The following is a 277,574-nucleotide window of genomic DNA, read 5'->3' as shown; positions in this document are numbered from 1 at the left end:
CCGCTTCGTCGCAGGGACGTCCTCGGGTGAGGAGCCGCCGAGTTCCGAACTCGTGACCGAGACGGAGTCGAGAGTATTGTGCCGAACGAGCGTGCGCGCGCACGTGTTGCCGCCCCTCCCCGCAGCCGTCCGCAGGGGTCCCTGGCTCACGCTCTCTTCGCAGAAAGATTTGTGTTGTAATCTTCTCAGCGGCGTGGACTCATCACTCTTATTTTGTGAGAGCGGTCGGGAACCAGCAGCGCGGTGCCGCCAACGTGGCCCACTTCCTCAAACGGTCATACTGGGAGCGGACCCAGTTTGGCCACTGCGCTACACGTACGTGTGTGTGTGTGTGTGTGTGTGATTGGTTCACAGACACCTGGGTCCTGCAGATGCTGCTATCCATCACTAAGGAGGCGGAGCTGCACACCAGTCGCCGGACAGCAGTGGGAGCCAAAGTACCCGCTGTCACATGACACTGAGACCCCCCCCCCCCCCCCACACACACACACACACACACACATCCCAGAAGCTTAGCAAAGGGTCACCTGATCCACGCAAAGTCTCACCCGATGATCAGCTGTGCCACCGCTTAGACTGTTGTCACCTGTCCACCACCCCCATTCACTTGGCGTTTTGTGTGTGTGTGTGTGTGTGTGTGTGTGTGTGTGTGTGGGGGTTGCTCACCTGCCAAAACCCATCAAGTCCAGACATCAGCGCCCATGAACGCGGAGCTCCTCGGCCATTCTGACACTACCGGGCGCCGCCCCCGGATGTCACACACTCCCACGCGGCGCTTGCCGGAACCCGGGGCCGCTGGCAGTCCGACGCACTGCTAATGTTTGTTTACTGTCAGCGCGCTGTGCGCGGGGGGCGGCAGAAACAAAATATGGTTTTCACACATTCAGGGGTAACACAGATGGGCCTGGTGCCAGAACACACAGTAAACGCAGTGATACGTAGGACAAGTACACCATACTGACACACAACAGTGGGACAGCAACGAGCGCAGTCACACACACACACACGTTTTCCGAACCGCTCGTCCCATACGGGGTCGCGGGGAACCGGAGCCTAACCCGGTAACACAGGGCGTAAGGCCGGAGGGGGAGGGGACGCACCAAGGACGGGACGCCGGTCCATCGCAAGGCACCCCAAGCGGGACTCGAACCCCAGACCCACCGGAGAGCAGGACCTGGTCCAACCCACTGAACGAGCGCAGTCATCTACGTTAAATTCCACCACGGTGTTGATACCGTGGTTAATAGATGAGTGGAGTAAATCGGTGGGAACGGCTGTAATGTGATGTGTAAATACAAAGTGTTTTTATACTTTGTTTATACCCTGTGCAGCCAGGTAAATCCCTGTACCGGCTCCCCTTGACCGCTCTCCTCCTGTCCTGGACAGGAAATGTCCATAGATTTTATAGCTGGACAGGTGGAGCTGTTCTCACACCTGTCTGATGGACAGGACATGCGTTACGTTTGGGGTCAAATCCCAAGCTTAATGTTTTGCCTTAGATAAAAATCGAGGTAAAATATTAGATGTTTGACGCGAGGCAACGTAATAACCGTGGAACCGTGTGACGTCATTAAATGCGCCGTTTTGAAATCCAAACGTGTCAAAACCGGGCAGAGAGCCCTGAAATGTGGCTGTTTCGGGAAATTTCCATTTTACGTTGGACACCTGGACACGGACTCATCGCCGCTGTCGCCAGGTTGTCCAGAGTTGGACAGGCGCGGTGTTTGATGGGACAGGCAGGAGGTAAAATGCACCTGTCCTATAGACAACCAGCCACAAACACGTTGCGTCCTGAGCCTCTCGAAGGGCTTCCGGGCCCTGAGTCCGTGCGCCTCCTTGACCGCTACGCCCCCTGCTGGCCAGACGGAGGAGGGTGCGGCGTTGGCGAAGCCGGAGACGTGCTGGGTGCGTGTGCCGTCCGCGGCCCATCTGGAGGGTTTCGGCGGGCGTTTGCCAGGCTCATCAGGGCTTAATGATAGATAAAGCACTTAGAGAGGGAAAGGACAGCCCCCCACCACCCCCTCGCTCCTGGACACCCCCCCTTCCCCCCGAAGCCTAGCACCGCGTAGCACACAGCTAACCTCATGGAGGCCCATGTGGTGGAGTGCTGCTTGTGCCATGTGTGTGTTTCGTGTGGTGCGCTCGTGATTTTTCTGTGCATGTTTTTGGAGGGAACACAAAGCGAGGAAGTGTTTTGTGACCCTGTGTTCGGACCGCTCTGGCCTGGGGATGACCGTCAGCCTGCAGCCGCGTGACGCCGCCCCGTCGTCCGACCGACACGCAGGCGGCGGCATTCCGAGAAACGTGTGGCTCATCCTATCAGATTTGCACAAGCTGATTAAGCGTCCGATCAGGAGACGAGCGGCTCGCGACTCGGTTGATATCGACCGCAACGCGAAAGACCCCACGTGGACCGACGAACCCGGGACTAACCCTCTCATTAGGCCCGAGTGCCTGCGGCCCCTTCGCTGCTCTTTTTAAATATGGGGCAGCAGGGGGCGTAGCGCTTAGAGCCACTGCCTGGCACCCTAAAGGACCCAGGTTTGAATGTGAACGGGTACAGTAGAAAGGACCCTGCTACGTAGAAGGGTAAATCATGGTAAAGTCGATTTATTTAACACTGGAAGTGTGTGTCTGATTTTCATCCTTCTGGGATGGCTCATCACACCTGTGGGTTTGGAAATGGCAGTGAAGAGAGCTTGGATTTCTGCTCCTAGTCTCTGTGTGTGTGTGTGTGTGTCTCTCTCAGTAAGGGGGCAACGTGACTGCTGTGACCCCAGGCCAGCGGTGTGCGTGCGTAATGACGCCTGGTTTGTGGCAAGAAGAACCGCGTGGTTCTGGTTGGAGGGGGAGGGGAGGGCAGGCGGCTGCGGGGCCCTTGGAGGCGCCACCTCCTGTTGTATCCCGGAGCGAGGCCTTCGACTGCAGCGGGGAAAAATACGACATGCAGCTGCACAAAGGGTTGTGTGCAACTGTAAAGTATGTAAGCCATGTGAGGCGCGTGCATATTTGGCGTAACGCGATGCCCCTCGGGCCACCGGGGCTCTGTTATTACAGTTGGCCTCCGTATACGGCGCACCGGGCCTCACGGGAGTGCGGCCGGCGGTGGGTTTCGCTGCCCGCGGGGCGTCCGGGTCAGCGTGTGCCGAGCATGAGCTCATCCTGGAGCCCGGCGAGCCCCGCCGTCCTCCATCCAGCTTTCATTTTTAAACAGGAAGCTGTCCTGCTGGTGTGCTGGGGGTGCTACTTGGCCTGTCCAGGGAGTCTTCTGGGTTGAGTTGGGCAGGGGGGGGGGGGCGGGGCGGGGCGGGGCTCATCGCCGGCATGTTTCGTGGTCCGTCTCCCCGGCTGCTCCGTGGGCCCATCTCTGGATCGCCGTGAAGCGACCCACCCCACCCTTGCCGTTGGTGTAAAACGAGTCCCGCTGGATTTCTCCCCTTCCTCCCCTCCCCCGAGCAGCTCTCCGGTGTTGAGACAGACGGCAGACCCGCGTTCCCACGGGTTGGGGGGGGAGGGGCGGTCTTCGAGACCCCCCTGTCCCCACTACACTGGTGTTCCCGTTGCCATGGAGGTGAATCGGGTCCGGGGGGTGGGGGTGGCGGGGCGCTCCTTGCAGCCGTTTCTCACTCTGGACCCCAAAGGGGGGGATGGGTAGAGGGAGGTGACCGAAAAGGGGACGCAAACTCTCGCAGGAAAAAAAAAAAGAGCTTTTTCTTTCCTAAGGGGGTGGGGCTGTTGGGGGGCGTGGCTTGCCGGACGGTTCGTTTAAAGGAATCGCACAGCTTTGTATGCAAATGCATCGGTGGCCTGCGATTGGTCAGGCCATGAGCCCAGGGGCGGAGACTTGTTCCATTAGAATGCGGAGCCCCGCCGCGGTCCGCACGGCTAACGCTAACATAACGTTAGACCGGGACACGGGGCCGTCGCTCACTCGCCCACCACTCCTCCTCTAGGAGAGAGGGGGAGAGAGAGAGAGAGAAAAAAACACAGACGGAGGGACGAGCGTGAGGCTCCAGGAGCCGTAGCAAAGCGCCACTTCCATGACGAACGGACAGGCTCTCTTCTGCACCTCTTGTTTTTGATTTTTTTTGGGAATTTTTTTCCTCTCCCAGTCGTCTCTCTCTCTCTCTCTCTCTCTCTCTCTCTCTCTCTCTCTCTCTCTCTCTCTCTCTCCGTGTTTTGTGCAAACACGCACGGTCGCACGCGCAGTCACGGACTGGCTACCGCGGTCCCGTCCGCACGCTTGCACAGGCACCCTCTGTGAGTGAAGAGCGGCGGAAGGGAGAAGGACCAGGTCACCGGAGATATTATCCGCATGGTGATCGTACAACGTCATCGCACCCGTGCGCCTGACCGCCTCTGGGATCTATCGAGCTGAACAGCCGCATTCTCTCTGGGTTGTTTTTGTTTTTTTTCCTGGGTTTTTCTCTTCTTTCTCCCTTTTCTTTTTTTTTTTTTTTTTTTTTTTTGTTTTGTTTTGTTTTGTTTTTGTTCCCTCCCCCGGTGTCGGGATGATGGCCGCGGGTCCCTGACTGCGGGACGACGGTCATCCCTCGGCGTCCAGCCCGGGTAGCGTTCTGCATGCGGGCCCGTGTGCCTCGTCGGCCCTTTTGTGTTCCCGCCTCCCGCGCCCCGTCCACCTATTGTTGGACACCCCGGGCCTTCCGCTCCGCCGCTCTCCCCCTGGTGCCTCCCGCCGTTGCCCCCCGCCGTTGCCCCCTCGTGCCCCGCACGTAAATCTGGAAGCGATCGAGCGGCACCGGGTGCCTGTGAAGGCTGATGCATTGTGGGATGCGGCCGTCGAGGAGCGGCGAGCGGAACGCGAGCGCCGTGTGCGTGGATCGGCGGTGCCGGGAGCAGTGAGTAGCGCGCCCGCGAGGCTGTGTGCGACGGCGAGAGAGCTGCTTCCGGTCCCCTGTGCCATGCCCCCGGTGTGACCCTCTCGGCCCCCCTCCCGGGCCCTGCCGACAAGGGGAGGGGTCCGAGTCGGGCAGGTAGAGCACCTGACTGACGCCATGAAGAAGACCCGCAGCACGACGCTGCGCCGTGCCTGGCCCAGCTCCGATTTCTCGGACCGGGCCTCGGAACGCACGCGCTCCCGCAGCGAGAAGGACTACCGTGTGCACAAGCACCACCCGGTGCCGCTCCTCACGCAGTCGCCTCGAGGATACATGACGCCAGGTGAGTGCGCGAGGGGGGCGGAGCCTGCGAGGTCTCGCCGTCGGGTGGTTCGGGACCAGACGGCCGCGTCCTTCGCGGCGGGGACGTCTCGGCCTCGCGTCGGCCATCCTTTCAGCCAAAGGGGATCTGACCCAGAGATCCCGGTGTCCGTCTTCATCCTCTTCCTCCTCTTCCGCCCATCGGGGCGGTGCCCTTGCTTTCGGCCCGTTTTCCGTCCGTCTCGGAGATCCAGACGTTTCGGCGACTGCATCCGCTCACCTGGCCCAACAAAGTGCCCGTGGTATCCTGCACCTCCCGAGTCCTCAGCACCTGGTGTGTTAGATGAGGACGGCGCCCCCTACCCTGCAGGCTCTCGCTCGCTCCCTGCACACACAAATATAAATAGACTTAACGAACGGCGCACGTGAACCGAGTCGACGACACATTTATTAAAAGACACGTTTCCGGCCTCCCCCTCCGTACCTCGGAAGAAGGAAAAAAGTATAAACCCTCGAAACAAAGATCCGACGGCCGAATTTTTGCGAGTAGCAAACGTAAGTGGTCCTGCGGTCTTCCCGTTGAGTTTCATGCCGACTCTTTATTGGGGGGCACTGGTAGCTGCTTCGAATTCAGCCCTCGCTCCAAACTGCACGGACAAACAAAACAAGGAATTAATATTTAGTGGGTTTACTGGTGAATGAACATAAATACCAGATGTCAACAAAGATTTTTTGCGTGACATTCGGAGCCTTTCGCGGCAGTCTTTGCCGCATCTGGCTTCTATTTTTTTTTTTCCCCCCGTTTTGTCCATTTTAAACATCTGCGATGCAGACTCGCGTTGTCGCACCTTATTTATATGTCTAGCGTTGACCCTGAATGTGTCGAAAGGGAATGCGTGCCATAGTACGCGCAGATGGTGTTGACGATGCAGGTTTGCGCCGAGGGTGGCGGACGCTTTATAACCCATATACACATTCGGGGTGGATGCCGGGGATCGGCTGTAGATGACGTAGATCTGCGACGCACGCCGCCGCGTCGTAGATATCCGTGATGCAGGTCGGCGAGAAGCGGGGCTCGTCGCGGGTGCTCGGCCGCGTCTGTCGGCATACGCTAATCCGACAGAACGCCGCATGGTTTGTCCGCGCTCCCGGGCGGTGAATGAAGACCCCTCCGGATGCGAGGGCTTGTTTTCTCCGCGTGTGTGCGGGCTTGCCGGGACCGGATCCCTGCGGCGTGCACGTTAATCCCCTCGGAGGGGCGGCGGTTCTCAATGCCCGGCTTTCGTCGGCTCGCCTCTCGCGTACACGCACCGTTGCAGCCGAACGTAGCCGAGACAAAGAGGTGTTCCGTTGCGGCGTGGATCTCCGCGGCGGCTCATGTTCGGGCCCCTCGGAGCATCTTCACCCGCTCCTTCTTATTCCTCCCCTTTGTTTTGCTTCACGTCATGCCGTTTCTTCTCCTGCGAGCACCTGGTTCGGATGCCCGTGGACGTGCTTGTGGTCTTAACGCATCCCGACGAGCACACGGCAGCGGGAGCAGAGCAGCGTGTGGTGCGGACCAGCTCGGCGAATGGTCTCCATCCCTGTCTGCGGTGTGCGGTGTGCCCCGATGACCTTCCGTCGTTTGGGTCCCAGGCCCAACTTCGTGCAGTTGGAGACGGGAAGCTAGAACGCGTTCCCATCCGGTCACGCATCTACCGCACGGTCACGGCTCCCCGGCACCCGTCCGCCTTCCCGTGGCCATTAATGGACATCCGTTAGCGTTCGGTCCCTTTCCCTGAACCGCGCGCGGGGGTTAGATGTTTTGCGTGATGGGTCCCGGCAAAAAGGGTGGTGTTGGACAAACTGTCTTTTGACAACCGCGTCTGTGTATAAAGATCTTCGTCTGTCGCTGATGCACTTTTTTTTTTTAACTCTGACTTCTTAGTCACTTTGGAGAAAAGTGTCTGTTGAATGAATAAATGTGAATGTAGGAGGTCTCTTTGCAAGTCTTTTGCTTTGATTTGTCTTCCTCACGCAAGTGTGTGTGTGCGTGTGTGCGCTTTTGGTTATGAGAGACATTACCATCGTTCCAGGAACGGAAGCGTAGTGGTTAGATCCACCACCTTTGCACTCAAAGCACCCAGGTTCAAACCCTACCTCCTGCTGCAGTACCCTTGATCAAGGTACTTATCCTGAATCAGTACAGTAAAAAATACCCAGCTGTGTAAATGGCTAAATCATTGTAAGTAGCTTAACGCTGAGTCATTTTAGAGAAAAGTGTCAGCTAAATAAGTACACACACACACACACACACATTTTCAGAACCGCTTGTCCCTTACGGGGTCACGGGGAACCGGAGCCTACCCGGCAACACAGGGCGTAAGGCCGGAGGGGGAAGGGGACACACCCAGGACGGGACGCCAGTCCGCCGCAAGGCACCCCAAGCGGGACTTGAACCCCAGACCCACCGGAGAGCAGGACTGCGGTCCAACCCACTGCGCCACCGCACCCCCTACTCTAAATAAGTACAAATAAATGTCATTTTCCCAGTGGATCTTTTTTACCCCTAAGCTTTTGTTTCTGTTTAGCATGAAACACCTTGCTGTAACTGAAAATCGGGGAGTCATATTGAAAACTAGGTGGATCTTTGGCCTTGTGTGTGTGAGAGAATTCAAGTGAAAAGGACCAAAATGTTTTCCAGACATGTTGGAAATGTGGAGCTGATAGCGACCAGCGTTCATTTTACCATGGTTTATTCTGACCCAGAGGTCCCTGGTCAGAATTACTATGCCGATTATTATGGTGAATGACTTGCAGGCTGGGCTGCTTCTAGAGTGTGTGACGGCAACCCTGAGTGTGTTACTGCTGGACTCGGCGTCCTCTCGGCCGGGCCGCCGGAGGAGACCTTCACACCCGTGGGAAAGGGGGGCCGCCATGCTGGTGTGGTGCACTGAGCTAGAGCAGGGTAAAGTTGATAGTGTTCCAAGGCCTCGCTTTGTTAGTATACACACACCCAGAGCTTCTCTTCCATTTGCGCTCTCATTCTTGCATTGAACATCTGTCCTTTTCTCCAGCACACGCTGTCGCTCTCCTTCCCTCGCTCTAAAAATAAGTGTCCACATTCGGGACGTCCCACACGCTGCTGACATCACTAACCCCGTTGTGCAGGATTTACACCAGATGAGCGCGGGATGTGCGTGCATGCGAGGTCCTGCACGTTGTGCTGTGCCGTCCGTCATTAGGAGCTCTCTGCGCCGGAGCCACGGTGCACCATACTGGCCTATTTTACAGCGCTCTGCCCTACATTGCACCGTGCTCCCCGTGCTTTGTCTCCTGCCGTTGGACTTCGCCGCCGTCCATCGCTCCACCGGTCCGCTCTGCACGTGTCGCGAAACACACCGTGTGCCACAAATGCCTCCTGTAACACACTGCACTAAATCTCCACAGCATTGCTCTCAATCTGCATTGCGTAATAGAGTAAATCTGCATTGTACAACATTAAATTTACACACTTTCCGGTGTCCTGCACACGATACACTAAATCCGCGTCGCGTAATATACACGGTCCGCATCGCACGGAACGCGGAACCTTCGCTGCGCTGTGGACCCGTTCGTCTTCGAACGCCGGTGTAACTGAGCTGTGACTGCAGGCCGTCCCACCGCAAGCCTGGTAAAAGGTGCAGCCCTTGTGTGTGTGGGGGGGGGGTCTGGTGATCATCTTCAGGCCGCAAGATTCCGTCTTTGTTTTCCCTGACACGTCCAGCGAAGCTGCCGTTTGCACATGGAGTTGTTGACATGAGAACGTCATGCGCCTGGAGTAACTTCTGCAACCGGACAGGGCAGTTGCATAGGTTATAGATGAGCTCCATGTGCTCTTGCTCTTAGGCCTCTTCTTGTCGCAGCCTGGCCACCAGGGATGCACGTTATCCGTGAAGTAAAAGCATCTGCTGAGCAACTGCACATCGTCACGCCTCGGACGCCCAGTTGAATTGCCCTTCCTCCGTTTGTCATTGTTTGCCTCCGTTTTCCAAGTTGGAATAAGGGGAAGGAGTAGCTGGTTGGATGATCGTTTATCACAAGTACACCCGCTATATGAAAAGTGCTCCGTATGTTTGATTGCCGTGTAGCTTTCCATGGAGAACACTCCATTTACGTTACTGGAATTCTTTGAGGACTAAATTAGAAACGAGAGGTCAAGTGAGCACCACGCACTATGTGATGAATCACAGCGGTCTATCCACACTGTCATGTGCTTATCGTTGGTAATGGAAATGAGACGATGGCAGCGGCTGCTTCAGATGCACACTGTCAGCTTTACACAGAATGGAACTTCTGTTGGTGTTCAGTAGTGTGGCGCCGTGCCGGAAGAACCTGACCCAAAGGGGTTGCAGCAGTAGAACCTAGGTTTGACCTGGTGGTGCAGCGGAGGTTGGGTTTGACCTGTTGGGTCTGGAGCAACAGAATCTTGGTTTGACGTGGTGGAGCAGCGGAGGCTGGGTTTGACCTGTTGGGTCCGGAGCAACAGAATCTTGCTTTGACCTGAAGGAGCAGTAGAGGTTGGGTTTGAGCTGGTGGGTCTGGAACAACAGAATCTCGGTTTGACCTGGTGGAGCAGTAGAGGTTGGGTTTGACCTGGTAAGGATTGGATCTGTGAAGATCAGGCTTGACCTGGTTAGGTTTACTACAGTGGAACCCGAGTTTGACCTGTTTAAGCATTGATGATTGTTTGACCAGGTGAGTTTGAAGCAACAGAACCTGGGTTTCATTTGGTTAAGCAGTGGAGGTTGTGTTTACTGCGGTTGTGTTATCCATGTGGTACATTAGTAGGTTGTCGGATTTTGTTGTCAGAACAGTTTAGTCTTTGACCCTGATTTGCAGAAGACACAGCAATAGTGAAACGTTTGAGGGGATGGGATTTTCTTGTGGGGGTGAGGAGGCTTTGGATATGTTAGGGAGGGGAAGAGTTTGGGAACCCCTCTGCAGAGAGCAATGGAATCCAGAAATTCTGGTCCAGCCAGGAGATCCTTCGCTGTTGTTCTTAAGGTTTTTTCAAAGCTTTCAAGAAAATGTGGTCTTTCCTTTGCTCTTTTGTGCTGAAGGTAGTCCATATTTCATTGTTTAGGAGGAGGTCTGCATTCTGCCGGATTTTAGCTCCGCGGGCCTCCTAGGATCCTACCAGGCTTCCCGGGCCTCCTACCCACCTCTACTAAATCAGCATTTCAGGGTCCAATGCATCTCCATGATTAATCCCAGATTTTTGCCCCTGTTTTCTTTGGAAAGTCAGCGTTGTTCTTGGAATCTTGTGGCGAGACTTGCTGCGCCACCGAATGTGATGAGTGGGTTTCTCTGCCAAGCCTGACGACCACATTTGGGGGCCATGCGGCCAGGTGGGAGTGGTTACAGCTGCCCTTGATGTTTGGGAAATGAGCTAAATGGAGGAGGTCTTCGACTGGCGTCTCCTTGGAAAAGGGCTTGGCTCCTGGGTGCTGCAAAATTTGACTCTCTCCCTGGCTGCCGGGACAACCAGACCCTCTCTGGAGCTGTTTTTCGCATCTCGATAGTCTGTCTTCGATCACTTCTCTGGCAGAGTCTTGCTTCATTAACAAAAGGCGTGTTGGTTCTCCTTCACTATCAGTGCTTTCCCAACATCTTAGTTTTGTGATTCAGTTTGTGGTGTTCAGACATGGAGCTGCTGAGATGTAGAGCACTGGGCCTCTCAGTTCAAGTAAGAAGCCATCATTCACCCATGTTCTTGATTGGCATTTCCTCATGGAGTGGTCCAACAAGAGCTGACCTTACTTTGTTGAGTGTGGGGCATCCTTGTGGAAGACATTTGCTGTTATCTCACCTGCTTTGTATTGAGTAGTTCTGATGTTTAGCACACAGTGGCTAAGTTGTCATATTTATTCAGTGAGTTTCTTGCTTTTACAAGTTGTTCCTCTATGCATTTTCATATTTTTGCTAGTCATCCACATTAAATGCCTTGACTGAGGGGCCCCTTGGAAGACTGTCCTTAGCCACAGCACCACCTACACTGCCCAGGTGTGCACTTTTTGTCAGGTGACAGTAAGCCTCTGGCAGCTGGTTTGATTTACATGTCTGAGTCCCACACGGCTTCTGTAAGTCGCTATGAATGCCATACGGCTTCACCCCTGCACCTAATACGTCTCTTTTTTTTTATTTTTCTGCGGCCCCCCGAAGCACACAGATGTGGACAGCTGCAGTTTCCACAGTAATATTTCTTTTTATAGCGCTCGCATGAGATGGCAGCTGTTTAATGTTGAAACCTGTATTTTATCTTCTTTTATGTTCACTTTATTCTCCATTTTGCTTTCAGGTATGTCTTTTTATTACGCTCTCAGCATGCGTGCCTCAGCACAGCCGTAAATTAGGCGCTCAGAAAAACAAAAGTGCACCGTTAGGTCGACCCTTTCCTTCTCCCCCTCTACTGAAGTGCAGCTCTCCTTTGGGCTCTGGGGTGAAGCACGGAAGACTGTCGCCCCAGAAATTGAACTTTTCCCTAGACGATATGGCAAACATTTGAAATATGAGTTTTGTAAAAATGTCCAGTACCACAAACTCTGTGTAACTGCTAGTTCTAGAATATTCCTGACTCCATGCTCTGTCTGGAAGTCTGAAGCCTCATCCGTCGTGTGACCTTGTCGCTGGTGTTAACCGGACCGCACCAGTGCCACTCGGTCATTCAGGACTTTGGGTCATGGCTGCCATAGCTGGTGCCGTAGTTTTACGAGGTTCATGTCTTCACAGATGACGTTTTAGACCATGCTTCATTGTCACCATCCATATACGTGACATCGTTCCTCTTAAAACTACTCCTTCACTGCTTTCATGACATTTTCAGAATCCATTTGCAGAGCCGCACATCACAGTGTGTCTGTTTGTGGTTAGTCAGTTATGAGTTCTTTGGGACGTTTAATGGAAAAGTCTTAAGGGTGAAATTCTTGACAAAAGCCAGCGATGATGCTGTCTCTCTGGAGGAGACCGTGGAGGGTGTGGGGTCTGAGTGTGAACGGATTCATGACGCAAGACCCGCCTCCGTCTCCATCCTCGTGAAACGCTGAGACGGTCATTCGTTTGGGCACCGAAGCCTCACGTTTCCCGTGGACATAATGGATCGCGCTTATGATACAGCTATTTATAATCGCGCCAAATCCCTGACATAAAGCATACGCCAGCAGCGTTGGGTTCAGACGCATCATGCTCCAATTAAACCGTTCTGATCGCTGCTTTTCCTCAAATCCGCTGCCCTTTGCGTGCTCACATGGTTCTCATTGAACACAAGCGCGGAGTTCGGTGCTCTCACCGGGAAGGGGGGTGCTGCGTTTCGGGAAGCTGCGTTCTACGTAAAAAGCCTTTCTTATCCCGGTGTCCAGCCGTACCGCGTACGCTGTTTTGTTCGGTGTTTCAGATTCGAATTCCAAGAGAGGAGGAGATGGTGATGACTGTTATTGACGGAATGGTTCATTGTCGATTGAAAATGGCAGGTTAACGAGTTCATGCCATAGTTGTCTGGAGTGGTCGGTGGAAAGCAGAGTTTTTTCGGTTCTTTCACCTGGCGCACACACGCACGTGGCGGGTGCCGAGGACACCGGTGCTCTTGGCTGGAGTGTCACTTCGGCAACAGTGCGTCGGGCTCATTAAGCCTTCACTTTGTGAATGGCCTCTGGCAGAGCGACCCTCGAGCAGCCCAAGGTCACCGCCGCGGGTCACCATGACACGAGAAGTGGGCGTGCCGGCATTTTCTTCAGTCACCGCGTCACTTTCTGATTGATTCCTCATTCGTGGAACAGTCAGTCTTGACACGGGAAGCACAGTGTGTTTGTTTGTTTGTTGGGTGTGTTTCCTCGCCACAGACCGTGCAGCAGGGTGTTTTAAGCATGCTTTCTTTTCGTTTGCAATGTCATCACTGGATCATTAACCCTCCTTTTACATTCAGTGCACAGGGTGGCAGGTGGTACAGCTCAAGCAAAGGCACTTTTTTACCCAAAGTTCAGAGGTCAAAGTTAGAGATAAAGGCCATTCTTTGTATGGGGAAGGTGGAAAATGTTTCCGTTCGCTTCGTTCAGCGCGCGTCAATACCACACACGTGTGTCGGCTTGATCATCGCCGCAGTGCTCGATTCAAGAGGGGGACCACAGGAGCTCCATGCCTGCTCATGACATCCAACCCAGATTGATTTTTCTTTTATGTTGTCTTTATGAGCACAATAATGAGTTGTTAATAGTTTAGAAGGAGAAGCAGGGTTGGGGTGTGTGTGTGTGTGTGTAGGGGGGGTTATGTACCTTGGCGCCACATCCTTTAGACTGTCTCCACCCCCCTCCCCAACTCCTGCACCCACGAACATCCTTTGACTGTTACCCTTCTCGGGGTCAGGGGGTTGCAGTGGCCATGAGTGGGGAGGGCCAGTGGACAGGACCATTCCTCGGTTGTAGTGCCTGCCCCATAGGGGCCCTTGGGGTTTAGCTGTACGCTGTCACTGTCAATAAGTCATTACCAGGTTGTTTTATTCTTTCGGTGTAGTCGTGGGGGAAAAAATGCAAAGCTCAAAGATTCTCGGTTCTGGCTCCAATGTGGTTGAATGCCCTCCCTCCATCCCTCAGAACTGCTGAATCCCTTTCAGTGTTCCAGAAGGGTCACGGAACACCTCACCGTCACGCGCGTGTATGGAATCACTTCTCTCCGCACCTTCCGTCTGCTCTATAAATTCACATTATATCACTTGTCACAAATACCAGTCCTATATGCCGCGACTCATGTAACGTACACTGGTTTAAACAGGGACTTCAGACAAAGCAACTGTACGCAACAATTGTGTTTGTGTCCGTATCCCACCGTCCGTTGGGGAAACGTACTTCTGTTTTCTCCGAGATGTACGTCGCTTTGGAGAAAAATGAATGAACGTGAACTTGAGTGGTAATCAGTCAGCCTTTGCACCAGTCACAGCGTGTCCTTCAGCCTCCTACCGCCATCTAGTGTTCCACCCCTCCAGGTGGCTCTCTGCTTCGGCACGGTGACATCATCCACACTTTCGCGTACATCAGCGAAACATATATTTCATCATCGCGGAACACGTGGCGGTTGCGGCTTTGCTGCTCCGCACTCGATCCTGGGAAGCGGGGGTGGGCTTGCGACCCGCCTGACTTGGCCACTTTGGACCCGTCCCTGAGAGGGCTCTGGAAACGCATTCGGACCGCCCCTTCTAAGCTCTCGTCTGCCAGACGATAGCCGCGTGGCATCGCCGTCGGGTCTCCGGCCCGTCTCGGTAAGTAACGCACCGAAGTGTGCTTTCCCGGGACCTCCGGTGGGTCGCGCCCAAAACATGTACCGCTGCCAGCCCGTCTAGCATGGTCGTTGTAGCCTGAACAGGAAACGTCTGGTAACCATGGAGCGCTGTTCTTCTGCAGGTGGCAAAAGAGCAAAGGCCCTGAAACTGTAATGGCGTGGCATGCAGTTGAGGCTTTACCGTGGTAACTAAGGTGAGCTGCTGCAGTAAACATCCTGCTGTATGAGTAGGTGTGTCCATTGTTAGGCACTCAGGTAAAGCGGTGCGGTCGGGCTCCTCTTTGTGTTTTACAGCAGTCGGTTCAGCCCAGGGGTCCCCGCTGTCGCTGGCGTTGGCCCCGGTGCATGATGGGATGCGATGCCTGCACTTCCGCCGCCGGGTTCCCGTTTTTCCCGTTCTTCTCGCGCAGGAATATGTCTCGTGTTGGTTTCGGGGTCGTGGGGGGGCTGGGGATCGCGCCTGCGGTCCGTAGTGAAGTCTGGAGGATTCCCTGTCTCGCCAGTGTGCTGCCGAAGGGTCCTGGAGGGGCTGCGCTCACTTTGGGTGCACAGAGAGGTTTTTTTTTCCCAGCGCAGCAGCAACGGTAAAAATGTCAATGGCCTGTTTTACTGGCGGTCAGGAAGTGTGCAGCACCGCTGCTGAGAACACAGCGAGGCTCTGCTACAGGTCGGTTCGGAGTCAGTGCCATCGGTCAGCGGGGGGTCTGTACCGTCACTCGGTTCGGGGTCTTTACTGTCGGTCGGTTTCGGAGCGTTTGCCGTCGAACGGTTTGCGGTGTTGACAACCAGCTGGTGCGTCGCTTGGATGGGAACGTCCACACAGCTGCTTGAGTTTTGGCTATGAAGCACACACTGTGGGAGCGCTGACGGGGGGGCGTGCGGTCTGTTGTTGATTGTGGAGTGCGTGTGTGTGTGTGTGTGCGTGTGCGTGTGTGTAAATCTGCGCTACAAGGCTCAGGACCCAACACACACTGTCATACAGACTCTGTGACAAAGTAAACATGAATAGCCCCTCCCCCGAGTTGCACCCCCCCCCCCCCCACTTCTCACTCCAACACTACATGAACAGCTAACCGCCCCCCCCCCCCCCCCCACCGGATGATGTCATCGGTTGGAGAGCAACGGACAGCTGCATGGAATAAACCAGAACCACGGCCGGTGTTCGAGGGGGTGTTCCTCCTCGCCGTGCGGTGGTGGCCCCCCCCCAGCGCCACTACTTACTCTAAACAGCGCTCACTTTTGTGCCTGGGGGGCCCCCGGGCCCTGGACTCCTGTCCTTCACTAATTAGATAACAAAGGGAGGCGTGCTGGCCCCTCCCCCGGTGCTGCGGAAGCGTCACACGTGCACCGCATGCCTGCGTACGGACGTGCTTGCGTCTGTGCGTGAAGTGTGGTTGTGGTGGGGGGGGCGCTTTCGTTGGTCTGGTGTACGACACACCTTTTTCGAGAGGGGGGGAAGAGGGAAGCGAGGCAGAAACTCGGGGCGGGTGACTGAGATGCGTTGCCATAACAACCAGTTCAGCGGGCCGCCCACTGTAGCGTTGGCGCGCGCGCGTGTGTGTGTGTGTGTGTGTGTGTGTGTGTGTGTGTGTGTGTGTGTGCGCGCGCATGCATGTCTCTCTCTTTCTCTCTCTCTCAGTGGGCACTGCTGGGGGGCGGGGGCTCGCCGGAGCTCGGCCGTGATTGGTCACACCTCTCTTGTCTTTGTGTGGACCGCTGCATGCTGGGTAGGAGCCCGGAGTGAATGCTCATTTTTCCGAAGGCTGCTGCGGCTGAGGGGTCTGCTGGGATTTGGCGGAGCAGCCGGAGCGCAGGCCAAGGTACCGAATACCGCGTCCCCCCCCTCCCCCGCTCTCGCTCGCCCTCCGTCCCGGTGCGCATTAATGAAGTGGCGTCGGGGAGCTGCGTGTAAATTATGAAACGGGATGGGGGGGTGGGGTGGGACACGCGGCTCTTGGACAAAGAGTGCTGGTGGTGAGGGATTGTTTACTAGCGGAGGGGGGCCTTTGTGCTCCTCCTCCCTGCCTGTGGGACACGTGTTGGACGGGGGAGCAGCCAGAGGGACTGAGGTCCACGGCGTCTGTTCGCGAGCCTCTCCTTCCTCAGTGCCGCTCCTCCAGCTCCCCACCTGCCTGCTGTCCTGCCTGTCGTGGGTATGTCGGGGGGGTGTCTGCTCTCACGGGGGGCCCAGGTGCTCCGAACCCACATTTGGTCACTCGTCCCTCTTGGTCCTGTCCCCCCTGGTGTCTGCAGACAACCCAGCAGCCTCTGTCCCCTGCAGAACTGGAGTGTAAAGTCACACACTCCTCTCTGGCCCCCTGCAGCTCAGGCAGGGATGACGTAATTTTGCGCCCCCCCCCCCCAATGTGCGTGCCCAGCAGAGAAGAGCACGGCCGCACAGCACCCCCCCTGGCAAGTCGGCCTCCGTGCCTTCGAACCAATGCAGCCCTCTGTCCTTCCTGTTGAGCCTCGTAAAATGCTTTTATTGTTTTATTGCACCCTGTGTGTGTGTGTGTGTGAGAGAGAGAGAAATTAGCAGGACCAGGGGCCATTACCAAGACCACACTTTTGATCCAGGTCATGTAGCTGTGTGTCCAGCGGGTGGCGCAGTGGTTAGCGCTCCCACCTTGCACCCGAAGGACCTGGGTTCGGATCCCACCTTCTGCTGGAGTCCTTGGTCAAGGTACTTTGAATTGGTACAGTAAAAACAATCCTGCTGTATGACAGGGTAAATCTGTGTAAATTGCTTTGGAAAGCAGGAGAAAAATGAATAAATGTCGCAATGAGACCGCTGATAGTTTTCTGTCCCTCGGAACACATGTGACCGTAGGGTTATCCTCAGCCTTCATGTTGGCTTTTCTATCCTTTGCTCCCGACTTGAACATATTTACCCAAAAGGTGATCAGAAATCTGGGTGTTCCGGGCTTCGAGCCCATTGCGAGTCGGTCTAAAGACCGAAGTTTGTCGGCGCGTCGTAGGTTCTCGGCCCCCGTTGCGTTTGCGCACGACCTTCACTCGAGTGCCGAACGTCGCGCTCGACGAGCAGGTGAGACACCCGACTGAGCTGCTGCTTTTTGTCTTGCGAGACTCGTTCTCGGTCCCTCCCGGCACCGAGGACGGCGCCGCGAGATGTGGGTCTCGGTGTACAACTGGGTCACTAACTGGGTCGTCGCAGGACGACCACATGGAAGTGCGAGTGCAGCGCGCACACGCAGAGAGTTTATTTTTTCAGGGTGCACCGGGAAGTGGAGAGGAACCCAAGCTAATCGTGCGATTGGAAGGGTTCGGGTTCGAGACGCTGACCGGCCCCTGCCAGTGTGCTTCTGAATGGGGCCGTGAACCTTCCTGGTGTGTTGGGCGGTAGGATCAAGGTTTCCTTAATGGCGCTGTGTGTGTGTGTGTGTGTGTGTGTGTGTGTGTGTGTCATCAGGCAGCTCCGAGAAGTGCGTGGATCTCATTTGACGGCACGGACAAGCCCGTCATCCCCCTTCTCGGCGACTCTCCCCTGTCCTCAGTGCACCGGTTGCTTGCTTGTTCTTGAGTTCTCTGCCCACGTCTTCCCCCACGGGCTTTCGGGCTTTGCCGGAGGTGCCCGTCTGTCCCCGCGCGCAGCGTGTCCAGGCCCTCGTTGGACAATTGCGCTTCATCGCGGTGTTCTGAGTGCGAAAGGAGTAGGTGGGCAGGAAAGTCCACCTTCAGACTCGGGACGCTGGACAAGGACCGGGAACTGAGGTGTGCAGAACTTAGAGGAGCTGTGTGAGGCCACTCGGATGTGGCACCTTCACCACAAGTACCACGTTTTGACATTTCCTCTAATATTCCTCAGGGACCGAAACCTCTGGAAGGGTCTGCGGTGGTCTTGTATGGTCTTTGGCGATCTGGGACCCTCTGTGGTGGTCTGAGATGGTGTTTATAGACCTGGGACCCTCTGTCATGTCACTTCTTCAGTGGACCACGGCTCCATCAAGGCTCTTTTCCAGATATTGAGAGCAGATATTCAATGTTGTGGAGCACCAGGCTATGGAGCTCTGCCTTGGGGGGCTAGATCCATGATGGCTGCTGCTTCTTAGTTTTTTTTTTTTTTTTTTTTTTTTTGCAATTATACCATCATTTACTTAAAAGGGTTCAGTTATTCCACAAAAATTACCCCATTAGACAAATTCCAGTTGTGAGGGGGTCTCATTATCATACTTCTTTATGAAAAAAATAATCGGTTCCTGGACGAAAAAATGTCACTTAACAGTAAGAATTAACCAAAATAAGGTATTTTTACAGTGTTGACAAAATATTTTTACAATATCTGTAACAAAAAAAATCGATTTCTCTCCAGATTATTAAAGCTGCTACCATGGACTGCAGGAGCGAGTACTTTTTTGGACGGTCGGTGTCCCCTTTGGACCCCGACCCATAAACCACAAGAGAAGCACTTTGTTATATAGCTCTTTTCAAATGAGCTGTTTATCACTTAAATAATTGAGTCAATATTTACATAAAACTTTTATTTTAACTGTGAGTTAGATTTACCGTGATCGATGCTGTGATTGGCCGAGACTGTCCATGTGACAGGAAGTAGGGACTCTCTACACGACTTGGGTTTGTTACGTAAGGAGCGTCGCGAAACACATAGTAGGCAGTGAATAAAATACCTGTTGTGAGTGTAAAATTACCATGTTACCGAGGGGAAAAAATGCCTTTGCACTGAACAATGAGCCCATTGTATGGAAAAAACGGTTTGTGTTTCCATAAGCCATTGCAGTGATTTTTTTTTTCTCCTCTTTTTTTTTTTTTTTTTTTTTTTTATGGGGGAACAATGTATTTATTCCTCATGAAAATGAGATGGTGTCAGACGTGATTTTAAGCTCTGTGCTGAAGACGTGGTCAAAACTGGCCAAGATATCAGTGCCTCCCCAGCTGTTTACCTACCGTGGAGGGGTGGGTGGCCTCGGGCACTGAGCCCCGTCTGTAACGCCGTGAAGGTCTTCACCTCCGCTGGGTGTTGTATTCAGGCTGCTGAAAGTGTCTCGTCTGTCCTCCAGTGTCCAGCACTGTCTGTCCACGTAACGCCAACATTCCCTCCGCTGCCCTTCCTGCTGCCGTGACCACCAGCTTCACCCCCTTGTACCTCTTACACCCTTGGCTCCCACAGTAAACTTGACCAGTATCAGTCAAGGCACCGGAACAGCTTGTTTCCTGCTTACCGGACCCATTTCCTGTCCCCGAAACCACGCCCCCCCAGCTGGCTGTCGGCTGTAGCGGTACGTTCGTGTGACGGTCGTGCTCTTGACGCCCCACACGTCGGGATGGTCATTGAATGCCACCCTGTTTGTTGCAGCGTCCGGCTTCCTGTGTGTCGTTGGCGTGTTCTCTCTGGGGGCTGGGCTTCTTGTACGAAGCGGCGCTTGGGCAGTACGGGTTGCGCTCAACGTGGCTCTGAAGGTCCAGGAGTGTGTTTCCAGTGGGCTGCGACCCCAAGCACACCATGCTCCACCTGAGGTCAGTTACACACCAGGCTCGGGACCCTAAGGGGTCAAGCATGTTGCTGGTAAGTAAGAGGATGAGTTGACCCTGCAAGTCAAAACTAGAACTTCAACACCGTTGAAGGACTGAAGTCTGGACCTGGTTGACCAGCGCTGGCTTTACACGCAGTGCCACCACGCTAATCGGTGCGAAACCGTTGATGGGAATTAAACGGGCAACACAACTGGCCATTAGTTGTCAACCACGATTGACCGTTTAGTCCCCAGAATTGGATCCTTTCTTCAGTTCGCTTTTCGAGGTTGAACTCCGAGATGAGGGGAAGTTCTCAGACCGCCGATTTCAGGTCTTGGGACACGTCGCTGGCTTCGTCCCGGTCATCGCGAAGTGGCGTGGAGAGTCGGTCCCGTCCACCTTTGAGTGTGACGTGAGTTTTCCAAAGGAACGTTTATTTAGTTCATCGTTACTTTGAGGGAATCTCTGTTCATGTAGCTACTGCTGCTCACGTGGGGGGTGCAGTTCAGCGTGTTGGAGCAGATTTTTCTGGATTTATTTTGTATCAATTGTTTTTCTTTTTTGAGTCGCGTGACTCCATATAACCTGTTCCCGTCTCCCCCGCAGGTGATGTGTCGCCCATCAGCATGTCGCCCATCAGCCAGTCGCAGTTCATCCCTCTGGGCGAGATCCTGTGCCTGGCCATCTCGGCCATGAACGCGGCGCGGAAGCCGGTCACGCAGGAGGCGCTCATGGAGCACCTGGCCACCTGCTTCCCAGGTAGGAGCGCCAGCACGAAGCACGGCACACGCGGTGGAACTTTCCGGAACGTGGGTCCTGGATGTCTGTTTGACATATGTGTTGCTAAGACAGCAAAGTGAAGCCCCCCTTTCGCCGAAGCAATGTGTCAACAGCGCAGGGAGTCTCTTGTGCGGCGCTCGGTGCTCTCGCTGCAGGATGAGGTCATTCCTGAACAGCCTGTCACGCTGCCAGGGGCTCGTACCGTTACTCCGCCGCACCGTCCGTTCTGGAAGGATCCGTGGCGAGACAGGAGGCGACTGCTTCCATCGGTCCACGGTTGCTTTTCGATGCCGACCGCGGCGTCCCCGAATCTGGACCAGGTACCGCTGTAGTTAGAGCTGCCACCTTGTACTCCACAGACACGGGTTTGAATCCCACCTGCAGCTCTAGTACCCTTGATCAAGCCGATGAGTAAAAATTTCTCTGGCGTGTAAAAGATGCTTTAGAGAGAAACGCAAAAATGTCAATGTGTTTGTAAACGTACGCTGTCCACACTGGAGACGTAGCTGGAGGTAGCTAACTGTTAGCTGTGTGGAGAAGTGCCAGTCGCCATGGTTCCCCGTGTTTTCGCCATGGTCCCTGACTCACATAGTGTCAGTAAGAACCTTTTTGGAATCCTTTGTCTTCTTGGCAGCAAACGTCACTCATTGATGCCCGAGCAGCGGTTTACAGTGCAGTGACCGCCGAAAAGGGTCAATACTGTGCCGTTGCCCTTGTTTACGTCACGGAGTTGCCATAGCAACAGCTTGTACCTGGGGGGGGGGGGGGGTCACCGGTCTTCCACGGGTTTCGCATGCTTCCTGGAAGAGCGTTGTAAATATTAAATTATTTTACAGTGTAAACGTGGTTTAGAAGGTGAATGGGACGGACGGGAGCGCAGGTGGGACAAATGGGGTCCTCTTTGCGGGACGTGGCCACAAACTGCCTCCGTGGCTGTTCCAGCTGCACGGTCCTTGCCATCGAATCATGGAATATTATTACAGTCGTTATTATCGTTTTTTTCTTTCACTTGACCCTTTTCTCCAAGGTGACTCACAGTGTCACGGTTGTACAGCTCAGTAATTTTTACTGTATCAATTAGGATGAGTACCTTGATCAAGGGTACTGCAGCAAGAGGTGGGATTCAAGCCCATGTCCTTTGATGGCAAGGTGACACCTCTAACCGCCACGCCCCCTGCTGCCCCTGCATGAGGGTAGCTAATTTCCTCAGAGAAAGATCACTGAGTGCAGGTCTCTCTGGGTTTGATCTCTTTGTACTCCAGGTATCTCCTCCTAACCCTTGTGGACGTCTCCATCCCCCGACCCCCTGACTTCTCGCGAAGTCCCCATAGGCCCAGCGGCTTCTCAGTGAGCCGGACCGGTTGGGGAAACGTCCTGCAGTCTGAGGTTTTGGACACTTTTGAAGGCGGGGACTTGTTGCATTTGGTCCTTTCCTCTCGGCTCAGGGTTCAAGCAGCTGTCTGACGCTCGCCACTCAAAGGCTCATATTATTACCCTGCGCATTTTAATCTCCCCAAATCCTGTTATGCCCTCTGTATCGACCCTGCAGGCAGAGTTTTTACCGTGATGGACGGCAGTTCAGGATGAAGGCTGTGTGTGTGTGTGTATGTGTGTATGTGTGTGTGTGTGTGTGTGTGTGTGTGTGTGTGTGTGCGCCTGTGTGCGTGTGCGCGCTCTGCGGTGCTGCTCAGCCTTCCGTCATCCCCCTGTGCCGAGTGACGCAAGAATGGCGTTCCGATGACATTTATCGGAGATGGCGCTTTGAGAATTCCTCCAGTTGCATGGTGATGGGGGGGACTGGGAGGGGTTGGGACCAATCTGTGTGCCCCCCCCCGGCGCCCCTTCAAAGGTGCCGGGGAAGCCCCATCGGTGAAAGGAAGGGGTTGTGCAGCAACAGGGATGAAGGCGAGTTTTTTGGTGTGCCCGTCCACGCCATACACCAAACCCCCCCACACCAGGTGAGCGAAGTCCGCTCCAGGGGACGGTACATGTGGCCCCGCCCATCCCAGGGGTCCATTGAAGCCCTCCCTGGGTTGCTCCTCAGGATGCTGTCCTCTGTGTCTCAGGGTTGTGTTGGACCGGGGGGTGTTGAGGATGGACATAGGCCATAGAGGACAGTTCAACAGGGACATGTCCACCTGCAGAAGGACCCCATTGTTTACGGTGTTTTCCATAAACTCACTATATATATGTATGTGTGTGTATGATGTTTTTTTTTTGTACTATATATTCTATGCGTGTATAATGTATGTAATATATACATACATACAAACACTGTGTAATTGGGGTCACTATATAAATGTGTCCCTGATTTCTTCGTGTCTCATGTACTGTGCATTTGAGATATTTATGAATATTGACCCGTTTCCAGAATATATATGGTACAGTGACCTGGTACCTTCTTTATCAGAGGAAAAATAGGCTCTTACAAACCTGTCATAAAAAGAGGAACAAGGAGTGCCGACATGCACACACACACGATTATTACGTTTTCCGTGTATTCGTTTTTGTTTCGTAGATAATCTTTTTTTAAATCACAAAGTAGTCCTTTGTGAAAATAGCCTTGTGACTGTTCACTGCTTCGCCGGGAAAAACTATATCAAAATTGTCCTGCCAGTTAATCGCGTCAAAAGTTGGTAAAAAACGGAGATATTACTGTTGTTGTGAGAAGACGGTGGGCGACGTGCGGTTGGAGGTGAACGAGGATACGCTGGTGAGCCCGGGGACGACTGCGCGGCGGCCTCGTCTGCGTCTGCACGACTGCGTACCCATGCGGCACCGCGGCACGTCACCGGGCGAGTAAGGGGGGGCTACATGCTAGCAGCGCCATGGCTCCCTTCCCCAGGAAGGAGGGGAAAAAACCGGTTGCGTCATGTTGGTATGGCAACTGACTCGGTATGATGTAACAGCATGCAACACCTGCTAGTTAAGGCTAATCTACTGTATTATAGAAGCGCGTGCTCACGTGACTCTGTGTGTGTGTGTGTGCGTGTGTGTGCTCGCGCGCATGTGCGCAGGGTGTCGAAGGGGTAGGAGAGGGGAGAATGAGGACACCGCAATCCCACCCAAACAAAGCCCCAGCCGCCCCCCACAGATGACATCAGGCTCGGCTCGCGGGCCCCGTGCGTCCTCGGTTGGCCCGGCCCGGCGCGGGGCAGGACGTTGCGGCAACGTTGCAGCACGGTGACGACAGCCTCGCCGCGCAGCGGCCGTGCGGGCGGGGCGGTCGGCGGGCTCGGGGGGGTCGTATCCTTCAGCTGCTGGCCAGGGAGCAGTGAGCCGTCCAGGAGTCCTGACCCGAGCGCTGCGTCACCGGGTGCTGGTGCTCTGTTTGGTGTCGCCACGGTGCCCTTCTGCCCAGGCCTCCCGCTGCCACGCTGGGGGTGCAGCTCATTCCCAGTCCAGTTAAAGGCTGGTAAAATCTCTTTTCTTTTTCCTCTCTGATGTCATGGACATGTCCCTGCATCTCTATGTGATGCCTCAACCTTCCCAAAATTTGTGATTTCTGCACCTCAGAAATCACAGGTCACGTGCGTCACTCCGCCACCATATGGTTTGGGTTTGCGCTCGCGCGTTGTTCTGGAAAAGTCCCCCACTGCTTGTTTTTCTAGATGTTTTTCTGCACACCTGTGTGGGTTAACCTGCATCTACACCCGTTCATAAGTGCACCTCCGTGTAGGAAAAAACTTGATTTTAATATTTTTATATTAAAATAACAGTTCGCATGAAGTTTATTTTCACGGACAGCACAAATCTGGGCCAAAACACTGGGCAAAATTTATTTATTTATTTATTCAGTTTGTAAAACTGTTACGGCTATATTGATGAGAAAAAAACTTACATTTACTAAAGTTTCTATATCTTAACTGGCATCTTTTTTCAATGAAAAAGCACTGCATGGAGAAAGGTGACACTTGTCATGTCAGCTGAAAAATACACCTTTTACTGTGTGTCCTCTTATACATTTTTACTTTTCGTTATCATCATCATTATTATTTATCTTTCATTATATCACCATTAAGGGGGGCGCAGTGGCGCAGTGGGTTGGACCGGGTCCTGCTCTCCGGTGGGTCTCGGGTTCGAGTCCCGCTTGGGGTGCCTTGCGACAGACTGGCATCCTGTCCTGGGTGTGTCCCCTCCCCCCCCCAGCCTTACGCCCTGTGTTGCCAGGTTAGGCTCTGGCTCCCCGCAACCCCAAATGGGACAAGTGGTTCAGAAAGCGTCTGTGTTTGATATTGATATTATAATTTCTCGCCCTTAAGTTTTTTTCTTATAACTTGGGGTGAATAACTCAGATTTCGCTTGCTCCTAAAAGAGAGTACCCTTGATCAAGGTACATACGGTCACTCAATACAGTAAAATTTACCCATCTGTATAAATGGGTACATGAGTAAGTAGCTTATTCATTGTGTCGCTTGTATGTTTCTTTGGGGAAAAAAATGCCAGTTAAATGAATAAATGAATAAATGTACATCTAAAATAAACCTGGGTGTTGTAAACTGGGCTAAGGGTACAGAGGTGGGATAAGGACATCACCAGCAGACAGCCACTCCATTTGAGGAGGGTACAGTCCATCTTCATTTGACAACACTGGAGAGCTTCTTTGGTGGAAATAGGTTTCAAAGAGGTAACCAAACGGTACTTGTTGAGAGCCTGTGTTTGGTGGGCCCTGTAGCATCCTTTATAATATGTACCAGTGTATCAGTATTGCTGGTAGGGTATGATGATGTAATATGAGGTAACGGTTAGGGCGTGACAAGTGCTGATTGAGAAGGGCTGAACGGCCTGGAATTGTATGGGTGGAGTCTCTGCCAACTTCACTTGCACCACTGTCCTGCACCAATGGAAACCTTAGACTGGATTAAATGCTTTTTCAGTAGTACGTAAATAAATAAGAATTTTAAAAATGTCATAAAACTTCAACTTGTGTTTTCCTGTCACCCCTCTGCCTCAGGTGTTCCAACGCCGAGTCCGGAAATCCTCCGACACACACTGAACATGCTGGTGCGGGAGAGGAAGATTTACCCCACGCCGGAAGGGTACTTCATTGTGACGCCACAGACATACTTTATAACCCCCTCACTCATTAGGACTAACAGCAAGTGGTATCACCTGGATGAGAGGATACCTGACCGACCGCAGCAGCAGTGCACCTCCCCTCAGTCGGGGACCATCACCCCGTCCGCCTCGGGCTGCGTGAGGGAGCGGCCCCACTCCAAAAACCACTGCGACTCTTACAACTCGTACCGTGATGACCTGCACAGCCTACATGCCTCCACTATACAGCGCAAGTCTCCCAAGGACCCAAAGGACTCGTACCCCACGCCACCGCCGCAGCCTCCGCCTCCGCAGCCCGCGCAGTCACCGCACCAGGGTGCAGCCACCGACAAGAGCAAGAGCTCCCTCAACGTTTCCTACAAAACTGACACGTTGACCAAGCGCAAGGAGGGCGGCGGCGGCGGCAGCAGCGGAGAGAAGCAATCCAAAAAGTTTGGGCTGAAGCTGTTTCGGCTGAGCTTCAAGAAGGACAAGACGAAACACCTGGCCACCTTCTCGGCCCAGTTCCCCCCGGAAGAATGGCCCCTTCGGGATGAGGATGCACCCACCGCCATCCCCCGGGATGTGGAGATGGAAATCATCCGGCGGATCAACCCGGACCTAACAGTGGGGAATGTGATGAGGCACACGGCAGTGATGAAGCGGCTGGAGGAGGAGCGGGCACAGCGCAGTAAGGCGAGCTCCTCGGCCCAGCACAGCGCACGCAGTCGCCGGAGCCGTGGCCACCGCAAAGCCCACGGCAAATCCCGTTCGCACAGCAAGACGCGGGCCTCGCGGGGTGACCCCTCCGAGGGCTCCAACCTTGACTTAGCCGGTGAGCGGGACTATCGGCTCTACAGCTCCTCGTTGGTACGCTCGCCGCGGGACGGCATGTTCTCCGTGGACCGTAGCAGAGGGAATTGCCTTGTTCACAGCAATCCCAACATTGTGGAGTCCCATTTCCCTGTTACGCCCGAGTGGGACGTGTCTGGCGAGTTGGCTAAGCGGAGGACGGAAATGCCCTTCCCGGAGCCCTCCAGGGGCACCTCGCACTCCAAGGTCCATCGGAGCCACAGCCACACGCAGGACCGGAAGTCACGCAATGAGCGCTCGGACAAGGCCAAGGAGAGGTCTCGATCTATGGACAACTCAAAGGGTCCGTTGGGGGCCGCTTCCATGGGCACAGCTGAGGACTTCGACTGTAGCCCAGACGACCGGAGCCGCTACTACACTGATGACGGCACGCTGCGGGCCTCCCAGACACCCCACTACTCTCGCATCATGCTTTCTGCTGCTAAGTTTAACTCGGAAATTTGCGTGCCTGATATCGGAAAAGGGAACCTGGACGACTCCAGGCTTTGTTGTCCGCTGGAGAAGAACAACAGTAGGGACAGTTTGCCGGCCTACAGCGACCTAAAGTCATGCTCACCCAAGCCCTCGGCTGATGACTACTTCCAGTGCAATACGTCGAACGAGACCATTCTCACTGCTCCCTCACCTCTGGGAAAGCAGGAGCACGATACTCTGACGTCCTCGGACGGAGTCAGGAAGGGGTCCCTACCCGAAAGGCAGACCCCACACCTCGCCTCGCCCCACTCCGTGGAGTACAAAGAGGACTCGCCAAAGGGACAAAACAGCGCTGGGTTGCCGGCACCGAGCCAGACACCAGAGCCCGTACCCAACGGGCGTCTGGTACATCAACACAATGCCGATGGCAGCAGTGCCGACAAGCGGAAGGAGATATTCAGCAAAGACACTTTGTTCAAACCCCCTCACAGTGCTCTGACCATGGGCTACGCGGAGGGCAGCCACTCCAAGTCGGGCACGCTACGCAAGTCGCCTCACGCTAAGTCGTCAGAGGTCCTCGACTGCCTGGAGGCACAGTCGGCTTCCCCTGGGATGCCTACAGCCCCGGGCCAGGAGCAGTCCTCGGCTGCCGAGGCCACTTTCGACTACTACAACGTCTCGGACGACGACGACTCGGAGGATGCAGCCCGGAAGGCGTCGGCGGAGGACGGCAAGGGCCGCGAAGGTGGCGGCACCATGCAGTGGCTACTGGAGCGCGAGAAGGAGCGCGACCTGCAGCGCAAGTTTGAGAGCAACCTAACACTCCTGAGCCCCAAGGAGACAGAGAACAATAGCAGCCAGAAGTCGGCCCACTCGGCACGTCTCGACAGCATGGACAGCAGCAGCGTCACAGTGGACAGTGGATTTAACTCCCCACGGTAAGGTTTTCTCCCCTCCCTTTGCTCTGGAGGAAGGTGGTGGTCTGAGGACCAGCCAGTGGTAAATAGTTATTTACGATTTTTTTTTTTTTCCCCCAAGAAATTTGTTTATTAAAAAAAATTTGGTCTCTCAGGTTTTAGGGAACTTTGTTCCTCTGCAAGGTGAACAGCCTGGTTTTGTTGTAACAAGCGTGTGTCTGCAGCCTCGGCCATCGTGATACCGCACTGATCATTAGTTTACCATGTTTTGGAATGTTGCGTCTGTCCTTCTGAGCAGAGAAGGAGACGCTTATTTTTGAACTGCTTGCATTACTCAGAGGCCAAAGCTTTGGTCGCAGTCTTGTATCTGTGAAAATTTGGTATTGTTCAAATATATTTTTTAAATACAATAAGTTTTGTCTTTTTACAATTTGTATGTTTGTGTTTTGATTCCCATATACATAATATTAGTCTCTTGTATCAATGACAGTACTCTGTAATATATATTTAGATTCAGTGGTATGAATGATTTATTTCACTTGCAGTTACCACTGTTTAGCGCGATGTGCTAAGTGGAATGAGGACTGGCGTCGCATGTACAGCCTTATGACAGCGTAGTCTTTCTGGAACGTTTCAAAGAGATACGATAAAACGTTAAAGGCCACTAATGTTACGCTCATTCTGAGCGTAATGTGGCTTTTTGGAAACCGGTATTCCAGGAGCTTCTGAGCGGTCGCAGAACGTTTAGCATGATGCTAACCCATGTGGCGAACTCAGCAACAGGCGACGCTCCTCGCCGATGATCCCCCCCAGAACACACCACAGGATTTCCTCACACCACATCCTCGGTCTTCCTCCGAGCACACTCTGGGGTTTGCGGTCGACCGCAGGTCGCGCCTTGGAGTCCCCTGAACAGCACTTTCTTACAGGAAGTCGGTAGCGCTGCGCTAGCGAAGACGTCGGCCATAGGTGTGTGTGAAGCAGATTGGGGGAGAGGTCACGTTTGGGCCCTTGGAAGTGTGTGTTTGAGTATGCGCCAAGCGTGTGGTCACCTTTAGGGGACTCGAAGTTGCCAAAAGTCCAGAGGGACTGTTTTAGTGTCATAAAGTGACTTGTGTTCAGGGAGGTTTTATGGGATGTGTTTTTAAAAATCAAAACGCAGCAAGATGTTTCCGTCCCGTTGGGTTTTTTTTTTTTGTTCTTTCTTTTTGTCCTTTGTTTTAGTTGCTGTGAATTTTTTTTTTTTTTTTCCTTTTATTGTTCCTGTCTGTCTTTAAAATGCTGTCTATTAAACAGAGGGTTGTTTCCACGCAGTCCACTTTGTCTGTACTGCTTGTGTATCGTGTTTGTGGAGCTGGCCACCGGATCTATGTGTGCGTCGCACAGGCTCGACAGATCCACCACACACACACACACACACACACACACACACACACACACACACACACACACACACACACACACACACACACACACACGCTTCCCAGTACTGTCTCTCACAACTCGGGCATCTCTTTTCTGCTGGAAAGTGTAACTTAGACCAGGAGTCCTTTTTTGTGGTTCACAACCACACTGGGGGTCTTGGGGACGAGACCTGAATTTGCAGGCGTTACTGAGAACCTCTTTTGTGATGCGGCCCCTGCAGCACCCCCTAGCCCACTGCTGATGTATAAGCAATGGGATCAGTGGCACTGCCAAACTGGCACCGTGAACTTTTTTTTTTTTTTTTTTTTTAGTTTTAATCATCGTCACTTCGATAACGACTGATCCTCTTGATGGAGGACGCTGATTAGACGGAAATGCCGTCAAAGCCGCGAACACCAGGAGGAGTCTCGGTTCGTGAGCCCAAATTAGCAGCCTGGCGGTAGCTCCGTAGCACGCTGCAGCTTGCTGCTAATTTTACCCCCTGTGCTCCCATTCATTCACAATTTCCCAGATGAGTCATCGCCAGCGATGATGTCACCGTCCTCCTCCCGGGTTTCTAGAAATGCGCTGATGCACACTGAGATGTGTGGATTCGTTTTAAAGGACAGCAGAGAAGGGGCTGCCTGTCTGCCTTTGCACCGTGTGATGGTGTGGTTTTACCGCGGTTCGATGTCTCATTGCGACCCCTCGCAGCTCAGGGGACCGGACCATTTGTGTCCTGCTGTATGGAGAAGGGAGAGGTGCCTTTTTCCCCATTTACAAATGAATCCTGGTCATGACTCTCACTGTGTTCTTGACCTGCTGTTCATAATTATGGCGCAGAAAACATTTCTGCTGTCTGAATGCGTTTACTGTGCTTTGTTGTCATTTTTCTACGGCAGCTGATCCCCCGTCCTACACTTTGCCATTTGAGCAGGTGGTGAAGCGGCCAGAGCTGCCGTTTCTGGACCAGGAGGTCAGGGGCTCGAATCCCACCTCCTGCTGCAGTAGTTTTGATCAAGGTACTTACCCTGAACTGATACAGTAAAAATTACCCAGCTGTATAAATGGGTAAGCAGCTTAACATTGTAAGTAGCTTTGGAGAAAAGCATCAGCTAAATGAGTAGTAAAAGTGAGCAGTAAAAATGGTTTAAATTAATTCTGCACAGTTAGATTAAGTATTTTGACATGCAGTGGTCTCTCTCTCTCTCTCTCACGCGCGCACACACACACACACACACACACACACACACACACACACAGGTTGTGTAAGTGATACGAACATCAGCGACACTGCTGTTGCCTGGCTCCTCCGCAGTGTCGCTGACGTTCTTTCCGGCTCTTCGACCCAAACGCTAAGACCTCAAGGAGGAGCGGAGGCCTCGGCGAGAGCCGCAGAGGGCTGAAGGTGATGTCATCTTCGTGCTGCGGTGTCGGTCGTCGCGTGCTGTGCCGATCGCGTGGGGTGAAGCTCGGGCGCTTTGGCTACAGCACGCCCCCCCCGCTGTGATAACTCGCCGGGTCTCTTTCGCGTGCGCAGCACAACCCTGAAGTAAGGATGTCTCACACTGCACATTCTCTTTACTTCTGTGCTCTGGGGTCTCGAGCAAAGCGGGCGCCTTCGCATGGCTTCTCCTTTTTCCAGCCCTCCACTCCCCCGCTTCCATCCTGTCGTCCCCGTGCGGTAAATGCAGCGGCTTCGAGCGAGAGCTGGGTGCTCAGGTTTTCAGCTCTCGGCCCGAGCGACCCGCCCCCTCACGATGCCTGGACCGCATCATCGAAGCCAAGTGTGACTGCTCGCGGCTTGCGAGACCTTGTGTCGTTTTGACGTTGCATGAAAACACGGGAAGTCTGTTTCTAAAGTGTGTTTTCCTTTCTCCTTCCTGCTCTCATTTGCTACCTTCCCGCTGTTACCCTTTTGGGGTCTCTGGGCCTCTTGTCCCGTTCACATCCGTTCCCTGTTGTCTGTCGTCTAAACTGCCACTTAATCCCTGTGTCTCAAAACTCATCTTTCCCCTTTTCCTTCCTTTTCTCTCTCTCGCTCTTTCTTTGTGCCCTTTTTACCTCTGCTCCTTCATTGAAATCTCTCTCCCTCCCTCCCTCGCTCGCCCGCTCGCTCGTTCTCCCGCCCTCTCTGTGTGTCCATCCACCTCCTCCCACACCCGCTGCCCACCACCCGTCCTCTGCACGACAGCACCAGGGAGAGCCTCGCGTCCAACACCTCCAGCATCGTAGAGAGCAACCGGCGCCAGAACCCGGCCCTGAGCCCGGGTCACATCGGCACCACCGCTGTCGGACCGCCGCCGTTCAGCTTCCGTGCCATCCCGGAGCCGCCCTCTGCCCCGTCCGAGAAGCTGCAGAAGTCACCCAACTGCCTGGCTTCCATCACCAGCGTGTGACGGCCGCAGCCCGCAGCAAACAGGAGGCCGCGCCCACAGGAGCCGCCCGCTGGCCACGCCCCCGAGCCACACCGCAGGCATGACTGCCGACACCAACTCCAGACCTGTCGCCACTGAGTCACAAGGTTTAGCCTGAACAACGTTCTGAAATAGTCCTGGAAGATTTTATTTTCTCTTATTTACGTACTGCAATGCTTATTGCGAGGATTCCGCCACATGGCCCCGGTTTTCCTCACAGCACCAAGTATAAACTCTTAATTTGAAAATGTGTTTTTGCCATTTAAATCGAGAAATTCTTGTTGGAGAAAAATAGGAGTCAGCTGAGGAAATGTTCACATATCCTAAGAAAGGGTCCCTATGAAGTATATTTCTCTAAAGATTTTTTTCATGATTTTTTTTTTTCCTCCTTTATATTTAATTGAGAAGGCACAGCACTGGAAAAGGAAAAATGAAGGTGATTGCGATTCCCGATTTGAAATCCTATGAACTGGGTGGGTGCAAAAAAAATGAATTCATAAGCAATGCCACATTTAAGTTGGCTTAACTGTGCATCTTCTACACTGCAAAACATAATCTGGTTTTCTCACAAAGCCATATATCTGAAAAGAAGAATGTAAAGCACTAATGTCCCTCATGCATCTGAAGTCTTGTGCAACGATGAGAACTTCTTAGGACTTAAACTTTGCGCTATTTGATAAGGTCATAATGTGAGAAAACCGGTACCTGGCGGTCGGTTATTTTTTGCAGTGTACCTCCCTTACGTGTATATTTTTAATTTTTCCCAGAATCATTTCTTTGTTCTGTAATTGACCCACGTTTACTCCACTGGCTGACTGGTTTTGACCCGACAGATGAAATTCTCCTTTTTCTGGTGGCCTCATGTGGTTCATTTTGGACTGTTAACCGACACGTCACATCCCGAGCCATTTCTCGTATGTTTGTTTCTTCATTGATTCGCTTCGGTTTGACAGTTTGAACGAAGGGATGAGATTGTCGAGAACGAAAGTTGACCGGGGGAAGGGTTCTCCTGCTTTCACGCTTTTCGGCTCCGGAGAAAAGTCTGGAAGTTCTCGCTCTCTCGTGAGTGTCGTAGGAAACATGGCGTCTCCGTTCGGTGCCGCGTGCCGAACCGGGCGCACGGTCACTTTTCACGAGCTGCTAAAATTTTGCATGTTGGCTTTGCGCTTCCTCCAGGAAGTGGTGGTGTGACATCACAGATGGGGGCGGAGTCATCTGATTGTAGCCAATGGCATCTTTTCGTGTTGAAGCGAAGCCCTTGGGTTCTTTCAGATTCACCGGTCGTTACGCCGACTTTTACCACGTGTCTTTTATATTTTCTTCATATTCACTTTAAGTGATTAACGGTTTTCCTCCTTCCTCTGTGCTGAATCTCCGGTAAATCAAGGCAGTGGCTCTAGAATGTGGAACTCCCTTCAGAGAGAGAGGTGATTGACGGTCTTTTCAGCCCTGTGACCACATGAGGACTCACTCACTCACTCACTCACTCACTCTACTACCTCCAGAGATTTTGTGCCAGGAAACAATGAGATGTTCTGGGGGATGAAACCCTTGGCGTGAGTCAGGTGTCCACTCTTGTCAACGTGGACCGATGGTCCCGAGGGCTACGGAAGCTGGGGATCTGGCCATGAACCCTCCTTCCCTCCCTCTTGTCCTGATTCCGGCCCCCAAGAGTCCACCTTTAAGCTGTATATTTAAGGAGCTATTTTTGGACCAAAAATTCTGAGATAATTTTACCTGGATCACTGCAAGACGGATTGACACACCTTCCAGATATTTTTTTCCCTCTTTTTTTCCTAGTTTCTTAAAGTGCTTTAAAAATGCTTGGATTCAAGGCTAAGATGCGACAAAGTGCACACGGCAATTTGACCTCGAATCCAAACAGCGTGGCAGACATGTTCAAGTCGACGATGGATTTTTAAAATCGAGACGAAGTTTTAAGGCTGGGCGCAGCTACACCCCCTGTTCCGCAACGAGAATGTTTACGTTTCTATTCTACGGAGGGGAGGAGAAATGGCTTTACCGAGGCGCTACGTGGCAAAGGCAACGGACAGGGAGCTGCGTCTCCTTCGCGGGAAATGACGTCGGAAGGAAGAGGCGGAGCCTGGCGGCGTGAGTCGCGTCCCGTCGCCGTTGTTGCGCCAGGTGGAGGCTCCTGTCGGAAGATCGGCACGAGGAAGGGAGCCCCTCCTTTCCGGGGTCCTTGAGTCATTTTTCCATTTGTTTCCCGTTGTTTCTATTTTATTTTATTTTAGCCAGTTGATTAATTTAAGCTCCATAGTAAAAAGGAGGAGGGAGCGAAAGCCCGCTGAGCCCGAGGACTCGAGGCCGTAGGCCCTGCCCGTGGACTTTCTGTCCGGGAAATGTGGCCCTCCTCCTCTTTTCTGTTGTTGTTATTAATTTTTAGTAATTTTTATTTTTATTACTTTCCTGCATTCGGAAGTCGAAAGGGAGTACCGCAGACAGGACTGCCTCGCTTAAACACGTTTGCACTGAAACGCCTGATCAGTGGTGGCTCTAAGGTCCATCCAGAAGGATGCTCTGTTCATAGTGTATAATATTTCATATGAAATAATGACGGTCCATGAAATGTCTTCCCTTAACATTATGAATTTATAACAGCGTCCAATAACATTGTTTTTAATTGTGAAAGTGTACCATATTGTAAATGATGTTGACCAGTCATGCTTAGTATAATAACTTAAAGCAAAAGATGAATCGAGGGGTCTTTTGTAATGTCTATAATATTTGAAAGTCCCTATTTGTGTAGTACTGGTGTTTACTGTTCTTGTAGTGTATGTGATATACCCCCTGGGGACTGTGTTACTTACTTTTTAAGACAATAAAATAACATGTTTGGTTATTTGTGTTGTGCCGCTTTGCTTCATTCCTTCATGGTTCCGCTTTTACAGCTAAAAGCCCCTTAAAACAAAACAAAAAAAAAAAAAACCTTGAAGTAGAAAGTAGGACATGTTTTCAAAGTCATAATACGAATTAAAAATAAATGTTTGGTGAAATTGTTTCTTAGGCTTAAACATGGCGCACATAGTATGTATGTACATATACATATTATATAGATTTTGTATTGAATATTTTATATTGATTTTATATTGAATACTTGTTTTTGCATTATTTTTTTTTATTATATGAGAAGCCATACTTTCCTGGAGTGCCTTTGCTTCTGTCTCTGCAGGAACTTCCCAGTTCTGCTCATGTGACCGGTGAGTTTCCCTCGCGACTCCCCGGTGAAGGTAATACGGTCAACTGCTTCAAATGACTGTTCGTGCGTGTAAGAGCACAGTGAATTACCATGTTCCTGTGGCCACAGTGTAGCTCTGAAGATCATACATCGGGTTGTACGTTGGGTTGCTGCAGGACCTTATTTGACCTCCTCCATCACATCAGCGTGAACCTGGAGAAGTGTGTGTGTGTGTTACTACGGTTCACACCTGACTTGGACCAACGTTTACCTTATTGCCCCCCCCGCTCTCTCGCCGACGGGTCTGGAGTGGCCGAACAGAGAGGAGGGGCGTGGCCTGGCCTCTCCAAGGGTTCGGACACCGTTGACTTGATGTTGTTGGTGCTTTTTCGCCACAGTTGACGTCCTGCGCAGTTTAACCTGCAAAGAGGCTTGAAACGGCCCGATTGACTCGCCCCCTTTTATGGGTTTTATTGACATTGTACTTCCCGCTGATGTTTCTTGTACACGGTGCGATATTGAGCACGCCCTCTAGTGGTCACCACGGGGAATGGGCACGGCGTCTGTTTTCGGGAGCAGAAAACACGTCCGCACTGAGTCCGCCGAGGCTGCGTCGTGTCCGTCCAGACGTAACAACTGGCGATCGCACACGCAGCTGCCCTGGCAGATCAGGGAGAGCCACGTGGCCTGTGTGTGTGTGTGTGTGTGTGTGTGTGTGTGTGTGAGTGAGTGAGTGAGTGAGCGTGCGTGCGTGTATTTAGACAGGTGCAGATTCTGCACTGCACTAAACACACACTGTGGCCTCATAATTGTGCCCCGATGCATTTGTGTGAATGGATGATCCCTCAAACCGAGCGGCGGCAACGTGGGCCCGCTTTGTGAATGTGTCTCGCGCGTCCAATGGGAGCGCGGCGTCCCTGTCTGGTGATCGAGTGCCGCGCTCACAGGAGTGCCGGAGCGACGTCACGCACCACCTGATCGGCCGGAGGGCTTCGGGGGAGGGAGCGTTTCGAGTCATCTTCGCACATGAGGCCGGCAGCGTGAGAGTGAGCGCCACCGCGTGTCTGAGAAGGGAATCGCGCCGAGCAAATGGTGAGAATCTGCAGCGAGGAGCAGGTGCAGAGATTTGTGGGAAAGGTTGGAGGGGGGAGACTTTCAGTTCAGGGATTAAACCTGTGAGGAATACGGAACCTGCACTGATGCGGACCCAGCAGGAAAAAGTGTGTTTGTGTGAATCAGTATTTTAAGCTGTAATTTCAGAGGAGGATGATGGTCTCGTACAGTTAAATTTATTTCTTCAGTTACAGCATTTTTTAAAAATTCTATGATATTTGCATGAATTGACTAAATACACTTCAGTGCAGCGCTGGTGCTGCATACTCTCTTGGCTGGACCGGGGTTCGAATCTGCCTTAGTCGATGTGGAGTGCGTGTGACCTCCCTGTGTTTGCGTGGGTTTCCACCACACACCCTGCTTTCTTCTCACCCTGCAAAGGTGTGTTTCCGGTCAATGGAGGACTCTAAATTGGCCTCTGTGTGTGTGTGTGTGTGTGTGTGTGTGTGTGTGTGTGTGTGTGTGTGTGTGTGTGTGTGTGTGTGTTACGCTGCTGCACCTTACAGAGGTGTGAACGACTGTAGGCAGTTTACTTTACCCACTTGTTACTGTAGGTACTAGTTAATAATCACTGTTCATTTGGGGGAAAAACATTTGTTTAATGTATGTATGTAAGGCTGTAGTTTTGGAATTCAATATTTAACAGAATTAACATCATACTGCTATAGTGTAGGGACAGCTGGTAGCGTAGTGGTTAAGGCTGGTGCCTTTACACCCAAAGGCTGCGGGTTTGAATCTCACCTACAGCTAAACTACTCTTGAGCAAGGTACTTACCCTGAAATTACTCTAGTAAAATTGCCCCACTGTATAAATGGGTAAGTAATTGTAAATAAATTAACATTGTAAGGTGTGTGGGCTGATAGCACTACAGAGTTTGCTGGAAGTCGCTTTGGAAAAAAGTGTCTCCTAAATAAGTAAATGTAAATATAGTGTAAAAGGCCGTTTCAATGGTTCATAATATGTCGATTTGTACAGAAAAGGAAAAAAAAACAAGATTTAGGAAGGTGCTTAGAGACGTGATTTGGACTTATTTGTGACTTCTTTCTGAAGGTATTCATGCAGAAATTTCTAGATTTCCAGCACAGGAAAAGTTGTTCTTGAGAGGGGATAGTTGAGCTGTCCGGTCAAAAGAGGTAAGACTATAGTCTGATGTAGCTTCCAAGTCAAACTATGAAAGTGGATTTTCACTTGTACTTGGCGTTCCGAGTTTAACGCGTACAAACATGTCCCTGTATATTTATGTTTAATATCATAAACCAGCTTCTTTGTCCTTTTTTCCAAAAGTTCTTTCAAAAGTGTTTCCATGTCTCTCCTTTAGTGGGCAGCAAAACACACTCGCAATGCATTGTGGGTGGTGGTGGGGGGGTGGGGCAGCATGGTAGAGCTTTTCCAGGCTGATTTTATTATGTATATTTGATATATTTTTGCTCTAAGACTTCTATGGAAGGTGCCCAACAAAGAGGTGCGTGTGTATGGAAAATAGTTCTCATTTTTGACTGCGATCTGAAAGCGACCAGATGCTGACGAACACCTACCTACGTGTGACGTATCTGTCCCATCGCTGCCGCACTTAATACGTTCTCCCCTCCTCTCGAAGTCACCCTTTCGTCCTCCTGTCCCTCCTGATGTGCAGGACGCACACGCCGCTGTGTGGCCTGTATAAAGCAGATCATGCACACGGCCCACCGAACAGGAATCTGCGGAACCGTGTTTTTCTTTCCATTCAATTGAAAGTAGACACTTTTACCATTAATTACTTCCAGTATATAAAAGACAAATCTCATCGAGCCACGTGCATTATTAAGCGTTTATAGACAGTCGTGGACTTAGAAACAATTCAAGTTACAAACAGTCGAAAGTAGTAGTACAGTCGAAAGAGGTAAAACTATAGCCTTAATTAAGTTAATGTATCTCTGGATCAAAGCATAATGGTGGAATCGTTACATTTTTGCATTTTGTCAGGAATCTGTGACTTTATCCTGAGTACATTCCTGTAGAAATGACTGGATTTCCAGCACAGGTAATGTTTCTTGGGAGGCTCTACAATACTTGTGAGGTACAGTACACTGAGGTAAGACCGTAGTCGTTTTACGGTGTTTCCGCTGAAGATAATGATTGATTAATCGTGGAAATGCATACCATGGTAAAGTGCAGCTGTGGCTCACAGTCCACATTTACAGACGAACAGTTTAAGTGCGGATCTCCTCCACCCCGCTGACATTTGTGTGTAAAGCACATTTCGTACATAAAAGATCAGCTTCCAAATCTTGTTTACTGTGATTTTTTTTCTTGCATTAATAAACAAAAGTAACAAGTTACACAAAGTGTCCTTTTTTTGCCTCGCGTAGTTCCCAAGGCAAACAGCAGGTGGCGCAGTTCATTGCAATTAACTTTGCTGAAGCATAATTGGCGAGTCGCTCCTGTGTGAGGCTCGCTGAGAAACAGCAAGTCACATGTGGGGCGCAAATGTTCTCACACACACACACACACACGACAGAGCAAGGTGGGCTCATGTGACTCCAGACCAGTACTCTGAAACACACACACAGCCAAGCACTTGTGGAATTTTAACAAATACTTGCTTCTTTCCTTCCCCGAAGGTCACGCTGCAGAAAAGTGTTAGAAAAATGAAGCGACGTAAAGGTGAAAAGCGAAACAAAAAAACACGTCCACTTCACCTGACTTGTGTCCACAGCCTCTCAATCCCTGTTTGCTCCGACAGCAGCTCTGGTTACCAAGACAACCGTTCTGCGCCATTAGCCGTCGATTGCCGGCTAACAGGAAGTCAAAGAACGTGCGAAGCGGAAGACGACCCCCCCCGCGCTCAGCTTGGCGTCGAAGGGGCGGTTGGCTCATTACAGCGCGCTCTGGGGGACCGGAAGTGAGCAGCGCACAGAGGAAGTTACCTGGCTCGTCCCCGTCCCCCCCGACGCCGGCCACGAGTCCCTTAAAGGGACAGACACACAAGGGATCAGGGAAGAAGCCACTTAACCACTTTATTTGGTAATATTTACATTAAGCCCTTGTTCATTTACCGCCAACTGTTTACACTACTTTACGCGTTTGTGCAACTGGGTAATTTTTACTGTATCAGTCCCACCTCCTGTTCTAGTATCCTTGCGAAAAGCACTTACACCACCTGACACTGAAAATTACTCCTCTGTATACATGATTGTAGGTGGATTAAGTTGCTTTAGGGAAGCCTGGCAGATGAATGAATGACTGAGCCGAAAGGGCCTTTGTGCCCCCGCGCAACATCTCAGGTGTGTATTTGACACCTTCGAACAAGGTGTTGTACAGTGTTACATACAGTACAGTGAACCATCTACATTCACACATCTGTACAGCAGAGCACTATAACACACACACACACAGACGGCAATTCAGAGTTCGCCAATTTTCTGAATCGGCTACAAAAGCACCTGTAAAGCGGTACCGTGAGGACCGACACCATAGTGGTCACCCCACGTGCCGGCGGGACGCAAACCCGTGCGCATTAGGAGTGATCCCGCTGTGGGCCTGGATCTATGGGCCTCATGACTTTACTTGCTGTGGACCCTTCCAGAAAGGGGAGGCTGTAAGGGGGGGGGCACATGCCCTCCCCTCAGCCAGACCTGTTGCGCTGGGTGGCAAACGAGCAGCACTTTGCACCATCCTGTTTTGGGGTTCCCCACTGAGGGTTAGTAGGTTTTCCGCCCAAACAGCCCCCCCTCGAGTCCTTCATGGGCAACTCTGTGCGGCCCTGACCCTCCACCGTGCCTTCCTGCCAGATCGTAACCGTGAGAGCGGAACCCGGCCGTTGTGCCTCTGACAAAACGAGCTTCCCATCGTCACCAACTGACGATTTTCCCTTTGGGAAAATGTCACGGACACTGAGCACTATGACAAAGCATGACCATAACGAGTCATTTTGTTAATCTCGCCAATCCTACATGACAGATTTGATATATTTAGCAGTCAGTTATTTCCCTTTCATTTTACATCTATGAAGGTGGTGATCGGATATAAAACGTTGCTCGTTCTCCCCCAGAGCCCCTCACGTGTGACATTTACCAGCAAAAAATAAATAAATAACCAAGGGGGTCCAGCTACGGATGCTGATGAACAGAAAATTAGCCGATCGAGGTACCGGCTCCTCCTATTCTCAGGGAAGCACACAGGGTCCAGTCCTAGGGGCGCAAACCCACAACCAGCCAGTTTCACACCAGACATGTAAACACAAAGTGCCCAGAATTTATTCCATTCAATTCATAAGACAGGAAAAAAAGAAACAGAAATCTTCAAGATCTAAGGTTTGCATATTTAACGATCCACAGGATTAATAGTTTTTTCTGTGCAAGAACAGTTACACACGCGCGCGCACGCGCACACACACACACACACCCCCGACACCCCATATCTATGTAGGAGTGTCACACCTATGTACACAGGCATTTAGAAACAAATAGGCATAAACACAGAAGCACATTTATATTTCTATGTACTATCAAATTTGTTGCGTATGGTTACAAAATCGGTACAAGAAATGTGCCGCGTGCGCAAATGCAATAACATTTTAAATGAAAATCAAACCGATAAATTCAGTTCTGGTAAAAAAGATAAAATATTCATGTAGAATTCACCTCCAATAAAATATTCCCTTTTCTTAAAAGAAAAAAATACAAAAGCGTGCTTAAGGAAAAGTTTTTGCTTTTTTGGCGAGTTACAAGACTCCACTGCAGGCCACCTGAGGTGAGGAAACGGGAAAAGGCGAAAGCGACCGGAACAGAGTCGTGGCGCTGCTCCTGGTCCCCACTTCCTCGACATTTCCCTAAATGCGAACCCCAGTCACGATTTCCCCCCTGCCCATTTCCAGTCCCATTCGCACGAGCGATGGTCAGCACTTGCCGCGCTGCCAGGGAGAGGGAGGGGTTTCAGATGTGTCACGTGTCAGCAGGAGGCGCAGTCCTGGATAACCGTGCCCCATTAGTGCATCGTAAGTGGTGCACACGGTTAGCTGTTCATGGTTAACGCCTCCCCGGCCTTTGGCTGAGACCGCGACCGCTCGACACGATCCAATACACGTTATTAAAGGACGGCGTCCTTTTCTCCAGTGATCTGAACTGTGCGCCAACTTCTCGAATTTGGAAAGGCGAGCAGAAGTTTGGCACCTCCTCTCATTCTCGGGAGTCGATAAGGGTCAGAGGCTGAGCGTGACTTTGGCGACAAGTAAACAAAGGGTCACCGGGCATCAGCTCTTGCTAAAAGCCATGGTCTGTAGCTCGGGAGGAAGGGAGTCCACTTAGTGGAGGGACACTGGGTGTCCACCAAGCACAGGCACCTGTAAGGCCTAGAGGGAGAAGCAGAAGTGCTCAGGATACCACAAACAGTATGTGTGCTTCAGGTAAGGTGCAGAGGCCACTTGCAATTGCGCAGGTATTTTAACACCCGTTTACATATTCACAGCAACGACAAAAAAAGGTTAAAAAATAAAGTAAAATCACTAAGAAGCACAGGGTGGTTTTGACGACGTCAGAGTTTTGCTGTCAAAAGTTCCTCTCATTTCATGCCAGTTTTTACCGATTCTTTTCTCCCCCAAACCTTCCGAGACCCGACTAAGATCAAGCCCTGCCCCGGCTCCCAGTTCATTCGGGACGGGGGAGGGTCATTCGCTCTGTCCATTAAGGGCAGGGGGCTTCCGTCAGTATGGGGCCCCCCCGGTTCACTGTCCCTAAGCTCCTGTGTCATTTACACTGTTCATACAGCAACTCAGGTGAACCGGGATCAGCAGGTCTTCACCGTGGAGGTGGACACGTCAGGGGTCTTCATGATAACGCTTGCCCGGGGCTCATGGGCGGGGCCTGCTGGCACAGGGGCGGGGCAATGGGTGGAGGCAGCATCCGGGACCTGAGGAGGCTGGATGGACAGGAAAATGGGGTCCCAGGGGGTGCTGTCATAGGCGATAAGAGGCGACTCCTCCCGGCTGCTGATGACACGAAAGTTGGGCTTCCCTGATGTCACGAACGTGGCCATGCCCGGCAGGGGGCAGGACGGCATCTTCAACACAGAGGGGCTGAACATGGGCTTGTTCTGGCGCCTTCCTGGAAGCCATGCTGACCCACCCTTTGAACCACAGAAAGAGGGAGGGTGTTATTGCAGCTTCCAAAGTGTTTACTGTCAAATCTTTCCTGCATACAGAATATACACACACACACACACACACACACACACACACACACACACACACACACACACACACACACTTTCTACAGTGATCTGACTTTAACACAGAAATAGAATAAACAGGTGGAGGGGAGCAGTGAGATTGCTGGAAATATCCAGGTGAACAAACTGATAAAATGTGTTGAAATGTGTCACCTTGCGATATGAGCTCAAGGTTTCCATCAAAACGATTCAGGTTCAAGGTAAGCGTACGGTACATAAGCGGACAAAAGGGTCTGCTGAGCAGCTAAACAACATTGGGGTGGGTGGGGGGGTAAATACACAACCCCTGACTCGTTCCCTTTAAGTATCTGCAGGATTTAAAATGCTGTTCCAGTCAGCAGACACACACCGCTGTAGTAATTCTTCCCTTGGCATTCCGGAATGTGCTGTAAGCCCCACCCACCCAGCCACGCAGCAGCATCTCGTTGGACCACAGCTCCCAGCTTCTCGGGTGACACAAAGGGCCGTTTCAAGTGCTGCGCTTTCTGCGCTGCCGCTGCTACGGAGTCACAGTACGGCTGCTGTAAAGGCAGTGCGAACAGGTGGGTCGAAACACCTTCGGCAAAGCGGCCAATCACAGGCCACGGCGGTGGCTCGGCTTCGGAATAGAGATCTGCGCGCAAAAGCCAAACTGGTCTCACTTAGGGGAAACATGGGGGTCAACAGTACAGGAAGACAGGGTGACCACAGTGAGGGGGAGGAACAGGGCAGGAGATTCCAGTTGCTCCCTGGTTTTTCACATTTACATTTATTCATTTAACTGACACTTTTCTCCAAAGCGACTTACAATGCTAAGTTACCTACAATTATTTACCCATTTATACAGCTGGGTATTTTTTTACTAGAGCCATTTAGGGTAAGTACCTTGCTCAAGGGTTCTTCAGCCAGAGGTGAGGATCGAACCTGCAACCTTTAGATCCAAAGACAGTAGGTCTAACCCTAACGCTACCAGCTGTCCCTATGGTTTCTACGTCCATCGCCGTCTCTCCGCTGCCTGGGCAGGAAGTGTGCTTTTCGGGCAACCAATGCACCCTTTGGATGGTCACAAATCAGAAGTCCAGGGACTGGCTTCCCTGACACACCCCTCCCAATCATCTACAGCTGGGCAGGGAAAGGCAGGGCTGAGTGGCCTGGGTGAGAGTGTGAGACCGTGGGGTGACGAGAGACCCAATTTACCTCTTTAGTGTCCTCCTCGACACTATCGGTGTCGCTCTCTGCAGGGAGAGAAAAGCAAACAGTTAGATGGACACCCTGGACATGGACCTCAGCTGTATGCAGGTAGTGCGAAAACCCAGCTCGAACCCTGAGCACCATAAATGGGTCAGGACAACAGAGAGACCATCAACAGATGAGGATACAGCAAACAGAAGGGCATCATTTAACATTTTACTGTATTAAACACAGTACAAGACAACTTGGGTGGACAAGGGTCCAGCTCTAGTCACCCCAAGGACATCGACTTGTGATTTCGTTTCATTTTCCTATCTGGAAGCCCACATTTGCCAATCATTTGTTTGTTCCTCTGAAAAGACACCACTGTTTACACCAACTCTCAGTGCCGGCAGCACATACAGACACACACACACACACACACAAAAAGAGAACCGTGTGGCAACGGGTTTGCAGCAAAGGCCAGAGCTGCCATTCGAACCCATGTGTAGGGTGGGGGTGTGTGTGCGTCTGGCACCGAGGAAAAACACAGAGAGGTAAACAACCTGCATCCGACACGGTCAGTTAGAACCTCTTATCTGGAGAACATTTAATCACTGGTCACATGACTACGTCCCATGACAGTGCACACTGGGAAAAGACAGCATACGTGTACACACGTGAGCGCACACACCCCCAAGGCCATGCAGGTCCGCTGTTACACTGTTACATAAACACTCATTCATACTTATCTTACACACCACATCCCACAATTCAGTTCCCTTTTTTCTTCACCGCTGGGGAGAACTTCTATTATTGCCGTTTTCTTCCCCCCTCTAGTGTTCTGAAAGGTGTGTGTGAGAGAGCGAGAGACAGAGATAGATGTAAATCACCTCCGTACGAGGAGACGGGTGAGATCTGCAGCGGGTACGGGTGGCTGGAGCTGACAGACTGCTCCTCGTTCTCCGTCATCACCTCGATGGTCTGGCACACGTCCGGCAGGTCACTGATGATCAGACTGTCATCCAGGGGGCTGCGGACGGCCGGACGAGGGGGCTCTGCGGGGACAGACGAACACGGTGAGCAGGCAGACCAGCACGGCGCCGAAGACGACAGGAGCTCTTCACGCGACTTCGCCGAGCAGCTCGTTCACAAACAGGATACAAAGTACTTGTACAAAGCACGTGAGACGTGGGGGAAACCTCCCATTATTAATTTTTTTTTTTAAATATTAATGAATTATTTAACCAACCACATGGATTGACAGAAACGTTTCAGACACAAACACGTAGGGTGGCCAGTTCACACAACTCAAAGGAGGATCACAGCGCGACAAACTGAGCACTTCAACAATCCACCTTTTTCAGCCGATAAACATCCAATAAATGTAAGCACACATTTTGGACAGCAACCCTGTTCATAACACATTTTGCCTGTATCTTCAAAGTCAAGTTATAAACTTAAGGACATCTCTTCATTTATTCACTGGTTAGGTTCAACTACAAGTGTGAGACACGACTATTGAGAGTGAAAAGCTCCTCATGACGATATTTAACATTTTAACTGAGACGCAGACAAAAATGAACACTAACTGAAAATAACAGAAAACAGAAATACTTAATTGTCACAGACTGCTATTCACAGTTGATTAAGTGTTTCCTCATCTTGTTATTGATCACCGACACTCAGGAACAGCAGACAGGAGCTGTAAACAATGTGGCAGTGAGTTGAATTAAGGTGGTTCCACACTGCAGTTCCGTTTTACTCCCATTAATGAGATGGCCACGTGAACACGTGTCAAAGACACTGTGCTGCAGACAAAAATGTGTAGAGGACAGATGAGCAAAAAAATGTTAAACATCTTTTAAAAAATGTTAATCACTGTTTTGAGCAGAAGAAACGGGCGCAACCGAGCGAATGGTGTGGCCACAGATATGCATGAAATTGTCACTCAGACACGTAAACCTGAAGGGCGGAAAAGGAAAACAAAAAACACCATAAAGGTAGCGATGCAGTCGGACAAGTGGGAATTATGCGCCAAAACCGGAAACGAAACTCAAGATGAAATGATGCATCAACGGCAACCTTGCGATTTCCATGCCATTTGGGTGGCCCCACCCTCCAGCAGCAGAGGACAGAGAAGCAGCTCTTCAACCCACCCCAACCTCTTGCGACCTTGTGTACTGAACAAATACCATCGCTGGCACTGTGCACACCCCACGAGGGCTCAAAGGTCACAGTGGTGCACTGCCTGCATCTTCACCCAGAAACACGGCCCAATGGGGACAGCGGACATACCTGTGAGGACTGTGCTGTCCGCCACGTCTTCCACCTTGGGAGCAGCTGGCCCCTGGCTGGAACCCCCGTTGGTGGCCGCGTGAGAGGAGACCCTCCGCTCTGCCTGAAAGTCCGAGACACGAGCGAGACTACATCACCTCCGTAAATACACCTCGGTCATATTGTCCTTCTCTCTTTAACCATGTGCGTCAGCTCTCGTTAACTGTGGTGGCCGTCACTTTGGACAAAAGTGTCGAACTAGGTTTGCTTGAGATTTTCATGTCTGCAGCTATGTCTCCTTCTCTCAATGTGATGCATAAATTGTACTTTTGCTGAGATGTACATTGCTTTGGACAAAAGCGTCTGCTAAATGAATAAATGAATAAATGTAAATGTGTCACATTCGTGTGTGCTTCCTCCAGGTGCTTTGGTTTCCTCCCTCGGTCCAAAGACATATTTGAACATGTGCTGGTGACTCTATATTGCCTGCACTTTGTGTGTGTGACTGGACAGTTGACTGCAGTGTACACAGTAGTATACAGCGTATTACAGTGCACTCCAAGTGTCCTTGGCTGAAGGTGTCAGATCAGTGTCGATGTAAGTAAGTAAAGCTGCGACACACTTTACAGCACAGCAGACACCAGCAAGGGATTATTTCTAGTGGGACACGATAGTAAATGCTGTGCTGATGCGGTGATGTGGAGAAAAGGTAAAGATTCGAACGGTTCAAAGGGAAGCCTGAGAACCGCTGAGCTGTAAGAGCGCTTTTACCGTACAGGGACGACTCTTACCTTGCTCTTTTCCTCCTTTTCTCCCCGTTTCTTTCCTGCAGAGGTGAAAAGAAGACAATGAGGGTTTGGTCCAGCAGCTCAAACCAACACCGAACACAGGTATGGATGGGCAACATTTCTGCTCCCTGATAAATCTTTCAATTTCAATAAACCTGTCGTCACACATACTCAACATTTGTTTTTTTCTACCAGAGTAAAATTCAACCCTAGGATGAGCCAAGTAGTGTTTTAACAGAGGAACGTTCTGGCACAGAGCACAACAACCAAACACTACCACTGAATCAATACAACAACAACAACAAAAAACCCAAACAGCACAGGATCAAATGAGTCACCTAAGAGCACCTCAGTGTATTTAGCTCCTCCTACTTTTAATCATGTCAGCATTATTAAATTTATGTAAGTTTAATTATGTTATTTCTAAGCGCTGGATCGGGGCACAAGTTCACTTGGAAGTATCGTGGAACCTAAGAAGATCTTTCTAATGAAGAGAAGAAGAAGAAAACAACCGGTAGCCACAGTAAGAGACACGGTAAACAATTATGAGGTATGAAAAAACCGTAGTGACAGTTCGCTGAGTTCACCACATGACACTTAGTCCACAAGGGAAAAAGTCAAACTAGTTCTGCATCTTGGACCAGTCCAACTGGTTTGGATTTAATGGAATCCGCTGCAGGATGATGCAGCAGGGAGCGCTGGTGCCACACAGCTCCTGGGCTGTGGGTTCAAATCCAGCACAGTCAATGCAGAGTTTCCATGTTCTCTCCATGTTTCGCATGGGCATCCTCCAGGAGCTCTGGTTTCCTCTTGCAGTCCAAAGACATGTGTTCCAGGTGGACCGGTGGACTCTAAATTGCCGTGTGTGTGTGTGTGTGTGTGTGTTACAGTACTCTGTGTAAAGAACTGTATGCAGTTCAGTTCAGTACATCCAGTACTGTGAAACCGCCTTGGCTAAAGGATAAATATCAGTTACTAAGGATGAAAATCGAGGAAACATCCTCGGGGGTAGAAGTGGAGCAGCAAGAGCTCACTGCATGAAGATAACAGTATCTTTCACTCTGCTTTTACTCCAACGCCATGTTGACTTTCCTTGCCAGGGGAGGGTCAGCGTTTGCCGGCAGGCTTGCTTCTGCTCGCCCCCCCGCGTCATTACACCCCAGCTACCAAAGTCCCCGAGAAACAAAAGCGAAGCAGCCGCTGCCCACATAACCCGGAGTGTTTTGATGGAAACCAAAAGCTGCGACTAAGCTGGAAATGAAACTAGGCAAGCAGGCCTGCCGAAAGGCTTCAGTGACACGTCTGCCTACCTTTCTTACCTTTCTTCTTGGGCCTCTCGGTCTCGGAAAGCATCTTGTAGACACGGAAGGCGTTGGAGCCCTTCTTCATGCTCTTGTCCTTCACCTCCTCGATATCTGGTAGCGAGTTCATGGCACAACGGAAGTTGGCCTTCCACGTCTTGGGGTCCGGCTTGTCAACGCCAGGCGTGTACTTCCCTGCGCGCGAAGGCAACGCACGAGTCACAGAGCTGCCTCAGAGACGGCACGACACCTAGAGGCCTTTCCCAAAACTTTCATTTGGAAGCAAAGCTCTAAGGCGACCAAACAAGAACTCCTCCTCGCCACACGACACCCCCCAATTGGCAACATCCCCACAGGTGCCGCGACAAGCAGCAGTCAAGACGTCACCTGTGTGGATGGCCCAGTTCCTGAACAAGGGAGCATCCTTCTCCACGTCCCAGCCGTGACGGGCCGCGTGCATCCATGGGATCTGGAAGATCTTCTTCTCCTGCGTTAGGAGAGGGACCATTTTTGTATTAATTGGACACTTTTCCCCACAGCAGCTCACAACTTTAAGCTAATTACAATGATTTGATCCATTTATAGACATGAGACATTTCTACTGGAGCAATTTAGGGGCAGCACCTTGTCCTGGGGTACTACAGCTAGGGCTGGGATTCGAACCTAAAACCTCTGAGCCCAGAGGCAGGGACTCTTATCACTACACCCCGAATTGCACCAAGAGCAGCGCGGGCTATACACATTTCTGCTTGTCACACCGTTTACATGTCTAAAAGAAGGACGCACGCCGACTTTGTGAAAAGTACTATTGCTGTGTTTGTGGATGTCGAACGTGCTGCAATCATAGCTCCATCACTCAGTTTCCAGAAGTAAATTTACTTTTTCTATCTCTCCTCAAAGGACAGAGGAAAGTTGCCGTCTCAGTTACAGGGCGAGCAGAACATTGTGTTCCGGCGTTACTCGTTGCTGAAACGATGCAAAGTCCCCGCAAAACATGACTTTCAAAACAGCGCTTCGCTACACGTGACTGCATTGCACTCGTAACCTTGTTAAGATTTTGAGCAAAGAGGACAGAACACTTTTCAGGCATTCTACATTATCTGAAGAGTTCAGAGGAAACAAGGAGCAGGAAAATTTTCAAATTTACATTAACACTTTTCCCACAGTGATTTACATTATGTTAATTATTTACCCATTTATACAGCTAATTTAATTTAAATTTTTTAGGTAATTTTACTAGAGCAATTTAGGGCAAGTACCTTTCTCAAGGGTGCTACAGCCAAAAGCAAGAATCGAACCCGTGAGCTTTGGGCACAAAGGCAGCAGCTCTAACCACTACGCTATCAGGTCCACACAGACTTGCTAGCAGACACAACATGCATAGTGCGCTACAGGAAAGAGTGGTACCCCAGCACTTCACAGGAAGTACAGCTGTATTCACGGCTTTCTACAGGAAGTGGCCCCCCACCCCACTGTGCAGCATACTGCAGGAAGTAGTACTGCTCTGAAGGTACTCACCTTGTTCACCCACTTGAGGCCTTGAATCATGCCCTGGTTGATCTGCTCCTCCAGCCAGGGACGCATGCGCATACGTTCAACAGGCATGGCGGCCTGCGGGGACAGGTGGGGGGTGTCATTAGGGGGCGGGACCAGCGCCAAACCCAACGTTTGGCTAAGAGCATCCCGACGACGGAGACGGCTACATGCGTGACAGCAGACACACATAACCCCCAAGACGGTTTCCTCGTGCTACATCAGCTCTCCATTAGAGAGGGTGGACAAGGGTCCAGCTCTAGCCACCTCAGGTGGAGGGGACTGAATCCTACACTGCTTCTACATTTCTCACACACATAGAGTATATATTACAGGCTTTCTCATAACACAACAGCAAACACACTGACCGCAGTGTGGGTATCAAATTTCAGCTGAGCCAGTTCCCAGAATTCACTGGGAACGAGAGCCCCATGATTCGCCACAGAGCCAAACGCAGCAGGGCTCACCTGGGCTGGCAGGACACGCAGCAGCGTGCGTTTATTTACTTAGGGCAGACGCGGGGCAAACGTGCACCATCTATTTACATGTCACAGGTATAAAGATGACTCCAAACTGTTCAACCGCGAGATTCCAAAGCGCGCACAACTGCTCTGAACTCTGCCAGAAACCCGTGAAAAAACCAGTTCCTCCAGTCTTTTTTTTTTTGGGCAGGATAACTTTTTCCAGTTCACCGAGCTTCGGCAGCACACAGATATAACTGACAGTAGAGTGCATTTTCACACCGTAACCACAGTTACGGTATTCCTTACTCTTCTGCGTTATAGCAGATGCATGAACACGTGTGGAACCACAGAGAGGCCCCAGTCGGCATTCCACAATGAGTACAGTGGACCTCCTCCCCAGTTCCACTGTCCTCTGCTACCTCGGAATGAAAAACCAACCAGCCTGGAGTAAACTAACGCAACAAGTAAAATTCCCAGAGTTGAGGTGTAGGATCCAAAGACCCACCTGTGACGTAGGGAGTTTGACTTCGATTTGATTTAATTCAATCTTACAAAAGCTCCACTACATGTGAACATGGATATGAAGTTCACCACAGAGCACGGGTTAAACATTGACCATCGTTCTAGGAAATACCGCACCGGGTGACTAAATACGTGAGCCAGAAATGGAGTGCTGTCAGAGACGGTCACGTCGTCGTCGTTCATGAGTCCCGATGCCGTCGTCAGGTAAACCCCTCGCATCACGTGCGGCGAGGAACTTCTCACACACACATTCACACTGGGGATTTGACCCTTCCGGTGGGGTTTTCTTTCTGCGCACACCTCAGCGCCTGTCGGCTCCGCCTGCTGTCGGACGAAGGCGTTCCGGATGAAGGATCCAACCCTAAACTGGGGAACACGAGATCACCGCAAATGTGGGCGAAGCCCTCAGAGGTACGATGTGGACGCTGAACCCTAACACCACGTGTGTCACATGGACGCCGAGCAGCTGTGAAACCGTTATTGGAGACCAGCTGCGCTGCGTTCTCGACACATCTGCACGGCTGCCAGTTTTCGTCTCCGCTCTTCCTCTAAACCGGCAGGCTCCACTGCGTCCTCCTCACTCGTGACCCTACTGACACGACAAATACGACGTGATTAAATGAAAGGGGAGCAAACGCTACATCGTGTCTAAGGAGTTCAAACACAACAGTGTCATGATGGAGGGACACACGCACACAAGCAGAGTCCTCTACTGCCACGCACCGTTTCACGGGGTACAACCGAGTAAATCATTAACCACAACCTGACTGCAAAGGGCAACAGCGTTAAGCAGAGCCAAGAGAAGGTAAACTGTGCTGCCACTCTGGAATATTACAGTATAAATAACCATAGCGAGCGAAACACTCGCTACGACTGAACCGTGAGAGAGCAGCACACACACTTGCTGTGTGAAACCTACACTGCTGGGCTGTGTGAGATCAGTGTTACAGTGTGTCAGGCCAGCAGCGTGAGGGTGTGTGTGTGTGTGTGTGTGTGTGTGTGTGAGAGAGAGAGTGACAGATCAGCAGTAACTGTTTATGACGAAAGAAACTGCAGCCGCACTGTGTGACTGTGGGAGTTGGCAACAGTGTAAACGTGTCAGCGTGTGTAGCAGTTTAACACCACAGAGTGTTAATAGCGTAACACACAAGAGTAACTCAGTGTTACACTAGTAGCCCGCTGTAACCACTCAGCGAAACCAGCTCCGGACACTCCGAGCTCCTCGCGCGCGCCGCAGCCCGCGCCGCAGCGACTTGCACGCGCATGCCCGCTCGTGCTCAGCCGCGCGAGCCCGTTCAGCGCGCGCGTGTCACTGGCCGCCGCGGCCCAGAGAGCGAGTTGGCGGAGAAAGACGAGAGGAGAAGAAGAGACATAAAAGAGAGAGAGGCAAAGAGAAAAGAGCAAAGTCCGACTTTTCGGAGAGCGGAGGGTGAAGTGTTTGTGTGTGTGTGTGTTCCGCGTGACGGAGAAAAGAAGCACATTTAGCGATAACAACATATCCACACTGCAGACTGCGACACGGAACAGCTTCGCGGGGAAAAGGCTGAATTTCTCCACACACCAATAAAATCCGTATTTTTATTAAACTTCTTCTTGAGAATAACTCGAACGGTGCTCAACACCAGAGCAGAGAGTCCCCGGCGGCCCGGCTGCCTCAGCCCCCTGTTCTTTCCCGCAGCGGCTCCGCGGGCACCGCGGGACAGACACACAGCCGACGGCTCAGAGCCGGACGGACCCAAAGGAGAGAAGGAGGAGGGAGGGAGGGAGAGAGAGAGAGAGAAAAAGAAAGAAAGAAAAAGTGAAATTGAAGTTGGGCGTCGCTCCGGCTTCCCCGCACTCGCACTGACTCTCTTCACTCACTCAGTGACTGAGTGAGCGGGTGTGTGCGAGTGTGTGTTCAGCGCCTCGGTGTCAACCGTACTACACTCACTGTCAGTCAGTGTGTTCCTGCACCACTTCCTGTTCTCAAAGTCTTTCTCAAGACGGCTGAGCGCGGGATTACCTTCCAGCAAAGCTCTCCTGCCGTCCCCGGCTCCGAATGCAGCACGGCGCTCGTAGCCCAGCTGCCCCAAACTTTTTAATACTCGAGTGTGGGGCGGAAGGCCGGCTGACGAAAACCGAAAACGGGCGTGATGCGACGCGAGCCGCCGTCCGCGCGCAGATCGAAAGCAAAACAAGCGGAAGAAACGGCGACCTGCCTGGAATTCCCCTCCCTGACTGTTTGTTTCCAGACTGTCCGCACCAGAGGGCGTCGAGAACGACCACGGAAGTGTGCGTGCGCTCCCATTGGCCAGCGCTTGCTCTATGCCCATTGGCCCCGCATCCCTTTCTCTGCGCCCATTGGCCTGCGCCTGCTCCACTCCCATTGCCCCGGACCCCACTCTGTCCTCCCATTGGTCTGCGCCTCCTGCATTCCCATTGGCTGGAGCTCCCCTTCTCCCACTCCCTCCCTCCTCCGCTATCATAATTCGTCCGAAACTCGATTTCGTTTTCACTTCCTCGTATTCTGCAGGGTGGCGTTTGAGAAATGAAACCTGTTTTTCTGCCTTTTTAACTCTTAGCGCTGTTTGGTTTGGCATGTTTCAACGCCAAGAAAGTGGCCTCTTAAACACGCCCACGACAGCTGCTGCGAACAGAAAACATCTGGGCGGCGGTTCCACGAATTTATCGCCACAAACGCGCTGCTTTTAATTTAATTCGTGTTTCATTTTAACGCGTCCAGTTCAGATCACGATTAAATTGAGCGGCAGCGTTATGAACACGTGGCTCGTCGCCTAACAGAATTCCAGATATTTTACATTTTATTGATGTTTACATTTATTTATTTAGTTTTTCTTCCCAAAGCAACTTGCAATTATTTACTCATTCATAAAGGGTAATTTTTTTACTGGAGCAATTTAGCGTAAGTAGAGGTGCTACATCTGGAGGTGGGATTGGAACCGACCACGTTTTTGGCCTGAAGCCAGCAGAGCTTAGCCGCTACGCTGTAACACACTACTAAGTCAGTCACGCTTGGTGGAGAAGTGACTTTCAGGTAACACACTTCAGGATGTTTACATGGAATGGCGCAGGTGTGTGTGTGTAGCATAAAGGTTATCAAACATGTTTGACAGGATGGGCTGCAACTCGAGATTCCAGTTGTGTAAACTTGTACAGCAGTTTACAGTCATGCGGTGGGGAGAGTAGCTATTTTTTGGCATAAAGGGCCTTTGACTAATTTATTAAGATTTGTTTGTTTCTACCGATTAGGATTTATTCAGACCCATCTGCTGTCCAAAGTAATTTACAGAGAGTACAGTGTTATACTGTGGTACACTGAGTGGGCAGCAGGGGGCGTAGTGATTAGAGCCATCGCCTTCCAATCAAATGGGTCAATCAGCACGAGAAACTTAGTGTACACACCTAATGTTGTAAGTAGCTTCAGAGAAAAGTGCCAAGTAGTGGTCGATATTAATATTAGACCTGTACTTCGAAGTGTATGAGAGCAGAAGGCTTACATGTGTTTGTTTAGTAGAGCTTTTCTCCACAGTGATGTACAACTCAGAGTAAACAAAAACATCACCGACAGACACGCGATTAATGAAATAATCAGACTGTCCAATACCACGGTTTGTATACTGTACATTAGACCAGTAGCTGTGCCTAGGATGGAGAGGAAACGGAAACTTTTTTCATTCTTAGAATTAGTGCAAGTTTATGGAGCAGTCAGGAGATCAGCAGAGATATGGGTCCAAAAGACATTAATGTTGAGACCTTTCTTGAATGTTGAAAGGGATTCAGCAGCTCTGAGGGACAGAGGGAGCTCTTTCCATCACACTGATGCCAAAACTGAGAAACTTTGGGCTTGAGATTTTGGACCCTCTATGAGTGGAAGCACCAAGTGTCCAGAGAAGGAGAAGCATTACAGTGAGGTTGGGGCAGTCAGGAGATCAGGTCCTGTAGGAGTTAGACAGCAGATCCATTCATGTGTTGAAGGCCATGACCAGAGCGCTGAACTTGAGGCAGGCAGCTACAGGATGCCAGTGGAGAGACCATGAGGAGAGACACGTGGGACCTCTTTGGCAGATCAAACACCACTCATGTGGTGCCATTCTGGGTCAGCTGCAGAGTGCAGGCTGGATGTCACCACGTCCTGGACCAGGAGCTGCATAAACTGTGATGTGAGATAAGGGCAGATCCCTTGGACGTTCTACAGGAGCTATCTGTGGGACCGGGTTACAGCTTCTCTGTGTCCAACGCCACTCCCAGGCTCCTGATCAAGCGTCTGAGCTCTGATACTACAGTCTTCTGGGCACAGGTCCAGTTCCTTATCTACTGTACCAGCTGCGCGAATCGGTTTTGTCCTGCATGGGTGCTGGTGTGGCAGAACTGCTCTGCTCTTATCTGTTCAGCTCCACCCCTCCTGCCCATGGCTGGAGTCCCCCAGTGCCACTCTCCACAGCCAACTCCTGGGGTCTGCGGTCCACCATGTTCCCCCAGCCTGGGAGGGTGCTGGGATGGTCCCGTACTTTATTGTGGTGATACTCTACGATGCTCATAATGTAGTTTCAAAAATGGCTTAAAATGAACTCCTACACTCTGAGGTTTGTACATTACGCTCTTTACAGCGTTTTACTCATGTACGCAGCAAGCTATTTTGTACCGTATCAGTTCAAGTACCTCGATCAGGGGTATTACAGCAGGAAGTGTGATTCAAAGCAAAGTCTTTTTAATTCAAGGTGAGCACACCAACTGCTACGCCACCTACTGACCACAAAGCAGATCAGTAGATTTTTAATTTCGATCATCAGCACAACCAAAAATTCTTTTTTTTTTTTTTTTTTTTAAAAAGCTGGAATGGCACTACACAAAGGTTCCCTCTGCAGTTGAGCAGTTGTACCATTTATGAACCTGGCTGGTTAATGATAAACATGGTACGATTAGTAACTGGTCTCTTTAAAGTGACAGCGCAGCTCACTGAGGGGACACCTCCGACCGCACTGCAGTACAAGTGTACAGTACAGGAGTGTAGCAACCACCTTCAAGCCTTAGTGAAGCCAGTCTGAAAGACGGAGGATGGTCCACATATGTGAAGCGACAGCGCCTCCCACTGGCCCGTCAGCAAAACATACTGCTCCCTAGTCCTGCTCCAGCCACAGGTATAAAAATCACATGGGTGCAATTTTAATGAGCAAAGTGTTCACTGATAACCTTATTCAGATCAAAATACCAGTAAATTAGCGGCCGATTTCCTGATTTCCTAACCTTTCCGATTATTCCAGGTTGTTGGACGTGGGGACAGAGCCCCGCTCGAACCGTGGGCGGTGTCGCAGGTACAGCTCTTTGGTCAGTCTGGACACAACACACGGCATTTGTTTCTTCCCGCTGCTCGACTGGTGTCCTGTTTGGGACTCAAAGTTCAGCGCCACCCACTGGTTGACTCTGGTTAAAATCCTTGTCATTTCCAGGCTGCTGTGCTGCTCCAGCATGAGGCAGAGGCCCCTGATGTAGACGGACCCAGTGGCCTGGTTTCTCCAGGAGAAGTAGCCTAGTAATGGGAGAGACACACAGCAAATCAGTTTGTCCTTATAATAACCATAATTCCATATGCAGCCAGGTTCTCTTTGCCAAAAATGGAACACAACTGTTATCAATAACTGCCAATAATCCATCCATTTTCAATAACCAGTCATCCAACAGAGGGTCACAGTGGTCCAGAGGCTATCCCAGATAAGCAGGACATGAAGCAGGGTACATCTTGGCCAGGACACCAGTCCATCTCTCTCACTCACACACACACACACACACACACATCTATAGAGACACAATTTGGAGTCACTGATCCACCTGAAAACATATGTCTTTGGACTGTGAGTGGAAACTAGAGCACTCGCATGAAATCCATACGATCATGGGCGGAACTCCAGAGACTGGACCATATTTGAACCCGGAGCCCAGGCGTTGCTGACAGATCAGTGTGTCCAGGTTACCTGGAGGTGTGGAGTAGCCGCACAGGAAGTCCTCCTCAGGGGCCTCGCAGAACGTGACACACGGCTCGCGTTCCACCACTGAGTCTGTCTGCACCCCACAGTCGTACTCTTGGCCCCTGCATGCCTAAGGGAGTTTTTTTTTTTTTTTTGGGGGGCGGGGGGGGGGGAAGTGAGAACAAACGCCTTTGCAGCAGGAAACTGCATTTTTCACTCTTTTTGGTAAGTAAATTTTTTCTTTACTGACAAAAAATCTGTTTTACAAATGAGATCTATTAATAATAAATATGACAGCAGTAATAACAGTAATGTGTGTAATGTCAACATGTCAAAGTTTGTATTAAAGTACAATGATTTTCAAGTTTTTTGTTTTAATGGCCCCCCCAGGGGTCGTGGTGGTGCAGTGGGTTGGACCGGGTCCTGCTCTCCGGTGGGTCTGGGGTTCGAGTCCCGCTTGGGGCGCTTTGGGATAGACTGGCGTCCCGTCCTGGGTGTGTCCCTTCCCCCTCCGGCCTTACGCCCTGTATTGCCGGGTAGGCTCCGGTTCCCCGCGACCCCGTATGGGACAAGCGGTTCAGAAGATGTGTGTGTGTGTTTTAATGGCTGTTGGAGACACTGGAGGATCAACTGTTATATAATAAACTAAAATATTGTATGATAAACATTTTATTCAACACAAATTTACAAAAATCTTGTTATAAGTGACATACAAGCGCCTGTTTCCCAGCTAAGATGAACGAACGTTACACACTGTGCTCATTTACTGTACTTCTCTAAAAATGACTGAAATATTAATGTGTCACATAGCAGTTCTCTAAATATGAAATAAATACAGAAATTAATACTGAAAATATTAATAAATAATGTGACAAAGTTTGTATTGAAGCGCCTTAATTAATTTGCCGCTACACTATTATATTTTATTTTTATTTCTATTTTAACGGACCTTCCTGTCCCCCAGCTGTACCTGTACGAAGAAGAGTTTGGGTTTCCCCCACAGGCTGGGGCAGCGCCGAGCCGTCAGTGTGGCGCTCAGCTTCCCGACCGGGACCGCCTTGCCGTCCGTCCCCAGGATGTGTCCCTCGTCCCCGTGGCTCAGCACAACACACACGAAGCAGGAGCGCTCGCTGTGGTCCTCCCTGGACACTGGACCAGGGGGACAGGTCAGCGAAGGGACACACGGGCCCACAAACACATGCGAGCGGACCCTCGCGGCGGCGCTGGGGGACTCTCACCCGACTCCAGCACCCGCAGCATGTCTCTCGCTGTCAGGTTCCGCTCCACCTGTAGGGTGAAGCCCAGGCCCTCGAAGGTGTCTCTCAGGACCTTCTCGTCCTCCTCAGTGCCATGGCGTTCAAGGAGTCCTTCAGCGAGAGCGCAGCCACTGACCTCTCACCTCTGACCTCTCGTGTGACCGACAGCGCGGTCGAGAGAATAAAGAACGCAACCAGCTGCCGATACCCAGGTGGCCCCAGACCTCCTCGGCTCCCCAGGTGAAACTTACCTGAGAAACACTGGTTGTTCATAACGACACATTTGCCGACGTGTGTGTGATTCGTACTGTACTGCATGTCTGAGCTGGAAAACACACGTCTGGTTCTACCGTTAGAGATACAAAACAATACATATAAAACAGGAAGCAAACAGAAGAGCTCAAAATAAAGCCAGCAAGTCGGGAAATAATTTTTTTCCCACGTCTGGGGGAAAAAAAAAAAAAAAAAAAAAAAGAGAAAGTTTGGTTTGTCTCCGATAAACCTGTTAACTGCAATCCATTGCTCTTATGTACCTGGACACACAGGTTATTGCTGTGCTCCGCAGCACAGGCTCCGCCCACAAATGTGTTTAACTCAAGTATCTCATGTAAGTTTCTTCCAGTAGAAAAGTTCATATTTGCCTGCATCATAATTCCAATGAATTCTACAATATCCGGTCATCTTTCTGAGGCTTCCTGGGGACATGAGTGTGGTGCTGTATTATGTACCTGAACGCATCTCTCTTCTCTGTGTACCGATTCCATCTCTATGGTGCCGTGAGCCACTGCCGTCATCAATAAATAAGAAGTTCAGAGCCATACGCTCCAGTTCGTTCAGACCTGTCTCCTTACCCCATCGTACCAGAGGCTTCCCCGCCCTTGGCTGTGGTCAGTTCCATTTGCAGAACAGAGCAAAAAGCGTTTAAGAGGCAGGAGGAAGAGCGTCGCACACCAGCAGGTTCGAGGACTTCTAGGTTTCACAGGCGAGTCACCAGGAAGGACGGCAACAACGTGAAGGTGTGCCAAACACATCGGGATAATCATTCACGCTTTATGGCCTGTTGCACCTTAACGTGTCACAGGCTGAAGTACCGTTCTCGAGCCACTAATGATACCGTCCTGACCTGGCTTGTCTGGAGAAGTGCACCAATAACCTTGGTAAACGGGAGTTTGAACGCTGCAGTTGAATGGTTAGTGATGTGGTTGATTGCACTTCTTTCCACTCATACAGTCACACCAGACTGCTGTCGCCCAAACATACGCTGCCAGATGTTTTCCCTGCTAGAAGATTAGAACAATGGGGGGGGGGGGGGCGGAAGTATAGCTTCGTTCCACGGACTGCGGCAGGAAAACAACATGTAAGGTCTGTCACTGGCAGGGCACTGCACTCTACTCTACTCACTCACACACACACACGGAAGGGCAGCTTTCACCAGCTGTAGGGTCTCCATTCTCACACAAACCAAACCTCAGACAGTCCTCAGGAGCAGATTTACATTTTAATGAGTGTACCATACACAATTACGAAAAAAATAAAACTATACATTTGTCGCACAGTTCAGTGGTTGAGTGAAAAAACAGTTACTGCAAGTACAAATCACCTTACAAACAGTGCTACTTACCACCAATGCAGCACATTAATTTTGAGAGGCAGGGTAAACACAAGAGCTACAGCAGTGTCATACAAAATGCCCTGAAAAAGCTCAAAGAGAGCAAAGAGAACAACTTTCCTCAGAACTGATCGCTGGATTTGTATTGGAAGCAGCTTTCTTCGATCTCCAGCCGCTGCAGCTACAACCAAACTGGTATGTATGTATGTATGTGTGTGTGTGTGTGTATATATATACACACACACACACACACACACACACTATACATTGATCACTTGTGTATTTTTACCTCTCTTTCATGATCTCTTTGCTGCCACCAGCTGTTCCAAAGGCTCTTCTGCTCCACCTGTTTCAGTTCAGGTTTTATACCACACACACACACACACACACACACACACACACACACACACAAAGCACCTGAGCAGCAGGGTTGAAGCTGGAGAGCCCCAAATTTGCGTGCTCCACTACACTCCTCCGCAGCAAAACGACTATTTCATCACGTCTTGTTCCCCAGCCGTTCCCAGGTGAAGGTCGAGTCTCCACTAAAAACACAGATGAACGATAGCTGCCAGAAGAGTAAGAACATGGTAGTGTTTTATTTTTCTGCTCCGAACCCTACTTTAAGGTTAAGGGAAACGCTGCGCAGCAACTTGTTCAGCACTGAGACCAGTAGGAAGACCTGGTCACATTTTGAGTCTCTTCACCTGGTGAGTCAGACTGAAAGGAGCACGGAAATGACTCTCCCAACAGACGAGTGGAGACAGTCACATGACTCAGTTTTCCAGATGTCTGGAGCGTAGGATGAAAAGACAACAACCCCAGAAGGACCGGGGCAGTGAGGCTATATGACCACACATTCCCTTTTGGTAAACTCTTACTAAGAGACAGCTACATGTTGCTCATTGATTTTACAAACAGACGTATGGAGTTCATTGTATATAAAGTGTGCACGCTCTTCCGCAGTGCAAGAACAGCCCGTGAAGTTCTGCTGGTGAGAAGCGGGAACGTCGAGGAATTCGGGAGCACGCCTGTGTTCACACTGTATATTGCGTCTGCATGAAGTAATAGCTGGGGGGGGGGGGGGGGGGGGGGGGGGGGGGGGGAATGCACCACAAGCCAACACTGAAACACCCCTACATATTAAACATGCAAACAAAAAAAATCTCTACCTGCTCCCGCCCCCCGCCCCCAATAAAAACAGAAAACTAAAAACCAATCATTTGGAGAAGTACATCTCTTTGGTCAACATGGACACGATGCAGGGAATCTGCTTCTTGGCATGGAAGCCAGGCATGTTGGACGAGGACTCAAAGTCAAGAGCCACCTTGTAGTTGACACGTGTCAGGATCTGCATGAGCTCCAGCTGGAAGCTGTGCTTGCTGAGCATGTCGCAGAGCGACTGGATGAACCATGAGCCGCACATCGTGTTCCTCCACGAGTAGTATCCTGGAGGGAGACACAAAGCAGGATGTCCAGCAGCACGGCAGGGGAACCACGCTTCCATCATATGCAGGAAGTTCTCACACTCTACACTGAGGGGTCAGCCTCCAATCTGGGGATTGTGCTGTCACCATGGTGACTGTACCCTGAAGTCCAGGAACCTACCTGGTGCTGTGGAGTAGGCATAAAGGAAGTCCGCCTCCACAGGGATCTTTTCTGAAGAGCTGTCCGGTGAGCTGTCCGTTTCGATGCCCGCGTCCAGCTCTGTCCCTCTGCACGCCTGGTTATGAGAGCTCCACGTCAGAACCCCATCCTCCTCACACCCTGCTCCTAAAACAGGAAGTCCCCAAATCCAAGAGGGACTTCTATCTATGGTCTGCAAGACTGGGACCGTACCTGGATGAAGAAGAGCTTGGGTTTGCCCACAAGCGTCTTGCAGCGGTCACCCCGGAAGTAGCCCGTCAAGGTCTTGAGTTCCACCGCTCCGTCAGTGCCAAAGAGCACCCCCTCGTCGCCGTGGCTGAGCAGCACACATACGAAGGAGGCGGCATTGCTGTGGTCCTGCTGAGAAACTGAGGGCCAGAGATGGACTGTGCTCAACACCAGACACACACACACACACACACACACGGAAGACCACCCAACTGCATTCTTCTCATTAACCACATCTTATTTCAGTGATTTGAGTGACTTTCTCACAAACAGCTCGTGCCTTAAATGTTTCCCTACATATTATGGTTATGTAAATATTACTATTGCATAATATTGTATACGTTACCAATCAGAAGACTTGTACCTTTCTCTTGCCAAACAAAGGTCCACCTCTTGCTCACCTGTGTACAACTCCTTTTTCATCTGCTCTACAGTCTGGTCATTGGCCACCTTCACTTTGTAGCCCAGCTTACTGAACGCTTTCATCACGTTGCCGGCGTCGACATCTGTGCCATTGCGGATGTTCATGCCTTTTGGGGAAAAGGGCGGTGAAATCGGCTATCATGCCACCGTGAGGAAAGAGTGCAGGCGAACGGTGCGCTCAGACACGCTGCAAACGGAAGCCCACCTGTTCTTTTGTCAAAGTTCTTGTTGTTGATGATGAGGCACATGCCCATGGTGGGATAGTCAAGGTTGTACCTGTAGAAATGTTCTCGGAGGTTGGCGTCTACCTCCTTGTGTCCAGTGGGGGCCGAAGGCCACTGCGCTCTGAACACACACATTATTTCTTCCATAAATAAAAAAAAAAAAAAAGACCCCACCTAATAGGGTGATTTTGTGGTCGCCCTGGGAAAAAAAAGCAACTGCCAAACGCTAAACTGCTAGCAACATCGGCTGAATAAACGTACATTGACTATGAAGTGAGGGGTGACTGAACTCATGAACACTCTCTCTCTGTCGGGTTTGTCTTTGGATACATCTGAACCTCCTCCGAACATCAACACTGAACTCAGAGACCTGCTTACACCCATCATCAGTAACTGCTTGTCTGAATACAGGGTGAAGGTGTTTGGAGCCTGTCCCAAAGACAGGGTACATCCTATAGGACACAAGCTCCTTGCAGGGCAATAACCCACACTCATTCGGAAACACTCCAAGGACAATTTAGAGTTACCAGTTCACCTGAAACACACGTCCTTGTACTGTGGGAGGAAACCCAAAGTGAACTCAAGAACAAAACCATGCAAATTACACAGACTGAGCTGGGTTCTAACCCCCAGGCCAGGACTACATGCTGTGCCACAGTGCCGCCCTAAGCCATCAGCAACATAAACCACATTGAACCTGAGGTCTGCATCTTTTCCTTCGCTCTGTCTCAGTGGGAGGAAGTCTGACTGTTTGGTCCAGCGCTCCCACTCCAAACAAAACACAAACCTGCTGAACAATTTCATGGCTTTGCAAGTTTCCAAACACTAAAAAAAGAAGACACTCACAGTCCAGTTAAACAAATTCAAACAAACGTTCAATTCTGTCTGGAGATTGAAATAAATCCCGAGACTGAACATAAAAGGTGACACGGTGAACCAGAAGGGCACGTGAAAGCGTGCAGCTGTTTTACGGAAAGTCTCGCACAGCGAGCACAAGGTCTTGGGTTGACCGACCGCTGGGTGTAAATCCCCTGCAAAAACCCAGCGCTGAGGGCCATCTGAAGGCACCTGGTGAGGAGCCATTGTTCTGAAGCGCTTGTGTTGACATCACAGAAAGGCAGGGAGAAGGTGGTGGGACAGACACACTCATAGTAAGAACTGTTCTTACAAAAACCTGGGTACTTTTAATGCAAGCGAACGGTGCACAACACAGCTGCACAACAGCTGCACAGTGCCAATTACACACAAAAACACCAAGTACATCATCATGGATATAAACAGAGAGATGAACAACATAACTGTGTATAACATCATGTTGCATCAGACAATCAATGTAGCAGAGCGCAGGTATCTGAGAACATATACTGCTCGTCAACAAATACAATAACTAAACTGCATTATAATTACTTTATTGAAGATTAACATATTTTACATTTTATTTTTATTAAATGATTATAATACATTTTATTCCCACTCGGGACCTAAAAAAAACATTAATCAAAGCTGCACACTTAGTTCACTGAAGAAACGGGGAGGAGTTTTAATGAATTTTCGCCAAGAGAATAATATTATAAATAGTCTGGAGTGGTGGAGGTGCAAACACACGATCGCCTCAGTGACTGTGAGCACAAAAGAAATGAAAGAAGTCTTACGGAACACCCGCGCCGGGCTTGGCGTCCACAGAGTCCCCTCCTTGGCCCTTCGTCACTTTGTCCACCGTTCCCGACATAATGTTCTGCAACAGATTTAATTGTATTAAACCAAAAATCGAAAAGAAAGCGCAGCAACACCCTTCCTGAAATCCGAGCACCACGAGCTTTCAAACTAAAACGATACCTTAATTTAACGGGGGGGGGGGGGGGGGGGGGGAACCTAGAACGTGCGCACTAGCCAATCGCCTGTCAGCACCTTGTCTTACTTTGCCAATCGCCTGTCAGACCCTTATGTCATTCCACCAATCCCCTGTCAACACCGTGAGACACTCGGCCAGTTGCAGCCTCTTAGCGACACAAACGGTGTGCTATGACGTTTCAGGCTGCTGCTCAGCCAATCAAACCGCCCGGCGGAGTGACCATCGTAATGACGTCATCACACTTTACTCCTCGAGCCCCCGATCAGTCTCGGAGCGGTTAATGCTCACTCGCTGGCAGCCGGACAAAAGCACAAGTTGTGTAAAAACGGATGCCCGGTTTCATTTATATAATTACAGTTTGAATGGCTAGATCTTATATTCTCTTCTCCTCCAATATTATTATATTCTGGTGAAAACTCTATTATTAGCATGAGAAGTTGAAACCAAAAAAAGCGCGCGGCCGGCTGCGTGCTCCAGCGCGGGCTCTTACGAGCACGACCCCAAAAATCCCTTCATCCTCACAAACGGCGTACAATCACTTAATTCAGGTACGAACGAGCACAGACAAATTGCACAAACAAATTAAAACGGGTTATTAGCGTTTGGAGCCAAGGAGATGAGAAATAGCACGGTGTCTGACTGTGGTGATTCAGCATCTTCACAGAGTCACACGCGTCGTAGTAATTTAACGATGTCACAGTTTCAGTAAATTACTAAGTAATAAACTGAGTGAGAGAAGTCAGTAAGGAACACTTACGATGGTTTGAGTGCTGTCCTGGCGAACGTACCGTTTCCAAACTACAAGTATTGTAGGTATAACTTAATATAAACTTCTGCCCCGAGTTCAACGTTACCAACTTGATGAAAACCGATAACGTAACAGAATATAAGGAAGTAATTCCCTCATTCTAGGCTTGCAGGAAGTGGCACGTGAACTACAACTCCCAGAATGCCAGGTGGTCACTTCCTGGCGCGATTATTTAGGACGGTGTCGGAGATGTAAGGTACTGTAAATTTATATAATTATTGAACATGTTTTAACTTTTCATTTAATAATTAGTCACAACTCGACATGCATAAAACAACTCTGGGGAGACTGTATGAAATTTATCGCGAAATAAACGAGAGATAAGCGCCTGAGCAACTCAGCAAAAAACTGACACTGAGACAGTGAGTGAGTGACAGACTTATGATTGTGATCAACATATTTCTAAATTCAGCTGCAGCTAAGAACTAAGTGACATGAACACACTTAAAGTGGTTATACCCACAATATGAATATGGGGTGATATTAAAGCTGTTGGTTAGAACAAACTACAGCCCCAAAAGGTTATAGATTCGAATCCCAGCTCCTGCTCTGCTGCTGTAGTACTCTTGAGCAAGGTACCTACCTTGAATTGATAGAGGGAAAATACCATGTTACATGGCATGTAGCATAAGTATGTGAATTATTGTAAGTTGCATAGGAGAAATTTCCATCTAAATGAATAAATGATCTAATTAACCTATAAGCTGTATGAAAAGGTAAAATAGTGTTTGCAGTGAATTGCCTTGATAAATGTTAATGTGGAGCAGAATGGTGTCTCCTGCTCCCCCCTTTTGTCTCCTTCACAGGAGTGGTGTTTGGTTGCCGCACTACATGAATGAGAAGAGAAATGAGGAAGAGCTGGGCAGATGTGGTGCGCAGGGTGGAGCAGCGGGCCCAGTCTTTCCAGCACCATCCCCTGGGCTCTCCTTACAAGCCCCGGCTGTCACGGCCCTGGCAGCCGACCTCCGTGTGGAAGTTGTTCCCTCGGCAGAGCGGGGCCCTTGCCTTTGCCCAGGGCTGCACGCAGGTAGAGAGGCCTTCACCGCCTACGACACACCCCTAACGCTCACATCGTCATCGGTGGGGCCGACATTTGCTTTCGAGAGGTCAAGAGGGTGACGTCCTGGTCTCAGGTCCCTGCTCCTTTCCAGGAGGTGCACGTGTTTGCGCTGGAGAAGGAGCAGGCCACGGGTGGCCAAAGGATCTACTTGGTGACCAGTTACACGGAGCTGTGGCACTATTACAGGTGGGTGACCTTGAGCACTGGAGTATGATGGCTCCTCACCGTGACTTTGCACTGTAAATACCATGGGAAAATAGGAACTGACAGGTAGGCGGGTGCATCAGAAAGCAGCGTTGCATTTACCTCCACTTGCTCGTCTGTAGAACCTACCGGCACTCCCTCATGCATTGCTACGAGGTGATTCCGGAAGGTGCTGTTTGCAGACTGTACTTCGACTTGGAGTTCCACAGACCTTCCAACAGAGGTTTGGATGGTGTGTCCATGGTCCTGAGGCTCATTCAGGTAGGCAAGCTGCGACTTCCTCTGCAGCGAATTCCTTGAAGGGATCGATAAGTATGAAATGATTAAAGCTCATCTTATACACTCAGAATGTGACCAAAGTGACCGAAAAGAGCTGGAGACATACAGTTCTTCAATACAAATTACACTCAGACACAGCCACGTGTAAATACACATACACAACATAAGGAACGTATGCAAATGGATGTTACTCATCCCCCCCACCCTTTCACACATTGTACACTGACCTTCTGCCCACATCACTGTAATGACGTTAACGCACAGAGCCGCACGTGGCTTCCCCATCACCCGACTGAACAGCTTGTTCCTGTCGCCATGGCAGCATTAATAAAAATTGATCTTTTTCAGAGAAAATTCACTCTGCAGTTTGAAAAAGGTCTTGTTGTTCCAAGTTAAAGACGTGTTCATGTAAAGAACTTTACCTGTGAATACAGTGTTGTGTTTTATATTCATTCATTTAGCTGATGCTGTTCTCCAAAGCAATTTACAAGTTACTCTACCTACAATTATTTACCCATTTACACAGGTGAGTAACTTTACTGGAGCAAATTAGGGTAAGTACCTTACTCGGAGGTACTATAGCCAGAGGTGGGGATTGAAGCAAAGACCTTTGGGTGCAAAGGCAGTAGCGCTAACGACTATACTATCAGTTGTCCTCATAGCAGCTCATGTGTTTGAAGCGGATGTGAGAGAAGAAGGGCAGGTTTGCAGTGTTTTCTGAGCATCTCAAGGTGGAAGAAGATGTGAGGACAGTTGTGAGCATGAGACACCGGAGAAGCGCTATGCCCAAACAGGCACTTGAACCCTGAACCCTCAAATTTTGATGCTCTACTGACTGAGCTGTACGGGTTTTCAGTGACTGTTACAGGATGAATAATGTCTGTAAATGTATTGTTGAGTTCCTACCGGTGGACTGGAGTACCCTACTCTGTGTGTTTTCAGTTTGTGTGCTGGAAGCTGGACGACACCTACGGGGTGAAGTGCTCTTGTGAACATGTGCTGAACTTGGACTCCAGCACCAATGAGAAGTTCAGCAGGCATCTCATATTCCATGTGCCGAACGCCGTGTTCAAGGACAATCTTCATGCTGGTACGCAGTAAAACTGTGCACTGCACACACTAGAGCAGTATTGTATATACGCCATCATTCATTCGTTTGTTGTTATTTCAAGGACGATTTGTACACAAGATTCTGCAGCCGGCGCTGGACTCCCTCCGTAGATCGCGGCTGGTGGGGACGCTATCCAGACACGAGGCGGTGCGGGACGCTCTTGGTTCAGAACCCCCCTCCCCTGTGGAAAACCTGCAGCCAGCAGCCAGTCCACAGGCTGAGAAGCGGAGACATGGGGAGGAGGACCTCAGCTTCCTGTTGGTGAAGGACAAAGATGGGCAGGACCAGCTTTTTGTGGACCTTGGTGTGTAGGATGCTGTAGAGGAGCAACAGCAGTCAGAAAGCGCTTAAGGAAAGAAGTGAAATGGAAATGCTGCAGGTGCACATCCTAGATAGTAAAAGTGTAATTTTGTCCTTGACACCTAACTTTGAAATAATTCTACCACATCCATCCATTCTGTACCATGCTGCTTCATTATAAGTGGAAGGAACCTGGGATGTTCTACATTTAATTAGATTGATTGATTGATTCAAATTTTAAATGTGAGAAAGGACCTTCACTGTAACAAACCTTTATTCCTCAGGTGTTTACACAAAGAACAGAAATTTCCGCCTGTACAAGTCCTCCAAAGCAGGGAAGAATGTTGCCTTCAGCTTAGCTGAGGACAATGCATTTGTTCCGCCCCCAGACAAGCAAAGGTGCACAGAAGAACGTGTATTCCTGACTTCCCTGGTTACTAACATCAGGTGTGCATCGCTTCTGTCATTTGGTCATTACTCCTTTGTGTAACCAGTCAGCACAACTGTGTCCTTTTCTTTGTCATTACATCCACGAAGATACTGGCATTTACCATATTCTTCAATTCTCTAAAAGTTGGCATGGTAAGGAAACGGTTAACGGAGTAAAACTGGGGACAGCAAAAAAAGATGATCAATTGAATGGGCGAAGTGTTAGTAAGGCATCTGTCCCAGTTTAAAACCCCGAGCTGCAAGCCTTCTGTGTGTTGTTGGACCTCAGCCATTGAGAGGAAGCAGCCCTTTTTTCATACAAGTGAACTCAGCACCACATTTTTACTGTGCTTTTCTGGCACTGAGCCACTGGCTCTTTTCACAGCTGTTAAAAGCACTTTGGGCCGATCCTCTTGGTGGAAAGAGGTTTCTGGGTAGCTCCAGCACGTGATGAATGTGTAAATCTCCCAAAGACTGCTTGATGTTCAGAGAGCTCCCCAGCAAAGAAGACTCAAGCTGTGTATTTAAGTAAACAAATTAGAGAGAGGGGGGGCATGGATTTAAGAGCCATAAATCATATTAATATCAGTTTTACAGGACAGAAGATTCTGACGTCAGATGCCCCCGAGGTGACGGAAACCAGGCGGCTTCTTCTTGCACCTCAGTCTTTGCCTCGTGCCTCAGGTACCACAACTTTTTGCACATTGTTGCGATGATTTATTTAAAGCCCAGGGTGGGTAGTGTGTGGGTAAGGCACTATATGGAATAAATTTGACTGCATTCATTAGATTCTGTAGCAGGACACCAGCTCTCACCTTACAAAGAAGTTGATGATTTCATCCTCCGTTTGATCCACAGGGATGCCGTTCAAGGAGGTAGGGCTTTCTTCCTACAGAAATTTAAAAAAAAAAAAAAAAGAAAGAAAGCTCAAGGTTTACATTGGTGCAGAACGATGTTTCTCAGCTTCCTCAAATTCCTCCTCGTAGCGATTAGGCGTTGGAGCTACTTTGTCTCGGAGCAGCTGCTTGTTTACGACATCCTCAAGTACCGCTGGTGTGGGAACGTGGGCCGCTTCCACAGGAGCAACAACATCATGTGAGTGACGCCACATTGTATCAGGCCCCACACAGAGCCCCTGGATGTGTCTAATTAGAGCGTGCCTCATTTGCAGACCGGAAGTATTGCGCTTGACATGTTCAGAACCTGTCTGGTGGTGGTCACGTACACGTGGAACCGCGTCAGTCTCACAGAAGTGCTGTTATACTGCTATCTTCAGGATTGTGGTGGACCTCAAACAAGAAGTTTGGTACCAGAAGTGTCATGACCCCATGTGCAAGAGTCAGAAGTACAGATCTCCAAGTAAGGTGTCACCGATACGCCATTCATCACAGCAGTCAAAGTCGAACCCAAAACCAGACCTGTGTGAAGTGAGGTCTCAATTAGACAGAGGGCACTTATTAATGCTCAGTAAAACTGTCCTGCTCGCTGGTGTCCATTATTATTGTCCAGATACCCACATGTCCAGTCTGATGGATTTCTCCCCCAGGTTGTCCGCTGCCACAGGAGATCTGCATGAGCTGCCTGCTGAAGGAGGTCAGTACATACTGCACTGTCCCCAACAATCATTGGCGTCCCAAGAGGAGCTCAGTAGCACTGCTGGACTGGGACTCTGGACTTTTTGTAACATGCAGTGTTTGTTTCACTCTGAGACCTTGACTGTTTCTCCCAGTTTAGTCAGTGACAGTCAAGCAAACCCTACAACTTGCAGTATGTTTACTGTGTATAAAAGGCCCTTGGTAACGGTCCACACTTGTAAATGGCAGGATGATGAAGACCAGGAGTACCTCATGGATGATGCGGGGAACATCGAGGCCAGTCAGAGACAGGAGGAGAGCAGGGACCTTAGTGGGGCAGAGCTCCGCCAGGCAGGGCAGGATGAGGGCTGGGAAGAGTGGCCCGACGACCAGGCCCACCTGGATGCGCTGGATGAGGTGGAAAGGGCTGCCTGGGATGAGGTGCCGGATGAGCTTCTGTTGGACGTGATGGCCAAGTACGAGTCATCAGAGTGCGCTGTGGCCGTTTCAAGGGCTGGGGTGGAGCCCCCCGGAGCACAAACAGAGACTTTCAGTTCCCTTTGCAGAATTGTGACAGAAACTTCACAAAGGTCTCCATCCATTCATACCTAAAAAAAAAGTTCAGAAAGGACATCTTATCTTACTGATGTCACAAAGCACCGTAATTATTAGCATTCTTTCTTAAGCACCTTATTAATCCATCCATCCATCTTCCTCCGCTTTTATCCGGGGCCGGGTCGCGGGGGCAGCAGTCCGAGCAGAGTACTCCAGACCTCCCTCTCCCCGCACACCTCCTCCAGTTCCTCTGGGGGAACCCCAAGGCGTTCCCAGGCCAGCCGGGAGACATAGTCTCTCCAACGTGTCCTGGGTCTGCCCCGAGGCCTCCTCCCAGTGGGACAAGCCCGGAGCACCTCCCCAGGGAGGCGTCCAGGAGGCATCCGGAACAGATGCCCGAGCCACCTCAACTGGCTCCTCTCGATGAGGAGGAGCAGCGGCTCTACTCCGAGCTCCTCCCGGGTGACTGAGCTCCTCACCCTATCCCTAAGGGTGCGCCCAGCCACTCTGCGGAGGAAACTCATTTCTGCCGCTTGTATCCGCGATCTCATTCTTTCGGTCATGATCCAGAGTTCATGACCATAGGTGAGGGTAGGAACGTAGATCGACCGGTAAATTGAGAGCTTCGCCTTACGACTCAGCTCCCTCTTCACCACAACAGACCGGTACAATGACCGCATTACTGCGGACGCCGCACCGATCCGTCTGTCGACCTGCCGCTCCATTTTTCCCTCACTCGTGAACAAGACCCCAAGATACTTAAACTCCTCCACTTGAGGGAGCAACTCCCCCCTAACCCGGAGGGAGCAATCCACCTTTTTCCGACTGAGAACCATGGCCTCGGATTTGGAGGTGCTGATTCTCATCCCCGCCGCTTCGCACTCGGCTGCAAACCTCCCCAGTGCATGCTGCAAGTCTTGACTTGATGAAGCCAACAGGACCACATCGTCCGCAAAAAGCAGAGACGAGATCTCGCGGCCACCAAAACAGACACCCTCCGTTCCCTGACTGCGCCTAGAAATTCTGTCCATAAAAATAATGAACAGAATCGGTGACAAAGGGCAGCCCTGGCGGAGTCCAACATGCACCGGGAACAGGTCTGACTTACTGCCGGCAATGCGAACCAAGCTCCTGCTCCGGTCATACAGGGAACGAACAGCCCGTAGCAACGAGCCCCGAACCCCATAATCCCGAAGCACCCCCCACAGGATGCCACGAGGGACACGGTCGAATGCCTTCTCCAGGTCCACAAAACACATATGGACTGGTTGGGCAAACTCCCACGAATCCTCCAACACCCTAGTGAGGGTATAGAGCTGGTCCAGTGTTCCACGGCCAGGGCGAAAACCGCATTGCTCCTCCTGAATCCGAGGTTCGACTATCGGTCGGATTCTCCTTTCCAGTACCCTGGCATAGACTTTCCCAGGGAGGCTAAGGAGTGTGATCCCCCTGTAGTTGGAACACAATCTCCGGTCCCCCTTCTTAAAAAGAGGGACCACCACCCCGGTCTGCCAGTCCAGAGGCACCGTTCCCGAACTCCACGCGATGCTGCAGAGGCGTGTCAGCCAAGACAGCCCCACAACATCCAGAGACTTGAGAAACTCGGGGCGGATCTCATCCACCCCCGGAGCCTTGCCACCGAGGAGTTTTTTGACTACCTCAGCAACTTCAGCCAGGGTAATGGACGAGTCCCCCTCCGAGTCCCCAGCCTCAGCTTCCTCTACGGAAGGCGTGTCGGAGGGATTGAGGAGATCCTCAAAGTACTCCTTCCACCGCCCGAGAACATCCTCAGCTGAGGTCAGCAGCGCACCACTTCCACTGTAAACAGTGTTCGTGGAACACCGCTTCCCCCCTCTGAGTCGCCGGACGGTTTGCCAGAATCTCTTTGAGGCCGACCGAAAGTCTTCCTCCATGGCCTCACCGAACTCCTCCCAAGCCTGAGTTTTTGCCGCGGCGACTGCCAGAGCCGCGCTCCGTTTGGCCCGTCGGTACCTGTCAGCTGCTTCAGGAGTCCCATGAGCCAGCCAGGCCCAATAGAACTCCTTCTTCAGCTTGACGGCATCCCTTACTTCCGGTGTCCACCACCGTGTTCGGGGATTGCCGCCGCGACAGGCACCGGAGACCTTATGGCCGCAGCTCCGAACAGCCGCACCGACAATGGAGGAGCGGAACATAGTCCATTCAGACTCAATGTCCCCCAGTCTCCCTCGGGCCCTGGTTGAAGCTCTGTCGGAGGTGGGAGTTGAAGACCTCTCTGACAGGGGCCTCCGCCAAACGTTCCCAACAGACCCTCACTATGCGTTTGGGCCTGCCAGGTCTGTCCAGCTTTTTCCCCCGCCATCGAATCCAACTCACCACCAGGTGGTGATCAGTTGACAGCTCAGCCCCTCTCTTCACCCGAGTGTCCAAGACATATGGCCGAAGGTCAGAAGAAACGACTACAAAGTCGATCACCTTATTAATAATTAATGCAATTTCTCTGTACACCTGTACTGATCACTTGGGGGTTTCTGATCCTCTACCCACTGTGGAACCATTGACTGTGTGTGTGTGACGATTGCTGTTCATTTCTCACACATTTGAAGTTATGGCCACTCCTCTGTTGAGTTCATCTAATGTTTGCGCAGTGAATGTTTATATGAAACATCTGGGAAGTTTCCTACTGAATATTTGAAGCGTTGAACATTGAGTATGAATTGACAGGAACTATAAAGAAGCCGTTAGCATTGCGCCGCTGTGCTGCTCACATTATTTCACAGATGCTGTCACTCCTTTTCAGCATGGAGAGATACCTACTGCATGTGTACCTGCAGAAGTAAGGTGGGAGCTCTGCCTTACCTGGTCATGTTGGTGGGGAGTGGAGCTTGGAGAAGCTGGACATCGTCAGCTGGAAGTCAATATACTGTACAGGGAACTGAACTTGTGCAACATTTCAGCACAAAAGTGAAATTCCCAGTGTCCTACAGTACTCTCCTGGCACCATCACCGCCCCCCCCCCCCCCAATAATCCTGGAGCATCTCTACCCCAGCTGAGCTGACAACCTGTCAAACACACGAGCTGAAGATACACAGCAGCAGCTGGGGGCCATAGCTTACCCTCCCTCCTGTAAAAGGTAGGCTCCCATGAGAAACAGGGTGACAAAAGCTTAACAATTTCATTCCAACCCAGCTTTCACATCCAGATTTTTATGCCTAATGAGCTTTGGAGAGATAGTCTGTCTCCTAAAGGCAAATACGGACAGAGATTAGAAAACGTTCAAATTAAAGCCCCACCCAGGAAACAAGGTAGATCGCAGCACGAGCTCATTCGAAAGGACACTGTGGTGCATGGTGGGACCGTTTCCTCATTCTTCTCATGATCTAACTCCAAAAGGTTCCCATTTTCAAGTTCTGGGCTGGAACCCGGGTTTTTAGAGAGAAGGGGAAGCAGCAGAAGGCACAGACTCAAACGGCTGCACTCTGGTCCTCTAACACTGTGTTCTTCCATGCACCTTTTACCTTGTTCCTCTTTGTTCTATAAATGGTGTAAATTTGTCCTCATCTGGACAAATAGTTTTGGAGGTAAAAGATGTTCTGAAGCTGCAAACATCTGTTCATTTATACTGGCTGAGCCTGTGAAACGTTTCTGGTCTCTACAGTTCACCTGAGGTGCTTTAATTTGTCAATAGGAGTCTGTAGCAGTAGTTTTATTTATTTTTTTTTTTTTTTAAAGAAATGAGCCTGATGCAGGAAGTGAGAAACACAAAATATTGTTTATTTGGTGCAGCTGAACATCATTGGAAATATATGTATCTGTTTTACAAAACAAGTACAAAGCAGGAACATTAAAGCAAGCAGTTGAAATGCAAAGAAAACACTGAGTCACTGTTTGTCACTCGTTCTCACTGTTCTAGTGTTACTGCGTCAAGGGAGAGTGTGTCGAAGGAATCGTTCATCGAGTTGTGCTTCATCCGCAAACGTGTCAGCGTGACGACACAGTGCCTGGGTGGTGCGAGAGGATGTGGGTTCGATCCCTGCTCACTGTGTGGAGTTTGCATGTGCTCTCCGTGCCTGCGTGGGTTTCCTCCGGGTGCTCTGGTTTCCTCTCACAGTCCAAAGACATGCTGTTCAGGTTCCCCCATAGTGTGTGAGTAACAGAGAGAGAGTGTGTCTGTTTCACTGATGTATGGATGAGTGACCCATTGTAAGTAGTATCGAGCGGGTTAAGTCACCTTGGTGAATAAGGTGTGTGGCCTGATAACACTACATAGTATCCATTGGAAGTCGCTTTGGAGAAAAGCGTCTGCTCAATAAATAAATGTAAATTTCACCACACTCGCAGTCAGCGTGTCTTTTCTCACCTTGGACTCGCTGAGGATGAGTATGAAAGGAACAACGAGCCCAAAGCGCCACCTCTCTGGAGTAACAACACAAAATGAGCTCGGTCTCCATTCTCAGCTCCGTCACCTTGTCCTACAGCGGAAGCTCGCATCTCAGAGCCTTTTCCTGAGCCTTTAGGGGGTGCAGGAAGAGCACAGCGGTGTCAGTCAGTCAGTCCTAGTAAATAAGCCCCTTCACCTCCCTCCCTCCCTGGAAAAAGCTCGCACGGCCGCACCCAAAACACGCAGAAGCGCAACACAGCCACACGAATGCTTTAGGTGCAGGTGCATCTGTCCAAGAGCGCGAATCCCAACGGCCATGTTGCCCTGGCAATGACAACCCTGCAATCCGTGGGAACGAGGAGCCCGCTTCCATTCAGAGCTACGAGACGAGGTTCGGCCGGGTGTGGGGGGGCGTTCCGAAGGGCACTTCAGGAGAAGGTATGAAATGAGGCTCTAATGTGGCAGCGCAGACACACATCGGTCACCGAGCGCCGGGGCAGTCGGGTCCTCCTGCAGCTTGTGTCACAGTGTGTGTGTGTTTTAGAAATGCAGGTCAAAAAAAACCTGTAGCACTCGGCTCATTCCCCGCCCCCGCCCCCCATCATGCTTGTTCAAGAGCCCCTTTCCTCTAACACTGTTGTGCCACTGATACCTCCCCTGCCTGCAAGATATAACCAGGTCTGATGAATGTGGTAAAGAGCGGTGGCGTCTCACCTGCGTGACCACGTTCAGTCACACCTGCGTTTACACTGCGGCATGGATCATATCGCCGACGGGAAGAGAACACACTGATGTGTACGTACTGCACGCATGACTGTGCTGTGTTTCTCCCTCTGATCTCCCCCTCCCTCACCATGGCAACCAGCCCTAACAAATATGGCTGGCCCTGCCCTGTGCACCAACTTTGGGCATCTGCAGGGTGTAGGTGTGATGTAGGTGTGATATAGGTGTTAACAGGGGGTTTCTCTTGTCCCCAGAGGAACTGCCGCCCCAGGGGGGTCTCGAAACAGCAGGTAAAAAAGGTTAGGGGAGGGGCAGGGCGGCCACTTCCGGCGGCTCCGCTCGCACCGTCCTCCTCCCTCCTACGCGGCCACAAACACAGTGAGTGGCAAGACATCCAGTTAATTAAAAACAATAACAATAAAGATAAAAGAAATGGCCTGTGTGAGTGTTCCTGTTTCCCTGAAGTCCAACGTGGGGGGCGGGGCTGTGGCACAGCAGGGGTGCCCGCCCACAGGCCTTCCCCATCCCTGCCCACAGCGCCTCGCCTACATCTTGATTTTGGCGTACAGCTCATCAATCTGCTCCCGGAAGTGGCTGCGCAGGTCGGCCCGCTTGGCCTTCATGGTCGGGGTGAGGAGCCCGTTCTGGACGGAGAACATCTCGGCGTGCAGGGCGATGTCCTTCACCTGCAGCACATGGGGCCACAGTGGACTGTGGGAATTAAAAAAAGGGGCCTGACCGTGCAGGCGTGCGTGCAGGCGTGCCCTGCTGGGAGCCCTACCTGCTCAAAGGACTTCAGACCAGCTTCCTTGCCTAGCCGGAGGATGTCCTCCAGGATGGCGTCCTTCAGCTCCTGTGGAAAGAACAGTCCAGGGTCATGTGAGGGAACACTTATAGGACGGGGAGCCCGGCCTGCGGTACGAGAGGTCCCCATGGCTCACCTTGCTCCTACACAGTTCCGCGTAGGAGCCCTCCAGGCCCCTCCTTTTGGACCAGCTGGGCAGGATCTCCGGGTCGGGCACTATGATGCCAACCAGGCACGCCTGCGGGAGAGCATACGCTCAGTCTCGCCGACATGTTTCCGTGACGGTTACCATGACAACAGGAGGCGGACACCCTTCAGGGACACCTCATCTCAATCAGCACCCAGGCTCTTCTCATGCGTTATTTAAAAGAGGCCAAAAGAGGCTTTGTTTCCGTGGCAACCAGCTGCGAGGACCGCTCCCGCACGTGTCGCGAGTTCCGTGCTTAAGAAGGTGTTTCTGCTCCTGGTTGTCCTGCCCACCGAACCCTAGATGAGTTCCTCGCTACACTTGGACCTGGACCTCCCACACACCCACCTGCAGGCTGTCACCGTGGATGAAGGCCTGGGCCACCGGGTCACTGCGCATGTAGATGTTCTCGATCTTCTCGGGCGCAATGTACTCGCCCTGAGCCAGCTTGAAGATGTGCTTCTTCCTGTCCACGATCTTCAGGGTGCCGTTCTGTCAAAGACCAAGAAAAGTTCTTCAGGCCACAGACTCGCAACACGACGACGCTCAAACGGCGAAGGGGGAAAGAAGAGCGGCACCGCGGCTCCTCGACCTACGACTTCCTACAGGTACACGTACTGTTTTCCGACGACCCGCCAAGTCAACGGACGGCAGTAAAGAGCACCCGAACGGAACGGCGGTGTGTGACCGCCTTCGTTCAACTCACTTCCACAGTTTTTACAGCTCCTGTCTGCTGTTACTGAGCGTCGGTGACGAATGACAAGAAGAGGAAGGCTGGACGTGTTTTGGGATGACAACAATTTGCACTGAACAGCAGTTTGTGGAGATGACCTAAATCTATTTCCATCATTTTAAATTAATTTTTAATATAGTTTGAAGTTATTAAAAAAATATTAAGTCTTAGAAAGCATTTTTTATCCTTGTACGGCACCCTAGACAAAGGCATCAACTAAATTAAAAAATACTAATGTTTTCAAATTCTAAATTTATTACTGCTGTATCTGAGACTTTAACAGAATTGAATCCATAAAGAAACAGAGGGAATGCTGTATTATTACCCTTTTATTCATAGTGATTTTGTGGTAGAGGTGGTTTTAGAGTTACAAACAAATCGAGTTACAGACAGACTTCTGTTCCCAGCTGTCGGGTGCACTTCCCTCTCCGCGACGGAGTGTGTCCAGCTCACCGGCAGCCACTTGCCGATGTCACCGGTGTGCAGCCAGCCATCCTTGTCCATGGCTTCCGCCGTCTTCTCCGGGTCTTTCAGGTAGCCTTGGAAAACGTTTGGTCCTTTCACACACACCTGGCGAGAGGAGCACACACACACGCGCGCGCGCGCGCACAGGGGAGGGGTGATCACAGGACACTAATGTGGCTGTGTGTGTGAATCTTATAGAGGTCCAGCAGTGTTACAGTGCCCCCCCCAGGGCTGTCCCTCCCTCCAGCCTCACCTCTCCCTCCCCGTTGATGGCGTAGTAATTCATATCCGCTACGTCCACCAACTTCACCAGGCTGCAAGGCAGAGGGGCCCCCACGTGACCTGGGGGCGAGGTTGACAGGCACGTCTCACACACACACACACACATTCCCACTGCAGAGTCCAGATGAGGAATGCTTGTGTGTGTGTGTGTATGTGTATTCATCTGTTACCCGCTGTCCAGTCACCAGGCATGGACAAGGTGCATCCAGCAGTGCATTCTGTCTGTCCGTAGCCTTCGTAGAACTGAGGGAGAGAGGAACACGGTCATCTTTTACTGAACACACACACACACACACACACACACACACACACTGCAACAGCCATCTCTTGCTGAACACACACTGCCCACCGCTCCCTCCTGATAAAGACTCTTGCCACTCCTTGATAAAGAAACTGTTCTTCTCGCTGCTTATTTGCGACCACACGCACACCAAAGGATCTGACCCCCCACCCCCCCTCGGCCTCGAACCCCAGTCTCCCACCAACCTGGCAACCCAGCGCTGCCCGCAGGAAAGTGAGCACTGTGGGAGACACGGGAGCCGCTCCAGTAATCATGAGCCGCACGCGGCCGCCCAGACTGGCCTGTGGGGGGCGACAAAGAGCAGGATGAGTGGCGACAAGGCAACTGACAGCAGGAGGCGCCAGCGAGACGCTGCGCACGGAAGAGTAAACTGTTCGCGTTGGAACGGCACAGGAAAGACAGTCGGCTCCGAGACACATGGCAGCGTGTCCTTTTATAGACACTGCATTGTGAACCATGCACAGCTTTGTGTGTGTGTTGGAACAGGGTGTACACACAACACAAGGATGTGTACCATACACCGTACTCAGAAACCAGTGTCAGAGGCTCAGAGGTGGAGCATTTGAAAAGTGCCGAAAGGCCTTCTCTCCCTCTCTCTCTCTCTCACACACACACACACGCACACACACACGCACACACACGCACACACACGCACACACACGTCTCCAGCTGTGTAAATACTGTAACACTTTGAACGCTCAGTAATGAACGAGGGCATCCGCTGTGCTAATAAGGCCATTGTGTGCGGCTGAAGCTGTTGTTTTCACAGCGACGCAGCAAGTGCAGGAAGCCCCCCCCCCTTCACCTGCTCATCGGAGTTCCACAGGAGGTACTGCTTCTCGTCTTAACGACAGATCTCAGAGGGGCCAGGAGGTGGTGTAGTGGTTAGAGATCATTTGCGATATAAAGGTTCTGGGGGAGGCACTGGGGACTGGTGGGGGGGGCTGCGAACCACAGTCTCTGCAACAAGGTTGATCAACACACTTTCTTTTCATCTGCTGCACTCACTAAAGTTGAACATACACCTGTCCCTCACATAAAGAAGGGGGATGGGGGGGTCCACTTATCAATATTTCTTATGGAGAAACCAATCAAGTCCCAGAAGAAAATTCTGATTTCTACTTTATCTTCAATATTACATTGTTCCTTTTCAGTTTATCTTCCAATCTCTGGGGCTGGACGGCTTCATTTCATTGTTTACACCAGGATTCATTGTTTCCATGGTGACTTAGAAGTTAATATAGTAAGTTTGAACAGAATATGACCAGATGGACACAACTGAGGGACAAAATCCTTTAGACATCCCAGATGTGTGTCTGTCCAAAACACCTGATACTAGCGTGTGACAGAGAATGAAATACTTGTAGTAGAAGTGAAATAACCACAGTGGGAAAAAATACTGTTGTAGTGAATAATTTGTGAATAAAAGCCCACTGTATGAATAGGAGGGGACACACCCTTATAAACTCTTACAGTAGCTGTTGTTTGTGCAGGAGCCTGTTCTGTAAGGGACCAGAGTGCGTTTTCAAATGAACATCTGTACACTTTGTAGTCTGGGCAGATTTTTTTTCCTCACCAATCAAAGAAAAAACATTATTAACTGTTATACATGTGGCTCCTTTCTGCAGGATTTGTACACTGAGCTCCTTACACCCATTTACACAGCAGGGCAATTTTTACAGTATCGGTTCAGGGGAAGTATCCTGACCGAGGGCACCGGAGCAGCAGGTGGGGTCGAACCCAGGACCTTCACGCTGCACGGTACCGGCTCGAACCGCTATGCCACCTGCAGTCCCAGCATTTATACGCGGTGCGGTCCGTACCAGCGTGTGACCTCCACGGTGAACGCACCCCTGCCGAGGAGCACCTCCTACCCATCATCCCTCAGCGGGTGGAAATGGACCGCCGGAAGGGCGACGGTCTGCGGTCCCTACCTGCACCTTGCTGAAGATGAGGCGGTCCCACATGCTGTCCTTCCTCAGCACGCCGCTCCTCAGGTCGGCCTCCTTCCTGCGAGAGGCGAAGTCCAGCAGCCAGCGCTTCAGCGGCGTGTTCGCCTGTCCGAAAATCTGCAAAGGGAGACCGGCGGGGCGCTTTACACGGCCGCCGCCGACACACCGAAACCGCTGAACGGGAAGCGCAATGTGTGCCGGCGGGTGCAGTCACCCTGTCAAACATGCGGTTCAGCAGCCGAGGAACCACGGGGAACACGGTCGGCCGCAGCATCTTCAGGTCGTCCATCAGCAGACGGATGTCGCCCTGAAAGAAGCCGATCCGAGCGCCGTGGCACAGAACCACCTCCTGGGGGTGCGAGGGAGGGGTGAGAGAGGGCCGGCAGGTGCATAACCACTTATAACCACACCCGTTCAAACACAGTGAAGGCTAATCCTGCCTTGTTAAAATAATGTCATACATTCTTGTCGCCAGTAGGGGGCAGTATGTACAATATGTAGAGAACAAAGGCCGCAAGATGTGGGAGATGGTTAAATAATAGTTGTGGGGGCAGGGTGTGACAGCTCGAACTGGACTGTGGAACTGATCGTGTGGTCTACTGGCTCCCTGTAGCTCCCTGTATCCGATTCAACACTGTGGTTTCGGCTCACTGCCTAGAGCCCAGCAAAAGTGTTGTGCTCCTCCTCCTCTGGCTGCTGGGTGGTCCCACTGACCAGGGTCCAAAACCAAAAGTCTGTAGGTTCCTAGTTTTGTCCCCCATGTGCTGGAATGAGCTCCCTCTGTTCCTCAGAGCTGCTGAATCCCTCCCACGTTCAAGAAGACTCTCGAACCCATCTCTTTGAGAGCCGCTTCTCTCCTGATCTCCTGACAGCTCCTTAAATGATTCCAACACCATCTGCTATTATTATCTTTGTATTTACTATCTGAATGTCACTTTTGTAGGAGCTACAGGAGGGCTGTGAACCAGCAACATGGTGGTGTCACACACACAAGCTGTGCGCCGATAATCCTGTGTCTGTGTCTACAGCTCTTTGTCTGGTGTTGATGCACTTCTGCTCACTCCGAGTTGTGCGTCACTCTGGAGGAGAGAGTCTTCTAGGTGCTGAAACGTGAGTAGAAATTAACACGTTAACGAAGACGCTCGCTCTCCACTGAAGCCACGCCCCTTCCTCGTTCCCTTGTCCGCCGAAGCCCAGACAGCAACGAGTTCTCACCACGAGCTAAAAGTTCGGTAAATGTTAAACATGCTTGAGCTGGATCCACATCTGAGGAGATCACTTCCGCTTGTGTGTGTGTGAGACAGAGTGAGAGATCAGACGCACGTACCTGAACGACCCTCTCAAACATGTGGGCGAGCGGCAGGTAGGACACGTGGATGTCGGAGGGTTTTAACATGCAGTACATCTGAAACGAAGGGGCACAGGGGTGCGTCATGCGCCGGAGACCCTCTTACCTCCACCACCTGCTCAAACATGTGCGCCAGAGGCAGGAAAGAGATGAGCACGTCGTCTGGGTTGAGCTGGAACATGCGCTGGGGGGGCAGACAGGGGGGCGGGGCCACGGCGGCGGCAGTCGCAGGAAAGAAGGAAGGAAGGAAGGAAGGAAGAGAAGAGAGGAGCGTAAGCAGGAAGAAGAGGAGTCCACGGCCCCGCGGAAGTATGGGTAGTGAGCAGAGAGGAGCCACAAGACACCCAGCGGAAGTGGAATTTCTGGAACATTCCGACTTGTCGGCCTGCAAACACAACTGGGACCCAAAGTGTTTTCATAACTCGTTTTGTCTCTAACTCCAAAAGTCATTTCTGTTACAAAGTCAAAGTCAATAACATATAAGACAGATAACCCTGGAATTTATTTAAAGGGTTAAATTATGTAAAAATCTCCACTAAAATTCTAATAAATCAAAACAATTTGTAAGACTGTCTTATTAACTTTGGCAGCATAAAGTACATATTTAAAATGGAACAAAAATGTTTCATCTCCCCATAAACATGTTCAGCATTCCTCATGTTGCTACCGGTCACCGACACCCAGGAACAGCAGACGGGAAATGTAAACACTGTGGAAGTGAGTTGAATCAAGGCGGTCCCACATTGCGGTTGAGACTCGGTGCTCTTTACTGCCACCTGTCAGCTAAGGGGGGAAACACAGGTCGTGTTGCTTTGCAACCGACACATTTTAGAGTCTAAACTTATAAGACAAGGATCCGATGTCCCTGAACTCGAAGAACATGTTGGACGTAAAAGCAGTAACTTTACTGCATCAAGCAGAATGGAGCGGGGGGGCAGACTTCCCAGGTCGGCCTTTTGGAAAAAAATATGTCATCAGCCGTTTTACTGCACAACCGGGATCGAACCCCAGGATCTCCAAGTCAAGCACACACGATGGTGTTCATTTACCACGGTCAAGGTCATACATCTCCTTCAACAGCTGAACCAGGTGATGGAAAAAACCCACATTATTTACCTCGGTTATTTTAATGAAGGCAGAGCAGTTGGACACGACGTTTCTGTGTGTGAGCATCGCGCCCTTCGGGTTTCCTGAAGGACAGAGAAAACACGCAAAACAAAGGAACGGTCAAGGTGCGGTCCGTGTGCCAGCAGTACTGCGGTCAGGCGCCCGCTCGGTTTTCGTACAAACTTGCATTAAGTTTATAGTGCGGTGTTTAGGTAAGATAAGCTCCGCCCACCCGGGTCATACCCGTGGTTCCGCTGGTGAAGCAGATCAGGGCCAAGTCATCGGGTTTGGGCGGCTGGGCGAGGATACAGGGGTCAGAGGTCAATTGCGGTCACTTACACGCATACGCCACTCAAACCACTGGAACCACAAGGCACCGCTCGAACCCTACTCACCGCAGGTGCTTTGTGATGCACCGCGCCGATGCCCTGCAGGAAAAGGGAGGGCAGGCGTTGGCACACATCGGATGCTGTGGGAAGACTTTACTGTACTGTGGTAAACTCAGTCACCTCCAGCTCCTTGAGGCTCAGGATCTCGATGCCGCATTTCCTGCCTCTGGCCACCAGCTCAGCGTCGAAGGGCTCCATGAGCACCAGGGTTCGCACCGTGTGCTCCTTGGTGGCTACGCAGTCCAGGATGAGCCTGGCCTTCTCGGCAACGTCACATAGCACCGTGGAGATGGAGGCTGCAGGGGACAAACACACACACACACACACACACACACACACACACACACACACACACACACACACACACACGCAGAACAAAGGACCACTGAGGACATCCAAACCATGTACCTGATTGTACTGAGGACAGTCAGGCATATATGAGCGTCATATCCCATGCACTCCTGTGTATGACATGAGTCAGGAGTCTCTCGAAGACACACACATACACACACACACACACACACACACACACCTTTGTCAATGATGTAATCGATGGCCTCTGCGCCCAGAGTGTCGTACAGGGGGACAGACACCAGGGAGTAGGTGGAACACGCCAGCTCGCTGATTGTCCACTGGGGACAGACACAGAGAGAGAGAGAGAGAGAGAGAGAGAGAGAGAGAGAGAGAGAGAGAGAGAGAGAGAGAGAGAGAGAGAGAGAGAGAGAGAGAGAGTGGGGACATATTTAGTGCGGTGCCACATACTCCTCATCCACCTCAGGGATGAGAACCCAGACTGTGTTGTGCTCATGCCCTGGATTCCGGTGTTTACATACCACAGGACATGTGGCCATGTTAGTTCTGGTTCCAGCTCCCTTTCCTTGTGCGCATGCACTGTTACCATGGTAACTATATTTATCAAGGATGCTGGCCATGCTGTGGTCTGTGCCTGTCTGGGCGGGCAGGACAAGGGTTTTGCCAGAGGGGAAGGTGGTGCTGCCACAGCGCTGTTCCAATACCCATGTGTTAAATACACACCTACTCTTTTCACACTTGAATGCTGGAGCCCCTATGTTTACTTCACATTTACCTCTTTTTCACTTTTCTACTTAGACTAATGTACCCATTTATACAGCAGAGTAATTCTTACTTTTCAACTCAGGGTAAGCACCTTGGTCAAGGCTACTGCAGCAGGAGGTGGGATTTGAACTCAGGTCCTTTGAGTCCAATGGAAAATCCACTTTACATGTATTCATTTAGTTGACACTTTTCTCCAAAGTGACGTACACTGTTAAGCTACTTTCAACTGTTTTTCCATTTATACAGCTGGGAAATTTTAATGGAGCAATTTAGGGTGAAGTATCTTGCTCAAGGTGGGTTGGGGGGGGCAGTGACTGGGCACACTGAGGGGCACTAACCTCTGGTCGGTTCTGGGAGAAGATCCCAATGAACTTATCGCCGGCCTGCGAGTGTCCCCTGTGGAGCAGCGCCGACCCAAGCAGCTCGGCCCGGTCTGCCACCTGGACGGGGGTGGGGGTTCGATGTCAGTAAAGTGGCTAAGGAACATATAGGAGCCCCAACACAGCACAGGAAGTACAGCTCATCCTCATGTGAGGAGACAAAGTGTGGGGGGGGTCCACTTCTTCCCAGCATCTCACATGTAAGATTCCTTTCAAAATGACTATTAAGTTTTAATAAACCCATTTACACAATAATGATTTATTTTGACAAAAACGTAGCATAATATGTCAAAAAGGAAGGGACACGACATGAAGCAGCACATGCAGAGCCCTTCAGTTGTTTAAATAAATATTAAACAATACTGAATAAATACTAAGTAGTTCAACGTAATATTGCTACATCGTTGCATGTAATATTGTTACATTGATATGTGTGATACTGTTATAGTTGTGTGTGTAATGTTGTTACTTTGTTGTGCATTGTGTGTAATATTGTTACATTGCTGTTTGTGACACTGTTACATTGATGTGTGTCATATTGCTACATTGTTGTGTGTAATATTGTTACATTGTTGTGTGTGATGTTGTTACATTAATGTGTGCAATATTGTTACATTGCTGTTTGTGACATTGTTACATTGTTGTGTGTGATATTGCTACATTGTTGTGTGTAATATTGTTACATTGTTGTGTGTGATATTGCTACATTGTTGTGTGTAATATTGTTACATTGTTGTGTGTGATGTTGTTACATTAATGTGTGCAATATTGTTACATTGTTGTTTGTGACATTGTCACATTGTTGTGTGTAATATTGTTACATTGTTGTGTGTGATGTTGTTACATTAATGTGTGCAATATTGTTACATTGTTGTGTGTGATATTGCTACATTGTTGTGTACCTGCCAATGAAGGTAGTTCTTTGAAACGGTTCTGTTCCATTTCTCAGATTCCCCCAGTGGGGAGAGAAAGGACCCCCCAGACCATGGAAGGTCTTCGTGGGGGGGGGGTCCGCAAACAGCGTGGCGATTCCCCCAGTTCGGAAAGTCACTTTACATATTTAAATTAAGTGGTTCAAAAAATGCCACCCACTGGACCCTTTGGTCATTCCAGTATCCGGTCAGCTGAGGTCCGGTCACGGAGACATGAACCGTAACAAAATACAAAATCCCGCAACACAGCAGAGGACAGCATCTCTTTGTGAGACGGTGGGGGATCTTAGGGAAGGCGGGGCTCCGGTCCTCTCACCTCTTGGTAGGACAGCCACTCGTAGGGCTTGTTGGGCTTCCGGGAGCCCAGGCAGGGCCCGTTGTCTGCAAGGCGAGGCACAGCAAGGCACGGCCTGTTAGACACCCTCTGTCCACTGCACAACGGCCCCCACACACACACACACACACAACACACACAGCTCATCTGTCAGCTGATGAACAAACCCCCATTCACACATTAAATTACTTTGCCACAACAAACCTCACACAGATTTGATTGGCCAGATCCTGCCCCGCCCCCCCCCACTGGCACACCAATCGGGGGAGTCGTCCGAGACGGAACAGCCAATTAGCTTACTGGACACGCGTTTCCCTCGCTGGAACACCTCATACATAGTCCGGGTGTCGCTGTAGTAGTACGTCATCAACTTGTCATCGCCGCTCATCAGCACCGACTTGCGAGCAAACTCTCCGCCCTGCAGGAGAGACACAGTCATTAGTCATCAGGGGGAACATCGTTTTGTCACCTCCAAACATGCGTTTATCCTGGCCAATCACGAGCTTCCATTTACCGAGCGCCGTACTCTAGGGTTCAAAAGTGGAAGCACACTTTTCTCGATCTTCAAAAACATTCTACTCCGGTGGAGTAATTTTTCACGGTTTCTGTAAATTAGATACTGTAGGAAGTTTGGTAAATCTAGCACTGTAAAGTGCACTTTGTGTGTAAGACCTTGACGACCCATCCCAGTCAGGGTACCCACAATGCATTGGGGCCGCTGGTGCACTCCCGTCAAATATATCGTCACATAATGACCATGTCCAGTGAAACTAACAGGCGGCATCACAGTGATTACAGAGAAGAGCACAGATCTGATATCTAGCAAGGAATGCAGACATGCTCTCTCACACACACACACACACACACACACACACACACACACACACACACAGAGCTGCGCCCACTGCGCTGAATGAGACCCTCAGAAAGCCACACGGCAGATATGATGAGGAGAGGCGGATGTGGGGCAACAAAGAGCCCCTTATTGGCTCGTGGAGAGGAGCGCAGGATGGGACGGGACGGAGCGCTCGTCTAGCACAGGATGGGTTCTCATCTCGCGGCTCTCCTCCGGAAGAAACAGCGCCGTTTCTATAGCAACCACTGGCCTGAGGCAGGGTGCTCGGGAGATTATAAGGGGACAATAAGATCTTTACGGAGGACCACATGTCGTGCCGAGCCCCACCTAGGAGGGGCGCTGCGTTTGCGCAGCCGAGTGTGTTTCAAACCTGTGAGTGTGTGCAGACAGAGTTGGGCTCGTTGCCGAGCTTATCCCAGCAATCATCCTCTAACAGACGCCACTTACCCCCGAAGGCCTGCCCCTCACCGCCTGATTGGCCGCAGCCACCGCCACTCAACTGACAAACTCACGTGACGATGAGCAGGAGTTAATGATGCACGGTCATCAAACAATGGCACGATCTGCTCTCGTTCAGCGCTAACACTCGTAACGGCGGGAACCTGAAGGAGACGCCGCTGAGCACTGCCCTCGGAAAAGAAGCACATTCCTTTGTTCCATTCGTTAAGCCGCATGGCTCTCGAGAGGGGCCTGTCTCACTCTGTCTCTCCCTGAACGAGTGTGTATAACTCATCCCGCGTGGAACGGCACACAGCGCCGGACCTTGGCTGCCATGGCAACAGAGCCTCTAACACATCTCGGAGATGGGGGGGGGGGGGGGCAGCAGCTCTGGGGACGAGGCTAACAGCTGTCTGCAGCTGCAGATGTCACTGCAGCCCCTCCCCCACTTCATGTACACCCCTCCCAATCACCCTGACACACTGCACTCACACACAGACACGTGTTCAACTGATAAAGACACACACACGCGCGCGCGCAGCTTCCGACAGCCATCGAACCCAGACACTAAACGATTTTCCCAGAACCCTGCGCCTCTAAAGCAACTGGGAAAGCAGTCAAACCACAGTCACATCCCTCCCTCTCCCAGTGGGCACTGAGACCAGCAGCGGCGAAGTAACCAGAAGGTTGCAGGTGTAAATCCCTGGAAGGAGATGCTGCTTCAGCCTTGAAAAAATACGCAGCTGTTCAATAAACAGGTAAAAATGTCTGTTGAGTAACTTTGGATAAAAACATCTGTTTTAGAGACAACAGAAATGATGAAACAGCAGGTGAGAAGCGGTGGAGATGATTATGGTGCATTAATTACATTATATTAATAATAATACACCCAACACTTTTCCCAACAGTAATGCAGCTCAAACTTACATTTACATTTATTCATTCAGCAAATTAGTTCACGCAGTATTTGGCTTTACTGGTATGTAGTTTATACCTTTATTTTAACAGAAATAGTTTTATTTTAATTTGTGCAAAGTATTTTCACTCAGGGGGGTGCAGTGGCGCAGTGGCGCAGTGGGTTGGACCACAGTCCTGCTCTCCAGTGGGTCTGGGGTTCGAGTCCCGCTTGGGGTGCCTTGCGGCGGACTGGCGTCCCGTCCTGGGTGTGTCCCCTCCCCCTCCGGCCTTACGCCCTGTGTTACCGGGTAGGCTCCGGTTCCCCGTGACCCCGTATGGGACGAGCGGTTCTGAAAATGTGTGTGTGTGTGTGTGTGTGTATTTTCACTCATTAAAGCTACATTCTGAGATTTTGCAGCACCGAACCTGTAAATAAATTTAATTACATAAAACCCATGTTGTTAAACTCCAGTGGATTTCCACTTAGTGTTGAACATGGCTTTGGAGTTACAAACAAATGAAATTATGAACGGACTTCCAGTACTAACTGCGTTCATAAGTTGTCCAGTCAATGTTTGTAAACCTGTCGTGGGCACCTAAAGCAGGTTACGTGTTGACCTTTGACCTAACACGTGTGTCCCTCACCTCGACCTCCACGGACTGCATGCCCAGGTCGCAGGGTGGCTTGATGGCACGCGGCCGCGTCGCCAGCCAGTAGGTGGTGATGGCTGCGAAGGCGCCCATGCCCATGAGCGTGTTGGTGGGCAGGCTACGCACATACTGGCGCAAGTCCTCCAGCTCCGGGATGCGGAAGTGGCGCAGCAGCTCCTGGGCTTGCATGGCAGAACTTCACCTCGCTATCTGTGAGTGACACGGAAACGGGGGTCGAGTCAATGGAGGCCAGGGGTGGCTTTCAGTGCAACGCATAGTGTGCAAATGGGAACAGCATTCAGGGTTTCACACATTTGTTCACCATCGTCATCATCATCATCACCATCATCATCATCATCATCATTCCTGCTCTGGGGTGGAAGAAAACATGTCTACGGCTTCCCTGGATGGACTCCCCAGGAGTGGGTTGAATGTTTGAAGTCAGTGCTGAGCAATCACGACCCAGTCTCCAGTCGCCTTCCTGCTGGAGAAGAATGGAGGCCAGCGGTTCCGTGCTGAAGCTTCACCATCCAAAACCCTGAGGACAAACTCACACCTGGCCTCTCCTTCCCCTGCACTGTGAGCAAGAGGAAAAGCGCGTCCTTCCAGGCACAGGTCACGAGAGGTTCCCTCAAAGAGGCTCCTCTTGACACGCAAAACCAGGATCTCCAGCAGAGGGTTCCTCAGGAGAAGGTTACTCAAGTTGCCTTCTAGAAGCAAGGCTTGGAGAAATGGTTCCTTAGAAGGATGATCCTCTGTATTCAGATAACTAGAAGATGAGGATCTCCTGCAGTAAGAAGATTACTCAAGAGACGACTGCTCTGGTAACAAAACAACACGATTCCCAAAAGTGGGTTCCCCAGGAGGACATTTTCCAGGCCACGTGGTCCCCGTTGAAGATCTCTTTTTCAATGGGCACGTCTGCACCCACCCAACCCCTTTACTGATTTCCACAGAACGCCTTTCCACTGGACACCCAAAACGGACAGCCGTTGAGGAGCAGTTGTACCATAATGCTCTCCATGTGAACCGTCTTGTATAACTACAGCCATCTAATTCAAGGAGGTTAAACATCCACCGAGGACGAACCAGTCACCTGTTTGCATGTTACCCCATCGTAGACATACAAACAGCTGTCAGCAGGTGACTGACGCAGCATATCTATAATTAAAAAAAGAAACCTAATGACTCCCCCCACACTGAGCTGATTGTTCAGGACGAACCACCAGTAACCAGTCTGCAGGTCCACAGGTCTTTCCGGAACACCGGGACATGATCCCAGGTCTACTACACAAGCCAGGAAAACAAGGTCAAGGAACACAGCAGGGGTGCTCTGTGTGTGTGTGTGTGTGTGTGTGTGTGTGTGTGTGTGTGTGAGAAGTAAGTCTTTCATTATCAGCAGGTCTAAAGTGCTCACACTGCCAACGACTCAGGGCAAAAGGTAAGTGTTTTCCTCGGGCTCCTGCATTGGCAGCACGCTCCACTGAGTACAAAGTTCTCCCCAGACAATGAATTCGGCGAAAAGGCGTTCCGGATTCAGGGCCAATTTCCCGAATTCATTTATAAAGACCAACGATGGATCTTTCATCCATCATCTCCCCCAAACTTCCCATAAACCACACTTTCCCTGTAACCGAGGAGCAAAATGTCAACAGGGGGTGACGGCATTTCTTCATGCGGGTTTCTGAAATTATGATGTAAGAAGTCAAAATTCATTTGCAATATTTTTCATTTCTTTGGAAGAACTCGAGGGAGGTCACAGAGCCTGGCCCCCGGGGACTCTATGCCACCACTTCACAGTGAGGAGACCGCAATGACATGAAGGGGAACAGAGCAGCCTCCCCCTACCCCCCCGCTAGAACCATCCGAAACTTAATGAGATCGCTATGGATACGGACGCGCGAGGCGGCTGTTCCGTCACTTGCTCGTCCTTCATGGGTAGATGGGAGGAAGAGTCTCGTTGTTTGAAATGTTGTTACGTTACGTTACATTACAGGACAGCGTGTCCAGGGACGCGTGGAGGAGACGCTTTCCCACGACCCCCTGGGGCTGGCGAGATGAGCATAGTTACCACCTTTACCAGGTTTTGGTCAACACACAACATTGTCCAAGCGGACCAACGAGAAAAACTGGTTTGTGCTCCGCAGTTGCAGGTTCCAGTCCTCGGGCCACGTCTTGCAGTGAACCCTCGGGAAGAGCCCACAACCTCAAACGGTCGATATAAACTTTGAACAACAGACAACCTGTTGACGTGAAGCATCTGTGTCAACTTTTATTACAAAGAAAACTGGAAACCAGGAATAATTGCTGAAAAAATGCAACACGAAAAGGCAGGAAACAAAACACTAAGTGACCGAGCACAGGTACACACTACTGTGCACGAGACACCAGCCTGCAGCCTCGTGTTACGTTTTGCTTATTTGCATATCGGACACTTTCGTCCAAACTGACTGACGACACCGAGCAACTTAGACCAATTTAGACATTTTTACAGCGATGTAATTTTTTCACTTTGAACCCAGAATTTCAGACTCCCCCACAGAGTCCCATCTGATGACCTGTTTCGGTCTGGATCGTTTCTTCCTACTTACCCGACACCGCCTCTGTCCTGCTCTATCCCGCTCCTGCGAGCGAGGCGCAATCCCCTTGCCGAGCTGTTCCTTTTAGCCCACGGCTCCTCACCAGCTCAGCAGCCGCACCAGTGTGAAGCGGTAAGGTGACGCGTAAAGAGCGCCAACCACGTGCTGGAGGCGCGCGGACGCGTTTCACAACAAACCCGAGAGGGACAGTTTAGCCCTGACGGCGTGTTCTCCGAGGGGCCAAAAAAAGCGGGAGCGATACTGAACGCAGACGCTCGAGCGCCGTCACCCGTCAAGCCGCGCGGACTTCCCCACAGGGAACACTCGAGAGGGTGTCTCGGAATAGACAGCAAAGCCTGCGGACTACAGACGTTAGAGCAGTGAGTCCAGGGGGGTGCCTGGAGGGCTTGGGGGCTGCTGGGAAGGTATTTAAATTAGCACGAGAGGGCTGGACGAGAGAGGGGCATGTCTCAATGTCAATGTTTGCCGTTGAAAGGTCGGCGAGATGTCCGGCATCGTCCTGGCTCCTTAAAATCAGGGGCCAGCCATACTCAGCTGCAGGTTAATGTACAACCCAATACAATCTTGGGCAAACAGCCCAGGTGGAGATGCTGTCGCTTCTCACACCGAGCGTCACTGGAACGGGGCGCCCGTAAGAGCGGGACATTCCTTCAGGCCACAGTAAAGATGGAATCCCAGCGAGGAAGAAGCTGGCGGCAAACACGACCACAGACGGATGCCGTTTGCAGAAGCGTGCCGAGATACCGGCAAGTCTTAGAGCCGGAGCCCTCGCTTTGGCTTGTCGGTTCAAAGAGGAACGGGGAAACAAACAGACAAAATCACTCGAAACGCAACGTTACCAAGGAGACGATTGAGTCTCTGGGGTACCTTCCTCGGTGGCCCACGCTTCAGGGGAATTTGCCTGGCAGTGTTCACCAATCTGTGTGTCCACCTGTATGCGCCAAAGCCGGAGCGGACGCCTGCTTTCCTCCAGTCGTAGCCAATCGTGGCCCGAGACTCGGCACGGCCTACCGGCTGCTCCCATCCCCCTTGACCCTTATTGCACATTGGCTCCAAGAAGTATGGATCACATGGTGCCCCATCCCGAACGGAACGGCTTCCAGGCCAAAGGTAACCTGATAACTCCCCCCACCCCTACTGTCCATAATTAGCCTACGATGGGAGGGTTAAACCAATGGCACAGCTGGCTTCAGAGTCACCCCACACTGATGCAGCCGAGCATTCGTGAGGCAGGGGGGTGGTGGGTGAGCACTTGGCTATATAAAAACTGTGTCGTACAGACGGAAAGTACTGAAAAGTCATCAAGCGGGGGATGGGGGGTGCTGAAAAATTACCCAGCTGCTCCACTGAGCACCGTATAGACGTGTGTGAGAGGTCTGCCTGCCAACCCGGAAACAGAAACCAGGTGCCAGTGCCCCATAGACACTGACATTTCTGTGGGGCTGCCACTGACACCGAGGTCCACGGTTCCCAGAACATTGTTATATTTACATATATTCAATATCCACAGGACTTGATCACTCCCTACACCTCAGCAAGAGGATTGCGTTCCTCCACCTCCGGCTGCTTGGTGGCCCCACCGACAAAAGGTTCAAAGTCTATAGCCTGCAGGTTCCCAGGATGCGTTGGAATGAGCTCCTTCCGTACCTCACAAGTGCTGAACCCCTTTCAACATTCAAGGAGGATGTCAAAACACTTCTCTTTATGACCCACTTCTCTCTTGATCTCCTGACAGCTACATAAATCTGTATTCTACCATCTGTCATGATCATGCCTGTATCTCCTATCCATTCAGGTATCCTACACACTTACCCATTTTGCACAAAATCACTGTGCTTCAACAATCGTGCCCGTATCTGGAGCTCTTTATTGTGAAATGGGAACAGCTGGTAGCATAGTAGTTACAACTATTGCCTCTGGATCCAAAGGTTGCGGATTCAATCACAACCTCTGGCTGTAGTACCCTTGAGCAAGGTACTTACCCTAAACTGCTCCAGTAAAAATTAGACAGCTGTATAAATGGGTAAATAATTGTAACCTTAACACTGTAAGTCGCTTTGGAGAAAAGCGTCAGCTAAATGTAAATGCACTTTTGTTTACTCTGAGTTGTACCTCACTCTCGAGAAAAGCATATGCCAAATGCAGAACTGTAAACGTAACTTATCGCATCCCTTTCACTAAAATAATGCACAACGTGAACTCTTCACATTATCCTACTTACAGTGATTTTTACTGTGTCAATGCAGGGTACGCACCTTTGCCGAGGGTACTACAGCAGGAGCGGGATTCCAGCCCAGGACCTTATGTTGCAAGGCAATGGCTCTAACCACTAAGCCACCTGTTGCCCTTGTCCAGCAGTCTATCATTATCACAGACCGGTTGTGTGTGAAGTGGGTAAAATGGTAAAAACAGTGGAATTGATTGCGCCCCTAGACAACATCAGCACTTTCCTGTACTTTTCTGATAACCTTTCACTAAAACGGTTAGCATGTCAGCAGGTCACGAGTCTGTACACAACTGTACCATTTTTCTAGGAGGTTCATTAATCCTTGAACCTCACTCCTTGTAAACATTGACACCGACATAATGGAGAGATGAACTCAACCCTTCCTTTCAGAGAAGGTCTGCAGAATGAATGCAGGACGCAGGGCTGTCTGCTAAGCGGGGCTGTGGAGTCGGTACACAAAACCTTCGACTCCGACTCCAGTAAGCCAATAATTGCTTCCGACTCCACGATTCCATGAGTCCGACTCCACAGCACTGCTGTTAAGATCTCCCTTGACTGTTTGGACATCCCATGTGTCTCTCAGACAGGCCCCTTGTCCTCTTTCTTAGCATTTTTTTTTTTTTTTACCAAAAAGCAATGGACAGGAAAGGAGGACAACACTAGGCTTGAAGAGCTGCTAACCGTAAACACCGAACGAGAGTCACTCAGGCGAGACTTTGCAGGTGAGTGTGACATATTTACACACAAACTCTGCTTCCCCTTATTTAATTCCACAAATGTGCAAATAAACCCACGCGGTGCACCGGTGACTCCATATGGAAATATCACCGATTTGTACAAATTGGTGCAAATTGGCCACTTGCTTGAAGTGTGGACTGAGGGCTTGATGTCCCTTGGAAAACCCTGCCAAACTCTGTCCATCGTCAGCTTCTGGAAGAATCTCCGGCACCTGCGTGCTGGTGGAGTCCAGCCGCCAGAGGGCCCGCAGTCCCCCTCGCTGGAAACACTGGAATGTGGAACATGCTGTGTGGGAAGGCTGATCCACAGGGCTCACACGTCAGACGTGGTGTCCGGTGTCCGGTGTCCGCTACCCCCTCCCCACCCAAGCAGCATGCAGACTTGCAGCGGGTCTAGCGCTTGACCTTCACTGCACGGACCAACCCAGAGACCCACTGGCACGGATTTAAACATCCCGAGTCACACGGCTTCACCGTGGAGACAAGAATGTGGAACAAAGGTCGCGTGTGCAACCAGCAGAGTTACGGTACTTTTTCCGCATTGCAACACTTGGCGACACCTCCAAATACAACCGTTCGGGGGTCAGAGTGCAGTGCTTCGCACCCAAGGATGGACAAACCGCTAACCTCACCTTTCCCCATCCCTTGGTGGGTCCTGCAGAATCGCCACATAATACCAGGGTACCTCAAGACTCCAAAGGGACCTTGAGCGAGGGTACTCGTGTTTACGGATGGACCGCGATCAGCCCAGCGATGCAAAATCGAATGTGAGTGGAGAGAGTAGCGTTGCCGTGGCGCGGCCACGACAGTGTTTGTGTATATTACACCACGCTTCACAACACACACAACACACACTCTCAAAAGTTTGGCAAGCGTGCCCTGCTGCTCTCTTAGAGTCCAGTGGTCAAGGTCACCTCTCCGGTCAGCGTCATCCATCCAGCTCATCCTCCAGCACTCAGCACTCGCCCCACAACACACACAGCGTCTCTCACATTACAGCGGCGCAACGGTTCCCACGTGCCCTCGGCCCGCAGCAACTCGGACGCCACTCACCTCAACAAAAAATCTGATCCTGAAGGACAAAAAAATGAAATGAAAATAAAAAAACAAACGAGACTAGAGCGCAGCTCAGACTGGTTTCACTTCCTCTATGGGGCACTGAAGCAAACCGCCCACTGCAGTTTTGCAGAGACCGCACTGCAGACTCCCCGACCCCGTGCCCCAACGGCACCACCATAGCTGCTTCCTTCAGCTGCAGACTAACGAAACCATGGCTGTGACACAACAACCTACCAGGCTGTAGAAACATGCAGCCGGAGACACTGGCACCTTGACCGACCTTGAGGACAAAGGTGAAACTAAACTATCGAGACCCCTCTGCTAGGTAGAGGTCAGAGGTACAAGAGGCTGCTCAAACACATATCAAGAAAAGGGGCTGGGCAGGCAGGTATGGGAGTGAGGTGTGAGTGCTGTGGGCGGAGCCACAAATCCACCAATCACGTCGAGTCAACTTTCACCCAAAAACTCCCTGCCGGCTGCGGTGAGCCTCGAACAAGAGGTGACCTTCTGTGGAGCGAGCAGTGGCTTGGCTCAGGCGGGAGAGCGTGCCGTCACATCCCCACAGTGGGGGCCCCGTGATCCCAGCTCAGCTGAGCAAAACAAGACAAGTTTTTCCGTTCCGCCTGTCACTCGGAGCCCTCCTGTGTAAGCACTGCAGAACAGCAGCGGTATCCAGGTGCCACGTAGCACTGAGGACCGCAGTGTGTGTGGATGCGACTCTCTCAGTGAACAACGGAGGAACCAAAGTGCCAGTGAGGCCCCCCACCCCTAACAAATACACACATCACACCAGCACTGGGATATGACACACATGCTGAAAGTAACACCGAGCCAACGTGCGGTCAAAGACGACCTTACGGGGGCAGTAAGAATGATCCAAGAGAGGTGCTGGACGACAAGTCCAGGGCCCTAAACCTAGAATCCAAAGTGCGGGACCCAAAATTCAAGGTCCACAGTGCAGGATCTAGGGCCCAAAGTGCAGGAGCCAAGTCCTACACAGCTGGATTCCTGAGCTCTGGCTGCGTTTCAAAGACAGCGTTCCGGAATGCCCCCGCGCTCCGTGACAACCTGTTAACCAGTTAAAACCGCGCGCGCACACACGCGCACACACACACACACAACTAGCCTGCATGAGCACAGGACATGTGAAGGTCTCTCACATGGCTCTGTTGTTACTGGTATTTTACAGTAAAAGGAAACATCCTGTACACACTGTCTCTCTGTCTCCTGTGTCCACAGGTCCACGTGTCCCAGTGGAAACTGTGTGGACACCAGTGAGGAAGGACAAGAAGCCAGAGATCTGGCCCTTTGAGTGCCTTAATCATCATAATGATCACCATAACCACATGCCCTTCGCTGTCATTACAGTGGTGCTGCAGACTGGAAACAACTGGAGAAGATCATCCATCCATTTTCTTGCCCGCTTGTCCTACAAGGGTCACGGTGGCAATAGGGAGAGCAGAGCAGCCCAGACGTCCCTGTCCCTCGCAACTTCCTCCAGCTCAACGTGGGGGATCCCCTGCCGCTCCCATGCCAACTGGGAGATATAATCCCTCTAGCGGGTTCTGGGCCGACCTCAGGGTCTCGTCCCAGTCGAGCTGTCCCTGGTATACCTCCAAAGGGAGGTGCCCAGGGGCATCCTTATCAGATGCCCGAACCACCTCAACTGGCTCCTCTCAATGTGGAGGAGTAGCGGCTTTACTGAGTTCCTCCCAGATGTCCGAACTCCTCACCTTGACACGGAGAGTGAGTCCAAACACCCTGAGGAGAAAACTCATTTCAGCCGCTTGTATCCACGATCTTATCCTTTCGGTCATTACCCAGAGTTCATGACCGTAGGTGAGGGTAGGGACGGAGATCGACGGGTAAATAGAGAGCTTTGCCTTATGGCTCAGCTCCCCCTTCACCACTACAGTACGGTAAAGCGACCGCATTTCTGCTACCGCTGCTCCCCTCCTGCAGCCAATCTCATGCTCCCTTCTCACTCCCTTATGAACAAGTCCCCAAGATAATTAAACTCCTCCACCTGCGGCAAATTCTCTCCCCTTACCTGAGTAGGACTAGATCATAAACAGGGTAAAACAGAGTAGATAATAAACACACTGACAGACAGTATCTGTGAGATGGAACACATGACAAGGGGACAGATGACAAAAGAGAAATATCACCACCCCCCAGAGCTACTACAGTATATTACCATGTTACAGTACTGTGTGTACGTCTTCAGTGGAAGCGCAGCGACTCTGATGTGTTTACGTTCTATATTGTGCGTGTGTGTGTGTGTGTTCAGCGGAAAAGAGAGCTGTGTACGAGAACACCACGTGTTCCCTACAGCGGCAGCAGCAGCAGCAGCACGCGCCCACAACGCAGCGCCTCGCTGTTGGCCACGCGCCGCTGCTCTCCGCGCGCCACGTTTCCGACTCGTTCACCTTGAGTTAAACCGGGTCGGAACGGGTTAAAACTGGCGCGAGCGGCTCCGTGTAAACAACAACAACGAGAACAAGACCAATGTGTGCAAACGATCATGCGGAGAGGGCGTTGTGTGCGCGCGACAAACCAGCGGCGGCGGTTCAAACCACATCGGATACATTGTAACAGAAACACGAGCGCAGCGATGATGATCTGACGCTAACGGAACACACACGCTCAGATCAGACACTGTAAGACAACACACACAAACACACTCAACGAAACGCGCGCTAACGCTGGAATTCTCTCACACACACACACACACGACACACAGAGCTACAGAGACTGACACGCGCAGCACCCTTTTGCAGACTGTCTGCCACGCGGCGCGCCCCCATCATCGTCGCTCGGCATCGCGCACGTTCTATTTAAACACGTGTAAACACAGGTAGAAACACACACGTTAAAACCCAAGCGAAAGACTCACCGTTTCTGCAAGGCGCGCGCCCCCAGCACACACTCACAGTCTCACACACACCTCCCTTCTACTGTCAGTGTGTTTCTCCGTCGGCGGTCCGGGAGCGCGCACTGTCACAGCTCACGCGGCCCGCCCCGCGCTCCACTGCAGCCTGTCGAGCGCGAGGAACTGCACACGACACGACTCGCGAGCGAGTGCAGGAACAACAACAACAGCAACAACAACAACAATAATAATAATAATAATAATAATAAGAATAATGGTGGCGCAGCGAGTGTAGTGCCTCCCAGCTCCACTGGGCCGTGGGGGCGTAGGTTCGAATCCGTCTCTGTCTGTGTGGAGTCTGCATGATCTCCCCGTGTACGGGTGGTTTTACTCCGGGTGCTCTGGTTTCCTCCCGCTCTCCAAACACATTCAGTTCAGGTGAACCGCTGACGCTAAATGGCCCCTAGTGTGTGTATTTGTGTGTGTCTGGCTACCCTGCGATGGACTAGTGTATCCTCTGGCCTTGTGCCTAGTGACTCCGGGATAGGCTCCAGACCGACCCTGACAAGGACAAACGAACCGGTTAATAAAAATGGATGGACAATAGACATACAGCCCAGTTCTGTGTGTGTTGTGTGTCTATCTTATCTTATGAAACTGGATAAACTCCGCAGTGCAGCAGGTGACAGAACAAGAAGATCCAGGTTCTGACCAAACCATTCACGTTCCCATCCCTGTTTGTATCCCCACTGACTGGACCGAACTAGGTTCGGATCCCTCTATAACTCAGAGGTAGCATGCGCGCGGCGGGGGGGGAGGGGCCTCTATCAAACTCCAGATTATACCACACTGTGACCACTTTTTAAGTGGTATTACTATTTACCTCACCCAAATCCCCGAAATGACCCATATGTCAGTATCACGTGACTCCTGGGCAGTGCCGCGATAGATGGATATAATTCTGTAATTGTCGCAATACTGCCCCCTAGTGGTGAAAACTGTAATACAACAGTGCAGTACATTCGAACCCAGGTCTTCGTGGGCCGGGGGAGACGCAGGGTTGGGTCTGAACGACTCAGCCTCGAGTGGGGTTTTCACTGAATGTATCGCACTGAAAACGTGACAAGCTGGACAGCAGGTGGCGTGATGGTAAAGACCAAAATGAAGTTTGTTGCTTCTGCCTCAGGCCCTTCGCCCTACAGCAGTTGCTCTGAATTACTCCAGTAAATTACCCAGCTGTATAAATGGGCCAAATACTGTAAGTCACGGAAAAGAGCCTCAAAGAAGAAGTTAATTATTAATAATGATAAATGCCATTTCTAACTTTTCTCCCCTAAAAATAAATCACGCTGAATTAATTATTTCAGGTCATCAGTCACTGCTTAATCATCCTTAACCAGTTGAATAATGAACCTAAATCAGTTTTAAAAAAAATATTTAATCTTTTACTTCAACGGATAAAAAGGATACATTTTAATAACAGCAACATTCACAAACAAACACATATATACATAAAATGTTTCTAAAATTCAGTTTCACTTTAAGCACCGAGAAATTATTTTTCAAACATGGTGTGTGCAGTACAGCAGAGCTACAGATCCCCCTGACAAGACATAACTTCCAGACCTTTCATCATCTCATAGCGGAATTCCTTCAAGAGCAAGAGAGAAAAGTGTGAGAAAAGTTAGAGGCCTGTGTGCCGGAGGAAGGAATTTGCTTGTAAATAAGAATAAAGAGGTTTCGTTCAAGCTGATCCACAGAACTGACTGTCAGTAGTTCAAGACAGACATTGATTCGAAGTGTGTGTTTTGCGACGAATTCGCTGAAACTGTAATATTGAGCCAAAAAGTGCCAGATGAGGGTATATATTCGTTATCACAAGTTGTGGGAGAAAGTGCTCTTAGGCACCTTCGACTGCTGCAACCAGGACAACAAACTATTTCATTTAATCAGTGCAATTTTACTCATATCAAATTTCATGTCCATACATGGAAATTCTATAATTATTAAAGAAATCTGACTGTAAAAGAAATCGAAGAGTACAATATATTACTATTCAGGACTCCCCTAATAAACATTTTTTTTTAATTAAAATTGCCACACTTTGTGTTCCCCTGTCTTTTCTATATTTTGTATTGTTCATTTTCGTTTTTGCCATTTGTACGGTTTTGTTTGATGTTATTTAAAGAAATAATAATAATTTTTTTCAATAATTACGATCTGTGAAATGACGCAGGTCGCACTCACGGTGGCGCGCGAGTCCGGCGCATCGGCGTCCAGCGAGACCCGTGGGGGGTGGGGGAGGGGGTGGGGGTGGTGGTCGCGAGAGGCGCGGGGTCACCGCGGGTCACGGAGCAGCGCATGACAACGCGACTCTTCACGGATGAAATTCACGCGTAATCTGCGGGATTTGAATATTTATTATTGAGAATATGAGGATGGAACTAAGAGAGAAATACATTGAAACGCTGGAAATACACTGGAAATACATTGAAACTTCCCGTGATACTGATATTAACTCTCCTGGAATGACTTTGATTATAAATTTCACGACTTTTTAATAAAAGCATACAAGCATAATGAAGAGCTAGTTTACGAGACTCAATCAATGTTACAAAGGTTTTAATAAAAAATCTAAATTTTTATAACATGTCTGCATGGAATTCAGATAGAAACAGCAGAAAAGGAGGGAAGGGGTTAAAAAAAGTTGAGTTGAGGGTAAGAGTCAAAAGACAGAGTCACTACTTAGCAACCAGAACTGAGCTGTGCAAGTAGCACCATGGTAAACACGGTAAACACAGAATGTCTGTAGGACTGCAGGGTCCTGTCATATTCATAATTTTTCCTTACTGTAAAATTATTTTCAGCTTTTAATGCATTCCATTTTTCTGTTGTTTCTTAAGGGGGACTTCAAACGAATGGATTTTCCAAACGTATTTTATGCTGAGTCAACGAAAGAAAGTGAAATATGTTAAATGTGCAACTGAATAAAGAGAGAAGTGAGGCCACAACTTGAGTGATGCTTATATTTTATCAGCATGTAAAAAGAAATACATGGAACATGTAAAATATTCCCACGTCCCCTTTGAAATCCCACTGAGCCCGAGACATGAATGTGTTTTTTTTGCTCTGTTTACTGTGGTTGACAAGTGCTCTCGTGTGTAATCAAGGTGACATGCATGACTGTGGCCTCACGCCGCCACGCCACTGCACTCCCCGTCACATGCAGATGGCCCTTAGCAGGTAGTGGACCCCCGTGGTCCCCCTTATTATTTGTCATCATTATTATTATTATTAAGATTATTACTTATTTACATTATGTTTGTATGCTTTTATTAAAAAGTCGTGAAATTTAAATTTAAACATGGTGATTCCATATTCTAAGTTTGGGCTGAAATTCTGCAATGATGACAAAAACTTTGCATCCACCCAGTTCCAGCCTTCCTGGAAACGATCATTGCGGGGAATCTGAAATAAAACCTGCAAAAAGAGACTATATTAAATACACTGACATTTTATTATAAAGTAAAAAAAATTGTGACTTTTGGAAATGATGGCATCTGGAACAGTATTAACCTCCTCCCCTCTATTAATCTACGAAACACTTTTGTGGGCCATTCTGTTACTTAATTAGAAATATAAAGGATTAACCCTTGTTGGTTAGCTGGGCTTAAATTATATTAATTATACAGGAAATGTCACAATAAGTAAAGAGATTCACAACACTGAACTGATTTAAAGGTGTGAAATCCAGTCAGCAGTTAAGTGCCCTGAGATCTGCTTCCTGCTTAGAGCTCAGCACTGGTGTGGAGGCAGTTTACTGACAAACTGCAGAGGAGCCAATTACATCACAACTTGATTGTGTACATTTTACCCCAAAACTACTTGTCCTCCTATTATTAGCACATCAACCTCATTCACAGACTTAGTATTATACATATTCACAGTATGTATGCATATGCCCAGTAGAATTATTCCTCATACATGCACACTTACAAGTGCAGTGTCAAATGAACTCTGAGAGTTAAATAAACTCCAAGGCGAGTAAATTTAAAACCTCACCGAACTGGGTATTGATTTAGCAACCCCACTCATGTGATCTGTATTAAATACGTACGTATATATTTTAAACAACTGTTTTACTTTTCTTTACGTTGCATCGGCTGCTCTCATTTGATTGAGCGAAATGGAAATAAATGAAAAACCAAACAACCTCCCGGTGCAACAGATGCGAGCGTGTTGGTGAAATGCTGTCGGATTAAAACAAGTGTTATCTTGTATTCTGCTCTAAATGTATGTTAAGCCCGAGTGATGGACACACACACACACATACACAGAGAGAGAGAGAGAGAGAGAGAGAGACACACACACTCGCGGGGCACTTGGAGTGAAGTGGCCAAGACGTGCAGCACGTCCCTGCAGGCGTCGGAAACGGGTCGGAATCCCTCCCAAGAAAGAGAGAAAAACGCCACCGACGGCGGCACTTCCGCTGTGTAGCGGGACCGCAGCGCGAGATCAAGTGTAAATTCGTCGTAGATGAAATAAGGTGTGGGCTGCGCGGCGGCAGAGAGCGGTGGCACCGCGTGGACGCGCCGCTTTCAGCCGCATTCGCAGCGCTCGCGCTGTCCGCGGGGAAGAGGCGAGGGCGCGCGGGACGGGACGGCGCGTTCACAAAGCCCGTTTGTTACTGAACATGCGGTGTATATGTGCAACAATAAACCTAAATGGGATTTAAACCCTTTGTCTGCTTCACTGGCGCTTTTCGCTCCTTGGTGCTCAAAAGTCCCCAAAGTCCCATGGCCTCAAACGTCCCGGCAGCCTTTCCACCCCCGCTTCCCTCCCAGCGCCGCTCCCCCCCGCCAATAAAAACAACCAAAAAAAATCTTTTATTTCTCTCCTTTTCCCCCTCCACATCGCACACACGACGCGTTTCATCGCAACACGGCGAATCTTTAAAGATTAAAAGGTTCCCAGTGGAAGGAGGCGGACGAGCAAACCGTTTTGGCGCATGAGTCGCAGGGACGGGGGGCTCGCGGGGGCCCGGGGGGTGGGGGGCACACAATAAACCTGTTGTCAACCTTGCTGTGAAAATATGTTTGAAGAAAACGGCCGATTGTTGTGTGCGACGTATTCAAGTATAAAATAATGCCCTTTGTTGGGGCAGAAAACTCGGGCAACGTGGGGGCACAAAAGTGGCCCTTTGTGATGCGCGCGTCCGGCGCCTCCACTTGGCGCGTCACCCGGAGCCCCTCGAACGCGATTGTTTCTGCCGCTCTAATGACATTTAGCGGATCAAAACGATCAGAAAGCCTCGCCCTGCGCAACAATGCCGCGATGGTCCCTCCCAAAGTTTGTTAAGTTGACCGAAATTAGGCAAATGAATGGGGGTGTCGCAGGTGACGGGGGATAATGCACTTGGGGAGCAGCTGCATTCCTCTTTATTTCCCCCCCTTTTCATTCACACCATTATTAAAATTTGGGCCAATGCAACTATTCACTCGTTTCAATGGACATTTTCTTATAGGATAATAGGATACAAATTGAGCCCTCTCCAGAAAGGAGTCCGGCGGCGGGTGAGCGTCGTGTGCCGCGGGCCCGAGGACTGGAGGCGCGGGGCCCGTGCGCACCCCCGCCGCCGAACACCGAGCCCCCCACCCCACACCTGCCGAGTGTAAACAAAAAAGCTTGCCATCTCTCATCAAAGATGGACGTGTCAGCACGGTCGTGTGAGAAGCCCTGAGAAACAAACCCGGGGGGGTTGAGGCTGCGTGCGCTGGGGGGGATCGGGGGAGCGCGTCTCCAGAAAGATCTCCCTCGAGCTCGGCGGAACAGCCTATTAAAGGCTTACTTAATTACTGTAATGACAGCGGACAGGCCTTCGCGAGGGAGACGGCGCCGGGGCCGAGGTGGAGGTGCCTCGCTGGGGCCGCTGAACGGATCGGGGGACCCTCTCTGTCTGGCGGGAGGGGCGCCGCGCCTTTGTCTTCAGCGAATGCGCGCGCGCTGCGCGCACCCCCGCGCTCCCGGGGACCCAGGGAGGCCCGGTGCGCGCTTCCCCGCCCCGGGTCCTTGCTATGCAAATAACGTTCTCAAAGCAATCACGTGTCTTTTGAACGGCCACGTGGATTAACAAAGCGCACCCCCCCCCCCTTCTCTGCCAGTCCCGTGGCTCCAGGTTTTTTTGTTTTTTTTTTTTTGCCATTTCTTTAACTGATCCTAAATGCACACATTTAAGCGAAAAAGAGGCTCCCTTTAATCCTATGGAATAATTTAGGCCATGAATGCACGAGTCCCCGAAGTGATCGCTTTATAAGCGCTGGCGTGGAGCCTCCAGACCGCAGAGCGTCCGGCGGGGACCGGCGGGACAGACGGGACGGACGCAAGTGGTGCTGCTGCTGCTGCTGCTGCTGCTGCTGCGCCCCTGTTCAGCGCCCTTCGGCCCTTCGGCTCTTCGCCCCTTCGCCCCAGCGATGGCATCCAGGATGAAGGAGCGCAAGGTAGGCACCGTGGGGTCCGAGGTGGAGCTTCCGCGTGTCGCCAGCGGCGGTCCGGCAGCTGGTCAGATCAGGTGGATCCAGGTGCCTCTGCGCTCCGAACTGGGGCTCCGCGCTATAAAACACCATAATGCACGAGCGGCGGGTAGTGGGACAGTTGCGAGTGGGACGCGGTGCTCCTGCTGCACCGCCGACTCTCTGTTTTTGGAACCGTTTCGGGAAACTTCCACGATCAAGCGGCTACTGCGCTTTTTTGGGCATCGCGGCTCTGCACGCGGGACACGGCGCGCGACTCCCCCGGCTCTCTTCTTGTCCCTGCGTTCGGTGAAATACGGGTAACTTCGCGGCCTTATTGAATCGGGACGGGGGGACGGGGGACGGGGGCATCTCGGTAAATCACAGGAGAAATTGCACGAAGTTTACCTTCAAGCGCAACGTGCAGAGAGAAGTAATGGCCGCGCGCGCCTGTCTGCCTGGTGCATCACTGACTGCCTCGAGACGTTCTCCCCCACAGAGGACCCCGATTTCCCACAAAGTGATCGAGAAGAGGAGGAGGGACCGGATCAACCGCTGCCTCAACGAACTCGGCAAGACGGTGCCCATGGCGCTGGCCAAGCAGGTACTGCGCTTCCACGCGGAACTTGGTTCGAGTCCCCAAGCCCGAGAGACGCGTGGATGTGTGCGCTGCCAGCTGTTTACTTACTAAACAGCGAGTGCGTGGGCACGACGGCAGCTGGGCACTCCGGAACATCACGAACCCCACTGGTCCTGAGCCATTCATCGAGAATGTTCTCTTGTAGTTACCGCCACCCCAGTATTAATATTCATAGAGAAGAGGGTCTGAAGATCCGTAGGCAACGTGACCACGATTTATGCGGCGGTTCTGGGGTTCGGCTCGCGCTTGTCCTCACACACTCCAACACACGCCACATCATGTGCTCTTCCTACGAACAGAACTCGGGGAAGCTGGAGAAAGCGGAGATTCTGGAGATGACGGTGCAGTACCTGCGCGCGCTACACTCTGCGGACTTCCCGCGCGGCAGAGACAAAGGTGCGTCTGTGTGTGGTGTGGTGTGGTGTGCGTGCGTGCGTGTCCATGCCTGTGCTCGTTCCCACGACCCCCCCGGCTGTCATTTTTATCACGTGCATCACCCGTCCTTCCCTCTCTCATCGCGGTCCACGTGGTGGAGCTCAGGGCCGTTTGGGCGCGCGGTGTGCACGCGCTGCGCGTGTTGCGCCCTCGGGTCGATTTCCACGAGGCTCCCGCGGGGCTCGTGTGGGGGGTCTCTAACCCCCACCTTCTGATCACGGTACTTACCCTACACTGATTACTACACTAGAGTAAAACTCACCCGCTCTGTACTGGTCAAACCACCGTAAGTAGCAGAACAGAGCAAAGCTGCTTTGGAGTAAAGCACGAGATGATTATTAAAGGTGAAAGTGTGGAATAGGGACGAATGAGCAAGGTACTTTACCCTGAATTACACTCCAGTGAAATGACCCACGTGAATCGATGTGGAAATACTGTGTGGGAACAGAGAAACGTGTCACATAAGTGAATGAATGAATGAGTGAGTGAATGAATGAATCCCTGCGTTCACGCGCGCCCCTCTCCCGTTACCCCCAGGGGAGCTGCTCGCCGAGTTCGCCAACTACTTCCACTACGGATACCACGAGTGCATGAAGAACCTCGTGCACTACCTCACCACGGTGGAGCGCATGGAGACCAAAGACACCAAGTACGCGCGCATCCTCGCCTTCCTGCAGTCCAAGTCGCGCGCGCTCACGGAGCCCGCCTTCGGCTCGGTCGGCGCTGCGCACGACCCCGTGGACTACCTGTGCGCGCTGCACGTGCCCGCGGAGCGCCAGAGCCACTGCGCCGCGGACGCCGCGTTCCAGCACAGTCCCCCCCCCGCGCACCTCTCGTGGCACGGCTCCGCGCGCAGCCCCGCCGTCGGGTACCCGCCCGTGGCCCTGTCCGCGCCCGCGCCGCAGCACGCGGGCTACCTGTCGCCCGTGCACGGACTAGAGCACCACTACGTCAGTCTGATCGGGCACCCGCACGCGAACGCGCTCGGTCTGCACGGCGCGCAGCACGCGGCTCTGTGAAATACCCCCCGAAGTGTATATACAGTATTGAATGTATTTATATGTGTAATAAATGTCCTGTAAAGTGTAGCTCTAAATTAAATCTAATTTTTTTAAAAAGAAAAAAAAAGACACGTTGCAGTTCCGCCTCCGACTTTGTTGAACAAATATTCAGCAGGTGGGTATGATGGGTGTTTAGTGTGGTAAATGAACACGAATGTTTTTGAGAGAGAAAAAAAAAAACAACAGGAAACAGATGTGGGAGAGAAGGTTCGAGATGCAGCATGAAAGCTGTGGCACAATATGGCAGCGTGCAGGGCAGTGATATGTCTGCCAGATTTGGACTGGCGTAGGAGTAATAATAATAATAATAATAATAATAATATGGAACTGGAAGAGAAACCCTGTGAAGCAGCCATACTGACAGAAACCAGCTGATGCCAGCTGTGTATTTTTACAGTAAAATAATGTAAAAGGTCATTGGCGGAGTGTCATACCTGTGCAATTTGCACAGCATTTCATACGAACACCAAAGTAGACAGATATGAACAGAACATAACCTCCATCTGGTGAAAGAAAAGCTGTTATGAGAGACGCTTGGAACACAGTTAACCGGACTCATCATCAGTCATCGTCTTCATCGCCATCAGCATCACCACCTTTGGATCTCACAGAGCTGCTTGGGTGATCAGTGTTACAAAGGTTCCTGTTGTTGTCCAGATGTTCTAAACTGTGATTTTTTTTAACAAAACTGCTCACTTATGAATAAAAAGACACGCATGATCTGTGGACGGACTCTGGGCTCTGCTCTCTCGGACAGAGGTCATGGCCCTGGAATAACTATATTGGGAATGAAAAAACGGAAGAACGAGCGCCAGCAGAGAGCATCGTGGGCCTGGTGTCTCACACACATGCGCGCACACACACACAGAAACAAAACTGTAGCATTCAAAGGAATGTTCAGAAAATATGATGAATATTTTGCGGCACAATTGGACGCCACCGAACGCCCCCATGCCCTTGACGGAAGTGCCCCCCCCACCGTCTCCCTCCACCTATATTTAAATGGAATGCAAATAAAAATGACATTTGTCAGAGCTGTCGCACAGGGGCCTAATCCGTGTTTCCCGAGAAAGGAGGCGAGAAACACTGTTTACTGAGGTCGTCTCTCAATGATCCCCACTTTGTACATTTAAACAACCCCCCCCCACCCCGCCCCTCCCCGCCCCCTTATCCCCAGTGACCCCTCCCCCCATTCCCCAGCACAAACTCCACTGTGGACCTTAAGTGTAACTTTCTTTCGCTCGATATCAGTCAAGCCCTAACCTCAGGGACCTGTCCAATATTGATAGTATTGACGGCCCTCCGTCCACCTCCGTCCATCTCTGTCCATCCCTGTTCAGCCCCGTCCAGCTCTCCACAGCCTCATATATTTCTGTCCAACCCTGTCCAGCTCAGTCCAGCTTTTGCAGCCTTTGTCCAGCTCTGTCCAGCCCTGTCCAACTCTGTCCAGCTCTGTGGGAGAGCGGAGCCAATGGCAGAGACTCGATAATGAGGTGGACGCATCAATACCGTGTTCATGGGAGGGTTCTGGGTATTCTGCGCCTTATTTCTCCCTGGGATTCGTACGGATTACTGATGAAATTTACGAGCCGAGTGCGACAAAGATTTTTTTTAGGCCGCCAACTTTTTTGGCAAGCTGCGTCATTTCCATATATTTAGGCAAATTAGGCGGACTATTCTTCATTGTGGTCCGGATTAAAGTTTGAAATGCAGAAAGCCACCGTGGTTACAACCCGGCTCATTTACATATAATTTTAGAAAGTGCCAGCGATCCATGACAGTCTTTGTTTATCGGATGTTGGAAGCCGTGCTTCTCCTCTGTAAGTGCTGTAGGATAAAGCGAAAGCTCCGCCCACAAAGGCGCTAAAGAAAAGATAGTGGCTTTTTCACTCTTACTCCCTCTCTCACCCCGTGCCCAAAAAAAAAAAAAAATCAATGGGCCCAAACGCGATCCAAAGTTCTAACTTCTGGCCAGAACCTGAACTGGTGGCACAGAGTGCGTCTTTCCACAAGATTAGAAATGTCTCCTAAAGCGGGGGGGACTGATTCAGTCCAGCTTGTGACAAAAATGTGTTTTCCCTCGGCCACAATGAGGGAATTCATCTGTCCCCTCGTCCCCGCGCTCCTCCTTTAAGTAAGTTGTATAGCGGCGGTCTCCAAGAGAGCGCCGACACAAAACGCTGAGAAACTGGTAGTGGTTTGTGCCGCCGCTGCCCCATTGTGGCGCCGCTGAAAGGGGGACAATCTCTGGTTCCTTGGGCTTCATCCTTGACTGGGCAAGAATAAACATCATGAGCCCCATGAAATCAAAGGTCCTCTGTAGAGGAGGCGCAGAAAGGCGCTCCGCTTCGCCGTGCCTCGCATGGCCGGGTCGCGAACCCCTCGACGCCCGGCCGGCCGGCTGGCCGGGGCCCGACTCTCACCTGTGGACCACAGAGACGCCCAGCGCACCGTGGTACCGAGCGCCGGAGGTCGCGACCCCTCCCGCCGTGCCCGGGAGCGCATGCACTCCAACGACCTGGCGTGCCCTCGGGGTCGAGAACACGCAGGTGTTCCGGGCCGTCGGGTGCGTCCGGCGCCGCTAAGCGGGCCGCCAGACACCAGCGATCGGTGCCGAAGAAAAGGGGCTGCGAGACAAAGTGCGCAAGCAGATGGAAACGCGATAATGAGATAAAAGCCGCAGGCTGTGAAAGCGAACGCGGGTCCCAACAGACCAATATTGGTTTAAATCCCTGCTCTGAACACGGCGTTTAATAGGAGCCGTTGGACAAGATGAGGGAGATTTGGGAGTGTACACGCAGTGAATGGCCATAAACAGCAGAGAAAGGCCCGTTATTGTCATGTAAAATGTTGCCGGAGCTCAGCGCTGTTCACCCTGCCGCTCGCCGGCGCTTCCTCCGGCCTGTTGTCGGTTTGCGTAAAAAGCCCTTTGCGCGGCGGCAGCGGCGGCACGATGACAAAAAACCTGACTGGTCTTCCTGATCGAGAAGATGAATCAATCTCCCTGGAGTCGTGAGCAAAATCACAAAGCCCCTCCGGCGCAGGTTCGAGGAGCACGTCGAAGGAACACGTTTCACAATTACTGTCACTCTCTGGTGGCTTTGAACAGCTCTCCTGCGGGGGTGCGGTTCAGCACAGCAGCACAGCGGCGCAGCGGGTAGCGCCTGGGTTTCGAACCCGGCTCAGTCCTTGTGGACTTTTTGCGTTCTCACTGTGTTTGTGTGGGTTTCCTCTGGGTGCTCTGGTTTCCTGCTACGGTCCAAATGCGTCTTTCGCTCTGTGTGTGTGTGTGTGTGTGTGTGTGTTTGCCCTGTGATGAGCTGGTGCTCCATCCAGGGTGTAGCCTCTTAGCGCCCTGCTTTCCAGGACCGACTCTGGAGCACCGTGACCCTGCGCTGGAGAAGCGGTCATTGCTAACAGTCCGATGAGTAGCTGACCGTGTTCGGAGACGTCCTCACAAGTGCGGTCATGTGACTAGTGTCTCCCGGTCACCTGTCAGATACAAAGCAGCTCATTCGTGGAGGGTTGAGTCCCTCTGATAATAAGTAAGGAAAGGAGGGACAGCGAGTCTCAGGTACGAGTCAAAGCTTAAGGTGAGAGAGACACGAGTAAATCAGGGTGAACGCACACTTACTACCACATTTATTATTATTTATCTGTGATTTCATCTGATCCTCATGTTTTCCACACGCGTCTGGCGACTCGTCTTCAGCGAGCTGCGCAAACCCTGAAATCCGAATTTCCCTGTAAATTTAACCCATTTCTGCTCGAAAAGCAACCCTGTCGACAACCCATCAGGGAGGGGCCGCCCCCTGTGCACTCTTGAACCTCTGACCCGGGGAGTCGGCGTCGGGACGGCTGCGGGGGGGCTGCCCGCACACCTCCAGCAGGAACTTCCCGTAGTCGACGGAGCCGCCCCCCCTTAGGCTGTAGCGCTCCAGGACGCGACCCATCGTCTCGTCGTCCAGGGTGGCGCCGCGCAGCTTGAGGACGGCTCGGAACTCGGCGGGCGGCAGGAGCCCGGTGCCGGAGCTGTCGAGCTTCCGGAAGGCTCTGCGCAGGGCACGGCCTTCCCCCTGGAACTGAGAGGGCACCAGAACCCAGTCAACACTGGCGCCTCGGCATCATTTGCACTGATCTACCCATTATAAGCAGGGTAATTTTTACCGTATCGCTTCAGGGTGAACACCTTGATCAAGGCTTGATCAGGAGGGGAAATTTGAACCCGGGTCCTTTGAATACAAGGGACAGCTCTAACCACTCTTGTGAAGTGTGTGTGTTTCCCTCCTACCTTCCCCCTCAGCCCGAGGCCCTGCAGGCCCCCCTCCGCCAGCGGCTCCTCCCAGGCGCGGTACGACTCCAGGATGGCGGCCACATTGGATTTATGCATCCGCTTCCGGCCCCTTGAGGCGAAGGGCTTGAGAAACTGCACATAAGACACGCTGTGGAGAGAGGGAGCGGTGTGACGTCTCCATTCACACACACACACACACACACACACACACACACACACACACACACACACACTACCATTATGAGTCATATGGTTGTGCCCCCACCCTCAAACTCTGTTTGGTCATTCTCACCATTTGAACCCCTGCCACTCTCCAATCACAGACACTCGAATGACCCCCAGGATCACCGAGGGATACTTCTTTACCCAAGAACCTGAGGATGCACGCATGCTGCAGTCAATAAGTTCTCAGACTGGCTGGCGCTGGCCCGCTGGATCCCATCCACTGCACATCGAGACTCCCAGTCCTCAACCTAAGACCTTTCGTCCTCAGGACTCCATTGGTCCTCCTGGCCCTCGTCCCCTGTGCGGAACTACACAAGCTGCGCCTTCAGGTTCGGTCCCCGGTGTCGACTCTCACTCACCGTCCATCGGCGTTGATGTCAAACTTCCTCCCCAGGGCGACGCACTCATACTCATTGAGATGAGTGCAGAGGTGCGTCAGTATGCGCTTGAACTCCTCCTGGCTCACGAACCCCGTTCCGTACGGGTCCAGCTCCCGAAACTCCGCCCAGAGCTGGTGGCAAAGAAGCTCCACCTGCGGAAAGAGGGGTCAAGATGGAGACCGAGAGAGTCTGTCCTACAGGTCGGCACCCAGGGAGAACGATGAACAGTTAATGAGAGCGGCACGGTGGCACAGCAAGTGCCTCACAGCACCTGGGTGGTGCGAGAGGACGTGGGTTCGATCCCCACTTGGTCTTGTTGAGTTTGCATGTTTTCCCCATTTCTGCGTGGGTTTCCTCCGGGTGCTCTGGTTTCCTCCCACAGTCCAAAGACACGCTGTTCATGTTCACCCGAAGTGTGTGAGCGACACAGAGATTGTGTTCCACTGATGTCTGGATGATTGACCCATTGTAAGTAGTGTATCTAGCAGGGTAAGTTACCCTGGTGAATAAGGCGTGTGGGCTGAAAACACTACATCGTGTTCACTGGAAGTCGCTTTGGAGAAAAGTGTCTGCTAAATAAATAAATGGAATGTAATGAAACCCAACCAGTGCTGTGACACCTGACCGCCATGACCCTCAGATAACCACAAACCAACCTGTTTTATACCAGACCTTCAAACAGGGGCTCGTGGAAACAGCGTGTGTTCTCATCCCCAACAGCCCACAGCGAATGTGAACGCGTGTGCGCGGCTTCGGGGAGGACCGCTAATGTCGGCGGTCGCCGGTTCGGCGAGGAGGTCAGGGTCCGGCTGGAGAGACGGTTGAGTGTCGCGGAGAAGCACGCAGCGCACAGTACACGCTATGTGAGAACGCTGGGGGAGAAAACACCCCCCACACGCAGAGACGCACCCCCGGGGTCTGTCACCGTGCCATCCCACGCAGGCTCGTCTTTAATCACCCTGAGAAAGGAAGCTGTGAGAACCCCGACGGCGCCCCACCCCCGCGCCCACCCCCCCGACCCCGCCACCCCGAGGAGGCCGCCCTACCTTGGCCCGCACGGCGTCCACCAGTATGTCCGAGACGCAGTTGAGCCTTCGGGAGCGCTTCCGGCGGTCCTCGTCCCCCGTCCTGGGGGGACACACCTTGGCGTTGGGGAAACAGGCCGACTTGGGCGAGTGGCCAAAGTGCCTGACGAACTGTAGGAAGTCGAGCGTCTTGTCCTGGTTCGTGAGGAGCGTCGCCCAGAGCCTGCGCACCTCGCCCCGGCTCACTTCCGGGCGGATGCGGAACCTGCGGGGGCGGCAGGGGGGCCGTAAGCAGAAGACGAACCCGAAATCTCACAGGAGGGGGGCGGGCCGACTCCGGGGCTCCCTCCGCCCCCTCTACGGCAACGACAATAGCCAAAGAAAACTTGGCACGCGATCCGGGCCGTAAGAAACAGCAGCTTCCCGTCGGTGGGAATCGCGCGTCCAGACTGCGGCGCGCAAGCGGAACAGGCATGACAAACGCACCCGGGAGAGAGAGCGAGGACGCAGAGATGGTGCGGCGACGTCCTGGAGCAGCGCGCCGGCTCTCGGGACGGGGATGCCGTACCGGGGTCCCGCAAAGAGTGTGAGGAGCTGCCCCCCCCCACCCACCCAGTGCAGACACAAGTACCTGCCAGCAGAGCATCTCGCTCACGCGCGACGCCCCTCGGAGAGCTTCACGGAGCCGCCCGAGGGCTGTGGGGGAAAAAAACCGGAGGGGGACGCACCGGTCACACGAGAGAGACAAGAGTCTGAAGCCTCACGGCAGAAGGGCCGAGGGCCTAAGAGGCACGGGTGTGTGCGCGGCGCGCGGTGTGGCGGGAAACCTCCGTCAACTGGCATGATTAAGCCTGTTAGTGTCACTAATCTTTTGGATGCTTTCCTGCCGGGGGCTTACCTTCCTGGGCTTGGCACGGACCTGATGTGCTTCCCGGGGCCTGAAAACCAGCTCGGCGGCCCGATTATGCAAATCGGCGGCGATGTCCCATTCAGCCAGGAGCCCTATTTAGGGCAACGACCAAAATATTCGAGCCAGAAATGAATAGAGAGATAAAGCGGAATAAATGGGAGAAAAGGGTCAACAGAAGACCTTGTGAAAGAACGAGTGATATACTCTGCGTTTTGTTTTTTCTCTCATTTATCACCCCGACTTCCCGCGTGTTTGTGCCCCCCGCCCTGCCCCGCCCGGGCTCTTTTTTTGTGGTGTTCCGATGCGATGACGTGCTTTCAGCTGTGACGCGGCCGCCGCCGCAGCCGCCGCCGCCGCCGCCTCCAGCACGGGCCTGGCGCGGTGCATGCTGGGAGCTCGCGGGACAGGCGACGACGAAGCATGGGAACACGCAAATAGGCGTGCAGGGAGGCCGGCGAGGCGCGGCGCGGAAGAAGTCGCGGAAGCACAGTAAACGCTTTGTTAATCGTGGGAAAGGAGACGGGGCTTGTTAACTTGCACAATTAAGGCGTCCTTTGCCAAGAGGAGGACCCGCTTTTCCGATGCCATTGTCTCGCAAACAAAAAACGGGATCGTCACAGGTTGGACCTGGCCGGCGCCCGCTCCGTTACCTTTGTTACCTGTGTTACCTGCACCGCTCAGCAGGTACCTGTGTCGCTGTCGGCGATCATTTCTGACACCCGCTAAGTGTACGTGAAGAGATTGGGCGCGCTAGTAAAATACACAAGGGGAACCTGTGTGCCGACGCTCCTCCCCGTGTCACCGTCAATACGGCAGCTCCAGGTTCCCGCACCAATAACGCTGATTCAGGATCAGCACCTTTATTGCTGTATCTAAAACCATTATTGCTTAAACAGATGTAAATTACAGGCATCCCTCAATTTACTTCATTAATCCGTTCCTGAAAGCAGTGCAGATATCAGTATTTTGCATTTAAAAGGCTTTTTCTTATTATTTCAAATGTGAAAAATAATAACGTGTTCCCAGCCCATCAGAAAACCCCACACAAAGTTTCCAAAAGATCACTAGAATGCGGTAAAACACCTATATAACGATCAACTTGTCATTTCAGCACAAGATAAAACACTTATATCTAAAATTATACTTGTTATTTAGCAGATGTTTTTCTCCAAAGTGATGTACATCTCAGAAAATAATGCAAAAATGCATTACACCTGTTACCTTTGCTGTCCTGATTCCGCAGCAACCCAAGCACGGACCCACTGAGCATGTTGTGTTTATTGCGAACAACTTTCTCAAACTGCTCACTGATGCTAAATCTTCATAAATACCCAAAAAAAACACAGCAGCAAAACTTTTCCTGCTAACTGCTCTGCTGTCTCTGCAATCGTTCAATTAAATAACACACCAAATATGTCCAACAGACACACCTGTGAAACTCCATAGACTTCCCATAATGCCTCACTGTCTTAGAGCAACACTCTCACAGGACTCAGACACCATGAAACAGAGAAACCTGGATGGAGATGCACAAACTACAGTACACGTCTGCACTTCCGTGTCATTGCTGCAACACAGGACTTTCAATTTTTTTGGACATGCTTTCAATAAATTTCATTATACAGATTTTTTTGTCCCATAAATCAAAAACCAAGTATTAAAAGCCAAGAGACTGAGGGAGTCCATAAATTGAGGGATGTCTGTATTCTTTTTCAAATTTTATTGGATGTAGTTTGGTGGCATGTGGGATTTCTGAAGAAAAAAAAAAAAAAAAAAATAATAATAATCACACACACATAATCTGAACCACTTGTCCCATAGGGGGTCGTGGGGAGCTGGAGCATAACCCAGAAACACAGGGCATAAGGCTGGAGGGGGGAGGGGGACACACCCAGGACGGGACGCCAGTCCATCGCAAGGCACCCCAAGCAGGATTCAAACTCCAGACCTACTGGAGAGCAGGACCCGGTCCAACCCACTGCGCCACCGTGCCCCCGTATAATAATAATAATAATAATAATAATAATAAGAACCTAGTAATAATTTGGTGATTTTCCCCCTCGACTGAGCTTTATGAATCTAGTTCAACAAACAGCAAAGAAGCAAATTAAACAAATTGCACTAATTAAAAATGTCCCGTTGACAATATTTAAAAGATCAAAGTGCAGCTGTGACTACATCACTGTATGGCTGCAGTTTAAATTCATTTGCATTTATTGCTTTTTAAATTTCTCAAGTGTTACTGTGAGTTCCAGCAGTGACCTCATGATGTAGCTCCAAAACCCCTCGTACAGGACCCACCCCTGCTGTCAGTGGATGATGTTTTTAACACATTCAGTCTCAACTGCACCTATGAACATCCCCAATGAACAGCGATAACAGGTCCCTCGTACCCTTGTTCACTCAAGCAGTTTTGAGTGACTCAGGGATGTTACACAGTCATCAGTCCTACAGACACCATTCAGTCATCGCTGAACAACCTCTGTGGAGCATACGCAGAAGAGCTCAGTGAACGTTTGTTCCCCTAATATACGTTTCCAAACTCTCAGTGGAAGCGCAAAGGATGAGTCTGAGCTCATCGCACTTTGGTGAGAAGGTCTGATTGTCTCGAAAAGATGGTGATGATGGGAAAAGTTGGAGGAGAACTAACCAGATAGATGGACTCAATCACAGTGACAGTGGACGCACTCCTTTAACACTAAGCTCATGAGTGAAGGATGGAACTTTCTGGAAACGCTCTATGTGGTCAGCAAGAGGGGACTCCACGGCATTTAACCAGAGTTTTTACAGTAATTGCTGTGGACCGGAATTCACGGGGCGCTACAGACGCTCTCGGGAATGTGAGCAGAGGCTCCGCAGACTCGCCTCTTCAGCAGCCGAAACACGTCTTCCTGCGTCATCCGCCGGGTGTTCCTCTCGTCCAGCTGCTCGTAGGCCGCCTGCACGGCTGGGAAGTCCTTCCTCACCAGGCCCTTGATGATCTCGAACAGCTGAACATGCGGAAAGAGAGAAACGCGCAGAACCGATCTGTAACAGCAGCAGACAGGTTCGGCGCCCATTTGCGTTCAAGGGCGCTCAGCATTGGGTGGAGCTCTTACCTGGTCATCAAAATATCACTAAGCAGTAGATCCAACACTTGTGCTCCGCTATGCGGTACGACTCACACCCACTTTACCTGGCCCGTGCTCCTCTCTCGGCCCGGTTCAGCCCGCTCCGCTCCCAGGTCTCGACCCTCGGGGCCACGGTTGGACGGATAGCCGCCTTCCGCCAGTCGGGGTTCGAACAGACTGGGAGCTGCTCCCCTGCAATTCCACAAAAAACCGGAGACCGGCTGTCAGTCATCAGCATTTCTGTATCACATAAACAAAGCTGTAAATATTCAGGAGTAAACACACACACACATCTTCAGAACCACTTGTCCCATACAGGGTCGCAGGGAACCGGAGCCTAACCCGGCAACACAGGGCGTAAGGCCGGAGGGGGAGGGGACACACCCAGGACGGGACGCCAGTCCGGCGCAAGGCATCCCAAGTGGGACTCGAACCCCAGACCCACCGGAGAGCAGGACTGCGGTCAAACCCACTGCGCTACCGCGCCCCCCTCAAGAGTAAACAGGAAGTCGCTTTTCAAACGAGAGGAAGTGTGGACGCTTCTTGGAACTGACCGGGTGCCAGGGTGAGGGTTTGAGGCCCAGGAAACCAAAAAAAAAAGAAAAAAAACTCACATACACGCTTGAGTGACGAATGGCGTACACACAGGAGCTGACAACAGAGAGAATGGAGCAGCGAGCGATACTGAGGGGGTGGAGCCAAAGGGACCGGGCACCTGACAACGCTGACATAGCAGTCAACCCTGCGAGATGCTCCGAAAGGACCGCACACAAAAAGGTGTCGCTAATGGGCTCCGCGTGCGCTTGGCTGGGCAGCGGGAGGGGGGCTGGGGGGGTGCTGGCCGGCAGCCCTGCGCCTTTGTCCCCGGGGGGGCAGGAGCCACTTCTGAGCCCTTTGGAGAGCGAGGGCCACGAAGGTCCGAGGAGGAGGACTGAGGGTTTTAAAGGTCGCCTGCGAGGTCGGCGAAGAGCAGCGGCACGAAAATGATGGAAAAACGAGTCCGACGGTGGAACGGCATTCGAGGACTCGGTCCGACCTGCTGAACGAGCGCCTCCCTCCAGTGGGGTCAGCGGCCGCGATTTTGTGTGTGTGTGCGTGCGGGAGAAAGGACTTGTTGACTCTTTTTGTCTTAGCCGAGCGACGGTCTGACGGATGAACCGCGTCCAACGCCAGCGACAGCAGCCGCCGCACGGCAGAGCGCTCCAGCTGGCCTCGAACCCGCTCCCGGGTGTCCAAGCGCAGCGTGAGGGACGGAAGCGCAGCGCCGCCGAGGACAGTTTAACATTCATCCGGCGAGCGCGCGGCTCGCACCCGGCCCATTTCCCCAAAAGGGACGAGAAAAAAGGGAATTAGCAAATGAATGCTAATGGCAACATGTGGAATAATCCCTGATTAGCCGCAGGAGAAAGGAGAGCGGTCCGGATCCTTTGCGGGTCGGCCCCGTGTCAGTGCTCGCTGGAGCGCCCCCCACAGAGAGCAGGAAGGCCCCCCGAGTGCGGGGCGCTCCTCGAACCCCTCTGGAACCCCGTGCGGCCAGAGTCAGGGTTTGCCGACGGGCAGAGCCGGAGCCTCGTCGGTCATCCGGTCACGACTTCTTCGTTCGAGGCACGTGACCATGGGGCTGCGGTTGCTCCAGTTTGTCGCCGGTCTTTTTCTCGCAAGGGGTTTTAAGCGAGAGAGAGAGCTGTCGGACTGGGGCTTTTCCCAGTAGGAAGAGGTTAAGAATCCCGCCCGTGTCACAGAGTCGACCCCATGGGCCTGACTTTGTGCCCTGCACTCTGACTGGTCGGTACTCTGCGGGGGGGGGGGTCCTCTCCGGAGGATTTACCGTTTGAGGGGCCCCGGCGGCGCTGATCCCGCTGACCTGGCACTGCTCCACTCAGCAGGGCCCCTGTGTGGGACAGCGCGGCCCAGCTGGGACGGGGCGTCGGTCAACAGGCGACCCCCCCCCCCCCACTGGCGACGGACCACCTTTGTTGGTGATGCCACAGCCCCCCCAACTGCCCCTCCATCCCCGGTAATGGCACCAAGTGTTGAAATATTGATACTTTAAAACGTACAGATTTATACTGTAAAAGTGGGACCAACGGGGTCAGTGTAGGTGAGGGGACAGTGTGGGGTGCCGTGGGGTGGGGGGTGGAGGGTGTGGGGTGTGAGGTGGGGGAGAAGGAGCACCTCCGTCAACTGCAACCATTTACTGGTCAGTTCTCCAGTGAAAGGAGGCGTTCCTGGAGAAACTGGCGGTAGAAAAGAGGCGCTGGGTGCGGCGGTGGGAATCGGCTGGGGGTGGGGGTGCCCCCCAATGGAGCGACGCCTCAGTGGAGCCCGGAAAAAGGGATCACAAGGACGAGACGTGAGGTGGACTGACAAGACTGCCGTGGGACCATGAGGCGGCGCCGGTCTCCGTCGGAACCGTCGACGGGCCGAGGGCGGAAGGTGAGCGAGCGGAAAGTCGGGAGGCCACGGCCCGCCCCGCCCCTCGCGCCACCGAGCTCCGCCCCCCGCGCCACCGAGCTCCGCCCCTCAGATCACAATACGCAAAAGCACAAAGAGACAAACAAAACGAGCGCGTGGGGGAGGGACCGCGCTGGTGTGTCGGCGTCTTTCTGTTCTCCGCTCACTTCGGTGGAAACAACTGAGGTAGTGTGCGTTTCCTCGCCGCTGAGGAGAGGTCACGGCAGCAATCACACACAGTGGGAGCAGCGCTGCGGCGTGCCTCCGAGGATGCTCCACCGGGATGCTCGCAGTAGAGTGACACATGCTGACAGCTGTCTCACCCGGCACAGGTTTTACACCGTTTACCTATAAACACCTTGATCGAGGGCACGGCAGCAGGAGGTGGGATTTGAGCCTGTGTCCATTGTGTGTGAGCTGGTAGCTCTAACAGCCTCCACTCAGCATCTAGACTATAATAATGCTTATGAAGAAATCGGACACAGTTAAAAACTAAATTACACTCACAGTTATGTAAAAAGCGCTTTCCTCAGCCGACATTCGGATAAAGTTTTGCGCAGCTACTCGTGTGATGAATGTTGGTTCATATGGTGGAAAGAAACAAAGTAACCGCACTTAAGAATCACGCGTCTGCATCTAATTTCTGCTAATGTAATGAAAACATTGTATTTTCGCTGAGATGTACGTCGCTTTGGAGAAAAGAGTCTGTAAACAAATACACACACGCAGTCTGAAACCGCTCGTCGTGAACAGGAGCTTAACCCGGCAATACGGGGCACAAGGCTGGAGGGGGAGGGGACACACCCAGGATGGGATGCCAGTCTGTGACAAGGCACCCCAAGCGGGACTCGAACCCCAGATCCCCTGCAGAGCAAGTCCTGGCCAAACCCACCGCACCACCACGCCCCTGAACAAATAGATGTAAATGTAAATTCAAAGCATTTTCCTTTTGAATTTAGAGCCTTGTAAAACCAAAACTGGGGCTGAACAACCTCAGAGGTGCTTGGCTGCGAAGCTCCAGGCAACTGTAATCCCAGATGGAAAAGTACACTGAGCATCGTCTTAAATGCAGGAAAGTGTAAAACTTCACCTCCTGAAAAAAGAGAAGTGCTGCAAACTGGAGACCACAGGTGAGAAGAGAAGTCAGAATCAGCGCTGAGCGGCCTGCGATCAACTTTCTGAGTTCCTCACCTGAACCATCTCCTCGATGGATATCAGTCTGGATTCAAAGTTGGTCACTCCACGGAAACGGCGCTCCTGGGAGTGTCTGATGCTCTCCAGTCGGCCAGAGCTGCCTCCCTCTCGTCAGTCCTCATCCTCCTCGATCTGTCTGCAGCGTTCGACAGCATCAACCACCGGATTCTACTCTCCTCTCTTAGTGAGCTTGGGATCAAAGGAACGGCACTAAGGTGGTTCGAGTCCCACCTATCTGACAGATTCTATCAAGTGGTCTGACTGGGCTCCCATTCTTCTTCTCTGCCTCTTTCAACTGGTGTCCTGCAGGGCTTGGTACTGGGCCCTCTGCTCTTCTCGATCTACTTCTCCTCCCTTGGCCCTGTCATTGACTACTATGGATTAAAATGCCACCGCTACGCTGATGATACGCAGCTCTTCCTCTCCTGTCCACCTCGAGCATCGGACATTTCCGCGTGCATTGCTGCCTGCCTGTCGAACATCTCCGCACGGATGTCTGATCGTCGCCTCCAACTCAACCTCTCCAAAACAGAGATCCTACACCTCCCAGCTGGCCCGTCTTCCTCGCACGTTCTCTTGATCAAACTGGACAACTCGCTCATTTTGCCGACCTCCTCGGCTAAGAGTCTGAGAGACTCGAGTCTATCGTGACTATCTTTCTCTCAGCACACCGAAGCCGCAACCCGGACCTGCGGATACGTCCTGCATAACACCCGCAGGATCCGTCCTTACCTCACAACCGACTCTGCCTAACTACAGGCCATGCTGACATCCCATCTGGATACTGCAGCTCTCTCGCGTGGCCTTCCCGCTACTGGCATGAAACCTCTACAGCCGATACAGAACGCTGCTGCTGCCCGAGTTGTGTTTGACTTGCCGAAGCATTCTACTCGTTTCTCTGCACTGGCTTCCTATAGCTGCCCGGATCAATCAAGACCCTGGTTATAGCCTGCAAATGCACCAAATGCATCAAATGCACAAATTGTGTTTTCTGTGAGATGTACGTCGCTCTGGAGAAAAGCATCTGCTAAGTGAACACATGAATAAACGTACTCCGGTAAAAGTACTGTTAGCGTCAAGAATGACTCAAGTATAAGTAGTCATCCTCGAATTTACTTGAGCCAAAGTACAAAGCATCAGTTTGACGAATTTAACAGATTTAAGTTTTCCACGACGGCTCTTTGGTGCCGTGACCTGCACGTCTACACTTGTTCCTCGGTCTACTGCGGTTTTTACCGCCGGACACACCAGCAGGCCGTGCGGCGACCGCGTATCGCGGCCGTGACGCGGCGAGCTGAGCGGACAGCCTTGGCCTCGGGCGCGTTGGACTCGGCGCCGAAGCAGGACCACACACGCAAAAAAGCAGAAACCGCACGTGTGTCCGTCGCGTCGGCAGCAGGGCGGCTGCTTGGCGGCGCGGTCGGCGGAGGATTGGGAGCGGGCTGTTTGGTTTTTTGGTTAAACACAACTTTAACTCGGACAAGATGTGCGCTGACCCCCGCGGCGGAGGCACAAAACCCGAGAACAAGCCGAGGGCCTTGGCTTAGAGCGAGGGGGGGGGGGGCCTCACCCATTCTCTCTGTCCAAACAGGGGGCGGGAGGTCGCCTGAAAGGAGGAATAACTAGATGCACATTTTTACATTTAAAACTGTATTGTTGTCCTCTAATCTGGCCCACCGTCTCTGGGGGTGGGGGGGTGCGCCCAGGAAGGCCCCGATGAATGGGGGGGACCGAGGCCAGGACTGGACACAGAGGGGTGGGGGGTCGGGGAAACGCGCGTTTCTTTCTCTGCGCCGGGCCGCGTTTTCCTGCTGGCGGTGCTGGTGGCGGAGGGCGAGCGGGGCCGTGGGGGGGCCGTGGGGGGGCAGCTTTGCTCTGACTGTTGTTTGTAACTGTTTTCCAAGGGGCTGATCCCCGCGGGCCTGTGGAAGTCGGGATTCTCCCCTCGCGCCTCTACAGCTGCGCTTGAGCGGATTAGGCTCCATCCACAAGGCAACATTACACAAGTAGCCCTTTGAACAGGAGTCAGGGCTGCTATTAATGAGATGTTAATCCAGGCGCTGAACCCTCCCACTACTGGTTCTTCTCACACGGCAAGAATGTCCCCGACGTCCCGGACGCGGCCCTCGACAACACTGCCGCCATTGTTGCCGGGACGGTCCGAGACGGCGGCCGACTTCTGCTCGCGGCACCTCCGCGGCGTTACCTTCGCCCCGCGGCCTCGACCGCGCCCCCCCCCGGCTCCCCAGACGCCCTTCTCTCCGCCCCTATGAGCCCATGAATAACAATGACGGGGGGGGGGGGACCGCGGGCGGTGCGAGCCGGATCAGCCGAAGACGACCCTCCCGCGGTTCCCACAGTTATCCTGCCCACCCACCCCCGGGCGGAGCTGGGAGACCCCCGGGCGTCTTCGGCGAGACCACACAGGCACCGGGACGAGAGCGAGAGTCCCCTCCCCTTTCCGCGGCGGGCGTGCAGTGGTTCTAACGAGAATGTTCCAACGGGCGGCGAGCCCCGCTCGGAGGTGGGCACGGCCCCCGTTTGTCTCCTTAAATGCTCCCCGCGGACGAGACCCCCCGCGGCGTGAGGTTTGAACCCCAAACGCTCCGAAACCCCCCAGAATGGAGACACGTTTGAACCCGGTTGCTGCCAACGGCTCCGTTTGCCTCCTGCGGTCCAGTGAACCTTTTCATTTAATCCTCTGCTGCTCATTGAGCGTTGCTTGTAGCCTCACTTATTATTTATTCATCTGTCTGACACTTTTCCTCAACGTAAGTGACACGGGGAGCTTCGTGCACTGCGCTGCTTACGCTGATTTACCGTCTATGCAGCAGGGTCATTTACCGTATCACTTCGGGGAAAATACCTCAGGGATGAAGGAGACTACAGCAAGCGGTGGGTTTCGAACCCGGGTCTTTGCGCTGCCAGGCAGCGGCTCTAACCGCCGCTCCTCCTGCTGCGTTGCTCGCGTGACGCCGAGCGCCGCGACCCGACTCCCATGATTCCCTGTGACCCCAGGGGGTCATTTCCTGTTCGCCCAGAGGTCCACATCGAAAAGGAGGCAGAGATGCGAAGCGCAGCAAAATGAAATGGTCTGTTTAAGTTGTAGGTGTTTTTGAGCACGACCTCCCACGACAGCTCAGCGCCGTCTGACTAACATGTCAAAGTGGGGGGGTGGGGGGGAAAGAGTCCAGAACCCCCCCCACCACCAGCCCTTTCAGCAGAGCAGTTTGAGGAGCGGGATGCTAAGTCCACTGTGTCCTCGCAGGGCCTCTGCTTTGCCCCCCCCCCACATAGAGTGCTCTTTCTGTGTGTCGAGCCCCCCCCCCCCGGTGGCGGGGCAGTCCTCCCTGTTGGTTCTACAAAATCCCCATTGAATGTAACCCTTGTCACCTGTCAACGGAGGCAGCCTGCTTTTCTAGGTCTTTATCCCCTATGCATACGGAGGCAGAGTTACCCCCGTGCTCGTACACACACACTGGCAAACACAGACACACAGGCAAACATGCACACCCACACACACACACACACACACACACACACACACACACACACACACACACACACACACACTGCGAGCGCATGCCTGGGAGTTGTTACTGAAACAGTTTAAGATTCATTACGTCTGGGCGAGTTCACGCTGCTGTTGGTTGTGCCGGGGTTTCACTGGGACTTAAACCCCACCCCTTTGTCACACCACATGCACATGGCACAGTGATGGGGCTTCGCTGCTCCTCCTGCCCGGTGCACAGTTTCAGTGTAGAGTCTGACTTGATGGGGGGTGGGGGTGCAGGTGGGGGCATCTCACTTAAAGATACTCCTGTAGAACACTGTAGATGAGAGATGTGCTAATGACGGGTGTTGTGTGAGATGCTATGAGGTCCAGCTGCGGTCCGTGCAAGACGTACACTATTAGAGAACCAACTTTACACCGATTTACCCATTTATACAGCAGGGTAATTCCTGCTGAGTCACTTGAAGCTAAGTCCCTCCATGAAGGGCGCTGCAGCAGAACCTCGAACCCAGGACCTTGACACTGCAGCACCGTACTCCTGACAGCTAAGTAGACAGTCAGTGTGCGAGTTCACCCCCCAGATGAGCAAAGGTGGTGCCTGGAATAACCCCCCCCAAAATCCCACAGGTGTGTAAACAACATGTTCAGCGAGTGTGTCACACACACACACACACAGACACCTGGAGGAAAGCACTACACACTCTGTACAGACCGAGGGGGATTTGAACCCACATCCAAATGTGCTGCCTGTTCCTCACAAGCTTTACATAAAACAGGAGCGCAGAACAGTGTGTGTGTGTGTGTGTGTGTGTGTGTGTGTGTGTGTGTGTGTGTGTGTGTGTGTGTGTGTGTGTGTGTGGCTCAAACCTTAACAGGGGGTGGAGGTGGGACAAAGGAGACTAGAAGTGGAGTCAGAATACCACTCACATGTACACATCAGCACGCAGCCTGAACTGGTGGTATGAAATTGTAGACCAGGGTGCGAGTGCCGAGGCGGGGGGGGTTTACCGCGTGTCGAAGGCGGCCATGAAGAGCAGGTACTGCACGTTCCCGTCAGCGTCCAGCGGCAGGATGTCCAGCAGCTGTTCAAACTGAGCGTCGCTCATCTCCAGCCGGAACCTGGTGGTGGGGATGCGGGAGGGAGGTCGGAGTGAGGACAGCAGGGGCCGTGGGGGTCGACCACAGTGCTGTCAGCATACGCTGCCCATTGACCCCCCGTCACGCAGCCGAAGGGACGCTGCCACACACAGCACGGTCAAGGGTCAACCAGGCCCTCGCTGACCGTCACACTGAGAGTGACACTTGGGCTTACCTCTCAATCAGGGGATTAGGGCCCGACACACACACACACACACACACACACACACACACACACACACACACACGCACGCACACAAGATCAGTAGCAATGCAGCAGACTATATGAAAAGTTACTTTTATATTCCTCCAAAGAGACTGACACACTGAGGTTTGTACACTGAGCCACTTACACTGATTTACCCATATGTACAGCACAGTCACTTCAGGGAAAGTAACGACAGTGAGAGACCGTTCCCTGAGCCGAAGGCGCAGGGAGACGACCCTCTCGTTCACCGGGATAGACTCCAACACATGGCGGCTGAACTGGGGGGGCTATTAATAAGCCCACACCCGCCCGCCACCTCTCACCCTGGGCAACGCCAGAATAGTGGAGAGTCCACCCTTGGTCGAGAAGAGTGGTTCCAGAACTCAAGCTGTGAGCGGAAGTGAGCCCGACTATATCTAGACGGTATCTCTCAACCTTCTGCACTAGCTCAGGCTCCTTCCACGCCAGTGAAGTGACATTCCAAGTCCCAAAAGCCAGAGTTGGCGCCCGAGGTTTGGGTCGGCCGGGCACTTGGCCCCGACCACCGTCCAAATCACAACGCACCGGCCCCTTACGGCCTCTCCGGCAGGTGGTGAGCCCACCGAAGAGCGGCTCCGCGTCTTGGCTTCGGGCTGAGCCCGGCCAGGCCCCGTGGGCATAGACCTGGCCACCAGGCGCTCGCGTGCGAGCCCCCCCCCCAGGCCTGGCTCCAGGGTGGGCCCCCGGTGACCCCATACCGGGCGGGGTAAACGAGAACCTTGATTTAATAGTCATTAGGGGGTTTGAACCGCGCTTTGTCTCATCTGTCACCCAGGACCTGTGTGCCTTGGGAGACCCTACCTGGGGCATATAGTCCCAGGCAACATAGCTCCTGAGATCATTCAGGCACTCAAACCCCTCCACCACGTTAAGGTGGCGGTTCGCGGAGGGGACGGTCTCTCACTGTCGTTTGTGCTTATGCGCCTAGCGGCAGTGTAGAGTACCCGGGCTTTTTGGAGTCCCTGGGGGGCGTGCTGGAAAGCGCTCCCACTGGGGACTCTGTCGTTCTACTGGGTGACTTTAATGCTCACGTGGGCAGCGACAGTGACACCTGGAGGGGCGTGATTGGGAGGAACGGCCTCCCTGATCTGAACCCGAGCGGTGAGTTGTTATTAGATTTCTGTGCTAGTCACGGTTTGTCCATAACAAACACCATGTTCATGCATAAGGGTGTCCATCAGTGCACTTGGCACCAGGACACCCTAGGTTGGAGGTCGATGATCGACTTTGTAGTCGTTTCTTCTGACCTTCGGCCATATGTCTTGGACACTCGGGTGAAGAGAGGGGCTGAGCTGTCAACTGATCACCACCTGGTGGTGAGTTGGATTCGATGGCGGAGGAAAAAGCTGGACAGACCTGGCAGGCCCAAACGCATAGTGAGGGTCTGTTGGGAACGTTTGGCGGAGGCCCCTGTCAGAGAGGTCTTCAACTCCCACCTCCGACAGAGCTTCAACCAGGGCCCGAGGGAGACTGGGGACATTGAGTCCGAATGGACTATGTTCCACACCTCCATTGTCAGGGGGGCGGTTCGGAGCTGCGGCCATAAAGTCTCCGGCGCCTGTCACGGCAGCAATCCCCGAACACGGTGGTGGACACCGGAGGTAAGGGATGCCGTCAAGCTGAAGAAGGAGTTCTATCAGACCTGGCTGGCTCATGGGACCCCTGAAGCAGCTAACGGGTACCGACGGGCCAAACGGAACGCGGCTCTGGCAGTCGCCGCGGCAAAAACTCGGGCCTGGGAGGAGTTTGGTGAGGCCATGGAGGAAGACTTTCGGTCGGCCTCAAAGAGATTCTGGCAAACCGTCCGGCGACTCAAAAGGGGGAAGCGGTGTTCCGCCAACACTGTTTACAGTGGAAGTGGTGCGCTGCTGACCTCAGCTGAGGATGTCCTCGGGCGGTGGAAGGAGTACTTTGAGGATCTCCTCAATCCCTCCGACACGCCTTCCGTAGAGGAAGCTGAGGCTGGGGACTTGGAGGGGGACTCGTCCATTACCCTGGCTGAAGTTGCTGAGGTAGTCAAAAAACTCCTCGGTGGCAAGGCTCCGGGGGTGGATGAGATCCGCCCCGAGTTTCTCAAGTGTCTGGATGTTGTGGGGCTATCTTGGCTGACACGCTTCTGCAGCATTGCGTGGAGCTCAGGAACCGTGCCTCTGGACTGGCAGACCGGGGTGGTTACTCATTTTAAGAAGGGGAACCGGAGACTGTGTTCCAACTATAGGGGGATCACACTCCTTAGCCTCCCTGGGAAAGTCTATGCCGGAGTACTGGAGAGGAGAATCCGACCGATAGTCGAACCTCGGATCCAGGAGGAGCAATGCGGTTTTCGCCCTGGCCGTGGAACACTGGACCAGCTCTATACCCTCACTAGGGTGTTGGAGGGTTCGTGGGAGTTTGCCCAACCAGTCCATATGTGTTTTGTGGACCTGGAGAAGGCATTCGACCGTGTCCCTCGTGGCATCCTATGGGGGGTACTTTGGGATTATGGGGTTCGGGGCTCGTTGCTACGGGCTGTTCGTTCCCTGTATGACCGGAGCAGGAGCTTGGTTCGCATTGCCGGCAGTAAGTCAGACCTGTTCCCGGTGCATGTTGGACTCCGCCAGGGCTGCCCTTTGTCACCGATTCTGTTCATTATCTTCATGGACAGAATTTCTAGGTGCAGCCAGAGAATGGAGGGTGTCTGTTTTGGTGGCTGCAGGATCTCATCTCTGCTTTTCGTGGACGATGTGGTCCTGTTGGCTTCATCGAATCAAGACTTACAGCGTGCACTGGAGAGGTTTGCAGCCGAGTGCGAAGCGGCGGGGATGAGAATCAGCACCTCCAAATCCGAGGCCATGGTTCTCAGTCGGAAAAAGGTGGATTGCCCCCTCCGGGTTAGGGGGGAGTTGCTCCCTCTAGTGGAGGAGTTTAAGTATCTCGGGGTCTTGTTCACGAGTGAGGGAAAAATGGAGCGGCAGGTTGACAGACGGATCGGTGCGGCGTCCGCAGTAATGTGGTCATTGTACCGCTCTGTTGTGGTGAAGAAGGAGCTGAGTCGTAAGGCAAAGCTCTCAATTTACCGGTCGATCTACGTTCCTACCCTCACCTATGGTCATGAACTTTTGATCATGACCGAAAGAATGAAATTGCGGATACAAGCGGCGGAAATGAGTTTCCTCTGCAGAGTGGCTGGGCGCACGCTTAGGGATAGGGTGAGGAGCTCAGTCACCCGGGAGGAGCTCGGAGTAGAGCCGCTGCTCCTCCGCATCGAGAGGAGCCAGTTGAGGTGGCTCGGGCATCTGTTCCGGATACCTCCTGGACGCCTCCCTGGGGAGGTGTTCCGGGCTTGTCCCACTGGGAGGAGGCCTCGGGGCAGACCCAGGACACGTTGGAGAGACTATGTCTCCCGGCTGGCCTGGGAACGCCTTGGGGTTCCCCCAGAGGAGCTGGAGGAGGTGTGCGAGGAGAGGGAAGTCTGGGGGGCTCTGCTCGGACTACTGCCCCCGCGACCCGGTCCCGGATAAGCGGAGGAAGATGGATGGATGGATGGACTTCAGGGAAAGTACCTCGATCACAGGCACTACAGCAGGAAGTGGGATTCGAACCCAGGTCCTTTCATTGCAAAGCAATGTCTCAAACTGGTTACAGCTGCTGCCTTCAAACCAGAAGATTTTAGGTTCAAGTCTCACCACTGCTGCAGTACCCAGGACCGAAATACATACCCTGACTTACTGCAGTAAAAATGACCCTGCTGTCTAACCAAGTAAACCAGTGTAAGTAGCTCAACACCCTGAGTCCCTTGGGAAGGAAAGCTTTAAAAACCACACAGTGGTTTAATGGTTGTAGGTTTGCAGGGAGGACTGAGCTTTTATTGACCACAACCTGGCAGTCAAACGCGTGCTGCTATTTTAAGGGTGGAATGAGGATCCCGACCCACAGAGGACGGAGGGAGCGTCACCTGCTCTCCAGAGCGGCCCGGAACTCCGTCTGACTCACGACCTTCTTGCCCAGTTCGTCCAGGTTCCTGAAGGCGAGAAAATCATATTTATCGTATTTACCACGAGCACTTCTCGTATTTCATATGGGTCCCTCAGCAGTGCGGACAGGGGGGCGCTACGGGGTACGGGTGGGTGCAGTTTGTGCTTACAGTCACGTTTGTCTCCTAATGGGGAACAAGCAGGGTTTACAGGAATGAGTTCACGGGGTTTATTCTGGGATTTGAACCTACAATCTCCCGGTCCCAGGTCCGGCTGCCTTGCGCCAAGGGGCGGGACCCCGGTGGGATGCTCACCGGAATATGTCCAGGAGAGCCAGGTACTCGGACTGGAAGAGCCGGGTCAGGTGGGCTTCCACGGCACTCACGGAGGTCATGTGACTCGCGCTCTCGCTCTGGTGGAACCTGGAGGATGGGCGGAAACCAGAGGCGTGAAGACTAACTAATTAACTAACAAGTCAACTGTGAAGCAGAGTTTAAATGCCCAGAGAGGCTCACCTGTGCTTCGGGTTGCTCAGAATCCTGTGCAGGACACCCTCCTCGCCACGGTCCTGAAACCTCCTGAGGAACTCTGGGTAGTCGATGCCCATCTTCCTAACCTCCAGACCACACCTGGCCAGGAAGAGCCTCAGGTGCTTCGCCTTCAGGCGCAGGCCGAACGTGTGCAGCACCTTCAGGAAGCTGTCGGGCCGCACCTGGGCCGCGCGGAGCACAGCGGGAGTCCTGGGTCACGACCCGGGAGGGCTGGCAAACGCAGCCGCCTGTGCTGCTAACTAGACCCGGGCTCCTTGAGTTACGAATATTCAGCAATATTCAAACATTTTTCATTTTTTTCGTTTATTTTTAACTGCATTTTCTTCCCTGTTTTCCAAAATCTTGATATTAGCACATGACCTGTGTTTACACACCACACCAACAGGTGGCAGTAAAGAGCACTCAGAGAAGAGGATTGTGGGACCACCTCAGTTCAACTCGCTTACACAGCGTTTACAGCTCCTGTCTGCTGTTCCCTGGTGTCGGTGATCGACGATACAATGAGAAACACTCATCATGTCTATAGGCTGTTTGCAGGAGTTTGTGGAAATAATGTATCTACATTTTAAATCACTTTCCATTTCAGGGTATCTTAATAAAAATACTCAAATGAATAATCTGAAGTATTTATTATTACAGCTATATGGAAGATTTTTGCAGATCTTAAACTGTAAATAAGTCAAGGGGCACTCGTTTTGGCGTTTCTTGTGACTTAGTGTTGAAAGAGACTCTGGAGTTTCGAACGAAATTAATTGCAGACAGACTAACGAGGTACATTCGTAGCAGTCTATTGGTCCAGAGTCAGCTGTCCTTCAGCATCCCAAACTCCTCTGGTCACATATCTGCATTTACCTGAACCCCACCCTGGAGACTCTGCCTCTTTCACCTGAACCCCCCCCCGGGGCCCCACCTTTCCTGAGCTCTCAGGATCCAGTTTGTCAAACTCAGTCTTCATCTTCTGGACACCTTCTCTGAACCTGTCCTTCAGCCACGTCTCCACGGCGATGGAAGCCTGGCGCTCCTCCTCTGCCTCATAGAAAGCCTGGCCCAGATCTAGGGTGTGAGAACAAGGCATGCTGGGAGTGACAGTTCTTTTAGTACTCCTGGGCATAGTCTGAGATTTGGGGAAAGGGCAGCAGGGGGCGCTGTGGTCAGAGGCGTCACCTTCCAGCTGAATGACCCAGGTGTGAATCACACATAATATAGTACAATTACCCTGCACTATAAATGGGTAAATCAGTGTAAGTAGCATAGTGTAAAAACCTCACACTGTTAAGTAATAATAATAATAATAATAATGTCTTATTACTCTTAATACAAGACCACCTCATAATATGGGTCTAAGGTGGTGCTGAGGATTGGGACAGCACCGCCCTCTACAGGCCACACGTGTGTACTGCAGTGCGACCTGTTTGCATTATCAGTTCTAGTGACTTCCATGAACTCAGTACCACAGAGCAACACACATGTTCTGCTTCAGAACTCGATCACGTCTGTCCCACAGGAACACGCGATCGTACAGACGCGACGGCTTCTTCACATACTTCCCGCCTTGTCTTCATCGGCAGTCGCTCCGAGCTGCTCCCCGGAGCTCGGACCCAGTTTCTTCAGCAGCACGTCCAGCCGGACGACTCCCAGCCTGTCCTCATCGTATCTGAAAGAGCAGCATGTTGGCCAACGGCAACAGAACCGACATACAGCCGAAGCGCGGATGAACAACAGGTGTGCGGTGACAGGTGGACAATTACAGGTGTACACTAAAGGGGGTATAATTTACATTTACATTTATTCATTTAGCAGACACTTTTGTCCAAAGCGACATACATCTCAGCAAAAGTACAATTTATGCATTACATTGAGAGGAGACATAGCTGCAGACATGAAAGTCTCAAGTAAATCTAGTTTGTTACCTACCATTTGCTACACCGTATATACTGACAAGTGTATAATTACAGGTGTACAATAACAGGTGTATAATGAGAAGAGTACAATTATAGGTGTACACTAACTGGTGTACAATTACAGGTGTATACTGACAGGTGCATAATTATAGGTGTACAATAACTGGTGTATAACAAGAAGTGTACAATTATAGGCGTACACTAACTGGTGTACAATTACAGGTGTATACTGACAAGTGTATAATTACAGGTGTACAATAACAGGTGTATAATGAGAAGTGTACGGTTACAGGTGTACACTAACTGGTGTACAATTACAGGTGTACAGTTACAGGTGTAGGTGAAAAGGTGCAAAAGGCCCCATGAGCAATAAGCAGCGTTTCCCCGGTGACGCCTTTTGGACGCACCGCCTCCACAACTTGACAAACTCGCGGTTCTCCAAGCGCACTTTCAGCTGCTCCAGAACGTTCCTCAGCTGCGACGCGGTGATCCAGCCGAGCCCCCCACCGCCTCTGCCCAGAGACGACCGCACGAGGTCCAGGAAGCTGCCGGGAGCACAGAGTTCAGGTGCACAGAAATTACTTTGACCTGAAAAACACCAGAGGTGAAAACGGGCAAGTTGACCGCGGCGACCGGAACACGCAGAGGAGACATTATTGATGACCACGATGCTACAAAGTCAAAGGACAAACACAAATGAAAAGTTTGTCTTTGTAACTCGATGTAATTGTACCGTGTGTGAACGTTGGTTCTTCAGCGGTCATGTTTGCTGTTTCTTGGGCGGTCAGATCCAAAATTTCTTGTTTTCTCTTGTGTGTGTTGGTTCTTCACCCATCGTGTGTATGTTTTGAACGCTATATTAAATTTTTTCATTAATTTCTAATTTAGTCTAAATTTAGAACGCCCAGTCCGTCGTCTGCTGCCAAAGCGTTCAATGACCGTGAGCACAAATGGTCTACAGGAGGCACGGTGGGAGTACGGTTCGCGACCCGCTGAAATGGCGAGCGCCGCAGCAGACGTGTGCGGAGGGGACGGCCAACGGACAATTTCAAAAGACAACAGGCCCCGGGGGACCGGGGAGCCCTGCGCCGGGGGGGGACGCGTTCCCCCCAAACGATAATGGGATTAAACGTGAATTCAGGGTCGTCGGTGGGGGGGGGGATTGGTCACGGGGATTTCGCAACGCTGCGGACGGCCGCCAGCGTCTGCACCAGCGGTGCTCTGGTCCGACCCGCCCCGCCCTCCACCGCTGGGGTCCGTCCGTTCGTCCGTCCGCTACGGACCTGCCCCCCCCCCGGCCAAACACCCCCCCCCCCCCCCGCCCCGCCTTTAACCCCCTTTGTTCCTGACGCTTTTAAATTTTTTCCCCCTTTTTTACCAACTCGCTGACAATGGAGCCAAAGAAAGGGGAAGAACTTAAATAATCTGCTTTGAGGTCCCGCCGCGCTCGGCGCCCCACTGCTGGGGGGGTGCCGGGGGGACTATGAATACGCCAGTGCGGTACAGCACCCCACCTTGGGCTGGATTTAGGAAAACCAAGCACCGTCCCGTCCTGCCCTGCCCCGCCCCGTCCCATCCCATCCCGCCCCACCCCGGCCCAACTGGCCCAGCAGCGCACCTGCTCCGCGCCTCTCCTTGCAGGAAGCAGTGGGTCTCTGCGGCCGTCCGCACCGTCAGGCTGCTCGAACCCTGGACCGCACCGGACACCCCGAGGCGCGAGCACAGCTCCTCGCAGGTGATGACCGCCTCCTCTGACAGGTGTAGCCTGCACCATGGGCAGGGTGGGGGGATCCTTGTCACTCACACACTGAGGAAACACTCTGGCAACAGGGCTGTGTTGCTTTAATTAAAGTGACGGCGCTCACCTGAGCAGGAGCTGCGCCAACTGCTTGGCACTGATGAAGCGGCCCAGGAATGCGGTGAGGATGGCGAGCAGCGCGTCTCTGTAGGGAGTGGGGTGTGGAGGGGAGTGTGTGTGTGTGTGTGTGTGTGTGTGTGTGTGTCAGAGAGAGAGAGAGAGAGAGAGAGAGAGAGAGAGAGAGAGAGAGAGAGAGTGAGACGAGACCCGTTTCATTCACGTGTGTATATGTTTGTTTTCTGCGTGTGGCTGTCACGTTGCACACCTGTCCACTTGGCCCCGACCCTCAGGGTTGATCTTCTTGAAGAGGCGGTTGAGGTGATCGCAGCCCTGGCTCTGCAGTCTCTCTCGCAGCTCATGTTCCAGCTGCCAGGGAGACAGGGGAGCACAGGATCGAGACCCGGAGCCATGGGGCACAGCAACATCGCCTCCTTCTGCCCATGAATACAAATCCAGCGCTTCTAAAAGCCTCGTTTCATGTGGCCACTCCCACCCACACCACCGCTAACCCTGAGGTATCAGACAGAGCGACCGTGCGACAGAGTGACCGCATGCCCCAGAGTGCGACACCTGCAGGAACACACACCTGGTCCACCTGGATTCGGAGCTGGGCTCCAGGACAGGTAGTGCTGCTGGATCTGCTGGGGGTCCGACTGGACGTCCGCTCAGCCCAGGTCCCCAGCGCTGCCCGCTCACCTGCAGGATGAAATGTCGACCACGGTCCAGTTTACCACGATGTTTACCACGATGACCCCTGATGTTTCCGGTCCACAGGAACAGCGTCTCTTACTCGCTCTGTTCTCTCCTCTCACTTGTGTCGTACTGACTTTGTGTCGCTGCTTTTCGGAGCTCATTAGTGGGGCCAACAGCTGTCCCCAAATAAATACCGTATAATAAATAGCAAAAGGCATTCATTAATCCTTTCCATTAATATTATCCATAATATAGCCGTTCATAATAATGATAATATCTATTAATCATCATTGATCGTGTCCATTAACAATGGTCATTAATAATAACCATCCATGTCTTCTACAGGCCGGTCACTCAGTGCTCTGCACTGTATATTAAGTTACCGCGGTATCATGTAGTGCAGTACTGGGGAATACAGCAGTGCAGGCAGAGAGGTGCGTACAGCTCACCATGTCTGCGGTACCTGATACATTTACTGAAAGGGAAAACATTTTTACTTCTTTTGCATTAATATTTTAGCCTGTTGTACTGAAAGAGCAGAGCAATGAGAAAAGGCCGCCGCCCAGTGGCAGGAGAGAGAAATGACACCCTGCACAGTTGTCCATAGTTACCAAATTCCCAGATGGGGTTGGGTTCACATTCCTTTCTGGCTTTGAATGGAAATGGTCAATATTAATGAAAGGGGTACAGTTTTCACAGCAGAGCCAGAAAAACCCAACATAAGCAAAAGATTTTATGAACAGAGTTTGGGGGATATTTAAAACATTTCAGTTCCTCTGTGTGTGTGTGTGTGTGTGTGTGTGTGTTCTGGGCCTTTCCATTTCTGCAAGTAAATGAGAAGCAAGGAGTTCTTCACATTCTTTCGATGTTATACTGACAAATTAATCGAAAAATGACTAAACTGGACTTCATGTGATGAGTTAAAAAATAACATCAATTTAACTTTGTCTAAAAAAACTGAATTATTAGTTTTAAGTATTATAGTTTTATTAAGAATGATAGTGTGTGAGTGACAGAGAGCGCGTGTGTGTTCCACTGATGTATGGATGAGTGACTCATTGTAAGTAGTGTATCTAGCAGTGTAAGTCACCGCGGTGAATAAGGTGTGTGGGCTGATAACACTACAGAGAGTTTGTTGGAAGTCGATTTGGAGAAAAGCGTCTGCTAAATAAAAAAACGTAATGTTAATGTTAAGAATTATTTTCATAACTGAAAGATGCGGTTGTGGTGTCCAGCTGCTTAGTAAGATTTGGGGTTACAGTCTGTAGTACTGCTGGCTTTCAGGACACACACACACACACACACACACACACCAGAACCACATCAGTGTCACACATTATAGGGCTCATTAAAACCCTGTGGTACCGCAATCCGGTCCAAACACTTATCCAGCTCCAGAATTTAAGGTTCTGACTGCATCCACCTCCTGGGGGGTGTAAATGACCACACTGGACACACCGTGTGGTGCGACTGGGCTCTTCGCTGCACTACACACACCCTTTGCGTTCAGCTCCCAGCGGTGACTCACCGAAGATGGGCAGCCGGGGCTTGCTGGGGTCAGCAGCCTGGACCACCTCCACCCCATGGGGGACATGTGGTGGGGGGTGGACGGGACACTCCTCCACCCAGGACTCCGTCCCCAACCTGGAGGTCCGACTCCGGGACGCAACGGGGTGCTCTTCCCTGGCCAGGGGTCGTCCCCGGTCTTCTGCGTGTGGGTCCACATCCCTGGAGCCCCCCGTGGAGAAGCCCCTCAGGGAGAAGGTTTCGGGGTCTCCGAACCGGGGCGGCGGGGGCTGGATGGCGGGAAGCCGCAGGGAGGACAGCGAGGACAGTCGGCTGGAGGTTCGAGAGCCGGTCATGTTTCGGAAGCGGAGAGCTGGCCAGGAGCGGGTCCTTCACGTTACAGCACGTGCGACGTGCGGTTGCTGGCCAGCCGGCAGGAGCCCCCCCTCCCCCACAGGGTTTCTTCACTCCAATATTTTCCGCCCTTTAATATTTACATTAATATTAAGACTGTTTTCCGAAGTTGCGCAAAATAGTTGGTGCAAATTTATGGTCGTTTGCTTCCAAAGTCCAGTGCACACTTTTCTGAGTCCCAAATCTCTTCCTACTTCAGAGAGTGTTTCTGCAGGAACAATGAGAGGTTGCTACTGGCAACGCAAAGCGCTAAACACCCCCGCCCCCCCCGCCGGGAGGAGAAGCTGCTTCACGGTAAAGGCTTCTCACTGGGAGTTTATGGAGCGCGTGGGCAGGTGTGTCGCACCTTTCCATTGTTGGAGGTTTTTCTCTGTGAATGTGACAGTTCTGATTGATGTTGTCCACACGTGTCAGTCACAGCCCTCCTTCAGAAAGTTCCAGCAAAAGAATAAAAGAACACGTAACAAGTGAGGGCCCTCCCCTCCGCCCTCGTAAAATCACCCGCGGGTGGGAAACACCTGCATCGCTGTCTGCGGTGTGTGTGTGGGGGGGGGTCGGGGCTGTCACAAGCGCGGGCACGTGAGGCGCACTCTGGGGATGCGGCTCTGCTGAGCATCACCCGTGAATACAGCTGCTTCTCCCTTCGCTCCGCCCACAAACTCGTTAATGTGAACCATGGGGGGTAATAGACCCCCCCCCCCCCCGACCCCCCACTGCACTGGGGGCACCTTTAGCACCGGTGGGATTACAGTCCACATGCAGCACTCCAGTGGTCTCTTTTGTAAGAGGATACACTCCCCCCCCCCCCCCGGTGAAACTGTCAATTAAACTATGTTAACAAAATACCGTAACAGAAATAAAGCCGCGCGCAAAACGACGTCGTCGTCCTAAGTGTTTCGTTAGTGACAATGCAGCGCGGGACGAGGTGGCCGAGTGGTTAAGGCGATGGACTGCTAATCCATTGTGCTCTGCACGCGTGGGTTCGAATCCCATCCTCGTCGGCTTTCCAGACAAACATTTTTAAAAACAGAAAGACTACGGAAGTGTCACTTCCACCAAAAAGCGGAATTTGGACCGTCCGCGAGCCACTTGAAACCCCCAACCGAGTGTCTGCTGTGGAGATAAGTGAAAAAGGGCCTGTGTGTGAGAGACCCTGGGGGTCCGCATGAGGATGAACCCCCCCCCCCCAACCCAACCCCAACCCCAACACGCACTTGTATGACTTTCACGTGACTGCAATGCGGCGGTTATTGACAGAACACACAGAAAACACGCGCAGCTCGAGCCTGAAACGTGCAATAAAGTGTCGGACTGTGTCCTTTCATCGAGAACCGTGTAAAGAACACTGATTTCAGAGAAAACTCCTCGTGTCATTCTATGATTCGCTGCGCAATATTTTAAAAGCGCCGACTGGAAAACGATCGACGCGTCATTCATTCCACTTTTTAGGGGCAGTTGTTAGTGGCAAATATTGATTCCAATGTTGAAACGGGACTTACGGGGATTAAGAGTAATTTTAATGTTGGAAAGGCGCCGCGGGAGCGCGCAACAGGTCGATCTCCCCGCAAAAGCACGCGGGGCTGTCAAACACACAGCGCGCGCACAGGGGAAGGTGAAAAGTAAAGATCGTCACTTGAATTTGCCCTTTAAATGTCCCCGGTGCGCGTGCCTCGGCACTTTCTCCCAACGAATATGGCGCGCGGCCTGAACTGTGACCTGGGAAATTTATTCGGGCGCGCCAATGTCCTCGAGCACCCCACCGGTGCGTCACGCGCCTCCGGGCCACATATATTAGGGTGAGAGGAAGCCCTCCCTCCATTTGGAGGCTCGGGCCACTGGGGGCAGGAACCTCTGAAGGAACTTTACCTGTTGGAGCATCACCTGTGGGGGGGTCACCTGTGGGATCACCTGACATGTCGGACGCCGTCATCAGCTTCCTCAAGGACTTCCTGGCCGGGGGCATCGCCGCTGCCATCTCCAAGACGGCCGTGGCCCCCATCGAGAGGGTCAAACTGCTGCTGCAGGTGCGCGAGGGCGCTGCGGGTCACGTGTCCGCTGCACGGCCGTGGAATCGCGCTCAAACGACTCGGCTCTGATTTAGGAAAGGCGTTTGTGCGCGAGGCCGGGCGGGTGCGCTCTCCATGGTGCTGCGTTTGCGCGTCGGGTCGACAGGCTCGTTTCTAGCGTACAGTTCGGTGCACTGGCGCTGTTCTCGTTCAGTTCAGCTCAATGTATCAGTTTAATGTAGTTTTGTTTCGATCGAGCTCGCGGCACAGATCAAAGCAACACGTACAGTAGTCTTATTAGCCGTTCATTGGTACCCGTCGTGATTTGGGCCGTTCCTGTCTCGTGTCGAGAGAGTGCGTGTGTGTGTCTGTGTGTAAATGTCCGTCCAAGTGACGAGGGAGCTGTAAGACAGGCGTGGGCGGCCGCGCTCCGAACACCTAAATTTAGACGCGAGCGCTATGCGCGCAAGGGAACACCGCGGCCACGCGCTCGGCGGGATGGGCGTCCCGAAGCAGCCACGCGCAGCCGGGTAGCGACGGACAAGAAGTCGAACAGAAAACGTACACAGGACGGAGTGAGTAATAAATAAATAAATATCAGCGCAAGATCGTGGCACCAAGCTGGAATCCTGCGCGGTAAAATAGCTCAGCCCGCGCGGAGGCTCCTTTGCACATGTAGCTCGTCATACGCGCTCTTATAAATTATTCCCAATAATAAGAAGAAACCTTTACATATCTGATACCGTTGTCCAGAGCAACTCGCAGCGTTCCGTTTGTATTCTAAGCTACTTTCTCAGATTTACCCATTCTTACAGCAAATTTTTACTGCATCAGTTCAGGGTAAGTATCTCCAGCAGCAGCACTGCAGTAGGAGGTGGGATTTGAACCCAACTCATTCAGAGGATGAGCACAGCACTAACCATAGCTGTCTATTTAATAACAGGAAATTACTCAAAGAACTCCTCTTTAACAATCGTTTCCAGAAAACATACTCCATGTTTACCTTAATCCTTTGGCTTTCCTCTGTCCTGAGCCCTGCCCTTCTGTCCCCCACAGGTCCAGCATGCCAGCAAGCAAATCACCGCAGCAACCCAGTACAAGGGCATCATCGACTGCGTCGTGAGGATCCCCAAAGAGCAGGGCTTCCTGTCCTTCTGGAGGGGCAACCTGGCCAACGTCATCCGCTACTTCCCCACCCAGGCGCTCAACTTCGCCTTCAAGGACAAGTACAAGAAGCTCTTCCTGGGTGGCGTGGACAAGAGGACGCAGTTCTGGCGCTACTTCGCCGGGAACCTGGCGTCTGGCGGTGCGGCCGGGGCCACCTCGCTGTGCTTCGTGTACCCGCTGGACTTCGCCAGGACCAGGCTGGCGGCCGACATCGGCAAAGGCCCCGCCGAGAGAGAGTTCACCGGCCTGGGCAACTGCATCGCCAAGATCTTCAGGTCGGACGGGATCAGGGGCCTTTACTTGGGCTTCAACGTGTCTGTTCAGGGGATCATCATTTATAGAGCCGCCTACTTCGGCATCTATGACACCGCTAAAGGTAAGAGGAGAGCGTGCGCTGACCTTGCGAAAGGTGACAGCCATCAGGATCGTACCCCATGAATGATGTAACTTGACCTACTCTTCCGCTCCCTCCCCCAGGCATGCTGCCGGACCCCAAAAACGTGCACATTGTGGTCAGCTGGATGATCGCCCAGAGTGTAACCGCCGTGGCCGGACTCGTGTCCTACCCCTTCGACACCGTCCGCCGTAGGATGATGATGCAGTCGGGGCGCAAAGGAGGTGAGCGGCACGTGCTGGCGAAATGCAACTTTAACACGTGTCACTGACAAGTGCACAAAACAGAACGTAACTCCAATTTATGTATTCGCTTTACAGCTGACATCATGTACAAGGGCACAGTTGACTGCTGGAGGAAGATCTTAAATGACGAGGGTGGACGGGCCTTCTTCAAGGGCGCGTGGTCCAATGTGATCAGAGGCATGGGCGGCGCCTTCGTGCTGGTGCTCTATGACGAGATCAAGAAGTTCACATAAACATTTGCGTCCATCTGTCCGAGGAGACCCTCGCGCTGTGTATGTCTTAACCGTGCAACAAATGGCAACAGCGTGTCTGCGAGCGAATTAAGGGCTAGGCTTGGGTGGACGGAGGCTGGACTAGGAGGGCGGCATCCAGAGAGCAAGACGCACATTACTGTTCCTCGGAGCTCCTTGACGGCTTCCCAGGACACTGCCCCTTTAAAAGAGTACACAGGCCCTCCTCCCATGGTCGGCTCTCTACATGCACAGCTCCTCTCTCTCTTTAGGAAGATTCTTCCACCTATTTGGAAATTAAGGTGAATTGCAGTATCAATAACTAAGCACGTTTTGATGAAATTTCAACAGAACAATACAACTGTCCAATATAACATTTACGATCGCAGTGCCTGTACAGTGTAGGTTTTTTGTTGTGGTGTCGCCAACCTCGTATATTTAATAAGTTAAAATAAAAAATACCTCAACTCTGCCGGTTTGTCTATTTCTCTAAACTTTACATCACAATGTGAAATTGCTGTCTTCAACACACAAGCACCGAAGCAGCGCGGTAGTGTAATGGCAACTTGCCTCTCTAGGAAGGTGGTTTACGTCTGTCCTTAGTCCTCCTGACCTCTGGGTAGTGCTATAGGTTTCTGTTCAGGAGGTGACAGCAAATTGGGCAAAAGCCTGAGGTTAAGGACTAATGGGCAAGGTTGCTACCTGGGAAGCAGGTAGTAAACCACAAGGGTCTCGTTGTTTGGTGAACATGGGCATTATCCATATACCTGGTGATCTCATAGGGTCCAGTCACATCCTGCACTATTATAACATCTCAGTGCACTTACTAAGTTGCTCAGAAAATCAAGCATAACATGTTTTGTATATCCAGATAAAGCATATTTATTGAAAAATATAATGGTACACAAGGCACAATCTAAAATGCAATGTCCTATTAGCTCCAGATGGACACACTGCACTCACTGAATTTTCAGGCACGGTACTTTGGACAGTAATTAGCATTGTAGTGCACAAGTTTGCAACACGGACACTTTTGCACCAGCTCACTAATACAGCAAAGTCACAAACGGACTCACAGAGAGTACTCTGCTCACTGATAGCCACAGCAGACTGAACTCGAGTGGGAATGTTTGTTTTTCCTTTGGACACTGAAGTCTTACATGACCAGTACCCATCCTCTGCAGGAGCCTAGGAGGACCGAGTCCAAACACTGCTCCACTGCTACTATTAAAGATGATGGGAGGAGAATGTCTCCTGACACTCACCAACCTACAAAGAATGCGCTGCACGGCGGCACTGATGGGAAATGTAGTCCTGAGCCAGAGCTTGGACTTCACTTTTCGCCACAGACCGCGGCATGACCGAGCAGGGTTTTTCCATGCAGGTCATTTACGACATGTGAACTTGACACACTGGTTTGGTCACTGATTGCCAGGCTTTTTCACGTAGCATAAAAGCACAGACATGTACACACACTCGCACACCCAAACACGCGAACTCAGTGGAGCAGCTCTCAGGACCAAGCTGCCCTGCGTTCTGTCCCCCTTCTGGACTTGGGCGTGCTGGGGGACACACTACAGTCTGGTCGGACCTTACGAAGGCCAGAAGCATTGCACCGGCTGGAGCTGCTCCCTACTGAGAGAGAGAGAGAGAAAGAAAGAAAAAGAAATGTCAAACAGGTGCTTCATTTTGGCTAGAGTGAAAAACAGAAGGACAGACCTACAGCAGAGGGAATACAGATACTAAGGTGAGAGGGTACCTGCAGGGCTCCTGATGAAGGGTGGTTTGTCCATCACAGTGGGAGGAGGAGGAGGGGCGCCCAGGTACCTTGCTTGACGCTGATAGTCAGCCAGCTGCTCCGTCCTCCTCATGCCTGCTGTGGGTTTCACGGACTCCAGCCTCTTCAGTAAAGCCTGCAGGGGGCGGTGAAGAGGAAGAGGTGTCATCAGGGTGAACTGGGGAGCATTTGTGTTACAGTGCTGTACCAGCTGTCCTGCACAACCTCACCCACTTCTGCACACAGTCCAACCACAGTCCATAAACAGGCTGCTGGTGGGGGGCAGGCAGGGAACTAAGTTGGTACTGGTAACTGCAACGTTTCTCCCGAGACCCACAGCTTAGTGGAATCTACCCACATGGTCATGTTTCCGCCCAGTGCTACAAGACACCCACGCCTGGACGCTAAAGTCCAAATTCTGGCCCAAACCCATTGCTTTGACAAGTACAGCCACAGAGGTGATAAATTCAAGTAGAAGCTCTTGAAGATATTAAGATGTTTGAAGAACTGCTAGGAATGCAGGCTGTGTGAACGCAACCCTTAAACCGCAGTTTCAAAATAGCAGTCACACTACAAACAAGAAGCAGTGCCTGGAAGAGACAAAACAAAGACTTAAAGCCCTGGTGGGACTGGACCAAACCGTCATGTCTCAGGCCAGTAGGGAGGCGAATGGAGCCTCTTTTACACAGGGACCAGAGAATGAACTGATGAGAGTATTAGGTTACACAACTCTAAGAATAGAGCCAGATCTAGGCGGCACCGCTTCTCACAACACAACGCGGGAACAAACCGTTCTGCTCAAATGGGAGGAGCAGCAAAGTAACCAGGGAAACTGTTCCTGGACAAGGAACTTTGGTTGAAAGGTACAATTTCCCAGGCCTGTCTTTCTGAACCTGAAGTGTGGTGTGGGGAAATGTACCACGGCGCACCGGGTGAGGAGGTCCCCCCCCACACTGACGCTCAGCCCTCTGTAATGTCAGGCGGACACAGTGTCCCCACCACCTGCTCCCATCTATTTCTGTCCAAGCGTTTCCCCTTTCACTCCTTTCCACTTTCACTGGCTGGGTCAAAATGTCCGGACTCCAAACAGCGTCACCGCTAAGCCCCTTGGTGCCTTATAAACGTCATCACTCTAGCCTAAATTTTCATTTTTTGTTTACAGGCAAAAACATTCATTATATATTTTATTCCAAGTCTTAAATTACATGCACAGAAACAGTTGTCCATAATAAAGACACACCAACTAACCAGCTGGAACACTGTATCCACTCCCATGCATAGCTCCACAGAGTCAAGGGTTAGGGGTCAAGGGCCTAACTGGCCACTTTTTCAATAGCTTGAATTCTTCTGTATTTTTTTGTTAAATTGAATTCTTTACTGAAGTTTGGAAATGCAATATAAATATTTGTTTTAACATAGAAAATAATGCTGATAATTTCACTAATAGATATTCCGCCAGTAACAATTTAATGATTCAATGCACATATACATGTCAACGCTTAACAGATACTAATCACCAAAGTACTGTACAATCAAAAGTACTCAGCTTAATATTCATTTATGTAACTTTTTCAAAATTAAGCATTCAGAGGGGTTTAGCAAAAAACACTGCCATGCAGCAGAAAGGGCAATGACCCCAACAACACTATACTAGGAAAGGTGACGTACGCCCCCTGCTGGTCACAATAGTCTAACACAAATTTCACATCTCAGATGTCTTTACTGAAAACTTTACTGCAAATACGAGAACTCTAACCCTAAATGTTACTGCTAAATGCCCCCAGGAGGTGATAGCTTCACTCAGTGACAGTGGGACAAATGACAGAGGCCAGACCCAGATATGGACACAGCTGAGGTTCTGAAAACCTCACCAGGTTTTCCCTCTCGATCCTCTGCTGCTCCCGCTGTCGGTTGAGGGCACTGTGGTACAGGCGGACTGGGGGACTGCCAGGCTTCCTCAGGCTGCTGCTACACACAGACCCGGACCCAGAGCCACGCCCAGACATGGATTTGGGCCTGGACGCTGGGCGGGACAGCTCGCGAAGAAGCCTCTGGTTCTCCCGGTCAATGCGGCGCACCTCCTCATTGCTGAAGGAGTAGTTCTTCCGGACCCGATGGCCAGGATGGTCGATGTGGAGGTCACTCATCTTCTTTTCCAAACTCATGAAAGCTTTAGGGGACAGGGCAAGAAACACTTCAGTGGAACGACAAGCAGCAAACAGGTCCAACATCTAACGTGACAGCCTCATAATCTGAGAGCCCTGCTGCTGTTTCCTTATAGAAGGTACTTCAGCTGGAGTAACACAGTAAAAACTCTACACGCCCTCCTGAGACCCTGCAGAAAAACCCGCATTTTGTATATACTTCTAGAATTTCTGGTAAGCCCCACCTCCGAACATGTGGCATCACTTAAAAGTATAAAATGTCCTCTATAACGTGCATGAGGATGCAAAACCATGCTGAAGATGCACTTAAGTATAGTTTGGACAATAAATATGTGTCACCCAGAAAACTGGGACACAGAAGGATACAGTGAAGCACTTCAAATGTTGCAAAATTACCAGTATTACATTCCAACACACAACTAATGTTATTTTTAATTTAAGCTATGCCCTCTGCAATAACCTAATCTCTGCAGTATTCTATTAAAGAAAGAAACCTCAGTGTGGCAACAGGTGCCCAAGGGGTAAAGATGCTGCTGCTTCCTACCTTCCTATGAACAGAAGGTAGTGAAAAAAGCTCCTTGACATCTCCCTCACTAGAGCACACACAGACATAGATATACACTTAAAGCTGACTGTAAACTGACAGATTTCTCTTTCTCTGTGTGCTTCCAGGCTCTAAATAACAAGACAACGATGTTGTCGGTAACCAGAAGCTTGATTGTAAATGGTACCTTTGAGAAGCTGGTTAAGACCCACGGCACCGGCCAAGGCCCCTGCGGCCCCTCCTAAAACCCACACCCAACTCTACAGACCTGCAAAACGCAAGGCTGAGACCACCCAGGTCAACTGTAGCTCTGCCAGCCCCCAGGCTTGCTGATCTCTCACCTACTGGGTCAAAATCAGACTGAACCCTCAGATCCACCCTACACTGTGCTGCTCAACAACAGCACGGGCAACCCCTTCCCTCCCATCCCCGCCTCCACCTGGGGTCATGTCGAAAGACTGGACGGGGCTGCTGTCCGGCGTAGACAAGGGGGTCACGTCTGTCACCGTATCGTCTGACTCCCCCGAGGGACACTGCTTCTCTCTGTGCGTCGCGGTGGCCAGCTTAGGTTGGTGTCGAGGAGATGAGGAGAACCGGCTCAACGTTAGCTTCCTTCGTGGGGATACCGGTTCTGAGCCGTGGCTCCCAGATTCACTGTGGGAGCTCTCGGAGCCAGATGAGGATGGTGAGCGGTGGCTTCTGAACTTCCCGCTGGACCTTCTGGTAAGGCAACGGCCTGGCACCGGACACCTGGTTGGCTTCTCCTCCCAATCTCCTTCACTCTCTTCCTTGGCTTCACTGAGGTCATAGCTGTCCTCCTCCACCTCATTGTCCTCCTCCTGCTCATCTGAAGAGGAGCCAGACTCAGCTGCGGGCAGGGCACCGTGGCCGGGGGCCTGTTCCGATTCGCTCCCATCATCCTCCGATCGTTGAGGGCAGGACGGCAGGGAGGCTGCATGCGAGCCCTTCTTTGGGTCTTCTGTCAGGGATGAATCCTCCTTCCTCTCACCTCCCCCTTCAGCCTCAGACGGTCCTCCTTTAAGGCTGTCGTCTCCAGTGTGGACATTCTGGTGGTCACTCGCGTCTGCACTTTCCTCGCGGTCGCTGTCAAAGAAGGAATGGTCCACTTCTCCTTCGAGCTCCTTGGGGCTGTACATGACTCCCGTTTACAGTACTGCCCAGCGCCTCAAGAAAGCTACACAAGAAAGACGATCGCATGTTCATCGTGAATTCAAGAAACCAAACAGACAGTTAGATGGCACTGCTACAGACCATTTACTGTTCCGCGTTTTTACCACACAAACACTAATCATAACCGCTTATGCCAGTAAAACAGGGTTTTGAGCAAATTAATAAGGTTTCTAAGCAGCTGTCCCACAGGATCAAATATATTTATATCTGATATACACATTTCAAAGGCTCAGTGACAGCTGGCTGCTTTGACTGGTGGAAAAAAACGCAATGTTTAAACTCAAACTTTAACACACATCTTTAATATAGTTATAAAAATCCTATTCTGCTGATAATCTCTTCTTCACCAGGCCACAGCAGAAGGGCCTTCAAGAATAGTCTGGTTTTTTGTGTGTTCGTACCTGTATGACTTGGACAAATGAGTACAAGTCAGAAACCCAGATTGTCATCATTACTTTAAGAGACTAATTTAATACACTAATGTATCATTTTAGTGCACTCATTAATGATTTACATACATCACTGCTATAGGCTATGGTCATGCCATCATGCCATGGTGTCGTTATGCAACTGTTGATTCAAGCCAAGGTGCCACGACAAACAGCTGAACACCATTCACGGCAAAATATGACACGCAGGAAAGCAGAAAAATACATTTTTTTCATATTTATTTCTGAAATATGACGCACATATTTCTTTTATTAAATATGAAATCCGATGTGTGTTCATGTTGGCAGCGCTGCTTGACGACACCTTCCTTCTCTTCACGGAACTAGGAAACGACGGCTAACAGACTATTTGTGCCAACACCTGCACGAACGTTTATATGCATATTCTGTCACAAATTCAGTTTAAGAACCACTTGATGCGAACTGCGGAGTAAAATCAGCAGAAACGGTTAGCAGCAGGCTTGCTAATGCTAGCGCCGGCTACTAGCGCGCGTACCTGTCACGGCGGCCGATTTTACAGAGCTCGGACTCGGGCAGCGCCCACGACGTCAGCCGCTCCGAGCCACAAAGTCGCCATGTGGCCTCCGCACTTTCATTGAAAGTAAAATAAATTAAAACATGATGAGCCCGTGCGGGAAGCGCTTCTCCTCACGTCGCGGTGCGCCAACTTGAAGAGCGACGAGAGACAGGAGAGACAGAACAGGCGGACAGGCGGAGCGCGAGAAGCCCGCTGAGCTCGCGAGCCGCTGCTGGAGACGGTAACCAGGTGACGTCACCTCCGGTCTCCCACGTGGCTCGCGGCGCGCCAGACGCGCCTCTCTCCTGCAGGTGGCGCTCGAGAGCAGCGCTGCTGGATGTTGCCCGAGGGTAATTCCTGGAGCGGTAACAAATAAAGCGGAGTAAATGTGTCCCGTCGTATTCCGCGTGATCAGTGTTCGCAACCTTTGAAGCGCCAAAGCGCCCATTCCCGTTACACGTGGAAACACAGTTCCGACCGTGTGAAACCAGTTTGCTTCTTTATGGGAAGACATTCCTAGGCTTCGGGAAACAAGACGACGGTGAGGAAAAAAAGCCCCTGGACGTCTCCCTCACCAGACTGATTTATTCCGGTTAGATACATAATTATCGGGGTTTTTTTAATTAAAAAAATAAGTCAAAGAGAATAAGGTGCGAGAAAGGCGCGCTGGTCCATCCGTTGTGAACTCGGGAACAGTTGTAGTGAGTGATTGCGTTCACATCGGGACCTGATCCCACTATCTACACCCCCTGGACTGAAGATCCTCTCTTCTTCTTCACTCCAGTCAGGGCTGCTGACTCTGTCGCCCGAGCAGCCGGTGTGTCTCATATAATATATACGAGCTATCCTTCTTACCTCTTCGGCTCGGGGCGCAAAGGAAATGTCAGTGCGATCAGTTCAGTCAGCGTAGTCACTCATGAGTATGATCAGCGCTCAATGTGTTCAGTGTGATCGATGATTTCACATGGAGTGATTGGTGTGATAAATGTGACTAGTGTAATAATCAATGTGTTTCCTCCGATCAGTGTGATCAGAGTAGGTACTCTCTCTTCTCTCTCTCTCTCTCTCTCTCTTTCTCTCTCTCTCGCGCTCTCTCTCCCGTGAGTCAGTAACTCGCTCGTGTTACATTGTAACCGCTGTCACTGACACACTCAACACACGGACGGAACACACGGCGGAGAGGAACCCCACACACTCTTCTGTCTTCAGCGACAGGAAACGTGGACCCCTGGAGATGTTCTTGAGCACAGCGCTTCGTCTGTACTTGTAATATAAGAAGTATTAACAGAGTGGTGGCGATGATGATGATGATGATGATGATGAGGATGATGATTTTTGAGGAAGGCGACGCGGGGACGCTTTCCGTAGCGAGCCGATTGCTTTAACTCATCGCTCACCCGCTCTGTTATGACCGAGCCCCGGATCGCGGACCCACAGCTCGCCCCCTGGGACATGACATTGATGTCGCTGACGGCAGGAGGATGCGTCCGGCCGGCGGCATCAGCAGCAGCAGCGGCTCCGCGCCCCGCTTCTTCGTGCGCGCCGCCGCCCTCGGACTCTTGGCCGGGATTCTTCTCCAGACTCCCTCCTTCGGCATGGCAGTGCTCTTTGTGAAGCTCCTCATGTACTTGTCCTTCGCCCTCTTGTGTGTGTCGCTGGGCGCCCTGGGGGTCCTGGGCAGGAGGGGTCCCATCCGAGCGGCCCGCTTCGACCCCCGGAGGCGCACCGCCGCGCACCTGTCGGCTCTGCTCAACTCGATCATCGTAAGTACCGTTACGATCTGCCTTTGCCTTATAATTTCGTTGCTTATAGTGCATTTCTTCATTATCAGGCTGCTGTTTATTTCCAGTTGCACTGAAGATGCCTGGACTGGTACAGAAGTAATCATCTGTGTCATGGTCCGATTGACCCAGAACCCAGATGCTCCAGTTCTGCCCTTCAGACCTAATTCCGCTAATTTACCCAGGGTTACTCTGTTGGCACTTGAGGATAACCAGTAAGAGTGACATGAAACATGCCTAATAAAAAAGTGTCTGTGTTGAAGCTGCAGCGGACAGACAATCAGAAAGTTTCCATACTGCCCAAGCAGTGTGGCAGCCTTAATGTCGCAAGATGAATCAAAGCTTATATGTTTCATAATCCACGCTGCCTGGCGAAGGAATGAAAGCAGTCAGAAGTTCTTTATTTGTCAGAATCATCCTTTGTGACATACATACTTGTAATAACCAGGGTGAGCCTCCTGTCCCAGGCCTGCTATGAAATTATTGAAATGTACATCTCTCTTGAGTTGCATTTCCATTTTGCACTGACATATGGAGAAAATCATCCAAGATGTAATTACGGAACTGAGCAGCTCTGTGACATTGCTGATTTCTTGAACAGAAACAGAATCTAAAAATAGTGTTCCAAAGTTTGCTCTGAGCAAACAAGGAAGTTGTGTCCATTCTGGGCACTTGTGAAACTGTGGATGTCAGAGGTGTCATTTCGGGCTTCCCAATTCTCGAATCGAGGTGGCGGGTCACGTCACGATGCCACGTTCACACTCGTCCCATGCGTTACTTGAATGCTCGAGACACATGTCATCAGCCTCCATGTTGCAGGACAGTTTTTAGCCCTGATCTGCTGCAGGATCTGCCGGAAAATTCGGAGTGGGTGATTGCTGAGGGAGAGAATCGATTACAGTTACAATTACAATTCCACGAAGGGACTGCATGCCCTTGTATACAGTACCTATGGGCTATTTTCGAGCATCACACTTAAAAACTTTTTCCAATTTTGACCTCAGGTCACTTTTCAGTCCTCATTGTTCAACCCGAGACTGAAGGAGAGAAACCAATGGCTGGTATAAGATAACGGGGATATCTTGCTGCCTGTCTTACGGCACAGGGATGACTCATTATCAGCCCAGTATACAATTTCCCCCACGGTAACTGGCAGCATTTTTGTGAACAATGGGACCCAAATTGAACTTGCCCCGCTTGATTGCTAAAGTGCCCTTTCCCAGACCTTCCGCTTCTCCACTAGATTTTCCCTTGGTCGTTGTCATATTCTCTAAAGAGGCCTGGCTGTGCAGAATGCTCCTTTGACCGATCCCTCCAGTGTCTGATCGGTGAGAATTCCTGTGTCGCTTTCAGAACAGCTGTCATTTGTATTGCAGGGCCACTTTTCAGTGCCTGCTGTGGAGTCGGTCCCAGCGAGGCGGGTGGTGGTGTCACACAATGTGGACAGGGCCCTCAAAGAAGGTGAGTTCACCTGAGCTCGGACTTCCGCGGTCAGCTCACATTTTGTACTTGGGTGTTTGTCCACCACAGTGGGTGAGGTCAGCGAAGTTCAGGCTCCTGAACCCTCATTAATACGAATCCTACCGCGCACCTGTCCAGCACGAGTGCCGTCCAAAGTGGACAGAAATCAGCAGCCTTGTTGTGAGTATATTTCTGGACTCTCAGTTTCATTCATTTGGTGGCGGTTTGTAACAGGAGCACATAATGAAATTCAGTGCTTTAAAATAATGTTGAAACAGTATTGGAGTCTGCTGGTGTCTTGTTACCAGACAACGGGCACATTATTCACTCATTTCGGCTCTGGGATTTAACAAACCTACTTAAGTTTCCGATGGAGCGGGGAGTAATGTGCAGCTACGCCAGTGCCGCTTTTGGATTCATTTCATGTAGGAGAGGCACTCCTGACATCGTGAATGAAAGCTGAGCTACACTAATCTCATTAGGTGGCGGTTCTGATTGCAAATTAGAAGGCTGGCATTTATATTTTACCACAAGAGCAGACCTTTGTGTACTGCTTTTTTGTTGTGTGTGTGTGTGTGGGGGGGGGGGTTGTAGACACTGAGTAAGTATCCTAAGGTGGAAATGCTTGGCGTTGCTGTACCGCAATGCATCATCACTATTCTGCCAGACCAAAAAACCAACGACAAGATGTTCAATTAGAGCAGACAGTAAGTTGAAACTTGTTCTTAGGGTACATGGTAGGCTAACACCTTCCGTTGGTAGGTTACACCTTTAGTTCAGGTGAGACAATAGCATCCACTGGTCAGGAGGGTGACACCGTATTCTTGCACACCTGAACGCTCAGTGGAAATCTCTTCCTTTGAGTGGCAGTAGTGAGAAACATGGAACAGAAGATCTCACACACACACACACACAAAAAACACATTGTCTGAAACTGCTTGTCCCAAGCAGGAGCCTAACACGGCAACACAGGGTATAAGGCTGGAGGGGGAGGGGACACACCCAGGACGGGACGCCAGTCCGTCGGAGGACACCCTAAGCGGGACTCAAACCCCAGACCCACCGGAGAACAAGACCCAGTTAAACCCACTGTGCCAACACACTCTCCACGGAAGGTCACCAATTTCTGAATTCCAGTTTCTCTATGAATTTAAGTGAAAACCACTAATCAGCAGTTATTTTTTCTTAAGAACACTCTGAACTCACACGGTGCTTTTTAAAAATAGAAACGGTGTAATAACGCTGAAATAACACCCAGCCCGCAACGGAATACCGTAGACGAAGCAGAGCCGAGGGGAACTGTCGCTACTGAAGGTCTTTCTCATTCAGCGCTGAAAACTCTCGTTCGTTTCTCTTTTATGTGATTTTGCGAGCCGTGCAGATTCTCTCCCTGCCTTTGTGAGACTGCAATGCTCAGGTCCAGCGAAAGTAGAATGCAGCACAAAAAGGCTGCAACTTAACCACTTTCATACATTCTGACTTCACTGTGCCTCTCGGAGCTGGCTGTCGTGACCTGTTTACCCCATTTACCGTATTTAAAGCAGTAAAAAGTGTCAAACTGCCACGAGTCAGTGTGCTAGTGTGACATACAGTATGTCGCCTGAGGGCATCGTTAAGAGGACGTGGTTTTCAGCCTCGAGGCTGACAGAGCTCTCTGGCACCACTGGGCTGGAAGCTGGAAGAGCACTGCTTACCCAAGGAGACGTGACGGGAGCGAAGGAGCTGCTCAATAATTCAGCGAAGGGCCAGTTTTCTCATGTGCTATTCATAGTCACAGCTGTCCTGCTGCAGGTCCCCCTGGAGCCCTTGTGAGGAACACCGACGTTTTGTTCCTCGTTCCATCAGACCTCGAGCAGGCCTGCGCCGTGCCATCCCCCTCGTCCCCCCGGTTCCAAACGTGTGCTGCCGCAACACCTCAGATAGAAAGGATGAGGCTGGGCTGTGCTTCAGCAAAAAAAATCTCTCCCGTTCTCCTCCCTGATGCCTACTGTCTTCCGCATAATTACCGTGACACACCTGTTAGTGAGAAATTCACAGTTTTCCTCGAGTGCAGCGACCCGAGCAGCGGTAAAACAGATGGGCCACTCCGCCCGAGTCCAAATGAGCATACGTATATAAGTGTATAATGGTGACAAAGAGCTTACCCTATAAATCGCGGGGGTGTGGTTAGATGGAGAACTTAGTGTAATGAAAGGAAGGACTTGGAGCAAAAGTGGTGCTTTATTCTCATGACAATTCATTACTTAACTGTTAAAAACAGAAACACAGAATGAGAAAAAAAAGACAGATTGTGGCAATACTTGGGCAGGAGAACTGGAGTGTTGTTTCAGCAGCAGGAACATGCATGCGAGCGGGGTGACAGTATCACTATCCATATATCCATATGGTTTCTGGATGCGTTTTGGCTGTCTGGTGGCCATCTGTCACCTGAAAGTTGGTTTACCATCATTTTAATGGACCCTCACTGCGGTGCGGGGTGCAGCGTAATTGTGTAATTCCTCTGGATTGGAGATTCGGCTTTTGCGTGGAGGAATTTCCTGGGGTTTTACCTCTCATGGAACACAAGGATAAAGGTGAGCAACATATTCGACTGCAGACAGCGATGAGATCGTAGTAATACCACTACCTCCTGTATGTCAGTGTTTGACTACAGCTACAGGGACTATGTGCTCTCCTGGTACTTGCCGCTGAGTCGCGACGAGGGCCGGCTCCACGACTTGCTCCTGGGGGATTTCTGGGAGATGGTCCGGCAGCTGAAGGGCCGCGTAGCGGAGGTGGACCTGGTCAAGCTGGTCTGCAGCGATGCCGTCAGGGCTGTGCATGCCCACTTCTGCTACCTCAAGGCCGCCAACTCCAGGTACCACGGAAAGTGGGGTGACTGAGGTTGTCTGGGAGGCTGCAGCTGTACCCTGAAGGGGGCAGGATCAAGGACAGGTGGACTTGAACATGATGCAGAGATCAGGCCAAGGTGGGGTGAAGTAGGACTAACAAGTTCCAGTGTTACTTTCGAAGTACGGTTGTTCTCCGTGCAAATTTATTCCTGAAAACAGATCAGATGTCATAAAATGGGATAATGAAATTACTTTTCCCATTATTATTCCTTAGGGGCAAAAATTCATTCAATTCATTCCAAGCCCATAGCAAGTTCATCCCAATATTAGCCTAAATGATGACTGGTATTACAGGAAAAGCAATGCAATCCATTAAAATTAAATTGAATAACAATTAATAACATTATTTAACTAAACTAAAAAAATATTTAATGAAGTAGATTTACCGTGATAGTGTGCATGGACTGGTCTGAAGAAGACAAACGTCATATATTTAAATAAATGAATAATTAGAAGATTAGAGCACAATGGTGCAAAACCGAGGATGCAAACACAAACATGTGAGTACACAACCCAGACTGTAGAGCACCAGACTGCAACTGAGAGCGTGGGTACACAGTTCCCATAATGCAGTGCACCTCGCAGTCTCAAACCTGTTGGTGCAGTTTTCAAATACAGACTGAGTCTATTGTGCCAGATTGAACGTTATGGGTCCGGACCTAATGTCGTGGATCAGACAAATGAAATTCCTGGACCGATTAACCACAAGTGGGATTAATAATCCCGGACTGGATAAGTGAAAAACAAACATTGGGTGGTCAGATTACAGGAGATGAGGTTGATACCTCTAAATTCTCTCAGTGTTAAGTTTTCCCTTAATCTCTGGCCACTGTTTGGAATTCCTTTCCTTCAAGTGTTTTTAAAGCTGCGTCCAGCTGTGGGACATCTGGTGGTTCTGCAGGTATCATGCACTGCGACTCTACTTCCCATCAGACCCTCTTCCCCCTTACCCTGGGAAGGCTGGGAGCGTCACGAATCAATGCCGGCAATGAAGCCGGTATTCTCAGTAGGGCTATCTATTCTGATATGATTTGAGCCTTAAGAAAGCTTCCTCCCATGGTTATCTGTGCTTGGTTGTCAGTCCTCTTCCCTGGTATAAACCAGAGTGGAATGGCCACTCTTCTACTCATAGTCCCCATCACAGGTGTCATCTTCTTGCAGGCAGGAGGAGCTGCCCCAGCCCTTCCCTCTGCACCCGTGCCTCCGCAGCCCAGAGGATGAGCTGCGCTTCCTGCGCTCCTGCGCCCGACTCCTCCTGCTCTGCCTGATGCCCGTGCACCAAGCCCGTGCCCATGGCCTGCGGGCAATTCTAGCGGAGGTCCTTGCCACCAAAGGTGACCGCTCTCCTCTCGCTCCATACTTCAGAGGGTCTGGGATCAGGAACTGGAAGCAAGGTGGCATAATTATTGGCTTCTGTATGTGTGTGTGTGTGTGTGTGTCTCCCTGCAGTGCTCAAACCCCTGGTGGAGGTGCTCAGTGACCCTGACTACATCAATCGCATGCTGTTGGCTCAGCTAGAACATCGAGAGCAGCAGACTGAGCACCACAGGAAGGCCTACACCTACGCTCCCTCCTACGAGGAGTTCATCAAGCTCATCAGTGGCAGCTCTGACATTGACTTCCTCGAGCAGCTGAGGTGAGAGGCAGCTGCCACCATGTCAGCTGTCTACAAACATCAACTGCCTAATATATGAAGAACCAAGAACATCAACTACCTACAATATCAGCACCTACAACATCAAATGTCAACAACCTCAACTGCCTACGACATGAACTACCTCCATCATCTACCTACAGCATCAACGACCTGCCATATCGAATTTCTACAATATGTACTGTCCACTGCATCAACTACCAACAACATCAGATGTCTGCTACATCAATTAGCTACAGAATCAACTGTCTACAAGATCATCTAACAACTCTTTATCTGTAATACCTGTCAAGCATTTAGCCATCATATTGGCTACATATCAACAGGCAGTTAGCTACCAGTGGAGAGGATATCAGCTGTTGGGCAATTCATCAGCACACCAAACCCTAGAACCCTCCGGAACTGCCAAGGGCACTTGATGTGATAATCTGTCCTCTAGTAGAACCTTGACTATCAACAATAGTAGAGCATGTAAAAACTATCCCATAATGATTAAAGAAGCCTTTGATAGGCACAGCGATGAAGAAGAATACCTCGATACAGTGCAAACTATGTAACTCCAGGGGCTCTCATCTCATTGCCATAGCAACACAAAGCTTCAACAAGAAAAACAACAAGTAAAGAGGGTTAATTGGTCTGTGCTGTTTAAGATGGACGAGCGTCACAGGTGCACCTCACGTTCAGATTATTGTGCCCAAATCTAGGCCTTTTTTCAAAATTAGGAGCTCGCGTATAATTGGCGCAAGATAACTAAGAACACTTGATTACACTCTAACCAGAGGATTAAAACATGTTGCCATAACAACTGCCCACCTGGAAGTACTATGTAGATCATGTAATATATTTAGCAGGTTAATTCAGCGTATCATTGGGAAATTAGAAAGATTACTGTTTTTTAAACCTCGTGGCAACTGGGTCTTCCATTGGGTAAAAGCAGATGGGTGTAAGGAGCCACTCTGTAACAATTATGGCACATCTCATGCCTTGTTTTCACTTTTCCTTCACAGAGTGTCTGCCTTAATGGCTGCCACTGAGGTCAGATTGCTTTTTGCCAATATGACAGCTCCGATCAGTCAGCCCCGTTTGCCTCAAGGCGCACGTCAGCGACACCATTGCCGTTATTGTTTTGTTTCTCTCCTTGTTGTTGCCACTGTGCGAGAAGGCATTCCGGCTTTGGCTCCACATCTGCTCCGATCCCCAGATTTGTGGGCCGCAGCGAGAGCCGCAGTGTGTTGGGAACATGTGTGAAAGCAGACGATTCGCTTCACGCTGTCTCTGTTTCTCTGTTTGTTCCGTGGCATCGTTCAGGTTCCTTCTTTCTGACAGATCATCCCTGAAGGGACCTACTATATCTCTGACACACACTCCACTCCAGTCGCTACTGAATGTGTTCTCGTCTTATTGGCGATGGGGGATGAGTGGCCAAGGCATCTTCCTGTTTTCCACAGGTACCAGATTGTTGTGGAAATAATCCAGGCAACCACCATCAGCAACATGCCCCGGATGAAGAAGCAGAAAGGTAGGCCGACCACAAGAACGCGGTCATGAGACATGACCCTACTTACTACACCACCTGCTGGTGGTTGACTTGTAACCAGTGGGTTGTTGCTTCTCACTGCTTAGCAAGGCACACTTCTTTTTCTGCTAACAAGGCCCACAGCATCCACATTTCCAGTGGGTGTCTCAATTTATTTACCCTGGTAAGTGTTCCAGCGTATTTAAATCAGCCTTTTGTCATGGAAATTGAATAGCAAAAAACAGGACGATGGGTTCGTAGGTCGCTATTTGTTCTGAGAGAGCCAGCGCACTTGGTGCTCATCACACAAATGAGAGTGTAGATGGATGTGATCACCGCTCTGCTGACGGCGTGTCGATGTCGCGGTGCATCTCGGAATCTGTCTGTGATTGACACAGAAGTCAATTACCTCGGCAGATACCAAACAAACAAAAACGAGGGCCCGAGGAAGATTTATGAACGCTGCAAAAATTTGCACAAAACTGAAATCGAAACCCCCCTCTCTTGTTTTATCCTTATTAAGTTTTATTCCGTGGAGAAGGAAACAGTTGAAAATCTTTCCTGTCCTTCAGATGTTTAAGTACTTACTTTTGTTGAACTGAAGTACATTCATATTTATCATTACAGCCCCATACCCTCTGGAAAGGTGAAAGTCAGCGAAGAGCCATCCGTTTTAATTTACAACCCACTGAAGTATTATTTCTACTTTTAATTAAAAAAAAGTACATGTCTATAAACGTAGAGGGAGTCCTGTGGAGCTCATATTTTCCATTGAAGAAAATAAAGGGCAATCAATGGATTCTTGAATGTCTTGCTGTAGTGCTTCTGATCTTACTAAATAAGGTGGAGAAAAATCTCTCTTCATTCACTTTCACGAGAACTTAATTAAATTGCTTCTTCAGTGTGTCAAACTCTATAAGTGTCAAAATTGTGTTGAGTATTTTTGGGTGGGAGAAATTGTTATACAACTGAAAGAGTACTAGGAAGGCTGTAACTGCCCCATTCGCCCCACAGAGTGCAAAGGGAAGGAGGCAGCTGCCATGAAGGCAGACCTGCTGCGGGCGCGCAACATGGAACGCTATATCAACCAACTGACGGTGGCCAAGCGTCACTGCGAGAAGAGGATCCAGCAGCTGGGTGGACCCAACTACGAGCAGGAGGATGGAGTTGTTGATGAAGGTTACGGGACCCAGTGCCAGAAGGCGAGTGTGTATATCCCCCAAAATAAACACAGCACACGTAGACCAAACATATATCTGTACCCCAGTGTGTACAGCAAAAACAGCCAGGAGTCAAGTATACTGAAGGTATGGGTGTTTCCCAGAAAGATATAATTGTCGGAAACTCAAGATACAGTACTAGTTTAGTATTCCCAAAATCCTCGGTTGCAGTACAGAATGTTTTTGTTTGTGGCCACCGCAGATAATCCAGTTTGAGGAAATCATGTCCAACCCCACGTTGCGAGAGCACTTCCGCACCTACATGGAGAGAGTGGACAAGAGGGCGCTTCTCAGCTTCTGGGAGCAAGTGGAGATGCTGAAAACTGCCAGCAAGGTCAGTGGTTCTCAGTATCAACCCATTCTGAAGCATCGCCAACTACCCTTTTTTCTCCAACCTCTCAAACATCCTCCACCTTCTGCATTATCCACTGGCAGAAGTACGACATTCATATTGAGGAGACCGTCTCCTGGAAGGCAGGAAAGCTTGTAGCCTTTTTAATTACATGGAAATCCCTGGGCTTCCTGGCCTTTATACTGGCTCACATTTTGGAATACTCATAGTTATGGAGCTTTTGCTAGGAGAAAACATGGCATATTGCAGATTAAAGCGAGTTGCTCCGTGCTTTAATGCTTGTTTGCTTGCACTGGGTAATTACAAATACGTGTGAGTTCCATTCGGCCTGTGTGATGACCCAGTTTATAGCACACTCTTCTGGGCTTCACATTTCTTTCTGGATCGCAGAGCGAAGTGCCCCAGCTGGTGGGGGAGATCTACCAGAAGTACTTCGTGGAGAGCCGTGAGATCCCGGTGGAGAAGACCCTGTATAAGGAGGTTCAGCAAACGCTGGTGGGGAACCGGGGCATAGATGTATTCCTCAAGATTCAGAGTGATGTGTACAAGACCATGAAGGAACGCTACTACCCGTCCTTCCTGGTGTGTGACCTGTGCGAGAGGCTCACCCAGTGGCAGGAACAGTGCAGCGACTCGCAGTCTAGCTGTGAGAACCAAGATGAGACGGTGAGCCTGGGGGGCTCGTGGGGACAGTGGCGACAAGTAAGGGGCATGTGTCAGTGGGACATGAACAGACAGTCTCAGGCTTAAAGATGTTTTTGTGTACCATGTAAAGACTGTGGTGATATGCAGAGGCCAAGGTTCGGCTCCATATCTAATATTGTAATATGTAAAATGGGAAATGAAGTAAATCAGCTAATTAGATATAATTTTTAATTTGTAATTTAAACATGCTGAGGTAATATCACTCCCTGTTTGCAATATCAGATCATTGAGACTGGAGAGGAAGTGCTGGAAGAGGACAATCACGGAATCAGGGAGCACACAAACTACGCCACCAGCAGGCTACAGCAACTCAGTGACAAGCTGGAGTACAAGAGGCAGGCCCTGGGCTCCATCCAGAACTCGCCAAAACCGGACAAAAAAGTGTGTCTTGCCTTGGTGCCCTGGAATTCAGATGTGTCAGTGTGTATTAGTGCACTTCCATGACAATGCATGTTGGGTTTGCAGTGTTTTAGCCCACCTTGCATCACTGGTACATGGTTTTGCCACAGATTTTGTCCAGACTGAAGGAGGAGATTGGGGCTATGGAGAAGGAGCAAGGAGAGCTACAGCAGCACATCTCCCGCACAGACTGGTGGTGCGAGAACCTGGGCCGGTGGAAGGCTGTTATCGACAATGGGGAGGTGAGCTGGTGCCAGTGAACTTCCCTTGGATAACCCCAGTCAGAAAGCTCACAGGATGTCTTCCGTTCTGCAGTGTTACATTTAATCCTAGGGAATCCAGTGTTTGGAATCAATCCTTCTTGGATCTCATCTACCAGTCACTTTAGGGGCAACTGGGATTGGTTTTTGGTCCAATCTCCTTAACCAGTGGGGAAGAAACTGATCTCCAGGATTTACTGGATGCAGTTCACGTGTTGATTGAATGCTTTGAGCTCCAGGCTCAATGACTTTGGGGAAACTGATTAACAGCCATCCTAGTAAAGGTTTCCCAAACAGCTGCTGCTCCAAGCAACGTATAATCATCTAGCCTCTGTGGAACACCAGAAATATGACTATATACAGTACTGTGCAAAAGTTTTAGACACTTGGTTGGGGAAAAAGCAGTAAAGTGGAAATGCGGACTGGCGTCCTGTCCTGGGTGTGTCCCCTCCCCCTCCGGCCTTAAGCCCTGTGTTGCCAGGTGAGGCTCTGGCTCCCCGTGACCCCAAATGGGACAAGCGGTTCAGAAACTGTGTGTGTGTGTATGTACCACACCCCCTTAAAGTACTTTTTAGTTAAACTGAATGTAGCAGTTTTCTGCTGAATGAAATTGCCAATTTATGGGTCACTTCATCTTCTTTTTTTGATTCTGGTTATGAATCTAAGGCAGGCGTTTCATCATGCTCAGTCCTGCAACACGCTTTCAAGGCTTTTAACATGTTTACAGGAGGCCTGGCATTACAGTAATGAGTCAAACGGCTGAGATGCCATTAAGATTCATTGTAAAAATACAAGTGTTATTTTTCCCTTTCTGAGAAGGATGTTGGAGATCAGGTCCAAGTGGGAAAAAAAATATCAGCTTTAATAATTCCACATTTGCAAAGCTAAGCCACTGGCCATGATTATTTCATCACTCCATTTTTTGCTGGTAATTAATCTGGGACTTAGTGTGAACTGAAATATGATAATTTGGACTCGATGTAAGCTGTAATTGGTGGTCTTCACTCTTTGCCATCCAGACACTGGGCAGGTAATGAGCCAGCAAAGGCAGAGGGAGTATGGGGGGTGGCTGTGTGTCTTGCGAATGGCCTTAAGTGTGATGGATTGGCTTGTCGTGCAGGCCATGGAGGAGAACGGGGAGCAGGTGCCATGCTACTGTGTGAAAGTGAGTCTGCTGGACGCGGATGAAGTCGAGGGCAGTTGCTGGTCTGTCTCCCGCAAGCTCAGCGACTTTCAGATGCTGCACCGGAAGCTGGTGGAGGTGTGTGTGCCCGTACTTCGACTAAAATACCCAATCCACTGCTGATGTGATGCTCCATCCCAAAGCCCACAGCAACACCCATGACCCCCACACACAAAATAAGTCTCCACAACCTACTGAGACATCCCCTCCATATAACCCACCCGCAGGCCACCCATGTTACGCTCCATGGTGATCCTCCCCACAATTCTTTCAAGACCCACCAGTCAGCCACAAAGCACAGCCACAGTGCATCCCTCAAGCCGCTGGCTGCTCTGAACGATCAGACGAGATATACAGCTGTTTCAGAGGCCCCTGAGCTCTAGTCACTGCCTCAGCAGCGCTGTGATGCAATGTTGCCGTGGTGATGGAATGAGTCACAAAACCAGCTGAGATAATCAGAGGTGTTATGGGTACAGAAAATAAGGGCAGGGAAGGAATGATGCGATTTGTTTTTCTGTCTCTCTCACTCTCCCCTTGTAGGGTCACCCATCGCTGAAGAAGGTCCAGCTGCCTGCTCTCAGTAAACTGCCATTTAAATCCATTGACCAAAAATTTCTCGAAAAATCCAAGAACCAGCTCAATGCTTTCCTAGAGGTGAGACGAGTGCCCTGTCCACCATTGTGCTTTTCAGGCAGGAGAGTTTTTTAATTTTACAGGAACAGAGATAATTTCACCAGAGATACTATGAGAAGAAACGTTACCAGCCAATTTACCACATATCCCTGGTGAACATCTCTTTCTGGTGTTGTGACTATTAGTGGCCTCACCAATACCTCAGGGAAAAGTTCAGCACAAAAAGAAGCAGCGATGTTATATAGTCTGTTGAGCAGTCATTATTTTTCCTAGAATGACGGTCTCTTTAGGGGTTCCAACAGCAAATCCGCACAGAAGTTTCTGGAGCTTCCACAGATTGTGGTTCCCATGTTCTTAATCTGGAAAAGTTCTGGATATTTTGTTCTCAGGTCAGGTTTACAAATTTGGATGAGAGAAGGTTTCTGACTGTAAACAAACTGCCCTTTCTTTCAGAAAACCATGACAGACGAGTGCCTTTGCCAGAGTGAGGCCCTGTATGGCTTTCTCAGCCCTTTCCCTGAGATCTGCAAGGAAACTGCCATCCAGAAGAAGTCCTCTTTCTCCCTGTCCTCATTCCTCGAGAAGCTGCCAGGAGACCTCTTCTCCCATCAGGAGGTGAAAACCAGGAAAATGCAACAAAAACACACTTTTGAAACACTCATTCGGCAGACAAGTATGTCACTGTGTCACAAGACACGGCCGCACAGATCAGTCCCCGAGCCCCCACAGCACACACTCTAATGTGCTTCTCCTTAAGGATCTTCCTGTTGACAGACACTCAGTAACACTCGACCACCCCTCCCCCTACTTCTCCTTGCAGCAAGAGGAGGCGGATGACGACAGCGATGTCTCCGACTGTGGGGATGAGGTGGATGGGAGGAGGGATGGAGTAGCTGAGCCCTGCTTCATGCTGATTGGAGAGGTCTTTGAGCTCAGGGGCAGTGAGTACGAAGCGTGTGTGTGTGCGTGCACGTGTGCCGCGTGTTTCCTCACGTCTCTGAGCAGAAGAGCAAAGATTCTGCATTTGTTGTATGGATTTTAACACTTTTTAACATGTCTCAACATTTTCTAATGCTCATGCCTCTTGCTGTCAACAGTGTTCAAGTGGGTGCGGAAGACCCTAATTGCACTGGTCCAAGTTACCTTCGGACGCACCATTAACAAGTGAGCCTCCTAAGACTCCTCAGAACTGAAAAAGTGTATATAGAATAGAAATGTATTGATTTTTTGCTCGCAACTGAAAAGAGAACAGGAAGCAAACAGCTCCATCTGAGAAGCAGCAAGTGGGATAATGAGCATGAGGTCATACAACGTCAGGCCACTTAAGTTCATCAGCTAAAGAGCTGAGTTCACCCATTCTTGCTCATCTCATTGTCAAATGGGATCTATGTTCGTGGTGAGCAGCAGGGGGCACTGTGGTGATGGACATGAACTGCAGTTCTGTACCTTCGGATTGTAAGAGGTGGGATTCTGTTATACTTTTGCTGAAGGTGTCTAACTGCTTTTTAAAGTCCAGCTGAATGAATGTTTCCCCAGCTATATAGCTATAATAATTCAGGAAATGAGTAAAGAAAGTGTATAGTTAGGCTGACTGTACAGAACCAGTCAAATGTTGGAGTAAACCTGCTCAAATCTCGTTTTTTGTAAATGACAATGTCTTATGTGTGTCCTTAGTTTGAGTTGTACACTTTCCTTCTTTGCCAGATACTTTTTGCCCAACCTTCAGGTGTGTTTCAGGCCAGTATCTTGCTGAAAAATGAAGGACTGTCCAATAAGCCATAACCCCGATGGAATAGCACACTTCTGAAGTATGCTATGACAGCCATGCAGGTTGACACTGCCATGGACTTGGTAATGATCAACAACTCCATCACTAGCAAAGCAGCCCCATATCATGATGCTGCCACCACTATGGTTGATTATGGGAATCACAGAGGCACAACTCATGTGCTCTCCCTCTGTGTCTTAGAAATACTTACTGTCTGGACCTAAATAATTCACATTTTGACTCGTAAAATCGACTTCCACTCTTTAACCGTTCAGCTTTTGTGTTTTTCGACCTAGGAAATCGGGTTCCAAACAAGGGTACTCAAACCTCTGAATAGTTTCTTTAAACTTAGGCACTCAGGACACACTATTCTTTAAAAGAGTTTTTGATGGTGATGGTTCCATTTGTTTTTCCACCCATCCCAACAACCTCAACCCCAACCCCAAAATAATCCAACCTTTAGGCAGATTCAGGACACAGTCAACTGGATGTTTAGTGAGCAGATGCTCATTTACTACATCAATGTGTTCCGTGATGCCTTCTGGCCTGATGGGAAGTTGGCAGTCCCTGCAGAAGCCCGGTCTGACTCTGAACGCAGAGAGACTAAAGAGCAAGCCCAGCAGAAGCTTCTGGAGAATATACCAGGTCAGGAAATGCTGGGAATTTACATTTTTACATTAACATTTATTCATTTAGCGGACATCCAAAAACATCCAAACTTTCTCCAACACGATGTATATGTCCGAGAAAATGTGGATGCAGACATGTGTTTCTTGAGTATAGTCAATATCTCCCTTTTCATTGCCAATATATCTTGACTACTGTCCACCTTTTCAGCTACAGCTCTCAGGTTAACTGAATGTGCAGCCGCTTCACAAGAACAAATGAAGCACTTTCCAAGTCATTACATCCAAACTGCCCTCGCTACTCTCTAGTCTGTTCTCTTCAGTCCTAATTAAAACCACTCACCTTCAAAGATGAATCTGACACTGTCAGGCAGTACGAGGGGTGTGAGGAGCAGTAGAGGAGGCCACTTCAGCACCTTTTTCCATGAAAGCTTCTGTTTAATTGGCCTGTCTGTTAAACACTGTGAGGCCCGTTTCTTGAGAAGTTGTCTGATGAGAGTATGGGCTACATACAAGTGGCAACATGTTTTAGAACACGTAGGACACCAACTGCAAGTATCTACAAAAGAACTGCTGTTGTATCTCTAAACAAAGATTACCCAATCAACAGTGGAGAATAACAAACAAAAGTCAAGATGTCCATAATTTTCAATGTTCTTCATGCTCCTGCTTCCTCTTCCTATTCCTGTTCCCAGACACATTGCTGAGCCTTGTGGGGCAGCAGAATGCTCGACACGGCATCATCAAGATCTTCAATGCTTTACAGGAGTCCAATGCCAACAGGCATCTCCTCTATGTAAGTGTCCAGCGCAAAGCCTTTGTCTGAATCCAGCTTTTGACATTTTCCACACCTCAAGGCTCAGTTCTGTAGAGCTGTTTGACATTCTGATGTATACAAAATATTTACATTGTCAGATTTTTCGTGTATTGGAGCAAATTTTTGAGGTCTAGTAAAAGATCATCTCTATTCCTGTTAGATTTCAATGATGACCAAGACTTTTATGGAAGGTTGTGCTCTGGATTCATTATTGACCCTGTGTGCTTTCAGGTTCTTCTAGAGATGGTGCTGAGGGAACTGTGTCCTGAACTGTGTGCAGAGATTAACCAGGTGTGATATCACAGGAAGCACGATGAGAAGCATGACCAAAACAGACCTTCAGTGAGGAACATGTGCATCCCAGTGCATCAGGTCCAGCAAAAGAAATCTGGTAATGCACAGAGACAGAGAGATGTCCTCCAACCTTCTCGCATTGTGAACCATAAAGGAGCAGAAGCACTGAGCACAGATGCATGCCAAAGCATTCAGTAAGGAAACCATCTGTTTGCTGGCATCAGGGAACCCTCTAGTAGATATTGAGGGACCGAGTTGTCTTGTTGTTTCTAGGGGTCTTCTCAGTACATGTTTGACAGTAGGCATCTGTTCACTTCCGTTTGATCCACCATCATCAGAGCTCATAGGGAAAAGTTTCTTTGTGTCTCTCTCATTGCTCTAAATGATTTTCCTGTAGCGACCCAGTTTCACTGCAAGTTTCTGTTGCTGAAAAACCGGTTTTTGTTGAGATGACTCCATGAGGATGTATTTATTGTCAATAACTGTGCAATGATGGATGTTGTAACCATGCTGGGGAAAAAAACATTCCTTGACTTTTTCTTGTGCCCTTCAGGAGGCTTTGTCGTGCAATACTTCATGTAAAGTGTTTGTTTCAATTTCGTCATTTGTTAGGGGTATACTGTATTTTTATGAAAAAATAGTGTTGAATATTTATAAGCAATAAATTGCAGATGTATATTATTTTCTCATTCAGTTTCCTTTCCAAGATTATATATGATAACCCTAAAATGGAATTATCATAAAGTAGAGTAATATTAAAATAAGCACTGAGTCTATGGATGGTGCACACTAGTCACGTTTGATTTTGATCTTCATACCTTTACTGCATGTGAAAGATGGTCATGAAAAAAATACTACAAGAAAAACTTTAACTCCTTTGAACTGTGGTGCTCAGTTAAGGTTACTGTGGACAGCCAGGAAAACATACAGATGGATGTTGGGTTAAATCAAGTTAGAACTCTCACAGGAATCATAGATGATGACAATAAGGTCATCATAGATCACAAGAAGACTGGATTCTCTCTAAAAGATAGTGATGATGGAAAAGCTGGAGGAAGAAAAAAAAGGATGAGGAGCAACCAGATCAACGGAGTCAAGACAGAGGACATTAGAGGAGGACAGAAGAATCTGGAGCATCTTTACATACATGGTCAAAAAGAGTAAATATCGACTCAATGGCACTTAACGACATCAGCATACCTTGCTGGCAGATTATGTTGCACATATTTATAGAGCTTTATTTCTCAGAGCATTTTGAGCCTCAGCTGAATTCCAACTCATGGCGATACTCCTGTTAGATAGCCACCATCTCCGACAGCAGGACTTCTCCTGGTTGCACTCAGTTTTGGACACGGGTGCCAGTAGGGCTTGTGGAGGACATCCACCTTCAGTTGCCCTGGAATTAAAGCCCAGCGCTCAGCAAAAGGCTCAGATTCTGAAATGAAACTATCGTCTGATAGATACAGTGGCACTTCTGGCAGAAAGGATGTGTGGAGTCAGAGGACTGCCCCAGGTAGGGTTCATTGCACTCATTGCCACCTCCTGGGCATCGCAGACTGGCAGTGTCCTTCTTACACTGTGGAAGCTCAGGTGTGATGTTATCAGAGTGAGGCTGAAGTCCAGACAAGTGCTCGGTGAAGGACACACCTGTTCACTGACACGGAGGAGCCTGAAACCGTACGCAGTGCAGTTGATGCCCCACAAGGCCACTGGAGCGTTAATGAAACATCCCGTTGGTAATTCTTCAGCCTCTGATCCTCTGCAGGAAGGGATCTGTCAAGTGCCAAGATGAACGGTCAAAACTTTCACCACATGTAACATGTGACCCAGTTCAGTAAACTTACATGCGCCCCATGGCCTGGTTTCACTTCTTCCCCTGCTGCACAATGTCTTTAAATAAATGCACATTTTACACCAAGAATCCTCCAGTGGGTTCTCTATTCCTCCAGACTAGTTTTTAGAAAATATTATAAATATACATGTTTGACTTTTATTTGTATTTTTGCTATCTGAATATATTATTAATCTCATCCATTCTCCAAAGTGACTTAATGTGTCTTGATCAGAGAAACTATAGCAGAAGCATGGATTCGAACCAGGAACCAACCATTGCAAGGAGACAGCAGTAACTATACATGACCTGCAGATATTGTGTACATATCTACAGCAAGTAACTCAATTTGTCAATAATCAATAAACTCGGATGACAGCACGTTCACGGATTTGTCGGGTCGCCACATCCGTTTTCGACACTCATCTCAACTTTCTTGCGCAATCCTCCACGAGAAGCTTCAAGCTCTCGCCGTCGCCGGGTAACAGTCTCCAGGACAACCGCTTACACGGTCTCCATGACAACCGCACGAGCCCCTCGTCGAACTTCGAACTCACCGCTGGAACGCAGGACGGAGTGAAATGTGAATGTTCGTAGAAACACGGTGCAACCGTATTTGTCACGTCTACATGATTTCACTGTTGTCGCATGTACTGTTAAAAAAGCGAATAATAAAGCTTCAATTCAGACGTTGTATGGAGCCCAGAAAGCGGCATATCATTTTAAAAAAGCATAACGTTTATTGGTTAATGTCTTTTTTCGCTTGAAACGACTTTAGTTTAAATAACATGCGTGTCGCTAATGTTTTCTATTTATATAAATGCGCCCATCGAATGCAGCAGAAATGAGCGACGTGCGGAAGTGTGTACGTGTGATTCTGCACAGCGCGCGCCGCTCGTGGGCGGGGGCGGGCAGCGCTCGGCGGTCACGTGGTTACACGGAGCTCCAGGACACAAGGCGCACGTGCGGCCGTTTGTACACTCGGGCCGCGCGACACTGGAGCGCGACGGTTCATCTCCTCGAGCCTCTGTCGTCTGGCTGACGTCAAAAAAAAAAAAAAAAAAAAAAAACAAATTAAATCTTTTCTTCTGAACTGGTTGAGTTTCTACCCTTACTCACTGTTCTCCTCTCCGTCATAATGTTTCTGCTGGATTCGGACTCTCAGGTACGTGTTTTTAACAACAGTTTCGCGCTCCTCGGGACACTGTCACTGTGACTGAGGTAAAACAAGTTTCGCTCGGAACGGATAGCGAAAACTGTCACAACAGCCCCGGACCGTGTAAACTAACGTAACGAACTAACGAACAACCTTGCAGTCCTTAACTGTTTTATCCTCTGCGACTCCAGAGTTGTGCACTTGACTTGGCGATGTACGTAACGGTTTTAACAGCCGTACCGTACGGCACGTATTACGTAAAACTACTTAGTTTAACCGTCCATAGCCCTTCTCAGGACCTCATCGCGTTTGTTACCCGTGTCCAGACTAGTGTACGTCAACTCTTACCCGCTCTCCGCTGCGGTGTCACGCAGCGCGCGTCCCGCCGGCGCCGACCCGTGGCCCTGCCGGAGCGGAACCGCGCGCGCGCGCCCGCACGTAGGTTGGGTACAAGAAGTGCTCCGCTCGGTGCAGTGTGTTCCTCGAGGACGGAGCTCACGCCACTGTTTGTGTTTGTGCGCGCGCAGCTGGACTGTCTGAGCCACCTTCTGGAGGCCGGCGACGCTGTCAGCTCCACGGTGGACCCGTCGGGACAGTCGCCGGCACATGTGGCCGCCTGGGGGGGTCAGGCCTCGTGGCTGCTGTGGCTGCTGCAGACGGGCGCCGACGCCAACCAACAGGTACAGTATATAGTCACGTGGAGCCTGTGCTCCTGTCACTCTGGACAGTGTCCCTGTCGCCACTGCTCACTCGCTCACTGAAAGAGAGTTGCTGTGAGTTGGAGGCCCGACTCTGTTTGCAGCTCTTTGTTTTTGTTAAACCCAAAGTTGCTTTTACCCTTAGTCACGATCCTAAAAGCTTACTTATAGAAATGACCCTTCGGTGATTGACTTTAGGTTAGCTTCTGCAAAAATAGTCATTAAGATTCCGTCAACTTTGAGCTCAGTTAAAACGAATTTAAATTCTCTGGAAATGGTGTCTTCACAAACTACTACTTGATGCAGACTTGAACGACTCGCCCTATAAACGTGCAGCGTTTCTCGACTTATTGATCGCTGACACTCGGGAACACCAGACGCGACATGTAAACAAACGTTCTGGAAATGAGCTGAGTTAAGGCGGTCCCACATTCCTGTTCGGCTGCTCTTTGCGGCCATCTGACATGAGAAACCAGCGTACTGTCAACTTCTGGTAAATATATAATAATCACAGGTCACACCAGCGCGTTTTTGTAACAGCCAGATACAACCTATACTTCTGAGCATGCTCAACAATATTAGTGATTATTCAACTGTATAAATGTGCAAAGGTATGAACGTTTGGTGGCTTGGAAAAAAAAAACGTAATTGAATGTTCACATCTGAACAGCCATCGCAGAAATAGCTAGCTCATTGTCTAACATCTGACTCTCATCATGATCACGTTATCATCTAACAGTGACACCTTTCCAGAGCATGTTTCTTTCTTTTAAAGAGGAATTTTGTCACTTTTGACATTTTGCTTTTCATCTGTGTCCACAGGACTCGTACGGCGAGACACCCGTTCATAAAGCAGCAAAAGCAGGAAGTCTGGAATGCATCAGCGTCCTCGTGGCCAGTGAGGCTCGACTTGAGTGAGTGTCTCTCAACGAGGTTTAGGCTGTGGCTGTATTGATCACTTTTGATTTTCTAACATTGATTTATTTGTTGGGCCAGGATTTGTAACAACGAGGGGAAGACGGCAGAAGAGCTGGCATGGGCCTCTGGCTTCCCGGAGTGCGGCCGGCTCCTAGAGACCCTCACATATATCCAGCGCTGCGGGAGCTCTGCGGTGGGCAGGGCTCCCCGGCATGGGGGGGAGCCCTTTCACTGCACACTGGCTGGACAGAAGAGGGCATCCAGTAGCCCAGGGGCACAGGATGGGAAAAGACGGCGGGAGTGGTGACTGTGACTGATGACTGCTTAAATGAGAAAACTGAGAGCTGTTGGCTTTTGGATCGAAACCCTTCAAAGTGTGCCATTCTGATAATGCCTTTTTCTTTACCCTCCCTGAACCACGGGAAAACCATTGCTGGGAGGAGCTGATGTTGCATCCTGGGACAGTGTTACATGCAGGTCAATGGTGACAATTGAGGAGGCCTGGCAGACACCATATCTCTTTTACATGGTTCCTCACTGTCTTACTACTGTATGTGTGCTGCTGCAACGTTTTTAAATGATTGTAACGTAGTTATGACAGCAATAGTCTGCCTCTCCATAGCTGAATCTAACCACTGCTCACAGTGTGTGTGTGTGTGTGTGTGTGTGTTGGTTGTACATGGTGGAGCAGTTATCTTCTGTGAAGACCATTGTGGGAAGGTTCAAAATCTGTAATGGCTATGGCACTTGCTGGGCTAATGAGTGAGCACTTGCTGAAATGTATAACTTCTGTGTTCCATCTTAATTCAGGTTTAAATAGGAGGAACACTATTGAAAGGAACTGAAGTTCATACTGAAAATGTGTGAAACTAGTGCTGTGAAAGTAGCAGTACAAGCTAATGTAACACATGTGCTGGGCTCTGTGTGTTTGACAAGCTGTGCTGTGTTAAATTTGTGCATCTTCATTGAGGAGTTAAGCATGTTGAATACAATTTTTCACACTTAAAAAATAAAACTTCTTTTTAAAGTGCCTTGTGTGTTTATTTAAGCACATTATTATTCTAGTAAAATGCAACTGATCTTCAGGAGTGAGTGACATCACTATGATGTCACAGCCCACCTCATATGGCCCTTGGTCGCTGGGGCAGGCAGAGGTTGTAGTAGGCCCGTTGGTCCCAGAAGTCCGGCCCCTTCCAACCACACCAGCCCTGGAGAGACAAGTCAGGGTGGGGTAAGACATAGTTTTGACAAACACCACAATATCACAACTCAATTTGCACTTCACAGAAAAATGCAGCCTGGGTTTGAGGTCTGTAACCCACACCTTGTCTGTGATGACCTGCAGGTCCTCTCCTCCGGTGTAGTGTGGATCCAGGACCAGGAACTTAATCTCACCCGAGGTCTCGCTCCACATCACTCCCAGAATGGTGTGTGCCAAAACGCCCCCTCCTGGACGAGAGGGAAACAGCAATCAGGCTACTGTAGTGCTTTGGAATTCTAGAGCCCTCTAGTGGCGGAGAGGACAAACAGCTGTGCACTAAAATAACCACTGAAAGTGGAACATTCCAGAGTGTTTTTGAAAGGCTGTTGTACCCACCAATCATTATGGGTGTCCCTTCTGTCGAGAAGTGATTGGCTAGTTCTCTTCCCTTTGTCGCAAGATCCGACCCTTGACTTTAGAGAATTCAGGAAAAAAAACAAGAGAAGTTAATGTGGACCGAACACCGTGTTTTACCACAAGATAGTTCCAAAACTAGACTCTATAACTTGACTCTGCATGACCAAAAGAGATAAAGAACTTGGGAGAACAAACCTCACAAAGAGAATCTTGGACGTGATCCCCAGCAGGTGGCTCAACACAGCCTGCACTTCGATGGAGCCGATCCACTGCCGCGACCCGACAAAGGAGGCCGGCTTGTCACCCACATCCACCAGTGCCTGCGTAGCATCACACAGTGCTCAAGGAAAGCTGGAAACCCTGCTTCCTTTTCCCCTACAAGCTCGTCCCACATTATAACCAGCTGTTTCAGAAGCCAGTTATGTCTCTCTTCCTTTCTTAATCTCCCTAATTATTTTCCTGAGACCCAGATATTAATTTCTGTCCACTGTAGAGGACATGTTTTTAATTCTCTCCCAAACTAATGCCACAAGCCTTGACTCACCTTAAAGAGACTACTCTATGTTTTTAAATGACACCACATTTTTTGGGTCGGTCCTAGAACAACTTATTAAAAATCCTGGAAATGTATCCAAAAATCTTTTTTTACTGGGTCTCAAAGGGTTATAGTAACAGCCAGCAGTACCTGCTGGGCCAGTCATTCACAGGTGGGACAGTGCGCACTACCTGCTGGATCTCCTTGTGGGAGGGCACTACACGCTCCACATAGCCCTGCTGCTGGAACCAGGAGCAGATAGTCTGCAGGGAGCGGTAGGCGCAGCCCCAGCCATTGTCGTCCATACGGTCCTGCATGTAGTGGTGGTAGCTGTAAATGCCCTGGACCAAATACAGCTGGTGACAAGGGACCAAAGAAAAAAAAAAAAGTCACAGGATGAACATACTGCAGCAGTCACTTCATCAGCTAATTTCAGCGTAACCTACAGCTACTCCAAACTGACCTTGGTACCCTCCAGGGAGGGGTGATTGAGGGCTAGGTGGGGGCTTCTCAGGTAGCCATCTCTATAGGGCTCATCAGGGAAGTGGTAGGCATTGGCCCGTCTCATACAGGACCTGTCGTCCGGCAGCTCCAACCTTCTGTGCAGCTCCTGTTGGAAACCAGTGTCATGGACCTTGTGAATAGTGCAGAATGAACTCTCCACTCTCTGCTCTTATGACCTTGCAGCTGTTGAATGCGCCGGCATTATTAGTGGGTACATATGGGTTGAAACTGCATGCAGAGTATCTTTCTGTGGATTCAAAAAAGCCGTTTCTTCTTTATGACCCCGACGAGCGCTTTGAGTGAGCGATGTGCTTTACTACACCATGTTTTAGTCCTTTACATACACGTGACATGCTGAGTATGCTTAGTCACACTTATCTTAGGGTACTATTTACAGTCAAAGGAATGAAGGCTGGCCAGCTGGTAGCAGAGCGAGTATACGTGTTCCCTTGGAACCGAAAGACCCAGGAATGGGTGTCAGCTCTGCAAATAACCTCACAGCCCAATCGCCCATGTAATTCCCAACAGGAGTCCACATGATGGCAGTACAGGACTGATACCCCAGCCCCTCTGCCTGACTGTGAGCAAAGTACTAGTACCCACCTTCCTAACAGGCTCCAGCTGGGTATCAGGCACCCCAGCTGGGTACACCGCGGTGATAAGGCCCACCGGCTCTGGTAGCAGGAAGTGAAAGGGCTCAGGTATGGGCAGGGAAGTGCCGCTCCTGTGCCGCAGAACAACTTCTTCCATGTTCGTCAGCTGAGTGCACAGGGCCTCGACCAGATGTGTACAGACGCTGCAGCCATCACCACCCAGAGCAGAATGATATTCGTAATTAATGAAAAACTAAATATTCAATACCGACTTGTAAGTCACTTTGCGAAAGGCACCTGCTACATGAATAAGTGTACATGTAAATATGCAATTTCACCATTTCATCTCAGATTCAGGAAGTCCACAGCACACATACTCTCCAATGGTCTCATCCATGTGCGCTGACACCACACAGTCTGCAGGCAGTTTCATCTTCACAAAGTGATGCTTCCCTTCCTGCCGGAAGAGCATGGGAGCGGAGCAAAGGACGGGTTCCGTCACCTCCGTCAGCAGGTCAACATTAATGATGCTCTGGGCCAGTAGAAACACACACACACACACACACACACACACACACAGAGTTTCACTCCTGGAGGGTTATAAGCTCCTGTACTGAGAGTGTATATTATTGAAAGTGGCTGCAGGTTCTAATGGCATTGAGTATTGGGCTGCATTTAAACAAATGAAACTGCAACACTGCTGATCGGACACATTTTCGGATTGAGTTGGTCCAGGGAAATACTCACTGTGGTGCCATCCTTCTTGTCCTTCTTTTTCGAGGACCTTTTCCCACTGTCGCCTTCATTAATCCTAAATAATTACAACAGTGACAATAAATTTGGTTCTAAATCGAAGTTCTCATTAGCAAAGCATGCCCACATCCGGCAAATCACCGTTTCCCATTTTATTCATTTATTATATGTGACAATGAAAAGGAATGCTCATTTAATAATACACCATATGCAGCAGAGTGACAAACTCCAGTGCTCGAAGGTGACAGGAAGGGGTTAATTTCCATCAGAGCCTCATTCATAGGCATTAATAACTACATAATAAGTTCAGTAAAGTAATAAACAGTTCATGTTGTGCAAAGAGGAAACGCTTACTGTACAAACACTGAGGAAAAAGAGGCGGCGGTAATATTAGGGCTCTTTACATAGGATAACAAAAAACAGCTCTGAGCCTCATACGGACTGGATGTGCTGCTGGAGCTCTCTGCAGGTCGTGTTTTCCGTGACGCCTTGCCGTGTGGCCTGGAGGCTTCTGTTAGGCCACAAGAAAACGGGGCTGTTCTGAACACCGAAGACCAGCGATGGGGACCGCACTGCGGAGCGGACGGACTCGAAGGCCTTCCCGAGGGTCTGCTTCACATACGATTCTGGGGCGGGAGAAGAGAGAACAGACTCAGGAAGAATCGAGAGCTCTAAACCCTCGTGACATGAAAAGACCCTTGACTCAATCTCCACTCTACAGAAGTGCAAACAATCCTGGGACAGAGGAGTAACACAATTTTTACAAGGTGCTGTCACTGAGAGATATGCTTTAAAGCCACTACTAGGAAGCCAACGTATCCGGTGCTTCTCTTTCAGCTCGCTGTGCTATCCTGACCCGTCTGCCTTCTGTTCATACAGTGTCGAGGTGTTCCAGTGAAGAGTCTCACACAAACCATCTGTTCTGTCCAGCTGACAGGTGAAGTCCAGGCCCCCTCTGACTCGGAACATGACATGCTTTTCAACCACCTGAAATACAAAGAAAGGATGATGATGATAATAATAATAATAATCACTCAGGAGCCCATTCAAGATAGCATGACAGATCAGATGATGCATTGAATGATGCATTGCATGCCAAAGCCAAAATATTAAATAACATTAAAACTTGTTTTTTGCTAAAACACGGTGATAAAAGAAGCGGAGCCATTCAAAATAAACGTACCATAATGCTGTGTGTTACAATAAACTACGGACTGTAAAAGTAAGACATATTCCCCAATGTGAACTGGACGTGGCTTTGAACGGCCTTTGATGACGTCATAATCTAGCGCCGGAAGTGAACCGTGAGGGGCTGTGTGATTGGCTGTTTTTTGTCACGAGTTCCGGAAAAAAAATTAGATGTGTCTTGAATTTATCAATGTTGTCACGCGTAACGTATGGAAAATAACATTTAATACCCAGTGTCATAATAAATCGAAATTCAAATGAAAACTGACGGTAATGACTTTCAGCCACATACTGAAACGCTCTAATTCGGGGTGGGACGAATATTGAATGGAATGGAATGGAATGGAATGGAATTGAATTGAATTGAATTGAATTGAATTGAATTGAAGACGTTGTTATTGTACTGCTGTGCAAATGTGGTACTCCCTGAGTTCTTTAGACGACAATGTAAAACACAACACTTAAGTATAAAAATAGAAAATTAAAATAAAATAAAATAAAAAACAGTTTAAACAAATAATACATTAAATAAACCATATCCACAAAAAGAAAAAAAAATGTAATTACGTGTTTTACATTTTCCCCTGAAATCAACTAGGCAGCAGGAGGAAAACGATCATACTTTTTTTTACATTGTTCAATGTTAAATTTATATTTACATTATTTTTGACATAAAACTCAAAATGTGGCGCTCGATGAACTCGTCACGCTGATAACACGTTGAGCGACAACTCCCAAAGTCACAAAAGTGCGGGAGCTTTGAAGGTCATCGAGGTTAGGGCCTAAATCCTCCGGGGCTCCGCTCTAATCCGCCGAGCGATGATGTGTGTCCCTTTCGTCTTCCTTCCCCTCAAACCGTTTCCTTTTCTGGTCATCGGTGTGTCCTGCTGCACCGTCACACAGAAGCTCACACACACACACACACACTGTTGTGTAAACGAAAACATATGACAGCCGACACAATTTGAGGACTAACACGCGGACTCGACGGCGTGAAATAGGGGGGTTTTTTTTCCGCCTAACAACGCTGCAAAGGTAAAGAAAGTGTGTTGTGTTTTTTGTTCTTTCTGGGGAAGTGTCAGAAGAGCTGCACGTGTGTAGTGGACAAAAGCGCGAGAAGAAATGCTGCGAGTCTCCTTGGACAGTGGCGTCAGCAGAAGAAAGAAATAAACACAAACTCTGAGGGGACTCGAGATGGTGATGGATGGCGTAGACCCTGAGGTGCATCCCCCCCCTTCCGACAGTCCCATCAACTCCTCCTTCTCCAACAGGACGTTTTTTAGGGCTTCCGTTGTTGGCCTTGGAGTCCCGGCGATTCCAGAGGAGCTTTTTCTGCAGAAGTCATTACTATTATTATTATTACAAAATCTTCCCTCCAGCGTGGGCTCCTTTCTGCACACAGCTTCTCTTCATCTGGATATGAGCATTTAACCTCTGGACAGGCTCTTGTGCTCTTATCGCGGTGCAAATTCCTTGGTTTAGTTCTGCAGGTCTTCATACGCACTGGAAGTGAGGTCTGGTCCACGATCACACTATCTCTCGGGGGACGAAGGAAATGCCCCTTTCTTAGTTACCGAAAACACAACGAGCCGTCATCCAACACGCTAAATGCTTCACTTGGACTGAAACGTGCTGCGTTACGGTGTAGTTTCTGCGGTTAAAAATAGACCTATGTGCACTGCAGATAATTATAACGAGGTAATATCATAATTTAAGAGGATATATTTAGAAAAATGACTCAAAGAGACTATGTGCCCTATAAAGAATGCTGCCTGCCCGGGGGAGGATGGTTTTAGGAGGAGGAGAGGACAGCTGTTTATTTATTAGTCGAGCTCTGGCGATCGAGACACACGCCTGCTGTTCCATGGTGGAGGGTAACGCTCTCAGGAGGACAGGGCTGGACGGGAAAGCCTTTTCCGAAAAACCTCGTCAGCCGATCGGAGCGCTTTTCCGTCGCCACCTGTGGTCCGCCACTCAGGAACATCCACCGTGTCACCGCTGCCACCACGATGCGATTGCTGGCTCGTGTTTTCCACACTCACCTTTGCGAGCCTGCGAAAGCACACGTGACGAGTTGCTCATGCCTCGCGTTTCATGCGGCCCGTAAACACAGCGCTCTTTTGCACGGGACACCTAAAATGCACAGCAGGTGGAACTGATGTTGCTTTATTTAGAAGAGTAGGAGTGCAAGACATAAAGGAACAACTTATCTACAGTGAAAAGTCCACAAAAGCAAAACTCATAATCTGTAGCATTACTTGCACAGTCGATACAGACATTACGGCAAAACCCTGCAGAAATACTGGTGATCAATATGCAACTTGACAGTCGGTTTAGTTCCCGGTGAAGCACGGTTTCGCCCGTCTTGATTTTTACCTTTGTCTGCAGTGCGAAGCGAGTCTGAGCTGCTCGCCTGCGTAGACCGATTTAGAGAACAAATGGGAGCAAGTCGCCGAGGGCAGCGTGCGGTGGTGGTGTGTGAGCGTGGTGAGAAGAGTGTGTTGTCGTCAGGGACAATGTGCCGCTCTCCTACGAGCTCCTCCGGTGTGTGTGACCGTTCACCCGAGCAGCTCTTACTCATTCAGGGAACCTTGTGTGGACCGACCTTCTGGGACGTGTCGGAAACACAGCGACCCGAGCAAACTGCGGTGCCACCCACGATCCTCAGTGCCACGATTCAGCCAAACTGCAGACGGGTGTGTGACCGTAGTTCCTCGATTTGTCTTCGGCTGAAAGGAACACGAAAGCGTCGCATTTTAGTGTCAAAAAAGAGGAACCAGCTTTCACTGGCTGGGCTGAGGTCAGGACAGACTGCAGTTTGGCTGAATTGGGTTCGATGGGGGCGCTACTTGTTGGGGTAGGTGGTGATGAGGTCATGCCCCTCCGGGGGTCTCGTCCGGGCGCGGGCGTGGGTCTCGCAATACAGCTGCCCTTCCACGAAGAAGTAGCCCTTCTGCTTGAGGTTCACGTCGCAGTCGGAGCACACGAAGCAGCCGGGGTGGCGGAACTTGTCTCGCACCTTCACAACCGTCCCCCTGGAGGGACGAGGGGAAGCCGGACGCCCGTCAGTCACGTTCGCTAGAGCGCAGTTAAACTGGACTCCATTTCCCAGCAGCCTCAGCGGCAGTACTCACACGATGCCGTTGCCGCACTTGTCGCAGAGGGGCAGCTTCTGGAGGGTTCCTGCAGGTGGCGGGGGCTTTGTGACGGGTGCCTTCACCGATCTGGTGACCAAGGGACGGGTACCTGCTGGAACAGTCACCTGAGCTGAGGCTACACCACGACTGACGTCGGGTTGTTGGTTCGAATTCCAGCTGTAACCGGGGAAGGCGTTCCTGCGCAGCCCTCCCCGCACTGAGCGTCTTTTGCCCTTTGCGGACATCATTCCCAGTCCAGCAGGCACCGTTACTACAAAACGCGGTTCGCTACATGCTGTGGTGCCGCCGTCAGGCAAAGCGAACGGGAGGCGCTTACCATCGCTGTCCACAAACTCCTGCAGGGCCTTGAAGGAGCCCGACTGGCGCGGCACGTGCGTCTCCTCCTGGCTCTCCTGCAGCATGCGGTACACGTGCGAGTCCTCGATAGACGACAGACGGCTGGTGCTGTAGGGGAAGATGGTGGAACCGGCGGAACCGGGAATGAGCAGCTGCCCCCACACACACACGCACACACACACACACACACACACACACACACACATACACACACACACACACATAATGCGTATGCGAAGAGCAGCACACACACATGCAGAAATTGCTCTAAGGCCACGTCCAGCCACAGAGGAGAGCCACGGAACAGTAACAAGACAGGTGATGGAAAGGAACAGAGAAGGACAGAGAAGGACAATCAGCCTGAGGTGCTGGGAAAGGACAAACACACAAAGGTAAAACCCTGGGCATCAAGAGCCTACAGTGGTCTTCGCTGGCCTTTAACGGACGATACGGCAACATTATGGTTTTCATGCTTTGCTGGATCTACTGGGTTTCAATGGGTTTAGCTAGCCTTCATTGGACTCTACTGAGCTCATCTGGTTTTCATTGGATTATAACGGGTTGAACTGGTTTTCAATGGACTGTAACGGGTTGAACTGGTTTTCAATGGATTATAATGGGTTGAACTGGTTTTCAATGGACTGTAACAGATTGACCTGGTTTTCAATGGACTGTAACGGGTTGAACTGGTTTTCGATGGACTGTAACGGGTTGAACTTGTTCTCGATGTACTGTAATGGGTTGAACTGGTTTGCAGTGGACTGTAACGGGTTGAACTGGTTTTCGATGGACTGTAACGGGTTGAACTTGTTCTCGATGGACTGTAACGGGTTGAACTGGTTTTCGATGGACTGTAATGGGTTGAACTGGTTTTCAGTGGACTGTAATGGGTTGAACTGGTTCTCGATGGACTGTAACGGGTTGAACTGGTTTTCGACGGACTGTAATGGGTTGAACTTGTTCTCGATGGACTGTAACGGGTTGAACTGGTTTTCGACGGACTGTAATGGGTTGAACTTGTTCTCGATGGACTGTAACGGGTTGAACTGGTTTTCGATGGACTGTAATGGGTTGAACTTGTTCTCGATGGACTGTAACGGGTTGAACTGGTTTTCGATGGACTGTAATGGGTTGAACTGGTTTTCAATGGACTGTAATGGGTTGAACTGGTTTGCAGTGGACTGTAATGGGTTGAACTGGTTTGCAGTGGACTGTAACGGGTTGAACTGGTTCTCGATGGACTGTAATGGGTTGAACTGGTTTGCAGTGGACTGTAATGGGTTGAACTGGTTTGCAGTGGACTGTAACGGGTTCAACTGGTTCTCAATGGACTATAATGGGCTGAACCGTAACCTGTAATTTCGTTGCATGGAGCAGCAGTACAATGACAATAAGGTCTTCAGTTCTTCAGTTGAATTCAATTCAACATTAATGACCTTCCCTGACCTCTATGGGGTGGTAGTAAGAATCAGGGCCCGGCTGTAGCTGGTCTGTCCTAGTAAAGTGGCGTGTTGTATCTTATTCTCACTCTGGCTCTACATGAAACAGGCTTCATGCAAAGCGTGCGAGGAGGTCTAAGGGTGCGTGACCTGCTTTGGCCGGCGGGGGTGAACGGCTTTGGCCTGACATTAAACTTGTGCTCGAAGTAGCCGAGGTCCTGTAAGACACAAGGGGGCGAAGGAGGTGTCAGAGCCAGAGACGGGGGATTTGTGATGGAGGCAGAAGGGACAGAGAGAGTTGTTATAGTGAGGATGCAGGGCTGCCCTCTCAAGGTGAGGAGATCAAACGTCAGAGACATGAGTTTAGAAACAGGAGAGGAAGAATGAGGATTACTGGTTGGGCGAGCAGACGAGATGAGGACCCCAGCATCCCTGCCCAGTCCTTGCAACCTGCCCCAGCCGCCTCTCCCCGACTTGTACTCACATTCTGCAAGACTCATGAACGGTGGACGAAGGACGTGACCGAATTTTGCTTTAAATCTGCAAAGGAAGGAATTCCACTCTAGATTTTCCTCCATCTGCAGTGAAATTCCCTCCAGGTTTCGAACATAATTCAACAATCCGCACGTGTTGAGTCATCTCAACAGTAGAATAGACCACAATGCTTAGCACTGTTATGCTAACGCTTTTTAACGCGGGGAGGGGGGCGACGGGATGGGGTAGGTGAAAGGGTGTCCGGGGTGTCCGGGGCGTCCAGCGGCTCCTCCGGCACTCACCCCTCCGGCTTGCTCTGCACGAGGCCCCGCAGCTGCCCCTGCAGGGCGTCCTGGATGTTGCCCGTCGAGTACAGGCCTATGGGCGAGTTGTAGGACGAGCTGACCACCTGCCTCTTGTCGTCGATGTTGGCTGCTGCCACAAACGGCTGGCTCCTCCGGTTGTGAGCCGAGCCAATCGGCTTCGATTCCTGCAGGCGGGGGCCCGGGTCAGGGGGAGTCAGACAGAAGCACGCTAGGGGGCAGCCCCCCAACGCAGACTCCCCGATCACAAGGACGGGTTTGGAAAAGAGGAATGAAACGAGCCGAAAGGATTTATCCCCCCGTGGCGGACGGTGTCCACAGGGACCCGTGACGAGCTCCCAAGGCGAAGGAGAAAACACGCTTAGACAATGCAGGGCCTGTGAATTAGAACCCGAGATCCCCGAAGGTTGTGGGTTATCACCCTTCCGACTCCACTTTCCAGCAGCTCCACTGTGGAATGAAGGTCCAAGATAACATTTTGACTCACGAGATCAACATGTGGTTAATCAAAGGGAAGTGAGGCGGACACATCACCGCGTGGCGCTCTGGGCTCCCACCAGGGGGCGGTCTGCTCCTCCACCGCGTTCCCTCCCCTCCCACTGCACGCGACACTTTTGGGGTGAAGCACTTAGTCGACGAGAGTGAGGGAGAAGTGACGCAGGTCAAAGGGGTGTGAACGTGGCGGTGCGACACGCAAGAGTGGCACCGGAAACGGCGCCATCACCAGGAGGCATCCGGTCGCCAGTGGGGTCTGGAGGCCTCGCCTCGCCCCCCCCCCCCCCCATCTCACTCACCTGCTGCTCCGCCTCCAGGTTCACCTTGAAAGGGTTGGGATTATCGCCCTCTGTGACGAACGGGGACCACAGCTTCGTCTCCGGCCTGCAACGACAGCGGAACGGCGCCACGTCACGCTTCACCTGCGCGCTGTGTGTTCGTGTGCCATGTGTGTCCACGCAGCGGGAGCGGAGCCGCGGCGGCCAGGCACAGTATCACACGGCGTAACATCTACCTGTGTTCATTTACCTGACGCTTTTCTCCAAAGTAACTTACAGTGTTCAGTGACTCACGCTGATTTCACCATGTAGCTGGGTCATTTTTTACCCTATCAATACAAGGTAAGTTCGTCGGTCAAGGCTACTGCAGTGGGGGGTGGGATTCAAACCCACATCCTTCGAGCGGAAGGAGGCGGCTCAACCCACGTTTCAACACACAGCCCTCTGGGGCCCCTCACCGCCGTGCGGACGCGGCAGTGGGGTGTCCAGTGTGACCTCTGACCTCTCGATCCTCAGGCTCAGCTGGTTGGTGGACTCTTTGATCTTGGTCTGGGCCTCACAGTGCAACATGTCCTCAGTGGGGACCCCGTCGATGGCCAGGATGACATCGCCGGGACACAGGTTGGCCAGGGATGCCTTGCTGCCAGGAGTGATCTGTACGGACACACACACACACACACACACACACACACAGAGCTGAACACTGTTTACTGCAGTCTCCACTGGAAGGCAAAAGACTGTAAACAAGATTCTTTGAGTGTTAACAATGCGACTGAAGTGCCAGATTCTCCAAATTGTTTTCATAGCTTCCAACTAAAAAAATCTTTTAGTAGCGATTTCAAGGAGTTGTTGGATTGATATTGTGAGCGGCGGGACGACGACAACGAAAGCTGACCGCCCTGCTGCACCACAGCCCCCGCTCTCTCTCCATCTGTCTCTCTCCCTCCCTCCCACTTTGCCCCCGCCCCACACTGCCAGACACACTTCGCCACAAGTCCGCAGCCCTGCGAGGTTCCGCAATATTTTTCCTGACATCGCCGTGACCTTGTGGGAGGACGAGATGATACGGCATGTTCTTCTGGTTCCCATAAGCACTGGTCACTCATGTGGAGCAAACACACACACGCACACGGGGGATGCACCGCTGTGCTCTTTCACACACTCAGGGCACCTCGAATCCACGTACAGAAGGGACTATAACGAGTGTGTAAAAAAACGCCGCTGTGCGGGACAGTACAAGTGTGGTTCGCGTTCCCACAGGTCACCGTGCCGCTTCGTCGCTGTTGTATCAGCACCGGGTCTTTGGGGTCGAGTTCGCAGCTCCTCATAGGGCTCCTGCTCCTCTCACGTACTGCGTTGACTCGTGTCCAAGTCTCGGAGCCTCCGTGTCAGTTTAATGGGGGGGTGCGTTCCAGAACCTTCCGAGCTGCACGAAGCTCCATCTGCGCTGCCTCCTCTAAAGAGGGTTCAGATGTAAACAGTTTCCTGCAAGACGACACACTCGCCACACAAACCGGGTGAGAGCCAGTCCCGCGGGGGAACGTTCCGGACTGTTTGTGCCCAGTGATACCCGGGGGTTCATGACAGCAACCAGAAGGATGGCAGAGCTGCTCCGATTCATCAGCGGTCGCCTGCACGAGAACGTGACCCAGGGGCGCGTTGGGTTGGGCGCCGAGCAGAGAGGGGCTTCCGGCTCCTTCCGTTAAGTCGCTGGGAACTTGTGGATTTCCGACCCGATGGGCTCACGTTAGCGGTACTTCACAGGAACACGAGTCCATTGTTGAGTGTGCGCTGTTTACTAGTTAGTATCACTATGATCAGTAACTAGTACTGATCTGACACCTGTATGCCAGGTCACTTACAGTGTTTGGTACAGTACTGTACTCTGCCTGCAGTCATTCACACATCTGTAAAGCGCAGCAGTGTAACACACACATTCACCAGAGTGTGGGAGGAAACCAGAGCACCCCCGAGAAACACCCCAGAATATGCAAACTCTACAGACACCGAGCTGGGATTCGATCCCACTTCCATTTGCACAGCCCACTGTGCCTCCCGCATGCTGGGCATCGATCTGACTCCGGTCCGCTGAGGGCGGCTTACGGGGACACGGCGGCAGGCAGCGGTAACAGGAGCCCTCGACGATACGAAAGAGCAGTAGGAAGTCGCGACCCACTCAGTTACAGGGGAAAGTGGAACTTGAACTCTAAGGGCCTTCGTTTCCAGCGCTATTTTCAGCAGCAGTGAGGTAACACCCCTGGAAATAGCATGCGAGGATATAGCGGAGGGATAGCGTAGCGCCAGTTAACCCCCCAGCGGATCAGAGCCCACACCCGCGGACACTGTCCCCTGGACAGCGCAGTTAGCGTTAGCTTTCCTCTCTCACCCAGACCCCGCAGCGTCACACCCCGCCGTCCCTGGGTCTTCACCACAACTCACGGGGCCGATTCACACCTCTGCCATTGTGCACGTCTGAGCGGTGGGACACGACCAGACGCTGACGGAAGGAGCCGCGATGCTGTCAGCCCTTCAAAAAAGAAGCTGATGTGAATCCATGGGAATGAGCAACAGGTGAGATCCCATCAGCAGGCAGCGCTAAGGTTACCTTCCTCCCCCAGGCCCCACCCCTCCCCTGGGCAGCACGATGAGTGCTGAGAAGAAGCCCCTAGGGTTGGACACCTGCTGCCCCGGGGGTGTGAACTCATATCCCTGCGGAAGCCAGCAGACATGATCTGCGCCTGCAGCACTTCTTGGGAACAGCTGCGGTCAACCCTCCCTCTGCCAAGAAAGGGCCTCCTCCACATTCGTGGGACGAGGGTGGAGCTCTGTGGCCGTCGGCGAAGCCTGATGGGATACGACTCCACACCCATCTGCCGCTGTCAAGGTGCGAACATCGCTTTTGCGGGAATTAATGGATGAAACTGCAGTGGCTTGCGTTGTCCTGCCCGAGGAATGTTAATGGAGGTGATGTGGCCCCTGTCCCTGACCCTTGACCTCTGCCCAGCATCGGGGTGTTTGTACAGCTGTCCAGGAAAGGTGTAAAGGTGTGTGTGTATGTGTATCTCTGCACAGTGGGTATCAGTGAGGCCCGTGTTTGTTCCCAGCACTGCAGCGTATGATGCAAAGAACTATTTTTACTCGATCCTGCGGGATTCCGAGTCGCTGCCCCCCCCACCGCCACCACCCCCCGCCAACCCGGAAGCCACCGGACCCCAGTGGCCCTTAACCACGTCAGTGTCCATCTTTGGGGGCAACGATGTCAGCTGCTTTAACGCAACACAGACCAGCCCTCGTTCTTCTACCCCTCTCCCGCTTCCCTCCCAATTACAGAAAGGGCTTTGATCCCACGGCCACCCCGAGTCCCAAATGCACGACACACAGGGAGGAGCGGCGACTTTGCTGAGTCCTGTCCGTGGTACGACAGCAGTGCCCCCCCGCGGAGCCCCGGACCATCGAGCGGAGAAGAAACACCGCAGCGGGGCCGGGTTCCGCCGTTCGGGCTGCGACTCACTCCCTACAGCGTGACGTGAACTGTTTATTTCAGCAAACCTCAACAAGGGGACTCGGCTGTTGAACAGGACCGCTGTTTGCTCACTTGGACTACGAACACAGCAGAAGGGGGTCAAAGCCCAACTCCTTCCCCACCTGGCGCAACTCCCACATCTCCTACCAGCCCCCCCCCCCGGCTCTCCTGGAGACAGCATTTGTCAGAAGTTCAGCTGTACGTTGGAGCGCACACACACACGCGTGCGCGCGCGCACACACACACACACACACACACACACGCGCTCGCGATCTCAAACCCTTGGCAGATGCTGGGGCCCAGGGACACTCACCCTGGTGATGGTCAGCGGCTGGTTGAAGTCCTTGCCCCCCGCCAGGCGGAAGCCCCAGGGGGCCGGACCGTGCAGGACCACGTTCTGCGGCATCCGCCCTCTTTTCACTCGTCCCCCAGCCGGTGGCGATCGGACGCTCAGCCTCGCACCCGCGCACACGCACACGCTCTGCGCCTCTGCCCGGGACCCTTTTAACTAGAGCCAGCGTGTGTGAGCTCCGCCCCCGAGCGACTCCCACCCTCCTGCAGTGAGGTCATCGGGCAGAGCGGGGTCCCGGGACGGCACGGTGCACGGCGTTCGCCCCCTTCCCTCACCCCCTACAATCCCGCTGTCTGTGGCCATCTGTTGGGGGGGTTTGGGGTGTGCAGGCTCACCTGTCAATCACCACAGGGGTCCCGCCCCAGAACAGCAGGAAGAGAGGCAGGTGTTCCCCAGGGCCGGGGGAAGGGAGCCCCGGAAGAGACTGCGTTCGCAGCCGTCTCTCCTGTGGCCACAGCTGGGGGAAGAGCTTCAGAGGTGCGACGTAACCACCCCCCCCGCCCACTTGCAGCCTTCATCTCTTCAGAAACTCTTCAGAGGCTTCATTAGAAACAAAAACAAGTTGGTCGCTGGGTCTCTCCTCACCGTACTGAAGCTGTAACTGCTGGGATGGGTTCAAACTCCACCCATAGGGATGTAACCCCCCCTCCCCACCCCATCACGGAAAGGGTCCAGCTGTGAAACCTCAACGAACATGGGGTGTTTGTTTGGCTGTGTATTTGCACCCGAACAGCTAAGAGCACCAGCTGGGAGACCGGTTAATGTTGCTGCCTTTGCATCTGAAGGTTGTGGGTTTGACTCCCCCTGCAATATCCTGGGTATTCAGCGCATTTATGCAAAATAAAAATCTTGCTGCTGCTTCCACCTCTGTGCCCGCATGAGTGGAGAGGCTCAGACCCCCCCAGTAAAGAGCTGCACGGCCCCCTGTGCTCAGTCATTCGTGGAATCCCAAAAGTGGTGGTGCTTTTCGATGCTGTTCTGCATGTTCAACACGTCTGAAGGAACGTCCTGCCAAATGTGCTTCGCCATTAAAGGTACTTCCTCAGTTTGACCTCTGCGGATCCCCCACCCAGACTCCGACACCGACACCCTCCCTGAGGTCACCTTAAGGGTCACGGGCCCCTCCTCCCACCTGCCGCTTTCAGCTTGGAGTCTCAGCTGGACCAACCCTCAGTGCTGCCGGACCTGTTCGAACCCTGGCGGCACCGTTGCCCCCCACCCCCCGTCTCTACTTCCAGAGTGCATAGAACCACCGTTACACTGATTTACCCATTCATTCATACAGCAGGGTCAAGAAGAGAAACGAAGGCGGGCAGTCGCGAGATGTGCGCGTGAACGGGGACAGACAGGGGCGATTTTATGCGTGTTCGCGAAGGTCGCACACTGACTGGCGGTGTTTTGGTTGCGCGAGGCCCGCGGTCAAGGGAAACGGCGCGCGCTGCTCCGCTCCTTATTTGGTGGGGATGCGGAGGCGCGTCTGGCAGCGGCGCTCCGGCAGCGCATTCCTCGCGTGTCCGCGTGCGAGAGGCCCACGGCCGCGCGCACCTGAAACGCCGCGCCAGAGCGAGCGAGCGAGCGAGTCCTACCTGCCGCTTCCCCACCCCCCGCCACGCGCGGGAGCGGCGGTTCTCGGTCGCACAGCCACGCGCGCGCTCACACGCGCCCATCATTCATCGGCGCGCCGTGTCGCCGTAACCGGACCCTTTAAAAGGGGCTCCGCGTTTGTTTACGCCGTTGCCATGGCGCCCCTGGGACTTTCTTCTTTATACAAACAGGAGAGACCGAGCATCGCAGGGCTGTTTATGGAGGGGAACAGAAAAGCGCATCTCGGGAGGTGGGGGTGGGGGTGCACGGCCACGCCCCCCCTCGCGGCTGGAGATCCGGCCCAGAAAAAAGCCGCGGGGAAAAGACACATCGCACGGTGTCTCCCGTTCACGTTCGGTCCAGAAGGGGACACGTTCAGAGACGCAGACCGGAGGCAGCAGGGGGCGTGGTTGTTAGAGCTGCCACCTTGCCGGAAGGACCCAGGTTCGGATCCTACCTCCTGCTGTAGTACCCTTGAGCAAGGTACCTACCATTAATTGCTATGGGACAGTTGGTAGCATAGTGGTTACGGCTGCTGCCGTCGGACCCGAAGGTCGCAGGTTTGAATCTCCCTTCTGGCTGTGTTGTCTGTTGCGTTGAGCAAGGCTCTTATATTAAGTTTCTCCAGTAGAGCTACCCTGCTACATAAATTGGTAAATAACTGCAAGTTGCTTTAGACAAAAACATGTGATACATGGGGGAAAAAAAAAAAAAATGGTTAAAAAGTGCTTATCTGTATAAGAGGTAAAACACTGGAAGTGGCTTTGAAGAAAACTGTCACACAGCAATGATTCTCTCATCACTTGTGTTCACTGACTGAGCAGCAGTGTAGCACCACCCCTGTTCCACTCTCTTCCATGATGTTCACAGCCCCAGCCTGCGAACACTGACAAGATGAGGAGCGTTTGCTGTCGGTGGGGCAAATAAATCCGCAATGAGCTTGAAGAGGAGTTTCTGGAAAGGTTTCTTTATTCTCATTCATTTACTGTATGTAGGAGAAACTTTAAAAACTGTAATGTTCATTAAGTTTTACTGCTGATTTTAGCTAAACGTGAGGTTTTTACACAACGTAGCCCATAAATAAACCAAGTGATGTGTCTGTGATATCTTTTACTCACTTTTGTTGTGTCGTGAACCACTTAGTGGTAGAAGTGGCTCTGGAGTAATGAAAAGAGTGTTCCAAAGGCCCAGCTGTGTGTGTGTGTTAACTCAAGGAGCCACTGTACTTGTGTCCAAACCCTGATTAATCCCTTGTGTAGCGTGGGGGGGAAGGCAGAATGGGCTGAAACCCTGCAGTGTGTCATTACTGAGGTTCTATGACAGTGACCAGTAGGAAGCAATCAGGCATCATTTATTAGGTACACAATTATCCATCAATAGAAACACACGCACGTGCGTGCACACACGCACACACAATATAAATCACTGCTCATCACTGTACTGAGCGGCACCGCGACAGGACAGGAGCACAGGTCTCGGGACACATTCTTTTATTTTATTACAAACAGGTAACACTGCTAGTCGAAAATCAAGTTAGTTACGTGTTTTTTGCATAAATGTAGCTCGTTTCTGCACCGCGCCGCTTTCCTCTGAGCGCTGCGACGAATGAGACGATGATTAAAAGCGCAAATCAGTTGAGGAGGAAGGGAATGGAAGCGGGAGAATGAGAAATGTCTTTATGAACCAGTGGCTCCCAGTGATTAGAGCTCCATACAGAAGAGAGACGGGGCAACGTGGCAGAGGAATTATCGTGGGGATTAAATAAAGAAAAGCGGTTAAGGTGCTCCGGGGATTGTTCAGTCACACGTGGCAGCAGCGGGCAGCATTCGCACCCCACAGCGCATGGCCGCTGCTCCCGGAAAGGTAGGGAAAGGGCAACGTCGCCCGGCGGCCCTCTCCTAGGACCGCTGTGTCTCCTCCAGGCAGGTGGAAAGGAACCCCCCTCCCCCCACCCCAATCGCCCGCCAGCCAAAGTAGAGACAGTAAATCAGGCAGCTGGAGAGACTCAAAGAAAAGCATCTTCGTCCGCAGCGTTTTCTATCACATAAAACCACAAAGTTAAAAAGGGATTTGGGAGCCGACCGAAACACACGCTGCACTTTAGTGCCAAAAGTGAAAAAGGAGGGGAATAAAAGGTCTTCTTCACTACAGAAGAAACTTCGTCCATCCATGTGAGCAGTGCGCAACGCATCCGAAATACCATTCGCATGACAGCTTTAAACACGTGGAGAGGAAGGAGCCTCTCGCCTCTCTTATTTATATATGGAAGAGAACAGTCAGTAACACTGGGCCTCGCAAGCCTCACGCACCGCTAGTGTCTGTAATATTAATAATTGTACTAATAATAATTATACTGAGGAGAAAGGTCAGTAACACTGGGTCTCGCGACACACACACTCGTCAATCACGAATATGAAATGATGTCACGGTTATGCAAATGAGGCGGAGTGGCTCGCCGCGCCGGTGCTCCACACACGCGGGGCAGGGCGGGACGTCGCCCGGCGCCACCTCGCTCGCTAAAAACCAGGAAAACGTGGCAGCGAGAGGAACGACGCCATCTGTGGACGGACACCGCGTCGCCGAAAGATAAACAAACAAAGAGAGCGAGAGAAGGCGAACAGGGCACTTGGTTCCATCGTAAGGTTTTGTACCACGATCTGTGGTGGCGTCTCTGGACAGGCCGCGCTGTGCATTAGGAAAAGAGCCGTTGCAACTAACCGACATCTTCTGCTCCAAACGTTTGTTACATCTCTCTTTCTGCATCTATTGCATATCGATAAAGACAAAAAAAAACAAACAAAAGCTCATTATTAATTTGCTGAAAAAGGTCTCAAAACATCATACCGTGTGCTGACATCACTATTCCACACAGGGCAGCGACTCTCCCGTTTCGGAGGCCGTCGAGCTGACCTCCGACCCCCGGGACCCCTCTGTCTGACCCCATACTGCCCCCTAGTGGAGCCCGCGGTTTGAAAACGAAGCAAGTGCTGAACTGTGGCAGGGAGAGTCCTCTGGAACGGTGGCTAGTTGGAGCTAAAGGCTATCCTCTGTGTAGAAAACACACACACACACGCGCACACACACGCACACACACACTCTCTCTCTCTCTGTGACGTGGGTGCTGTGCCGCCAGGGGCCCCGTGGGCCCTACAGACGCTTTACGTAGTTCCCGGGGAAGGTGCCAAACAGCTTCGTTCTTCTCGACGTGCCTGGAGAGACGAGACGAGATGAGAAACTCAGAGGAGACTCTGCATCGCATTTTATTAATAGAAATATTTTTATTTATTAATGTGTCTGCTCAACGACAGAACTGACACCACTGATTCAGCCTCCTTCAACTGGAACTAGACCGCCCCCTGCAGGTGAATGATGGTGCTGGCTCAAAAGCCACACACACACACACACACACACACACACACACACACACACACACACACACACACACTCACCTACGAACCAGCCGTCGTCACACCTCTCCATGACATCCACCAGGTCCCCTTCCTTCAGCTCCAGCTCATCCTCGTTGCGTGGCAGGTAGTTGTAGAGGGCCTGGAACCTGGGGGGGTCACAGCGGGGCAGCGGTTAAGGAACTGAGGGGGGAGGGATTTAGTAACGAAACACACAAGAGTCACACGACCGAAAGGGAGCAAGTTGAGGTCACTTACGGCTCTCCTCCACAAGGCGGCGCATCCCGCACAAACGCTGGCCGGAGGGGCTGCGCCACAATGGAAAGAGAGAAGGGTTAGGGTTAGATATTAATTTAAATAAACTATTAAAAAAAGTTCTGTTCATCACCAAGCCAAACGAGCTCTTTGCAAACCGACACAGAGCTTCTCCGGCGCGGTCACAGAGTCACGATGCTGGTAACCATGGTAACTCGGCGTGGGCAGTTCCTCGTCCCCGAGGCCGGGCAGCAAAGCCCACCGGAGAACACGGTACGAGCCGAAGCGGCACCTTCTACCACGTCACACAGCACCAGAGCACCAGAGCACCAGAGCACCAGAGCATCGAGCTGCGGGTTAGACACACTCATGCAGTCCAGTGCTGCTCCTCCACCACAACAGCGCCCCCTGCAGGCTGCTCCGCACTCTGGCTGTTAGTTGCAAGGAAGTGTGGCCCCCGTGCCCTACCCTGGGGGGCGGCGCAGAGGCGTGGCCCACCGGGGACCTGCAGGTCCTCCTTGACGTCACGGGGCTAAGGGGGGGCTTACCCTCAACGACCACGTCGCGCTTAAACGCCGGCTGAAAGAACCAGAACCACGGGTGGGAGGTTACACACTCGCAGCGCATGGAATCTCACACACACACACACACACACACACACACACACACACACAGCCCGGACAGAATGGCTACGTGTGCTTCCTGATGGGATGTTCTGTCAGAAAGTACTAGAAAAGCGCAGCTACCGAGCTTGATTAGGAATCGCTCGGCTCGGGGGTCAAAGGTCACAGCACACGCTCGGGGCGCCTCCCTTTACCTTGGGCTTCGGGGAGCGGGATGCCTGCCGGGACGAGTGCTTGGCTGGGGGAGGGGTGGAGGGAGCGCAGGGGGTGGGGGAGGAAGGGGGCGGAGGTTGGTGGGTGGAGCTCGAGGACATGGTGCCCTGGAGGAAGAGGCAATGTGGACACAAGGGGGCGTTAGACAGGGATCGCGGGCGGCCTCTTCCGCTCGAACCACAGGCCGCATTAACGTCAGCGGAAGTGCTGTCGGACGAATGAAATAACCACAGCAACAGAAGACGGAACAAAGAAAAAGAGGAAGCAGACAAAAAATCAGCCCTAACGTTCCTCCGCACACGGAGGGGTCGGTATTGCTGCCGGACACGCGGTTAAGGTCTTGGCGCTCGAGACACACACCCCAGTGTTAGCAACACACACGGCGCCTCCAGGCCAGGCGACTACCTGCGCTCTCCATCGCCCGCTCTGCTCCACGTCAGGGAGCGGGGGCACCTGAACGAGGTCACAGGGGTCCTCCTCGATGTGCAGTTCCAGCGCTGGAACCACCCCCTCCGCCTCCTGCACAAACTCTCGCTCTGATTGGTCGTCCTTGGCGACGACCGCGTCTTTGTCCCGCCCCTTCACTGAAGGCCACGCCCCATTCAGGGGCGGTGACTCTACTGGCCTCCCTGACCCATGGTCCCTACCGCTTTTGTGGGTGTCGAGACGCCCCGTGAGGATGACGTCCAACGGTCGCTTCTCCCACGGATCACCGGGTTTGCCTCCGTGCCGGGGGGTGGAGCCAAACACAGGAGAGGCGGGGTGGTGGTGGTGGTGAGAGAAGGGAGGTCCGACGTAAGGGGGCGGGGTGCAGGGAGGAGTCACGGTGGGGACGATGGGAGCGAAGAGCGCCTCCTGGGAGAGGACCGTGCGTGTCGACGTGGGGGGGTGTGGGCTTCCTTGGGGGGGCGTCAGGGAGTCGAGGACATCCAGGTCAGCCAGGAGGCCGGAGGGGAGGGGCGGGGGGGTGGGGGCGGGGGTGCCGGAGGACGGCGGGAGGCCCAAGGTGAGGGAGATCCATTCGTCGGTGACGGCTTGCAGGTGCGCCCTCTGGGGGGTGGGGGACCGGTGGCGCGGCGGGGGGGAGGGGGTGCCGCGGCCACAGGGGGTGAACGAGGGCTTGGGAGAGAGAGGAAAGCAGTGAGAGCCGCAAACTCGCCCCGCCGCCTTGTCAAGTAACGCAGCAAATCACAGCACTCGGCACATCCTCATGTGACTCACAGGAAATTATGATTTTTTTAAATTTCAATTTGTATTTCCTTTACCGAAAATTATGTCTTTCCCTGCCGAGCCAACAGGTGGCAGTAAAGAGCAGTCAAAGAGAAGAGGATTGTGGGACCGCCCGAATTCGACTCACTTCCGCAGTGTTTACAGCCCCCGTCTGCTGTTCCCCAGTGTCGATGAGCAGTAAGAACGCGAGGAATATTGTACACGGTCGCGGTCGCGGGAGGAATCGGTCGACAGTCGGCACCCAACGGTTCCGGGGGCAACAGCTTTCAGTCATTTCAAATGTTTATTTAGGGAGCTTAAAGTCCGTAAAAAAGCAAGCAGAGTATTTATTGTTTCTGTATCCAAGACTTTTACAGGACCGAAACGGTCAAGTTCACCAAGAGGTGTTTGTATTATCAACTTTTGTCCGCAGCGGGTTTGGCCGGGTCCTGCTCTCCGGGGGGTCTGGGGTTCGAGTCCCGCTTGGGGTACCATGCGATAGACTGGCGTCCTGTTCTGGTGTGTCCCCTCTCTCTCCGGCCTTACGCCCCGTGTCGCCGGGTTAGGCTCCGGTTCGCCGCGACCCCGCTTGAGACAAGTGTTTGATCCCAGCAGTTACACCGTGAAGGTAACGTGACGGAGGCGTACCGGCCGACCGCGGAGGGGGTCCGAGGGCCGAGCCGACCTACCTTGGAAGAGGAGGGGGTGTGCGAACGGTCCCGGTCACTGGCGTAGCCCTGCGAACCCGGGCTCCTGGTCGGCGTAGTCGGCGACCGCTTAATGACGTCCACGTAGGAGACGGGGAAAATACCCTGGCGCTGCGTCTCCGGGATCCTTCCCTCGTACCAGTTCTGGTCGACCTGTCTGAGCAGGATCACTCTCTCGCCCTGTTGCGCGCACACGCATACACACACGCAGTGTCACTAACTCTCGTAAGAGGAACGATAGAGACAGTCCCCGATGCAGCGGGAGGGGTTTGCTTCTGCACCTTTCTGAGCGACAGCTCCACGTTGGTGTCGGCGTTGAAGTTGTACCGGGCCACCGCCTCGCCGATCTCTCGCACCTGCGCCGGCGGGGGGGGCCTGGCTGGCTGCTGCTTCTCCGTCGGGGCGATTTTCTGCGGAGAGGTGGCAGCGTGGCCGCGGTCAGACCCTTTGTGGGCGCCGCGCACGAGGACACGCGAAGCCGCGCGCGGGAACACGCACCTCCACGTAGGAGATGGGGAAGATGCCGACGCGGCCGCGGTGCTCCCCCTCGTACCAGTTGCTGTCGATCTGGCGGATGATGCTAACCGTGTCGCCCTTCTTGAACGTCAGCTCTCTGGATCACGGCACAAGTGACATCAGAACTGCCGGAGGGGGCCATCCTTCATCCTTTATCTTTGCCACAGAGTACGGCGCCCCCCCCCCCCGTGGACGTCACGGTCAGAACCGGTTCTACGGGGACACACTTACTTTGCCGTCTGTGCCTTGAAGTCATATATGGCCCTGGCAGGCTGTTTCTGAGAGAGAAGGGGGGAGGGGGGACACGAGTCTCTTGATGACATCACCTGTTCGACGAGGTCACGCACGCTCCAGCACAACGCATTATGGGAATGTAGAATGCCGATGGTCACCCAGGGCCGTTACCTCTTTGTCTGGGGTGGTCCCCCTCTTGTGGGAGGTGTAGCGCCCCCCCTCTGGGTAGGAGTACCCCCTGGAGGTGTCCTGATCTGGGGGGGGGGACACAGAAGAGAGGACAGTGAGAGGTGGTCGGACGTGCGGGGGAGGTACCTGCGCATGCAGTATGATGACGAGGACGGGTGGTGATGGCGTGACCGCCGGGGAGCAGGGCGTCATTCGGGACACGGGGGGGGTCACAATGGGCTTGGCTGAAAATAAGCAAATGAAATGTGGCTTTCTTGTGCCGAGGGACCCCTCCATGCAAGACCGTCCATCCGTTCCAGCCCACGGCAGGACATCGGCGTGTCCGCGTGACCACGCGGGACAGCGGGTGAAGGCAGAGTTGTGCGTGTGTGTGTGGTGCACACACATACAGGGGTGGACACATGGGCTGGGAGCAGTGCAGGGGCATTCGTTATTATTATGTTACATCACGTTTTTTCCTTTATAAACTCCGCCTCCTTTACAAACTCCGCCTGGAATGCTGGAATTTAACAAACAGCCTTTCTGGTCAGAGAGGAGCCGCTTTACCAGTGTTACTACCGCGGTTGGAAACTGGGCTGCCTGGGTCCGTGTGTGTGTGTGTGTGTGTGTGTGTGTGTGTGTGTGTGTGTGTGTGTGATGGTCCACACTCTGCCTGCTGTGGGTGGTCTTCGAGGGATGGGGGGCGGTGCAGAGAGCTCAGACAGCATGAGCCATGCGTCATACACCACAGAAGATGAAACATACGCAACAACAGAGAGTTCACTTTCTCAAACGCGTTCGGCACAAAATGAAACGGCGCCATGGGAGAACAAACGCGGGTACGAGGAAAAACGGAGTGAAAATAAACAAAACAAAAATCACAGAACATCCAAAATGAGAGCACACAAACAAAAAACGGAAAACAACAGATGTGCGTTTCAAGATCACGGTGGGGTCGACGCCCGCGACCCCTTGGGGAACAGGAAGAGGGGACCTGTCCTGCTGCCGCACGAACGCAGCAACACGACACGGGGCGGGGGGAGCATTGGGGGGCAACGGAGAGGTCACGTGCAGTCCACCTTGACCGTAATCAGCATAGGCGTGGCTCTGGCCGCGGAAGTCTGTGTGGTGGTAGGAGGCACTGTGGTCAGGCCAGTAGGGGGCGCCGTCGGGCTGCGGGGAGTAGGGACGCAGGGTGCGCCGCAGCGACGAGTCCCTGTCCGGTACCTCGGGCAGCAGCTCGGCCAGCAGCCGCCGCAGGATCCTGTCCTCGGCGGCGCCGCCCCGCGCCCTCAGGTGCTCACAGACGTCGCGCAGGGCGCGGTCGAGGGCCTCGTACACGGATGCGCCGCGCTTGGGGCGGCGGGTGGCGCGCTCGGGGTTCGAGCCCTTGCTCCGGCGGAAAGGCACTGGGCTCACCAGGAAGGCGAGCTTCGAAAGGCCGGGCTGCGCCTCCTCCCGGCGAAGCGGGGGCCGTCGCTCTCGGCGCGCCCTCTCGTGGCGGAGCATGGTGGTGAAGCGGGTGTAGGAGGCGGGGCAGCGCCCCTTGCAGGAGCCGTGCAGAAGGCGCGGCAGCACCGGGTGGCGGCCGGAGCCGTACAGACTCTCGGAGGAAGTGAGCGAGCAGCGGTCGAAGTCGCTCTCGCTGCAGAAGGAGGAGCCCTCCACCTGTATGAAGTCGCTCAGTTCAGAGGGCGCTGCCTCGCGGTCGCTGTCCGAGCCGTCGAAGCGGGCGGGGGCGGCGCGGTGGGGGCGGGCGGGGTCCTGAGGCGCGCCGGGGGTCGGGGGGCCCCCGGTGTCGGGGCGCTGCGGCCGGCCCTCGGGCGAGTCTCGCGCTGGATGGTCCTCCTCCAGCAGGGACTCGATGGAGAAGCGGCGCCGCGGCGTCGTGCCCTCCGAGCCCGCCGCCTCGTCCAGGTTGGGCATGGAGCGGGACTTCTGGATGAGGCGCTCGTACTCGGAGATGCGGGTGGGCACCATGTCTCGGGGCACCTCGGGGCCCTGCTCCCGCCACTCGGGGCGTCGATCCGGCTGCCTCTCGGCCTCCAGCTCCAGGATGCGGGCGCGCACCGAACGGATCACCTCGGATGCAAGCAGCTCGCGCCGTTCAATGCGGTGCATCTTCCGGTATAGCTGCAGGAAGCCCGGCACATCGTGGGCCGGCCGCTGCCGGGCCCGCGGCTCAGGGGAGTCGGGGGCGGGGCTCTCGGAGCGCGCCCTTCCTGGCCCCGCCCCGGCCCCGCCTCCAGCCCCGCCTCCATCCATCAGAAGGTCGTCGCAGCTGCGCGATTTCAGCCGGGGCTCCGGTGCTTCCTCGCCGCTACTCCATGTTTCTGCGTTCTGCCGGTGTGTCTGCCACACGGAGCGCTTGGAGTCCGGCGGGACGGTGGCGCACGGGGCCGAGGGGGGCGGGCGCAGGTGACGCCGGTCCCTCGGCCCTTCGCCGACGGGACCTGAACAACCTAAATGCGGTGAGTACATTGGGCTCATATTCCCACCTTTGGTATCCGCCGCGAGCAGCATGGCAGGAGAAAAGAGAAGACATTAAGAGGGTCACAGCGACACCTGCTGGTCGGAGGTCTTACTGCGGTCAGAGGGAACACAGACACATGGTGGGATGCCAAAGCCGCCAGTGAGAGACTCTTTAGCAGTTAGATGGGGTTGGGGGGGGCATAAACAGCAGCCTGTTACCACGAACAAGAGTGACTCAATATTTTATGTCTGGGAGGAAACAGAACTATCACCACGGAGACATGTAACACACACACTGCTATCAGCTTCCAATGTATGGCAGAAATGCCGGTAAGAAACGCCCCCACTGAGGCGTGCGTTCAAGCGCGTGTCAACAAACTGACGTCCGTGTCAGATTTCCACACACGGACACGTTTCGCCAAGTGGCGTGTGTGTGTGAGACAGCTGTGTCCTTGCGATCTTTTGTAAAGATGGACTTTGGCTAGGCTGTAAATAAACCACACGTGGGGTTGTAGTAACAGTCACAAGCCGGTACATAAGACGGTTCCACAGCTGACAATTTTTTTTCCAACATCTGAAACAGACGCAAGTGAACGAATTTTCATTAATTACATTTAAATTTTTCAATGATAAATAATACATAATAAGTGGGTTTATAAAGATGTAATTCAAAATGATAAATAAAATGAGAAATTAGCTAAGGATTCATATTTTATCGTCGCTTTTTTAGGGTTTGCTGGATCCACGGAGTGATATTCGGAAAAATTTTATTTTCGTGGGGGGGCCACGTACGGAGCCCCCGCGAACACGAAGGATCCGGTGTGCTTTATCACAGCGGAACAAAGGAGAACAAATGCGCGTGTACGTGAATTGGTCTCGCCGTGTGCGTGCGCTCGAGCGAGCGAGTGGGACTGACCTTTGACCCTGGAGGGCGAGGAGGGCGAGGATCGAGCCAGGGGCCTCCGGGCGGCGCCGCTGCTACCGCTCCTGTGCGGGTCCCCCGATCCCGGGGACGGCTGGGGGGCATTCCCGTCGCCCTGCTGCCCCGGCTGGCTGAACGCCGGCTCCGACTTCCTCCGCTTCCTGTAGTCGCTGGCCGAGCTGGGGGGCAGAGGGTGCACGGTGGAGGGTGAGCACCAAGACGTGTGTGTGTGTGTGTGTGTGTGTGTGTGTGTGTGTGTGTGAGAGAGAGCAGGTGATAATACAAGGGAACCATCACCTCGACGGTCTGTCTGGATCGCGGTCCACCGGAGCGAGGTACAGGGATGTCTGCAAGAGAACAAAGAGGAATGAGCCTCACACTGGCGCCCCCAGCCCAGTGCTCGGCCCCGCGGCACTCCCCCCATCCCCCCCACCCCGGATCGCCGCACAAAGGAAGCATCAAAGCATCGCTGCCCCTCCCTGCAACCCCCAGCGTGGGGCAGCGGATTGGACGAGCAAGCCGGTCCCTCTCCCTTTGTCCCGCCCCCACCTTTGCTCATCATTGCCCACTAATAAACAGCACCCCTAGTGGTGGATCCTTGTAACTGCAGGACTGATCAGAACCTTATAGGAAGCACACAGAGCTTCAGGTGCACGCGCTCCACCCTGCTCCACAATACAGGTGAACCTGCTCCACCCCCTACACACGCACCCCCCGGCTGTTGCCGAGTGTGCCTGGATGCCGAGACACTCTGACACGCTGGCCGTGCGTGTCAGTGACGAGCACACGGGATGTGCCGTCGCCGGAACGTTCTTGTCCACCTACTGCCGGGACCGAAGCCGCAACAGACACACCGCCGACGGACAGACAAACGGTCCGACCAAGAGTCTGGTTTCCCGCCGTTATTTTCCACCGCCGACGAGGTTCGAGAAGCCCGTCCTCGGTGAGAAGCCGCGGAAGCTGTCGGAGCTCCTGTGGCTGCGCTGCTTAGCGCTCAGGAGCACCGGTGTGACATTACCGTACGTGTGCATTACACGCAAACGAACGCACACGCACGGGCGGCGCCACGTGTGAACACTTTGTAGCTCGGCGTGTTCGTGACGCCAAAGTTTTACCACCAAGCGACAACAAAGGGATAATAATACCGACGTCCCTTCGTTTATTCACTGGTTCGGTTCTGTAACAAACTAAAAGATTGCCTCCCCACACACCGAGACCAGGAGGGCACGAACACAGGCAGGTATCGTGAAAGAGCAGGTGCGACGGCACCGCCGACGTTCGCTTACGTCTCAGCATTTCTGAGCGCCAGCCGAGTGTTTACCCGTTGCTAGGCGACCGGGGTCCCGCCAGCACATGCTGGGAGAGCCAATCGGAGGACGGCGTTACCTGGCACCTGACAAAGACCGTGGCTACGGCGGTGGCGCCTGGGAGACGTTACCTGGGAGGGGCCTCGAGGGACAATGTCTGGATTATAATCCAGGCGCTTTTTGGGAGGCTTGGGTGTCAGAAGCAGCAGGTAGGAGGAGGAGGAGGTGGAGATGAGGTGGAGGACAGTCAGTGGCATCATGGGAAAGAACATGTGGAAAGAGTGACAACGTTAGAGAACGGAGGCGAGCGCACGTACGCACACACACACACACACACACACACACCAGACCCCATGCGTAAAGAGTGTAACCTGAAGAAATGGGCGTGTCCATTTGCGAATTAATTCATGTATGATTAGTAATTTACCCCCCAAAGAGACTCGCATCCTACAGCCAGGGAAATTGCTACAACGGCTCATGGACATAGTACACACACACCCTTCTTCATACAACAGCCTGTGTCTGCTCTGCTTTCCACACACTCCCTTTTCACACGATCCGCGGTGAAGCGCATTTTTCGGAACGACGGCAACGACAGCAGCTTGTTTAAAGGTGCGATAAATAAACAAGATCGGGGGAAAAAAAAAAAGACTCCTCTGCCGCTGTTGCTCTCTAAGTGTGTTTGTTCTGTCAAGTTTCATGTGGTAAAAAAATCATTAAAATCCATGAGCCAAATACATATTGGATTCACCGATGCGATGAGTGGAATTACAAAAGACAAGATAGAAACTATTTTGTTACCAATATTACAAAAATATGTCGCTGTTATTGATACAAATACCTTTTACTTCGGTATTCTGATTAATGTGACACATTTTTAGTCTGAGAATCTGAAATAAAGTCACTGACTCCCTCACAATGAGAGTTATTTTATGGATCAAATCAACCATATTACGCAAGGAACGGGTGTTTTCACCATTTACCATAGCAGGGTACTTCTTTACTGTGTCACATTTCCTGACAGTTCATTCTGGTTAAATAATGGAGGTTTGAAAGATAGCGGCCGGCCGAGCGAGCGCCCACGGTGCACCACCAGTCGCACGTCACAAGGTGATGCTGCTGTTACTATGGCGACGATGCAGCAGCATCACTGGACACCAACATTTGTACACTTCAGGTTCCACTGCCATGTGCGACATGTGGCATAAACACATGTTGACACTCAGTCAGCTCCTGCGTGTTCATGTGCGTGTGTGTGGAGCAGTGAGAGCACAGCAGTGAGAACCCCCCCCCCACCCCAGCACCACCGCTGCTGCATTTCCCCTGCAGTCCACGTGCACTCAACTGCCGTCATACAGCAGGTCAACTCTGGTCACACAATAGTGGAACAAAACAGGAGTCACACAGACACACACGCACAATGAACCACAAAGATGTGGTGAAAATGGGCAGAATGTGAGGAACAGGACAGTTTCCCAAAGGGTGCAGGTCTGAATCCCAGCAGCTCCTGTTGCTCCCTTGATCCAGCTGCTCAGCTGCTGTGTGTCCATGTAGAAATACCATGTTTTTTGTAGGGATACTGTGTTTTGTACAGTACAACCATCTTCTACATTTGTTACATAAGATCGCAATTACAGAGCAATGTCCTTAGTCGGAATGGTGTCGGATAACAAGATGAGGTAAGAATTTCACCCCCTTCTTGAAGGGTGGGGGTTGAGTGCAGTGTTGGGTATATTGCTGGGTACATGGTTGGATACAGTGTTGCTCATGTATTGGAGCTCAGATGTGCAGCTCATGTTCATTTCTGCACCCCAAACCTTTCCCAGGCTATGCTGCCACACTACTGACCGCGCGCACACACACACACACACACACACACACACACTTTTAGCAAAAGACACGGTGAGGAAAAGGATGAGAAGAGCTGTGGAAGCGGTGCTGGGTGGGACGAGAGCGATGCCAACAGCAGCACATTTTCTTAGAGGAGTGAAGAGCCTCCGGGGCGGCGCCGCGCCGCGATCACCGTCATAGGTCGCAGAGGACACGCAATCAGTTTGGGACACGTGTCCATCTCAGGACGCGCGGGAGGACTTTCTCCTCAAGAAAATATTAGGGCGTGGGGTCAGGTTTCCAGGGAATGCATAAAACCACACCAACCTGCTGCTCTGTGTGAGTGCGCGGCGCGCTCACACAGGACAGCGGGCGCCTCGACGTGCCGAGCAGCTAGAGGAGAGCACACGCGTGCTGGCGGTGGGCGACGGCGGCGGGGGAGGGGGGCGGGCACACGTACTTACCGGCTGCCCGAACTCCAGCTCGGAAAAGAACCTATACCAGGGCTCGTTCTCTAAATCTATGTCATCTGGGTGTAAGGAGCTAGTCTGGAGTGGAGAGTGAGAGTGATGGGGGGGGGGGAGGAGAGAGAGCACAGAAATATGGATGGCTGTGGTGTTCCCAGCCGTCCCGAAACTCAGCAGTGAACCATTCCCGTGTTTCACGCTCAACAACGGCGATACGACGCGCCCGAGGAGAACCTCGACGGGCTGCGGTACCGAGGGGCTCCAGCAGGGGGCTCCACTCGCTCCACGGACACAAGCCTGAACGCGAGCTTTCGATCCCATCCCTTCCATCCACCAAAAACACGTCCCACGCGCACGCGTCCTCGGCCGCTTCGTCCAGTCTGTTCCTCACGAACGCCCGAGAGAATCCCTGCGCCGAAACGGGGGGGCCGATTCGGGCCGTACACCACCCGCCCCATCCCGCCCCTCTTGCAGCGACCGCAGGCAGAACCGGGTCACAGCACCGCAGATCTTCTTCAAACTGCTCGCGACGTGGAGCCTCCTCACCTCTCCTGTCACCGCCTCCTGCTGAATGGAGCTCAAAGCTGCTGAACAAAGGTAACCGGGCGTGATGGGATGGGAACGGTCGACATGTTAATCTGCCTACGAATGACCCCAGTTGACCGCTGGGCGGCAGCAATGGGACGCCGAGTGACGTGACGCCGAGGGACACGCAAGTGCAACACCTCGGATGGTATAAACCTGAAGCGGAACAAATCTGCGGGACACCCCCCCCTTCCCCACACACACATACACGCACACCGATATTACCTCATTTCTAGAGCAGAAACGCGGTACGATACCCCACAACAGCACAGGGGGCCCAACTTACAGGCCCACAAACTCATCGAGCGCCAGATGTTCTGCTCTCCGCCGGTGCGCCGAGATCGATGCCGAGGCTCTCGGCCGCTGCCCGGAGCATCCTTTCATCTCAACAATCTGCCGATGAAGATGTGATGCAGCAGGCGTGCGAGATGACTGCGCTCACAAAGCGCGGCCGAGTTCACGCCGAGGCTCCTTGACCGTTCACGACTCTTTTGACATCGACTCTCGTTGACCGCTCGTATATTGGGTCCTTCTAGAATGTTCCGTCCCCCACTGGTGTCCTTAGCGTTAAAGGGCTGTGTCCACCGTCACCGAGATCGAGTCCCTCCACCTGGGTGCCGCTCATCTTCCTCTTTCTTTCTGCCTTCCTGTCCAGGGGGTCCTTAAATGTCCTCCGGCTCGTCCGGTCAAAGGAGTCCATGTTTCTCCTGTCCTGCTCCTCCAGTGTCCACCGTGACCGATGTCACGTCAATACGGTGTTGCAGGAAATATGAGACCGAACAGCACTACTGCTTCTTCGTGTCGATAAGCCGAGCTGGTCGAGGACACGTTTGAGGACACGTTTGAGGACACGTTCCTGACCTTCCGCCGCAGCCCTACCGAGCGCTCGTCCCTAGAGAACCTCCTGCTGCTGGATCTCTCGTTGATCCCAAGAGGCTCGAGTTCTGAAACGGCTCGTACGTCTCCACCATTCACAATTTTCTGCTACCTTCTTACTCTGCTCTTCGACTAACACTCGTGTGCTAGTAACCACTACTAACCACTACTGACTAGCAGTGCTGCTGCTCTTTGACACACTATGGAGAGCTCTGCACCCTCTGTACCGGTGTGCTGACCGTGCAAAATAAACACTGAGGTGCAGAGCCTGGAAATGCAGCGATGCTGGTAAAGTGTGTGTGTCTGCACGTTACAACGGTTAATCACAAAAAAAAATGTCCAGGGGGGTTTTTACACTCAAACCACCTTATTTCTTCAAAATGAACACCCCCTCTTCATCGAACCCACCCTTTCGCTGCCGTCCACCGGACGAGGGGACGGTACCGTCTCACTTACACGCATTCGTTTAGCTGATGTGTTTCTCCAAAGCGACTTACAACGTTAACGTTACAATTATTTACCCATTTATACAGCTTTGTCATTTTACTGGAGCAATTTAGGGTAAGTACCCGGCTCGAGGGTACTACAGCCGGAGGTGGGATTCGAACCCGCGACCTTTCGGGTCCGAAGGCAGCAGCTCTAAACGTCCACAGAGAGCGGACGTCCCGAACTCAGTCGCTCCGAAAGCGCCCGAAGAGACGAAGCGGAGCAGGTCGCCCGGGCGATCCTCTCATGAGGCGATTTAGCCGAGACCCCCCGCGATCACGAGCAGCGATTAAAGGATTACATCTCTAATCTGACAGGAAACGGCAGCATGAAAATAATGCACAGTTACGCAAGAGGGAGGAATCGTCCAACCGCGACACCGGCGGTCGAAACCCGCTCTCCGCGCGCAGCCACTCACCGGGCGCTCCTGCTCCAGGATCGAGGACTTTCCCGGCTCGTACTCGAAGATGCTGCGAGGCTCGGCGCGGTACTTCCGCGTGTCCACCTTCCGGTCCGGGGGTCCCCACTCGTTCCTGAGCCGAAGGGGGGCGAAGACGGAGAGTGAAACCGCAGCGGGGCTCGGGTAAAAGTCGAGTAAATCCTCCACGCGACGGACCCGCGGCGCTCCTACGTCCCTCCGACCCCGAACTGACCAAAGCAAAGGGTCACGGCCGGGAGCGTCCACCGCGGACGAGTGGGTTCAGCGGGCGTCCCGCGATAACCGGCGCGACGCGCCCTTCCCACGGTGGAGGACGTACCGTCCGTGCCTTTTCCATTTCTAATTAAACCAGATACAGTATAGTGTATTATTTGGTGTTTAGAAAAGTACCCAAAGTAACGAGTGCGGTAAAATCAGAGAGAAACGCCGTGACCGGCGGCTCCGTGTGCCGTCTCACACCTGCATGTGACGCAGTATAGTATAATAATACAGTATAGCGTAGTACAGTATAGCACGGTACATTACAGTATAGTACAGTAGAGTATGTGTCTATTGACACATCCATGTAATGGTCAAAGTGCTTCTAACAAAAAATATTAAAAATTAAAAAATAAAAGGGGCAGCTGGTAGCGTAGGGGTTCGAGCCGCTGCCTTTGTGCCCAAAGGTTGCGGGTTTGAGTCCCTCCAGCTGTAGGAGCCTCGATCGAGGTACTTACCCTAAATGGCTCCGGTGAAAGTTACTTTGGTACTGAAATGGATGAAGGTAAGAGTGCGTTGATCGCGATGGGGGTTTTGTAGCCGTGTAACTTTTTGCTGTATTAATTCAGGCAAAGGACCCTCATCAGTGGTGCGAGAGCAGGAGGTGGGATTCGAGCCCAGGTCCTTCGGTTACGAGAGAACGGCTCCAGTCACCGCGCCACCTGCTGCCCCCTTCATGCTCATTACTTTTGGTACAACCCCGACATAATTTACCTCGTCTTTACCACATGTGCTAATGAGATCATTTCCGTCACACTTTGTTATCCGCGCGTAACGTTTAGACCCTCGGAACGGTGACGTTTCGCTACTGAAAACAGTCCTTGGGGAAAAAAAAAAAGATCGGAAATGCACGACCGCCGCCGGCTCGGTCCAGCAGGGGGCGGCGGTGCGTCCGTGCGTCTTACGCGTCCGGTAGATCCCGCTCCCGTTCCCGCGGCTGCAGCTGAGTCAGGGACGGCATGGGAGGGGGCGGCGGCGGCAGGGGCGACGGAGAGACGGCCGACGGGGAAGGCGACGGGTCCCGGAGGGCGGCGGGGCCGTTGTCCGAGGGGTTCTTGGACAGAGGTCGGTACGTGTGGGTTCGCGGGGGAGGGTGGGCGTGGAGAAGGCTGGACGGTCCATCTGTGACAGGAGGAGAGACGCGTTAGTGCCGGGGTGACCTCGGATACTGTCTCTGTGTGTGTGTGTGTGCGCGCGCGCGTGCAACTCCTCTAACAGCACTGTCCTCCGCCTCCTTTGCGCGAAGGACAAACACCCTGTGCACCCGTGTGTCCTCGGTGACTGAGGACGATCCTCAGTCATTACCATGGTGCATTAACCTACTTACACCGATTTACTCATTCATGTGGCAGTGTCATTTTTACTATGCCAATTCAGGCATAGTATTCAAGTATCTTAATCAAGGGCACTACAGGAGTTGGGATTCGAACCCGCATCCTTTGAGGGTAAGATAGTAGCTGTAACTACGACGTCACTTACTGACCCCTGACATTTACACTGGTGCGTTTTTATCCCACATACTGTACCTGTAAACCACTATACGCGCACTTTACCCTGAGAACGTCACTCATATATAATCCATGCAGTTTCAACAAGCTCTTGACCTGAGCAGGGTCACAGGGAGCCGGAGCCTATCCCAGGACCACTGGGCGCAAGGCTGAAGGGGGGCACACCCTGGACGGGTTGCCAGTTTAGCGACGCACGCGCACGCTCGCCACGGGGAATTCAGCGTCTCCGATCCTGTGGACTGTGGGAGGAAACCAGAGCACCTGGAGGAAGCCCCCACAGACATGGTGAGAACACGCACGCTCCGCACGGTGCGAACGGGCCTCAAACCCATGTTCTCCCGCACCATCCAGGCACCGTGACGGCCACTTCACGTCATTTTACACAGAAATTACGCATATTTAAAAGAACGAACCGAATTTGAACGAGAGCGAGCGGCAGTTTCACAGGCTGCTGCTGTGCTCTTTCTCTGTGTTGTCACGTTTTGTTTGTACCTGTAACTATGGTTACTGTGCGCTGTGGCACCTCAGTCCAGTGATGTGACCTTAACATGACGTTGGGGGTCAGCGCTCACGTCTAGCTTGGGGGGGTGCCGGGGGCCAGGCCCTCATCGCACACCTTCGCGACCGGTACCGGTCTCTTGGTGTCGGCATTGTGGGGGGGGGGGGGCACCAGCGGAGAGACGGGCTCAAACTCACCTGTGTTCATCGCTGCGTACGCGCCACTGTACGAGTCGGCGTAGTCATCATCTGTGGAGGAGAGAGAAATATTCCGAGGGAACAAAGGTCACCGTCACAGTCAGGAGGCCGCACGGTACGGAGGCTCGGCGGGTGGCGCCGGCGCCTCGCGGACGGCCGGCTACGGGTTCGAATACGGCTCATTGCGTCTGGAGTTTTTACGTTCTTCCCGTGAACGTGCGGGTTCCTCCTGCAGACCAAACACACGTTTCTAGTGTACTGGTGTGTCTAGATTGCTGCGTGTGTGTGTGTGTGTGTAAAGCTTTACGTAAACACAGCTCATAAATGCTGACAGCCCTTTCAAGGGGAGAAAAACCTTTAGCTGAAGTCAACAAACACCCCCCCCCACCACCACCACCACAGATGGGCTCTAATGGGCCTCGGCTCCGGGATCGAGGACGGGATTTAAAAAGCAGATGGACGACCGACTTGCGGTGACGCCTTAACTCACACTCGTCACCGGGCAGTCAGTAGCGCACAATAGGAGGCCCGGGGGTGGGGAACATATAAAGACAGGGATGTTTATCTCACACATTTACTCAAAGCAACTTCCCGCGTTAAGCTTATTTACACCGGTTTACCCCGTTATACTCCAGCGTGCATTTTATACTGTATCACTTCAAGTAACCTGATCAAGGGTGGGATTCGAACCCGCAACCTGTGAGGTAAGAGGCAGCAGCTCCAACCACTACGCCACCTGCTGCTCACTTCGCTTAAGGGGAAGTCGCACCCGGACAAGGAGGAGGAGGTCGCGCGAGGACAGGGCCGTACCTGGTTTGTGCACCATGTGGATCTGCTTGAACATGGTCTTGTACCAGTCCTTGGGTCGGTCCACCGTCTTCGGCGGGAAACAGACAAAGAGCAGCGCAAAGTCAGCGAGCGCAGAGGGGCACGGTAAAATGCACGGTAAAGCACGGTATCTGGGGTTGGCGGAGGGGACGCCGGAGACGAACATCCGTGTGTCACCGAGGCCCAGCTGCTGCCGCTAATACGACTGTTTTCTCACATAACTCACCGGGGGGGTGGGGGGCTGGAATGACCGATGCGGCAGAACCGCTTCCCCGAGCAGCGGATCAATAATGTCGAGCTCAGCAGCCCCACCCCCACACCCCACACCCTACGGCTCAACGAGGCACATTCTGTGGCCCCGCGCTTAGGACTCGGCCGATCTGGGATCACGCGTTGCGATCGTCCTCCGGGGGGGTGCGGGGGGGGCCGTCACGTAGATGCCCGCGTCAACCAAAGAGCCAATCGGAGGCCCGGTGTCAAGTCACACGTCCCCATGTTTCTAGCAAACAAGGAGCCAATGAAAATCCTGCTCGGGCGCCGCTCTCACCGTTCTGATGGCGATGGGGATGCCGGACTCGTCCACGGGGCCGATGCCCTCGTAGTGGGGGGCCTTGATGATGGACACCCTCCTCTCCTCCTCCTCAAAGCGGGCGATGGGCACGGCGACACGGCCGGCGTCGGACTCGCGCTCCCGGAAGAAGGCGGAGGACGGGTCTGCGGGGGTTCGACGGGGGGATTCGTGACGTTCTCGGTGAACAGCCCACCCATTCGGGGGACCGCGGCGCTCCGGCTCACCTGCGCTCCAGCTGGAATGCAGGGCTCCCGCACCGGGGCTGAGGGAGGGGGGCGCCGGCGGGTAGGCCGGGCGGGAGAAGGCTCCCTGACCGAAGCCGGTGCTTCCGTTCACCGCCGCGCCGCCCTGGGAAACACAGGAAACGCGGCGCTGAACGAGGGCGACCCGAGCGCCGGGCGGGAGGGTGCGGGAGGTGCGGCGTTAGTGGGGGGCCGCGGGGGGCGCTAACGTGTTAGCCGTGAGCAAACTCCACCACGGAGGAAGCCGAACGGACGTTGTGCTCGGGAGGGGGCTGCCGGGGGAAGCGCCACCAACAGCAGCACCGGGGGCGTTCCCTCCTTCCCGCAGGGCTGTTAGGACACGTTTAGGTCTCATTAATGCGACATTAAGGTTTCATTAATATGGCACACGCACACGCACACGCGCGCACACACACTCCTGCAGTAAACACTCTACCGGGAGGGAAGGGCCACACCGGAGGGCCCACAAGAGACACACCGGGGAGACGCACTAGGACGGAGGGGCGGAGTTAGTGCTGGCAGTGAGCGGGATCGGGGGAGGGGGGGGGGGGGGGGCTCCATACAGCGTGTGGTTAGTGTCTGGGGTACGGGAGGGGCGGTCTGGGGGGCGCTGGGGATAGTTACATTGGTGGCGAAGACGGCGGTGGAGGTTAGGGCGGTGTCGTCGGCGGCAGCGGACAGCAGACACAGTGTCGGGGAGGGCGTGGCCGTGCCGGGGGGGGAGTCCACCTGCAGCTCCTCCAGCATGCCGGCGGACGAGGACGAGTAGTGGCTGAGGGCGGACGCGGTGAGGGGCGATGCCGCGCGCTCGAAGGGGGAGGGGGCCAGAGGGGTGGGGGAGGAGCATGGGTCTGGCGGGGCATTTCCAGGGAGGGTGGGCGGGGCCTCAGGCTGAGAGGGCGGATAGAGAGACAGAGAAGGGAATGAGCGGATGCGGCGGGGTGCGGCCCGAGGGGTGCGGCTACTGCGGCCCGAGGGGCGGGGTCTGCTGCCGACACACGACCGGGTCCTGCCCTCGGGGGGAGGGGCGGTGCTTTGGGTGCTCTTTACCGCCACCTATTGGCCGGCCAGGTGCAATTGAATATGAACCGGAAACAAAATGAAAAGAAAAACGAATCTGGGAACGCGTCACTCGAATGAGGATCTAGAGAGTCCCTATAAACCAGAGCGGGGGGGGTGGGGGGGGAGGTCGTCTTTGGCCCATAGTGTGTGACGTGTGTCTCGCAGTGCAGTGCGGCTGCGGTTTGGGAAGAGTGTACGTTCGTCACGGTGGGGTCAAAGTGCGCGCCGGGGAGGCACCGCAGCCAGGTGGCATTGGAGCCGGGGGGGGAGGGGGTCGCGCTCCCACACCTGGCTGTCGTCGGACCGCGGGAGCGAGCCGGAGGCGGAGACAGGAGTTACGGTTGGGTCGGCGCCGCTCTCGGGGGGGGGCGGGCCTTCGCCGACAGGCCCAGTGTCTCCGGCACACGCGCTCATCTCAACGACCGCCCTGTCGCCGAGGGCGAACGAGCCGGCCCCGGGTTCCGCCAGCGACCGCAGGAGGCTGTAGGAAGGGGGGTCGTGGCCCGCCGCGGCGGAGCGGTAGCTCTCCCTCCGAGGGGGAGGAAGGGGGACCTTTGAGGCCCCCAGAAAGTTCCGGAGCAAATGATGGGGGTGGGGGGTAAAGGACAGAACACACGACAGGTGAGAGAGAGACGGCGAAGGAGAAGCACTTCCTGCTCACGAGCTTCTCGACACTTTTGTATTACATTTAGTGACACATCGTTCATACCGGGGGGCTGGAATTCCGCAGCCCATGAGCAGGGTGGACCTGGCATCACCCCCACACACACACACACACACACACTCATATATCACTGCCAAGACTGCACACGCACTTTAATTCCAGTGTTACACCGTAAGAACAATATATGCAATGAATGCAAAAAAAAAGACATAAAAACAACATTTTGCGTTTTGTTTCCACAGCTGGACGCATCCTCGCACGCTCCTCGTGTACGTGCACACGCAGACAGGGACACGCACGCGTGTGCTTCTTTACATGTGACCGCAGGGGCTGCACCCTCACTAAGTTTAATGCAATAAAATGTCCGAAAAATGACTCGGAACCACATTCCAATAAACCCCATAACGCAGTTCTACGCTTCATCTTTCAAAGTTGGTTCATTTCTATTTTTTTTAATCTTCTCGGACACGTCCTTAAGTCCTCGCGCGCCGCGCACACACACGTCCAGTGATCCCAAGAGTCTTTTGATTAATCTCAAAAAAAGAAACCCACAGAATTTCCCTCCTTCCTTTTATGGGCATATGGAAAAATAAGCCCAAGAAAGAATTCACTCGTGGTGCGTTCTGGGTGGACTTTCCACCTGGGACTGAGCGCGCTCACACACACACGCACGCACGCACGCACACACACACACACACACAAAGCATTTCGATCATGAGATCTGCACACTGTGCCCTGGACCACACAGATGAGCAGCCAGCGGGAGGCGCTGTAGCGGTGCGGTGACGGTGGGCGGCGGCCTGTTTACCGGCGTCGGCGACTTCTTGTCCTGCAGGTTGGGCCGGACGCTGCGGAAGCCCTTGGCGGCCAGAGAGGTGGTGCCGGCGTCGCCGTTGCCCAGGGCGTCAGTGGCGCTGCGCGACCTCCAGGCATCTGCAAGGAGAGCAACGCAGACCGAAGGGCCTTCAGGGCGCCGGAGCCTCTTCTCCGGCTCCCGCGACCCCTCCGAACCGCGGCGCCCGTGCTGCGTTTCTGCAAATGTCGCTCCGACCCACCAGCGGCGGCGGGAATGGAGTGACGTGTCCGTGTGACATTAGTGAATGGCGGAGAAAAGCGCGGTATTTGGGGGGGGTCACGCCGCAACCGTAGAGGAATTACCTGAGTCGGACGAGTGAGATTCGCTTCCTGAAAAGAAAGAGGTGGAGGTCAGCCGGGGCGAACGCAGACGGAGCGAGTCGTTACCTCCTCTCAGGTGAAACGGGAGAAACCCGCACTGATTCGGCATCACACGAGGGATTCGAGCCAAGCCTGCAACAAACACCATCATCGACTCTACACAGATTATGACGATGATGATGGTGACGGTGATGGTGATGATGATGATGAAATGGAAAGAGCTCTGGGCAACAGTGAGAGATGGAGCAGGAAGAGGAGGATGCTGGGGGCACGGAGACAATAGCGGGGGGGGGGAGCGCTGTGAACCATGAGGGCCAGCAGGCGGCGTACCGCTTAGAGCCGTCGCCTCAAAATCGCAGGACTTGGGTTCAGATCCCATCTCCTACTGTAGTGCCAGTGATGGAGTATTTGCTCCCTTACTGCGTTTTTTAAATCTTTTTCCACGCCGAACGTTTTCCGTTCTTCGCCTAACGTGTAGCGTTAGACGGAGGGCGGGGCGGTGAACGAGTAACGCCATGGGAAAAATCAAGCCCGACGGGCGCCACGCGGCAAAGTCACCGCTCCTCACACTCAGCGAGCGCCGGTGTCACCTGCAGCCGCGACGACTGCAACCGAACACCGATTTGAGCCGAGCGTCGGTCCTTCGCGTCGCCGGGCGCCGGTTTCGCCCCGTTCCTCCGGGCGCAAGAGCTCCGGATGAGCGACGCCGCAGGGTTTTTGAGCACAAAACTCCTTTTTCAGCTCTTGCCACAAAATCTCAGCTGGATTCAGCTCAGGATTTCGACTGGGCTGCTCCATAACCTCATTTTATTTTTACCGCCCCCCCCTCCCATCCACTTGGATGTCGACTTGCTCGTATCTTTGGTAACATGAAACGGTAACTAACGATCATACTGCTGCCGTACAGAATGGCCTCACCTGCTTCAGGTACCGAAGGGGCGGGGTTAAGAGCCACGACGGATGGAGGGATAAGCAACGCGAGGCACGTATTTGGGGGACAAACCCCAGAGCCCGCGGAAGGCCGAACGAGTATCCCGCAAACTGGGTCACCGGCACACGGGTTCTGGGAGGAACCGACTCCGAGAGCGGGCGGTTAGCGGTCGGGCAGTCGGTCCCTGAGGGGCGGAGGGGGCGGTCGCTGCAGGAAACCAGAGCCACCGCAACCATCTATTAAAAGCACTTTGTGCCGAAAAGCGCTTCAAATCGTCGGATCGAGGCGGGACCGACGACGGGGCGGAGTCGAGGGCCTCCGAGACGAGCGTTCGGCCCGACGCGAGATGAAAAAGCCACGGAGCTAATGAACCCCGGGAGGGCGGCGGTTGAGCCTCCTTGACGCCGCTCTTCATTTACAACAACAAGTTCCTCCATCTCCGCCTAAGTGCTGCCGAACACGACTCGCTCTTTTATTCGCAAATCCGTCGCAACGAATCTCGGTGTCACTCGCAAAGTGCCCCGCCTCCCCGCGGCATTTGTGTTTACGGCCCTCGGCACGGAGCCCCGCGATATTTACGAAGCTCCAGACGTGAGCCCGAGTGGATACACGGGGGGTCGTGCGCACACCGAAGACCCCCCACCGAGGGCGCCGCGAAAGCTCGATAGTAGGATGCAGTACGAGAAAGGGTGCGAACGCGAAGATCCAGGTGGCATGAAAATGGAGGGAAGGAAAGTGTCATTTAAAACACGTGTTAAAAGCAGGAAAAAAAAAAAGCAGAAGAAGTTCAAGCGCCAGCAGCAGCAGAAATGACTATAAGCAGTGCATTCGGCAGGCGGGTTCCGTCGACATCCCGCAGGGGGCGCGGTCGGCGAGGGAGGGTGCGCAGGGTGGCGGCAGCGGCGGTGGCGGGGGCGGCCGGTACCTGCAGCGCCACGCAGGTCGGGCGAGCTCTGGACCCTCTTCGCGGGCGTCAGCGTCACGCAGAGCGCGGAGCTCTTTCGAGCCTGTCCTCCGCTATCTGGGCGGCGGCATGCAGAAGCCCCGCCCCCAGCACAGGGAAGGTAAAGCACATGCACCGTTATGGCTCCGTGGCTAAAACACGCACACGCCTTCACGTACGACGCTTCGGTCACACGCGCTCTGCGTGGGCCGTGGATCGGAGCGCACGCTTCCCCTGTCCGCACGGTTTGCCCCCACGCTTTGCGATTCCGGGTCGCTTAGCAACAGGCGTGTCACCGTAGTTAAGGACCGGGACTTTGGCGGCCGAGAAGCTCTCGGACGTGCGGCTCACGCTTGCTGCCAGGCTCGCCGGAGTACCGGTACGCGTGCACAGCAACCAATCGGGTTAAAGCATTCCGTGTCCTGGCGGCCAATCGGGTTAAAGCAACACTGGAGCAAAAACGGGCTCGTCTCGCATGGAGGAGCTGAGGGCATCCGGTGCCGCATGCAGCATGTTGAGTGACACGCACGCACACGCACGCACACGCACACCGACTCGCAGTCAGTTTCGATCGGTCACAGGCAGCTGTGCACACCGTGGTATTTATGCGGTGTGGTGAGGACTGCGGTGGACGGGGACGGTCTCTGTACACAGGGCTGTGTGTTACAGGGTTTGGGTTCTTTCAAACACAAAGCCTTATGGGAACAATCTTGGTGGAAAAATCAGTAAAACCTTCCCGCATTTATTAATCCCCAGTACCTGGACGCTAACGCGACCCCCCCCACACCTATCTTATACATTCATGTACCTGACGCTTTTCTCTAAAGTGACTTATAATTATTTATCCGTTACGACAAGGGGATAATTCTATTGGAGCAATTTAAGGTAAGTACCTTGCTCAAGGGTACAACAGCTGGAGGTGGGATTTGAACCTATGACCTTTGGGTCCAAAGGCAAAAGCTGCAACCCCCGTACCATCAGTTGTGCTGAAAAGAAGGCGCCTGCTAATCGCCACCTTGATGTCCAATACATGTAGATGGACAGGGGTTCGGAACCTCGCGCTGCCAGTTCTAGTCCTTCGGTATCCTCTCACACACGCACGCACGCACGGGCCGACGATGCGCCTGGTGCCGCGGCGGCGCTCAACGTACCTGTGTTCATGGCGAGCGCCTCTCCGCTTCACGGCTCCTCGCTCTCTGTCCTGCAACAGGCGACACGGGGGAGCGGTGAGGACACTGCGAGGACGACGGCGTCTCTTCCTCTCGCACGCGCTCACATTTCTTCCTTTCTTCCGTGACCTGACGCGTCGCTCCGGAGCCGTGAAGCCGCTCGAACCGATTTACATATTCAGACAGCGGGGTAATTTTTCATGCATTTGTTAGTTCAGGGTAGGTACCCTGATCGAGGACCCTGCGGCAGGAGGTGGGATTCGAACCTGCGGTCGTCCGCTTTCCTCGCTCGAACCCCGAAAAAGGGCCGTGTATGCGGGACGCCGAGCGCAAATCAAGAGCGACGAGGTGAACGTGAGCATTTCGCGCACGCCGGCCGGCCGTCTAACGGCGAGGGGACGCGGGTGACGGCGGACCGCCGCTGACCTCTGACCCTTGGTGCTTTGGGTGGGTCCAGAGGGAACCGAGCCGTCGGGGTGTCGGAGGACCGCGGACAGGGGGCGTAGCGGGTCGCGCTGCCGCGTTTCGGCTCAAAACGCGGGTTTGAATCCCACCGCCTGCTCCGGTACCCCGGAGCAAGGTACTTGGGCTGAAGCGATACAGTAAAAATTTATCTAAATGGGTAAATAATAAGCAGATTGATTAGTGTTGCTTTGGAGAAGAGCATCAGAAAAATTAATAAATATAAATGTGACCATTAGAGGTCAAATAGCTGACAAGCAGGACTGAACCCAAGAGACCCTGGAGTGTGCGAACATGGAAAATACAATCGACCGCCCTGACCCGGTAATGGAATCAGTCCCGTCACACACACACACACACGCACACACACAGCACAAAAGCATTACTGCTTGAAGCCGTTTCTCCTCAATTGCTGAAAAAGCGTTTCACTTGCCCTGTGTGTGTGTGTGTGTTACGCGAACGAATCCATAATTCAGCACTACGCTCGTTTCGAGGGCAACGCACTCTGACTGTCAACAGATGCTGGCGGCGAAACTCCCGCTGGGACCGACGTGTGGAGCGGAGCGGCGTAAGAGAACATAACGGATGTAAACGCGCTCCTCGAGTCTCCGTCACGCTCGCGGGTGAGAGACGAGTGGGGGGAAAAGACGGCGCGTCGATTCGGTGTGCGCGCTGGCAGGATAGACGCTCCGATCAATCATCCGCTCTGCACGCGTGTGTGTGTGTGTGTCCCGACAGCGGAACACAGCCGGAGGCCACCGACGTACCCGCTCACACTGCTCCCCACATGAAGGCCAAGAGGCAGGGGGGGGGTATCGAACAGGGCAGGACACAACTGGCACCGTAATACGCCCTTTCCGCCACAATGCTCTGCATGACGAACCGCTGCCCTTCGGTCTCCTCGAGGTCCACGGCACGGCCTTGGAAGGACATCCCGACCCGCAGCCTCCTTTTCTAAAGGAAAAATGCAAATGCGAGCCCGAGCGATAATTAAAAACGATCGCGATTTTGCGAGCGCCGGGTGCTATGGACCGGGGAGGCGAACACGCTGCCGCCTGGACACACCAAGCCCTCGCCAAGAGCGACACAAAGCATCCTGGGATGTCTGCAGAGGACGGAAGCGGCTGGGGATATATGGTGGGAGGGGCTCGGCAAGAGGGTTTGTCACACACCATGAGCGGGGGGCCACGGAGCGAAACGCAACTCCGTCGACACCGGTAACGAAGGTCAAGAGTTCACCGTTTATTCGGCTCAAAGTTCTGTGTCGGAGGGCAAAAGAATGAAAGCTGTTCACCTGAACGCTGCACATCCGCTCCCATCTGTCGTTGCCCCGGCAACGAGGTAAACGATGCCATCCCAAGGCGCGGCGGTGCGGATTAGTGCCTTTCACCCATGAGGCAGCGGGTGGCGTAGCGGTTTGAGCTGCTGCTGCCTTTGCACTCGAAGGACCTGGGTTCAAAAGCCACCGCTTTTTACAGTAGCCTTGATCAAGGTACTTATGCTGAACTGACAGTAAAAATTACCTCGCTGTATAAATGCAGCAAAGGAGGAGCTTTGGAGAAAAGTGTCAGCGACATGAATAAACGTGAGGGAAAACTGGGAGAGACGATCGGGACACGAAAGGCCACGTCGATTAAACTTTGTACGAAGCGGACACACGGCTGAACGCTCCGCTGGCGGGCGCCGCCATCGACCGCCCGAGCGCATTCCGCACGAGAGCTGGAGCGGAAAATCAGCCCCTTCCAAATGCGAGCGAGGACACGCAGCGAGGACGCGGTAAATCGTGTCCGCGCGCAGGGGCCGCTGCCTTTCGGCAGCACCGCGGGACGGCTCCCCTCTCCGGCACCGGGCGCCGCGCGGGTTCAGAGGAACGGCACCGACATCGACGAGGTCCTGCAACGCTCCCTGTCCCAGCTAGAGCCGTCGAGTTGACCGTCTCGTACAGTAATCCACGGCGGTTCCACCGCGGTTCCACCGCAGCCTGATGCCGACAAGGCCCGCCGAGCCAGAGAAGATCCACCGTCCGTGTGTCCAAGGCGCGGGCCGCGCGTCCACCATCACGCTGCTGGTGAAGACGCCGAGGAGGAGCTCCTCCGAGGGCCAGAAATCCAGGAGGGAAGTTCAGGAATTCCGCGGAGGCCGGAAAACAACGGCACGGCGGCACGGAGGAAACGGAACGGAAGCTGCTGACAACTTTAGCCTCTCGGGAACAAGTCAGCAAGGGATCCAGAGGTCGTGAGGTTGGCTGAAGACAAGCACTTGGCAGGGCTGTGGAGAAAGACCTAGAGAAGGCCCTCAAACGTGCCGAAATACTGACAAGAACAGCGAACGGCGTCGCTTTCGGAAACGTAAAGCACCGGCGTGAAAGGTGGACGCCGGAGGAGCAGGACGGGAGAAGCACGGAAGGGCCCCGCGGACAGGCAGGAAAACGGATGGATGGATGTTGGATCGCATCCGGCCGGAAGCGTCACCGGAAGAGGACGCGACGAGACCGCGGTCCTCATACTCCGGACACGTCATGAGAAGACCGGATTCTATAGAAGAAACAGCGATGACTGGAAAATCTGGAGCAGAGAGAAGAGGAAGATGAGCAGCACCCAGATGTCATGGACTCAATCTCGGTGACGACGGACACAGCCCTTTCGACGCTAAGGACGCGAGTGGGGGACAGAACTTTCTGGAAGGACCCCAAAAAGCAGCTCGTCACCAAAGAGCATTACCTCAGCGTGAGACTTCAGAATCTCACCGAAGCTGTAAGACGACCGCGGGTGTGGACGCACGTCCAACACGACCCTTTCTCCTCTGGGGGCTCGTCCGTGATTTAAGGGCGCCGACCAGCTGTTGCTAAGTGACAAGAGCGCTCGTGACACAGCCTTAATAAAGTCAGGGATCCGAACGGCGGCCCTGAAAATAAACGAGCCGCCGGGTGCCCATAAATGCGGCGCGTAAGACGACGTAAATCACGGCGTCGCGGCACCCTGTCGGCGTCCTGCGAAACGGAGACGGCCGTATAACGTTACACGGAGGCAGACCGACGGCGACGCGGCAGCTGCGGCAGCGGGAGGTGCGAATCGGAGTCCCCCCGGCACCAGGAACGCACCTCCCGCCGAACGGCGGTGTCCGAACAGCCGGCCGGCGAGACGCTCCGGGGTCCGAGGACGGATTTCCGCCGCGCTCATTTGGCGGACGGGTCCCTTTCCGCCGCCGTGGGAACGTGGCCCGGCGGAATTATTTTAAACTGGAAGGACATCCCTGCCAGCCCCTGATGGGCACATGGGCGGCTCAAACCCGTTCTAATGCCGGACCTTCCGATGCTTTCTCTCGCGCTGCTCAGCCCCAACATGAATCGCAGCACGCAAACATGGGACCGCCCTGGCAGGATCCCGAAGGGACTCCTCGTAGCCGGGGCGTGTGGGATACCGCGAGCGTGACAAATGTCTCCTTGACCTTCCGTGCATGGTGGGGGGGGGGGTCTCTCTTATTTAGACATACAAACAATCACACACCCGGCAACAGGGCAGCACATGTACATCATCAGCAGAGCTTAAATGGGCTTTTTTCCCTCCGCCCTTCAAGTAATTAGTTATTCAGCATCTCTGCACTAAAAGTTATTAGTGCAAACTAGTTGTCGGGTGAATTTTCAAGCGTTTAAGACTCCCTTCAACTTCCCATGAATTAACATACATACACTTCAAAACCAATTTGTGGCGTCACTGGTTAATGGCCCCGCAGGGATGCCGCAAAGTGCACGTTAACGACCGAGACCCAGGTGTTTTACTGTAGCCATGGCAACCGCCTCCAGTTCTCGGCAAACCTGCCGTTTCTAATTTTTGGATTATTAACGTGATCTCCACGGAGGTGTGTCTTCCTCCTGGTAGAATGGTTGCTATTTCAAGCCTGGTGAGCCTTGCAGTTGGAGAAACAGAGATTTGAACCCGGGAGCGTTGATTGCATAACTGCGGCTGTTACCACTTTGCCACCTGCCGTCCCAGGGTAAAACCATAGTGTGTTTGTGGCTGCTGGCCTTGTTATACCGTGAATATCCCACACCGTGGGCATCATTTAGGGCAGCAGGGGGCGTGGTGTTTACAACTGTTTCCTTGCCCTTGAAGGACCCAGGTTCAAATTCCACCTCCTCCTGCAGTGCCCTGAAGCACGGTACTGACCTTAAACTAATATGGGAAAAAGAATTATCCAGCTGCATAAATTGACAAATTAATTAACTGGCATAAATTGGGGGGCACGGTGGCACAGCGAGTAGCGCTGCTGTCTCACAGCGCCTGGATGGTGCGAGAGGATGTTGGTTTGATCCCCGCTCAGTCTGTGTGAAGTGTGCATGTTCTCCCTGTGTCTGTGTTGGTGTGCTCTGGTTTCCTCCCACAGTCCAAAGACATGCTGGTCATGTTCCCCCATAATGTGAGTGACAGAGAGTGTGCATGTTCTACTGATGTATGGATGAGTGACCCAGTGTAAGTAGTGTATCCAGCAGTGTAAGTCACCGCGGTAAATAAGGTGTGTGGGCTCATAACACTACATTGTATCCACTGCAAGTCGCTTTGGAGAAAAGCACCTGCTAAGTGAATAAATATAGAGATATAAATAGAAATGAGTGCAAGCAGCTCTCAGGAGTTAGTTGAATAAACAAATGCAAATTTTACCATAAAAGTGCATACGTGCAACCATAAATGCGCCCGAGACTCAAGGTGTGACAATAAAGACTACGGGAGCCTCGAAGGAAATCGGGACGCACATGTGGATATTTACTCGATCATTTTAGATCCAGCGTAATTAAAAAGCTGTTAAGGTACCTGTGAAAGGGGCCGCGTCGCACTTAATTTCACGTACAGTCGCCGGGTGTGACTACAGAGCCATCGGTGCGCGTGAGGCCCGGCGTGTTGCCGTCACGGCCCATTTTGAACGCAGGCTCCTCAATCGGTACAGTACAAATAAAGCATCGTGCCGCACGGATCCGTCGGCGCTTCGCCTCCGACTTAGTAGCGCCACACTGATTTTTATATTACATAATGTATATATGTGGCGCTGCCTTGAGCGCCTGCTTTTTTAACAGTAAAGGAGATCAGTTTTTTTTTTTAAGTATTTCGAATGAGATTTTATTCCACTTTGCTGGAGCAACGGGGCGCGTATGCAGCTGCGCTTTGCCGTTTCGTGGATTTCGCTACAGAATCATCCCTAAAAGGGAAAAACAGAGCATTGAAAGTGGCTCCAGCCAGATGTGCAACAGCCTCCGGGGGACATCTGTAGTGACCCCAGCCCCCCCGTGCTGTTGTCGTTAAAGCAGGCCTTTCTTTAGCCCCCAGGTTTACACACGCACTGTAATCTGGGAAACCGCTGAGAGGCACTTAGAGCGTGTGCCAGTCCCTCGAGGGAGACGCTCAGCTTCATTAGTCCAGCAAACGTCCTCTAGAGAGGACAAGTCAAGGTCGGGCCGGGATGTAGGGATCGCACCGTTTCATCCAATCGGCGGGGGGGGGGGGGGAGCTCACTTTCGTTTAGCCGCTCTTCATTTTTCAATACATTGCATAACAAATACAAAGATCAATAGACGGTTCTTGATGTCACATTTAATTAAACAAAGGAGACCGTTTGTGAGGATGCTACAAGTCAGGCAGACATTAAATATTCATTCACACAGATGGACGCGAGTGGCTTTAATGGTGACAGAAGTGTGACTGGAACGGCGATGAAGGCATCTGCCGTTGGCCGCGAATCAGTATAAACCGAGACGACGTACAAACGTCTCGTCGCGATTCCTTGCCGCTCACGCGTTCGAAAGGGAGCCGCTAGTAAGGCAACAAGGGGAGAAGTGGCTACAACCGCCACCTTGCAACTGAAGGACGCGGGTTCGAATCCCAACTCCGGATGCGGCATCCTTCATGGAGGTACCTGCCCGGAGTAGACACGGTAAAAAAACACCCTGCTGTACAAATGGGTAAATCGGTGGAACCGTGTGGACACGTGACACTGAAAGCCACCTTGGAGAAGTGTGTGTGTGTGAGAAATAATAGTTATAATAACAACATCTAGTAAGCGAGATAATGACAAAAAAGGGCACCCAGTGGCTCAGTGCTGCTCGCGCTCCGCTTTGCCCACGAACGCATACAAGACAGATGCCTACGGGAGACTTTTCGCTTCCCGTTCGCCGTGACCGTGGCGACCGCTTCAGCGGACACTCGGACCCGCCGTCCGGCACCCAGAAGCCCGGGGCTCCGTACCCACCGCCGCTCTCCGGGGGACGCGGGAGACGCCCAAAAAAGGCAGCGGAGAGCGTTCCTCCGCCGAGCTATTTATACTGGACATTTTTGTGGGAAAAAATGCAGCGAACGGCAGTGGGAGCTGAGAAACCTTAACCGTCCCTCCTCGCGTGCGCGTGTGTGTGTGTATGTGTGTGTGTATGTGTGTGTGAGACTCCCTTTGGGTGCAGTTCATTGCCGGGCCACTTGCTGTGATTTCCAGAAGAATTCTTCTCGACTTTTCCTATGAGATCTGGCACTGACGCGAGGAGCAAGGACGCGGGCGTGCAAACACACTCGTGACACACACTGACAACACGTCGCCGTCACGATGAGCGATTAACAAAAGACAGCGGGAGGAGGAGGTGTGGTCTAATCCTGGATTACAGTGGTTTAGCTTTTAGCCGGGAGGTTACGATACGGCAAGCTGCTCCAAGCTTCAGCGGCCATCCGTCAGGAGGGGGAGGGGCTTCGGCTCTAGGAAAACCTGCCCGACGCGCCAACGGGTCCCGCGGAAACAGTCACGTGGGAGAGGAACCGTGACCGGGCACCACCGGCACGGTGCCTTGGCCCGGCGAGAAGGGACGTGCGGCTCCAAAGGCTCCGGCACGTTTTCGCCGGTCCGCCGGGGGCCGCCGCGCTGGGATGGCGAGCCGGTGGCGGGGAAATCCGATCGCGTTTCCCCCGCCGCGTCACGCAAGCGGGATTATTTTGGTACGGCACATTAGCGGAAAACAATGGCGAGAGAGGCGCTCGGGTCCGGCTTCGCAATCGGGGCATAATTAGAGCCTCTTGCTAATTGGGAGTAATTACCGCACTGCGCCGAGCCGCAGAATTCCTCCCGGGGCGGTTCCGGCCCGGCTGACGTCAGCGCCGCATTCCTGAGGGCCCGACGCCGTGGCCGCACCGCCAACCCTTGAGCCAGCTGGAGACAGGACTCGACACCTCATATAAATACTTTTCTCACACACACACACTTATATACAAGACTCAGGCATCTCTGCTCAGCGTATATAACAGGGACTCAAAGTCCACGGTGCCAACGTGACGCGGCTGCGCCACGGTCCGGGTGGCGAGTCAGTCGCCTGCTGCCGCCAATCGGAGATGCCATCCGCGGGGGGTGTAGCGGAGGTGCCGGGTGTCGGATGCCGCCAAGCCCCGCCCTGCCGCACGTCGACGCCCGCGCGCAAAGACGAGCTCTCGCTTCCCGGCGCGGTCGCTCCGCGCGAATCCCCTCCACGAATATCGCCTTACAGGCCTTTCAATGGGATGCAGGAGCCACCCGCTAATGGGGTGTTTAACCTCACGGACGCGTCCGCCGGGAGAGGTGTCCCGGCCGACCGCCACACAAAACAAGGTTAAATGCCAACGGAACACTGGAAAATGGCACTTCGACGGCACAGAGACGCAGGGGGTGGGGGTGGGGAGTGAGAAACTGTGATATATATTGAATATATAGAGAGATGTACGTCCGCCGGGCCAAACGGCACTCCGATGTGCTCTTGAACCCAACATACATCATCTCGTTGCTTAGCAACTTAGTTTCATACGCAATATTTCACTGCACCGCTGCTGTTCTTTACTGTACACCTAACTGATTGATTGATTGATTGATTGATTGATTGATTGATTGACCAGACACTTCTCTCTAAAGCACCTTACAGCGTGATGCTGCTTACGCTGATTTACACACTTAAACAGCAGGGTCATTTGTACTGCATCAATTGAGGGCCCGTACCGTGATCCAGGGACCTTTTACCGGGAGGCGATGGATCCGGCGCCGAGTCGTCTGTCCGGGCGTCTCGTTCTCCCCGGCTCCGGCCGTACAGCGAGAACGTCCACGCCTCCCAAGAGCGACGCACCTTTGTGTGCGGGGGGGGAACCGGGGCACCACGTGACTTACGGGACCACAGAATCTATGGAGGCACTTACCCTCAAGTGAAACGGTAAAAATTACCCTGCTGTATAAATGGATAAGTCAGTGTAAGTCACTGGAGAAAAGAGTCAGATAAATGAAGGCAAATAATAATAATAATAATAATAATAATAGTAATAATAATAATAATAATAATAGTGATAATGATGCACTGAGTACAACAGGACCACATCCCGATGTCACATTTCCATCAAGTAGCACCACGGCACTTTGTCTCGTCCAGATGTGTGTGGGATCGGAGCTCAACCGCTCTTACACGCCTCGCAGGGAAATTATTTTATTGTTGTGGTCCACACCGAGAGTTACGTCGGTAAACATGGTAATGACCAATGTGTTCAATTTTATCCCTTTTGAAAAATGGACACTGGAGCTGCAGGGTAATCCCGATGAACTGTGGAACGTCTCGACACCCTTCTGGAACTTCCCAGGCAGCGCGTGTGCGAAACGCACTCATTTTTCACTTCCTGGCCTCGTTTTGGGTGCGTTCGTAAAACTGGTTAAAAAAAAATTAAAGAAGTTGTAAAAATGTCATCGTTTCTTGAGGTGACTTATTATTTTCGGTCATTTCAAATGAAAGTGGATGCAGCTCACGGGAAACGAAAGTACTTTTCAGAAGCAGGAAGGTGTAAAAATCGCCGTTTGGTCATGATGCAGCACAAGTAAAAAGGGCAGCGAGGGACCCCCTGGGTGGGTGGAGAACATCACCCCCCCGCCGTGGAAAATGCCCCATATTTACTGTGGCCTGTAGGCTGTTCTCTGAGCTTGTACCCCCCCGCCCCCACCCGGTGTGCTGAGGTTTGCTCCCGCTCGCTGTTCCGGTCAGGGTTCCAGACGAAGAGAGATGGAGGAGAAGCCAAACCGCTGCAGAAGCTATTTTCAGACACAGACATGTATGGTGGGGGCTTCGGGGGGGGAGGGGGGGGGGGGGTAGACAGGTCCTGGAGGGGATGAGGTGGGTTGGGGGTGTGAGTAGCAACACCCTCCTCAATTTCCACCTCTTCACAACTGCTACCATTTCATGGACAGCAAAAAAAGGCAGTCAAGTGATGCAGCCGATACAAAGAATAAAGACCCCCATACCCCCCCCCCCCGGACCGCCATCGCCACAGTGATCCTCGGAGGCACACAGGCATGCAGACGCCGAGGACTTTATCTTCACACACCCCAGAGATTTGGGGGGGGGGGCAGAACAGCAACCCCCCCCCCCCCACACCGCTACGCCCCACCAGGCCCCCCTCCTCTCTCGGCTCCGTTACCTACAGATTCCTATCCGAGCAGCAGAACCAACGAGCGAACGAAGAAACGCCTTCCAGAAACCTGCAGAAACGCTCCTCGCAACTTCTCTCCTCCGGCCTCCACAAGGGTCTCCACGGCTGCCTCACGACACCGAGCGTTCCACCTGCATCATCATAACTCTCGCAAATTTGGGAGCGTTCGCTCACGGTCTGACAGCGTCACATGACCGCTACTCTTACCGTGCTGTAGTACAGTATCTACATGTAGAATAAAAATAAAATTGAACAAAACACCAACTATATAAACAGATTTGTGAATAAAAATATAATTTAGATAAAATATTTATCATTTCTCATTTTAACAGCAATACAGCATTTTATTAATAAGAACAATGAAAGAAAGTGTAACTGAAAGCCCTGGAGGTCCTGACACTCGACGGGTTTCCTCAGATCAGCATCAGGGACTCGACCCAAACGCAAGTGCAACACAAAACCGATGTCCACGAGACCGCTTTTCCACAGCCGATCCTTTCGGGTCGTTTTTCCGCAACATGGGGGCAATTAGGGAAGCGGAGCGCTTTGGAAAGGAGACGTAGCGACCGCTGAGGCGACCGCTGGTCTAAAGGCGCGGAGGTGGTCGAGGGGCAAAGATGGACACGGTGAGCAGGACCCCGCAGCACGCTGCCGTCGCGGGTTCGACGCGGGAACGCTCAGGATGCCACGGTTTCCCTGGACACCGGGCGGAACGCTCCAAGCGCGGGTACCGGCCTCGGTACCCGGAAAGAACGCGACACGATCCGGTCGGAGCACAAAGAACACACCGATACCTCGCGGTCAGGCGAGCGGTTTCATTCTCCCAGCGGGTGCGCGAGGGTTCCTCGACCGCTTCGTCACGCGGGACTGTGTCGAAATAGCGGCGCTGCCGTGTCGCCACACGACCGCGGCATCGTCCGCTGTTCCGGTTTCAGCACCCAATACGTTATGGGCTTCGACACAATCTGGCTCATCGCCACGCAAATGAAGAAAAAGGGCCAACATCCGCTCCTCGTACGGACAGCACCTTAACCGTCCTCGGTTGGTTCAGCTGGAGGTTCCACAGTGACAGTGGCATGAAAAACCCACAAGTTCTCAGTCTTGGATCCACCGTGGTGAAATGAGCTCCCTCTGTCCCTCAGAGCTGCTGAATCCTTCCCATATTCGAAAAGAGTCCCAAATCCATCTCTTCCAGAGCCACTTCAATCCTGATCTTCTGACAGCTACATAAACTGGAATCACAACATCGGTCACGATCACCTCTGTGCTTACCATCAATTCTGGACACAGCTACTCATGTAAAACATGGTACTGCACCAGCTGATTGTGAGCGTCAGAGAGTCTGTGAAATTAAGAAATGCACCGTAAAAACTGGAAATGCAGCTCGCCAAACAGGAGCTCCGGACCGCGTGACCATTACTAATCACGCCATGTTAGACGGCGGCGAACAGAACCATTACAGAACCATTACTACGGTCATCTCAACGGTGATTAACTGAGGTCTCGGTTTTTTTCTAGTTTTTTGTCCCGAAGACGACAAAACATTGATCACGATAACGACGCCGTTCCAGCTCCCGGTTCCAAAATGAGACAATTACGCTCGCGAGACCCGCTGAGGTCCGGACCCGACCGGACCTCCCGTTTCAGCGCCGCAGCCGAGCGTTTGGCAGCCCGTCCAGGGGGTCCTTCTTCCCTCAGCCACAAAGAATGTGCTGCATTCAAATGTGGACCCTGGGAGACCGAACACCCCGAAGGTGACAAACGTGCTACGGCAACAGAGGAGCACATGCAAGACCTCCTCGCTGAGGAGAACCCCACAGCGTCTGAGAGGACCAGGTCACGTCACCAGGAGGTTTTGCCCCCGACAGGGAACGCGGAACCGTGGCGTGTGGCAGTGGGCGTGACACTTGGGCCACAACCAGAACAAGGTAGGATCTGTTGAAGATTTTTCCCTGCAGCCACAGAGCTGGACGTCCCACCGCCCGGTTCCTCGGCGGGCCGAAAAGCATCTCGCTATTTCAAGACCTCCACGATCACGGTCTTTATAACAGCTCAGCTCTCCTCTGCAGAGTTCAGGTCCTCCATCCAGCTCTCCCGCCCGTGAAGTCTGCCGGCGAGTTACCGGGCACCTGTAGGCAACCTGGCACACTGCTCCAGGGCTCTGCATTAACAGCTGCCCATCTGTCCATCTGTCCAGGACAGGTCATTTGCATAGGTTTTGGGACAGGTAGGACTGCGGTGATTCCGGTCCCAAATTTGGCAAAACTAAAGCAAAGCACCTCCAACACCCTGCTATTTTGGGCAATTCCTGCAAAGACGCTTCCTCCTCCTTGCTTTCATTACACTTTACCAGAGTATTTCAGACATGGACATTTACTCATTTTCTACTCTTTCTGGTGTGTTCCAAAGTTGGACAGGTGTGGTATTTGGTGGGACAGGTAAAATGTAAAAGGTACCTGTTTTGTACTCATACAAACATGGCACATCAAGGTCCAGCCGTGGGGTCTCTGCGTTCTCCTCCTCCCTCCAAATCCGTACCTGCGTCGGTCGTAGCCTCACGCGACTCGGTTACGCGCCTCCTCGAATGCCGGGCGGCCTCCCCCGAACGCCACCGCGTGCGCCTCGCCAAGCCGACAGGTCGCCGGCCGCAAACCCCGAGTCACGCAGCCTCGCTTCAAACGTGATCGTGCGCGACCTTCTCCGCGCCCGGTGTCCGCCTCAATCTCCGAGCCTCAACCCGAGAACCGGCTGGCGTCCTCCTGCGAGCGCAGCGCTCACTGCGGTCACGGGCAGGTAGCGGGTGTAACCGAGAAGCTCCCCAACACCGGAGGATCCCTGACTCATAAGAGCATCTTTGTGAAAAGGAGGTCCGCGGACAAAAACAAGTCCCAGGAGCGGCGCAGTCGCATTCCACAGCACGTCACCCTGAAAGGGCTCAATGCGGCGCTCTTCCTCCGGCCTTTTCACGGGGAGCCCGAGAAACCGGATCCAGGGCCTGGCGGGCGATCGGGTTGCACCGTGTCCCTTTCCGAGCACCGACCGCCAAACAGGAGGGCATTGAGGAGCCCGGGAGACAGAGAGCTGGTCCACGAGGCCACCTGGCAACGGGTCTCCGAGCGACGGCATGCCGCGGTTCAGCCGGCACCCCCTCCCCCCCACCGAGCCGCGCTTACGGCTACGGGAGGACGAGGGCTACGGCAACCGGCCGTGCCAAAAACGGGGAGCGCAGAAATCGCCGCCCCGTGGGCAGGTTTGGTCGCAGGCTTGACCGCACTTACAAACAGATCGGATGTACGAAACGGAACCCCGCCGGCGCGCGCCTGCCTTTGCCGTGACTCGGCGAGCTTTAAAAACCTGCCCACGCTAAACTTACCAAACGCTGACATCATACCGCGCAGGAACAGGAAGAAGGACTTTTTGCCCGCCGAAAGCAGTACCTCGTGGGCACCGCGGGACGGTTGTCTGTCCACACTGCCGTCTCCAGGACGCAGAAACAAATGTGATGTGCACTCTCCCGCTCTGCGTCGCCACCCCGAGAGGCCCCGGCAGGGGATGCGGTGAGCGTCGACGCTCCCGGATCGACTCCAATCCCGGTCCATTGGGCGAGTTCGTTCTCCCTCTGTCTGTGTCTGTGTCTGTGTCTGTGTCTGTGTCTGTGTCTGTGTCTGTGTCTGTCACCGGGCCACACGATCGGCGAACGCGCTCTTGACTGAGAAGCCGGCGCGGTCAGCAGTTACCCGGACTCTCAGGGTAAGACCCCGGCCTGCAGACCCCCCACGCGGGGACTCGTGGCTGCACTGGACCGAGCGCAGGGCTCCTCTCTCCACAGTTACAATTTTTCGTTACGACTCTTCATTCCCCAAACGGTGCTGCACAGCCCTCGCGCTGAGACTCCAGAGCGCACAGGTCAGGGTTCCCACAATGCACTGCTGTCCACCCATATGCTGTAAAAGGCGTTAGTCAGAGAGACTAAGCAGAAAAGAGAGAGCAATTAAAGTGCGCGCGGCGAGGCCCCCCGCTGCGCATCGTGCACCATCTGCAGAAAACGCGGTCCGTTTAATCTGCTTAATTGCAGCGGAGCCGTTTAACCGTTCGAGGGGCCGCTCGGGAGCGCGCCGCGCGCCGTCTCCACGGCAACGCGACAACCAGCACCGCGGCATGTGCGCGCGCGCCGGAGCCAAGGCGACGCGTTAAGGAAAAGTGAAAATATTAACTCGGCGCGCGACACACAAGAATGTCCGAGACACTGAGGGCTCAGCCCGTTCGTTCGGGGCTCTTTACCGGGTGGGGGGAGGGGGGTCACACCGACGGCACCTCAGCGTAAAAACAGCGTACTTTTTTTTTTTTTTCTACTTTTGCCATGTCGCACAGCGCCCGGAGACACAACTGATGACTTGAGCGATGACTGCGGGACGGGATGAGTGGAGCCGCGACCGTCATGTTCATTTATAAAGCAGGGAGAGATGATCAACAACGGCATCAATAATTCCGCGCGACGAATTCGAATATATATTTAATGGCACGGCAGGATGGAGGCTACTCGCTTCTTTTTTTAAAAAAAAAAATATATATATTATTTAATAATAATAATAATAATAATAATAATAATAATAAGATACCAAGAAGAAAGCGGCCACCAGAATGTCCCGCATCCACTCCACAATAAGACCGAACCGAACCCGAGCACATTTCTTTCCCGACCCGAGGTATCGATCGCAGAGAGAGTAAAAGATTATTACTAATTAATTATTACTCTGACTCGATCAATGACATCTTTTCCTGCTTCCTTTTTTCTCCTCTTTTCCACTTTCGCAAACACTCGGCTCCGAACGGGACCGGACAGGACAGGTGCGGCTTCGCGCTCAAGTTACTCGAACCCACGACACGCGACGCGTTCGGTTCATTCAACCCAGACACGATTCGCACCATCATCATTAGCGGTTCGCGGCGCGGGAGCGGCGGTGACGACAGCGCTCTCCTTACCTTGAGACGGACGCGCGGGCACGCGAAGGAGCGCGCCCCCCGGGCCAGTGGCTTTTCCAACGCGCCACGCAGTCCGCGGGAGCCGCAGCTCGCGCGTTACACTCCGAGAGCGAATGAGGCACGGCGGGGCGCGCGGCGCGCGTTAAAGGAGGCGGGAGCGCTCCCCCCCCCCACCCACGAAACCATACACCTGCTCGCCTTCCCGTGGAACGGCTCCAAATAAAGCGGCAGCGGTGCCGCGAGCGAGCGAGCGGGCGATCGCGCGCGCGCGCGCACACGCGCACACAGCGCAGGCCCCGACTACACCCTCGCGCGGGTCATTGCGCTGCGGAGCCGCCGGCGTTGCGCTGGAGCGGGTACCCGTCGGGCAGCGGGCGCGCGCACAGCGCCGATCCGATCGGCCACTTTTCTCACCGTTCGCTCCGTCCTCCTCCTCCTTTTCTACACGGGGGCGCGCAGCTGCTTCGTCACACGTCGTGTATCGGTGTGACCGCCATCGCCATCGCCATCATCTTCATCATCATCATCATCGTCGTCGTCGTCGTCATCCTGTCACATCCTGCGGCTCCTTCGTTTTTATCCCTCGCGCCGGCAGCACGTTTATTCCCCTATTACGCTATTCCACGCGTGCACGAGTAAAATGGCTGGTCGGCTCGAGCTCCATCGCGCGCAGCCCATTGGTCGAGCGCCGGCTCGCTGTAGCCATGGAAACGGGCGAGGGCTCAGTGGGCGCGCGAGGAGAGAATGGCGGGCCTCGCGAGGCGCGCTCACTCAGCAGCACCGAGCAGCGAGCAGAGCGCTGTGCCCCTGTCCCCCCCCAGCGCTAGCTCTGTGGCCCCACGGGTTCCCTTCTCCGCGCGGCATGGCGACGTGGAGCCGAACGCCACGCGCAAAACTACCCTGGAAAGCGACCGAAACGCCGCGCGTGGCGGCGCGGCGGTCCAAAGGGTCAGGGTCGGAACAGCAGGGCAGAACAACAAGAGAATGCGGTCCAGCGGGAGCGACCGAGCACCTTTAATACCTTAATCATTAACCCGCTCTGCCCAGGACAGACCCGTCCTTGTCTCACCGATGTGCCGCTTTGTTGTACTTGGCTTCTTACAGCTCGCGCTCTTGTCCAAGGCCACATTTTTTCCACTGGAAGATGGGATTTTGACACTTTTGCTCCTATCAATGGTCCCTTTTGTGCGTCACTTTGTACCGCTTGGTTAAGCAGGTTCAAAGGTACAACAGAAGATCCTCCCGTGTGGTTTCGGTATGCAAATGTGCGGTGCCGTACGCTGGTTCTTAACCACACCGACCCAAACGCTCAACTCGCTGCTGGTCAACAGCGGTTCCTGGATGTCGGCACCTGGGCGAAACTGCGCGGTACCGCGTGTCCGCATCCGCCGTCCTTCGTCTCCCGATTCCGCTGTCCCGGCCGTTGAAACGCTCGAGCTTCTGCGTTACTGAGACGGAGCGGGTGCCCGTAACCCAAATAACCGTTTCCCCAGTGCAACGGTCCCTGGCTGGCAGGAGAAGCCGGGGACCGCCATGAATAATGAAGAAGGCCCGAAGCACGGAGCACCGGATCTCGCTTACGGCCCCCCACGGCCTTCTGGGTAAATCTCGGCCGTGGTATTGCAGCACATAAGTGTCTCCTCAAGGGCTCCGTGGTTCCATTTCTTTCACCTGCAATACCCGCTTTTTCCTTTCCCGCCCGGCAGTAAACTTTGCAGGGCGTGTAGCCTTGGGCAAGTAGCCCTGGAGCCCGACGTCCATAAAACGGTCTTTTGGACATGCGGACACGCTTCGCTGTGGCAAAGCAGTTATGAATAATGAATAACTAATAAAACACACTGTAAAATGATATACTGTGGGACACCTGAATATGTTAACATTGGTGCCGCTGAGTGAAACCGAACTCATGGTGACCACTTTCGAGGTTTTCGTGGTGGGGAAGTGGTTCCTCGTGGGTTTCGGACACGGGGAGAACATGAGACCCAACCCTAGCGGAGCAACAGCTCAACAAGCAGCTCAGCAGCGGTGAACCCACCAGGGTCGCCCGGCGCACCACCCTTCGTCCTAAGTTCAGAATTTACAGGCCCAGTACCGTGTTTTTACGCACGCCGACTGTCCGTTCTGCGGCTGAAAAGCGCCCCGGCGTGTGGGTTGCGCTCCTTAAATTGCAGGTCGCGAAGCTGCTCCCCGGTGAGCAGCTCCCCCACGAGGCGGCGCTCTTCAGCCCGGTCTTCCTTCGCAGCCGGTGCCGAAGCCGAAAAGACGCACCAAATATAACTCTTGCGAGAGTTGACCTTTTGGGGCTGTACTTTGTCTCGAGCGGCATCCAGCCGCTATCTGAAGTGCGAAAGGCACGGCGACGGTCAAGTGGAGCTTTTTAGTGCCGTTATCGGCTCCCGTCCGCCGCAGACGGGACCCTTTCGGAGCGCCTGCTATGCCGCCGCCCATAAAACGGAGCCACGCCCACCGTCAGATATCGTTCGCCAAGAACCGCGTCACGAGATTCTTCCGAGGCAAAACCAGGACGTTTCCTCTTGTTTACAGGTCGTCCGTTATGGCGCCTCCGTCACCTTTCCGATAAGCGCTCCAGCGAAGGACGCGATGACAGTGGTGGTAGAAGTGGGAAAGGCATGAGGTCATGGTGATATCTTCAATCGTCTCGCTGCGAGATATAAATATGTTCCTGGCATAACGTGGCGGTTATTTACGTGGTAGACAAAAAGGGAAGGGCGATAAACGTCGCGGAGGAAAATAGCGCCGTTATCTTTGGCTTCCTCGCACTCTTAGATTCCCAAAGGTTTGGCATCCCTGACATCAAATGTTGACGCCTTATCGCAGCCTGGTTACTTTCAAATTCACCACCGACTACTTTGGTCTGACCGCTAACGGGCAGGAAGAAGCCGGACTCGCTCGCTCGTTCACTCGCTCGCTCATTCACTCACTCGCTTACTCGCTCACTCACTTTCTCACTCGCTCACTTACTCACTCGCTCACTCACACCCACTGGAGCATCACACTTGGGGAAAAGTGACTGTAGTGCCATGACCGTAGTTATTTCCCAAGTTAAAGCGCCGACCTTTCGGAATGTAAACCCTGCACTGCTGAGTGACGGCTATGGTTACTCTCGCCGAGTAACACATTAACTACGGCGCCGTTTGTCCGTATTTACATGCCGATCGTATGGCCCGCCGTGAGCCGCTCACGCCAGCTGTCCTGCGGACGGCGCAGACATTAAAACGCTACACCTCTCCTGCGGCACAGATGGCCGCTTCCGCCACGCCAGCGGTTACGCAACGCGACGCTCATTAGAGTTGAGAGTTAGCGTTGCCGTCGGCACGGCCGTGAACGCCGGAGCGCCGACCTGATGGGCCGAAGTGGGAGTCATGCTACACGGCCCATGGCGGCTGGGCTGCGGCAGCTGATTGATTGCAGCACTGAATTTAGAAGAGAACACACACACGCGCACAAACACACACACACTTCCGAAGCGCGGCACAGTGCCGAGAGCTCTGCTTCGTGCTGTGCGCCGGAGCTGTTTGTTGGGAAGGAAGACCACCCCGAGTCCTGCCCTCCACCCCCTTGGGGGGGAAAAAATTTGTCTTCTTTTAGAAAAGTGTCGTCAAGCCGCTACTTATAGGGCTGCGGTTTTTCCCGCTCAGGAAGCTCCGGTGACCCGGAGAAGTGGACGCAGAGAGCCGAACTCCTGCAGCATTTATGCCGCGAAGGAGACAGACGCTCCCTGGACAGGACCGCGGTCCCTGCTGCACGCCGCCCTCAACCGTATTGCGCAGACGAGGGGAAAACACACACGGTCCAAGTGGTCACACACTGACGGTTTGATCGGTAAAGAGAGACAAATGAGGCCGAAAAAGAGATGCTATCATATTGAGATGTTTTGCGGCGAGTTTCCCTGCGGGGGTGAATAAAGCGCCGACGACTGTGGGACACCGAGTGTCCTCTCCTGTCCGTCCACATCGTCCACGGAACAAATATGTTCCACTCCATTGTTCCCCGCGAACACGCAGAGCTACACGTGTGTGAGATGCACCGACGTTCCGTTTGTGACCCTCGCTGAGCCGCTGTGCCCGGCAGGCTTTGCCCGGTGCTACGTTTACTACGTTTACTGCGTTTACTGCGTTTGTGGTCCCGCACCGTGGTTTGCAGCTGCAGCGCAGCCTGTGGTCTGAAAAGAGACATCGCAGCCCTTCGGAGGTGGGGAGTGACACAGAGCTCTGCGAAAAGGGGCTGCGGGTGCCTGCCGACCGTCGGGGTGACAAATGTGGCGCTGCGGTCCCCCGACAGAAAGTGTCACTGGGGGGGCAGATAGCGAGGACAGGCTGATGACAAGGGACGGGTCCTGGCTGGTGGGGGCCCCACCGGGTGCAGTCGTGGGGAGTTATTTTTACGCTCAGCACCCCTCCCTCGCTCTCCACTTGGGGGGGGGGGGGGGGGCCCGTGCCACCGTGTGTGCGGGGAGCGCGAGCGGGGCAGGGGTGCCAGTGCCAAGAGGGCCGAGAGCCTTCGAACCGGCGCCACGACGACGGCAACGACAACAACAGCAGCAGCGGCGGCGGTGGGGAGAAAAAGAAATTCCTTCCAGCAAACAAGGAGAAGGAAGCGGGAAAAATGCCACATGGAGCCGAAAAGAGAACGGAAGCCAAAAAACGGCGGTGGGGAAAAGAGAAGGAGGGGAAGTTTTCACGGCTCATTTAAAAGAGGGCGCCGAAGCACTTTCCCACAGCCGTTGCCACGGGCAACCGCGGGATGCCACATTCCTCCAGCTGGCAGGTGGCGGTGCAGTGAGCGCTAAACCCGACCCAACCCGGCCTGCCGCCTGCTGCCGACAGCCACGCGAGGAGCTGCTAAGCCCCCAATTTGTTCCTTAACCCCCCCCAGGCCCTCATTAATCCCAGTCATCTGCACCGAATCACCCGCCTCCTCCTTCCTCCTTCCTCCCTCATAGGCCAGAAGAGGGACTTCGAGCAAAGCACAGCAGTAATGCGCAGACACAGCGAGACGGACCCCCCCCCGCCAACCCCCAACTTCGGACGTCCTTAAACCGCTCCGAATCAGAAGCACTAAAACGCTAATCGACACCATACACACATATTGTACACAAAAGTAAAGTCACCAGGACGCACTTCTGTGCCGCGCTTGTTGCAGACGGTCAAGTGCGATGTTCCACACGTTTGACCGCACAGCTCCGGCCCGCGGGCCCCAGGGGGTGTCTCCACGCTGCCCGATTCCTCCCGACTGCCCCACAGATCGATTCTTTGGCTCGTCTACAGGAACAAAGTCCGCGCATTTACTCCGTCTTTCAGATGACGAGCGTTGAAACGAAACGCATTTCCTTGCCAGGGAGGTGGCAGCAACAGAATCTGGGCTGTGGTTTCGCAAGAAAACAAGGGGGACAAATGAGTTCTTGCATGTCCCACATTTCCTGTGTAATGTGACCACAGCGGTCATTCCGTCCATGCTGTTTTGCGGACAGTTACTATGGCGATGAGGGCTTTCGGAGGCTGTCCGCAGACCCCTAACGCTGCCTCCTTACCGCCGGCTTCCCAGAATGCACTCTGCTCACGTGCAAATTTCCCCCGAATGGCGCCGCTCTGGGCTCGGATGCTCCGGCAGGGGAGCGCGGGGGACTCATGTAAATGTAGGTGATGTGGGAGGGTGGAGCGGCGGCTCGGGTCCCGGCGAAGCCCCGGAGATCATGTGTCCCATTTCAAACCATTCGGAAAGTTTAATTTCCTGTCTAGTCGCCGATCGCTGTCTAGTCACACTTAATGGCCTCAAAATTTAGCTGTAAAACACAGGGCAACATCATGTGAAATGTTCCAGGTAAGACAGTATGGGGGCCTGGAGAAACTGCGGGTTTCCTACTGTATCTTTAAACATGTTTATTGAGTAGACGCTTTTCTCCAAAGCAACTTCCAATGAACTCTATGTAGTGTTATCAGCCCACACACCTTATTCACCGCGGTGACTTACACTGCTAGATTCACTACTTACAATGGGTCACTCATCCATATATCAGTGGAACACAAACACGCACACACAATGGGGGAAGCTGAACAGCAATGTCTTTGGACTGTGGGAGGAAACCAGAGTACCCAGAAGAAACCCACAGAAACACAGGGAGAACATGCAAACTCCACACAGACTGAGCAGGGGTCGAACTCATGTCCTGTCACACCACCGCGGCACTATGCTACTCCCTGCGCCACCATCCTGCCCTTAACCTTGCTTCTTCCCGTCCTCATTGTACACGGACGAGGATCTCGACAATATTCCTCGTGTACTTGGACGCTGGGAAAAGGCATGCATAATCAATAAAAGTCGGGGAAGCATGTATAGCAGTGTATCTAGCAGTGTAAGTCACCGCGGTGAATAAGGTGTGTAGGCTGGTAACACTACACGGAGCTCATTGGAAGTCGTGTTGGATGAAAGTGTCTGATGAATAAATAAATGTAAAGTGACTTTGAACTCGTCGAAAGACACAAAACATCCATTTGAAATAGCGGGAGGAGCTGGAGCTGCACCTCTGAGGCTTCTCTCTCACAATTACGATTTGAATACAGTTTTACGACGACAACTTGTTGAAGCGTGTGTGTTCGGTCTGGTCCCCGCCGGACGAAAGGAACGTGCAGATTTGTTGACAGCTGGGAAAAAATAGGAGGAAAGAATCCCTACGAGGAGCTGAAAGCAAAGGGAGCAAAAGCGAGAGACAGAACTAACAACATTCAGGGCAAGATCCCTCCTGCGGAACATCGTCACCCGTGTCCTTTGTCCTGGAGCTCGGCGTGACGGGCCTCCTCACACTGCTCCCCCTTGGCCGTCGATCGGCGTGCCGCACGCACTAATCGCTTCCTGCAGCCGCATGATGTGCTGTTTCCATGGAGACGGCGGCCCGCAGACGTACCGGATACGTTTGCCGAAACGGGCCGAGGTGCCGAAACACAGTCAGTGCATCAGAAGGTCAGGGGTTCAAGTTCCCACCGTAACCTGCTCTTACCCCTTTGTGAAAGCTGACTGCTTCTAAAAGTTACTGGAGTAAAAATGTTGATGTTACCCTAACTAGGCTGTAGTGTGTGTGTGTGTGTGTGTGTGTGGGCGCTCTCCTTCGAAGGGAACCATCTGCCAAATATTAATTATTTCACAATGAATCTGGCAGCTCTGCACAAGCCGCAATCTGTGAGCAAAAAAAGTAATAAATAAACGGAACGAATGAAGGTGAAGGGAGAACAATGGGCTCCTGTTGACGGGACCCTCGTTACTGGGTCACAGCAAGAGGGACGAGCGTCACGTCTCGCGCAACCGGCGGCGTCTCGCCGAACCAACGCAGAGCGGCAGCGCGCGGAAGCCGCCTCCTCCTTCGGCACTTTGCTCGCTCTGGGTTCTTCCCGACGCTGCGGCGGGATGACCCGGGTCACGGGTCTCAGCACAGGCCGGGGTCACGTGTCTCTTTGTCCTCCGTCCGTCTCAGGACCCGTGGGCCGCGGCCCCGTGTCTCTGGGAACCAGCAGAGATCCCTTGCATGCAGGCCCAGCAGGTGGCGTAGCGGTTTGAGCCCTTGGGTCGCTGTACCCTCGGTTAAGGTGTTTACCTTGAAGTGATAGAGTGGAAAAAAACAAACAGGACGAAGTCATGAGCATCAGTGATATTAGGAAACTGGTCTTTAGCAGTAGAAACACAGTAAAACAAGTGTAATCTCCCTGTGACCGATCTGCACCTGTCCTCAGGTTTTACTGTCACCGGTGATGTTTCCACCCAAGGGCTGAGAGAGGCGCTTCAGGAGCACAAAGAGACCATGACTGTCCCTCCATCGCTCTGATCGCAGTTATATGACACTGTCTGTTCAGTGACTTACACTGATTTACCCCGTTGTACAAATCCAGCTGTTGGTGTAGTGGTTCGAGCTGCTGCCTTTGGCTCCAAAGGATGCAGGTTTGAATCTCACCCCTGGCTGTAGTACCCTGGAACAAAGTACTTACCGTAAGATTACCTGTATGAATGGGGTAAATAATGGTAAAATACCTTAGTGCTGTACATTACTTTAGAGAAAAGCATGTGATAAATGTACACAAGGGGGTAACTTGTCCTGTGTGAGTACCTCCATTGAGCATATTGCACCAGGAGGTGGGATTCAAACCTGTGTCCTCCCGAGGATGGTGTTTTAACCACTGCGCCACCTGCTGGCCCAGGTGCTCTCAGTGGTGCTGTGCTGCAGCAGCTCTGAAACAGAAGCGCTATTTTGAACCCAAACACACCGCGTGCGTGCGCGTGTGCGTCCGGAGAGCAGGAACACACCGATCCGCGCGAAGGAGGGAGGCTGCGCTCCTTCAGGAATGCGCTTGTGACCTGTAAATACGTTCTCCGTGACGGCGGGGACACACACTCGACGACAATGACGCTGTGTGCCTGTGCCGATGAACTAATTCCTCGAGGTGGTGTGTGCTGGTTAGAGCCCCTGCCTCGGGAGTCAAGGACACCGGTTCGAATCCCGCTCCTGCTGCAGTGCCCTTGATCAAGCTACTTACCCTGAAATGATGCAGTAAAAAGGGCTGCTGGGGTCACGGTGCAGCGAAGGCCTAATCTGCCCCCCCCCCCCAAATGCCACACACACCGCACGAGCCCCCCAGCTGTGGGTAATCAGGTTATGGGATTGTCCCCGTGACACATAAAGACTCCCTAAGCTCCCAAAGCGGCCGAGGTGCACTAACCGCTAGAGCTAAGGGTTAGAGGGCAGCGCTGCCATGTGACTGCTGACTGGACACGATCGGTACGTCCACATACGTAAATGTTAACGGTGCGATTGAGGTCAACTGTCCAAGTGGTGTCCAGCCTTCTGAAGACGTGTCCCACACAGCATTTGTTCAGTTGACTAGAAGAACAACGTTTGTCACCGGTACGCTGTTTTTACAGAGCTGCGGACCACATCGACAAAATATGAGACACGGGAAGAGGGCGTGGCCTCAGTCGGTGCATGTGTGTGTGAAGCAGTTCATGAATTATGCTGTGACTTTGTCTCTCTGCCCCTTTGACAGCGAAAGCGGCCGAGTCTCCTGGAGGAAAATGCTGATCCGGCGAGTCCATGAGTTCGACGTCAACGTCACGGGGGGGGGGGGTCGCACCTGTGACCTGGTGCATGTGGGCTGAACATAACTGTTCCCAGGGTTTGCAGAACGAACACACACACAGTACGGAGCTGCAGTACACCTAGGGGCGGGTGTGGGAAAAACAGGGTCAAGTGCACATTCATACTGGACAGTATGAATGTGGTATGAATGTGATGATAGATAGATAGATAGATAGAGGACTGGAGCAGCACACACACACACACACACAGTAAGAGTACACTGTCAGATGAACACCACACCCAAGGAAATACAGTGTACAAACACACACACACACAGTGTGCAGAACAAACAGGACGACAAGGGAGAAGCGGCTCAACCAGTCCAGTCCGGCACCGGAACCGCAGCGAGCCGCTGGTCCGAAGTTTGACGCTTGACTCCTGCCGGATGTGTGCATGGTCACTGTGCGTTAGACTCGCCGCTGGGTGCGTTTGACATCCTCCTATAGAGACCCACACAGGTAAAGCAGGTCAAAGAGCAGACTGAATACCCTGTTTGTCCTTCACTCACATGCTGACTTCTAAGTGACAGTATTTTACAGCTATTAACACATCACATATCCCCGGTGTAAAAATAGCAGTGGCATGTGCTTCCCGGGGTGGGGGGGTCTAGGGGGGTGTCTTGCTGTGTCTCCAGCTAGGGGCACTTGAATAGTTTTACATGTGTGTTCAGTGGACACCATGTGTGTCGCTAAATGTGGAAAAGGGGAAATGAGACGGAGAATTGAGACGAGCGCATCAACACAGACACACACACATAAACACACACAGGCTGGAAAGACCCAGTGTAAGTAGTGTATCTAGCAGTGTAAGTCACCGCGGTGAATAAGGCGCGTGGGCCGATAACACTACATAGAGTTCGTTGGAAGTCGCTTTGGACGAAAGTGTCTGACAAATAAATAAATGTAAATGTAAAAGCTGCAACTTTGTGTCTTCTCAGCAAAACTAACCTAAAAAAACAAAACGTGGCACAAAGCAAACAGTAAAAAGTAAACGAACACTTCAGCCAACACACACCTTCCCAAATTCACCAGTACAGCACTGTAAACTGCAAAAACCACACCCCGCTGCACTGCCTGGCCTCCAAATTTAGGAGAATGAAGCCCAACTGTGATATGTTAGTAGACTAACAGCACCACATACTGGCCAAGAACAGCACTGCAGCGCAAGACCTTTACATTTACTTTTATTCATTTAACTGATGCTTTTCTTCAAAGAGTCAAACTTAACTTACAGCGGTAAGCTGCGTATACTAATGTACCCATGTATAGAGCTGGGTAATTTTTACTCTATCAATTCAGGGATAGTACCTCGATCAAGGGTACTACAGCAGGAGGAGGGATTCAAACCTACATCCTCCTGGTCCAAAGGCAGCAGCAGCCCTAACCACTGCGCCACCTGCTGCTCAGCTGACATTCATTTCGTACTGTTTTGTTCTTAATAACAGCTTGAAAACCACAGATGTGGTGCCACGGGACCACGGTACGGTGAAGGCTGCCGCAGAGGTGCAGGCGGTCGCCGAAGGACCTCGTCTCCTCATCGCAGGTGGTGTTCGGAGGCGACGGGCTGCTCGCTGTGACCCGTCGTCAGGCTCGTGCGCCAGGCACGGTCTGAAATAGACCATCTATCTCGTCCCCCAGCACCACAAATGTGAGCCGCACCTCTGGCTCTTGCGGTCGAAACAATGAGGCCCGAGGACAGCAGGAAATGAAAGAGCTGGGGGGGGGAGGGGGGTCGCGCACCATTCGGGCCACTGAATGTGGAAGTGGAGACAGAAAGCGGCGAACATCGCTCTCTTCTGCAGGAACTTCCCCAACAGGGACGTGTGTCCCACAGCCGAGCCCCGTCCCTTTGCGGCACGCTGCAGGGCTCGAACCTGCAGCCACACGTGTCTGCGAGAGTCTGTCTCGAATCCCACCTCCTGCTGCAGCGCACCTCGATCAAGGTATTCCCTCAGAACCGCAGTAAAAACCTCCCTGCTGTTTAAATGGGTAAATCAGTGTAAATAGAGGGCTTGTGAAAAGCGTCACGTGAATGAATAAATAGAAATACTAATAATAAAAGTAATAAAAAAGGAGCTGGAGTAAAGTCCCGCTTAGATAAGAAATACACACACACACATTTTCAGAACCGCTTGTCCCATACAGGGTCGCGGGGAACCGGAGCCTACCCGGCAACACAGGGCGTAAGGCCGGAGGGGGAAGGGGACACACCCAGGACGGGACGCCAGTCCGCCGCAAGGCACCCCAAGCGGGACTTGAACCCCAGACCCACCGAAGAGCAGGACTGCGGTCCAACCCACTGCGCCACCGCACCCCCTATGAATGAATAAATAGAAATACTAATAATAAAAGTAATAAAAAAGGAGCTGGAGTAAAGTCCCGCTTAGATAAGAAATACACACACACACAAACATTTTCAGAACCGCTTGTCCCATACAGGGTCGCGGGGAACCAGAGCCTCTCTGGTAACACAGGGCGTAAGGCCAGAGGAGGAGGGGACACACCCAGGACGGGACGCCAGTCCGTCGCAAGGCACCCCAAGCGGGACTCGAACCCCAGACTCACCGGAGAGCAGGACTGTGGTCCAACCCACTGCACCACCGCACCCCCATTTAGATAAGAAATATGAGCAATGAATTCCGCAGCAGGTACCTGTCGCGTGTGTCCCGCTCGAACCAGGTGCGGCACAAGGTGCTGCTACGTCACCAGCGAAGGACCAATTAGACTAGAGTCGCGCTGGGCTGCGATCCCACCCTCAGCCCCGAGCACCAGAGCGCTGATGTGGAGCCCAGTGCGGAAAGAAAGGGAGTCGGAGGAGGAGGAGGAGGAGTTGGAGTTGGAGTTGGAGGTTCGCCTTCCTTCCGCAGCCACTCACTCTCGGTCTCGCTTTCGTTTCAAGGGAATAACAGGGCCGGGCTCCCACACACACCTGGCATGGACCCAACAGCCTAGTGATCTCAGCAAACTGGCAGCAGGACGTCTCTTCACGCACGAGGTAGGAACAACACGGCTTGTTTCGTGTCCTTCGATTCCGTCACATGAAGACGGACTGCGGCCACGTGGGCAGCAGTTTGTTTGTTTACAGCAGTTTGTTTACAGCGGCTCTTTGTTAACTCTCTCTCTCTTGTACACTTTCACTGCCCTCGTTTGACCGGTTACCATGTTTCCATACCGCGTTTCTGTTGTTGAGACGCGCGGTTCGACGCCGCTGCCGTTCTCTTTGATCCAGGCTGATGATACAGTGTATCGCGCAGCGCGCGCCCCTCCTTTTCATCTCACATTCGCACGAATCATATGTCATGTTTCCCTGTCATGCCGTTTATAATTTGCGTATGACGGAGCGATACGTCATCATTATTGATTATTTGCTTACACTGGGTATTTAAGACGTGTGAAGGTATTTATTTATGAAAGCCGCTTCTTCTGATGTTACTAATATTTATATCTGAACTCTGTCCTACAGCATGAAGCACTGCGTCTCGAGACAGGAAGCTTGATTCATATATGCTGCTTAATCTCTTTCACACAAAAACATTTTTCGTAATAAAGCCCAGTTTACATGTATCAGTATACATACAAGGATAAAACTCTGTGCTTATTTACTTTTTGAGCCTTCCAATGGGCTCCGCTCAGAGCTCTCGTTATTATCCAATTACAATTACAATTACAGTGACGCTTCGGATCACGTGGTTTCGTCTCCACGCGCTGCTCTTTTTGTCGCCGCCGCCGCTGGTTTTGTCACATTTTCTGGTGTTTTAGTTACAATATTGTGGAAATTAGTATTTGTGAACCTGTATCACACACACGGGGGGTGCCTTGCTGTGTGGTGGGTCTGGGGTTCGATTCTTGCTTGGGCTGCAGTGGCCCTATGTTTGCCTCCCCCGCCATGCAGAGGGAGGACCTGGCAACCCACCTCCGTTTCCTCCCTTGACTTTCCTTGAAAACCACGCGAGTGGTCGCTGTGGGTCGGCTTCGACTCGGCACTTACCGTCCCGTATCACACACGCAGTCTGAAACCGCTCGTCCCATACGGGGTCGCAGGGAGCCGGGGCCTAACAGGGCGTGGGGCTGGAGGGGGAGGGGACGCACCCGGGACGGGACGCCGGTCCGACGCAAGGCACCCCAAGCGGGACTCGAACCCCACACCCACCGGAGAGCAGGACCCGGTCCAAGCCACCGCGCCCCCCCTCTATCAGTAACGTTTAAATAAACATAATTTTAGATGTAGTTCTTAAACGTTTTTACTTCGAATTCTATTGTTTTCTTACCCAATTTTCACTTTGACCACATGAAACAGTGTAAATGTACATACATTTAGGCTGTGCTTATGATATTGTAATTTAAAGGTGAATTACGATTTACGAGTAACGAGATTAGTACAAAAAACATCATTAAGGATTCTGTATGGTCTGGTACCGGAGGAGGTGACACCAAGGGTTACCACACTGGGTGACACCAACCCTAGTGACACCACTGCCTATTGGTGCTCTTTGTTAAGGCAGCACAGAGCTGTCAAAGCACAAAAAGGGCTTGAGGGACAACAGAAGGCAGCCAACTAACTCAGGATAAAGCAAAAAAAAAAAAACACAAGAATAATAAATCAATTGATCGATCATGGTTTCTCCTCATTTATGGATGGCACTGTGAAACTGAGCGATGGTGACAGAGGGACCGATGAATCCGACTGGACATAACTAGTGCGACTGCATACATTTCAAAGCCAGACATGCTATTGGTCTTCAGCACTGTAACATAGTACACAGTGTAACACAAAGACGCTCTCATACACAGATTTAACGTTTTATACAGGCTGCACTTGGACTGTAACCAGCTGCACTGGACACTTTGGACAGTTTGGCTGGACAGGAGCGGCGTCCTGCTGTGCCACTGACCGGCTTTGTTCACTGCTGGTGAAGAAGGCCTTCTCTTCATCTTCCAGCTCCTTGTGCTCAAACCTTCCCCTCCGTTGTAAAGGTGATGGCGAGGTCTCTGCGTCCTCTCCATCTCCTGCTGGTGCTGCTGCTCTGCGTTCTCGGCTGCAGCCACGCCGGGCCCGGGAAGGCGGTGTGCCGCGTGGTCCGGCTCACGGCCGACTGCAGCCACCTGAGCCTGGAGGAGGTTCCCGCCGACCTCCCCGCCAACATCACGGCACTGGACGTGTCCCACAACCGGCTGCGCAAGCTGCCCCCCGTGGTCCTGGGCCGGTACCCCCAGCTGCAGCTGCTCCAGGCTGGATACAACAGCATCCAGGCACTGGAGGCGGATCTGTGCCGAATGCTGCCCCTCCTCCGGAAGCTCCGCGTCCAACACAACGTGATCCACCTGCTGAAGGAGGCGAACCTGGTCCACTGCTCCGGGCTGACGGAGCTCAACCTGGCGTCCAACCGGCTGAAATTGCTCGGCGACCCCTTCCTGCCTCTCAAGGTGGGCACACCTGCAACCTGTAGGCTGCCGTCTACACTGCTTTACCTCGCCAAAACCTCTCTCTTTTCATACTGTAAGGTACTTTTTACTACTGCCTTACCCATTTCCGCACTACGCTTATACTTTACACGCCTATGGCCATATGAAGTACTTTTGTTCAGTATGCTGTCATGTATGACCGTCCGTCACATCGTGGGATCCCATGCAACGGTGTTGCCTGCCAGCCCGCGGAGCCATGCTGTTGCTGACATTTACTTGAACATTTCTTCATCCGTTAGACACTTTTCTCCAAAGTGACGTGCAGCTCGGTGAAGAGAAGTGCCTCGGTGTGTCCGATACTGTCAGTAGCCGTATGGAGAATGTTTGTGGAACCCCTCCGCCGCTTCCTGTTGGATTCCACTAACAGATTTCTTAAGTTACGGACCGACTCTTGGTCCCAGCTAAATTTGTCAGTAGGGGACCAACGACAAGGAAAATTACTGGGCAAAAACACTGCTGTCCAGTAAAAGCTCTTCGTGTGAAAGAGGGGTGCACATGGTTTTTGTGGTAGGGCATCCCATTCTAAGAGGCAAGACGGTCACGATGCTCACTTCACAAGCTTCCTGTAATCCACCATGGCAACAGGATTATGTCCTGAAGGTCATGGAGAAGGTTGCCTTGTAGAGACTGCTTTGACCACTGAGTGACCGTTGGCCACACAGCAAGTCAGAGCGTGCAACGCTGGAACTGTCCTCTCGCTCTCTCTCTCTCTCTCTCTCGGCAACAGAGCCTGGTGTCGCTGGACGTATCCGCCAACGGCCTGAGCTCGGCCCGGCTGGGCACGCAGCCACAGATGGGCGGCCTGAGGGAGCTCTCGCTGTCGGGCAACAAGATGTCCACTCTCCAGAAGGACGACTTCTCCTGCCTCTGCAACTCCTCTGTCCAGGTGCTCCGCCTGGGCTCGCTGCCTCTCAAAAATGTAGGTGTGATAACGACACGCTCCGGTGCACCGATCGCGCTCCTTCACACACGAGCCGTGCCTTACTCGTCTTTGTTCTTGACCCGCAGCTGGAGCCGGGCTGCCTGAAGCCGTTGGAGGGTCTCCGCGAGCTGGTCCTGGATGGCACCAAGCTGGGGCCCAACCTCACGGACCAACTGTGCCAGGAACTTAAGGGTTCCGCCATTGACCGCCTGTCACTGCGTGATGTCCATCTGACCTCCGTCCTCCACACCACCTTCATGGGGCTGGCGGACACCAACATCACTGCTGTGGACCTTTCCCGGAATGAGATGAGCTCGATGGCCAACGGCTCGCTGCGCTGGCTCCGCACCCTGAAACTCCTGTCCATGGAGGAGAACAACTTCCGACAACTCACCAGGGAAATGTTTGTAGGCTTAGACAGTCTGAGGTCCCTGGTCCTACGAAATGCACTGGCCAAGAGCCGCTCTTGGTACGCCGTCATTGAGGACTACGCCTTCTCCCCGCTGCGGTGCCTGGAGTCCCTCTTTCTAGACCGAACGACTTTCCGGGGGCTCACGGCGCAGACCTTCTCTGGCCTGGTCAGCCTGCAATACCTGAACCTGAGCTGGAGCAAGTTTGACTTGAAGATCGTGACCAACGAGAGCTTTGCCTCGCTGTCCAACTCGCCGCTCCGCACGCTCAACCTGACGGAAACGGGCATCACGCGCCTGGCTGATGGCGCTTTCGCGAGCCTCGGAAACCTCTCCACGCTGCTGCTCGGCTACAACTTCATCTCTCAGAACCTGAGTGGATCCGAGTTCAGGGGGCTGTCTCGCATCCAGAAGATCCACCTGTCCTTCAACAACCAGAAGATTAGGCTGACGTCCTGGTCTTTCCAGCACGTTCCCACCCTGAGGACGCTGATGCTGAGACGTGCTCTGACCGGAACCTTGGACCTGAAGCCTTCGCCATTTCAGCCCTTGCAGGAACTTTCAGTGTTGGACCTCAGCAACAACAACATCGCCAACATCAACAGTGACTTGCTGAGCGGCCTGCACAACCTGCGCGTGCTCTACCTGCAGCACAACAACCTGGCTCGCATCTGGAAGAGCGCCAACCCCGGGGGCCCCCTGCTCTTCTTGCGAGGCCTGGAAAACCTCACCGTTCTGGAGCTAGACTACAACGGGTTCGACGAGATCCCAGCCGCAGGTCTTCAGGGTCTCCGGAAGCTGCAGGAGCTCAGCCTCGGTGGGAACATGCTCGACTTCCTCCGCGAAGGCATCTTCAGCGACATGGTCTCGCTCCGCTCCCTCAACCTGCAGAAGAATCTCATCACGTCGGTGCAGAAGTCCGTGTTCCAGCCCGCGCTGGCGAACCTGAGCGTGCTGCACATGGAGCGGAACCCCTTCGACTGCACCTGCGACAGCATCCTCTGGTTCGCCGAGTGGCTCAACGGCACCGATGCCAGCGTGCCCCAGCGGGACTCGTACGTGTGCAACACGCCCTCGGCCTACTTCAACAAGACCATCAGCCAGTTTGAGCCGCTGTCCTGCCGCGACACGACCCCGTTCCAGGCCCTGTATGTGTTCACCAGCACCACCGTGCTCATCGTCATGGCGACCGCCCTCGTCTTCCACTTCCAGGGCTGGCGGATACAGTTCTACTGGAGCGTGCTGGTGAGTCGCACCCTTGGCTTTAGAGAGGTGGACCGCGGCGAGGAGAGGTTTCAGTATGACGCGTACGTGATACACGCGCAGAAGGACAGGAGGTGGGTGGAACGACATCTGCTTTCCCTCGAGGACAAACAGCTCAGGTTTTGCCTGGAGGACCGTGACTTTGTGCCAGGCAGGACGCGACTGGAATGCATAGTGGACATGATGAGGCAGTCCAGGAAGATAGTCTTCGTAGTCACCGAAACTCTTCTGAATGACCCCTGGTGTACACAGTAAGTGTGATTTTGATTCAAAATATGCAGTCGTTGCCCCGTTTGTATCACGGCTAAGGACCGCCCCGCTGCAGGTGGCCTCACTTGACTGCTAACTACATGATCGGCCAACACAACTGGCACCTTTTTTAGCTAAACAGCTGGGAAATGGCAATATATGGCAATTTGAGGATAAATTTGGCAAAATACATTACACGTTAAAATAAGTACCAAAATGAAGGAAAAAAACGCTAAAATATTTAAAAATAAAGTTCATTTAGAAGCACGATCCTTCAAATGAGCATTAGTGAGCACGGCCCGTAAACGGCACATTTAGCGTTGGAGTCTGCGTACGCAGTCCGTCATCATACAGGAAGTTAAGTGCACAAAGACCGTGTTTCTAATCTAAGGGTTACATCTGAACAGGAGAAGAGGGGGTATAAAAAGGTGGCATTTATGAGAACTGAGAACAATTCTGCGAGGAAGTGATACTTGAGGTGGACGGTGAACTTCCTCAAGTGTCTTGAAGTTCCTCCACACGTGCAGCCAGTGCTCCCCGGTACTGACCGTCCGCCTCCACGGTTCAGGGTGCGGTATGGGCTGCGTGTTTACTCGCTCCCGCCCTCCCTCCTCCTCAGGTACAAGGCGCACCATGCCATCCAGCAGGTGATCGAGGAGAGCCGCGACTCGGTGGTTCTCGTGTTCCTGGAGGACGTGCCGGACCACCGGCTGGTGCGTGCCCTGCTGCTGCGTCGGGGCATGCTGCGCTCCCGCTGCCTCCTGAACTGGCCCCCTCAGAGGGAGCGACGGCCCGCCTTCCAGCAGAGCCTCTGGGTGGCGCTGGGGTCCAGCAACCGCATACAATAGCAGGTCTGCGGGAGGGGAGGGCAGCGGAGCGGAGCGGAGGGAAGGGAAGTACTGCTGGACCCCTGCGCTCGGTGCCCTGCTCCGGGTGCTTCAGCGCCGTGTCCGGAGTTTGAAGGAGACGTTTTGCGATTAAGATGATTTCATTCCTGTCGTTTGTTTTGCAAGAGAATTAAAGAGCGCGACGATGACCGCTCGTGACCACGGTGTGTTTCTTCGCTCTGTTCTGTGGGCCGAAACGGCGGACGACTCGGACATGTTTCGATTGAGGAAAAAAGTCTGAACCTCGGAACCTGTAACTTCTCCCTTGCGCCACCGAGTAGAGAACGAGGTAAAAAGTGCACTTGCAGAGATGCTCTTGGACACGAGTAGACAGCTGGTGCCGTTGCTACTCCTGGCCTCTGTCGTCACCTTGCCGACAGGCCTGGCCCGGTGTTGGTTCGGCGCCTCGGCGAGCGGTGGAGGCTCCCGAAGGCCGTCCCCGGGATACGGCGGAAGGTCCCGCTGCTGGGTGACGTGCTCTCCTTCGAAGCCAACGGGGGGGGGGTGGTGAGCCGTCCTTCGGCCTGGTCCAGGGGATGCAGGCAACAGTGCGGCGCTTCGACGACTGCCTGTAATCAAGCGCGCTCCCGCTGCGTATGTGACGCAAAAGTGCCCTGTTGTGCAAGGATCAGTTAAAAAAAAAAAAAAAAAAAAAAGGTAGTGACAATATATTTACAAAAACATATTTTCACTTTAGGGGGTGCGGTGGTGCAGTGGGTCGGACCACAGTCCTGCTCTCCGGTGGGTCTGGGGTTCGAGTCCCGCTTGGGGTGCCTTGCGACGGACTGGCGTCCCGTCCTGGGTGTGTCCCCTCCCCCTCCGGCCTTACGCCCTGTGTTGCCGGGTAGGCTCCGGTTCCCCGCAACCCTGTATGGTACAAGCGGTTCTGAAAGTGTGTGTGTGTGTGTATTTTCACTTTTTGACTTTACTGTATGTTGAAGCGCGATTTCTTTGGTAATGTTTAAGTTGTGTGATTTAAAAAAGCAGTCTATATTTGTCCAACTGTGAGTCTTGCACCAGCTGAACAATCACTTATTGATGACAGGTGGATGGATGGATGGATGCTTTGCGCCACATAATAAAGTGTTTGTTTTTTTTTCTTGCCTTACGGAGAGCTGGGTGAGCGGAATAGTATTACAGCCACCGGTAAAACTCAGTATTTTTCCCACTTTCACCATTACGTCCCTCGGCCAAAAAATTACGCGCGGTGCTGGACGCTCGAGACGCGCGATTGTCCCGTTCGCGCAGCGCTGGCATCGGCAGCGCGCGGCGCACGGTGGGGACCTGGGAGGCCATCTTCGTGCAGCTGTTTTCTCACCCAGGTTTTCAAGTTCAAGTTGTTTTTACTGTCATTCCTCTATACGGCTCGTGTGCAGCGGGACGAAATGTCGTTTCTTCGGAGACCACGGTGCAAGACAGAACATAGCACGAGACGATAAATAAATACACGACAGGACGTGGACGTGGGTATGGCTGCCGGCTGTAGGCAGTTGTGGAGTAGTAGCCAGGTGAGCGTTGGGAGGCAGCTGGGTGTTGAGAAGTCTAACTGCCCCAGGGAAGAAACTGTTGCGGAGTCTGCTGGCGGTGGCGCGGATGCTCCTGTACCTCCGGCCAGATGGCAACGGGGCGAAGAGTCCATGAAGGCGGCGAGGGGGGTCGTCCGCAACGCTGGCGGCCTTGCGGACGCGGCGGTTTTTGTACGCGGAGTCGATGGCGGGAAGAGGAACTCCGATGATCTTACCATTCGCTGTAGGGTCTTACGGTCGGAGGCTGTGCGGTTCCCGTACCCCACGGTGAGACAGCTGGTCGAGACGCTCTTTATCGTACCCCTGTAGAACGTAGTGAGGATGGGAGGGGGGAGTTTGGCTCTCTTCGCTGCTGGGCCTTCTTGGCTAGGCAGGTGGTGTTCAGGGTCCAGGAGAGGTCCTCTGTCATGTGCGCACCAAGATACTTGGGGCTCTTGACTCGCGGTGCATCACAGTCGTCCTTGGCGTGTTCATCCTGGGGGGTGGAGGGGACAGACTATAGCACGACTGCGAAAGGAGCCGAGCTGAAAGGTGTCGTGTTTACGGGTGCAATAACTACACTCGAACACAAATAAAGATAAGACGCGATGGATAATGTTTTCTCTTTCCTTTACTGAACCACGTGCAGCAACAACTCTTCTACACTTTTCTGTACATATTGCCTGGCCAACCAAACTCTAACCCATGGTACTATTAAGAGTGGCCTATTAACACTTAGCCCGGAGTTTTCACTATAATCAATAGCTACAAAAGGGGCCTCTTTAATAGCCCGTGAAGTCCTGTGGGAGCACAGAGCACTTGGAAATGTAATGAAAATATGACATGATCTTCAGTGCACCGCAGCACACTTCCCTCCCCTGTGGGACTCACTGGAACGTAAAGCCGAATCGCCATCGCTTTACTGGCTTTTTGGAGCTTTCTGAGAAAGCCACGTAATTTTTTTGAGGTTTTCGCCAATTAATTCTTATTATTTATTCATTTAGCTAATAAAAAAAAAAAACAATGGCACAGAACACACAACGTCAAGAAATCAGTGACTTTGATAAATCAATCATTGATGCGACGCTTTTCTCCGAAACAAACTTGGGCTGTTTCTTTGCTCATCTCCTTACACTGATTTACCCATTTATACAGCTGGTAAGTACCTTGATCTCAGGCACTACGGCGGGGCGGGGAATCAAAAGCGGCCCGGCAATTTTGAGAGCTAGACGACAACTCCGACCGCTTTTCTACGTGCTGCCTCACCCGCGGTAACGGCAACGCTAATTCCCGGCACCCCTTTTTCAACCAAATTGTCTGGTCCAGATTAAGATCGCATTCCGAACAATGTCCGCCAGTCAGCTGATATTTTTAAGCAACATCGAAAGTCAACTTCCCTTTGTCCTCTGCCTCTCTCTCTCGCTCGCTCTCCACACACAAACGCACGGTAAATGGCACCATTCGCAGTGTGCTTCGGGGTAATGACCATTTACCCGTTTACCCTGGTATTGTCACGGTAAACAGTCCATGCGAAGCACAGCAGCAGGGAACTGTTTGCAGGTCCAAGTCTCCAAGTCATTAACCGCACGGCCGTCGGCCGCCCTGGCTCGCGATCGTTCGGCAGCGGCGCCTCCTCGGCCGGAGCGGTTTGGGGACATCGGTCCACAGGAGGAGACGCGCCGTTCCCGCACTCGGCAGCATGGCGCTCCCGATGGGGACGTACGCGTCCCTCGGCGCGGCGGCGTTCCTCGTGCTCGTGACCTGCCTTACATACAAGCTCTTGAGCAGGTACGCGCGCAGGTGGAGAGAAATACAGGCGATCCCAGGCCTCGAGGGCACCTACCCCTTCGTAGGCGACGCCCTGCAGCTGAAAAGCAACGCCAGAGGTGAGTGTAGTCCCTGCGCTCCCTTTGTGTCCCGCTGCACTTAACGAGATGTTCGTGCGGGTAGATCCACGACTTTGTCCGTCTCTGCACGAAAGACTTTATTCGACAAGCTGCCGAAATCCATATTCACGGGCTGCAGATGGACCGTGGGCTATTAGGCTAATTTGATGGGAACGAAGAGCGCCGATTTCATTCGGGCACTAGAACGCATTTATGCCTCATTTTCTTCACGGAACGCTTTGGTCAACGTTAAACTCACGTCACAACACTGCTCTTTCCACTTTTGGCAGATTTTTTCTGCCAGATCCATGAAATTTCGGAGAGGTTCAGGAACGCGCCGCTGACGAAGCTGTGGATCGGCCCCGTGCCCTTCATCCTCCTCTTCCACGCAGAGACCATCGAGGTAACGCGACGCGACGCGACGCAACGCAGTGCCAGGATCCATAAAATGTGTTTCCGGTTAAGGTGCGGTCTCCCCTGCCCGCCTCTCTTGTGCTCTGGTACGAGGCCCGTTTCTGCGCGCACAGCCTCGTCCTGCGTCCTCGTGACCTCACGCATCTTTAAAAGCTCACATTCTGGAAGTCTCCTTGGGCGCGGTAACACACGTGCAGCAGGATGACGCACGGTAATGCGGTAACAGCGCCCACAGAAGAAGGTTTCTCCAGGTGACTCCCGGTCAACGGTGTTCATGTGCAGATGAGAAGAACGACTTTGCAAACGGCAGGAAGACGACGCAAAATCGAACCAATTTGTCCCGTTGTATCACGGTCAGACCGAGGCGCGTTACTGATTTCGCTGCGGGGTTTGTCCGTGGGAAAAGGTGTTTCCGCACAGGTTCGAGTCGCTTGAGAAGGGTCGTCACTCTTTGTAAAGATCACCTAATTGCTGAATTCAACTAGATTTTCATGTCATTTTAGCGATGAAGTTTTATTGCGTTTTCTCGCCGTTACATTTATTCGTTTAGCGGACACTTTTCTCTAAAGTGACTTATAATGTTGCAATTATTGACCCATTCATACAGCTATGTAATTTCTGGAGCAATTTTCGGTAAGTACCGTGCTCAAGTGTACTACAGCCAAAGGTGGGGACCAAACCCGTGACCTTCGGGTCCAAAGTCAGTAGCTTTAACCGCCGTGCTTTCAGCTATCGTTGGTTAATTTTAAACCGAAAAGTACTTAAACGTGGAGATTCGGTCAACTATTTTAACCTCGGTGTGCATTTCCTTTATCTTTCTGATTCGATCGACAGGATGTTGTCCTTCTTATGTATTTGGTACGATTTCAATAGTTAAGTAATGATGGAATGTTCTGGATGCGTCTGGTGTTTTTAATCTGAGCAGTGATGACAGCTTATTGTACTTTCTGTAATTTTATGCAGGTCTATTAATAGTCTGTGGATGCCCTCTTTTTTTTACGAGTGCAAGTTTTCTCTTTATGTCTTAGAATATCGGTAGGACTTCATCTGCGTGTTTTTAATACTTTCTTAAAGTTTAATAGAGTTTGGGCAGAAGAAGCGCTCGACGATTCTGTTTGCGTGGCTCACGCCCCACCTCCGTCCGCCCCAGATGCTGCTGAACAACTCGAAGCACATGGACAAAGCTTACGCCTACAAGTTCCTGCACCCGTGGCTCGGCACGGGTCTCCTGACCAGGTGGGCTCAACGTGCCGAATGCCGCCGTCACGCGGCTTCACGTGCGGAGCTCCGAACCGCCGCACGCGGCCCGGATTTCTCCCACCTGGAGAGAATGCGAGAAGATGCACGCCGCCCACGTGCGTGCAAAAACCCGTGAAACGAAGCGGCACTTCTTGCGCTCGCTGTATTACAGCACGGGGGACAAGTGGCGCAGGCGGCGCAAGACGCTCACCCCGACCTTCCACTTCTCCATCCTCACCGAGTTCCTGGAGGTGATGAACGAACAGGCCGAAGTGCTCGTGGAGAAGCTGGAGAGGGAGGCGGGTCGAGGCCCCTTCAACTGCTTCAACCACATCACGCTCTGCGCGCTGGACATCATCTGTGGTGAGCATTCCCTCGTTTCCAGGCGCTGGCTTCAAGCTACGCGGCCACTTTTCCACGTGACACACGCACCACTAAGAGAGAAACTCAGTCTTCGAGTCTCTGAGTTGCACACACTGACCCCTTGTGTCACGAATGCTCTTGTCTCTATTTAGCAGGTTCCAGAAGGGTGTCCAGACCTTGCGGAATTCCTCTGAACTGACATACAGATCACATGTTAATGTTAACTTGCCTTTTGTAGGATTCGTCTGTAGCGAGTGACCGCGACTGGCGTTTACCCCGTGAGCCGACAGATGGCAGTAAACAGCACCCAGACACAGTGGGGAGGGTGGCAGTGCCTGAATTCAGCTCCTGTCCGGTGTCCCGGAGGGTCGTCGATCAGTAACAAGATGACAAATGTTGCCCGTGTCTCTGCGATGAGTCGGTCAACAATAAATGTTTGCGGAGATGATTTCAATGTAGCTCCAAGATAACAGAAGCATTAAACTAAAAGGTATTTTTTACTACAGTCCAAGCTGAGACTTTTAAGAGAACGCAAGAGGTAAACCGAGGGTCACTTTCACCGACCGTAGCAAAAGCGACTTTCCATTTACCAACAAACTGGGTTATGAACAGATCTCCGCTGTTCTTCTAAAAGGCAGGTTGGCTGTGCACTCGGTCACTTCGTGACAGTGATTTTCTGTGATGCTTTTTTCCAGAAACTGCGATGGGCAAGAAAATTTATGCCCAGAGTAACCATGACTCGGAGTACGTACGCTCTGTGTACAAGTAAGTGCTGCTGTAAAACTGACATGGAAGCTGAATGGTCTCTGCGCAGACACCCCAGAGGGGGGGAAAGAATCACCTCTGCGCCACTAAATAACTGTTGCTGCCTACGAGTCGACCTCCTCGTGTGCTGCGTAAACAACACCGATCTTTCGTTTGGTTACACCCTCGGGTTTACTGACCTCTGAGTGCACCGGCGCCCCCTTCGGGCAGCTGGCATCTAGTGCGCTGCGAAAACACCGTGAGCCCCGTGTTGTTGCTTCCCCCTCCGGCAGGATGAGCGACATCGTCACTCGCAGGCAGCGGATGCCCTGGTACTGGTCGGACTTCATCTACTACTTCCTGGGGGAGGGAAAGGAGCACAATCGCAACTTGAAGGTTCTTCACTCCTTCACACAGAGTGTGAGTAAGCGAGAGAGAGAGAGAGAGAGAGAGGGAGTGTGAATGCCGGCATTGCAGGCGCTCAGACCTTCACAGGGAGTCCCAGGCTGCTCCGCAGGCACCTACCTGTAGGAATACTGCGTGACGTTAAAAGAGTGAACTTCTTTGCCTACCTACAAAAAGAAGCATCATACAAACACGGCGCATACGAGGGACACAACCATCCACTAACCTTCACTCTGCTGCACGGAGGTTTCTGGAAAGCCACCGGCCCGCATCCACCTGTCTTTTATCCGAAGGTGTCCCGGGTGGGGGGGGCTCGACAACCTCACTGCGCAGAAGCAGCCTAAACACACGATCACAGTCCGACACCTCCAGCTCCTGAACTGACAGTAACAGAATCCACACCGTTCGCCCAAAGTTGTACTCATTGTCATTTTTTACACTTGGACACAGTACCTGCACAGCGCATCCCGTCAGCAGGTCGCACTCGTGCACCTCCTCCCCCGCAGGTAATCCAGGAGAGGGCGGAGCACATCGCCTACATGGAGTCGGACAGCGAGTCGGACCAGGGCGCGAAGAAGCGCCGAGCCTTCCTCGACATGCTCCTGAAGACCACGGACGAAGAGGGCAACAAGCTGAGCCACAAGGACATCCAGGAAGAGGTGGACACCTTCATGTTCGAGGTAGGCATCCCTCGCAGCTTTTCCACCTGCTGCTGTCTCTCGGCGGGGTCAGCGGGGACGTGTAGATCGGCGGCATTAACACCATCGTACGTGGGTGGAGAAGGTGCGCCCAGGACCAGCGCAGCACGGGGGTTCCCAGCATGGAGCGCGGCTCGAGCGTCACCCGCAAAAAGGAGCCGTCGTCCCGCATGTGCGGCTCGCGTTTTCGCGAGGCACGTGAGTCTGGAAGCTGCCGACAGCGCGCGCAATCCGAACCCGTGGGTGATGCTCCTAAGTCACACGCCGAATGGCACCAATGAGAACTGGGCGCGACCTGAAAAGTGACGCCATGTTTCCGGAGGGAGAAAAGGGAAAAACAAAAGGATTCCGGTCCGGGTTGCTGGCTCAAGGCGGCGGTCGAGGTGAAGACCTTTCCGGTAACAGCGAAGCTAATGCTCTGTCTCGGCGGGACACTCATTAGCTGCAGAAAAACAAAAGAGAGAGAGGAGCGGGTGGCAATTAACGGGGAATTGAAATGTTGGAATCAAAGCGTGACGTTTTCCCAGCGCGAATGTGTCAGAAACACTATGACAGACAGCGCGGTGACATTAAGGGACCTGCACTCACGCATATCGCTGGGGCTCCGGCTCCAGCTGCAGCGACCGTAATGTCGGTCTCCACGGTAACAGTAAGGGAGGGGCGGCCTTTGCACGGACAACTATGAGAAATTAATTTGACTTTCGTTCTGTCGTTCGCCACTTAAACCCGCGGTGGCGGCACAGATCAATGCGTACGTTATCGATGAGAAGAATTCGGGCAACTAGAGAAATGTCATTTCTTACGGCTTAATCATCTGCACGCAATACGCTATATTTTGCATTCATACTTTAGGCTACACGTCATACCGTTAAATTCAATTTCATCGGTACGAAAGACTGCTCGTTTGCGTACTTTTACTGTTTTATCTGGAAACTATTAGCATGTTTTTCAAGTCCCTGGAAAATTTTCCTAAATACTCCTAATGTGATTGTTTAAATGCCGAGGCTTTGTGACCGGCAGGACGCTTGAGTTTCCGTGTCGCCCCCTTGTGGCAGGGACACGACACTACAGCCGCCGCGATGAACTGGGCCCTCCACCTCATAGGCTCCCATCCTGAAGCGCAGAGGAAAATTCATCAGGAACTTCAGGAAGTATTTGGTACCAGTCACCCACAACGCCTAGCTCTCACACCCCTCCGTGTCTGTCCGTTCACCGGTCAATTTCCAACAGCTGCAGATCCAGCCAAGCACGTGGCCGTGCCATCGAAATTCGGTTTTACTGTCAGTGTCTGTTTTGCTGCGACTGACCCGTTTACGGATGTTCTCTACCCTGACGCTACTCGCCAGGATCCTCAGACAGACCCGTTAACGCGGAAGACCTGAAGAAGCTGCAGTACCTGGAGTGCGTCATCAAGGAGTCTCTCCGCCTCTTCCCGTCCGTCCCCTTCTTCGCCCGCAGCATCTGCGAAGACTGTGTCATCAGTAGGTGGCGCCAGAGGGTTGCGACTCCGCTGTCTCGACGCTCGCGCTTGCTGTGCCGCCGCTCCTTTTCGAAGCCTCTCCGACAGGCCCTCTGAGATCCCCTTTACTGTAAGGGCCAGGCATCGGGGGTCTGCGAGTCGCAACGGTTAAAGGATGTGGCTCAAACGCTTTGCTTGAGGGTGCCGGAGCCATGGCACCCAGGCGGGGATGCGAACCCACAGCCTTGTAGCTCTGAGTCCTGCATCTGCTGCTCTGTACTGCGTCCAGTGTTTGTACCGCGGTCAGGAGGGCCCATCTCGACCCGTTTGGCCGACCCCTTCGTTTGCCCCCTGGGGAGGACTGTGTTCCGGCGCTCTGGTCGAGATGCCGCACCGAGGCCCCGTTAGCAACCGGGGATTTGACCCTCCTCTTGCCAACATCCTTTATTCAGATTCAGACCCCTTTCAAAGTTGCATCTCAAGGCGCTGTCACGTGTGCGAGGCTGCTGACCCCATCCCACCAATCCCACAGATGGCTTCAGGGTGCCCAAGGGAGCCGATGCAATCGTCATGGTGTACGCTCTGCACCGCGACCCTCGCTACTTCCCCGACCCCGAGGAGTTCCGGCCCGAGCGTTTCCTGCCGGAGAATTCCGCCGGCCGCCATGCTTACGCCTTCATCCCCTTCTCGGCCGGGGTCAGGAACTGCATCGGTGCGTATCTGTGGTGGTAATCCAAGGTGCCGCCCCGCTGTGCTCGCGGGACCCGTCCGTCGTTCGGTGATGAGGGCTTCACTTTCACCGATTTCTTGCTCCAGAGCTCCTCTCCCATCCACAGGGAAGGGGAAACCGGTGACATGGCCAGAGCGGTAGGGGATGATGGGAGCAGACAGCACACGGTTCTGATGGGTGTGTTTCACACCTCGGCCCTACTTTGGGTGCCAACGTGAACGATGACAAATCGTTCATAAAGCAGCCACTCATTTTTCGAAAGCCGTGAATAATTTACATTTATTTATTTATCAGACATTTTTGTCCAAAGCGACTTCCAACAAGCTCTATGTAGTGTTATGAGCCCACACACCTTATTCACCACGGTGACTTACACTGCTAGGTACACTACTTACACTGGGTCACTCATCCATGCATCAGTGGAACACACACACTCTCCCTCTGTCACTCACACACTACGGGTGAACCTGAACAGCATGTCTTTGGAGTGTGGGAGGAAACCAGAGCACCCAGAGGAAACCCGCACAGGGAGAACACGCAAACTCCACACAGACTGAATGGGGATCGAACCCACGTCCTCTCGCACCACAGCGGCGCTGTGAGACAGCAGCGCTACTTGCTTTTGATGCGTCATTCTCTGTGTGCAGGTCAGCGCTTCGCCATGATGGAGGAGAAGGTGATCCTGGCGTACATCCTGCGCTACTTCAACATCGAAGCCACGCAGAAGCGGGAGGAGCTGCGACCCCTCGGGGAGCTCATCCTGCGGCCGGAGAAGGGCATCTGGATCCGGCTGGAGAAGAGGACCCATTAGAAACCCTCGCTGGCTTCACCTGTCCAGCACCTCTGTCTCCTGTCCTCACCAACATCTATCCATCTTGACTTCATAGTCCATGTTTTCTGGAGTCCAGTGAGTGCTCCAGGGAGGCGTTGGCTGAGAGTACCCGCAATCCTTAATTTGCGCCCTCCGGCCGAAGCCCTACCCACCGTTACCCTTTTTAGCTTTAGTCAGTGACTTACGCGCCTCGGATCGCTCTCCTTGTTCATCGCTGTCCTCCCGCCGCCCCCCACGCGCTCGCTCCTTTCCAGGCGGAAAATGGAGTGCGGAGCCTCCATCCAGAACTTTCCTCGCAGCTCGTTCCCGAGTCGACCCGCCCGGATCCGTAATGGGATTTTCCCCCTTCTGTATTCCTAGCCTCTTGAGAGCGACGGCGACGCCTCTTGGGCTCCAGAAAGAGCGTGAACTTTAGCCCCGCTGCTGAGAACGGCTGATGGCAGGAGTGATGGTGGGTAGCTGAGAAGAAATGACAAGAGTAACCACCCAACGAAGGGTTCCTGAACCGTGTCCTCAAGTTGACGGGCCCTACGGTACACACTGGAAAAACACACACACCGCGCACAGAAAACCAAATAAATACCCTTAACCAGCATTAACGGTTGTTCTTTAACCTTGCCCTCAAGTACCGAGAAGGTGTCCAGACCCCGTAGAAGCGACGGCCAGATGACGTGTCGCGTTCCACAGGTCCAGCCTGTCTGAATGCGGTGTTGTCAGCTTACTGTCGGTACTGAGGGTCGGTGCTGCCATGCTTGATGGTGAAAAGGGGCGGAGCACGTGGTCCCAAAACAATAATTTTGAGGAAAAAAAAACATCAGTAACAAACTGAACAAACAGGGCGTTTCCTCTTAAAAGCGCCTGGGCTTCGTGGCATCTGATGACTGACGGACTCGAGAAGGCGAAGTGAAGACGGTCAGGTGACTGGCGAACAGCCAATCGGCTTCAGCCCGTTATATGGAAAAATTTTTCAACTGATTGTTTTTTGTCACCTGAAGTACATGTTCATGAAATGCTTTTCCTGGCTCTATGTGTTGGGTTTCACTCAGCTGGCCCGTGCAGCCGGACAACCGCCCCCATTATAGCGGCGAACTAATTAATTATGGATGCTACTCTATGAATGGAGAGTCGTGTCCTGCGAGGGATGCTGGAGACCTTTCCTCCACTCCTTTCTTACGCTGGCCTGCTGCCGCACAGGAGCGCAGCCGAACGCTTCGGCGATGCATTCGTTGGAGGAGCATGTTGAAAAAAGGCACCGGCAGCGACCGGTCACCACCGCAGGTCGGCGAAGGCAGGTCGCAGATTTAGCTGCGATGAATAGAATTCCAGGTGTATTGAATTTATATAATAATGTTCTCGGTGACATCATTCAGGCTCAGTATAGGCCACGAAGCGCCATGTTTCGACCGCTTTAATTTGCATTGCCTCTGCTGCCCTTTCTTTACTCAACTCCTTCGAGCCGATCGATGAGGATGAGTTGGTGGCGGTCGAAGCTTTTAAAAACGCGGGTTACGAATGTCAGTCCGAGGACCATTTCCGTCTTTACGAAAACGCTCGTTTTCATCCCGCATCCTTAAAACAATGTAAAGAATGTCAAAAGTCTTCAGTTTCGACCCTGCTGCCCCACATGCTGCGTGAGTCACTGTTTTTCTCAGCTGGCTCCATTTCTCACCGAGTGTCCCGTTCCATCTGTGACTGACATCTCCGCGAAGTCGCCAAAGTTACTCGCTCTGTAAGACGACGACATCCGATCTCTTACAAATAATATAGGCTCTCCGGCGCATCTCTAAATAGACCGGAAAGTTCTGACCCTAATCGGCACTCCTCTGGTTTATGGGCCTGTACCAGATCCTTGGACTTCCACGTGCTCCAGCGGCTCCTGACGACCTTTTATGGCCACATTGGGAGCAGGAATAACAGCGCTTGTTCAGCAGCGGCCTCAAAAACACACTCCCTGGAAAGAAATAAAATGAAAGCATGCCTGCAAACATTATTTTTGAGAGATAAAATCCGTCCGCCCTCCCTCATAAAAATTCATACATCGCAGATTTGGACGGATTCCGTCAGCGGGGATCGAACTGACAGATAGTCCAGACCGATGAGGCATTCCAGGAGCTGAAAAAGCCGCTGTATAATTATTAAGAGTGAGAATAAACGACCCCTTGGTTAAGAATTTAATTTCAGCTTTGTTTTGAGGGTCCGCGGGAGGCTTGCTGCAGGCCGAAATGAAAAAAAGACCAGGAACTCCCGTGCTTTGGAAACGGCTGCTTTGCCAGCGGCTCTTCTTGCTCTGCTGTGTTTTTCCTGCAGTTGTTGCAATGAAGTACTCCCAGCATTTTAATTTGTTTGGTAATTACACTTGCCATTTCTCTCGCAGCCAAGAACTCGGGAACATTAGTGTGAAACCAGCTCTGTTCTGATGGGAAGAACCGGGGGGTTCCAGGAAAGCGCGTGTGGCGACATCGCGTACGTACAGGACGAGCACTTTCCACGGGGTCGGCCCGACACCTCCTTCGTAGAGCAAAGGGTTAATTGGCACGGGCGTGAGAAATGAGCACAAGCAGCAGAGACGGTTCCCCCCCACGTCCACCACGTGCGTATTACATCCGCGATGACCCGCCTCCAGACGAGGAGGTAGCGGAGTGATACTTAGCACAGCACCCCTGGAAGTTCTTGGAGAGCGACCAAAAACCCGATGTGAGCGGGCATGTGGAGCAAAAGCTCTAAAGCTCGTAAACCAGGGGTTCGCAATTAAATTCCATACAGTATATGAGCAATTTCCATATCTGCACGATCCAGGCCAAGGCCTTATACTTCCACCCTTTTACTCTGCGCACGAAAGAGATGAAGCCAGAGTTGTATCTGCAGGACTACCGCGGCGAAGCTTCCCAGGTCCAGTCACAGGAGGAAGTCTCCACTTCCTGCTACTTGTTGAAGTTGCCCCAAACCACTGGAAACAGGACCGGGTCAAAATGAGAAGCGGAACTTAAGTTCTCGCCGGCGGCTCGCTCCTCGCGCAGGTTCAGATCTCGGCTCGGTTCCTTCTGCGGAAGGCACCCCTGAGGTCCGCAGCGATTGGCTCACGCATGACTGCTTGTCTTTGAAGATTACGGCACGTTAATCTCACAGCTACATTTTCAGAACGGTTGCTCATGGCCTCGATTTGCTCGGGCCTTGTCACCGACTTCCAGACCAGCACTTGGCATTTGGTCGTCCGTCTGCTGAAAAATATAAGGCTTGAATCAAAAGTGAGTCAGTTTAGTGGATTTTCCTCAGTTAGTAGGCTGGTAAGGGGGGGGCGCGGTGGCGCGGTGGGTTGGACCGGGTCCTGCTCTCCGGTGGGTCTGGGGTTCGAGTCCCGCTTGGGGTGCCATGCGACGGACTGGCGTCCCGTCCTGGGTGTGTCCCCTCCCCTTCTGGCCTTACGTCCTGTGTTGCTGGGTTAGGCTTCGGCTCCCCGCGACCCCGTATGGGACAAGTGGTTCGTGTGTGTGTGTGTGTGTGTGTGTGTGTGTGTGTGTGTGTGTGTGTGTGTGTGTGTAGTAGGCTGGTGGGCTCTTGGTCGTCTTTGGTGATTTGTGGCGTTGCAGAGTATTATACCCCATGTATACCTCGCTTAGAGTATTACTTGCGGGCTAAGAAACAACGGAACAAGCGGAATCGACGAGAACGCTGGACTTTCCTCGCAAAGTCTGGGAAATATGCTGGCAAGGATAATAAGGCCCAGACGACTGTGCCAAAGGGCCTCGGAAAGGCGCTCCTCGCCGGCGGCTGCCCGTGACATCGAGCCGCCGTTTGGATTAGATTCGCCTCGGCCATTACGCGGCCGTGGGAGATTACCGGAGATAACGGCGGGTCTTAAGTGTTCCGCTCCCTTCAAAGAGCACGGCTCATCAAACGGCTGCTGTCCACCTACCGCTGGCGGCACGCGGCGAGCGATCAATCGCAGCCTCCAAGACGCGATGACGCCTCCGGCTTCCCAATAAATAATAGCTGTGTTTGCAGTCCAGGTTGTCCAAAAAGATCCTGCAGAAGGAAATAAAAAAAAAAAAAAAACTTTACATTTCAGACAGCCTTTGAGTGGATTTAAACTGGACTCGATGCATTCATTCAATGCAACGTTGCTCGCATTTCATTCACAGCTGGACAAAATTCTTATTTTTTTTTTATCCCGTTAGACACTCAAGAAGCCGGAGGGATTTTCAAACTAATGGGTGGAACTTGAAAAGTTTTCGATAATTACCCTGGAACTCTTGCACGCCAAGAGAAAACTGGCTTGAAAAGCAGCTCCACGTTGCATCCAAGAAAGCTCAGCGGTCCTTCGCGGCGGACATTCTCGGCATCTGTAGAAATGCGGAAGATTCCCGGGGTTCCCACACACTGCGATTTATTGAGCAAATATCCCACGGATGTAATTGAAGAACCGCGAGACAAACGCGACGATAATGCCGTCGTTTAACTTTCCGAACGCAGGTCCCGGATCTTTTCCCCATGACCTACCGAGCTGGAAGGAGTAAATGGGAGAAGGATCGAGACGAGCGGCGGAGGGACTCTATCTAGTCGTCGTCTTCAGCTGTTGGTGCAAGGCGCACGCGTGATCCTGCTTTCGAATCGCATTTGATCTCTCCTGAAACTTGAGTGAAAACGAATGAAATGAGTTTCTAACCTCCCACGAATCCCTTAAATTAAATTTTGGAACGTGTAGAATATTAAACGTGCTGTTATACTGTTATACCGCATCTTGAAATGAAGTCACCATTACGTTATTCATTTAGGTGAAGCAACATTTGATTGGTATTTTCATTTGCTTGGATATTTTCATAAAAAAAAAAAATTGAGATCGAGTCCTCATCTTGCGATTACGGTCCGAGATTTATTGGAATCGCGCGACGCAGCAAAATGAGAAACGCGCGGCAATAAAAAGCGATGAACGAGGGGGCACGGGGGGATCGGGACTCATGTCTGCAGGGCTTGCGGATTCCTTCCTGCCCGTTCCCTGGAAAGCTGTCGGGGGGAAAAAGCCCGGAGTTCATACCATATTATTGCCCAAGTTCGACACGGAGCGGCCCGCAAACCGGACCGCACCGGTCCAGTACCTAAGGGAACGTGGACGAATCGATTACGTGCACGCGCTGAACGGGCGCGACCCGCGATTCTCTGAAGTCTCAAGGTTGCGGAAATATCCGGACTGCTGCGTGCTGATAAGGAGGAGACATTATGCGCACAGAATGAGTCCAATAAGAGCGAAAGATGGGTTTCCCGAAGCCGCCCTTCATTCTGTCATCGGCTGTCGTGCGCTGTTCCTCCTTCATTTGGCCTCATTAAGGAAGAGCCATCTTAATCTCGGGCGCCGATATATTATAAGCCAAAATTTATTGCAGAAAGTAGGTCGTAAGAAGTTTGAAATAGCATGCGGATCGCAATCGCAGCGCTTCCCTCGAACCGTGGTTGCGGTTGCGGGACGGTAGCGTCATTATGTTAGGAGTGCGAGAAGGCGTCCGGCCTCCCTGGAGCCCGAGTGACACGCGAGCGTCGTTACGCATATGATGTGTTTAAAAACACCGAAACCAGTTCGTCCGGCCTGTCGTTCTCTCATTTTTACTGGTAAGGCCGGTTTACCTTATCTATGCGCAGCACGCCAGGTACCGATCACGTTTCACTGTGTTTTTACTCATTGCGATTTTTGACGGCAGAAGGCGAGGGAATTCCAAGCTTCCCGATCGATGGCCGAAGAAAGACCACGTGCCCGGAGGGAGGAGGCCGCCGCCCGCTGCCCCGTGCACATTTCACGAAGACGGACGCTTTCGCACTTCGACGGCGACGCGTCGCGGAGAGGGATGTCTTTTTCATTAGCGGACGTGACGTTAAAGGTGCAAGTCCTGTCCCGCTCCGCTCCGAAGACTGCCGAGCCATCGGTAGTGACAGAAGAACTAACGCGGTGTCCCGTGTGGGCAGGGACGAACGGCACCGTTAGCGTTCGCTGGGGAGGGGAAAAAAATTTAAAAAAAAAAAAAAAAAACGGAACAAATGAGAACTCTGACAGGCGGCCGTGCGCCGGCACACTAAACCCTCAGCCGCGGAGAGGAAAATAACACGAAATACAAAGTGATGGGAAAGAGCCACAGCACTTCCCTTAAAAAATATTTCCCATCTCTCGTGAGAAGTTGCAGGTGAAGGAAACGGCACAAGCGGCGGGCGGGCGGGCGGGTTGGGCGGGCGTGCGGCTCGGAGACACGCCGTGCTCGGCACGCTGACGCGCCGCATCAGAGAGATGTTGACGGCGGCGGCTAATGCATTGACCCGCCAGCAAAGGAGGCCAGGAGGCGTGCGGCTTCACAAACTGTCCGAATAATAACGCGGGCTCGCGGGTGTGTGGAAGAGAGGAATTTTGTTACAACCTTAAAATAACGGCCAGATCTGCTGGAATGCCGTGATATGAAAGCCAATATCCACGGTAACCAGTGTTGTCAGGGATTAAGGCAACGAGACAATGTCATTTTTTCTTGCCTTTATCCTTAAACCTGGGAGGGATTAGCAGCCCCGAGTCTCCTAAATCCTTCGTAATATATCATTACAGTGCAATCTGGGTGCTATTAATGGAAGGAGGAGGGCAGAAGGGCAATTAGATAGGGAATCATACTCTGGGCGCATTTACCGCAAAACGGTTGCCCCGGCTTCACTTAATGGATTGGCGAGGGCCCCCGGTAATGGATAACAGAGCGTTTGAACCCACAGCCAAGACGTTAACCGCACCTGAGATAATGACTATAAATACGGCTCCTTGGTTTAGATACGATCGCCCCTGACCGCTCCTGAGCTACAGGTTGTGTTACCACAAGAGCCGTTTATCATAGGTGCCGTCACGTTAACAAATCCACTTTTACATTTATACAACTGTTAGGCACATTTCTGCGAAGTGACCTGCGACTCAGAGTAAAGGAGAGCACATCAACAACAGATGAAGAGCTTTAGACACGGAGACAGGATTGCAGTCTGACACCAGCATGTTGCTGGTTCGCATCCCTCTAGTAGCTGCCCAGAGACGTGACATTGAAATAGCAAACGGGCTCCACCCTTGCGACGAAGGCTCGTTTCATGAGAATCTCGGTGATGTCAAGTACTAGAGAAGGCGAGCACCCCCACCTTCGCACATACGGGGTGGGCTTTTTCCTGCACATTTCCTTTGTCAGCTAACAGTGCCTGCTTTGCAAGCGTTTCTCTGAAATCTTGCAATTTTATGCACTATAATATTTATAATGAGCCCTTAAGCAAGAAACTGAAGTACCAAAAGCTGGAAGGAAACACTTAACTATCAGTTTAAAATTTAAGTAAAGGAACACTTATAATTTTCTTAAAAAGACAGTATCCGCCGGAGGACCATCTTTGCCAACGCACATTACCCGAGTAGCTGTACATAGAAGAGATACACATTTTTTAAACAGACAAATGCAGTGAAAATTTAGAGAGCAGTTGGAGATCAGGAGAGTTGTGGGCTCCGTCGGCGGTGAGGAGTCGGGTTCCGAGACCCTTCTTGACTGTTGCCAGGGTTTCGGCAGTTCCGAGAGAGGGAGGGAGCCACCGGGCTTTTCGTGCCGGAACTCTCAAAAGTAGGGTAAGCCAACGATGCGAGGCGGCGGAGTGCGGTCCTCTCGCTACGGCGCACGGATTGCAGAGGAGATCCTTCGACCGTCTTGTAGGCCAAGAGTGACCGGAGTGTTGAACCTGACACGGGCAGCTAGAGGAAGCCAGCAGAGAGAGATTATTTTAACACTGGGACTGTTGCTGCCGCTTGGTAAATCCCCACCCCCTGAGAAGATTTATAACTGCACCTTATCGCACGAGCACCTTTTTCCCGTGAGGAGCTCGAGCGCATCAAATCAAATTGACCTGTGCGCAAAGTGCGACAAGCGGCACGTGAGCCATGCCCCCACACACCCTCCGAATAATTAGAGGAAATACCGTGTCGGGTTCTGACAAGGAAACGTCTCGTTTCGTGATTAAAGACACATTAGGCAGGAATATTTTCTATAAAAAAAAAAAAAAAAAAAAAAAAGTCCGCCCTCGCAGGAACAGATGGAACGGAACGAATCCGCGAGCGTGACTCCGGTCTCGAGCGCGGCACGTTAGACCTCCGAGCAACATCCCTTCGGTGTGACGGGAAGAAAATATGTCACTGTGGGTATTAAAATGGCTCCACCCACACAGCACGGCTAGCTTTTCGCGAGCTATGGTTAGCGTTTCGCCTTAGGCGCGCATCAATTACCGAACCTCAGCTCGATCGGAAGTTATTCGCCCTCGCGTCGAGCGTCTCGATGCGGTTTACGCCGTTCCGTCCGCAACTTGCGCACGAAGCATCATCCACGGAGCAGGGCGGCACCCACGCCAGCTTGGCATAATTTACTCATCGATTGCAGAAAAGAGCAAATTTAGCTCTTTTGAAAACAACACACTCTATATTTACAAGGTAAGGCTGCATACGACACCCTTCAAGGCTACTTTTATAATTGGAGTCATTATTCATTTGCACCTTCTTCAGCTGGGACATCCGGACACTTTTTGTTTTGTTAGAACTGGTGCGTTTTGCATCTGCTGACTCTCAGCGCGAAGGACTCGGCACCTCAGCCGGGCGGTTGCTCGAGGCCACGGGCTCACGACCGCACGTACCGCCGCGCACCATCCTCACGTGACCGAGACTCCGCGTTCCACTCGCGCTCGTTCTGCGTCGGGTCTCCGGTGACCCTCTCCGGAATGTAACGAAGCGACACGGGGGGGAATTCGTGCCGCCGATGACGACCCCCAGGTCTCGAGTGCCTCCGACAGTAACGACGACGATGGTCTCGATGAAATGTTAAAGCCCGCTCACGGACATCGCGGCCCGCGAAGCCCTCTGTGAAAGGGGATGCGTCCCAGGCACCTCCCGCGTGTTTGACGAGGGTGAACGAGCAAAGCGTCTCATCCTGGGACTCTCGATGTTCACGCTTCTCCGTGCGGTCCCTCGGCAGAACAGGCGGAGCGAGCCTTTGCGAAGCGACCGAGGCGGCCTCCGCGGCGAGAGTGCTGTCGGGGTTTAAGCCCCGCCGTGAACTCATAGCGCTACGCCCTTTGTCGAGAAACAAACAGTGCCTCTGGCTCACGCCCCACGCTTGGTGCGGACACTGGCGTGGCGTGCATGAAATGGCACAGGTTGGTTCAGGACGCCGGGGAGCGTAGCCGTCCCACGTTCGTAAAGATTAAATCTCTAGCGTCACGAGTATTTTCAAAACACGGGAGTGCTCCACGATCATGAGTGCTTTCTGATGTCTTCCCCCATGTTTCTATTAGAACATGAGGACCCCACATGAGGAAAAACAGCGTAGTACAAGTCGCATGCCGTATACATCTTTGTGAATAACATCTCATAGAGCTGACTTTGATGCTGGGAAAGGTCACCCTAAAGCGGAGCCCTTGGTGCCGCTGGCTGTGCGAACCTATCGGAGCAGATGCATTTGCATTTTCATAAAGGAGCGTGAATAAACAAACGGACGCACGTGACGCGAGTACTACGGGGAGCAGCTCGGCACAGGAGCCCCGTGGGCCTCGGGCCCTGCGGTCGAACCCAGTCCAGCGCGCCCGTGGTCAGCGCGTGCACTCAGCTGGAGAAGTTCTGCGCGGCGTTCCTCGCTGCGACATCGATGGTTAGATTATGATGCGATCGCTGCCTTCCCCTGCATAACGTGTTTCGGTAAGATGGAACTCGTCCAGAAGGAGCTAAGAACGGTAGTATTAAAGCTCGCAAGAAGAAGAGAAACCAGTACAAGGGTTTTATCTTAAACAACGCAGTTGCCTTTCGGTAGCATCTTCTCAGTGCCTTTGTGGTGCATTATTAGGGAAATGTATGGAAATTGATTCAAAAGCAACAGTAGAGCCACAATTCATTGTTGTTCTTTAGATCCTGCTAGTAAACCGTCACTGAGTGCATTAAGAGTACATAAGGGTGTTGAATAATGGATGACAAGGACACTCTTTGGGCTGCGGTTGAAGCCATTTCGAATGCGGAGAGTAAAAGAAACCACCGAAAGCCGCTGTCACTCACTTAAAGCAAAGTGACACAATTGCATTCCTGTCCCAGCGTAACACTCCAAACGTAGCGCGGAGTAATGCGGAGTGACTGCCGTCACCGACCGCGCTCGCACACGAGCACGCCCGGTCTCGGCCGCGAGTCTCGACTGCTTGCACGAAGCTCCCCGAGGCCTTCGACCCTGCCTCTGGGATCGTGGGACCGTGAGGGATTGCTGCCGCCTGTCCCCGCACAGGAGCCCACGAGCGACGGCGGCAGCGCGGGGTGCGGGTCGCGGGGGTGGGGGTGCAACCGAAGCCGTGCTCAGCGTGTTAGCACTTAGCACTGAGCGAGCGTCACGAAGCCGCCGATGGACCCCGAGCCCTGAAAGCACCCGGCGCCCGTCTCACTAGATGTCAAGCTGCGTTTGAACCTTGGTCTGCGCGCCGTTCTCAAGTCTCTATCTCTTTTAGCCCAAAATAACTTCTTTGTAGGTTAAAAAGAATCAGTGTGAATTATTGAAGTGCTGCTGCTGAAAATATCTGTATGGGAGGAAAAGAAGGAGCTGAAGCAAACTGGCAGACATCCCTTGGCATTTGGCAGACTACAAGACCGTGGCGTTACACATTCTGGTAGGACGAGGGAGCTGACGGAAGTCGTCTCTTGTACGTATTAACTTATTCATTTACATAGCAGGAAAGTTCTTCAGCAGCAGAGAGAAGCAGCTGTGCATCACGGGTACAACTAGCATCCTCCTGGAGTGGCAAAGTTCAGATAATTTTTCAATTACACATTAAGGAGCCACTACCTTGAACACTAAAGGAATTACGATGAATGACTGATGCACGAATAAATGCAACTGAAACAGTCCTCGAGTGGAATACGAGGACTGGAAACGTAGGACAGCTGACAGACGGGCGGCCGAACGACCGCCGAATGACGACGGACAAGCGGCCGAAGGAGGAAGATCCCGTTCTTCGGCTTCTTATGGATTCTCCCTGAGTGAAGAAGAGATCGTTTCGTGAACGACGCCTTGCTGTCCACCGTCGCCTGCCGCGTGTATGTCGGATCTCGGTTGTATGACGTCACGTTTGGCTTGGCGCAGACTCAGCGATGCAAGTCCCATTCATGTGACCCGGTTGAAGGTGATGGATGGGACAGAGCAGGCCTGGGGACAAGGACAGCTGGGTGTAGGGTGGGCTAAGGGGCAGAGGGTACAGATAAGCTACCGTCAGAAGAGGATGGGGGGGCTTGAGGAGATAAGAGTTGAAGGTGTTTTCAAGTGAAAGCAGTGCTAATGATAATGGAGGTCAAATGATCCAAAGTGGAGCTGACAAATGAACACGATGGGTGTGAAAATGTTCTCGTCAACAAAGAGAGTGAGAGACGGATAGAGAAATGATACATGCGGGACAAGAGATGGTGTTGAGCAACGAGTCGGTCGCTCACTTTGAGCGTATGACTGAAAAGTCAAATGCTACCAGTGGAATTCAACAAAGCAGGAGTGCAGGGAAAGGTGGAGTAAAACACCGTTTAATACTCAGAGCAGCGTCGTTCACAATTTACTGCTCTATTGAACTGGATGCTAATAGATTAATGCCTACAAATAAAAGAGAAGACTGGCAGCGATGAAGGATGTTTGCTAAGCTTGGCATTTTCTTGCACGCATTTCGTTGCCAATCGCGATAACAGCGTCAGTGCGCAGAACGCGAAGATGCTCGCTCGTGCACCTCTCCCTGCCACCTGTTGTTAAGTCGCCACCTGCGGTACAACATCGAGTTCTTGCTCCACTGCACCCTATTCAAACAGATAATAGAAAGGGACCAGGAGAGCAGGAAGGAAGGAAGGAGACAACGCTGGTGCGAACAGCCCACTGGGAGAAGAGGTTTGTTGCAGAGCAGCGGCTGAAACTGCCGCCGGGAGACGGGGAGCAATCGGAACGTGGCCTGGCTGTCGGCACCGGTCTCTGGGGCAAACGAGATCCAATTTTCTTCTCAGCTGTGAGCAAGGTGGCAGATAATAAACACGGGCTGAGGTTAAAAGACTCGGGCATCTATGGGGAGTTGGGGGGAGGGGGGGCACAGAGGAGGAGGTGGGAGAAGATCAATGAAAACGTGCACGTGTCTGGGCTCTGTGTGAATGTTGTATCTATTTTCACTTCCAGTGTAAGGGTGAGAAACCTGAGGTTTTTTTTTTTTTTTTCTTTTTTAACCATGCGAGGTAACCTGCTTACCTAGATAACTTTCATGAATAAAAGTCAATTTCCAAAATGGGATTCCTAAGTAGGCAACACAGGTCACGCCCTCTTCTGCCAGACGGCTCGAGTTTCGACACGTGTTGAAGGCTTGAACCGCCCAAGTGGAGTGTCCTGCTTGATGAAATCCCACTTGGTGTTGACACATTTTTTTTTTTGGTCATGACATTGTTTGGTATCCATGGTTTCCAGCTCACAAGAGCAGCTTTGGAAGAGAACCGTAGGATAGAAAATAAAGTTTTGCAGTGACGAAGGAGCACATTTAGTGTCTCCAGCACACTGATCCATCAGTGCACCACCAGCATTGCCACACTATACTTTAGCTATCATACAGCTACAGTGATTCATCTGCTTGCAGTCTTAAACAAGAGAAATTAATCCAAGGTCAACACACGTGTGACTGGGTGGCTATGCCCTATGCATCATAACTAAATGCTGCACCTGTACTCCATCGAGAAGACATGCTAGGGAGATGATAAGTCCCATAATGTAACGAAAACAAAGAGGGAGAGTCTCCGGTTAATGAGTGCCGTGAAAGGAATACAAATGGCACTTGGGACCCTGTAGGTTATCAGCAGAGCAGATGAAGAGAAGGAACAATGAGGAAATCAGGTGGCACCTTGGGAATTGTACACGAGTCTCTTTAAGAGGCACCGGCTCCACGTGTTCCTTCTGCATTTGGATTTGATGGGGCGACCTGTCCCGGACAGTTTCTGAGAAGGTGCGCAGTTAGTCTATCATTTTGCTGCTCAGCAGACGTTTTGGTCTGAAGCGACTGACAGTTTTTACGGTGCGTTCACTCGTCGGGTCTGCTACTTACAGACATGCTTCGGGGTGAATCCCCGCTCAGGAGTACAGCGGCAGCTGTTCCGTCTTCCCTACTGGAACCCTTCCGGTCATTTAAGTCCACTTAGCACTGCGGTAGCAAGACAAGTCACTGCGGCAACCACGGCTTAAGTCTTCTCAGGCAGACCAGCAGCCGTGGTGACCCCTGGGAACTGGGGATGTGCCAGGGATGGGTCAGATATTTGCCGCATGGCTTGGACCGGGATATTGGGCCAACACCATGGCTAGAAGCTTTATTCTCTAATGAAGTCTCCTGCCGCTGCGTTTAAGTATGCATTTGATGTGCCACCTCCGTGTTCCAGGAGGCCTAAGCCTTGCCCTCCAAGTTGTCAATCACGCTTGCACGTGGGAGACATAGCTGAGCAATTATTGAACAAATACTTAATTATGGATGCACAGGATGAGAAATGAAATTAGCCTCGGGTAATAAGAAAGGCTACTTACAAACAAAGATGGTGGCCACTCGGCACCCTCCATTGCCAAGACTTCCAAGACTCCTCTGTACCCAGGCATTAAGATATCGTATCTCTCGCACCATTTGACGGAACGCCACGAAAGTTAGCCGGCTCAGCAAAGGTGAAAAAAGATGAGTAAGGTGAAAAAAATGAAGTAATGGAAAGGATAATGTCATGCGGAAAGCTGAAATAATGTTTACGCAGAGGGTCTTGACCTGTGGTATCGATGGGCCTGAATGCCCGAATCTCTCTTGAGCTAACACACTTTGGCGTGTTTGTGGAAGGAGTTCTCTGATACATCCTGACACATAATAATAGCTCGTTGGCTGTGCACATCAGTTCTTCTGCCAAATCATCTCCTGCGAGAGGAAAATACTGGCAACCACGTTTGTACGCAGTCAACGCGACGCGTGTCTGCACGTGCGGATACCATAGAGGATTGCAACAGAAACACAGCGGGAAGGAGGGCATTAGCAATTCTGTGAGTGGGTAGTGCACTGGGAAAGGAAATAGAACTGTAACCTTAGGGTTACTGAATCGTGACCTATGGTAAGGCCCAGCTGTTCTACCCTTGATCAAAGTAATTAAGCCAGAGCTCTTGAAGTGTCACGGTAAGAGGTCCACAAACCCACGTACTGTACAGCTGGATCACTGTGACCAGCAGATCATTCAGAGGTTTGAAGTCAAAGTGAAAAACTGAGAGAATGGTTGGTTCACTGGACGTTATGAATGTCACCGCTCAGCTCAAACTCTAAGCTCTATCATTCTTCACTGAGAAAAATTATGAAATAACCAGTAAATGTTAAAAAGGGAAAACCTGATACCATGAGTCTCTGGCAGTGCTTCATGGAGTATCTCCACGTCTATTGCCCATTTATGATATCCCTATGGAGTGGTCAAGAACCTGGTCCAAGTGCCCAGTCATCTAGAGTTCTCCAAGTGAAAGGTGAATGTTCCCAAATGCCTGCAAAGTGAACACCCTACAATGTGTACACAAGGATTGCGTTGAAACTTATTTCCAGTGAACTGAGTTTACAGAGGTAAAAATACTTATCAGGTTTCTGTGACCTGATGTTCAAGGTCTCTCATACAATTGAAAATGGGCTCAGTTATTGAAGCAGAATTCAAATTTTAAGCAATGATTATTGGCAAAAGGACATCCCCAAATGGCCACCTATTTCTTTATCAGGAGCAGAACAAAATCTATAGTGAACTGAGGTTTAAAAATAGGATTAGTGGGTTAAGTGCTAAGCTTCTGAGCAGAATACATGAGTCATTCATCTCCTGGGGTCACATGACCCGAGGCCAGAGAGTCATTTAAGTGCCGTGCTCTTTGTCAGCTGGTTGAATAACTGACTCTGCTCGTTTCCTTTAATCCATGACAAGTCTGGGATTTAAACTGGGAACACAATGAACCACGGCAAACTTCAGACCCAGAGCACATGTTTGGGGTTCAGTACATCGTACAGCAGGGCTACAGGGACCAGCAGGGGAGGCTGCGTTGGCCCTCGAAGCTGGGTTGTCTTGCAATCCCTGGATAAGAATGTGCACTGTTCTTGTACATTTCCTGACTCAGAATATGGGTCCTGCCATTGTTTGGATTCCACCTTGGAATTCTGGGGCATTTTCAGCTAAGAAAGTGGTGGTGTGTTAGCATCAGCCAACTTCACAGGGCAATTTGTCTCAAGTAGCATAGTGAGAGTTTAACTGGACATCTTGGAAAGAACTTTACCGGATCCAGTAATTTGCCATTCTCTGACATCATTTGAACCTATAGCATTTTTTTCGACAAATGACAAAAATAAACAGTAGAGTGCATATGTGTCTCTCATTCTTTTGCAGCAGAAAAGCAGCAACCATACACGGAAGGTGCCGATGACCCCTCTGCCGTAACACCTCGGAAAGCTGTTCCCTCTTTGCCCAAGACAAAGGTTTAATTAGCTTCTCCATCAGCGCACAAAGTTTGAAGACCCCAGCCATCTCAGACCTGTCTACACTGATTTGTGCTCAAACCAAGGCCAAAGAGCTGCCAGATGGTCTGACCCGAGATCAGTGACAGCATCACAGGGATGAAAGCAACAGGGAGAAACCGTTGATGCTACAGCCATCTGCTGTCCACCGCCTACTACCTCTGTGCTTCCAACACTCCTGGATGGGACGGAGCACAACATCACGTCTGGATTGTGGGTCATGTCTTATGGGGCCTCCTTGGCAGTGTCTAGGTTCTGGATAACCTTTTGGGGCGGAAGCTGTGCTGCTGGCATTCGTGGCAATGACAAGAGTATCCGTCCTCCGGTCAGCACGGGCTGCCTCCCCTGGGGCCGACAAGCAGCGAGCTGGCCGACAGGTTGACTGATGAGGGCAGCATTTGAGGGTGTCTTTCATGACAGCATTTTTAAAACAGCACTACCTTGGAAGCACCAAGAAAAAGTAACACACTGACATGTATTTACCTTCTTCTCCACCAGAGGTTTACAAAGCCCTTTGGCATCCGGAATATATCTATATTGATTCGAGATGCATCATGTGTGCTCTACCCATTGTTAAGCAAAGTGCTGCATCCGAAAGAAGGCACTGGCTCCCTGTACAAAGCCCGGTCTATGAATAATCTACGTGTGGCTAGGGTATTTGAGGAGCCTTTCTGCTGACACGTCCTCATTAAAAGCTGAAACAGATTTAGCTACAGAAAACCTTTTCTTACCCTTGTTAATACATCAAAGGCTCTCATCTGTGCGAAGAACTGAAAGCCCTGAGCGCATTTCATGAGGGAATGGCTGCGGACGTATTGCCAGTGGACACATGGAAGAGCTACTCTTAAAAAACCTCAGCGTTCCTGTTTTCCAGCTGGAGCGCAAGAAAAAGGATCCACTTCTTTAGCATTCTGCTAACACTCTCCGCTTTTATCCCCGAATGTAAAAATAAGGGAAAAAATAAACTGCCCATTATCAGAATTGTTAAAATGAGTACCTGTATTACAGACCTATTATGGATAACCATAACAACTTCATTTTCCAGACCTCAATATGTTTTCAATAACAAGCACTGCTCTGCAAAAATTAGGTGTAGAGATTATTTGGCTTTAATGTGTTTAAGTTCTACATTTTTTTGTCTTCAGCATTTCTCTTTCTCGTATATGAGAAAGAATAGATATAGAAGCGTGTTAGAGTCAAGAATCATGATCGCCAAAGGAGATTCATGTGTCCCTTAAAAGAGGAATTTCAAAGAAACGAGTGTTTTAAATGATGCAAAATTCAGAATTGTTTCCAGCAGACACATTTGCCCGATGAGCAAGTCCTGATCTTGGGGAATCTAGAACCCCAACTATTGATGATCTGATCCACAGCCCTCCTCCCATACTCTCACTCCTGCTATGGCCAGTCGGGCTCAGCCATCCTTGCTTTATGGCTCAAGTCTGATATTTGGTCACAGTTCCCCAAGTTGGAACTCATCCCAATCTTTTGCTCAGAACATGCAGTTCCTTAATTGCTCTAGTAAATGGTGCTCCAAAAGCCAGTGTGTAGTCCTGCTGCGTGTGTCAGCCATGTTATGGCATCCCAAAGTCTCCGCAGAAGCTACTGTACAGGGGGCAATGAGGTCTCATCGTAAAGTCCTACACCGTACTAGCGTGAGGAAAAAAAACCCCACTTGTATGAAGAGATAAAAGTAAAAAATTAAACACTGTATAGTAGATGGCTTCTGAAGGAAGGTTTATTCAAAGCAAATAAATAATGCCACCCAGCACAGACAGCGAGAGCTGCTGTCAGTCAGCATCCACACTGGACCACCAGGCCTAACCCACATGCTTGAGAATAAACTCATGCACTTCTCCACCAGAGTGGAACTCTTCCATTAGGACATATGGTGGGTGCCGCTTGGCCACATGCAGGGTGTTGCTTCCTCAATTCAGTAAAACCTGTATCTTTGTTTAACTTTGTTTCCTTCCTTTATGGTTCTGATTGAATGGAACTAATAGTTCCAAAGCAAACACTCCCATCAGCTCCAAAACCCATGAGCACCTTGGGAAGGAAAATGGTCAAAAGGGTAATTTGTTTTGCTGCAGTGCTTTCTGCTATGTCTCTGACACAATGTTCCAGAAGGTTCCTTAACACACAAATTCTCTTGATTGTTGCCTGTCTTTCCTGAGCTTCCAGAAGGTCACCCTCTTGTCACTTGAGTAATTGTCATGAGAGAAACCAGCTGCTGGGAGGACTGGCCTGGGAATGAAGAAGTCATCAAGAACAGAAGATGGAAATGTGACTGTGTTGATCAGGGCTGACTCTGAAGGTTAGTTTGGCATGTGCATGCAATCCGTGCGATGCGCGTTTGCTCCGTTCGCTCTTCCCGGCCTCCGCGAGCTTATTTTGATAAGGATGTTTGCTCGGAACATTACCCGCATCATCGGTGAGGGAATTCAAATTCCATCTGACTTTGTTTCTGTTAGTGTCACAGTCACTTCCATCAAAGTGGGATGATGTCTGCTGGCAACCATGCAAAGTTCCACATAAACAGGCATGGGAGTCGTGGGCACGGACAGCGCGCAGCCACGCCGAAGAGCAGTCCTCGTGTTGGTGCACCGCAGCTTTTCCCGTGGCCCCCGCAGAGCGCACCCCCTGCTTTGTTCTTGAAGGTGACGCCAGTAATTACGGGCGCGCGTGTCCCGCGGTCCTCTCACATTCCAGCAGCCTTGCAGGAAACGATGACATGACAGCGCACACACGTGCTGAGAACTACCGCCCGTCAAGGACGACTCGCCCACGTTCGCATGCTCGTCGATAGCTGCAGGCACGGCACGCGGTCGCCACGAGGGCACCGGCAGCTCACGAGGTCATGAGAAAGTCCGACCGCATTCGGTCACGGAAAGCGGTTTGTCGCACCGTTGCCCGGGAGGTGGGCGGACTCGGGCCGCGATAAGTATCTGCGTGCATCTCGGCGAATTCTCTCTGCGAAAACACATCTTACATGAAACATGAGGCAGGGATGCCAGGGGGTAGAAATCAATCCCGAATTGACATTCATGTAAAGGTGTATGATGGAGTGCGGGAGGAGCGGGCTGTCAAGGACAGATGGTGGCATTTCTTCCAAAGAAGGGCTGATCGGCGCTACAAAGAGCTAATGGCGGCGTGGAAAGAGCCTCATTATACTGCGCACATCAAGAATAGCCTTGGGATGCAGCTTAAGAAACGAAAAGAAAAAAAGTGAAAAAAGTGTTTTATATGCTGAGATGCCCATGTTTAAAGGCTGTATAAGGACCGCAGCTCTCCCATCATCCTGTGCGAGGGGAAGTCCTGTGCACCGCTGTCATTTTCGTCCTCGTTGTGGCTAATGAGATTTTCTTGTCATTTTTTTCCATTTTGTTTTCAACATCTAGGTCCGGCACTTTGTGACAAATTGCTGTGTGAAGACGCCCCGCCCGCAACGGAATTAAAAGTGATTTGATGTGATTTGACACAAATCGCAGACTGTGTATGCCAAACGCATCGCAGGTGGTCCACTAAGCCTCCACAAACCCCCCACCCCCCATAGGCACAGTGCAGTTTCCTCTGACGCCATTTCGCTTACGGCCAGAGAGAGTCATCTGCATGTTCTACTCGCTGCATCTGTCCAGTTTCCCTCGCTGAGAAAGGTAGTCGCTTCACCTTTCACAATACATTTACAAAAGTTACTTTTGGAGATGCGTGTGGCTTTCGTCAGATGAAATTATCAAAACTCATAAAAGAAACTAATGCTAACTGATAATTATTCAAAAAGTTACCACTGACAGTAAATGTAATAAATCAGTAACCTCAATCCAATCAATTTGTCGCGACTAAGTGTCCCTTTATGTTCAGAAATATGGAAATTGGGGGTCTCGCTGACCATCTTCAACCAGCCAGATTGTTCAGGTGGCAATTTTTGGTCCCTTGAGGATACACTTGATAATTGAGTGCGCTTATGTTTCACTTCACACTTGTGAAAGAATGTCAGATAGTTTCCCCCAGAAGTGAAACTTTCCTCAATGCAGCGCTTAGGCACAGTGAAAAATGCTGAAAACACCTACAGCTACTCATCGCCATGACAACTGGGTCGCAGCCACAGCCCTGTGCAGGAGAGCAGTAATCAAACCAAGGTAACATGATGACTGGTGAAGGGCCACCAGTCTTTGTGAAAAAGAGATTGATTTTTATGCTCCTCATTTAAGCCCTGGGGATGATTAACAGCATCTGTTAGAGAAAACGTCCCATGAAATGGTCGATAAAAAAGCTTAACATTCTTCAGACAAGCTGTTTTTCAGCTTCACGATACTCGTGGCTGATATTTCCGAGTCCAAGCAGGCCTAGAATCTATCAAGACAATCCTCATCTGTCTTGACCTGAAACAAAAGCCTTCAAAATTTCTGTGGTTCTAGATGCTTTCTCAGTTTCAAAAAGCAATATCATGGGGTTAGAACAACAAGAAGAAATTCTACACTCAAAAATTGTTTGAGACACTGTGGTCTGCTGGGCGTCACATATACACATACAAGTCCGTCTCGAGGGGGAGCCGCCTCATTTACACGCACCCCTTTGTTTGTCTTGAACTTTGCGTTTGTGTGTGTGTGTGTGTGTGTGTGTGTGTGTGTGTGTGTGTGTGTGTGTGTGTAGAGGGAGGCTCCAACCAGAGGAATGACTGACGTGCTCTACTTTAACATTTTTTTCATTACACACAACATGAATTAAATGTGGGGAATTATTAGACGCGAGAAATCATAATGAGATCTCCACTGGTGACAATCGACTCGATCTATACATGAGTAAATGAGCAATATATATTCCCTGCTACGACGAAATACCAGTTACGGTAATTACAAAAATTATTCACAGTGGTAGCTGAGTAATTGCCGTTGATGGAAGATAAGGGCTGCTTAGGAAATACGACAAAATGTGAACGGGAGCACTGCAGCCGCCCAGACACATGCGGAACGCATCCAAGTATGACATGCCATGCAAATGAACGAAAAGTCATAAGAAAAAAGTAAACATGAAGATTTGCATGGAAGTACATATAGGTATGACTGCATTACAGTACCCAGCCATATTCCTCTTTTTGCCCAAAGAAAATCAGGCAGCCTAAACTTCAGATGCAAATCAAAACAATAAAACAACTAAACAAAGGCATTAATAGAATTAACCCAAAACTGAAACCTTAAAGTGCCATTAAACACAAAGTTTGTGTTTCTAAAGAAACTTCTGCTCTTTGCTGCACTGCAGGTGGTTATCATCTCCTGCAACCAGTAAATGCCATTGATAATTAAATGGCATTTAACTTTTCCTCTATTGATTTCTATGGATTATTGTTCCCCATCTGTCCTCCCTCCTGCGTGTGCTGCCCGAGCCCAGCACTGCGGTGTGTCAACGTTCTCACTGAGCTGTTTTCACTACGCTGGACTCTACAAACACATGCAAAGGTTTCCTGATTTCATGTTATATCTCAGAATGATGCAAACATCACACTTGACCTTTTATTGACTCCTCATTCCCTGGAAGCTTTATTAGCAGCAGTTTTAGTGCCGGTTAAGGAACTGACATGTGACCTGTCAAAAAAGGTTAACCTCTCTAATTTGCCCTCTTTTCATGTGAACAGTTACTGCTCTGCTAGAGAAGTGCGTTCCATTCCCAGCATGCCTCTGCGGCACGTGCCCCAGCTTGCATCCCTGGGCCTCTCGCAAGGTCTGTGCGTGCAGTCAGGACAGATTCAGGTGATGACCATGCATGGGCCTCTTGTTCTCGCTACATAGCTCACTGACCTTTGACCCCAAAAGACCATCGGTGCCTCGTGGCTGCTGTCACCATATCTTCTCTGATACCAACGAATACTGTAGGAACCCCCATCCGACCAGACTAACTGGTGAGGGGAATATGAAGACCAGAGCGATGTGGGGGGGAATCACAAGAAGCAGGGAGCAAAGCATCGATGCCAACTGGGATTCTCAGGTACGGGCTCATCGACCACATCGGGGTGCAGTGGAAACCCCGTCAGTCAGATTTAAGCAACTGAGCTGACATGTAACCGTCACATCGATTAAAAAAAGAGCGCCGTGTCAGGTTTACTGAAGACATCAGCGCTGGTGTTGCACTCCTCATCAAAAGCGCTGGGGTACCGCAGACGTAGAAAAACGAGCAGGAACT

General features: G+C 52.2%; 17 protein-coding genes, 3 long non-coding RNA genes and 1 other non-coding gene across 42 annotated transcripts in view; 10 read left to right on the top strand and 11 right to left on the bottom strand.

Annotated features, from left to right (window-relative positions):
* The window catches only part of stox2a (storkhead box 2a), a 43,413-nt gene extending 8,828 nt beyond the window's left edge, over positions 1-34,585 (top strand). Inside the window, exons 1-4 of one of the 5 annotated variants that reach the window (XM_018735993.2) lie at positions 4,466-5,181; positions 20,541-20,693; positions 25,669-27,976; positions 31,554-34,585. In XM_018735993.2, the coding sequence (XP_018591509.2) occupies positions 5,016-5,181; positions 20,541-20,693; positions 25,669-27,976; positions 31,554-31,758 (2,832 nt within the window). In that variant the 5' untranslated portion in view covers positions 4,466-5,015 and the 3' untranslated portion in view covers positions 31,759-34,585. Of the gene's footprint in view, positions 1-4,465; positions 5,182-16,088; positions 16,265-19,251; positions 20,347-20,540; positions 20,694-25,668; positions 28,195-31,553 lie in introns of those variants that run through there. The other 4 variants (XM_029258949.1, XM_029258950.1, XM_029258948.1 and 1 more) reach the window with 4 other exon arrangements.
* A 5,570-nt stretch (positions 34,586-40,155) lies between these two features.
* LOC108924514 (interferon regulatory factor 2-like) lies at positions 40,156-53,020 on the bottom strand. Of its 2 annotated transcripts, none has more exons than XM_018735944.2 (9): positions 52,330-53,020; positions 49,327-49,419; positions 48,196-48,295; positions 47,818-48,003; positions 46,511-46,545; positions 45,741-45,843; positions 44,336-44,500; positions 43,470-43,507; positions 40,156-42,191 (listed from the first exon to the last, which is right to left on the bottom strand). In XM_018735944.2, exons 2-9 carry the CDS (start codon positions 49,411-49,413, stop codon positions 41,853-41,855), a joined length of 1,053 nt encoding a protein of 350 aa, XP_018591460.1. In that variant the 5' UTR covers positions 49,414-49,419; positions 52,330-53,020; the 3' UTR covers positions 40,156-41,852. The 2 variants fall into 2 exon arrangements, with proteins under 2 accessions (XP_018591460.1, XP_018591462.1); XM_018735946.2 differs by having other exon boundaries at positions 40,158-42,191; positions 47,827-48,003; positions 52,330-53,019.
* A 1,447-nt stretch (positions 53,021-54,467) lies between these two features.
* Positions 54,468-55,854, top strand: LOC108924515 (uncharacterized). Its single transcript, XR_003798235.1, has 3 exons — positions 54,468-55,465; positions 55,589-55,639; positions 55,775-55,854. It is a non-coding gene; the product is annotated as an uncharacterized LOC108924515 (long non-coding RNA).
* A 127-nt stretch (positions 55,855-55,981) lies between these two features.
* LOC114912449 (caspase-3-like) lies at positions 55,982-57,819 on the bottom strand. Its single transcript, XM_029259283.1, has 3 exons — positions 57,798-57,819; positions 57,261-57,523; positions 55,982-56,420 (listed from the first exon to the last, which is right to left on the bottom strand). Exons 1-3 carry the CDS (start codon positions 57,817-57,819, stop codon positions 56,142-56,144), a joined length of 564 nt encoding a protein of 187 aa, XP_029115116.1. The 3' UTR covers positions 55,982-56,141.
* A 2,435-nt stretch (positions 57,820-60,254) lies between these two features.
* On the bottom strand, positions 60,255-64,444 carry casp3a (caspase 3, apoptosis-related cysteine peptidase a). The gene is made up of 7 exons (XM_018736061.2): positions 64,284-64,444; positions 63,327-63,409; positions 61,656-61,795; positions 61,429-61,557; positions 60,992-61,167; positions 60,761-60,875; positions 60,255-60,601 (listed from the first exon to the last, which is right to left on the bottom strand). The coding sequence occupies exons 2-7, from the start codon at positions 63,401-63,403 to the stop codon at positions 60,372-60,374; spliced, it is 867 nt and encodes a 288-aa protein (XP_018591577.1). The 5' UTR covers positions 63,404-63,409; positions 64,284-64,444; the 3' UTR covers positions 60,255-60,371.
* A 605-nt stretch (positions 64,445-65,049) lies between these two features.
* primpol (primase and polymerase (DNA-directed)) lies at positions 65,050-69,986 on the top strand. The gene is made up of 12 exons (XM_018736060.2): positions 65,050-65,361; positions 65,486-65,580; positions 65,721-65,859; positions 66,820-66,967; positions 67,050-67,292; positions 67,573-67,735; positions 68,307-68,401; positions 68,506-68,592; positions 68,704-68,812; positions 68,994-69,076; positions 69,264-69,310; positions 69,541-69,986. Exons 1-12 carry the CDS (start codon positions 65,170-65,172, stop codon positions 69,901-69,903), a joined length of 1,764 nt encoding a protein of 587 aa, XP_018591576.2. The 5' UTR covers positions 65,050-65,169; the 3' UTR covers positions 69,904-69,986.
* Positions 69,987-74,091: 4,105 nt separating this feature from the next.
* On the bottom strand, positions 74,092-97,708 carry acsl1a (acyl-CoA synthetase long chain family member 1a). Of its 6 annotated transcripts, XM_029258899.1 has the most exons (22): positions 97,584-97,708; positions 96,421-96,448; positions 88,059-88,274; positions 85,523-85,640; positions 85,205-85,269; positions 83,915-84,016; positions 83,032-83,131; positions 82,620-82,795; positions 82,506-82,538; positions 82,354-82,405; positions 82,120-82,193; positions 80,983-81,060; positions 79,870-80,004; positions 79,638-79,772; positions 77,889-77,984; positions 77,573-77,645; positions 77,374-77,462; positions 77,109-77,225; positions 76,271-76,414; positions 75,872-75,973; positions 75,712-75,783; positions 74,092-75,616 (listed from the first exon to the last, which is right to left on the bottom strand). In XM_029258899.1, exons 3-22 carry the CDS (start codon positions 88,251-88,253, stop codon positions 75,476-75,478), a joined length of 2,097 nt encoding a protein of 698 aa, XP_029114732.1. In that variant the 5' UTR covers positions 88,254-88,274; positions 96,421-96,448; positions 97,584-97,708; the 3' UTR covers positions 74,092-75,475. The 6 variants fall into 6 exon arrangements, with proteins under 6 accessions (XP_029114732.1, XP_018591418.2, XP_018591422.2 ...); XM_018735902.2 differs by lacking the exon at positions 96,421-96,448; XM_018735906.2 differs by lacking the exons at positions 80,983-81,060; positions 96,421-96,448; positions 97,584-97,708 and adding exons at positions 81,110-81,187; positions 91,504-91,741.
* A 6,065-nt stretch (positions 97,709-103,773) lies between these two features.
* helt (helt bHLH transcription factor) lies at positions 103,774-106,168 on the top strand. 2 transcript variants are annotated; one of them, XM_029259184.1, is made up of 4 exons: positions 103,774-104,056; positions 104,568-104,672; positions 105,008-105,104; positions 105,681-106,168. In XM_029259184.1, the coding sequence occupies exons 1-4, from the start codon at positions 104,030-104,032 to the stop codon at positions 106,160-106,162; spliced, it is 711 nt and encodes a 236-aa protein (XP_029115017.1). In that variant the 5' UTR covers positions 103,774-104,029; the 3' UTR covers positions 106,163-106,168. The 2 variants fall into 2 exon arrangements, with proteins under 2 accessions (XP_029115017.1, XP_029115016.1); XM_029259183.1 differs by lacking the exon at positions 103,774-104,056 and having other exon boundaries at positions 104,268-104,672.
* A 3,665-nt stretch (positions 106,169-109,833) lies between these two features.
* LOC108924392 (EF-hand calcium-binding domain-containing protein 6) lies at positions 109,834-131,578 on the bottom strand. The gene is made up of 14 exons (XM_029259282.1): positions 131,507-131,578; positions 130,743-130,852; positions 130,109-130,251; positions 129,163-129,359; positions 128,962-129,069; positions 128,629-128,694; positions 124,319-124,429; positions 116,214-116,340; positions 115,867-116,028; positions 113,027-113,130; positions 112,150-112,393; positions 111,083-111,255; positions 110,496-110,646; positions 109,834-110,286 (listed from the first exon to the last, which is right to left on the bottom strand). Exons 3-14 carry the CDS (start codon positions 130,151-130,153, stop codon positions 109,999-110,001), a joined length of 1,776 nt encoding a protein of 591 aa, XP_029115115.1. The 5' UTR covers positions 130,154-130,251; positions 130,743-130,852; positions 131,507-131,578; the 3' UTR covers positions 109,834-109,998.
* Positions 131,579-132,966: 1,388 nt separating this feature from the next.
* LOC108924441 (uncharacterized) lies at positions 132,967-133,622 on the bottom strand. The gene is made up of 3 exons (XR_001965294.2): positions 133,544-133,622; positions 133,223-133,323; positions 132,967-133,042 (listed from the first exon to the last, which is right to left on the bottom strand). It is a non-coding gene; the product is annotated as an uncharacterized LOC108924441 (long non-coding RNA).
* Positions 133,623-136,489: 2,867 nt separating this feature from the next.
* Positions 136,490-136,571, top strand: trnas-gcu (transfer RNA serine (anticodon GCU)). Its single transcript has one exon. It is a non-coding gene; the product is annotated as a tRNA-Ser (tRNA).
* Positions 136,572-137,376: 805 nt separating this feature from the next.
* Positions 137,377-140,084, top strand: slc25a4 (solute carrier family 25 member 4). Its single transcript, XM_018736044.2, has 4 exons — positions 137,377-137,594; positions 138,633-139,119; positions 139,221-139,361; positions 139,458-140,084. Exons 1-4 carry the CDS (start codon positions 137,484-137,486, stop codon positions 139,613-139,615), a joined length of 897 nt encoding a protein of 298 aa, XP_018591560.1. The 5' UTR covers positions 137,377-137,483; the 3' UTR covers positions 139,616-140,084.
* cfap97 (cilia and flagella associated protein 97) lies at positions 139,928-146,493 on the bottom strand. The gene is made up of 5 exons (XM_018736043.2): positions 146,235-146,493; positions 144,538-145,293; positions 143,261-143,559; positions 141,372-141,525; positions 139,928-141,247 (listed from the first exon to the last, which is right to left on the bottom strand). Exons 2-5 carry the CDS (start codon positions 145,253-145,255, stop codon positions 141,126-141,128), a joined length of 1,293 nt encoding a protein of 430 aa, XP_018591559.1. The 5' UTR covers positions 145,256-145,293; positions 146,235-146,493; the 3' UTR covers positions 139,928-141,125.
* Positions 146,494-147,234: 741 nt separating this feature from the next.
* On the top strand, positions 147,235-164,548 carry LOC108924509 (sorting nexin-25-like). Its single transcript, XM_018735936.2, has 19 exons — positions 147,235-148,018; positions 149,413-149,497; positions 152,138-152,354; positions 153,550-153,722; positions 153,838-154,024; positions 155,491-155,561; positions 156,573-156,760; positions 156,981-157,112; positions 157,521-157,796; positions 158,058-158,216; positions 158,345-158,476; positions 159,615-159,755; positions 160,218-160,331; positions 160,764-160,925; positions 161,131-161,251; positions 161,408-161,474; positions 162,542-162,723; positions 163,400-163,500; positions 163,753-164,548. Exons 1-19 carry the CDS (start codon positions 147,737-147,739, stop codon positions 163,816-163,818), a joined length of 2,856 nt encoding a protein of 951 aa, XP_018591452.2. The 5' UTR covers positions 147,235-147,736; the 3' UTR covers positions 163,819-164,548.
* A 5-nt stretch (positions 164,549-164,553) lies between these two features.
* On the bottom strand, positions 164,554-167,321 carry LOC108924512 (uncharacterized). Of its 2 annotated transcripts, XR_001965306.2 has the most exons (4): positions 167,151-167,321; positions 165,463-165,588; positions 165,016-165,211; positions 164,554-164,863 (listed from the first exon to the last, which is right to left on the bottom strand). It is a non-coding gene; the product is annotated as an uncharacterized LOC108924512 (long non-coding RNA). The 2 variants fall into 2 exon arrangements; XR_001965305.2 differs by having other exon boundaries at positions 164,554-165,211.
* Positions 166,031-169,339, top strand: ankrd37 (ankyrin repeat domain 37). Its single transcript, XM_018735941.2, has 4 exons — positions 166,031-166,811; positions 167,330-167,482; positions 168,323-168,414; positions 168,497-169,339. The coding sequence occupies exons 1-4, from the start codon at positions 166,785-166,787 to the stop codon at positions 168,723-168,725; spliced, it is 501 nt and encodes a 166-aa protein (XP_018591457.2). The 5' UTR covers positions 166,031-166,784; the 3' UTR covers positions 168,726-169,339.
* A 98-nt stretch (positions 169,340-169,437) lies between these two features.
* On the bottom strand, positions 169,438-173,899 carry ufsp2 (ufm1-specific peptidase 2). Of its 3 annotated transcripts, none has more exons than XM_018735937.2 (12): positions 173,605-173,899; positions 173,336-173,408; positions 172,864-173,047; positions 172,416-172,479; positions 172,007-172,200; positions 171,679-171,871; positions 171,035-171,181; positions 170,763-170,927; positions 170,232-170,356; positions 170,016-170,092; positions 169,743-169,867; positions 169,438-169,626 (listed from the first exon to the last, which is right to left on the bottom strand). In XM_018735937.2, exons 1-12 carry the CDS (start codon positions 173,605-173,607, stop codon positions 169,540-169,542), a joined length of 1,437 nt encoding a protein of 478 aa, XP_018591453.1. In that variant the 5' UTR covers positions 173,608-173,899; the 3' UTR covers positions 169,438-169,539. The 3 variants fall into 3 exon arrangements, with proteins under 3 accessions (XP_018591453.1, XP_018591455.1, XP_018591454.1); XM_018735939.2 differs by having other exon boundaries at positions 169,540-169,626; positions 172,007-172,125; positions 173,605-173,898; XM_018735938.2 differs by having other exon boundaries at positions 169,540-169,626; positions 172,046-172,200; positions 173,605-173,897.
* A 1,855-nt stretch (positions 173,900-175,754) lies between these two features.
* On the bottom strand, positions 175,755-184,146 carry pdlim3a (PDZ and LIM domain 3a). 4 transcript variants are annotated; one of them, XM_029259096.1, is made up of 7 exons: positions 183,949-184,146; positions 180,615-180,766; positions 180,134-180,218; positions 179,319-179,506; positions 177,084-177,211; positions 176,744-176,858; positions 175,755-176,644 (listed from the first exon to the last, which is right to left on the bottom strand). In XM_029259096.1, the coding sequence occupies exons 1-7, from the start codon at positions 184,039-184,041 to the stop codon at positions 176,455-176,457; spliced, it is 951 nt and encodes a 316-aa protein (XP_029114929.1). In that variant the 5' UTR covers positions 184,042-184,146; the 3' UTR covers positions 175,755-176,454. The 4 variants fall into 4 exon arrangements, with proteins under 4 accessions (XP_029114929.1, XP_029114930.1, XP_018591557.1 ...); XM_029259097.1 differs by having other exon boundaries at positions 176,744-176,855; positions 183,949-184,145; XM_018736041.2 differs by lacking the exon at positions 179,319-179,506 and adding an exon at positions 178,693-178,760 and having other exon boundaries at positions 183,949-184,143.
* A 2,558-nt stretch (positions 184,147-186,704) lies between these two features.
* Positions 186,705-211,223, bottom strand: sorbs2a (sorbin and SH3 domain containing 2a). 2 transcript variants are annotated; one of them, XM_029258812.1, is made up of 22 exons: positions 209,275-211,223; positions 208,925-209,049; positions 207,015-207,281; positions 206,125-206,496; positions 205,560-205,626; positions 204,750-204,800; positions 203,451-203,667; positions 202,267-202,381; positions 199,899-199,982; positions 197,736-197,792; positions 196,595-196,644; positions 196,292-196,476; positions 193,983-195,401; positions 192,907-192,989; positions 192,733-192,779; positions 192,484-192,598; positions 192,267-192,395; positions 191,968-192,165; positions 189,702-189,812; positions 189,237-189,286; positions 189,021-189,127; positions 186,705-188,780 (listed from the first exon to the last, which is right to left on the bottom strand). In XM_029258812.1, exons 1-22 carry the CDS (start codon positions 209,669-209,671, stop codon positions 188,719-188,721), a joined length of 4,308 nt encoding a protein of 1,435 aa, XP_029114645.1. In that variant the 5' UTR covers positions 209,672-211,223; the 3' UTR covers positions 186,705-188,718. The 2 variants fall into 2 exon arrangements, 1 of the variants encoding a protein (XP_029114645.1); XR_003798226.1 differs by lacking the exons at positions 189,702-189,812; positions 197,736-197,792; positions 199,899-199,982 and adding an exon at positions 190,717-191,188.
* A 27,950-nt stretch (positions 211,224-239,173) lies between these two features.
* tlr3 (toll-like receptor 3) lies at positions 239,174-246,014 on the top strand. Of its 2 annotated transcripts, none has more exons than XM_018735627.2 (5): positions 239,174-239,368; positions 241,348-241,797; positions 242,564-242,755; positions 242,845-244,682; positions 245,300-246,014. In XM_018735627.2, exons 2-5 carry the CDS (start codon positions 241,351-241,353, stop codon positions 245,526-245,528), a joined length of 2,706 nt encoding a protein of 901 aa, XP_018591143.2. In that variant the 5' UTR covers positions 239,174-239,368; positions 241,348-241,350; the 3' UTR covers positions 245,529-246,014. The 2 variants fall into 2 exon arrangements, with proteins under 2 accessions (XP_018591143.2, XP_018591142.2); XM_018735626.2 differs by having other exon boundaries at positions 241,313-241,797.
* Positions 246,015-248,576: 2,562 nt separating this feature from the next.
* Positions 248,577-256,654, top strand: cyp4v2a (cytochrome P450, family 4, subfamily V, member 2a). Of its 3 annotated transcripts, XM_018736074.2 has the most exons (11): positions 248,577-248,958; positions 249,249-249,361; positions 250,523-250,608; positions 250,784-250,974; positions 251,670-251,739; positions 252,012-252,138; positions 252,630-252,803; positions 253,877-253,979; positions 254,168-254,302; positions 254,813-254,992; positions 255,658-256,654. In XM_018736074.2, the coding sequence occupies exons 1-11, from the start codon at positions 248,772-248,774 to the stop codon at positions 255,819-255,821; spliced, it is 1,530 nt and encodes a 509-aa protein (XP_018591590.1). In that variant the 5' UTR covers positions 248,577-248,771; the 3' UTR covers positions 255,822-256,654. The 3 variants fall into 3 exon arrangements, with proteins under 3 accessions (XP_018591590.1, XP_018591592.1, XP_018591591.1); XM_018736076.2 differs by lacking the exons at positions 248,577-248,958; positions 249,249-249,361 and adding an exon at positions 249,466-249,623; XM_018736075.2 differs by lacking the exons at positions 248,577-248,958; positions 249,249-249,361 and adding an exon at positions 250,142-250,230.
* Positions 256,655-277,574: the final 20,920 nt, after the last annotated feature.

This window comes from Scleropages formosus, chromosome 16, assembly GCF_900964775.1.
Source record: "Scleropages formosus chromosome 16, fSclFor1.1, whole genome shotgun sequence".
NCBI classification, from domain to species: Eukaryota; Metazoa; Chordata; class Actinopteri; order Osteoglossiformes; family Osteoglossidae; genus Scleropages; species Scleropages formosus.
This window is presented reverse-complemented; position numbering and strand designations above follow the sequence as displayed.

Bases quoted from the DNA above. Each gene is read 5' to 3' on its own strand.
- LOC108924509 (XM_018735936.2), top strand. From the start codon at position 147,737: ATGCGTCCGGCCGGCGGCATCAGCAGCAGCAGCGGCTCCGCGCCCCGC. The intron at 148,019-149,412 runs GTAAGTACCGTT...TTTGTATTGCAG, and splicing joins CTCTGCTCAACTCGATCATC to GGCCACTTTTCAGTGCCTGC. The intron at 156,761-156,980 runs GCGAGTGTGTAT...TGGCCACCGCAG, and splicing joins ACGGGACCCAGTGCCAGAAG to ATAATCCAGTTTGAGGAAAT.
- tlr3 (XM_018735627.2), top strand. From the start codon at position 241,351: ATGGCGAGGTCTCTGCGTCCTCTCCATCTCCTGCTGGTGCTGCTGCTC. The intron at 241,798-242,563 runs GTGGGCACACCT...TCTCGGCAACAG, and splicing joins ACCCCTTCCTGCCTCTCAAG to AGCCTGGTGTCGCTGGACGT. The intron at 244,683-245,299 runs GTAAGTGTGATT...CCTCCTCCTCAG, and splicing joins AATGACCCCTGGTGTACACA to GTACAAGGCGCACCATGCCA.
- helt (XM_029259183.1), top strand. From the start codon at position 104,505: ATGGCCGCGCGCGCCTGTCTGCCTGGTGCATCACTGACTGCCTCGAGA. The intron at 104,673-105,007 runs GTACTGCGCTTC...TCCTACGAACAG, and splicing joins CCATGGCGCTGGCCAAGCAG to AACTCGGGGAAGCTGGAGAA. The intron at 105,105-105,680 runs GTGCGTCTGTGT...CGTTACCCCCAG, and splicing joins CCCGCGCGGCAGAGACAAAG to GGGAGCTGCTCGCCGAGTTC.
- ufsp2 (XM_018735937.2), bottom strand. The intron at 171,872-172,006 runs GTGAAATTGCAT...TGATGGCTGCAG, and splicing joins CCTGAATCTGAGATGAAATG to CGTCTGTACACATCTGGTCG. The intron at 169,868-170,015 runs GTGGGTACAACA...CCTCTCGTCCAG, and splicing joins AGGGACACCCATAATGATTG to GAGGGGGCGTTTTGGCACAC.
- slc25a4 (XM_018736044.2), top strand. From the start codon at position 137,484: ATGTCGGACGCCGTCATCAGCTTCCTCAAGGACTTCCTGGCCGGGGGC. The intron at 139,120-139,220 runs GTAAGAGGAGAG...TCCCTCCCCCAG, and splicing joins CATCTATGACACCGCTAAAG to GCATGCTGCCGGACCCCAAA. The intron at 139,362-139,457 runs GTGAGCGGCACG...TTCGCTTTACAG, and splicing joins GCAGTCGGGGCGCAAAGGAG to CTGACATCATGTACAAGGGC.
- pdlim3a (XM_029259096.1), bottom strand. From the start codon at position 184,041: ATGCCGCAGAACGTGGTCCTGCACGGTCCGGCCCCCTGGGGCTTCCGC. The intron at 180,767-183,948 runs GTGAGTGTCCCT...GTGTCCGTACAG, and splicing joins AGCCGCTGACCATCACCAGG to ATCACTCCTGGCAGCAAGGC. The intron at 180,219-180,614 runs GTCAGAGGTCAC...CTGTCGTTGCAG, and splicing joins CTGAGCCTGAGGATCGAGAG to GCCGGAGACGAAGCTGTGGT.
- ankrd37 (XM_018735941.2), top strand. From the start codon at position 166,785: ATGTTTCTGCTGGATTCGGACTCTCAG. The intron at 166,812-167,329 runs GTACGTGTTTTT...GTGCGCGCGCAG, and splicing joins TGCTGGATTCGGACTCTCAG to CTGGACTGTCTGAGCCACCT. The intron at 167,483-168,322 runs GTACAGTATATA...CTGTGTCCACAG, and splicing joins GCGCCGACGCCAACCAACAG to GACTCGTACGGCGAGACACC.
- cyp4v2a (XM_018736074.2), top strand. From the start codon at position 248,772: ATGGCGCTCCCGATGGGGACGTACGCGTCCCTCGGCGCGGCGGCGTTC. The intron at 249,362-250,522 runs GTAACGCGACGC...CGTCCGCCCCAG, and splicing joins TCCACGCAGAGACCATCGAG to ATGCTGCTGAACAACTCGAA. The intron at 252,139-252,629 runs GTGAGTAAGCGA...CCTCCCCCGCAG, and splicing joins TTCACTCCTTCACACAGAGT to GTAATCCAGGAGAGGGCGGA.
- LOC108924514 (XM_018735944.2), bottom strand. From the start codon at position 49,413: ATGCCTGTTGAACGTATGCGCATGCGTCCCTGGCTGGAGGAGCAGATC. The intron at 48,296-49,326 runs GTGAGTACCTTC...CTCCTAACGCAG, and splicing joins GCCTCAAGTGGGTGAACAAG to GAGAAGAAGATCTTCCAGAT. The intron at 48,004-48,195 runs GTGACGTCTTGA...CTTCGCGCGCAG, and splicing joins GAACTGGGCCATCCACACAG to GGAAGTACACGCCTGGCGTT.
- sorbs2a (XM_029258812.1), bottom strand. From the start codon at position 209,671: ATGGGATCTGAACCCAAGTCCTGCGATTTTGAGGCGACGGCTCTAAGC. The intron at 192,990-193,982 runs GTGGACTGCACG...CCCCCCCCCCAG, and splicing joins CTATGCTGATTACGGTCAAG to ATCAGGACACCTCCAGGGGG. The intron at 188,781-189,020 runs GTGAGTGTGTGT...TCGTCTCTCCAG, and splicing joins TGACGACGGCTGGTTCGTAG to GCACGTCGAGAAGAACGAAG.
- LOC108924392 (XM_029259282.1), bottom strand. From the start codon at position 130,153: ATGAAGACTGAGTTTGACAAACTGGATCCTGAGAGCTCAGGAAAG. The intron at 129,070-129,162 runs GTGAGCCTCTCT...CCCATCCTCCAG, and splicing joins CTGAGCAACCCGAAGCACAG to GTTCCACCAGAGCGAGAGCG. The intron at 124,430-128,628 runs GTGACGCTCCCT...CCCCACCACCAG, and splicing joins CGGGCCGCTCTGGAGAGCAG to GTTCCGGCTGGAGATGAGCG.
- primpol (XM_018736060.2), top strand. From the start codon at position 65,170: ATGAGAAGAGAAATGAGGAAGAGCTGGGCAGATGTGGTGCGCAGGGTG. The intron at 65,362-65,485 runs GTAGAGAGGCCT...GCTCCTTTCCAG, and splicing joins TTGCCCAGGGCTGCACGCAG to GAGGTGCACGTGTTTGCGCT. The intron at 68,402-68,505 runs GTACCACAACTT...TGCATTCATTAG, and splicing joins GTCTTTGCCTCGTGCCTCAG to ATTCTGTAGCAGGACACCAG.
- casp3a (XM_018736061.2), bottom strand. From the start codon at position 63,403: ATGTCGGGAACGGTGGACAAAGTGACGAAGGGCCAAGGAGGGGACTCT. The intron at 61,796-63,326 runs GTAAGACTTCTT...GTGTGTGTTCAG, and splicing joins AAGCCCGGCGCGGGTGTTCC to AGCGCAGTGGCCTTCGGCCC. The intron at 60,602-60,760 runs GTAGGTTCCTGG...GTCTCCCTCCAG, and splicing joins TGCCTACTCCACAGCACCAG to GATACTACTCGTGGAGGAAC.
- cfap97 (XM_018736043.2), bottom strand. From the start codon at position 145,255: ATGTACAGCCCCAAGGAGCTCGAAGGAGAAGTGGACCATTCCTTCTTT. The intron at 143,560-144,537 runs GTGGAGGCGGGG...TGTCCCCTAAAG, and splicing joins GTCTTTCGACATGACCCCAG to CTTTCATGAGTTTGGAAAAG. The intron at 141,248-141,371 runs GTACCCTCTCAC...TCTCTCTCTCAG, and splicing joins CTTCATCAGGAGCCCTGCAG to TAGGGAGCAGCTCCAGCCGG.
- acsl1a (XM_029258899.1), bottom strand. From the start codon at position 88,253: ATGCAAGCCCAGGAGCTGCTGCGCCACTTCCGCATCCCGGAGCTGGAG. The intron at 80,005-80,982 runs GTACGTGCGTCT...TCGCACCCCCAG, and splicing joins TGTTTGAGAGGGTCGTTCAG to GAGGTGGTTCTGTGCCACGG. The intron at 77,226-77,373 runs GTGAGGCTGGAG...TCCTCTCGCCAG, and splicing joins CCATCAACGGGGAGGGAGAG to GTGTGTGTGAAAGGACCAAA.
- LOC114912449 (XM_029259283.1), bottom strand. From the start codon at position 57,819: ATGAACAACCAGTGTTTCTCAG. The intron at 57,524-57,797 runs GTAAGTTTCACC...GAGTCGGGTGAG, and splicing joins GAACAACCAGTGTTTCTCAG to AGTCCCCCAGCGCCGCCGCG. The intron at 56,421-57,260 runs GTACAGCTGGGG...AAACTCCCTTAG, and splicing joins CCAAACTCTTCTTCGTACAG to GCATGCAGGGGCCAAGAGTA.